Source organism: Camarhynchus parvulus, chromosome 2 (genome assembly GCF_901933205.1).
Source record: "Camarhynchus parvulus chromosome 2, STF_HiC, whole genome shotgun sequence".
Lineage (NCBI taxonomy): Eukaryota > Metazoa > Chordata > Aves > Passeriformes > Thraupidae > Camarhynchus > Camarhynchus parvulus.
The window spans coordinates 26,122,247-26,410,604 of record NC_044572.1 but is presented as its reverse complement, the minus strand read 5'-3'; the positions used below and the strand labels follow the sequence as shown (position 1 = coordinate 26,410,604).

At 38.0% G+C, this 288,358-nt stretch overlaps 1 protein-coding gene across 3 annotated transcripts; it reads right to left on the bottom strand.

Moving 5' to 3' along the window:
• Positions 1 to 111,349: 111,349 nt before the first annotated feature.
• NXPH1 (neurexophilin 1) lies at positions 111,350 to 247,964 on the bottom strand. Of its 3 annotated transcripts, none has more exons than XM_030944173.1 (3): positions 247,481 to 247,964; positions 246,615 to 246,776; positions 111,350 to 113,301 (listed from the first exon to the last, which is right to left on the bottom strand). In XM_030944173.1, the coding sequence occupies exons 2-3, from the start codon at positions 246,666 to 246,668 to the stop codon at positions 112,540 to 112,542; spliced, it is 816 nt and encodes a 271-aa protein (XP_030800033.1). In that variant the 5' UTR covers positions 246,669 to 246,776; positions 247,481 to 247,964; the 3' UTR covers positions 111,350 to 112,539. The 3 variants fall into 3 exon arrangements, with proteins under 3 accessions (XP_030800033.1, XP_030800035.1, XP_030800036.1); XM_030944175.1 differs by having other exon boundaries at positions 247,734 to 247,964; XM_030944176.1 differs by lacking the exon at positions 247,481 to 247,964 and adding an exon at positions 247,298 to 247,311.
• Between the last annotated feature and the right edge of the window lie 40,394 nt (positions 247,965 to 288,358).

Here is a 288,358-nt window from a genome sequence, read left to right as displayed (position 1 = left end):
ATTTATTCTACATTTGCTGAAATGACATTACAGAAACAAATGTTAACCAGATTTAAATACTTCTATTTCATAGCTTCTTTGTTTTCCAAAGGAAATATTTCAAACAGCATTCCCTCAATGCGGGCAGAAAATAAATCCTTCGGAAGGGGGTGAGCTAGGCTTAGTGTATGAAGATGAGGTAAGATAAGAAAACTATTTTCTAAAGGAATACAAATTTACTTACAATTTAGGTGATGGTGTTAGTCACTCTGATAGTCAAAATATTTGTGTTGTTCTAAGCAAGAGATGGAAAAAACTAATTCATATAAGAAAATTATGTCTGCATGGAGAAATCAAAATATGCGGGTTTGATATTGAAAGATTTTTTCAGTGTTGTTTCTGTACAATCAACCACATAAAAGAATAAACAATTTGGCAACTGTTGCAGGTGTTTAGTTGATCTTCACTAAAAAATTAAACGTTCTGACCAGGCTAGCATTTTTATCTGGGAACAGAAAAACTGAAAAGGTCTGGTATACTAATCAACTCAAGGTGCTCCAGGACAGTAGAAGGATTCTTATCAGTTAGAGGATTTATTTATTTACTTTACTGATATAAAGAAATTTTCTTAACATAAAAACATAGAATATTCTGAGTTAGAAGAGACATATAAGGATCATTGACAGAAAGTCTTAGCAGTGCACAGAGTATCCCCAAAAGTCACACCATGTGTCTCAGAGCATTCCCTAAACCCTTCTTGAGCTCTGTCAGTCTTGGTGCTGTGACCACTTCCCTGGAGAGCCTGATCCAGTGCCCAGCCACCCTCTGGGTGCAGAACTTTTTCCTGATATCCAGCCCAAACCTTACTTGACTCAGTTTCATGCTGTTTTCTTGGGTCCTGTCACTGTCACCATACAGAAGAATTCAGAGCCTGCCCCTTCTGTTCCCTTCACAGGAAGTTGTAGGTGCAGTGAGGTCTCCCCTCCATCTCCTCTTCTCCAGGCTGAAGAGGCCAAGTGACCTCAGACACTCTTCATAAGACTTCCCCTCAAGGCCCTTCTTGTTAGAAAGAATACAGAAATGAAAAAAGTAAATATAGCAAATAAGAATTTTAGAGTCTGCTATAACTTTAAATACAACCATGCAGAAATCTCAGGTTATAGAGCATGGTGCTAATGACCCAGAAGTTGTGGTTTCTATCCCCATATGGGCCATTCACTTAAGAGTCGTACTCAATGATCCTTGTGGGTCCCTTCCAACTCAGAATATTCTGTGGAAAACAAGAAATGAGAGCTATATAGGTTATTAAACACTAGAATAGGATTTTTTTTTTAAGCAGCCTAGAATGTGGAAAGTATTTCTCTCCTGAAAATGTGTGGCCAAACTGCTAGTCTGTCATTTCACTTCTGGAAGGAATGATATTGTATAATTCCTTGGCCAAATGAAGCTGCAGCTGAGCCCTGCACATGAGAAACCAATGGACCTGGGCTGGCCTGTGCCTGCAGGAACAGACATGGGATAGTGACAACTTGCACAGCTAAGAAAATCACAATAAAGACTTCAACTCAGGAGAAACACTGGGCCTCATTGTGCCACAAAACGTCTCTGTGCTATAGAATTGTTCCCTGTAAATTCCTTTTCCTCCAGGGAATTTCTTGTACTTTTCTGGTGGACAGAGTTAGCACCAAGTGGGCTGCAGCAGCGTGACAACTCAGATATGGGCGTCTTATCACCCACTCAGTGATGAGGCCGTGCAACTCTCACTGCTGAACCTAGGCCAAAGGTTCAAATAGTCTGTGCCATAGGCAAAGCCACAGGACAGAACTAAGGAACTTATTGCTTGAGACCATCACCCAAACACCATCATGTCACTCAGCGTAAGTTTCAAAAGTTTCAAGAAGCAATCCAGTTCAATCCATACCCACCAGCAGAACACCTCAAATGCCTTGGAATGGCAGTCATGGCTGATCCATGCACTTAGTAGCTTATGAAGCTGCACACACCTATGTGGCAGCACAAATCTGTGTGCTTGGTTACTGTTTGTTATTTTCTGCAGTATTTTCTTAGCTAAAATCTTCAATAGAAAAGTTAGTTTTGTATAAAAATATCATCTACAGCAAAATCTGTTTTGTCACAGGTAATGTTTAAGTGGAGCCTGACATAATCAACTGTCTGAACCAGTTTTAAGAACCACACAAATTAAATTTCAGCTATTCTAAGGGCTGTTATTCTTTATCCCGTTTATTCTTCTATCTAAACAATGCAGCTACTGTAAAAATTGATTTTGATATATTTCTAATGAAGATTAACAATACAGTTAATACTGTTGATTAAAAGAGAATGACAAAACTGATGTGGCGGTGAAGGAAGTAATACAACTTTATAAACTTCAGACATCATCAGGATGGAAGTAATTAAAAAAATGCAAACTGTCAGCTTCTGGATTTTGTCCTTCAAAACTGTCAAAGAAGTTAACAGAAGTTAACACTGGTTCAGTCTATCACCCACAGCAATATTTTTTTCATTTAGATTACTTTTAGTGATGATTCAATGTATTCATTATAAAGAACTCTACCTGTTCATTTTGAAGTGCTGTAGAGTATTGAAATACTGTACTATATTTAGGGAAAAAAAGGTGGGGGTTGGTGTATAACAAAAATAGAAGGGAAGGTTCAAATGCACAACTACTCATGTTCTGGAGATATAAATCTCGAGTTTCACGATAAAGCTGTTCCACTAACCTTATCTACTGCTTCCATGAGCCTATCCTAAATACATCTGTGCATTTTTATTTCAAAGAATTTTTAAGAAACAGGAACAGATCAGCATCTCTACAAAAGACCAAGGTATACATAATCCCTGTGGGAAAACCAGACATACACAAGTGCCTATTTCCTCCCTTGCTTTATAACAGATTGCTGTTTTCATCATCTGTTGTTTGTTGGCATTATGTTGTTTGTTTCCCAGTGTTGGAAAGCACTGTGAACATGGTGCAAAATATGACTGTATGACTGTTCTTAGACAGTATCCATCCAAGTAGAATGCTCAATTATCTTGGCTGTTCATAGAGGCATATCTTTTGTACTTTTCAATTTTGTGCCATCCTTAGGCATCAGAGCTATGTTGATTTTTTAACAGACTAAAGTTAATAATTATTCATAATATTCATTTCTGTTATCACTACTTTTAGTGCAAGAGCTTCTTTCAAGGTCCCTGTATTTGCAATTAATTTCTGAGACCATCATATATTTAAGATTAGTTTACTGCATGTACATTTATTAATTTAAAACAACATGTATTATAAGCTTTTGGAATTTTAGGAGAGACCTTCATAAAAACATCTGCAAAAAAATTAAAAGGACAGAAGCTTAATCAATTTAACTTTAATTTTTTGTTCAATTTCCTTTTTTTTAAATTCCTTTATCTCTAACTTCTCTTGCCTTGAAGTTGATCAACAATTTTTTCAGCATCTATTGCATCCTTTACTACATTACCTTCCTTTACAACATGTACTTGAGCTTTATATGAGGCCAAAAGGAGGAAAGACTGAACTCTGCCCAGATTCAAAGCCTGAGATATTACGAATCATTAGTTTTCCATATATGATGAGGTGATTTATTTGCTCTCCTTCTTTCACCATTGAATTTAATGTCTTCCTTCCCTTCTGACTCTATGCCTGTCCTGATCTGGTTAAAAAAAGCTCTGAAACAACTTTTTTTGTTGTGTCTTTGTCAAAACTCTGTCACACCAGCCCAATAGCATGGGTCTGGAGAAGAAAATGCTAACTCTCAAATCCTAAGGTAGCTGATAAAATGACATGGCCCAAAACACATCATGTTTGGCTTCAAGGAAGTCACAGGAATCGTGATACTAAAAATTAATTTGGACTGTGAAATATTTTGAGTCCACTCCTTTAACTAATCAGATAAGACAAAGCATTAAAAGAAGACACGTTAGACACATATTTCTTTATTTTCTGATAAGATCCTGTTACTATTGCATTTTGGAAAGAGACCATTCTATGTACTCTTTAAAGTTTTTAGAACAATGAAGCTTCATTTGGTTCAGACCATCACCACTGTAAACAAAATTAATGAAAATATTAAGAGACTATTGCTCAAGAAATTTAAATATAGCTTTTTTGGGGGTTCATTCTCATGGGTCCATTCTGTATGACCACTATCTGCAAGTAATTCTTCTCACAAAGGAAAGGCCTATGGTTGAAAACTATTCAGTTGCTAATTGTGAAAAATTAATTCATAGCCTATAATTATGATGATAATGACACCATCAGTAATCATAAATCATCATTACAACTGTATGATCACTGATTATTGTAGCACGGGGCTTTTGCCCCCCATAGTAGGGGTGTAATAGATAGAGCTTCATGGTAAACTGAAAACATTGGCAAAGTAAACTTCATTACAATGAGGCTGTTAATTTACAAAGCAATGTTTCTTAAAATATTATGTTTTCATGTTTATCTGTTTTCCTATTAAAGTGTATTCACACAGGCTGCTTGCAAATAATTCACTCCAAATTATTCAAATGTGATAGCATCATACATTCTAAGACGAAACTAATTATAAGGATGGACTGGAGTCTTCTATAATCTGGAATATTGTTTTTTAATCTAATTTTGTTTCTGAGATAATTACTCAGAATCAATCACTGTCAGGATTATGGCAATAATCAGATTGGAGTTAGAAGCTGTTGATAATATCTCAGAGTCCAATTTCTCCCCACGATAAGGAGATCAAATCAATCCAGCAACTGAAAATTACATTAGGATTATTCTAAATATAGTTTGTATGCATAATTTTGATTTTTTGATCCTGGGTTTATGTTTAGTTTATTTGGAATAAATATATCCATACCAAACTTTAGACAGTATTTTAAAAATAAATCAAATGAGTCACAATTTATCAGATTAGTGGCTTTCAATGCAAGAACTACAGTGCTCTTTCCGTTTCCAGAGCTGATTTATGGTTCAAAAGGAGGACAACCAAACATGCTCCAGTTGTTTGTTTCTCTTTTACTCCTGAAAGAACACTAAGAAAGAAATCTGTGTGTTAAACCAATAATTACCTAACTATGTCAATATAGTTGATAATCCACTGTTAGTAAGACTATAACTATGTAGTTATCTTCATTTTAAAAAATGGCAAAAAATATTCTATATTAAAGGGATATAAAAACATTTATTTGGCTTTGAATTTAAACAAAAGGGTTTATTTGGAGTGAATTTTCCAATGAGAATAACACATTACGTATTTGGAAGTCCAAGTTTTTCAGGAGAAAAATAATTAGACTGAGTAAACAGAATTGTATTAACAATATCACATTACTGAAATCAGTCTGCAAAATTAGTTTCATATTTTTTCTCTGCTTTATTGGTATTGACTTGCACTTATTTACTGGATTCAGAAGTTACTTCTTCAGTCTCTTTATGTACTCTTCCAATGACTTTGTATCTTCCATTGCCCTACAAGAAATTAATTAGCAATTCACTGCTGCATTATATACAGTCTTGAAAAGACAAAGAAATCTGGCCAGTTGCAAATCTTCCTGAATATTACTGGTTTATTTTTGTGACCAGGGACATTATTATTGGCAATTTTGCTGACCTTCATCTAAGTCAATAATTTACTCTATGTTGTCTCCTCAACAAATTCTTTCTTTTCATATAGAAAAGAAGACATAAAAAGAGGGTTGGGAAGGAAAAGGGAAAGCAAAAAAAAAAACACATGGATGTTCCAAGAAAATGGAAAGGGAAAGGGAAAGGGAAAGGGAAAGGGAAGAAGAGGAAGAGGAAGAGGAAGAGGAAGAGGAAGAGGAAGAGGAAGAGGAAGAGGAAGAGGAAGAGGAAGAGGAAGAGGAAGAGGAAGAGGAAGAGGAAGAGGAGAGGAGCGGAGAGGAGAGGAGAGGAGAGGAGAGGAGAGGAGAGGAGAGGAGAGGAGAGGAGAGGAGAGGAGAGGAGAGGAGAGGAGAGGAGAGGAGAGGAGAGGAGAGGAGAGGAGAGGAGAGGAGAGGAGAGGAGAGGAGAGGAGAGGAGAGGAGAGGAGAGGAGAGGAGAGGAGAGGAGAGGAGAGGAGAGAGAGAAGAGAAATATGCAGTAGCAGAAAAGAAACTGATACAAGTGAGACAAAAAGATAAGTCTAGAAAGGTGCAAAAGACATGTATTTCTGAAGCATATAAGCACAAAAAAATAGCCCATGTTATGTCAATATTCACAAACCTCTGTGCAGTTTCTAGGAGGAGCCCCATTATGCACATTAAAATGTTGTCAAGCATCTTTCTCCCTTTTATTAATGCAAAGATTTTGAAAATGCTCTCTAATAATATTCTTCTGGAATTTTTATTTTCAGGAAGTCATGGAAAATTGCAAAATTATTTAGATCATATGTCAGCCCTATGTTCTATAAAATTCTGCTGATTGATCTACATCAACTTGGTATATTTTAAATCTGAATTTTAGCATAAATAATTTTATCAACCTAATTAAAATATAAATTAAAATAACTTAATCAAAAGAAAGCATCCTGTTTTTTTCAAAATCACTTTTCAATGAAACATAAAATTTCAAAAATCATTTTTTGATGAAACATAAAATTCCCCTTTACATTTTATTGTCCAGAAAATTTGTTGCATTCTTGATAATACCTACAATTCACTTTCCGCAGACATGCCACCAAAAAAATAAAAATATATGTAATAAAGGTATATTTAAATTAGTATATAAATATTACTATTATTATTAGCTTTAATTTATAGACACAAGATTTGGGAGTGATGCCCATATGACTGTACAACATCCTTACGTTTTTAAGGAACATTAAATTGGAAATGAATTACATTACATTTACCTCATTCTGCTATGTTATATGGGCAGAGACACGTAAAGGGAGAAATAGGACTTCAATAAAAAGAGATTTGGACTTTTAATATCTATCTAGTTATAAACCCTAGACCTGTTTGAAAGTCTGAGATGATGGAAAGTGAGAAGATAGAAAAACTTAGACAAAAGTTGTTAGACTTTAAGCTCTCCAGCTTGTCTTCTGACATTCATTAATTATTAGAGCATATTACATTTATGAGAGAAATTTCATATCCCACATAAAACCATTACACATCTTTTCTCAAGGCAAGCAGACTTTTACAGACAGAAGGCTGAATGAATACACAAACAGCAGATGAATTCTTAGGCTTATTTTAACAAGTATGTTTCTAAAAACAGCAAATGTAAAATCTCCAGAATCTACTGGGAAAATATTGTGAGGCGGAAGGCCAATTTTTCCTCATGGACAATCATCAAACCACCTGAGAGAAGGGTCTTGGGCTCCCTAGCTTCTTTTGTGGCTAGCACAAGCCACAGTTCCCCACCGAGATCAATGAGAATTTTCTTGCAGGCCTTATGAGAGCAACAAGAAGCTGTGATGTTTGTCTCATCTTTTTTTCATTTTTCTCATCCACTTTCTATGTAAGCAAGGATTATTGGTAGAAGTCCCCAGGTACAATTTACATAAAATTTACTCCTCGTGCATCCTCTAACTGGGACTTTTTCTCTGGACCCCCATGTCAGATCATTCTGGCATAAGTTGCACTTGGCAAGGGCACAAGCAGAACCACAGGACCCAGGGACTCATCCTGCTGCATCATGGCAGCAGGGATTCTACCTGCCACAACTGCCATTATTTCAAGACTTGTGGGGTTTTCTTTTGATAAAAAATCTTTTTGTGACCTTATGGACCCAGAAATCAGACTTCAGAAAAATTACTTTTATGTAGATTCAGACAGGTATTTAAAGTCTAGAAGACTGAGCAGAATGAACAAAAATCAGCAACATACAATGCCCATAAGTGGTGAGAAATACTGAGGTAGCGTGTAAAAGAGCAATATATTCCTTTCACACTGTTGTGCTACTGAACCCACTGAAGGTGTAGGCCATTGGAATTCACTGGGACATAGGACTGACTTTTTGATGCCACCATAACTATGAATTATGATACCCAGTTTCACATAGTTTTTCCAAGCATAAACTAAGGCCTCAACTCGTCACCAGATCATCTTGATCTGTCTACCTTCCCGCAGTAACAGCACCAGAGAGTTTTCAGCAGGACATGTGCAGCTTAGTTGTGCATCTGCACATGTCGTGGCTGTAGACCGAAGTCTGAGCCCTGACCCAGTCAGCATTTTTCACCTTCAATAGAACCACATTCCCTGAAACTCCCTAGGTAGCTGGAAATCACCTCTAGCTGGCTGCAGTCTTCCTGAGGCTGCTGTAAAGCAGCACATTATCAGGAGGCTCTAGGTGCCTCCTTATACTGCCTCCTCTTGCAAAGCAGAAAACTGAAGGACTAGAAAGAACCATCAGAGCCTGGTTTAACCCCATTTCCTGCCCCAGGAGATTTACTGAAGCACACCTGGGGAGGCTGAGAGGCAAGAGTACTGCTTGGCCCAGTGGGTCTAATTGTCTGCTCCAGGGAGTTAGGCTAAAACACTTAAGAAGAAAGCTATTCAATTCCCACATGCAAACTCTAAATGTCATTATCTTGCGCCTTAATTCTCAGAAAATCAGCATAGCTACTAAGCAAAACCAGAAATTTATCACATATTTAAAGCAACAGCATCTCAAAACGCCAGTTCATAAGTCAAATAATGTTTCTGTAGTTTTTGTTTTCTTTAAACATGGCACTCCAGCCATTTCTTATATTTCTTTCTCACAGATGGAGAGGAAAGGACACTGGAAAGGTTTTGTATCAGTTCAAGTGAAATAAACATCTTTCTGATTACACTATAGGTTTGACATATAACTTTACCCTATTATGTCACAGTGAAGGTGGAGCTATCTTAAAACTAGAAGCATTTTGAAGATAACAGGATGAGACATATCAAAAATGTATATGAATACAGAATTTGGATGGATACAGATTTTGTGTATGGATCTCAGAATTTGCCAAGTAGATACTAATGAGGCTTATAGTGCTTCTCTCCTTGCCTTTAAAAATGTTACATACAACCTCCAAGTTACAGTAAACACAGTTGTTATCTCACTATGATGAGTATTACCCCACAAATCATAGCCCAGGGCCCACTTTCTGCAGTGGGTAGCACTTAATCAGGCAGCTGCTTCTGCTGACATCACATGTTGCCCATAATGTGCAGGTTACACATGGCTAAGTACAAATTACAAAGACAGGAGGGAAAGAACTGGCTCCACAGTCACTGTTCCCTTAGAGCATTCATTTATTCCTTGAGTAGCAGAGCAGGTCAAGCAGAATTTCTTATAAACAGTTTGATCTAGTTGGCTCCCCAAACTGGGATAAAATTTTAAAAAATGGCAAATTCATTCTCCTACAAATATATTCACTTCAAACAAATGCTGCTTCAGTAAAGCTCCAGCATTCTCTTCAAGTTCACCTTATCACCTTCTATTATATTGTGGCCCACTTTAGAAAAGAATTAACTTCTGAAGTGACATACACCAGTATGATTGCTCTAATCACATAAAAAAGATTTTGATTATTTTCTGGGAAAAAAAGGCCAGTGGAGTTGATGTAGATGTGTCAATTTTATTGAACACATGACTGTTTTCCCACTGTCAAATTGTTCCATTAGAGGACTTTCTAAAAACTGTTAAAAAATTGTTCTCTGGAAACACCGTACTGTAGCGAGTACTAATTCAGGGCAAGGCACATACTTCAAAACCTTGTGATATGGTCTTGCCTTTTGCAGTTTAAAATGGGAATAATCTTTAAAACTGACAATTTTAAAATATGCAACCCAGTATCTCATATTTTCATTGGCTTTTCTGTATTGATTACTATAAACACAGATAATTTTCTGAACACTGGGAGAACTGCATGGCTGGAGAGCGTAAGAGAACTTTGCAACAGGCAACACTACATAGGCAGCACATGCACAAAGTGCTGAACTCATAAAACAGTATTCAGAAGAGCCAATAAGTTTGTACAGACAAGCTGTGTTTCCACACTGTCACATCTCAGTGAAAAAGACCCTCTGAGACAATTATTAGTTTCAATCACTGCTTGTGGACCCAGGCTGGCTGACATGTCTGCTCCAGCACAAGAGTGTCTCTGCTCTTCACTCAACGGGATTTTTTTTTCTGGGATCTGCATGGTCATGGTGTAGATACATTCTCTGCTAATTAGTTTTTCTTTGATTTTTGATACCTGAGTGGCTGCTTCTCAGGAACTCAAAAGCCATTCAGACTTGGCAATCTGCACATCTGTGATTGACACTTTCTTGCTTTAATCTTCTGCATGTAGGAATGAAACCAACTTTTAAAAGACACAGTGGGCTCTCTAATGCAGTAGACCATCTGTGTAAGCCATGAGAGCTGCCAACAACAGAGTACCCCTCCTGTGCTCTGCTTTTTAAATAGGCTCCTTGGGGAATAGCAGATGAGATTTACATTGTCTCAAAGCAGTCTAAGAATGAAAGAAATGGGATGCCCAATTCTGTCATGGCAAATCCCTCAGGCTTTGTTGTTAGGTAGGATGGAGATGATGATGATGATGGTGACAGTACACTAATGAGGACAATGATGCTGTAGGCTGGGTAAGTTACCCAGGATTCCTTAATTAGAGGTGTCTAAAGCATATAAATATCTTGTCTTCTCTAATTTGCTTTCTGATAGTTCATATGCAGCTATTTACTTGATCCTTCTAAGACTTTTTTGTCCCTAACCTTACCTAGACTCTTGAAAATGCATGCTAATTCTAATCATAGCTCGAAATAATTTCATGTCCATGTTTTCTACAGCCTTGGCCCTTCCTTATCACAACAAAAATCTACATAATATTTGCAAGTTAAACTAGAATGTCTTTCAACTTCTAGTCAACATCTGAAGTGTAAAATTCTTTTTTTTAAAAAACATTCTTCAGAGATCATGAATCTCAAGTCTGGAAAAACCATGTGATGCTTTTGTAATATATCGAATTTTTAGGTTTTCTTGGACATCATATGAAACTGAGGGAGTTTCAGACAGCAGCTCTAAAAGAATTTTGCTAAGACAACAGAAAAATATTTAAATCAGCAGATGTTATTCTAAGTGTACCAAAACCAAATCAATGTTTATATGGACCCCTACAAAGCAAAACTGTCAAACTGAACATTATTTCAAGGCAATAGAGTTTGCTGTAATGAAAAACACAGTTAATACTTTCATATTTCCAAGACCCATATCACCATATGTTCAAAGATATACTCTCGTCTCCTAATAGTTTTACAATTTCAAAGGACATGGAAACATTTTTTTTTCCAAATAATGGCAAAATTATACTGTTTCTTTCAGATGAAGGAAAGTGCATTCAGAAGCATAAAAGACAAAAGCCCAACAAAGAAGCCTAAGTGAGCTTGTTTGTGTTTCCATATATTTTCTATCATTGATACTCTAGATCTCAGCGTCACTGTGGTACCATTAACAAAATCCCATTTGTATACGAAAAATAGGAAAATAAGACAAAACTCCTTTTGTTAGAAAATATTGAACTTATTCTCAGTGCAAATGTGACGGGCAGTATTGTGAGTATTTACCACTTAGCACTCAGAGGCTGTTTTCTTTATTGACAGGATATAGCCTGGCATAGTATTGCAAATGGTTTTGCCATTATTAAGATTTGTTTAAAAGCTTTTTATTTAGCACTTTCAGCTCTAATAGGGGACAGATTTGATCAGCATATCTGGCAGAAGTCTCCCCTTCAAAATTGCATTGCACCAAAGTGTCAGGTTCAAACATTGTGACAATCCTTTCACTTATGCATTGAATTATAAATACTCACCCAATTATGAAATTGTAGTCAAACTTGTATTTTTAAAAATAAATATTCAGCTTATGTTGTTTACACATTCCAAGTGCATGCATAGCAGGACACCATGATATAAATTAAAGTCCCCAGCCCGGAAGGAGTGCAGAAAAGTTTAACCAATCTGATTTCAATTTTGTCCTCATGAATCCCCTGACCAAAATTCAATGCTTATTGAGTACTTTAACAGACCACAATTATTGCTTCCTCTTTATGTTGGGGACAATTCTATTCTTAGGTGAATTACCACATTCGCTCCCTTCTCCCTTTGTTTTTTCTTCAGAGAACAGTCATAATAGGTCAAAATCTAAAAAAATTGACTTGGTATTTATGCCCTATTTTGTTTGTATATTATTTTACCTATCATATTAAAATAATATTATTTAAACGAATATCATGTTAAAAAATGAAGTCTTTACCAAACAAGATACAAATCATCCAATGTCTGATTTTCAGTAGTGGAACTTAGATGACCTTTGATGCTTATATCCAAAATTTGAATAAAATGTTCATTTACTTCTGAATGATATTGCCATATTACTTATGTTCCTTCTGATGGTTATATGTCTGAATGCTTTGGAGCATTCATGTGTAGGACATGTGTAGGACTCAAAAGGGTTCCTCAATGGTACCCACAACCTGGGCATTCCTAACCTATCTCCTCTGAAATATATCTATACCTAAGTATGTTCATTGCACAATTGTCTCAGCTTTGTCTTATTTAGCTTATTCACAATGTTATCTTACTGTCCCTTTACAGTTTGTGGATCTAAAAATAAAAGTTTGGATCACTACACCTATAAACAGCCATTACTTTGGGAGTTGTAAATACAAGTCAGGACTGGAATGGACACTTTTTCATAGTCACCCCTCATGGTATTCCTTAGGGTTGTTTGACTTTCTCTGTCTTCCCCTATCAAATGAAGTTGTGCAAAAGGTATCACTGGTATCGCTGAAACAGTTTCCCAAATCCTTCAATTCCCTCTTCCAAGTAAGTACCAGACCACACAACTCCTTTTTTTTCTTTTTTGTAACTCTAAACAATACCCTCTATTTTGAAGCTTTATTAACCTGTATATCTGATAACCAGTGAAGAATATTTTATATTATGCCTGTAGCACATGAGGACTGAGAGTAAGCAGAAATACTGAAAAGTAAATAAGGAAATAAAGGCATTAAAAAAAAAAAAACCACAAAAACACAATGCATGCTGACATTTAGAGACATCTGCATATTAATGGAATAGTTAATTATGGTTGTATTCTTTCTTATGTCTACTATTCAGAGATGACAACAAGAAACAACTTTTTAGGACAGCTTTGAAAGAGGAAGAAGAAATGACTTTACATGACTTTACCCAAGTTTTGTTTGGTCTATTTCATTAAAACTACTACTATGGAATGCATGGAATAAAAGCATTTTCAGTGAAGTAAGACTAATGAAAAAAACTAAGCAAAAAAAAAAGTCTTTGCATTTTACATCAGGATCATTCCTGTCATATTGTAAATACCTTCCATGAACTCATCAGCTTCATCAAGTTTAGAATCAATTTAGATTCCTCCATTGCTAAGCCTTTCCAAATCTTTCTTTGTTGATTGGGAAACTATTTCTAATTTCTAGTTTAAATTTATATATCGGTATCCATTTATTTTCTGTAAGTCCTCTCCTTCAGTATTTATGCCTTTGCATTTATTTCCTGAATATATTTATGAAAAATAATCATACCCTTCTCAACTTTTATTTTGCTAGGCTGAGCAAACCAATTCCCTTTAATCTCTTTATATATGATAAGTCTTCCATTTCCCCTAGTTATACAAGGAGTCCTCCTTTGCTCCTGTTCCAGTCTCAGAGGATTTTGTTAGTTTGTTTTATACACAGATTGCTTAACGGAGTATTACTGTATTTTAAAGGTGCTCCTACTAATAGTTTTGTAAAGCAACTATGCAGTGCCTGGAATATATCTCCTGAAAATATTCCACACAATATATCATAAAACTACCACCTTTTTCCATGGATGAAATTTAACCACCAATTTTTTCATTTAGGTTTGTTCGTCCATCACATTAAATTGATTAACTCCTTTTGTTTATAACAAGTATTAGGATGTCCATTCCAAAATAAATGATCTTGTGCTTCTCTGTCTCATTGTTATCCATCCCTTGAAGATAGACCACATGATAACCATGTGGTTCCTCACACTGGTAGTAAATTCTGGATTGGTATAAACTCTACTTTTCTAAAACATAAAGCCCATTAACGAAAATATTGAACAGAAGTTTTAAAACAAGCAGCACCCAAAGAAAACAAGAACTGATTGATCCACTTTCTTCATAATTAGTATCAAGGAATTATCATCTTTGCGTTATCCAGTTTTTTATTCACCCTACAACAAAATCCATGCGCTCCATTGTCTTCCATTCAATAACTACTTGTGAGCAGTAAATCAAGAGCACTTCCTTAAACACAGCTAAAGAAAGTTAACAAATATACAGTTTAAAAGAAAAATCAGTTATCTTAGCAGTAATTAAGTTAATTTATTAGAAATTACCCTTCACATAAGCATTGTAGCTTTTAGTTTACTTTCTGTTTACACCTGCTTCCTATATATAACATTGAGCCTATAAACCACAGTGAGCAGGCATTTCCTGACCACCTCCCCACTACTTCCTTTTTCAAAAGAAGATACTCTGTTTAGTATTTAATTTGTAACTTTATATTGCTTAAATTCAATTCCCGAGAATAAATCTAACTGGAATAATCACTATTTGATTTGCAAATTATTTTTCCAATTGTTTTAGTATTTTTAAAAGGTGATTAGATTTTAAGCAATTAGTTGCCCAAATATTGTTTTCACAGAATCACAGAATCTTTGATTTGAAAAGACCTCCAAGATCATCAAGTCCAACTTAGATTGATCAACCACTTTGTCAGCCATGGCACTAAGTGCCACAGCCCATCCAAGATTGTTTCTTGGACGCTTCCAGGGACAGTGACCCCACAATCTCCAAGGGCAATCCCTTCCAGTACTGAACAAGCTATTCCATGTAGAAATTCCTCCTAATATCAAACTTCAACCTCTCCTGGCGCAGCTTGAGGCTTTGTTCTCTTGTCCTGTTGGTGGTTGGCTGGGATTAGAGACTGACCCTCACCAGGCTACAGCTTCCTCTCAGTCAGTTGTAGAGAATGATGAGGCCCCCACTGAGTCTCCTTTTCTCTAGGCTAAACATCCCCAGCTCCCTCAGCCACTTCTCATGGGACTAACTCTTCAGACTCTCTAGATGTGTGTTTTCATCCCAAATTTGGCAGTTTTCATTATTCAATGTGTTGTTTCATGAGTACATACATACACTACATGTTACATTATACATTATATGTAAGTGTTACTATCTGCATTAAAACTGTAATTAAACTATTAGTTTCCACTCTGAGTCACAGACTAGTTTTAGCCTTATACACATCCCTGATATTTGTAACGTATTGCATAGGCCTTCACATTTTATCTCATTATTTATGTGATTGAAAGCTGTGTTTCTATTTTTATTTACAAAGTGAAAAACTGCTCATCTTTTAGCTATTTTCACGGTATTCTTTATTTCTCTTAGTTTCAAGAATTAACCCTTTTATTCATCATTCTTTTTCCCTTTACTTGGCTATACCTTTCTTCTGAATGCCCGTGTGAGTTTATTCTTTACTCATTATTTATCCTTTGTCACTTTATTATTTTCCATCTGAAATATAAACTCTGTAAAATACTTGCATTTACTCAGTGTAAAGTAAATAAATTCTAGACATCCTCCATGTTTCAATTCTTTGTGTCTTTCCAGTAACTCACATGCTATTCTTTATGCTTTGATCTTCCCCCCAGAACTACTTTCCTATGAGTAACATCTTCAGAAGTACTGAAAGAGCTCTAGAATTGTTCACTTCCAGATTTTTTCCATTATCTGTTCCCAGTAAGAGCTGTGTCCCCATTCATTCTAAAAAACTAATTAACAAATTAATTAAAATTTTGATCCTCAGTAATTTTGCTGCCTTTCTCCATGAAAGACATGAGCCTGTGACAGGGAGAATGAACTGGAAAAGACAAGAGGACAAGATGGTAGGAAAAAAAAAGTGTACAAGATTTAGAAATGTGGTCATGACACAAAGGGGAAAAAAAAAAGAAAAAAAATTCAGGCTAATACAATTAGATGGGGACAAAATAACATAAACCATAAATTTTCCAGGCAGAAAGAAACCTAGACAGTCTAGACAGGAGAGATAGTAGAAAGCAATTTAGACAGCACTATGAAATACAGCAGCAAAAGCAAGCCAATGCAATTTCAGTCTCTCTGTGCATTGATAACACAACACAGTGCAGCACTCCATCATCTGGGAAAAGGAAAAGTAACTCAAGAACTTAAGGATGTTTCTATTGCATTCCTTATACAAGGAGAAGTGATTGTATCTAATACTACAACCACCATAGACTCTCCTTCCAAACAACATCAGGGCTCAAACTACATTCAGTTGTCCAAATGCTAACTTTTTTGCAATATTATTTTTAGATGAACAATGTGAATTGCATACTGGCTGCAATATTGCTGGCTGCAGTACTCAGAAACAGGGAAGCTGAGGAGAAGTGTAGTGCCTAGGTTCAGTCCTTCATAAACATTATGTGTGCATTATTAAAAAACTAAAAGATGTCGTGAGCACTTCTCACCCTGGGCTCTTAATTCAGCCCAGGAAGGCATCAACTGCCTCTACAGACAGTGTTAATACTTCATTATTAGATCATTGCATTCCTGTCATACAAAAGTCAGCCTAATTTCAGTATGTTAGGGTCAGTCCTCCTTCTTATTTTCTAGGATTTCAATGTTACCACCTGTACTGATGTTTGAAAAACAGGATTTGTCCAGTATCTCACCACTGTTCATCCCTCGTCATCTCAAGTTGTTGCCTTGACCAATCATGTTTTAAAACATAAGCACAGTTTCTGTAGAGTGTAAAGCATTTTTTGTTATCATGGAGCAGAAAGCCAGTCTTCATGGTATGCACAAAGCAATGAGGTTTACCAGTCAGCTGATTACTAAAGGACATGACAGCACTGAACGCACAATTAGTATTCCCTAAGTAAAAAATGTAATGTTTTGTAACCTCAAAATCCTCCTCTCAGCCTCTCATCTTTTTCTCCAGGTTCTTCTGAATGACTATCCATCTTTTGTTTACTGCAGAATCTCTCAGTAGTTTGTTTGCTGAGCCACCTAAGACATCAAACACAGCAAACACAGAGTGACTTTGTACCAGAGCACTAATACCATTTATCAGGTATTTGTAAATCACTCTGTAAATACCTGCTACTGGTTTCCTCTCTTCATTTTTTCTTTCAAGGAGACCTGTGCTCACAAGTCCATTTCAGCAGGGAAATTCCTAGAGCTCTGATCCAAGTTACATCTGCAGTTTAAACATTCCCCAGAGTGGCAAACTGAGATACCAAGTAGCCCCAACCACTGCAGTGCTGAAATCCCCTCAGTAAGATTTCACTTTGTACAGTGCTAGACATGAAATCCTTTATGAAACAGACATGAAAATTGCAATTTGGCTGGAAACTCTTACGACAGGGATAATATATGCTAGTACTTCCTAAAATCTAGGAAAAAATATATCTAGTATCAACCTACAGTTAGGAGAAATGGTTTGCATTTCATCCTTTAATGGAGTCAACTGGCCTTTATCAAGATATGAAAGTACTTTGAATTTTATTTCATTTGAGTCCTAGGTGAAAATGTGAATGGAGCATTTATCTTAGATAACAGGGACCACAGGACATATCTATTTGTTATTCCTAGTTTCAAATCCTAAAATTATATTTTTATTACAATAATATTTTTACTGTTAGAACAGAGGACATTCCTATCACTCAGCTGCTTACAAAATAGGCAGCACATTTCTCTTCTACATCCCTCCCCTATCATTTGTGTCATCAGCACATATTAGTTACTTTGAAAATGTATTTTATTTCAATAACTGACTTCCTCCAACTATGCCCTACATGCTCAATTTCCAGATTAATCTTCAGTGGGATGTCCTGTGAATTCTAATCACTGAAATTATATTCATGTCTATGCACAACCTCTGCTTCTACATTTACATCAAAGTCAATCTTAGGCTCACCTGTTTTAAGGATTAATTTTGAACTGTTGTACTAGAATCTATAGATGTTTGAGTTCATATATTACTGAAGGATTTGATAGAAAAAGAGCTAAAAAGGTTTAGTAGCTTAAATCATCATCTGACCTATACTTGGCGTTTCATTCCCACATCAACTATGTCTATAATCTCTAAAGCAAACATGGATTACAGCAGACTTGAATGAAAATTGATATTATAGTGTATGTTGTCAGAGGAACTATTTCAGCAGCTCATTGGATTTTCAAGAAGTCTGGCAACAGTAAAGACATCCCTTGTTTATCTTGAGGCAACGTAAACAAAATTTTACCTTAGAAATTAATATTTATAGCCATTTGCCTAAGCAATATCATAAACTTACATCTTTTTACTGTCTTGTGCTTTGAATCAACTTCATTTATTATGCAAAAATTAGTTTTCATTAAGGTGGTTGTTTTACATTAATCTTTAGAAAATGTAGTGTTTATCTTGCTAAGAAAACAAAGAATAACCAGACAACAGATCCCTTGTATTCTTACAAAGGGCCATACAAATTTGGATAGAGGTTGTATTTAACCTTCTGCATCTGTAAGAGAGAAGCCACAAACATTTTCCTGAGATTTGGCAAAAGTGAATTAAATAAGACTTCGGCCTTGGTTGCCTGAGATCTTAATATAATGCATAGTTTTGATGGGTAATTGAACATGCAGGTATTCCTATAGTGAGTGTAGTGAAAGGGTAATTATACTTTCCTCTTGATGATACAGAAGCACAGTCAGAGCCTTGTTCTATTTTTACTGCCAAATCTGAATGTTAGATGAATACCTGTTCTTTTAGAGTGGCCTGCAAGTATTAGACTTGCCCCTCTCCTTTCCACTGCTGTGGAACTTGGTGTGGTTTAGCATAACATCACTGAAGCTGTGCAGCTTAAAATGTATTGCTTTGGGTGATTCCTTATGTATAAAGAATACTTCTGGTAGAAATATCAGAAATAAGGTGTACAATAGAGATTTCTGATTCTGACTCTTTTGTTCCCAGACACCTGCACAAAAGAGATTATTCTTGAAGAGAACATAGCCATTTACATCAACTACATTCAAGAGTTAGCAATGTAATAGTATGAGTAAAAAGAACAGGAGTTATTGCTTTTAAAATATATTTTATAGTAACATTTGTGAAGTCATTAAACTCTCCTCTGAGATTTTTAAATTTTTATTTCTAAAGGCTTGAAAGGCTTATTTGGAGATTTTAAAAAACCCCATAATAATATAAATTTCAAATCTACTTTTCCTCTCCTGTTGCTGTGAGGTAATGATTTGCACCCACTCATAAATCAAAGAAGATATATTATATCTGCAGAAGTCGCCCATGATTAAAGCTCCATCATTTTACCATCCTTTTGAGACATATTTACTATTTGCAAGGTCCATGTATTTTTAATATTCATGTAGTGAAGCAACATATTGCCTTAATTAAAATAAGTCACATTAATTTATCAATCTCTGTTTGAAATTTGTCAAATAGTGATTAAGGTGTAATAGAAAGATGCAATCATAGCTACCAGGAATTCAGCAGTTGTCTCACAGTGAGAAACTCTTGACCTTACAACTCATTTACTCTTTGGCTTGGCCTGGTAATCTACAGAAGGAAATGATGTGGAACACATGAGGATTCAGGTCAGAACCTTGATAGAATCAGTGTGAAAGAGCAAAATATTATTAGGATTCTCAATAAATTATGACTGAAAATTATTTAAAAGTAAAATTATGCTAGGATGCAAAAGGAGCAAGCAGAAAAATGATTAAAATATAAGCTTTTATTCTTCAGAAATCACATCAAGCCTGATATATATTGACATTATACCACTACACAAGATGCCTACCTATGTACAGACTGATTTTCTCTGTTATTTTGTAAATATTTTTGTTTTCAAAAGCCTATTACTATTTTTGATAAGGAATGTCAAGAAACAGATACACAATTGTATTATGTGTATGTAGGTTTTTCCTATTTGCTGTGCTTCTTACACTGATAAAATCTTGTAGTAATTTATGCAAAAATATTTGGACAATAAACAGAATCAGTACTGCTTAATTGCAAACAACCAAGTTCTCTCTCAAAACACCATTAAACTCCCTTCCCTCCAAACTCAGATACTGTGCTCATTCACAGTTTTTCATACTCCATAAGAGTACCAGTATCTGCAAGCTTGTACACAAATTGGAAACAGAACAATGTGTCAAAAAAAGGTTTATTCAACCTAAAATCATAACTGACAATATCTGAATAAAGTATGGTCTTTGGCAGGTTGCAGTTGTGTGTTTTTTTCATTCCATATGCTTAAGACTACTCACTATCTGAGAGTGGTGAAATGTTGTGTATTAATAATAATCTTATCATTGATTTTCCACTGCTTGTCTTCTGCCTTGAATCCAGACTTTACCAAAACTCTCCCAGTTGGAGAGTGCTATGACACACAGTGCCACCAAATCTGTCTTACTGTTATTCCACCTCTCTAACCTCAATGGTTAGTCCTTTGCCTCCCCTCCCAGGTTTCCCACAAGGTCTTTACTAGATAAAGGCCCATTCTACTTATACTGACTGCAAGTCAATAATCTAGCTATGGCTTATCAGTTTTGTCCTCTAGTTATTGCCTACATATGAACAATCCTCTTCAAGATCTCAATCTTTCCTGAAGGACTTAAGGTCTAGTAAAGTATTCAGCTGGAGATTATGCTTTGGTTTTTTAATTGCATATCTAGGCCTGACAACCTGCCCATAAGAAAAGAGGATTTTCAGTGGACCTTTGGCTTCATCATGTTCTCAAAGACTAGAAATGTGGCTGTCCTATTCAATACCAAGAGAGAAGGTAATCTCCACCAAAAAAGTGCTTTCTGCCTTCAAGACACTTCCTGACTAAAGAGGACAGGCTGTAAAACTCCGTGCACTGTTATCCAAATAGTAAATATAAGGGAACTGATCTTAAGCAATCATGTCAACACTGAAAAAAACGAGAAAAATGTCTCCATAAAATGAAAGGGGGAAAAGGTAAGCAATATGTTGAAAAATGTTTCAATGTGATCTCCAAAGTTAGTCTTCTCAGAAGGCTGCTCTCTGACAGTAGTGAATATGCTGTGACTCTTCTACTGCTACCAAGTGCTTAACAGGAGAGAAATTCTCAGTTAGTGAGAACAAAATCTTTGTTATATACACATTCAGAAATGCATTTTAGGATCTGTAAGTAGATGTTATTCTTTCATGTCTGGGACGCACACATCCCATATTGGAATGTCTGTGAAATGCTCACACCAATGCTTATTGCACTCGCTGCAATCCTCAAAAACAACCTCATGACATCAGAATTGCCATTAAGAGATTCCTTTCCAAATTACTTGTTGTTGTACAGGAAACCACCAGATGGCGACTGGAAATGCAGATCATCATTTCCTGAGACTGAATAATGTTCTGTCTTCAGACATGGCTTGCTGGTGGCCTCAAAGGGCAGTCAAGTTAGAGTCGATGAAAGGAAACCATTTATCACCTTCTGCAGTTTACACCTGCCTGCCAGCCAAAATCTTAAGAGAGCTGCAAACAACTTAAACATGCATAGATCTGCTCATAATGTCATAGTCTGCTATGAAATTTATTTTACAAGCTCTCCTTTACCCCCAGCTTAGCAACATATACAGTCTCTGAATGTGGCAGAGATAAATCTACTGTCGCACTCAAGAAATTCTAGGTCACCTATCAGCTCAGTGTCTGAGAGCAAGTCATATTGCAACGGAGAATAGAACCCAATTGCTCTGAAAGATAAATCATATTAACTGCAGAAGAAAATCAAAATAAAGGGAAAAAGGCTGAGGGCAGAAGTGAGAAAATTTTTCTGCTATTATAATAATGCACATATTTATTAATCGATCTTAGTGTTCCTTTAGTCCTAAACCTCTGTGTATCTAATGAATGAGAGGCTTCTTGTTGCCAGTGTCAGCTTAACTGGGTTTATGATTTTCTTTGCTACATCTGCTTCATTAATTTGCTGTAAATGACCTGAGAAACTGCTGGGAACATATTTTACTGCTAAATAATTTATGTGGACAGTAATGATATATGGATATTAGTCTGCAGTTGCCTTCCCTTGTACATGTTACAGTCCACTCTTCCAGATAACAAAGCCAATTACAAAACATCCACAGTTCTTGAATCCTCTAGTTTGACTAGCTATGCAGCTTCAGTGGCTAGTGGCACTCAGATTTGCCCTGTTGCATTGAGTTTCCTCCATCTTGCTCAAAAGAACATGTTTACCATACTTGCATTGTATACATTGTGTATTTGAATATGCAAACTATAGGTTAGAGGATTTTAAATGAATCTTTATGCTCAGACTCTTAAGTTTATCTGAGGAAAATATAGCTCTGGATAGATCAAAGTATTTTGACATATTCAGGAGCTAATTTTTCTTCTTTCACTTTTGAAATAAAGTGTTAAGTGTTTTGGGTGTTTTAGTGGATGGTGGGGGAGAGGGGGGTTTCTTTGTTTTGATACTTCTGCATATCCTGAACATCTTTATCAAGGAACAAAGTAGGAATTCTTTCCAACTATCTCTTGATTAAAATGACAATGACTATTTAAAATTCAGTGGAAGAAGCCAATTGACTTTTGTTAATATATTTTCCCAGTTTCAATCTTATTCATTGAATATGACAAAGAAAATTATTTCTTTATCATGTTAAGAATTTTGCTTTAAATAAAGCCATCAAAATATTAAGCTAACATGTAAAAAGAGCTTGGAGAAGTTGAGGAATCACCACAAGTGAAACAAAACTTGTCATCAAGAAATGCTTAGTTTTACAAATTTTGGTTTGCAATGAATAGGAAAAAACTAGATTCAAAAGAACTTCACCAGAGAACTAGATTCAATACAGTTATGGTATCAAATACCAACTACAGTTATAGTACCAAACACAACATTTAATAGTGAGGAGTTAAACATGGTTTAACTGCGGGTATAGCTTGCAATGTATTCGTATCATCCAGAAAATTCTCTTTGCCCTTCTCTTTAATAGAGAATATTATTCAATTGATTTAAATTTGAACTTGCTTTTTAATAGTCCTAGAACCTGAAGATGTGCTTCTTGATGGTGAGTGGAATTTGAGCTGTCAGTTTCTTCAGTTTTCATTCGCCTTTCCAAAGAAGTGTTTGGAGCTGGGCCTGGAGAGCTGAAGGTACAGAAAGTGTTGTTCTGCATTGGAAAGTGGTCTAAACAGATATATCATCTGTATGATGATGTACCTGTTTAGACCGCTTTCCAATGCAGAACATCACTGGGACATCACTGGAATTAAAGGATTTCCAGAAAATATCATGTTATTGCTACTATTGCTAATATTGTCCTTGTTATTCCTTCTGGTACTACAGCATACATTGCCCACTCTCCCAGCCAGCTCCACATGAAGTGTGTAAAGATGCAAGGGAACAAAGTAATTTCCCGTTTTCTTCAAGCATGCTTGAACACCAGCTCCATCATTCTCTTCAGATCCTTACAGTGGTTGTCAAGTGCCTTATAGCTTCCACAGAAAAAGGAGAGATGACAGATAAAAATGTAGTGTTCTTACAGGACCTGTCTAACTCTTACTGTTCTGCAGGCATTTACTATTGTCTGAGTATAGTTATTCAGTTACCTGAATTTCATGTTGAACAGTCTGTATTCCATAATCTATAAAAATCATATTAGTTTATGTGGTATGTGTATACATGATATATTATCCATAATGTCAAATATATATTCTATAATATATTAATATTCTGAGATTTGTCTTATCCCAAAGTACTCCTTTACCTGCCCCTGATGACCAAAATATGTCTTGAGTGCAAATTTTTATTTCTAATTTTTATAGATCACATGCAGTGATCATGCCCATTACAGTTTAATTGGATTTGAGCTCTTTAAGACTGGTACAAAACTACCACAGTCTGTGATATAAAATATTGCTTCATAAATGCAGTGAAAATGTACTAAGATATACAAAGAAATTAAAGAAATGAAAGAAATAGAAATATTCTTTAGAGCTCTTGTTGATAAGCCTTTAATGTGTACTTGTTCTGCCAATAAGATTTCACTTACTGTAGGTTTCGTTACATAAATAAATAAAGTAGAAAACATGCATTAAAGTAATTTTTATACACCATCTATTTCCTTCAAAACCAGAGCATATTCCAACCACCCTGTTTTTTGTATATCCAGTAAATGGGAATTGTGACCAACAAAACAAGAAGCATTTTAAATAAAGTTTGGGCATGCTTTTCTAACACTGTTCATTAATAAATTAAAATAAAACGATCCAAAATTCCATGTGACCCTTTGCAGGACTATTAGTCAGTCACCCAAATTTTGGCTGAACTAACTCAGAAAAGCTTTTTTATTGATATATGAGATGTACAAACAGCTGTGAGAAAAATCATAAACTTCTGAAAACAGCCTTCTTTCCCTACGGATCATGGAAATAGCCATCATCATCTCCAGCATACAAGGGTGAGTGGACTAGGCCATCTCCTTTCTTTGTAACATTAGGTCAGACAAAGCCCTATAAATTTAAAAGAAAACACCTCTATTAATGATGGAATCAAACTACTTAACCAAATAGCAAATTATTTTAATATTAAAATTTACCCTGATGCTGACTTTTGAGATTGGAAAACCAAAATGAGGACACAGTAAGGAGGGAGTGTATTATTTCAGTGGTGTTCTTTCTGATCTGACTTTTCACCAAACAGGGCAACTCAGAAGATGGCAATTTCAAAGCCACACATTCACAATTCTTGTCCTTCACTGTATATCACAAATTTCAGGATCTAATCAATTTTAAGAGGCATCAATGCTTGGTGTGATATAAGCAAAATATTTTAATACCTATCTCAGGTGAGGTCACCACAAAACTAAAGAAGACATATTATGATATTAGTGTAACTAAATGAAAAGTTTGTTTTAAAAAATATGGAAAAGAGGATTTTGCTATAGACCCTACTTGTTCAAATAACATTTAACTGTAATGACAACTGTAAGCACAGTTTTCTACTTCAAATTGTTTGCTATTTTCTGTTGTAAACTTCCATGCTTACTTGAACAATTTATGAGAACATTTTCTATGCTAGAGAAAGTGTAGTCTGACACTACAGTGAGGCGAAGACACAGAGTTTCATTCCATAAACTTACTGTTTCCACCAGAAAGTCTTGCATCTTCATTTTCTCTGTAGTGTGGCAGGTTGTTCCTCATCAAAAATGATTGTAACATCAGACACAAGAGGATTTCACGCAATTTTCAGTGTGGCAGATTTCCTTTTACATTCAATTTATGAGCTTCATTCTACTTTGACACCAAGACAGTCAAGATGTCCAGTTGGTAAATCTGAAATCTCTGAATGTGCAATTAGAAAGTCCCGAATCCAGACTTTATGGGGCAAGTCAAGTAATGCCCACTGCTGTGCCTTTCAAAGTGTTTTGAGGTAAGGATAGGTTTTTAATAACAGCAATGATAAAGCTGTAGATTGGATGGCCAGAGAAGCTGTGAAATCTCTGTCTCTGGAGATCCTGGAAACCTGACAGTTCAAGTTGTCCTGGATTTGTTAAGTGGTCACTAAGTTACAGTTCTCTGCAGGTGGCAGAGTCTCCCTATGTGACTAGGTCACATAAGGTCTAGGTCTCCCTATGACTGAACAGCAGAAAGCCAAGAGACTGAACAGTCTCTGTTACTTCTCTGACTTGCAAAAGGGTAGCTGGGGGTTGCTCTGGACATGCATCTCTGGAGGGACTGTGGGAGGTTATGCTGCTTGTCTCAACCGCACAGACACCTCTAACCCTCAGTTCCTGGGTCATTCACTATCAGAATTTTTGATTTCTCAGATCTCAGAAAAATTCTTTCTTACCTGCTCTCACCTTCTGTCCTCCTCCTCTATTACCCTCCTTCTGTCCTAGCCTATGGATTAACCAAGAAAATGGGGCATTGTAACCCATTATGATCTTCTACGTTGACACCACCTTAGAAGAAACAACAAATCTTTGAGCCCTGCCCCCTAAGTCCTTCCATTTAAAGCATACATCATCAAGTTGGACATCCCACCACCAAAGATTCCTTTGCCTCCTCTAGACAGAAGAATCCCATTCCTCCCTGATAGGCTATAATAATCAAAGAATGTCCTGTTGTAAAAGCCAAAACCCTCAAGACAGCACCAGCCACTAAGCCAGAAGTTTGTTTGCATAATATGTCTGTCCATGGCTGCACCCTTTTCTCTAGCTGGTAAAATGCAAGAAAATGTAACTTGAGTACCAATACTTTGCTCATACATCCAGAGCTTTGTCATTTTCTTTGATTTTGTCCAGGTCCCGGCTTGCAGTGTTGTTTATTCCCACATGAAAGGGTAGCAATGGAGAGAAGTTTGTGCTCTTGACAAGCTGTGGCACTCTCTGGACAACATCTCGGATCTTAGCTCCCAGAAGGCAGCACAGCTCTCCTGACTCCCTGTCAGAGCAGCAGATGAGCTCCTGAGTTCCCCTTAACACAGAATTGCCCCCTCATTGTTTCTTTTTGCTGTGTATCCATCTGAAATATCTGTAAGGTAAGAAGCATTTTTGTCCCCGTTTCTGAGCAGAGAATTGAACCACCGGGAGATTAAGTGAATTGCCCAAAGTGATAGAGGTAGTAAGGAATAAATCCTAGGCTCTGACACCAACTCAGTGCTTTAGTAATCCTCTCAGTTACAGCTGCTGTAAGAAAATAAGCCTGATCCCTTGTATATTGCCTAGACCTCCAGATGTGTAATCCTGCTTGAATGTGTAATGTCTGTTTCATTGGCTGGAGAACAGAAAGCCAGCCAACAACATGAAGATATCATTACAACACTTTGAGAGAGCCCATGACCACACTAGATAGTGCTCACACTCTGCTGTGGCTGCCCTGTACAGCCACAGTAAAGCCAGGTCAGAAGCTGCAGAGATGTTATAGATCCTTCTTCTATCAAAATGTTAAATAATGGGTTTGAAATTTGGTGCTCATATAAAAGATTGTTTTTGTACATATACTAAACACAGTACTCAGGGGGTTTTAATATTACCTTATTAACTACTTATTACGCCTCAAAACACTGTCTTCACGAGCTAAAGGCAAAGGCCTACACATTGATCTGAAGTTCTAGCAGGCCATGGATAACAGAGAAAAGCAAAAAATAGTCAATATTACACAACTAAAATGTACCTATGGTTTCATGGGACTGGTGGTTAGTTATTGCCAAAATATGTTAATGTGAATCCCTGGTATTCAATTTTGAGGTATGTAAATGCACAGAGAATGCCCAAATTTTGCTCAGGTTATGGCAGGAGAGACTACAAAAATACTAATGAAGGCAAAATCAACAGGAGAAGAGTTTTTAAAGCACACCCAAAAAAAAAAAAAAAACAAACAAAAACAACTAGTTAAGATTCAGTTAATACTTACAGGTATATTCATGCATTTTGAGAATAGTGACAAAAAGAAAAAATATCACAAATTTGAAAAGACTTTACCATTTTTTTGAGTTTGATGTTTATAAGTGGTGTTCAATTGTAATGTTAGTTATTTTATCTCTAAGCTTTGCTAAATGGTTCACATTTAGCCAACCAGAATAAATCTCCAGTGGTTCAGAAAGGTTAACTATACAGTATACTGTGACAGGATATTTCACCACATATTAATAAAATCTCTCTGTTTGCTTTCTCTTCTACCAAGTATTTTCATTTTAATTCCCAAAAGCCTCTGTTGTTTCTTTGTTGTTCCTTTATTCTCTGATTTACTCTGAAACACTTCTCCAGTCTTCAGAGGGGTTATACAGATACTGTTTTGTTCCCTAACACAGAAGAAAAACATCATGTCAATGAATCTCTTAATGTCCTTCCTCCACAATTTATTAATTCAGATAAAATTGTGGAAATTCATACAGCATAAAAACTCTTCTTATGATAAATATGGGTTGCAAGGGTCTCAGTGTCTTGCATTCCATACTGGTTTTTCTGCTGTTAGACTCAATCTCTGCATGCATTCTGACCCACAACTCACCATCACTATTAAAAGCTCTTTATATTATCAATATTCCCTTCTCACATCTTCTCACCAAAAGCAGAGAGCTGAACATGCCTGCCCCAGCTCATTCAGGCTGTCACAACCAACCCCACCTCATTACGAGCACAAGCCAATAAACCTTAAAGACTCAGGTGTGATTTTGTCTGCTCCAGAGGGGTCCATCAGCCTGCTCAGAACTGCTCATAGAAAATGAAAACAGAATAGGCATGAAAAGGGGAAACTGGGGGTAAATAGAAGGCAAACCAAGGCAAATTTAAGGCTAAAATAAACAGTAGAAACACTGCTTTTTTAATGCCATGTACCAAAACAGACTAACTTGAAATACACAAAGATTAACTGCAATAATAGAAAATATTAAATTGATTAACAACTGAAATTTATCTGAAATTTGTCTGGAAACTATTTTATGATTCACTTCTCCACCAGTCATGCTGAGGGGTGTAATATCTACCCTTCTTTACAAAGAGTTTAAAAACCTCTTTAAGAATTTCTCATTAAACCAAACCTTTGGAATAACAGAAATCTCTACCTGGGACTATGTTACAGCAGAGGATCTAAGTGCTAGAAATATCTTGGAGGAATGGAGAGAAAAGGGAATTACACCACGCAAGGATGCTGTGATGTAACCAACAGATTAATGAAAAATAATGCAGGTTACCACCTATAGCATATTAACCATCCTCCTTGAAAACCTCACTAAAAGTATCTCTAGTCAAAAATTAAGATGTCAAATGCTGTTCTCTCCAAATCTACATAATCTGCAAAGTTAGAAAAGTCTCATTTTTGTGAGAGAGAAAATTACAAAAGATCCTAGAACTTTGTGTGATAAGGTATTAGAATGGACAGATAACTTTCCAGGTTTCAGTGCAGCAGACAGAACTCTGCATTTGGCCTAATCTGCTCAATAGCATTTCCCTGAGCAGGATGACATGAAAGGTCCTTGGCCTGGTCACAGGAGGTCAGTGCTGACTTCTGACACAACAACTCCCTTTGTCCTATCTCCTCCCAGCCAGGAATGTGACTACAAAAGCAGGTACTTTTGTGATTTTTTTTCCTTGTTGTTGGTTTTTGGTTTGTTTGTTTTTATGCTCTTCTTTTGTTTCTGCTGAATGGAAGTCAACAGTGTCCCTTCCCTCAGGGGTACCCCACTGGCAGGCAGGCTTTGGTAAGGCAACATGGGGAAAAAGTTAGCAGGGAGATAAAATGAAGCTACTCTCTTCAAAGGAGTACCCTATAAAAAAAATCTGAAAAGCTACCATAATTTATTCCCTTAAATATCCATGATATGTAATTCTATGTCACTGGGAATATTAACATTGAAGCAGATATGTATATTTTTACAAAGTAAAATATGCCATAGAAGCATTATATATATTTGCACATAATTACACGTGCTTTAGCATACTGCTGTCCCTGTAGGTTTGTGAGTTCACTGTGTGACCAAATTAGAAGTGTTCTGAGGCAAAGGGTGGCACCATATCTTTATATAGTGCCTGTACCAGCATCAGCATTTAACTGTAAGAATATTTCCAACAGGAGTTTTGAATGAAGGTTTTCCCCAAAAGGGAAAATATCAATATGCCTTGAAAAATTTGGGACAGGAAATCATTATTTGAAAATAAGTTGGCATTTTTCTTTTGATCACAAATTTCTCTTCTGATATTCACCTGAGAAGCAATTATTTTGAATTTACTTTACAGGAAAAGTAGAATTGGTTTGCAATTAGAAATAGAAAAATTTTAGAAACAAGGAATTAAGAATTTAGAGGACACAATTTATATTTCTGAGAGAAGTGGCTATAAAATAACAAACAAAACACTCTGCCTTCATCTGCTTCCTTACACCCACTGTGGGGACAAACAAAACCAAGAAAATAACAGAAGAACAGTGGGAATTTCTCTGTGTAAGGAGGGAATTGTTATCCACAGCTATAGCTCGAAAGCAACAGGTTGAAAATTTTTCAACAGCCATTCTTCTGGGTGAAAATTCTATTTCCCCTAAATTAAAATTTTCAAAATGAATGCAGCAAGAATTTTGCATAGGAAAGAATCTTTAAGTATATTGGATTTTTTATCCACAAAAGAAAAGAAACCTCAACCAGAGTAGTCATAGATCAGTAGTTCCGCAGTTCCCTGCATAAATGGGTCCTCAGTTTAAGGTCCTTTTTTGCCCTTTTTTTTGTTCTTTCAGAAAAGAACATTTTTACATCCCAACTGAGTACCCTAGCTATGGAAATAGGATCAATCATACCTTTTCTTCAGCATGGTGATATTCTATATAAAAAACCCAGTGGGCCAGCTACTTAAAGATTGATCCAGTAGTAGCTGCATTCTCTTGAGAAACAAGAAACAAAGACCCATTGTCCCTCTAGGATAAATATTTAATTATTTATCTGACATGAAACAGTTCCACAAAGACAGCTTGGAAAAGGACACTACACTCTGCCAGCTACCATGCATATCTAGTCAGCAGGAAAGACCTTGCTTATCTTGTTCCATCTATAATTATACACTAAAGAAAGAGAAGCATGGTAATGGACACTTTTTTGTTCTATCATACTGCTTTGATCACTATAAAGGCTAGAAAAGTTCATATGAGAAATAAGGGGGAAGGTTTTTAGCTAGAACTATTTATTGATGACAGTGAGATAATTTTTCACCAATTTTTAAATCAAGATGTGGTCCAAGTTCAAGCAGCTATTATTCAGGGAACTCTCAGGGCCAAGTCTGTCAGGATGGCTTATTAGGTGGTTATAGTAATTTCTTTGGGCTCTGTAAGTTTAGAATTTATGAAGATGACACAGTACAAGAAGGCAAGTCAGCAGTGAAGGACAGTGAAGTAGCTGTGAGTGACCTGCTGATCTGGTTGCATGGTTAGGCCATTTGTTCAGAAAAAGACACATACCAAACATTCAGACAGTGGCCACAGTCCCTCCAGATTTGAGGGTAAACATCTACCCTGAGCAACTATATGAGATTTTGAGCAGAAAAGGGTCTTGTGGGCTTCTCAACAAATCCAAAAGAGCAAAGAGAAATCAGTTCTTTTCTTCCAAGGCTGTTTGCTGTTTAGGCAGCCAGAGCTGCAATATAAAGTTCTACTCCTCTATGAATTTTTTTGTAACCTGAATATTATTCTTAAATTGAAATGCTGCTAAGTTGCCAGTATTTCAACCAGATTCACTGCAGAGCACAATGGCTGAGAGCATGAAATTCTCACTCTAGATATCTACCATTTAGCCTGTCCAAAGCAGACTTACTGTCTGAATTCCATTACATTCTTGGGGAGATAATCAATATAGTTAATGGAGTCTAAAGAACAATTCATCTGATCAAATTTAGGACAAGATTAACTGCTCTCTAGATGCCATTGACTGTCTTGGCTATATCTTCATTGACTCTAATGGGACTTAGACAATTAATTCAAATATGGCCAGATGCATTACATGTAACCAAGGCAAGATGAATCATAACTAAACCCTTTGCATTAAGTGGGTAGTGAAAATACTCACAGCTACGTTAGACAGTGTACATGATACGGCTGCACAAAACGTTCTTTGTTTAAATCTCTTTGTTTCATCTGAAATTGAGCTGAAGACCACCCTCAGCCTTTATCATGGCTAAGAAGTTGAGAGCAAGCAGACATATTGCTAATAGTACTGTTCCCTGTGTGACATGGTGTAGAAGAACTGCAATATGCCAAATTCACTAACACAAGGGATGACTGGACTTCAGGGCTGAAATTTTAAAACATTTGACTGTACTAACCTATACTGATTAGAAATGAGAATTTTGGATCTTCAGTATTCTACTATTACTTGCCTTAGATTATAAAATATGTTTAGTTATGTGTGACATAATGCAATTATTTTAACATAAATTTGAATCCAAATACATGAGTACAAGAATTTAAATATAGAAAAAAACCCAGAAATAAAAACATTATGGATCTTTTAGAAATATCTACATGCCAAAATATTTTAAAGAATGCTAGAAGGTGAAAAGTTTCTTGTAATAACTGTTCTCATAAAGTGTATGCAAATGTTCACTGGTATGAATAAAAGATTATTAAATTCTTTTGTACCCTGAATCCATGTTTGGCTCGACCTTATCTCATTAAGAACTTGGTGCTGAAATAATATCTGCCAGATGGCATTATAATTCTGGGTCCAAGGAGCACGGGCTAATTCCTTCAGGTGAAATGCTTTCAGCCAGGACATATCCAAAGTGGTCTCCGGCTACCTTTAAAATTTGTTTAACAGATACCAATAGTTTGTTTAAAAATACAGTCATACAGTTCAGTCTAATTCCAATACATTAACTGATAGGAACACAATTTCAAATGACCAGCTGGGACATTCCATTTTGTTTCTTGTTCTTGATTCTGGCAGGAAGAATAATCTGTAAGTTTTTCTCAGAAGTTCAGTAATATAAAATAGTTGTTTTCTACAAAATTGCAGGGAACGTGGATCTTTTAGATCGCATATCACATTCAAATTTTGGTTTCATTACTGACAATTTTCTGTAAGCTCCTTATTTTCAAAAATTCTATTCCTCTCTGGCCACACATTATTTACTGGTAAAAGTAAGCAAAAGGACATATTTTCTCCAAAAACATAGGACAACCTTCAGTTCCCGTGTGAAATGGCAGCAAGGAGATTCTTTGTGGGTTTACAATTGAATATATTAAACTTGCATGTGCAGACCATAAGATATGTCATTTTGAAAGGAATTTATGTCATTCTGAGCATGTAGTTATGAGCAAGCACAACTGCCATAGGTCAGTATGCAAACTAGAGGCAAAAGGATAAAGAAACTCTATTTGCGCTTTCAAAACCATTGGGAACTAAAAAAGGTACATGGAGCTATTAAAAATGATACAAAATTACAGACCTCATCAGTTTCATCTTTATTTGAGTCATGATACAGAATTGTCATGGTTTAGGAATGGTATTCCCCAACTTAGCACTCTCACTTCAAAGGAAATCACAAACCCTCTCCCTCGCTGGTGGGAGGCAAAAGGCAGAGATCACAAATTGAGATAAGGATGACTTACTGGAAAAAGCAATGAGATAAGAAAATGAACAGTAGCAGCAACAATGCTAATAACAGAAAGTCTACAAGAGAGAGGGTGATTTACATGAAAAATGCTCACTCAACATGACCCAAGGCAGTTTGACCCCAAGACAAAGAACAATGGCTAAAGAGTTCCCCACACTGCCACACTTTGTTCCACCCTCTTCCCAGAAGCAGACTCCCTTCCTTCTGCCCTCAGGGATGATGTATTTTCTGTGGAATAACCAATCCAGATATGCCCACAGGGCTCCAAGGCACCACCCACTTATGGCTACTGCGGAAAAATTAACCCTCTCCTGGTTAAACCCAGAACAGAAACTACAGTGGCACCAGGTAGATTACATAGACTGTCCTGAGTAGTGAAATTATGGGACAAAGTAAATTAAAAATAAAAATTAAACAAAAATAAAGGCAGAAATATAATTTTAAAAGTCCAAGTGGAAAGAAAAGTTGCCAAAAAGTCCTGTATGAGCAACAATGACAGTCCAGTTATCCTAGACAACCTCTCTTCCACTTAAGAGTCAGCCCAAGGACATGAACACTGAAAACAGTTCCATGCTAATGTTCAGGAAAGACTGAAGAGCTTTTTCTGGATGAAAACTCGGAGAGAGACCAATGAGCCAGTTGTGTAAGACTAAAACTTGAACATACCAAGCCCTAGCTTATACAAAGTAGGTGTTTTAATATGGCAATAGGGCAGTACAATATTTATTGAAGGTATGGCCCTGAGTGACTCATTCAAAACCTGAATTTTTAAACAGTATTGGGGAAGTGTCGCAGACATCTCTTTGTGAAAAATCTTTCTTTAGGATTTTTCCTTCTGGGAAGCTGAGGCCCCAGAAACAAAAGGTAAACAATAATTATCTGCTGCTGTGGAATGCAACAGGTCCATCTGGATTGGGCCATCTTGGATGTTTATAGTTAATGGCCAATCAAGAACCAAGCTCTCTCAGACAGAGTCCAGGAGAGTTGATTTGTTATCATTCTTTCGTTTCTATTCTTAGCTTAGCAGCTTCTGAAAATCTCTCCCTTCTTTTTCTTTTTAGTATAGTTATAGTATGTGTATATATCTTAAAATAATAAATCAAGCCTTCTAATTATGGAGTCAAATCTACATCTCTTCCCTAATCCTGAAAACCCTTGTGACCACCATCACAGGGAAGAGATGTTTACGAGGAAGCATCCCATTTGACTCAGCAAAATTATGTTCTTTGTCAGTCAGAAGGTTTTCAGACAGAATGATAACGCTCAGAAAGGAGCTTCACAGATTTGCTTTAAATACCAGAGAAATCCTGTAACTTGATGTGGACTGAAATCACCACAAACTGAATTTATCTGCTAGCAGAGTATACAAATGCTGCTACATTAATGATCCTGAATATCAGTGGGCCTCTACAGGATCAAAAACTAAGCACAATAAATCCATTCAGGTCTTCTAAAGAAATATAGCCCATACTATCATGGTCAGGAATTAGGGGCTGTCAGACTGCAGTCATTGACTATGAAGCCACATCAGTATCTTGTGTATTGTGGATCCACTAGGTAAAACTACGCTGCTACCCACATGTATGATCATGTAATACATTTACAACATCAACATCTCTATAATAGTAAGAGATTGCAGAAGTGCTTTATTTTCTCCTTTTTCTTTTTTGTAGTTGTCTCTGTGTGTTTAACAGCATTGTGTTGGTCTTCAGCTTCATTCTTCATGCTTTGGGAGTAACACAAAGTAACCAAAACTGATAGTCAGCAAACAGCAGGGAAATTTTTTCAAAGCAGGAGAAAAAGAAAGAATATTTCTGATCATGTTTTTGACCTGTCCCAGTGACCCAGTGGAGCACAGCACGAAACTTCATGAAAGGAAATATTTGTTTAAAAGGTCTCAGAATCCCAGGATGTTGTAGTAGAAATTGTAGGCTGGGATTATTTACAAGTCTCTTTGCAATGCTAACTGTAGTTATGATGTAGAGTCTATTCTTAGCATCAATGTTTTACACTGATCTTAAGCAGTATACTCATTTTTGTGCCTCACAGATCTCACCTACCAAAATTTAATTTTCAGCATGGTCACACAGCATTTGGTCAGCTTAGCATGTGGACGTACTCCTAATTTGATGATGTCGCTTTAATATTAACTACATTACGAAAAAATTCTGTGCATTTTCAAATGTTAAGATTCCACAGTTGTAAACACCAAAGTAATCAATTCCATGTGCAGAATTGCAGATTGAATAGTGGTATTAAATCACATTAATCCTTCTGCTTTGATGTACACCTTCTTTATCCAGCAACAACAATCACCCTAGCAGGGAAGACAGTAATAGCAGATCTTCTGACACTCAGAGGGTTCAGCCACAATCTATGAGGTTTAGCAGAGATAACCCCTTAAATCTCTGAAGCCAAATTAGAACATAAGACAAACTAGTTTAGTTTCAACTCTCAGCTTCCTGAGTTTTTCTCAGTTTTCTTTACAGCACTTATAGGCTCAGTCTTCCTGTGCCTAAGACCTTTCAATTCCATAATCCTCCTCTAGCTGTATGCTCTGTAACCTCTGAATGCAAATCAAGGGACCTCAGCTGGTGATTCTGGCTGGCTGCTAAACAGTTTTCTCATGCTCCTGGTAAAGTCCCCATGTGTTACGTAGAAAATGCTCCGTAATTCACTTACAGTTACCTTACACTTTAGAAAAGATCATGGTGCAAAGATTTTGCACCAAACCATTTCAGACTTGTATATTTCTGCAGAGGTATTTAGGTCTGAATACATAAATAGCAATTTTATACATGGAGAAGAGAAAAGAGGAATTCCACAGGACTTTGGATCTGATTCATACCAGTTCGTCTGATTAGTCAGAGGACAACTTTGTGTCTCCACCCTCACTCCTGATCTTGTATATGAGCGTAGTCCATCTGTAAATTTAAAAGTTATGTTTTATTTTATGTGAAAAAAAAATTAGATTTGTTTCATTTTCACCAATCAAGCATAAATCCTCCACAATATCAAATAATAAAGAGAACCAAATAGAAACATTAAACAGTTCAGAAGACAGCCAATGGAATTTATCCATTGTGTAAGTCAAACTTTTTCTAGAAGAAAATTCTGCATTCTGTTAACTTTGTTTCCAATTTTTGTCTCCCCTTTCTTTTATTTACTTGAGTCCCATCCCCAGGGCAACAAAAAGGCTGATAAACATCAGCAATCTGAGTCCAGGCGGGCCATTTTGGAATAACTCTCAGAAGACTAGGAACAAGCAGATCCTAAGATTGGCCATGGCCAGGGGAATTGACACAGATCCCTACTTGCCAGAGGTTATTTTTCCAGTCTGAGTTTTCTGCTGCAAATGCTAAATGCTTTGCTTAGCTGTTAATTAGAGTCAGAACATAGCAAGTTCTTTGCAGATCCTGCAAAATATTTGAGTTTATCTGGATGGTGCCATAGGATCTCTACAGAATGGATATCCAGATATTATCGATGAGTGGTCCCATGCATTGTTGGAATGAAGGTGCAAAACCTACAGCTGAATATAGATTCCATGGTTGATTTTTTGGTTTGTTGGTGGGTTTGGGGTTTTTTATTCCATATTCTATTAGACCTAAGACATTGCTTCTCTGATTGAGGAAAGGGATAGCTGAGACATTTTCACTCCAATGTTAGCAATGAAGTAGATAGATATTCCTTCCCAGAAGGAGGAAAAGTGTAATTTTCTTGAAGGTTATAGGAGGTCAAATGTATGCCTTCACCATGTATAATACAAGGGAGGTTTTATGGATGTTTGACTGCCTAAAAATTTATGACAAAAGCATCCATATTCTTTATAAACAAGTTGATTTTGGAAATGATGACACTGTCTGTTGGGAGGTCTATCTTGCAGGCTACTGACCTCCATTCCTGGGGAAGGGAGATGATGATGCTCAGGGCTCTTTTGGTCTGTTGTCTCTGAATGATGGTGCCCAGATGAAGCCCCACCATGTAGAATAGGAACATAAATCAACATAGTTCTTATAGGATGTCAAGAGCATTTGTTGTTTGGGGGTGGTTTTCTGACCTATTTCAGTGGGGGAAAGAGACAACATCCCTGTCCTGTTTGTCTCTATGAAAGTTCACCAAGTTTCTTATTCTCAGCCTATTCTGCAGTGACTGCCTCTCCAGCTATCCTGGAGGGCAAAGCAGTTACTTCCCATGAATATAAATGCTTTCAGAACCACCCCAAACTGAGTAGTCAAAAGACTCAAAAGCCGTAAAAGAGAATTGTTAGGCAAACGGATCATAGACACACATTTACACAATTCACACAAAAGACGTACAGTATGAACATCTGAATCTTATTCTCTGACAAGATCAGACTGAAATACATTAATATAAAATGTGTATGGAGACATTTGTTTAGTAACTAGCAAGCAGAATATTTTGATCTGGCTCATGCTGTCATTAGGACACACTAACTATACAGGCTGACATTCCCACAGGCAGCAAGAAAAGAGCTACTACTGTCAACAGCATACATACATATGTCTTTTTGCATAGATGCATTACTTTGTTTGTGGTTGGACTAAAAGGATGTGGAAGTAAAAGAGTACATGTATTTCACAAGATTAAATCAGTGTATCCAAGTTCAACAACTATCTGCTTCTGATTTTTAAAAAAATACTATCTTGATGTTTTTCTATGTCACCAAACAGCTCTTTATCCTTGCTTTCTTCCACTATTTACAAGACAAAACATCTCTTTTCCTACAGAGTTAAAGAAACAAGAATCCCACTGGTTTTAACCAGGGGAAAGGATGGACAAGTTATTGTATACTTGAAATTCCTAGTGAGAATTTTAGGAGAAACAAGAAGAGGGTTAATTTCTCTGTATTGTCAGCAGGCTTCCTTCATCCCACAGTGAAAATTCCAGAACAGAACAGTAAGACCCAAATAACAAGGCAAATCATAATAATGATAGCAAATAAATAACAGTGTTAAGACATATTCCAGTCATCTCTTCTGTCTTTTATTTTGCCAGAGGCGTTCTACTTTTTTTCTATTAAAATAAACAAATAAAAAGCAGCAATGTTTTTTATCAGCTTTGAAAATATTACTTTAAAAATAGATCCCTCTTAGCAATTTTATTAAAATAAAGTTGAATATTTTCTGCTTTCAAAAGTGGAAATGATTCCATGCTTTTAATTTCTTTCTGAAGTAACGAATTGCACAGCACCAGAATGCTGCTTACCATTACTGGTTCTGGCCTTAGGGAATGTTACTTTATTACCTTTCCAAACCATACTTCAGAAAATTAATTAATTGATGCTCTTAGCAGCCTCATCCTGACAAAAACATATGATACTCAAATGTTAAACATGGAAGCTAAGATGAAACTGTCAGGAGAAGGCTGAAAGTGGTTATTAATATGGGTTTTGATAAATATCTTCTCAGGCTCACACTGTGCCTCGTCTACTTTCATCTTGGAAAGTAGTTAATCTGATTGATGAAGATCCTGTTTCAGATTGTCTCCATGCTGAGTTTAATAACTGCTTCTTTTTTTTTTCTCAAAAATAAAAAGTCCCTTATTGCACGGCAAAGAAGCTGTGCACTGGCATGTTTTGCAATCATGTAAGAAGTCTAACAGTGAAACCCTTGGGTTTTTCACATTCCACGCTTGAACAGCGTTGCTTAATTACCACACCATTCCATATATGACAGTCCACTCCCTCCTCCCTGAGTGCTTTGCAAAGCAGACTCTGATAAGAAAATTGTCATATGCTGCTAATGTTAAGCCCTTAGGCTTAAAAGAGTAAGCTCATCATGGCATCCTATCAGGACTGCAGCACAAAGGGGCAACACAGCAAGCCAGTTTTGTGTCATTACTAACATTCCAGTGTTAAAAATGAGCAAGCAGGGGGCTTTGTTATTATTTAAATTATTCTGTTTTAAACATATAGTCACAGTTATGGTTGCTAAGTTGAATAGAAAAGTGTACAGATTAATATCTGCTGGTGCATTGCCATATAGAAAAAAAAACTTCAAAATACAGTATATATTTTAGAAGAGAACTTAAAATATTTTCTAATCAACTAATTCTACAGATAAACTTGGATAACACTGAGGGCTAGTGCAATACTGAGGAATAGGTGTATCCACGATCTAGCCAAGACTCCACAGCCCTTTAGGAAATTGTCTGGGAAATGTTATTTTGTGTGAAAATACTGACTCATCAGAAAATAAATTTAGAAAGTTTCAGTTTCTGCTGCTTTTTTCCCCCAAAAAATGTGTTACAGAAAGTTCTTTTTTGTGTGCGTGTTTTTGTCTGAAAGAACTCTATTTCAGATTTTAGTTGCTTTTCCTAATTAAAAGAATGAAGAGAAAATATATCTAAGTATACGTAAAAAAACCGTTCCAATTCACTGAAACTTCATTTTTATACTAGTATCATGTGTGGATTTCTGAAAGGGCAGCAGAAATGTTTTAATTCTGTAAAGAATTACAATATACTAGGGCAGAGTTCCCTGAAGTCTTCTCTTAACAATGTAGGCAAGCTCAGTTTTGATCCTACGAGAACAACGGGACTGCCAGGAGCAGAGTGCTCCTTGTTCCAGCAGCTGAGGCCTTAGCAGACTTGTGAGGAAATAGGGAATATGGGAACCTGTGTAGAGTGAAGGGAAAACACCTGAAGGGCCTCGCTGGGCTTTCCTTGCAGTAGCAGTAAGGAACAGGCAAGGTGAGAATGGAAACTGGACATCTATTTGCTACCCTTCCCCACATACCCAAACCCCTCACTGGTGGGATTGGTGGTGCTGCAGAACATGCTTTTCAAGGGCCTAAACATCATTAGAGGAAATATAACTGTTCCTGCAAACCAGGGCCCTTTCTTCCTTCCTTCCTTCCTTCCTTCCTTCCTTCCTTCCTTCCTTCCTTCCTTCCTTCCTTCCTTCCTTCCTTCCTTCCTTCCTTCCTTCCTTCCTTCCTTCCTTCCTTCCTTCCTTCCTTCCTTCCTTCCTTCCTTCCTTCCTTCCTTCCTTCCTTCCTTCCTTCCTTCCTTCCTTCCTTCCTTCCTTCCTTCCTTCCTTCCTTCCTTCCTTCCTTCCTTCCCGCCTTCCTTCCTTCCCGCCTTCCTGCCTTCTCCAACCAGGGAAGGAAGCTGTTATTTACTGTGAGGGAAGTTGCACCACTGCCTGCAAATGCCACACACACTGTGGCATACCAAAGGGAATCTGATTTTGCTGCCAGTCAAAAGACTGATGATATCTCTGTCTCTTTTGAAATGGAGGGAAAGCTTCTCACATACCCCAACTCCAGAGCACTAAAACATAGCACTAACAGAATGCTTTCTTAAAAAATGAAGTGGAGGGAAGGGGAGAGGAAAAGAAGAAGACTCATTTTCCTGAAAGTTAATCTCCTGAAAGCTATATGTCTTGATAGACATATAATACAACATGGTTAAGTGGTACTTTTATCAGTGTCATTTTATCAGATTATGCTCCTCATAACAATTTTAAACATCACACAAGTGCCTTGGGTGCTGCATCATTTTAGGTGTACTTTCCCAGAGGAACAGCACACTGAGCCAACTGCCAGCAAATCTAAAACACAAACTTTGCAGAGAGGACTGGAAATGCTCAGGCTGGCTATCTTCATAGGAGCAGCTGGTGGATTTTCACTCCAAATTGGTGTGGCTTGTATTGCTTTGTTTTGTTTTGAGATAAGTTTCAAACACTTTAAGAAAAATCAACTGATCCCAAGGGCCAAGCAGAGACTATTTCATATCAAAATGGAAATAAAATCACACTCGACTCAATTTAAAAAAAAAGAAAATTGGTTAAAAATTTGTATTTTTATAATGATGCTGACACAGATTTTCTCTTGCACTCTGACTTTTTATGGTTTCACAATGGAAGACAACAAGAAACTGTATATCTGTCATTGAGAATTATTTTTGCATAGGTGTCCCAGTAGGAGAAAAGCAGATGTGGATTTTGTCATAATGGGCATCTTCACTCATTCCCATAGCAGGACTGATACATTGTGTATCAATAGAGCAGCAGGAGGACTGAAAAAAGGTAGTCTCATTCACCCATGATTTTAAAGATGAATTGCTAAATAACAACCTTTCATCCCCAAAAGGATCCCCAAAAGCTTCCACAACTGATTACATTATCAGAACTTTTCTCCCCAAGCTCTTCATGGTCAGCCTATTTTTGTCAGTTAAAAAACAAAATTTATTTTTCAGAAAGGTACTTATAATCTGCACTTACTAAATATGTCCTGCTTGTCTGAGGCTTCCCCAGACATGCTATAGTTGAGTCTCTTATTTTTATGAATTCTTGAAAAAAATGAGCAACTTAACTCTATTTTGGCGGGAGTTTGATATAATCAAAAAGAGAGATATGATTTCCTCTGCTGAAAAGCACAACTATGAGTACCAAAGGGCATGCAAATAAGTGAGGTTTCTCAGCAAGGGAGAGACAAAAATCAGGGCCAGGTCAGAGAAGAAAGAGAAAAAAAAGGAACTTTTAAGTGAGAAAGGAATTCCTGGTGGACGGAGATAATAAATTCTTTGTTAGAGCAAACCCAGGAAAAGCTAGTAAAATTAGATATATTAGATATTTTGCATGCAAAATTTAATAGTTTTATCCTGTATATCCTGGGTATAGAAGTTTTTTGTGGTTTCATTTAAATTTTCCTTCAAGTTATGGACATTGTCCTTCGTGTATGGATGAGGAAGGAGAAGCAGAAGTGACAAAGGAGTGCTGATTCTACTCATGATAGTTCATAGTAAAGAAATTAGTACAACCATCTTCTCTTTCTCTCCATTAGTTACTAATATTTTCCTGTCTCTTCCAATCAAAGATATGTAGCAGAAAAAACTCAGTGGAGGAGCTCTTAAAATTTCTTAAACCATCCATATCACCAGTCAGCTAGGTCTTCCCGCTCCATCCTCTTATCTCCTGATTTGTTTTATGTATTTGTTCACTGGATTTCCTCCCATGACAAGGCTGGTGAGACTTATTGAACCTGGGAAAGTTTTTACAATTGACTTAACTCCTCATCTTGGAGTATAGTCTTTATCTGTCAGGCCAGTGCTCAAGGAGCAAATCTGTATCCAGTTCTGGGCCCCTCAGTTTAGGTACTCAAAGGCATCCCGAGGAGGGCAACAAGGCTGGTGTCTAGACAAACAAGAGTCTAGAACACAAACCCTATGAGGGGGCACTGAGGGAGCTGGGGGTGTTTAGCCTGGAGAAAAGGAGGCTCCTGGGAGGACCTTATCCCCCTCTACTGCTGCCTGAAAGGAGGGTGTAGCCAGGTAAGGGCTGATCTCTTCTCCCAGGCAACAAAGGCCAGGACAAAAGGACACAGTCTTAAGCTGCACAGAGGGAAGTTTAGGAAAAAAGGTAAAAACTTCCCAGAGTGATTGGGCATTGGAATGGGCTGCCCAGGAAGGCGGTAGAGTCACTGTCCCTGGAGGTGTTTAAAAAAAAGACTGGATATGGCACTTAATGCCACGTTCTAGTTGGCAAGGTGATATTAGGTCATAGGTTGGACTTGATGACCTCAAAAGTCTTTACCAACCTAATTAATTCTGTGATTCTGTGATTCTTTTGTAAACGAGCACATTCTATTAACATGGTTAAAACTTGTCTGCTAACAGGAAAAGTTAACTGGCCCATCAGCTTGTATGGGATAGGTGGGAAGGGGTTGGTACCAAACCCTGCTCTTTTTTTATTTCTTTGCTATTCCTACATTTTAATAATGTATTCTTTTCTTAATACAAAGAAAACACATAGTCTTCTGGAAAAATTATAGCTGAGGTTTCATTTATTTGACAGGAGAGAGATGAAATTTCTACACCAACACAGTAGCTTTACAAAAAATACAGTACACTGTTGGCAAATTACTATTAATGCAGTTTTAAGAATTCAAATTGGTATCAGATTGGTGGCAGTTCTGAGAAGCTGTGAGGATATACATTAGTTACTTTAGCAGCTGTGGAAGAAAATGTAGGCCTGAGTGTCTTGCTTTTGTTTGTATCAATCTGTGTGACTGTTAAAGCAATAAGTATGTCTGACGTTTCATTTCAAAGAAATCTCTTCGTGACTAACAATGAGTTGATCTCATTACCTGCTTCTTGTATCAGTCTGGTGAAAGAGTAAATCTGAAGTTCAATTTGTCAGTCTTTCTTCTTAATCAGTCTGGAAAAAAAGTCTTTAAACTAAAGTGACTTATTCTGAAAAAAAGAAATGGAAAAGTAGATGTTCTTATCTTTTGAAATCTGGGCTCTAGCTGGGAGCTATATTTTTTTATTAAAATACCTTTTATAAGCCTAAGATATTAACTAGTCTAGAAAGAACATTTATCAAAGCTGCAGTTAGTCTCTGAAAAGCAGTTAGGTTTGAGGGAAATGAAATTAAATATGAAAATTCAGTGCTGCTGTGGAATGATCCCAAAAGCAGTACATGGTAATATGAAAGTGCTGGTATATATTACAGTAGTTTAGCACATACCACACAGAACAAGTCATTACATAATTATAATTAAAGTTTTTTAATTATATTCCTACATTCTTATTACCAAAGGCCAAGAATCAAGAAACCTTCACTCACATATGTGAGTCTCCTTCACTAAAGCTTATGGCCCTTGGGAATATAGGCAGCCACAACAGAATGAATCTGAGCACCAGATACTCTCTTGGTTTGCTGCTAAGTCCTCTATATCACTCCACTTTGTAAAATATGACCATTTAAGAATGCATTGTATGTGAGCTAAACCTATTGTAAAGAATTTCAGTTTCAAATAAGAGGCTAAGAGTACTCTCAAGAGTAGGACACTACTCAAGCAGGAGAAAATGCGGGTATTATTAAAATAATATTCAAACTGAGTCATTTTGTAAGGAACAGGGCAAGATGGAGTGACTTGAATGGATAGAAGAGCAAAAGATAGTTGACAAATTGGGGAAAAAAAAAGGTAATTTATAGCATCAGTTGAAAGAAGAGAGAAGTCCAAGAATCATCAAGGTGACCTCAAAGACACTCAGTCAAAAAAGGACCTGAAATGGGAAAACTTGAAGTGTCTAAGTACAAGTCTCTCAAGGAGTATCAAAGAATTGAAGGTGAGATTAAGCAAACATGAGCTAGAAATAGAAAATGCAACATTTAATAGAGAAGTAATATTCCAAGTGTTCAAACATGCTTATTTCAGCATTTAAATTTCAAGTTTTGACTAAAAGAAACAAATATACATTTCCCTACTTTATATTATTATATATAGGATATGTTTGAGTCAATTATTTAATTTTCAGTTCACAACCACAACGCACAGGAGAAGCTTTTCAGAAATGAAAGTTGAAACACACATATTTTTGCAAGAATCCAAAGGAACATGGCAGTTTATTCAATTTTTTTAAAATTGTTTTAAAAAAAATGGCTTGGCATTCCGTAATGAGCTAAGAAATCATGGGGAAGAAATCCATGTGAAAATGAGTGATCAGTAATTCCATGCAACAAAAAGAAAGTCCAGGTTTGGTGAGAAGGTTTGCTAAACACAGCACAGAGCGGTACTTGCCTGGCCCCTGGCATGGCCACTGACCTGGGTGGGGCTGTGTAGCACAGGGTTCAGTTTGGATACTTTTGCTCTACCCCACTTCTCTCCAGCAAACCCCGCTTTCAGTTCCTGCCATCCCATCTCTTCACTTAGCAAGCAAATTTATGCCCTGCCCATGGCATATGTGAGTGGGGAACTTCTGCAGGATTTCTTCTTTCCTGCCCTATATTTTAGCACTTTCCCCCCACTTTTTTTTTTTTTTTTTGGTTACATCCTGAGACCTGGTGGCAAAAACTTACTAGGCTTTTTGATTTGAATGCCAAATTTATTTTCTTCTAAAACTTTGGCTTTTAAAAAGCCAAATTACGTCTCTCATAATAGACCAAGTTTATAGGGTTTCCAGCACATTCCTGGAAATGAGGCAAGGATGAGGCTGGAATACGTTAAGAGAAATGCAGCCCAGATAGAGAACTCAAATCATCAGAGGGAAAACAAATAGGAAGCTCCAAGATTGTAATTGGAGTGCATTTATTGTTGTTCCAAAATAAAATTTCTTCATTTCATTTAAAAATGAAGATATTCCAGTTAAGGACAGCTCTACTTGTGATGTTCCTAAATTGGTAACAAAAATGTTCAAGCAGTATCCTATCTTCACATTGACAATATATTTCCATGTAGCAACCCTCAGCCAGAAAGTATTTTGACAGAAAATTGCCAATGAAACCTTCCTTTGAGGATAGAATTAAAAAAAAAAGAACTACAACAAAACCAAAAGAAGAATAATATCAACAGAAAACAGGTTTAAATGCATAATTTCACCATTTTACTAAAAATATGTTTGCAGCAGACACATGAGGTTGAGAGACACCAGTGGAGGTCGTTTAGTTCAGTCACTCACTCAAAACAAAGCCAGTGATGTTGGTGCCAGAATTTCTTTCTCTTTGCCAGGAGGAGAATGGTGTTGATTCTTTCTTCCCCCCCATATGGGGAAGATGGAAGATTCATTCTTCCGCTGTGTCTTAACATTTTCCAACGTGCTTTCATGTTGCACTCTCTCCATTGATCTTCAGCTCGATGTCACAATATTACATGCAAACATATGATAACCAGAGTGCCAGAGATATGATGGAGATTTATTTTTTGCTTCCTTGTTTCCTTAAAGCTGTTTTTTCCCTTGCTCACAAGGTTACATTCCATTAAATGACCAGTGGTTTATAGAGTTGGTATATTTGTTTTCAGCTCCTGCCACTTCAGATAGTGTGTGCATTCTTCTCTCTTTCATCCTGTCTTTATCTTAGCTGCTTTTTGTCTTCAGATATCGGGCTCTTGCTTTTTGGTGATAGCAGATGCTTTAATTTTTTTATTATTCTTAAGACATTATTTTCCCAGGGGTCGTAAACAATACCTTTGTATTACTACCTAGGTTTCCTACACACCTTAAAAGGCTAGATGATTATATTTATTTTCTGACGGAAAAAATGAAAAATAAAAAATGCTTTTTCAGTATTAGATCAGTAACCTGATATCAGAGAAGAGGAAGGCTGAGTCGTGATTTCTGAATGCTGAACTCCTGAGATTGGCCATAATGGTGATTAGGAGAAATGTTCTCAAGGGCAATAGCAAAAAAGAAAAGAAATGATTGTATGTGGTTGATTTACAAGTATGAGAATGAAACAAAGAGGCAGATGGTGGAGAAATATAAGGGCAGGAGAAACTGGATGAACATCAGTATTTACAGGAATGGTGATGAGGGAGAAAGAAATAAGGGCAGTAATGGTAAGTGAGGAACATTGTCTGTGACAGTCAATACTCAATGCGAGCCCTGTTCAATCAATATGCAAAGAAGCAGCTAAAGTGGCTGCAGCAAAAGGCTCCGGGAAGAAGTGAAAATGGCTGCAGCACATACAGTGCTCATTTGTTAATCAACAAACAGCTGGAGTCCTGCCATCCACTGCAACATGCAAAAGAGCAAAAGAGGCAGGGAGCAGCAAACAAAGGTTAAGTGACTAAAATGTGATTGATTATTAACAAGGCCAGCAAGCAGGTGAGAAGCAAAGGCAGTTCAGACTGGAGGATGAAAAGCACAGTTCTTTTTAATGACAACAGAAAATGCCTAACACACACACATACACACATGCACACACACACACACACACACACACACACACACACACACACACACACACAAACACACACACACACACACACACACACACAACACACACACACACACACACACACACACACACACACACACACACAGAGTTTTGAAGTCCTGCTCCGCTCAAAACCTTTCCAGCCTCACGCACACCAGAGGAGCTGCAGAGTAGCTCAGGCAGGCTGGAAATTTCCCACAATACCCCATCTCTTTTGTCTCTAACTGCTAAAGAGAATTCCCTGGTGCAAATTTTGTCTTGTTCCAGGCATATCCTCAACATTCATACAACACCCTCCTTTTTAGTCCTATATTAGGGTAGTAAGTAGGAGCTATGATTACCTGCTATCACCATATACATTTTATATAGCTAGAAATAATGTGCACTCTGCTCTTTCAGTTCCTTTCAATATTCAGCGCTTTGCTGTTTCTTTGGCTTTTTACCTGTCCAGGTCTTTACCTTCCTTTGTTACTTCCAGTTATGAAGATTATTGTAACATACGATGATATAAATACAACTTGCCAATGGAACAGAGGACACATACAGACCATATATTGGCAGTAAGCCTAAAAACAAAGAGTAGAAACATTTAGTTAGATCCTTTAGAGACAGGAAGGACAGCCATTACTAGACTTCCTCCAGTGATACTGTGACATTTCTCTATTATGGTTTGTGTTTGTTCGTTTGGGTTTTTTTGCATATGGAGTAGAGTTGGGTTTTTTTCAGCTTGCAAATAAACTGAAATGATTCCCAAAGGAGATATATTATAAGTAAAGGCAAACAGGTTAAATCAATAATATCACTGTTCTTCAACAGGATCTATCAAGAAATTTGTGACCCATAAGTTGCATACCTTGTTTGTTTAACAAGACTGCCCAGGATGGCTGTTCAAAGGCAATTTCTCAGCATAATCAAGAATCTGAATATTACCCTTTTAACAGCTGAAGAGGTCATGAAATTATCCACTCTGAGAAGAAGGATATAGTCAGACTGTGATGGACATAGCCCTTTTGAGCTTACAGTACCATTGTCTGCCTGGATGCTGAAATTCTACAGCACATTGCACATTTTAGGTAAAAAATATTCAAAACCAGTAAAAGACCCTGAGTTATCAGCAAATCTGACTTAGTTTTCCCATAGTAATTTGGAATGGAAGACATTTAGCAAAGGGAAAATACCATATGCATTTCTAAGAACAACTCATGCAAAACTTGCTGTCTCTGGCCCAACACAATTTTACACCATGGTACTATAGAATTACATGTTATAGATTACATATCACTCCCTTTACACTCCTGCAATAGTTAAACAATAAAGGGTACAATATAGAATTGAGTATTTTTCACAGGTTGGCTATGTTTGGAAATATATTTTAGATAAAAACACTAGGAAAATTTTTTCCAAGATTCTTTTTTGATGAAAAAACAACTAATTACTTTTGATTAAGAAATCAATATAAAACCATATTTGTACAGATCCTCAAAATATTTTTTTCTTAAACTCCTATAACTTAAAAGAAATCATTAAATCTATATGCAATCATGTTATCTAGCACATTTTATGGAATTGGCATTTTCCTGAAGGAATCCCCATGAAAGCATATAAACTACATCTTACTCTCAAAAAGATTTTAGTATAAAGAAAGAAAAAAAATAGCTGTTTCTCTGTGCTATTTCATACAGTTACTCTCAGATATCATTACCAACTAAAACACTTATGCCACATAATAGATTTATCTATAGACAGAGGGAGTCTGCATGCAGCTCCATAACTACCATTAAAAGAATAGACATCAATATTCAGATAGATCAATATTATTATCTCCTCTTTCACCTGCAAATGAAGAAAAAAATAGTGTATAATTTAGAAGAATAAGCATTAGCAATAATGTTCAGAATACCACAAGCTTACCATTGAATTTTATATTTTCTATAGCATAAACAGTGAGAGTATAAGCGTGTTAATAAATGAAGAAGAAACAGCACTCTATAACAGTAGGTGCACATTGTGTTAGGTTAAGGGGAAAAAAAGCCTTAACAAATTGCAAGGAAATTCACACATCTTGAGGAGCCGCTTAGCAGAGTTTCATACAGGTGTGCCTACATCTACAGAGTTTTGGGAGCCCTCAGTAATGATTTTCAAATCTATTTGTTAATCTCACCCACAATGGACAGAAGGTAAGAGCCTCTAAGATATCTGACAGAAGAGAAAGACAACATCAGTGAATAGTGATGGAGGACTTAGGACTGTTTTGATGTTCAGCTATTGCTGATCACTGGGATGTAGTTCATCTGAGAGCCATTACAAGCTTCACAATTGTAGAAATTCTACAGTTGTAGAAGTTTCACCTTGGTAAACACATAATACAACAGCTAAATCCAAACCCAAAGGAAATTGAATTGGATTATTCACACTTACAGAGCAAGTTTTCAGAGGAGATCACTGCTCTTTATTTATTAACATAACTATGAATTTCTGGAGCTTGAGCACCAGTAACTTGTTGAGTAATACGATGCTAGCAGTAGAGACTTTACAATGCCTTGAGGAGGTGGAGAGATCTCGACAGGGATTTGTAGGACACTGCCACAAAGGGGAGCCTTTCCTAAAGGAAATGTTAATGGAAAAGGACTCTGAGAAGGACAGATTGCCTAGTCATTGTAACTCCCATAAGGTAAAGTTCTCAAGTGAATAGGAAATATAACATGGTCAGCCTCAGTGAGAAATCTTTATCTACAAAAGGAAAAGTGCTGGTTACTGGAGGAGGAGTTCCTTCATATAATTATACATACCTGCATAACTATAAACTTTTGCCTACCCAGCTGCTGTGATATGGATTAAGGTACTGGAGTGTAAGGATTTATTCAATACTAGTCCACTGTGTTTCCCCAGGGAGGAAGCTGTACGTTGAAAGAGAGTGGGTAGAGCTATTTTCATGCCAGCTGCTTTGATACCAAAAGGGCTGAGAGGGAGTTTCCCACCCTCATCTCCATGGGCCTGAACTCAATACAAAGTGAGAAGGTGACATTAAAAAGACATTTGTGTGAGCTGACAAGAAAGAAAATTATGAAACCAGACAGAGGTCTGGAGATATAATGCATTGATAGATAAGCAATAAGCAGCTATGGCAATCTGAGTTCATTTCAGAAGACATAAATCAAAAAACCTGATTCAGTCAGGATGTAGGGAGATGCCATGCAGTACAGGAGAAAGGCTAATCCTGTGACCTGTCATAATGTCAGAATTATTTTAAGGCAGAAAACATGGGGCTGACTTTGAAGAGTACTTCATGACATATGCAGGAAGGTTTGCCAAACTCAGGTACTGGGGTATACAAAAGGAAGTCCTGCCAAAGCACCCTAAGGATGCTGCACTCATTATTGATCCTATGCAAACGTTACCTCTGTATCAAGTTAAAAAACTTAATCTTGTCTCCCCTTCCCCACCTTTAACTTTCCTGAAGAGAAAATGCCCTGTAAGTTGTATTCCAACTACTCCAGTTGTATAGCTCCTGAATGTTTTTCCCCAGCATCAATGTCTTGCAAGCATATAGTATATACTATATAGTGTATAGTATATAGTGTATATAGTATATATGTATAGTATATAGTATATAGTATATAGTATATAGTATATAGTATATAGTGTATAGTTTATAGTATATTCCATACATGTTGAAAAATGCTATAAAGATAGGAGAATATAATTTCTTCAGACTCTTAGGGGATCTGTCAGTTATCCCCAGAGCAGTAATACTGGGAATTGGAAGGAATGTTTCCTTGCCATTCCCTTCCCCTGGGGAAGCCTTAAGCATATTTCAGGTAGGATTTTCTGTGAAGGCCACATTTATATGGGCTATGTATGCACCTAAGGAATAGTAAGAATCACAGTGAGGTTTATGAAAGCATCCAATTTAACGGTGGATTAAAATTTCAAACCTAGGCTGAAAAGCAAGGGAAAAAAGTGAAAATAAGACTCACAGTATTTAAACACTCTAAAAAGTCTCAACTAAATAAAATTTAAAAGCATGCAGCACATGAAAAAAAAAAACTATGGGCCTTCTGTTCCTACATTATCTATGAGCTTATGAAAATTCCACCTTTAACAGCTGTCACTTTTTGATTTTGACAAAAAGTGCAAATGTCTCAGTTCTAGAAATAAATGCAACATCATCTTATGTTTTCTGTATTAAACATGAAAAAAATTAGGCACATTACACTATTCTTCTGGTCACTCAGGAGCAGTGGCTGCCAATCATTTTATAAAGTCAGTGACTTGACTGGACTGTTTCAGTGATCATTGATGGCTGCTACCTATTCCACTGTCTGTAGTTGCTGCAAATATTATTAATCTAACTAAGACAAAAAATAATGTTAATATCTCAGAATTCTGTTGCAAAGTAAAATGAGTGAAGAGCCAGCTTTATGTTTGGATCTTATTTGAAACATTATTCATGACATTTTCCAACAAAAGTTGCAATTAGTGTCACGGACACTGCTGTCATTGCAATGCAAACACTTTGTTTCTTGTCTGTCAAAATCAGAGCAGCTGTCACAATTTAACTAAATTGAAAAGAATTGTAATTAGGAAGCCCTACTTTATAAAATTCCTCTTATAGTTTAGCTAAAGTCAAACTAGTAATTATACGGATTTCAGTCAAAAATGCAGTCTTCAAACTTTTAAAATAAAAAATATTGTGGTTTTTGCTTTTCTGACTGCCAAGAGCAATAAGAAAAAATGGGGGTTAACTGAGATTAAAATATTACTGTATATCCTCACTATTAGAAAGTAATACTGTAAAAAATATTAAATTACATAGATTGTATATAATCCTCTATCCCTTAAGTTTTTTCTGTATAGAAAATGGATGCATTTACCCTAGAACTAATAACATGTAATGGCTACAATAGAGAGGCATTTAGAATTAGAGACTGTGTTTGCATCATAATTTTTCAGGTACTCAGAGAGACAGATACCACAAGAAAATTCGTGTTTTTAAAACCAGTAAATGATGCTGAAAAGTATCTATAGCCCCAAAATAGTTACTAGTTTGGACAGAATAAATAGGGAGAGCTAGTTTTAAACCTTTCATCTGACTCAAATCTCTATGGGGCTGTTGTTATAGTGAAGGCAGTGTGGTATCATAAAATTTATGGAAAATTTTGCAGCTGTGACTGGCTTTATTAATTTATTAAGAGGTATTTTAATTAGTCTAAATGTCATTTAAATTGTGCAACCATTAATTCTTAAAAATAAAATAGTTTTCAGCAAATTCCTTTGCTCTTTTTTGCAATAATTTGCAAGTATTTCTGCTTCTTAAAAAAAATCTTTTTAAAACTTACCCTTTGTTGTTTAGCAGAGTCATTATTCAGACAATTTTTATTGCTATTCACTTGCCTTTAATCTCAACAAATTCACCAACATTTCTTACAGAGTAAGAAATAGACTCAGCAAAATATTAACAGTCAGGTCTCTGTCCCAAAATTTCTGCAGAAAGGCAGCTGAATAATGAGGGAGTAAAACTTCTTCATGAACAGGCATAAATGTTTGAGTTTGTTGAATAAATAACTGGCTGCTATTCATTTTTTTTTTTATTTCCAGGTATTCTTGATTTATTTCCCATTTGAATGCCCATTTCATCTTTTTAAATATATTTATGTCTCCCTTTACACAAAAGCCCATATTTTCAGAGTTAGACATATGAAATAAAAGCACATTGAGTTACTCAAGTAAGTGACCTGATTTTTGGAAATGTTGAGACTCAGCTCCCAGTGTGATCAATACATATTGATTCTACATACTGCATTCTCTTTATGCGGTTGAAAACATACCAATATTGCCATGCAGTATTTCATCAGGAAGCTATAAAAATTTCTTAGATATCTGTATTATTGACAAACTAAAAATAAGTGTTCAACTAAAATCCCAGTGGTGTATAATCTTAGTAATGCTCAACACTGATTTTAGAGTTTGAATTAGAAAACTTATTTATGTATTCTCTGAAATGCAACAAAAGTTTTCAAATAGAATGCTATAGAAAGGGCTTTGAAAGTGCCTCTTACCTCTCAGACAGTTCACTTGAAATCTTTTTTTCTTAGAGATTTGGTTATTAACAATATTCTACATTTCATGTAAGAAACATTATAATCATATTCTACATTTCATGTAAGAAGAGTTTATCTGTGAAGCCAAGCCACTGATCCTAAAAGGTTTGTTAGGTTTTGCTCATATCATTCTTACCATCCTGAAAATGCCATAACTTCCCTTACCTTATGGCTCTTACTGGATTATAAACTGGAAAAATCGACATCCTATCTCTGTTAACCTTTGGCAAAGCTTGAGGAACTATTTCTTGCTCATGAAAAAGCCATCTAATTGCTAATCTATAATCCTTTTAATATGCTCTACGTTGTGGATTGATCTATTGCCAGCTGACCCAGCAGTGCCCATGGCTATATTAATCCTATTATTCACATGTTCCAATGGAACTCTTTAATGAAGTCTGAAAGGCTTGCATACTACTGATATTAAGGATGGTTACACTTGTATTGCACCTAATTATGGAACACTCTATTGTATCACCTAATTGTGCAAATTACTTTTTTTCCCAAGGCATAATTTATTTCGACAACAAGGTTTATCATATTGTTTTCATCTGTGTTCTTTTTTTTTTGGAGGCAATGACTGATTTACAGCTTCAGTGCTATGTTTTTAATATCCTAATAAGTGTTACATTGCTTGACCAGACTGAAAATAAAATTAGCAAGGTAAAGAAAGATGTTCTGAAAAAACAGGAGTCATAAATAGTAATATCTTATATAATTAGAATTTAACTAGAGGATTTAAAACTACTCAAAAAACAATGACAAATTGCTAGACCTTAAAATACTCTTTTATGGAAGCAGGTTTAACAATATTACAGATCTGTAGAGAAAGAAATTAATGAAACATGTTAATAGCAATGACGTTCTACTATCAGCCATTGTTCTTCAATCTCGACTATTTGACTTTCTTCCTCACAGAAAATACAGTGACAGTGTGGTTTGAATTGCCTTCTCCTTTAGGAGTTTGAAGCAATTCACAGCTGTTGTGGCTAGCGTAATCACTTTCAGTGTCCCATACTAAAAAACAAATCTGTCTTTCCACTTCATGCATTGCACAGAAACTAAGCACATAATCTGTAAGTACAGCATCAGAAAAAAAGGTTCTAATCCAGCCATCTGTAATCCAGTGCAACTCTGAAAATAAAGGCCCCTATTCCCTTCACTGATGCCCTTCACCAAGTCTTATTATAGTTTGGGTCATGTATCTCCACAAAACCTGCCCTGCAGTTGCAAAAGAAATCCCTTACCCTTCATGAGATGCTATGAGAAAAACAATAGCCTGTTCACTCAAAAAATCACTCAAACCAATTGTCACATGTTTCCCTGTCAACCATCCCAACAAATAAGAACCTCAAGAATACAACCTGTGTTTTCTGAACTGTATCTCTGGTATGTTATTGTGACAGCGGTCACAGGGGTTCTTGGATGAGGGAAGAGACAAAAATGTTGACTCCATGTTCAGAAGGCTTATTATTTTATTATATATATATTACATTATAACTATACTAAAAAGAAATAGAAGGAAAAGGTTCATCTCAGAAGGCTAAGCTAAGAATAGAATAGAATGAATAACAAAGGTCTGTGGCTCGGACAGAGAGTCCAAGCTACCTGGTCTGTGGTTGGCCATTAATTGTAAACATTCAAGATGGGCCAATCACAGACACACCTGATGCGTTCCACAGCAGCAGATAACCATTGTTTACATTTTGTTGCTGTAGGTTCTCAGCAGGAAAAAATCCTAAAGAAGGATTTTAATGAAAAGATGTCTGCGACATGTTATCATCTTAATCCAACTTGGCAGTAGCCTTTATTTGCATTTTATTGGTAATTAACATTTTATTATTAACCCTTAATAATTAAAGAGTAGTAAGCATGTTGTAATGTCTCAGCTGTTGAGTGATCAGCAGAATACATGTGCTCCTCACTGGTAAAACAGAAATATCAAAGCCTCAGCTGAATAGTAACCTTCAGCTACCTGAGCCTTTTCTCTCAGGTCTATTTCAAAATATGAAGTCTATCCAATGAAGCATAACCTTAGACAAGTAATGTAACAGTGGAGTATTGATTATTTTCTTAGTCTTGATAAGGTTTATGGATTTATACTCAAACACAGACTCACAACAAAATACACTTACAATAGCCAGCTTATACTACACAATATTATGCAACTGACTTTTGCTTGTGCTTCCTAAACACCAGAGAAAATGAGGATGAATGTATGCTGTCTCTGAAGCACTTCATTAAGGTTGTCTAATTAGAATGCTACTTAATTATCCAATATAATGGCTACAAGTGCTTATAAGACATGCAAATACTCATAGACACATGTCTAATTCAGGATAATATTTTAAAATTCACTACATTGGTGTCTTTGGGTGTCATAATTGTAAATAAAACTGCAGCAGCTGCACATTACTCAACATGTGTGAGTTTTCTTGACAAAATACTGGTCTCACAAAATTCTCTTGAAAGAATAATCTCCTCTGGCAAGAAATAGTGCTCGCTTTCAGTTCAGCTTTTCTTACAAGTCACTTGCTTTCCCAGGTCACTCTGCCTAATTCCTTCATGAGTCTTTCCCTAGAGCATCCTTCTTTCCTATCTGCACATGTATCTGAAGTTCCTGACAAAGAAATAAGAGACCCTAAGGAATTCATTCTGTCTTTTCATGGCATCAGAAATTTGGGACCTTCTTCAGAGGATTTGTGTCTTACAGCCTAGACCCAGACAGCACTTCCCTCAGCTAAGGGGCCAGGAGCACCTCCAAATACCTTTCTCAAGCTATTTTACGTCACTTCCCTGTGCTGCACAACATAACGGTGCACAACCCCTCTGAAATTTTACCAACGCTACAGGAATCACTTAGAAATGAGACATACAGTGCTTAAAGAGACTTGATAAACCAGAACTGAGTATTCTCATTGTAATCCCAAGGAACTCCTGAATCAGGCGAGATTCAGCATGGACAACAATGTAACAAGCTGGGAAGGAGAGTAGGTAAGAGAGATAAGTGAAAAAATAAGTAGTTAAACTAAGGGAAATCAATACATTATTCAACCTTTGGCAAGACGTGCAATTAACATAAATGTGTTCATTAGTCTACTAATAGATTTATCAGCCAAAAGCATTCTTCCCTTTAGGAGCATGAACACCACAGAATATAAGAGTCTCTGATTCTCTTAAAAGAAGAGAACCACGCCAATATTGGCTATATTTCCTTTGACCAACACTAGCAAACACTCACCAAACTGGCAACAACAACAAAAAATAAACCACCCCAAAATCAACAAACTAACCAAACAAAAACAAAAAAGTCCAACTGGTTATGCAGGAAATCAACCTTGCTCTGGTGATGCCTTAGTTAACTAGATATCATTAAAGCAGACAGTGAGAACCAAGTTAGCACAGTTATCTGTCACATAAGGTGAGCGAAAGGATATGAAAGGCCCAGAAGACCGTGGATTGCATGCAAAAATGAAAACCATCTGGGAAAATACATGTATAAGTTTACTCTTTTTTCCTATTTCAGATTCCTGAGATCCTGCCCAAATCCTTTATGTTCTCCTTTATTACAATTTGAATTTGTTTTCAGCTCATTTTTTAAATATCTTATCTTTGAAAGAAACTAAAAAAAGGTGGCTAAGATTTTCATTTTGGAGGGAAGGAGAAGAGGGAAGAAATTATGTCTGTAATCTTAGATTGTAACTAAGTGACATTGATAGTCACTGTCAGTTTGTTGCCACAGTATTTCTAAGATATCTCTGACAGTTTATACTTAGCAGCTGTATGTATGTATCACTTATCTGGTATGTTATCTAGGATCTGTTGAAGTAAATTGGCACAGATTAATTTGGGTCTTAGGTTTAAGGTTTTTGTTTTGCTTTGGTGGTTTTTTTTTCAATCAATTTTAACCCATCTTTAATTGCCATTAAAAAATCTTCATTTACTTCCATAAGGAGTAGTAATAGTTTCTTCATTTTTTCAAGTTAAAGATTAGATGATCTTTTCTTTCTGGAAATTAATGAATTTTTAACTCTGCAAGTTGTCAATTTGTAGCTGGAATGCTGCTGAACAAGGCTTTGAACACCTTTGCAAGAAGGATTCATAAAGATTCTATTGTTGAGAATACAGTTAGAGGATCTGAAAGAGTGAAAACAGTTGAGATACTTCTACTAATTTATTGATGAGCTCTCTTAAAATTATCAGATTCACAAGTGTCTTAAATAATTTATCTGTTGTTTGCTGGATTACATCTGTTATTTGCTTTCTCCAGAAATATGTACTAGAATTCACTTATCACCAGTTCATCACAAGGATTTAATCCATCATAAGAATTTGCAAGTGCAATGTGTGATGCTTCTCTGTACAAAGTAGAGCACGAATGATAAGTTGCCCAAAAAATGAAACTAACTGGCCGCTGTATCTTTTTCTTGGTAGTATACTGTGCTCCTAATTTCTACCAAAATATCACGAACAAGTCGATATTCAAAAATAAATAACAGTAAATTTACAGATTAAGCACCCATTACAAAGAACAGCTCAACTATATTTAGAAGCCCAAAATCAAAGTTAATTGTAAGTTGTCATAACTATCTGATCTGGGAGTTGATCGATCAAACAAACTTAAGCAGCAATATATTTCATAAAATTGTGAGAACCTTGCGGCAAAGCCATCAAACAAATAGCAACATTAATCAAAAATGGCTCGCTGCAATAAGTGAAGGTTTAATAAGTATAAATGGACTGAAGCAAAACATTTAGTTAACCCTACATGCTCTGCTGAATCAGCAGGCTACACCATAGGTTGTTCTAGTAAAGCATATTTGTATCATAGAGTAATTGAAGGGATCAGTTCCTGTGGCGTCACCCCTGTCCATTTATTTGTGAAGAAAATTTTAGTGTGGAAGAATAGAAAGAAGTAGGCTGTTCATCATCAGCAGATAAAAATAATTGCTTGTGCTAAGCCAGCAGAAAAAATATTACCTGAGGATAAATTTAAATATTTTCAGGAAAATCTTACATTTTTTCTTAAAATCTGACCAAAAAACGCCTGTTCTAAGTAAAAGTTGACATAAAGGTTGAAAAACATTTGAGCTTTTCTAGGGAAGATATATTTTCGTGTCCTTATTTTATACTGATGCAGACTTATCCGAGGTTTTTATTTGGTTAGATTTTTCCCCTGGCTAATTCTAGAGAATATTTCTTAACAGTCTAGTTATTCTGAAATAGAGTTAGTGCTCTCAGTGGACTCTAATGAGTTACACTGTGCAAAATCTATCCAGGAGAAAAAGTTCTCACAGGGGAAAGAAATCAACATCTTTAAAATGAGTCAGTTTGGAACTTACTTTACTTCAAGACAGACTTCATTAATTGGGTGGGGGGTTTTCCCCTCCTTTTGGCTACATTTATGCTCCATATAAATCATCAATAAAAATGTGGTACAATGGAAAGAAAACTTTTCCCAACATGATAGTGATGCCTTTTTCTGGTCTTAGGAAACTGAACCAGACACAGTTAAGGGATAAGAGGGTTTTGCCTTGGTATTTCAATAAGGATCCTTATTGGTGAACAATTTCACGAAGGTGGAACACGCCACAGCGCACGTACATGATAAATTACATTTACGATTTAAAGACCTTACAAATTACCACATCTAATAAGGATGCCCCAGCGGGAGGCCTGGATGAATGACATGGTATTTCCCCATTCATGGAATTCCCCCCTGGATGGGCCAAATCTCTGATTTACAGGATATGTTCTAGAGAGGACCTTGGCTTCTCAAGATAGTGTAGGGTTTTCCAGCCTCCTACTATGAGGCCTTTAGGATGTTTGGTGTCCTGGCCCAACAGAATACTGGGGCTATGCTAAATTACCAGACTGAAGGAATTATAGGTATGCATGCTAAGAAAACTGAAGATACATAAAAGTTATATAAAAGCAGTTATACAGATACATAAAAGTTATATAAAATGCAAAAAATCGTCTTGGCATCAATAGAAATAGATAACATAAATTCAACCTCAAGAGCAATTCCTTCAATACTTTAAGATAAACTTGATAAAGTCTGTGTACAGTTCAGCCTGGCAGAGAACATGCAGCTAATCCAGGCCCTGAAGTCTGTGATATTTTTCTTAAAAGCACTATGGCTGAATAAATATAAGGGTTAAGATTATAAGAGTATCTGGAAGGACACAGAAATATGGATTAAGAAATAAAACAATCTACTGAGGATGGACACTGGGTCTGGAGGGCTACTATTCAGTGCGGGAAAAGTTAAGAAATTAAAGATCTGAGCAAATACTGTGTGCTGTGGAGAAAAGCTTCTGAACTACATCCAGAGGAACTTTTAAGCATGCAGTATCCCAAAACAATGTAGGGATTGTGGGAACTGCAGGAAGGTGAGATTAGGCAATCCTCAGATGAGTCTCCTCCTACTTCCAATCCATCCCACCAGTCTCAGGGTCTTCTGGAGGCTACTACTGCTATGAGTTAAAACTTCTGGCATAGGGAATTGTCACATTTCATTTTACCCTCGTGTTTTGAATGGCTCCCAGGGCCAGTAATTGTGTATGGAAAAAAACTTATTGACTCAGTCATACAGCAAAGAAATTTTTCTTTTTGTTATCTCTTCCTCTTCTACGCTAGGCTTCTATTAAACTCTTCAAAGTATTGCAAAGACAAATGATGTAAATATAGTTAGAAATTTACTTATTGGGTCAAACGTTTAAATCCTTGGAGACCTAAACTGAAACTATTTCTGAATTCAAAATAGGGACTTGGGTACCTTTTTTCATATTAAAAGAGTGCTTTGACAAATTTTCTACTGGCTAGGGTCCAACAGATGTTTCTTGCTATCTCTCTCTCAGTTTTGAATTGTTAGAGGTACAAAACAACTTCCAGTACTGTAAAAACTCTACATAATACATATATGTCAGGTAAGAATTTTAGAAGAAAGTATATCAAATTAAGTAGCTGGAAATAAAAGACTTAAAAATAAAAGTTATTTCCTGATCCTTACCAAAATAGAGGCAAATTAAAAAATCAAAAAAAACCTATGAAACAAAAAATTTAAGGAAAACAGTTCTATTTAGTCATCTGCCAGGACAAGCTAGGTAACTAGTTAAAAATAATGAATCATGAACCAGGAAAGAAAAGAGACTGTAATACCTGAAAAGCAGTATCACAATTAAGTACATCAAGCTAAGTCAGAGTTATAATTTTAATTGAAAGATTCACCTTTGCAGCATTTTTATACTTCTCTGATGAGCATCAGAACTAACAGATCAGGAAATAGCCATTTTGTTGAAAATTTTCTCCCAGTTTTAGCTGACCAAGCGGATCCACTTTGACACAAAGTGATTGCTTTGCTTCACCTGCATAGTTTCAGTGTAGCATTGGGCACAGAAGTTCCACTGGAAGGATGCCTATGAATTTTGATGTTCCCTTTGGGACAGCAGAGGAAGAGATGGGGGTGACTGTGCTGGCTCCAACGGACAGGTTTGTTGGCTATTGCTCTGATAATGTGTGGTTGTATATGATATTAGTTTGGTGGATGTTTGGTTCGTGTGGTGAGTTAGCAACCTCAGAATGTTCAAATTAACAAAATTTTCTTCATTAGAGGGGAAATGAAGGAAGATATTTTAAAATACAATGTTCCAATACCAATTGCTATTATTCAATGATTTTCATATAGATTAGTGTATGTTATACCACATGAACACCAGAACAACAGAGTTTGTGTTGTAACATGTTTAGCCTCTGCTTTCTGCTTTAAATTTGTGCATGATATTAAAGAATTGAGAAACTGGAAAATACATACATTAGAGTTGCTACGTAGTGTGATGCTTTGTGCTTTATGATAAGGTTCTTAATTGCTTGATTTCAAATTTCTGTGAAAATATGTAATAATTTGGAATCTTTTTTCACTACATGCACACAAACACTTGTATTCACCAAAGTTTATCTGGAGAGAGATATCAAACTGAAAACTTTTTAATTCTACTTATCATGAGAATTTACTGAAAGCTTTTGTTGGAAGATGCTAGATTGGTCTGTAAAGAGTCACTGTCTCAATGCCATGACATGAGCCACAGTATTAATTTATTTGTAGAAGACCTGGAATAAAGTTCCCAAATCTTATTCTTCCATTTTTCTACGCTATTTTTATTGTGGCTTAAATCTCTAACCATATTTAGATCCAAAGAATCTTTCTGCACATTTCTGAACTTATCTCCCACGTGACAGCAGTTCCACAAAGTAGTTCATTTCTAAGGGAATTTTTTCTTATCGTCTCTGGTCACCAGTGTAGTAAATAGTCATTGGGGGAAAAGTCATCTCATCCACTGTGTCTAGGGAAGTATCTTAAAATTGAGATGTTTGAGGATTCCAATGAAAAAGTATATCTTCTAATGATATTCACCTTCTTCAACAGATCCTGAGATAGGAAGATGAAAGTTCAGGGAAGAAAGAGTCTTATAAAGACTGTTGCTTGATTTTTACTGAGTAAGGTTTTACTGATCAGGACAGAAAGTTGCATGTGTTTTTAACCTCATATTAATTGATCATTAGTTGTGAACATTGCTTTAAAGACAGTCACTTGATTCACTGTAAGGCTTAGTCTTACATCGAAAATAAAACCTTATGTTTCTGCCTGTTCCTTGACTAATGTTTTAAAGAAATTAATTAAGTAACTAAATATAAATTCTTGCATTTTCCTGTTTTTAATCTGGTCCATATTCCAACAGTAGTTTAGTTTTTTTTCAAAGTCGGTACAATAAAAATTAATATGGAAAGGAAACACGCGCACACACTCACACACACACACAGAGAAAACCCCATAACTAAACCCGTGAAACCTCAGAATACTTTGAAACACAGAAACATTTCAAAATATTGCAAGTTTTTTCTCTCCTGCAATTTCTTACTTCCTTAAGGGCATCCGCTTTATGACAGCACCTGCTAAATCACAGTTATATATGTAAACTTTGAGATAGAAAAAGACTTAATGACAAAATACAAAATTTGGCTTGACATGGAAACAGAATATTGATTCTTAATAATATAGAGTACTTTGAACAACAGAAAGCAGCGTAAGACTAGTCCACTGAAGTGAGCAAAAAGATCATTGATATCCTTGTGTTTTATATATTTTAAGTAAATATATAAATACATTTTTTGTAGTTGTACCATATGAATTTAAAGAAAGCTTCTGAATTAAATATGGAACTTTTGTTTAGAAAAAGCCAATTATTCACCCTGGCATTTTCCAAGATAAACATTATTGCAAATAGTGAAAATGGGCAGAAAATATCATTTGAGCATGAAAACAATCTTAAATAGAAAAAAAAGCCCAACATTTTCTATTTCAGATTTCTCATCTTCCTATTAAACATTATCCACTTTCTCTAATGCAGAATTCAATTTCCAGCACAAAAGAGATAAAACACTGATAATGGTAATGGATATTAATCTGAAATGGAGTGAAGAAAAAAAAGAAACATGCATTAATATATGCTAATGTTAGTGTTTGCAAAATATCCATAATATCGTGTTTTTAATGTATTTAGGCAAACTGAAAGCAACTGACATTAACAGTGGATTACAAATCCCTTTATTTTCTGTGTCCTTATATAATTTACATGCTGAGATCATCATGTTTCTTGACACACATTTACAATGAAAATAACAAAGAAATAAATTGAACTGGCGTGACTGAAGTGGGCACTACTGTACTGCAGTACAGCATCTCTCAGGTTTTAGGCCTCAAATATACCCCAAACAAAACAGGACACACAGTTTCATACATCCTAGCTTACCCCACAGAGTTCTCCTAACACACAGAGAAACTGCCACTCTGCCCTTGTAAAATATACTGCATTAAACGCGTCAATAGCAAACATTATCAGCTTAATGAAACAGCTGTTCAGGATTCCAAGTGGATTGAATGACACTGATAGCTTCATTCACAAGTAATAGTCAATATAAAATATGATTTTCTTAATAGAGCAGAGCACACTATTGATAATTAAATAAACTTTTAATAATGAATCTGTCACAGAGCAAGAAGTGTCATGAATCATTCATAGTTACATGCTTGAGGCAAAAAGTGAAAAATGGCTGATTTTTTCATTTTTTTTCTGGTCAGATTTGCTTTTCAAAATTAGCTGGCCAAATCAGCTGAATGATGAGGTCAAATTTTTGACAGGGTTAAAACATCATGGGTTTACATCTTTTAAATAAGGTGGTGGTACAGGTGTAATGTTCAGTAAATTATTAAGACTAAAGCAAGAAGCTATGATAGAATGTACATGATGTTTCCATTGCAAAGCTGAAGTAAACAATAGGTGTTCTTAATAGTTCACTGTATCTCATGTCTATGAATATGTATTTTTTCTTCAGTTCAGTCCAGTCTGGAAGTATCTGACATGACTTGGGGTAAGAACTGAAACACAGCACAACTGTGTTTTACCAGGAAAGCTCTGAGGTTTCTAAAAAGTGGCCTGCTAAAGAGACCTCAGACAAGCACTTCACACAAAGCTGTGTAAAGAGACAGAATTTACTCAAAAAAAAGAATACTGGGGGAAGATGAAAAGTTCTGTCAAATTTGCAGATCACACCAAATTGAAGACAGTCAACAGGTTCAAGGGCGGAGCTGTGACCCAGTGTAGAGTCTAGAGGAATGGGCAACAGGAGCCTGATGAAATTCAGCAAGGACAAATGGTGAGGCCCAAGCGTGGAAAGCCAGATCACCTTGTAACGATACTGGCTGGGAAGAAGCTCTGCTCAAAGTCCTGGAGCAGTTTGCAGAAAGTGAGTTAGGTGAGCATGAACTCAATGGTAGTTATTGGTACTGAAAGGTTATAAGCTGGTACTGAAAAGTTATACACTGGGCCTAGTATTTTTTGTTCAGTCTGACTCTGCTGAGTGTTGTGAAGATGAAAACAGACCAGGCAGAATAAAGACTACTCAGTTAAATAGCCAATGAAGACTGGGAACAGTGCTAGAGACTTTTTTGGATAAGACACTGCCCAAAGGATCTTGAATAATTCTTTTCTGCTCTTCTTTTTTTCTGTTCTAATTACAAAATTAGATAAATTAGCTTGCATTGTACTCCATTCTGCTGAGACTAGTTTTCTTCCAGGTAACTCACTGACAACTTACTTTACCAAAGTGACACAATTGCTGCAAACTGCAAAAGAAAAACAGCTCAGGAGAGAAACTACTCCGTAGATAATTGGTGACCTCTAGTATCAGTTCATCAGTGATGTGTCAAGCATCACTGCTGTGCAGCACAACTCTTTGCATGTTCCTATAGGACTGTGCACTTTGTTTTCTGCAGGACTGCAAGGCAGGGTTAATAGTTTTGCAAAGACATTTTCTAGTCTGTCTCATATTCTTTCTCTTCTGTGCCATATTTCTTTAGTTTCTTCATTTAAAAGGATTTCCTTCCTTTACAATCAGATACATATGGTGAGTAAGGCAAGTAGCTCTGTATTATACTCACATTCTCAATTAGTTCCTCCCTATTGAAGAAGTAGATCCAGGACAGTTTCTCCTCTGGTTGCATTTTCTACTTTCTGGATCATAAAGCTGTCTTCTCAGTATTCTTGGAACTACATCTGTGTTTTACTGTCTTCATTACCTAATGGGTTTCAAAATGGTTATTGTTAAGTCCCTCATGAATATAGTAGCTTCTGCATTTTAACACTTCAAGGGTTGATGTAGGAATTTTCCTTTGCAAGTCAGGTGACCTATAACAAACACACACAATCATATCTTCATCACATTCATTTATTTTTTCCCAAATATACAGTATGTCTAGCTGATACTGGGGTTTTTTTCCCTCTTATTTTTCTTTTTAATGATTCAAATAGTTTACATTATATAGCTGTATTATCACTTTTTAAATTTATTTTGTATTTTAATTCTCCCCTAGGAATATGTTGGTTTATGTTTTCTCCTCTTTTGATGTCTTAGCCCTTTTCTTGCCCTTTCTTTCTCCTGACACATGTTGCATCTTTCTTTTCTACTCTTTAATCCAAATAGCCTAGAGCAACTAAAAAATTTCTTTTTTCTATCAACTGAAAATTAAGCATTTTACCCTATGGGCTTTGCCAGAAAAGATAAAGATCTTTGTCATCTATTTGTATACATTCCTTTAAGAAAGTATGTTCTGTATATCAACTAACAGATACAGTAATACGCAGTAGTTGCTAGGAGAATTTTTCACTACAATAACAGAACAAATAGTGATTTGTCTGAATATAATTTATAGCTTCCCTAAGGCTGCAGTAAATTATGCATCTTCTTTTACTCACAGAATGTCTTACAAATGTCTACTGAAGATACCTCTTTTTTCTACCTGTGTTTTTTTCTTGCAATGCTTCATATTTTTAATGCGGACAGAAATATGTTCATAAGAATGAATAATATTTTGGGGTTTATTTTTAAAGCTAACATACAAAATAAATGTGATTTCCTAATATGTACACTCTGTAAAGTAGCCAGCTTCTAATTACATCTAGTGATCATTAATTTCAAATCATTATGGAACATAAAATTTGTAGAATGTCCATTCCTTGTTCCTTCTCACCAAGGGTATTAGGAGATTTTGTAAGCAACTGAAGTGTTTAGGAGAATCACACAATGGGTCCCATTAAAAGGGGGTCATCTGGTCCAACCTCCCTGCTCAAGCAGGGCCATCCTAGAAAATGAGTGCTAAGTTTTCAGAAATACTTCTAACTTCTTTGGGCAATTTTAAAACGTGCCCTTTGAGATGCTGAAAATCAAAGTATTTTTTTTAAAAATGGGTTTCCTTTTACAGAGAAGAATTTCTAGTAAACTCCCTAGAAAGAGAGCTCTAATTTTATGTTGCTCATCTTGGTCATAGAGTGAAGCATCAGCGACCGTCATTTGCTTAATTATTTTTGCTTGTCAGAACTGACTTACTGACATCACATACCTCTACTAAAATTTTTGGGAAACTTCACATCTTCCAGCTTACAGACTGCAAAATTATTTACAGAATAGTCGTATAATGGACCTATAGAATAAATTTTTCCAAAGGAACTGCAAATTACCTGAATTTATAAAAAAAAAGTCTTGCATGAATCACAGTTATGGCTTCCAACAAGTTCCAGCACTCTCAAAACAAGAGAGCATTGAGAAAGTAAAGTCACAAATAAAGAAATGAAAGTTTGAACTCTTTAGGATACAATTTTTGCAGTGTCCAAAATTTAAGAATAGTCACATTCTTTAGCAGGATAAATTTCAATATTTTTAATTATAGTTTGCTTTCATGGTGTTAATTTTAAAGACACAAGTATTTGCACCCAATGAAAATGTAATTGCATTTTATACACTGAGACAATGCGGAGTCTGAAGCAGTGGTATTTCTCATGAATGTAAAACATAATGTCTAAGGTGATGAGTGCCAAAAATGACATTAAAAACCATGATAAAAACTTCTAGTAAGAAAATTTCTTATTTAAATGATCAAAGAATTTATTATTTATGGGAAAATGCACTTTTGAAGTTATACTTCTAAGCCTATATTGTCCTCAACTCATGGCAAGGCATAAAAGGCTGAACAAATCCAAGAGCTTATGTGAATTAAATGATTCATTTCAGTCATAGAGCAAGTGAAGTAAATTATACTAAATGCAGAGCAAAACAGCAGAAGATGAAGCAAATAGCTCAGGAAAGTGACTCTTATTTTAGAAGGCAAAATGGTCTTAAACTTGCACAGCAAATATTGAAGAAAATTCATAACCATATTGTGTAGGTTATCTATATTATTCCAATGTATGATTGTAGCAGCTTGCCCCTGGCTGGATATTGGGTGCCCATGAAGCTTCATGGGATGCACCTCCCTGCTCTGACATGGAGCCCTACACAGGCTGCAAGTTGATTTCTGCTCTTCTGTGGACCTTCCTGGGCTGCAGGGGGACAGCCTGCCTCCCCATTGCCTTTTCCAAGGGCTTCAGGGAAATCTCTGATCTGGCACCTGAGGCAGCTCAGCCCACCCCTTCTTCACTGATCTTGATGACTGCAGAGCTGTTTCTCTCTTGTATACTCAGCCCTCTCTTATCTGTCTGCAGCTGCTGTTGCACAGCACCTTTTTTCCCATTCTCTATTACATTATCCCAGAGGTGCTACCACCATCATTGACGGGCTCAGCCTTGGCCAGCAGTGGGTTCATCTGAGATCTGGATGGCTTTGTCTCCACTGGAGATTAGAGAAGCTTCTGGCGGCTTCTCACAGAAGCCAGCCCTGTACCTCCCCCTGCTACCAAAACCTTGCCAAACAAACCAAGTACAAGGACTTCCTCTTAAAACTTTCCATTTAAAGGGAGACGAACAGTTACATCTAAATAGTTCTTTTGTTTTTTTCTTTTCACTGATGGTTTGATTTTCTTAACTGACCTTATTTAGGCTTTTCAGCAGGATCATATAAGCATCATATGTACAAACATATTAGATGAGAACATGGCCACAGTGGGCAAACATGACAAAAATATGGACAATTGCAAGAGAATGCCTTAAACTTTCCTAGAGAAAGCCACTTTATCTGCTGTGTATGGAAAACCAAATCCTCATTTATATTTTCAGGACATGTTTATTCTCTTAGGCCTGTGACATTTAGTTTTAAATTCAACACTATTCCAAATTACTCTGGGAGTTTTAACTTGCTATGCAAGAAGTTTGCAAATATTAGCTAGCTTTTAAGGAAACATACTGTGCTGAAAGGTATGAGCACTGAAGAACTGTGTAGGAAATTATTTTCTTAGCCTCTGGTAAGTCTGCATCAAGCCAAAACTGAGACTTCTGAGGGGTTTTATGGGAAAAAATAGAGAGCATCTGTTCAGAAGAGGCAGTAGCTCCCATGAGAGATGAAAATTGCAAGTTCAAGACATTCATTTCAAATTAGTCAGGGCAAAGATGTAAAGTCTGTTTTTTTCATACCATCAGAGCATGGCTATCTGTTAGCAACTACAGGATTGTGGGTTTTTTTTAGTTTTGACAGAATAAGTGCTGACTAAGAGAAATCTTTCCTGACTTAAAGAAAAATTAAAATTCTGTATAATCATTTGGGTAGCTCCCTCCCAGTAACTCAGTATTTTCTACTGAAAATTTCTCAACTTCTAGTATCATTTTTATCAGCTCTGTTACTTAATTCCTGGCTTTTTCAGACTACTAAAATTTGTCATAGTACATTACAAAGGTCTTCCATAACAGAAGGGAAAAAAATAGCCTACAGTTAGTGATAAAAGATACTTCAACTGTAGCTGTGCAAACTAAACCATTATATGGGCTCAATATTGCCATTAACTTTTAGCTTTTACTAAGCAAATCTTCCTGGTCTCTAGTTCCTTGTGCATTTCTAAGTTATAGCCAGTCTTTAATTCCTGAATTTGCGACAGTGATATATTGTGCATGGTTTTTCCTCTATTGCATCTTGAAGATAGTTTTCTGCAGTGTTAATTTTCTCATGTGTCACACCCCAAGGAACTCAGGAGGTTCAGAGGAGTTTATAGTGACAAATGTTTTAGAATACATGGGGGTTTGGAGTTTCTGCTGATTCAAAGCCTATGACCTCATACTACAAGGTTCAAGGTGATTCAAGGGAAAAATTTCAGATATTTTCAAATTTTACAAGTTAGTGGTTGACCTGACTGAGCACATAGGAAAATTTTAAGTACAGACTGAGACACTTCACCTTGATCCCTGACTTAAGCAGAAAAAGGGGAAAGGATTTGACTGTCAACTGCCAAGGAATGTAAATGAAGATTGCTGTTTTATTATTAACTTGATTGATATATATGAGGTAAAAGCACTCTGGAGAACTCCTGTTAGGTAGTGATATTGGGTGCAATAGCTGTTTTGCATCTCCCCAGCTATCATTATGTTAATTAAGTTAATAAAGTTACAGCCTCTAGCAGTAATCATATTCTTATGTGTGAATCTTATTTGCCTGAGGTGTTTAAATCAACACACAGGTCTTACCAAGCCCAACAAAAATCCTTATTTTGTTACATGATTACCAGTTTAAAAAGAAATTTTGGGGGGTTTGGGATGTATTCAGTTACTGGTACGCTGAAATTTTTCCATTTTTAGGAAATATACCAGAGGGATATATACATAACTTTCAAAGAACAGCTGCATCCCACACATACAAACTCAGGTTGCATTAATGAGGATTTTTAATGAGCCCAGAGTAGTATATACAATCATATTTCTTTTTAAACACTATTTTATAGGTCATTATGTCAAATGGGTTAACCTCTACCTATTTATATTCTACTTATCTAATTGGATGGTATTTTTCGAAATATCCTAAAATTTCTCATTTCCACAGTTTCCAGAGCAATTTTTGACTTTATAATTAAGAGAGCTATTTTCTTCTCTTGCTCTTAATAATGATAGTGTAATTGGATTTGAAATTAAAATAATAGTGAGGGGAGAAAATTCACTTTAAACTGAGTCAAATAAACAATTATCATTCCGATCATTTAGCAGTTGTAAATTAGCCTATGGAATCCAAAAGGCATGATGGAAACCTAAGGATAAACCAGCTCTATCACATTTTGACTTGTTAGAGTTTGAAAAAACTGATATTGAAATAGAAACATCTGTATAAAAAAATCCAGAAGCTATTTTTGTTTAGACATAAAAAAAATTTGAGGACATCTGAAAGAAAAGACTTGATGAACAGGTTAAGCCTGTTCATCAAGATTATTTCTACATTAAACCACATCCACCCCTCTGAGGAATCCAAGTTCAGACGCTGACTGAGAAAAGCAGTAAATGTTCCCTTGATTCTACTGTGGAATATCATTATATCAGACCAACATGATTAAAAGAATTTTACGCATCTAAGGTTTACTTCCTTAGATGATTTGTTTCTTCACCTCACTATAGCCATTCAGTATAAATGCAAAATAAAAGGTGGCAACCAGCAGATGTCACAACCAGGAGTTGTGACAAGATGCACTCAACAGAAGATTAATCTGTAGGCTTTTCACACTGTTCTGGAAGACTCTTCAGGCTTTTTAGGGTGGAAGGCAAGTGGATTGATGGGGTTGACAACCCTGAAGGATGGGATGACATCCAAATGGACCTGGACAGGCTTGAGAAGTGGCCCATGTGAACTCAAGAGGACAAACAAAGCCAAGTGCAAGGTCAGGGGAATCCCCATTATCAATACAGGTGGGATATGATGGGTTTGAGAGCAGCCCTTCTCAGAAGAACTTTGGGGTGCTGGTGGATGAAAGGCTGAGCATGACCCAGCTATGTGCACTTGTAGCCCAGAAAGCCAAACATGTCCTGGGCTGCATCCAGAGCAGCGTGGGCAGCAGGGCAGGGGAGGTTTTGTCCCTCTGCTCTGCTCTGAGGAGAGAGACCCCACCTGGAACACAGCACCCAGCTCTGGGGTCCAGCACAGGAAGGACATGGACCTGTTGGAGCAATTCCAGAGGAAGCCAACAAGATGATCAGAGGGATGGAGTGCCTCTCCTAAGAGGAAAAACTGAGAAAAGAGGGATTTTTCAGCCAGCAGAAGAAAGGGTTTATTAAGAGGAGATTTTATTGCAGACTTTCAGTATTCAAAGGAAGCCTATAAGAAATACGGGGACAAAAAGTTTTTTGCAGGGTCTGTAGTGACAGGACAAGGGGAAATGGCTTCAAACTCAAGGACAGTCAATTTAGATTAGATGTCAGAAAGAAGTCTTTTCACTGAGGGTTGTGAAACACTGGAACAGGTTGCCCAGAGAAGTGGTAGATGCCCTCTCCCTGGAAACATTCAGATTGGACAGGGTTCTGATCAACCTGACCTACTTGAAGATGTCCTTGCTCATTGCAGTGAGGTTGGAATAGATGATCTTTAAAAGGGCTTTTCCAACTCAAACTATCCTATGATTCTATGAAGAAACAATGAAAAAATCTAAGCGAAGATCTGGGTCAGAATATGTGACTAGATGCTGCTTTAGGGCATGGTCAGATATGGTGGTTGAATTCAGACTTTCTGTGGGCCCTTTGGGTCCAGAACGAATTTGGCAGTTTGGGGAAAGAATGTAGAAAAGGAATTGTTGGTGAAAGGGACATTGTTTAAATGAGTTCTGGAAATTCAATAATGTTAGGTATTTCATACCACAACTGACAAATTAAAATTCAGAAACCAAAAGATAAACACACTCAAAATGCATTCATTAAAAAACAGTAGTCTTATTATTAACTAAAGTCAAATTCAGGAGTCTCTGATTTAAAAACTTACTCTGGCTGGGTTTTTGAGTTTTTCCATAATACCAAGAAGAATTTCTATGGTGATATTCGGTAAAGCTCTTCCATGTTCATGTGTGAAGTACAACAGAACAATCAGTTGATAGACCACCAGATGCAATGAGACTTTCAGTTGTAATGAGACGACATGTCAGCCATACTGATACCATAAACAAAAATCTTTCTTTCTATAGAAACCAGTAAAGTAAACAGAAATCTTACTGACTTTGTTTAAAATATGTTGGGTTCTAATAATAAATTTCAGACTAATTGAGATATCTCAAGGTATAAAAGATCCTAACAGTCATCAGGGCTTTTGATCAGGTTTATGGTTTTTTTCTGAAAGGGAAATCACATCATATTTTCCTGTGGAAAGAGTTCATTGAAGATACTTTTTACACTTGATTTGATGATGTATGGAGAAGTTGGACAATGTTCTTTTCCCAGATAGTGCCTTTTTCCCCCCTTCTACAACTACAGCCAGTTCTGGTTTACCTATATTCTATAATGTAATGATTTAGCTAAACTATATATTTGAAACGTTGCCCTGCAATTTCTTTCTCGAAAAAAACCAAAAACTAAAACAAAAAAAACCCAAACCAAGCAAAACAAAATGCCAATCTATCATACTTTAATGTATGATTTGCATGATCATTTGATTAAACTGTGTCTGCCTTATTTCAACCAGCAATGCTAACATGTCAGGAAATATTATCTCAGTGTAGCCCATTTTCAAAATTGTCACTGTCTCATAAATTCTTTGTTAGGTTGACACAAAACACATGAAGTCACATGGGCATTTTCTCTGGAATGGCAGCTGGGACAGACATTCCATGCATAGTGTTGGTTAGACATCCCATGCATAGTGTTGCATAGCATCAGCACTTCCATAGTGTGCAGTTTGTTCTGATTTTACTGTAAATGCTTTTTCCTGCATCTGATTCACCTAAAAGCCTCAGATATTACCAAACAACAGAAGTGTTTATGATAGCCTGTTTGTTTAGCCATAATTTTAAAAAATACTGACTAAAAATATCAATTTTACAGAGGTTGTCATCCTCCTTAGATTTAGACAACTTACTTCCATCACATTTGGGTATAGTTTTCATTTTCTTTAGGTTGGAGAATTTCGAGTGGAGTTCTTTTCCAGTTCTCTCTAGTTCAGAAAAATTAGCAATGCTAGTTCTAGTACAAATCTCAAAGTTTTGGTATTGATTTCACAGGCACCTCAAACGAGATTTTGAAAAGGAAAACCTATTAGGAAATTTAATCATTTGTAGTAAAATTATGTTAGCTACTACTTGGCAAGATTGCTTTAGAACTAAGGCTTTGAAGCCTGTCACAAGTCTTAAAATTGCTTGAGTAGTTGAGGAGAACTGTATTAAAATGCAAATTTCCAGCTGCTAATATTTCTTCAAAAACCAATAATCCCTCAAGGCCACCAATATGTCAAATACTTAATGGAAAAATATCCCTTAGGCAGAATGGCCTTTCTAAGTTGACTTTTGATTAAACTTAAAATACTATATAGCAAAAAAACTTAAAATCAAATAGAGGATATAAATATAGTACTAGACTAAAATGTCATAAAGAATGCAATTGGAGGGGCAAATTTAAAGTTGCTAATTTTTAAGTAGTTTTCTAGCCTTTCTGTGGATTAGTCAAGGAAATAATTGCTAATATAAGGTATACCTTATAGCACACACTCACAAGTGGGCCTTGGAGGAACAGAAACTAATATTTTTTCAAAGTAATACTGATGTAAACAAAAAGTTCTGACATCGTTGATGTGTATAGCACAGAAATCAAAGTCTCCACTGCCAAACACTTCTGCTTCTACTCTGTTGTACAAAACCTCAGACCTAAGGCTCAAAATTATCAAGTGAGAATGCAATGGATCTTATTTTCCCTGGCTACCAAATTCCAAGGCTCTGTGCATCTCTGTCAAACACAGGAAAGAATTTTCCTTTGAAAAGGAATGACTCAGTAAAAAGTCTAACCCCGTTCCCATGAAAAGCAGAGACAAAACATTAGTGTGAGGAGTACTGGGGTATTGTTTTGCTCAAGTTGCAGTACACTTTGAGTACATCAAAATTTTGAAGAAATGAAATTGTTGTTTAAACATTAAATCAATCATAGAACCACTAGCTGCTAACATATTGAATTCCATCATTGCTAAGTGTTGTCCAATAAAACAGATTTGTGGAAATCACAAGATGTCTGTTTACAGATTAGAAAACTCCCTGACAATCATGCAATATCACTTTTTACATGGCAGCAAGGTAAAAAAACATGAGATACATAGAGTTTGTAATGTCACTGAGTGAAGAGTATATTTAGTAACATAAAAATGCAACACCAGGTGTCTGATGAATAATCCGGGCACAGCTCATTTCTAATGTGAAGCACAATTGTTTTTGAATAGGAATTGGACAAGTGTTTTGGCCAGATAAGAAAATCTTATGTGATCATGAGGAAACAGCAGCTGAATTCTCAGCTGGGGTGAAGCAGAATAGTCTGACTGAAGTATCTTGAACATACAAAGATCTGTATCAGTTAAAGACGTGATATTGCATTTGATCTTTATGGAAGATGTGTTATGATGTTCTTAATCTGTAATATAATTCCAAAGGACATGTTTTCAGTACTAAAGGCATCTTATAGCTCTTCAAAATATAATGATCTGTATGGCTTCACCTTAACTTTTGAGGCTTCAGTCACCAATGCATTAATCTAGGGAATGTGAACCAAGTATAAGGAATGAAATTACCCTGAAGAAAAAGTATAATGGAGAAACAATATCAGGCCCCTGCTTTTAAATAGTTCTAGATTTTTAGCAGCACAGATCCATAGCTTCCCTGAAGAGTTACAGAGTCACCCTGAAATCTGTCCTCCTCCCAATCAGCTCCTTACATCCAAGAAAATAATCTGCTCTAGGTCTCACCCTCAAATGTCTTACCACCTTCCCAAATAACATATGCTTATGATACAGGATGCTAAATTTTAACCTTCAAGCTTATGGAATATAATGCATTTTCTCTCAGTAGACAATAACCTAATCTAGTAACCTTCAAAGACTCTTCAAAAAAAGGTACCCATACTTTTGAAACCCTATGCATTTAGTTTCTGTTTGAGCAGATAAAGTAGAATCAGACATGGACACTTCATTGTGATCAGCAGGTTTCCGGTTCACCAAGTACCCAGCTATCTTTGTAAAAAGAAATTGAATTCTAAAGAAACTGTAATTTCTTTGTTCCTCAATCACTAGTAGGTCACTTTCTGAGTGTTGAGGACACCATGTTAAAGGCAATGACCAGTGATCACATTCAAATCTTGGCTGTGATCAATGATCAAAATATACTTGCTGACAGTGTGTCATAGTAGCATTTCTCACAGGATCCAAATAGCTATACAAATGGTTTCATTTGCACTGGGTGGAGGATGAAGAGTAGTACTTCTACATTTTCAGTCTGACAATTATATGCTTAAGAGATCGTGGAAAATAAAAATTAAGTAAATTTGGGTCAGCTGGCCTAATTGAGTCCCCTCTCAAGACCTTGTCCTTTTCCAGCCCCTTTGATGGGGGGAGGATGTTGAAGACAGAACTGATGCCGTGCCAGCACTGCCCAGAAGTAGCCAAAACACTGGTGTGTTATCAACATCTTTCAAGCTACCAATGCAAAGCACAGGACTGTGAGGGCTGCTAAGGGAAAGCGAACTCCATCTCAGCCAAACCAAAAACAAAGACATATTTTGTCTTTTAGTTTGGTTAGGAAGTTACTTGAGCATTGTCAGACTTCTAATTAATTCCCCAAATGATAGTGTTGTTTGTAATTAATTTTAGGGGTTTTGGTTTTTTACATTAAATCGCTTTTTACTTTGTTATCCAGTTATAGCATCAGACAGCCTTGTTATATTGTAGGTAATTTTTTTTAGCATTTGCATAGCTATGGAATCAGGAAGGGATTATGCAAAGGTTTACATTTAGACATATGGTATTTTTAACTACAAATTTCAAAAGAGCTTTATCTTAAATAGCTGAGAAACAATTAAAGTTTCTGTGAGAGAAAGAACATGAATAAGTTAAAAGAAATTAGTTTCTTTAAAACGTATCCCAACAATCAGTGTTGTCTAAAAATTAAATCCTTTGGCATTCTTATAAAAATTGCTTAAACTAAGAATTATATTGTGTTGTAAAATGAGGGTTTATCATCAAAGAAAGAAAAAAGTAACAGAGACAAAGTCTGATAACTGACTTGGATTTACTGCCCAGCAATAATGCTTATTCTGAATGGCCTCTTTGAATTACGATAACTAATGGAATTTTCCCTGTTGTGCCTGTTGAGTAACTAATTTTTTTGGGTGGGCAAGATTAAATTTATCTGTAAGATTGACTGGTATCTTTAAAGGTGAATTATTTTCTTTGTCATGAACTTATGATTTGCTTATATTTTGACCAAAGCAGCAAATAGATTCATAACCTGTTATTTCCTACAATGGTGGCTTGAACTTGGCCAGGTGACAGATTCCCACCCAGCCATTCCCCCCTTTTCATTCCTCTCACAAGCATCTGCTGGGAGAGACCAAAGATGAAAAGAGCTTGCAGGTTAAAACACCACCTTCCTTCCACCTGTCCTTCTTCTCAGGCTCACCTTCACTGCTTCATTCCCAACTTCTCTACTTTCTCCCTCTTCCAAATACTGCAGGAGGATGAGGAATTATGGGGTCACAGTCAGTTTGTAGCAGTTCCTTTCTGCTGCTCCATCCTTTTTCTCTTCGCCAGTGTGGGTCTCTCTGTGGACTGCAGTCCTTCAGTGAAAATCTGCTCCAGCAATGGGTCCTCCATGAACCACAAATCATTTAGGAAATATCCACATGCTCCAGTGTAGAGTCCTCCATGCAGAGTGGATGTATTCTTCCCATGGGTTGCAGAACAATACTTGCTCAATCATCCACAGGCTCCTCTTCCATTTAGGCTGCATACGTCAATAAACTGGCAAAGAGTGCCAATCATACTACATATCATGATATTCATGTTCTTTAAACATTGTCTGTATAACCATGTCTCTTTAAGTCAGAAAGAATGCAAGCAAGAGTTTAGTAACACAAACTCCCCACCAATAAATTTGAAATATTTTATTGAAAAGCATTTTTGTGTCTCTATTAATATTTACTTCCTGTAATGGTTTTGCAAAAACATGCAAAACAAGCAGCAGTTTTTTGCTGTAAATGAAAATAGAGGCAATGATACCAGATTGATGAGGAGACAAAGGGTCAAATTAACCATAAACAGAACTGTCAGAAGAAATCTGATTACTTCTCAACTTGTTGGTAAATGAATAAGGCCCCTTCATTCAATTTTCAGCCAAGACAGTGGCTGTAAAACTGCAATACCGTAGGCAGACAAACACTCTGCATATGCTTTTTATGCATATGCATGTATGTGAGCATTGTGACACCAAAGGGGCAAAGATGTGTGTGATTCAATGTAGAAGGGATCCAGGTAAAAACAAATTGAAGAACTAAATAAGCACAAGAGGCAATTATATTATATTGCCTGCAAACAGGCAGAATATATTGCCAAATACATTAGAAGGATCCTCACATATGAAACACTTATTAAAATTTAGCTGCTATGTAGATGCAGGGATGATAAAAAATAACTTATGGAGGCTTTGATGGAAGAATTTGGTCATGTCTTTTTCTAGACATCAGAACTGTTCTATTTTGTCAGTATCTTAACCACCCCCATCATATCAGTCTCTAACTCCCTAAATTTTTCTATATCTACATATATCTGCACATGTAATAAACTTCATGGCATTTCTCCATCAGCATTTTTAAATGTGAAAATTTTAAAATTTTCACATTGAGACATTTCCAAAACATCAAAGAATTTCCCAGGCATCACAGCACAAACTCATAAAAAGTCTCAAAATTACTTCAAAAGTATCTCCTTAAACACACTTCCCAAGAGTATCTTTCAAGGTAAGCCAATCTACCAACTCAGCAAAGCCAGCAAAAGGAATTTAAAACAAAGCATGTTTCTCCCTCTCTTTACCCTAACATGGTGCTATCACCTGCACTACCAAATCTTAGCTCCCCAATGGCAGAGAAGCTTGGGATACCAAGTCTCTTCAGTGTTCTTTCTCTACTGGGAGAAGCAACGTAGCTTGGAGAGAACAAAATTCGGGCACACAGAACTGCCTGAAAAAGCATCAAATGTGTAAAGTCTAAGGCATGAGGCAGGCAATAGGAAATCTGGGAGGGAAGGTGAGGTAAAGATGTGACCATCAGCATTAGTCTGCTCAGATCTTTCTGAGGCTACTGAAAAAGTCATTTTTATAGGACTCCCTGAGGAGTCTTCAAGAGCTAATTGTGACACAAAGTTCCTCAGTCTCCTCAATTTCTTTAATCTCATTGGCATTTTCTGATGATGATGGAGATTGTCCACATCCAATATAGGAAGTTAAGGTTCAGTCTCTGGTGATCAAAAGTCTCTGCATTTGGATTCAGTCTCTGCATTTGGACTCTGCAGAAAACATTCCCTATAAAACATATGCATTGCGCTCTTAATGTCTTCTCAATACAGCCACCCTTTCTGGGGAAAACCAAAAAATCGAACAGAATGAGCATCTTACAAATGCAACAACTTTTGGTCTGTGGGCCAGACAAGAATCCTGATGCATCCTGGATCATTTATCCATAAAATGTGTATCAGCTGTACATCACTACAAAAAGCAATCACAGAAGGGGGAGGCTGTGTATCTTCTTTACTATTATCTGCAAACCTAATGCATAGGTGGCTTTGTTAGTCTGTGTGGTGAGTAGTACTTTGAAGGAAAAAAAAATGGCAGCATGAGAATATACTTCAACAGTATGCAATATGTTATGTAGAGAAACTTTCATGTAGGAAAATTCTGTCACCTTAATTTTTCTTTTGAAATACCTTACGTTTTGATTTGCTGTTCAGTCAAGTGACTGAAAGTTTCTTCTGAGAGCAGATTTAATAGAAAATAAAAAAACGGAGTGTGGTGGGGGGGGAAAAAGGAAAAGAGAGAGCTAATGAATATGATGTTTAGTATGCTGTCAGCCATTTAAGGCTTATGCTGCCTCAACTCCAGTTAGCTGAGCACAGCAGTAGTTATGAGGAGTAATGAGTTTGCCAGACATTTTGAAATTCCTCTCCTGCTGTGTCCTGTCAGTTGAAAAAGAGGGAGACAGTGATGGCTAACAATTTAAACATAACGGATTGACCATAACTGGCACCTAAAGAACAATAAAGCAAAGACCAAATGGCAGGATCTGACCATCTAGTTTCAAAGTTCCCTGAATATGACAAGGATTGTTACATTTTATGTTTTGCTTGAAAAGAAAAATGCAACTATAGATTCAGCAGCTGGAAAACATTTAATTATAAATAACCATATTCTGTTGGAAAAACAAGATAATTTATGACATAATAATGAATACTAAAAATGGCCACATAATTTTTTTTCTGCTCAATTTAAGTTAGGGAGGTATTTCTTGATAATTTTGGGTAATAGATAAGAAAAAGATGCATGTCAAATGTATTTTTCCACTTCTAGTAATGTGTCTGTGAAAGATCAGAGATTACTTTCCATCTACTTTCTCCTCAGAAAGATTGAAATCTGGATTTTTAAAAAACAAAGCAGATCTTCATAGCTGTCACCATGCTGCACAGTTAGAGTATTCATTATATTCCTGTAGAAGAGGGATGGACATCAGATTTTCCACTCCAAAAGAATATGCCTCTGCCAAGTTATTTAGATCAGAGCTATATGAACAATTTATTCAACTAGAACTTTATTTCCAAAATAATACTTTAGTATTGATAAGAAAGATGGAAAAAAAAAAAAAGGGGAAATCTCAAAATCACAACAAATGGCTTTTCAGTTCTACTATTTAGCTGGAGCAAGTCACTCTGTGAAGCTGTTCCCTCTTCTGGTATAAAATAGAAGTTTCATTAAAGGAGGGGGTTTTAATTTCTCATGCTAAGGAATCCAAACCTTAGTTTATGGGGCTGAGCTAGTCACCCCATGATTCTGCTATAGACAGCAAAGAAAAAGGAAGGCACGTCTAGACACTTATTTCTCTCCCTAACACGATAGATCAGATTAATTGTATCTATTATTGTTTATATTTGCTATGAAAGGAGTCTCAAGTATTTAATTCTGAATTAAATATCCAGTTTTAAATGCCTACTATTTGTGAAAATCTTTTTTGCCACCAATGTAGCTTATTTGGCTATTTTTCTATAAATATTCTATTTCAGTGCTTTTGAAATAAAAAAGACAAAGCTCTTTTCCCTAAAATCCTACTCTTCATGATTCCAACAGTCCCTTTTTCAAACAGCAGAACCTTCGGACTAAATATATAAAATTTGTATCATGTGATATCAATCAAGTTATGCAAAGCAAATAAATGTAATATTGATCACGTCTGATAATGCATATCTGTTGTACCTGTGACACAAGAAATAACAACAATTTTTTTTTGCAGACCACAGCAGTGACTTGTTGCAGGCCACATTTGGACAAGTGTAAGTTCACAGCATTACAAGCTGATCTGGGAGCCCCCAGCCCCAGAATCTGTAATTCAGCCACTCTGGAGCTCATCAGAATACTGCTTAGTTCACAGATCATTAGCTTGATGGAATAGCTCTCTTAAATGCCTAACTAATTTCTTTTTACTTTAAATATTAAAAAATTATGGGGTATATTTATTTCAAACTAAGAAAACAAGGACTGGGCATGCTAAGCTCAGAGCTTCTCCTGCTTTGTTTCCATCAAGCATCCTGACTGCAGAGCAGTTATGCAAAGAAGCCTCTGGACTACCTGAATAGTGTATGAAGCTCAGCCAGATTTACTTAGGGAAGGTAGTGCTGGATCACAGTGTTCAAATGCCTGTGTCCAAAAGAAGCACAGACACACAGAGCCAATGTAATGACTAAAATCTTCCCTTCCACATCCATTGGATGCAACTGTATTCCCACTTTTTGTCACACAAAGGGAAAAGGTGGTGTTGTCACATTACTTGGCAGACATGCAGCCTGGTGTCACATCTCATACCCAGGAGAGCTCGTGTTGCAGCAGTGCAGGTGCTGCTCACATGTGCAGCAAGAAAGGAGCTGCACTTGTGTATTGGCCACATGTAAGCTCCCAGTGCTACTGCACCGAAGGAAACACTGGCATCCAACTTCCCTAAATAATTCCCTTAACACACTAAGCACCACAGAAGGACTGCAGCTTTTACAACTAGATAAGGAGAGCAGCTTACAGCAAGAATGGCAATAGGCTTAGGTACCATAATCCACAGCCATGGCTGTAGCCTTGACAGAGTTTTGTGAACTGCATATAAACCTATCCTGGTCTCACAGAGTGTTCTTGCTATTCAAAACCATTTCAAAAAGTGCTTTTACATGTAGCTCTGTCATCCACTGTAACAGCTGAACTGTATCATCTTTTCTGCTACATGATTATTTTTCATCCAGGATTCCTGGTACAGTTCCTACTCCTTGAATGGACAACACAGAAGTTTAAGCAGGGAACTTACAAGCAAAAAATAGAAAAGACTAACCCTCTTCAAATAAAAAGAGGAATATTGTTGTTGAAATTTCTCCCAGCTTTTATATTTTGAAATATTTTTATGGGGAAAATAACGACTTTTAAAACAATAATACTAAAAAACACAACAGGGGAAACAGACACAACAATCATTTGCAAAGATATTTCAAACCATTTTTTCAGACAAATGCAATTCTCTATTTCACAGCTTTACTTTATCACTCAGAGAATAGTACCTTATTAAACAAGGCAATCCAGAGTATTTCCAGCAAATGGAATCCAGGGTGTTTCCAGCACCTCTAAGTCACTACTGAGTCCTTGAAGAAATAATTTTCTCTGTTTGGAGCAATAAGAATGAAACACTGAGTGTTAGAAGGAGGTGTGACCTTAATGCTCCAGTTTTTGAAAGCAAGCATTTATGAGGTTTATCAAATTTGCAATTAGTTAAGAGTGTTGCAGTTGAATGTAATGTCTATACCCAGATAGATGTCAGTGGTACAATAAACTCATATTGTTGGACTTAGCTGACAGGAGCTGGTTTATTCTAGGTTGGGGACTTGGTTCCTGTTCTGACATTGATCCTAATCATGTTTTGAAAGAAATAAAGCTTTGGGAAGCTATTGTTTTCCAGAGCTGCCAGTATAAGGCTGATGTTTTATTCTTAAAACTGAATAGGAAAGCAGTATGGTCTATGTTCGTAGGGTCTTCACAGGGTCTAGGTCTTAGGGGCCTGGCTTTTACCCTGGTCTTGCCCTTATTCTGGTGTGTAACAGGATGCCACTCACCTGTCTGTGTTGCCATACTCTGTCTAGAATCTGGCATTGTCAGGGAAATTCTTCAAACTATAAATGCACAAATTAATTCCAAATTCCTATACCTTGGGTTGGAGGCTAAATCTTAGAGTATATTGACTGCATAGTCAGTCATCTCAGTACAGACTCCTAATCTGAATCTTTATTCATTTTTATCCATGAGAATTCTTTGCTGTGGTACTGAGATGTCTCTACACAATAAAAAGTGTTTATTAAAAATCTGTCTGAAATTCAATAGCAATAATTTTGTTGTCTGAACCAGGTTATCATCTTCCACTCTAAAGCAGAGATAAAGACAGATTTCTGAAAGATGTACATCACTGTCACAAGATACAAAACAATCTCTAAGTTCAGAAAAAGGAAATGATACATGTCAAGCAGGAGACATAGGAGTCAATTTCTTCCTTTGTCACTAACTCTGTTTATGTCATAAGGCATGACAATCAGCTTTTTTTTTTCCTTTGTTGGCTTTCCTTCAAGAGTTAATAATATCTCCCTATCTCACAGTATTTGGCATATAATCCATATAAAACTCTGAAGCATTTGGATACAAGGCTACCAGTATTAGTCTACAAAAAGGTATTCAATTGAGGCTCAACCAGACTCTTATTATGGGCTCCTCTTTGATGCCTTCACTCGTGGCTTTTCATTTCCATCAACCCAATCCCCACCCTGCACAGCTGCACGAAGTGCAGCCACCCAATGATCAAGATCAAGACCGGCTTCCACACTTCAGTTCATACAACCAGCTAGATGAGTGCTGAAACATTTCTATTTTTTTTCTCAAATTTCTCCTATATTTTTTAGTTTCTTTTCTTTGTTTTTCCTCCTCCCACCTTTCTTTCCCATTTCTGATCCTGAATCACACTGAGTTACCTCTTGTAACAAAGGTTTCTCAGTCCTTTCCTAATTGGCAAAACCCTCCCGAGAGGATGACTTTTTAGCATTTCAACATCTCACATTATTGCTGTGATCTTTTGTAGAAGAGCCACCAGACAAAAATGATTAAGGTTCAGTTTTCCAAATGAGATGACTAATGGGAGGAGACAATGAATCTGCAGACGGACCTGTTTGCCTCATTCTACCCCATGAATGTGCAGATATATCACCATGTAGATGAGTGGCATTTTGGGTGGGTTGCAGGAATTATTTATAACATTTTTACACATTCAAACTAGAAAATAATCCTCCTATTTTCAAAACCATTATCTCTTAGAGATTACATAGCCTCAAAGTCATATTAAATCCTAGTGTTGGATATAAAGACTTTTTCTAATTAATTCAATTTGGTTATGCAGATTTGGTCCTGTCTACATAATTTTTTCATATAGCATTTTTCATATTACCTCTTTTACAGAGAGATTAGACTTCAGAAATTAAAATAAAAATCTATGTGAAAAATAGGATGACATTGGTCTGCCTTTAACCCTAGCATCTACTTCTTCTGTAAGATAATGGCTGCTGAGCAGACTAAAGTTCTTAAGCTGAAATGTGACTGCATAAATCATGCAAAACAATTCAAAGTTTCTAGGCATCAAGAGGCTTGCAGACTTGAGGTGTGATTGAAGAGTAATAATGTGCGTTTGTCAGTGAGTTAGCTTGAATCTGAAAAATAGACTAGCTGATTGAAGGACTTGACCTAATGATCTCATTCTTCCATCTCTACTCTGTCCTTGTTTCCAGTCCACTCTAGATTTTTGTTCCCCATTTCTTAGTAGACTAAAATTTTCCCTCCGTTCCACTTTATGTAAATGAATTTCACTGAGTCTGTTAGTTTTGGTGAGATGACTCTTTATGGCACCCTTACTATTTTCAGCTGATCTGACAGACCTAGCAAAAACAATAACTTTGGCACAGAAATCACAGACTTTTTTCCCAGAAAATTCTACATTACTTAGTTAAAAATTTATTTAACTAGAACAGTAGCATTTTAGGTAAATATAGGCAAGATTTCTTTTTAAATTGTTGCAAAAATACTAAGCATGAAAAATATACCAACTTAAATATGACTATTTAGATTTACCTTGATTACATCTGTGTTGGGTTTGCATGGCCTGGTTTTGGTAGCAGGTTGGGCCACAGAGGTGGCTTCTGCGAGAAGCTGCCAGAAGCTTCCACCACGTCCAGCAGAGCCAATCCCTGATGGCTCCAAAGGTGGACATGCTGCTGGCCAAGGCTGGGCCAATTAGAGATGTTGGTAATGCCTCTGTGATAACATTTTAAAGAAGAAATCAAAACAAGGAACCCTTTATTATATTTTCTCCCCTGTCTAGTTGCAGTGGGGAGTGAGCAAGATGCTTTCATGGGTACCTGGCATTTGGCCAGTCTCAAACTATACTAACATCATTTGATATAAAGTTTAGTCTGCTTTATATTCTTAAATCATTCACAATCTAGAAAAGTTTAGTATGGGTTTACCAGTACCTTTCCCAGACCACAAAAATAATTTCACAAATATTGTTCTTATGTAAAATCTGTGCTAAAGGACTACCTGAGATTTTTTTTATGACCTACACCAGACTGTACTCATCTTGTTACAGCACAGAAAAAAAACTCCTAGCTTGACACCTGAAATAAACTGCCTTCTCTATTTCACACAAAATTCTGTATATTTCCAATGCAGGAAAACAATATTTAACATTCTAATAAACACTGGGAAAAAAGGGTCATTTAAGGAACCAAAAATGCAATTTGCATTTCTTACACCTTTCATAAGTTACCTTATACATAGTTGTCATCTTTTTCATCAGAGAAGAAGGATATTCAAATTTTAATAAAATTAAAATATTATACTGAATAACAGTACAATAATTCACAGGTGATTTTGAATTTCAGTGTTCTTGAAGAAAAATGCAGGTTTAATTTTGAATGGTGTCGTGGTTTGAGAGGAAGAGAGTTTTTTGGAATGCTGTGGTGAAACCAATAGGTGCTCAGATTTGAATATTGGCACCTGGTGTGGCCACTGAGAACATGCATACACCTCTGAGAACATGGGGGGTTAAAAGCAGAGAACTCCCAGGGGGAAGCTCTCTCTTGGGTTCTGTCTGTGAAAGAGCTCAGCCCTTTCCCCTGCCCAGCTGCTGCGGGCTGGGGGGGGAGGGGAAGCCATGCGGCCGGGTGAGCTAGGCCTGGGCCCTGAGGATGGAAGGGTGGAGGAACATTGGCGAGGCATCAGGCAGCCACCCCCCCCACACACCCCCCAGGGGAGAGAGAGAGTGAGCGAGCTGGTGTCTGTGCCTGTGCCACCTTGAAATTTGATAGCGGCGGCTGAGAAGGAGAAGTGGGGGGTGCGGTGCGAAGGTGGCCGGCAGGACAGCTGTGGGAGTTCTGGACTGGCAGAGCCTGAGATCTTTAACCCTGTTCTTGGATGATGGAAACCTTACAAATGCTGATCCTCCTCCTGAATGAGAAGAGAGATAGGGATGAACAGCAGGAAATGGGCAAGTGTGATGCAAGTTTGTGCAAGTGAAAGATGTCCGAGAGAAGCTGAGAAGAATTCTAGGTGGCAGGAGATGATGGAGTGGCCTTTGGCTGGACTTTTCTTGTACAGCCATGGACAGAACCATTTTTCCTGTGACACAAGACTGCATCTAGGGGGAGGCAATGGCTCGGAGCCAAGAGAGTTCAGTGTTGGTACCCCTCAGACCCAGAGGCTGAAATTTGGGGGGGACAGTTGTCCCAAAAGTGAGAGACTGTGCTCTTTTTGGAACTGGACAAAGCACCCTAAAAAGGAAAACCCTAGAAACAGCTCTGGTCCATGTGCAGTGGTGAGTGCTGGACATGGAAGGAAGATGTCACGATGGCAAATGTTCTCCGGGCGGTGCCATGAGTGACATGGAAACATACAAAGTTTCAACTGTGTTTCCTGGGGAAGTCTATGGCACAAGAGGGACCCCTCTCCTCTTGATGAACTGAGAACTGATTATCTAAAGAGTGGTGATGGACTGAGAGTTGGTGATCTGAGGGATGGCAACTGAATTGAGAGTCCAAGGTTTTGTCTTATTGTGATGTATTGGGAACTTTGTTGGGGGGAGGAGGAATGTTTGGAAGGTTTTCATCCTGAGTTCTGTATGTTTCTTTTATATATATTGTAGGTTAATAAAGTTTTGGTTTTTTCCTTCTATTCCTAAGTTGGAGCCTGCTTTGCTCTATTCCTGGTCCCATCTCACAGTAGACACCAGGGAGAGGGTATTTTCATGGGGGCGCTGGCATTGTGCCAGCATCAAACCATGACAAATGGGTAACAGGGAAATTAATGTATGATTTAATTTATATATAACTGAAAATGGCTGCTATTAGATGCTTTCCAAAAGTGCATTCCTTCTAAGCTGCTCTGTCACAGAAAATAAAGAGATCACTTTAAGATATCTTTCCATTATCTTTATTATCAATCATTCACCACATGCTTTGGTTGTTTAAAAATAAGAACAAAATCATTGATCTAGTCTTGCTAAAGATAATGCTGCTTGAACTTAAAGGAATAGTTTTTCTTTATGTTATAATTTTCAGAGTGCAACGAGCAATTGATTTATTTCAGTATGTGTTCATAAAGTAGTGCTGCACGTTTGTAAATGCTATTTTTCTGTCTTATGCCAATATTATATCTGTGCTCCTTCCCACACAAGAAGACATCCATAAAGGGAAAAAAAACTTTACTTTGCTTATTTTTATAGCTGATTTATTGTTTCTAGGGATTTAATCAAAGTTTCCCCTCAGAAGCCTAATTTGAAACCAATTTACATGTATCAACCATTCTAAAATGCAACTAATCATCAGAAGACACATTTTTATGTTTAATTCTTTAGCTGAGAGGTGGATTTTTAAAGGAAAATTCATCCAGTACAAAAAGGTTTGCTGAAGTTTTGCACTTATTTATGCACTCCATTCAGGCTATATGTGAAAATTTCGGTGCTGCTTGCTCAGGAGGCTTTCACCCAATTAAAAAGCCCTTGACAAAATAGGCTACAGCATTTCAGGCTCAGTTAGCCTTAGGAGAAAACATCAGGGATAGGGACATGACAACATGGTCAATTAACATGACTTCAGATATGTAAGCCCAGCTCTGCAATGCCATTAACTAAAATCAAGTGAACTAATACAATTAAACAGAAGAGCCTCCTTATCCATTCAAATATACCCCAAAGACTAAAAAAGATGACCCAATGCCTGCCAGATCTTTTCAGGGAAGACACAGTTAAAGTTCCATCTGGAGTTCCAATTATTTAAGTCAAACTAGAAATCAGAGTCACAAATTTTGCACCTAGCCTCTGTTTCTCTTGCATAGACACCATTCAAATGCCTTTTAGGAGCAGTGAAGCATCATTCCTGCCCTTTTATTCTTCTGTGATCCATCCACACTGCACACTCAACAGGCTAGCACTGGTACAGAACCTGCACAGCTTGGTTTGTGTTTCCTCTAGCTGTTATAATGACCCCCTTCCAGGAAGGGCTTACTTGGAGCTTTTCTCCAACATTTACTTTGTCCATTGAGGTAGTTTGATGGTAGGACTATTCATCTTTTCTGATCAAATGTGGTGACATTGACATGGAACCAAAAATACTACCACTCACTTTGGAAGTTTCTTTGACCATGACTGGTCATTCTACAAAAATTTCATTGAGATATAAAAGCAAAAGTGGAATATTATTTTTAATGTATTGACAGAACAAAGATACAAGACTAAATTAATGTTTCTTGAGTGTAAAAGTCTCATATATTGTATAGACCATAAAGAATAAATCCTAGCAAATTTTAAATACAAGAATAGAGACAAACCCAAGAACAGCATTGAGCTGTGACTTGATAGTGGAATACTGATAATGTTAAAAATATAGTTGTTCAATTTAACTAAAATAATGATTAAAATAATGCAGATGGAAAGAGAGAAAAATCCAAATACTTTCACAGCACTACGTAAATTCTCTAACTTACATCGGATGTTAACGCTCAGAACCTTTATAGGGCATCGCTTAGTCAGAACCTTTATGGAATAAAAATGTAGTTGCACAGTGCGTATCAGGAAATACCTTTCTCACAGCTGCAGTCCAGAGCCTCTGGATCAACATGTATCACTTTTACCTGCACCACATTGTTTACATACTGACTTGAAATGAAGCTTCTAGTCAGGGACATAAAAAACAAGGCAAAATTTCCACATGATTTGTAACTACCAAGCTCTGTGCATGTCAGTGTGGCAAGTCATGAAACTATTACACATTTTCATCCCTATCCTTTCAATTTTTTCTTCTCCCTATCTTGTTGTTTATTGCATTCATTGTGACCTATTTTCAATTTGATCCTGACATCTCCAAGGGAGAGATTTTTTTTTCTCTGGGTATTTTGCACAGCGAATTTTGGTTTTTTTAACCAAGTAATTTATTACAAATAATATTTGAAAGAACTATACATTGGTTTAAATAATCAGTTTTAGGCTTTTTGATATTGAATCAGAGAAAATAACCATATTTGCTGAATACTAATTTCAAATTAGAATCTAAAAATATTTGGAAAGTAATTTGACCAAATTCTGAAATTTGTCTCAAAATTCTCCTGGAGGAGTCTCATATACAAACTGTGGTAAATGCTGTCTGTTGTATCTAAGATTTTTTCTGTCATGGAGACAGTAGGATTTTACAGACCTGTAATGGCTTTCAACCCTTCATGTATGGATTACACTCTTTACTTTAAAGATCTATTTATTATTTCTGGGTGGTTATCATTGCTGTGTCAGTCATGATACTCTGTAGTTTCATGGTTTTCATAGCAATGAGAAACAATTAAAAAAATAAACCAAGAAACAATAGTTCTCCATTCTCACCATTCTAAATGTCTCCCTCAAGTCTCCTTTTAATTCAAAATAAAATTAAGATAAATATTTATTTCAGCAGTATTTGACCTTCTAGCACTTTGAATTGAATGGGAATATGAACCACACAGCAATCAGACAATATAGACTCCACAAAATCAGATTTTTCAGTCAAATGATATAAAAATATATTGTCTGTGGGGATTTGTAGAAGATTGTCATACTTATTGACGTGGTTTGACTGGAAGTAGGTTTTCTGGGATATGCTGTGGTCAGGCCAGAGGCCAATAGGTATTCAGATTCTAAAATTGGCACCTGTTTTGGCCACTGAGGTATTGGATACGCCTCTGAGAACACGGGTTGAAAGCAGAGCTGTCCCTTGGGAGCTTCCTCTTTGAGTTCGGGTCAGGGAAGAGTCAAGACCTCCCCTGCCCGGCTTGAGAGAGGAAAAGCCATGTGGCCCGGGAGAGGGTAAGCTGGGCCCTCAAGATGGAAGGGTGGGGGAGGCACCAGGAAGCCTTGGGCAGCCCTCCCAGGAGAGACAGAGAGAGAGAGAGAAGCCCAGAGAGGATTTGGGCAGCACCCCCGCCCCCTCCAGGAGACGAGAGAGAGAAGCCGGCGCTCGGTGCACGGGGCTGTGGCCTTGAAGGCCTTGAAATTGATATCACGTTGGCAGCATGCTCAGCTTGTGGAGAATGGGGTGGTTTTTGGGGGGGTTTTTTTGTTTGTTTTTTGGTTTTGTTTTTTTTTTTTTTTTTGAAAAGTGGAAAAAGCTGTTTATTAAACAATAGAACCTAAACAATATTAAACAATAAAACCCCTTGCCGCTCTAAAGGAGATGACAAACTGAGAAACCCCCCCCGTCCCCGTGTTGCAGCTCAGCTCACTCAGTCTCTTATCAGTCCTTCTGGTGCTGGAATTTGTCACAGGCCGGGCCTGGCCCGGCCCGGTGGCCACAGGTGCGAGCTGCAGGTGCTCCCCTGGGTGTTCAGTCCAGAGCAGGTTCCAAGAGGTCCAAAGAAAAGGGAAAAAACCACAGTCCAGGGAACTTCTTTGCCTCAGCCAGCTAAAACTAACTAAAAGCAAAGGAGAGCTCTGTCCTGCTGTCTGTTCATCACAGAGAACACAGTCCAGGGAGAGGAATGCGGGGGAGTGAGTCCAGTGTCTGAAAACAAACTGCACACTTCTTCTCTCCCCCTTCACTCTCTGCAACAAGTCTTAAAGGTGCAAAACTTACTATTATTCAGCATAAACAAATGAGACGATTTGGGGATAAAAGCATCATATAGTCAACCCAGGACATTCCACCCCTTATCCCCATATCATCTGCTTACTACTAAAACTAATATAAATTCTAATTCTACAAACACATACATTATACATCTATTATACAGCTATACACAGACAATGGTAACAGCATTCAGCAAACAGTGATATTTACACATAGGTCTCGCCCCACAATCAGTTCTCCCTGAGGTACACATCGTGTTCTCCCATCTTTTTGCATTATCTACCATGCGCAACCTGGTCCCTGAGCAAAAACAACCCCACAAATGGGTTTGTCTGTATTCGAGGCAGAATTAATCCAAACTGTCTTCCCTAACAAACCTCTGACAAACCTCTGCTTATTTCTTGGTCACATCTCACAGCAGACACCAGGGAAGGTGTATTTTCATGGGGCACTGGCATTGTGCCAGTGTCAAACCATGACGCTATTCACAAAAATTTAGCTTACTGTCACAGAAGGAACTGAGTTTGCTGAGCCTGGAGAAGAGGTAATTTAAAAGGGAACATGAATGCCAGAACCTACAAGGAGGGCATCAAGAACGGCTCTTCACAGGGGTGTGTGGTGGGAGGACGACATGGACATAAGTTGAAATAACAGAGGTTCAGACTAAATATAAGGAAAACAAAATTTTACCATGAAAGGAGCTTGAAAGAATCAGTTTGCCCAGAGAGTTTAGGTAGTCTCTGTCCTTGGAGATTTTGAAGACTGGCTACAGCCATGAGTATCTTGCATTGAACTCATAGTTAACAATGAACAGAATTTTCCAATGATCCTTTAATCCTATTAGATAACAGAAATGTGGAATATGATAATGAGTTATTTGTGTGGTTGAGTAACACTTAGAATTGTATGGACATACACTGAACACAGCATTCTTCTTTTTCTCCATGGAGAACCATTACTGCTGGTATATAGGCAGGGGAATTCAGCTGATTTAGTGTTTTGCACAATACTTAATGCAGTAGGGGACTAGGCTAGGGGAGTTTAAGTGCTTGAGTAGCACAGATCCCAAATAATGATATTAAGCATACAGTACCAAATATTTAAGCATTATGACTTCCTTGCAATAAGGTGGGGCATTCATTCATTTTAAACATACTACTAATCAAAATTATTCCACTGTGTAATTACACATATTTCTGTATGTTCTTATATACCTACACATACAGAAACACACAGTATATTATAAAAAATAAAATAATTGAAGTAACTATATATAACCCACAATATAGTCACAGGAATTTCAACATACACATGAAACTAGAGTTGCTTATAAATATAAATTTCAACCTTGACTTCACTGGAGAGAATTAGCATAAACAGCATTCGCAGAACGTGTCAGCACTGTTGGAAGCTATTTCATAAACCTGGTTATCATTTCTTTTCAGGCTTCAGAGGAAAACCTCTTCACCACCTTCCGCATATGCATTTATTCAGATTGCCCTGTTTTAGTCAACAAAATGAATCACCCCTTCTCTCTGAGTGTGTGTGAATAATTTCTCTAGGTATCTATAGGTACAGATACAGAAATAATAACTGGAAAAGAGCAGGCTGAAGAGATTAAAAGGATATGTTGAGACATAGCATGTGACAGTCTCCAAGGAACTGGTATGCTCCAGAGAACCAGATATCCTATTGAATCTATAAGAAATCATCATCTAAGAAAGCCAAGATAGGAAAAATCTGTGCAAGGGCAGTAGTGCACATGGGGATCAACAACAGACTGTGAGTCTTGGGCTGCTTCCAGAGAGGTGATAACTGCAAGGACTAGAGGACTGTGCATTGTCCCTCAAGAAGGGACCTTGAGGGACTTTCCGAACACTTAACTACAAACCACTGGTCCAGCAGTTTGCAAACATTTAAAATAGCTGGACTCTGGGATTTTTGCCTTGCAGAAAATACAGCAGGAAGATACAATTATCCAATTTATCTCAAATAAAGGCAGCAATGAGATTTAAGTTTCTTGAATCCAATCTTGTGATTGGTAATTACCAATCATGTGATTGGTAATGCCTAAGAACATATTTTAATAATTGTTCCAGATATTATTCATAAGTTTATTAAGTCTAATGGCACTTACAAAAAAGGAAAACATTTTTCAACCTCTTGATATTTAATGCACAATTTTGTCTTGCCTGGGATGCCTTATTTTACTTATTGTTCCCATAAACAGGAGCTCACCTCTCCTGTCAGTTAGAGACAAGTTATAGCTTTTGAGTGCCAAGATAGGCACAAATTGCTATTTTGCTTTACTCCGTGATTTTATATTATTTCTGTGATTTGTAATGTGCTGCAATTTCATTTGTGGTCTACACTGTCTTTCTAGGGAGATCAATTAAAGATAACAAGACAAATTCTTGATTATATTCAGGGAGTCAATTTTAATATTACTTCCAAGAGGGGATTGTAATCTTATCAAGGATGTAATCTCTCCAGTTTTGCTTTTGCTTACTGGGAGGTTTGAGCGTAGTAATTCAAATCAATATGATATGGAATATAAGCAAAGTCCAATTTAACAGTGTTACATCACATAAATTAAATAAATAACAGTGTAATGAAGAGAAGTCAAAGCTAAAAAATCTGCCCAGAAGTGCAGTGACATTCCTGATGGCATATTCTAAGAGGCAGTGAATCTCAAAGCCAGTGCAGAATGTGAGGGAAGTATCAAATTAATACCAATTTCAGAGAAAAATACAGTCTCTTACTGTATTCAGAATTACTTTAGTTCATCTTTATATTCAAAAGAAAGCATTGTATCCTTGGAAGAGAACAATGAGATAGCTTGACTCCACGAACTGCTGCCTTCAGTGAATATGGAAATGTCGGGTACTTCCTTTTTGTACAGGATTTGATGAATTGTTGATAACAGAACACTGGTTATGAGATGGATGTGAGATCTGGTCTTATTGAAAATCAGAACTGGTATCAGAATGCATCATTTTAGATGCCTAAGTTGAGGCTTTTGTAAACAAACTGTTGTGATACATACATTATATTTCCATCAAGCTTTGATTTTGCATACATGGCACTGAAAGTCCAAAGTGTTTGCTATTGAACAGATTTAGACTTTTTTGGTCTGCTGAAATTAGTCAAATGCTTTTGCAAACTAACAAATTGGTGTGAATAGGATTCAATCAATAAAAATTTAACAACTTTCAAAATACTTTGCTAGTCATTTGCTCATAGGTCTAGGTAAAGAGGTCTGAGAGAGGATGGAGTAATTTCATGTATTCTGGAGGCTTTATCCCTACAAGGCTGATCCTACTTAAGTTAGTGGAACTATCCTGACATATAAAGGTGCACCAGAATGTAGTACTGTTTCTGATTCAATACAGCTTTTTATTTCTGCTGGATCTTCACTGTGCAAGACCTAGTTCAGCTCATTTGAAATTCAAAAATAAATTTAGGCACAACTGTATTTAATTATTTAGGCTCAGAAGATTGGGCAAGAAGTAAAAAAACATACCATTTTTTGTTGCTTTCATTGCATTTTTGTAAGAATGTGACTGACCTTAAATGAAAGAAAGCTAAGTGTCCTGAGCTTCATTAGGAGGAGTATTGCCTCATGCAGGTCAAGAAATGTGATCCTTCCCCTCTGTTCATCACTGATGAGGCCATACCTGGACTACTGGGTCCACTTCTGGTTTTCCCAGAACAAAAAGACATGCTGGAGACCACTGAAGGGCCACAGAGAGGATTTATGGGCTGGGGCATCCTTCATATGAATGGAGCTCTATTGAGCCTGACTAGGGGAGTAACCCCATCAAAGCACATGAATATCTGAGTGGAAGCTGTAGAGAACATGAAGCCAGACTACTTTCAGTGGTGATCTGTGGCAGAACAGGAGTCAGTGGACGCTGAAGGTTTCATCTCAACTGTGAGGGCAATGGACCACTGACACATTCTACATCCTTGGAGATATTTAAAAGCCATCCAGGCCTGGTCCTGGAGTAACTGCCCTAGGTGACCCTGCTCTTACAGGGTTGGATAAGATGACTTGGAGAGATCCCTTTCAACCTCAATGATTTGGTGAATCTAATTTTGTTGCTCTGGTATCTCACATTCCTTTCAGAAAGTATCAGAAATCTTGTCTTTGGTTTGATCCCACAGGAGCAGAGCCTAGAACTGTGGCTGAATTGCTGTTCTATACCACCCATTGCATCACTCAGGACATGGCTTTGAGGGAATTAAAAAACAACCTCAGGACAGAAGTTCACTGTTTTGCTCCATTTCTTCCCTGGGGAAGCCACCAGGACCAGCACTGAGGACTCTGGGGATTCTCCTGTTCCTGCCCTCCCTGTCCCCCAGAGACTGCAGCTCCAGGCAGTAAACACATCTGATCCATGGCACATGTCCAAAAAACAACAAACTCAGCCAAGGCTCAGCTCTGAAGTGGCAGTGAGATGAGCCTGAGCTGAGCCCAGCCGAGTCCAGCGGAGCCAGGCAGACAGGTCCAAAGCAGCGGCACCACAAGGAATTAAATCAGTGAAGTCAAGCAGTCTGGAGGTGGGCACTGCAGTGCTGGACAGATGATCCACCTGTTGGTGGCGGGGGGGTGGGGTGTGTGCATCATTTTTCACAGTGTTGGGCATGGAGATGGGAAGCACCAGCTGTGGAGAGCCTCTGCCAACTTGTCTTTGTCTTGGCAGCCATGCAGAATTAAGATGGAGAACATATTTTTGTGTAAAGCACCTTTGCTTTTGTATGCTTTTGTTATTGTTGCTGTTACTGTGTGTTTCTTATTTCATTGCTATTTGTTTTCAGTAAATTGTTATCTCAACCCATAGTTTCTGCCCTCTGTCTCTCTCTCTCTCTCACCAGAGGGGGACTGGGGGAAGGGGAGTGGCTTATTTGAAGTTTAATTCCCATCTGGTTTTTTGACCACCATAAGTATATAAGGGCTTTCAAGATCAGTTTTGGCAAATAGGGGTTTGTGGAAACAGGGGAGTGTGAGGAATTAAAAAACAGGAGACACAAGGAACTGAGCTCACAGTTCAGCACTGCAACCCTTCTGTGGGCCTGCAAAGCCCAAATTCAGCTAGATCCCATGCACAGGTGCAACTTGACTTCTTAGGACTTCATGCTGCTGCAAGATCTGCATTCACTGAGCACCACTTCTATAAGGTGGGCCAACCTGAAAGTCTGGTATGCACTGCAGGCTGCAGGGAGCCTCACATTTATCTGAAAAAACATCCACAGGGCCAGCTGGGGGCATGTGCGTCTGCATCAGCACAATTTTTTATAAAAGTCTTTGGGCCCCATTTTTAGAAGTATTTAGGGGTCTTTTAGCTGGTCAAACTCCCAGTGAGGCTAGCCAGATTTGAATGAGCTGCTGTGTAGGCATCCAGGATCCACCACAGTGGAGAGTGAGAGAAGAAAGTGAAAGGACTAAGGAGCTGGATTTGATTGCACCAAGACTGATAACTTGTCCCACTGAGCATCTCACATGAAATTAGGCTTCTCAGTCTCTCTTCCCATTTACAGTAGCTCTTTCAGACACAGCTGGTGTCACTTGACTGTTTATGCAGGTGTTCCAGCTGTTAAGGACTTTAATCTGGCCCTTCTGCTACAAGGTTTACAGGATAGAAAGCGTTAGGCACTTTATGTGAATTATATATCATGCACCAACTAGATGATCCCAGCTTCTGTAATAGTCCATCTTCAAGGCCTCAGTGGTGGAGCTGGTGCTCCAAGCAGCTAATCAGTAGGGAAAGTTGCAGCAGTGCTTTGGATGCTGTGAAGCTGCCAGTTGCAAGAGACTATACACGTAACTGAATTGGACACCTGGGAGGTTGGGCTGTAGTTATAGCTGTGAAAACATCAGCCGTGCCAATACCATGAATCTAAGCACCAATCTGTTGTTTTGGGAGCCTGAATTGTTTTGAAAGACCTAGGAAATGACTGTCAAGGAGACTTAGAGCTACAGCTATAACTTGTGATGGGATGTTTCACAGGTCCTTTCTTAGGTCCTGAGGTAGTCACATCTGTCCAGGTCCACTCCAATATGTGTATTTACTTTCTCAAAATGCAATGGTTGCTTAGACTAAGAACCCTGCAGAGACTGGTACAATTGGTGACTGGGAGAAACTTCAATTAGGAAAGAGCTACCTTTTCTGCTCACAGCAGTACAGGGTGGATATCCCAAAACTCCAACACCCCTCTGTGACTTATGAAAACTTCTGGACTTCAGTGACTTATGGACTTCAGGTTCCCAAGTTGTTTTATACTGTCATTTCACACCACTTTCTGAATTTCTAGAACAAAAATAATTACTATTCCACCAGTGAGGAATAGAAGGCAATGGTGAAGTTAAATATGGTGCATTCAGGGTTTATGTTCCCATGAAACATCTGTCTCATTAATATAAGTCTCTCAGTTTGCCAAGTGAAGACAGAAAAAAATCTTATTTAAAGCAGCACTGTTGAAAAACCAGTTTTCTCATAACATGAGTGTTGATCATTACCTTCTAATATTTGCTTGTCTTCCTCCTAGTTTTAGTAAAACTGATTTTATAGTTGTAGCAGTATTTAATGAAAAAACAGTACAAAAATATCTAACACACAACAAAAAGAGTTCTTCCTACCTACTCACCCATTCCATGTGATGTATTTTAAACTAGCTTTGAGACAACATTGAATTTTCTAAATACATTTAGCAATGTTAAATATAAACTACAAGTCAGCAGGGCTGGTTACAAAGCATAAGGCTTACTGATACTTTTTTCCTTCATAAAATGAGACTTGTAATTCAATTATGTAGTCATAGGGGGAGAAAATGGTGCATGTTCCAGCCAGCAGCTCCCATTGTCCACATGTGCATTCTCAGATCAAACAGATCTAATAATTCCTTGTTAAAGTCATCATTTCCCATTAGATGAGCAACTGTGGCTGGTAAAAGGTAATGGTTACAGTGTGTTACACAATTAACACAGTGTGAAATGAACTGAAATATGTTTTCCAAAGAAGATTTTCAATTAAAGTAGAGTATTTAGACTGTATATATAAAAAATACATACCCAGATGAGGATTTTACTGAATATTTTTACAAAACTGACAGTGTGCTCAGTCACAGCAGCTCTTATACTATAAATAAAATTAGTATGCTGTGAAAAGCATAGTAAACATTCTTTAGGGCTGTGAAAGAGAAAACTTGCATTAGAAGAAAATCACTTCAAGTTGTCTGGAAATACATAAATGATGGAAATATTTTCAGGCTTTGTAATGGTTTCTGCCACAAAATGTACTAAAAATTCAGATAATGAGAAGGACTGCAATAGATAATAGACAGCAAACTTAGTGTAAGTAGAATGAATTCAGGGTCTGGTGATTAAAAAAAAAAGAAAAAAGAAACTAGCAAACTCATAAGTGAGCAGTTTACTGTGTTGTCTACATGATATGTTTCAAACTACCCCAGAATAACTCATGTAGTCAGTGAACCACAATATCCAGCAGTTCTGAGGTTCAGTAGTTGCTTATCAATTCATGCTGTTTCTGCCTATCAATAAAGAGAGCAGGTTTCCTAGCAGATATCTGATCTGAATTTAAAAATATAAAAATCCATACATCCTTTCATGTTGTAGAGCATTTTTACTACCTGTAGGCTAAATGCAGTTCTGTGGAATTTAGCACAGTGAAACCATTTTATATGTCACCTGGGTAGTGACACACTGCTGGAATTTGACAAAAAGTGCTCCAGAAGATAATGATGTGAAATTTGTTCTTCAAGTGCATAAATCATTACCAAAACTAGCTGAGACTCTAGAGTCATTTAGACAGATCTGTATGTGACTGTGTCCCTGCTAAAAATTCTTGCTTCTCAAATGGGTTTATTGATATAATAAACCTGTCAGTCTGACCAGGTTAGAGCACTGGGCAAGTTAATGTACAAGTGGCAACCTCTGACCATTTAGACAATTCCTGAGGTACTGTTGTGCTTCACAGAGCAAATATCTAACTCTCAGGTGGCCCTTAGGAATCTTTGGTGTTAAGAAGCCCCATGTCAGAATTATGAAATCACTACATGGCTTGGGCTAGAATAGAATCAGAATCACAGAATCATAAATTATGCTGAGCTGGAAGAGATCTGTCAGGATCAACTCCTGGCCCTGTGCAGGATCACACCATGTGTCTGAGAGCATTGTCCAAATCCTTCTTGAACTTTGACAGACTTGGTGCTATGACCACGTCCCTGGGGAGCTTGTTCCATCACCCTCTGGGTGGAAAGCCTTTTCTTAATATTCCACCTAAACCTCCCCTGACTCAGCTTGATTACAAGAGTAGAAAATCTCAAGAACATCCAGTAGTGCTGTTGTGGTGGAAATTCCTATCATAGAGTCAGAGATTCATAGAATCATCACAGAACCATAAAATGGTTTTGGGTTGCAAGTGACCCTAGAGAACATCTAGTTTCAAGTCCCCTGAAAGGAGCAGACACACCTTTCACCAGGCCAGTTTGCTAAGAGCCCCATCCAGCCTGGCCTAGAACACTTCCAAGGATGGGGCATGCACAATTCTAGCCAACCTGTTCCAGACCCCTCACCACCTTCACAGTAAAGAATTTCTTCCTAATATCTAATTTAAACATATTCTTTTGACTTGAAGCCGTTCCTCCTTGTCCTGTCACTCCATGCTCTTGTAAATAGTCTCTTTCCATCTTTCTGGTAGGCTCCCTTCAACCTTGCAGTTGGAAGACCACAATCAGGTCACCCTGAAGCCTTCTATTTCCAGGCTGAACAATCCTAATTCTCTCAGCCTTTCCTCTTAGAAGAGGTGCTCTAATCACCATTCTAATCATCTTTGTGACCCTTTTCTGCACCCCCTCCAACAGGTCCATGCCCTTCCTGTGCAGGGACCCCAGAGCTGGATGCAGCCCTGCAGCTGTGGTCTCACCAGAGCAGAGCAGAGCAGGGCAGAACAGAGGGACAGAATCTCTCCCTTGCCCTCCTGGCCACGGCGCTTAGGATGCAGCCCAGCAGATGGTTAGCCAGGTGCAAAGATATGGGTAAGCAGAAAGAAATTCCTCAGAAAAGGAATTCAAAACACTGACACACACTACATTAGAGAAAATCTGACTGAATCTCAAACACAGACAATATTCTGCAAAAAGAATGAAGTTCTGCCTTCAGTCAGGATGATATTAGACCATTAGTAATTAACTTACTCAAAAAAAAAATTAAAAAAACCCACAAAATAGACCTATATATGTCTTCCTTTTGGGTCAGGAGTACATCTCAGGTGAAGAGATACAGAGGCTAGATGCTAGACGTGGAAAAGAAAAAGACTTAAAACCAAGGGTCTATCGATACTGTATAATGGAGCACAGTACAGTAATCCCACCTGTAACTACTGAAATCACATGGCAGTCTTTATTATCCATTTTTCCTATGTTGCTCTCATGCTAGATTCCTTTTCCACAATAATTCTATAGCTCTTCTCTTGAGTGTTGCTCTACTGTATAGCACTATGCTTGTCCTTGAGGCTTCCATTCTTCAATCCTGCCAGGTATCAGGTGTTTGACGAGACCAGTTCAGAGAATAATTAGGAAATGCCCATTGCTATCAATACTATCAATAGGATACAGTAGCACTGAGATAGTGTTGAAGCACCATGCAGTTTAGTCTTTTAGTCTTTATGCCTAACCTTCCTTTTTTTCCTCCCTAATGCACATCTTTAAACTCCCATCTCTGTTTAACTGGTTTTTGGGACAGGGACTGCCTGCTTCTGGCTGGACAGTAGGATCATATATCTCATTATGCAAATAGTAAGCAATAAATAAATAACCATATGGGAAAACACCAATAAAACCCAAATGGTTTCATTCCTCTGTTTGAATCCTTTGAAGGGAGACAACTTTTTGTAGGATAGTTCCTTTTGCAGTATCAAGATCACACTGTTCTCTGGGAATGGGATGAAGAGGTGTTTGGTTTCAAAGATGAGGAAGAAAAGCCACCACTAAAACATTCACTGACTACATCTTGTCTCAAAAATAGGGAAAGATTTATTCAGCTATCTTGTCTCATTGAGAAGATTCAGCTATGTTAGTCTATGAGATAATTACAACTTTATATATAAGCATGATGCCTTTGATTGTAGTAGTATTCATTAAAATTAATAAATTTAAAGTACTCATTAATTTTCTCTGGCAGAAAACCCAGAGACTCCAAACTGAATCTTCAAGCCCAGACTTTGTTGAGCTTGAAGTTGGATATAACATGAACACTCTGATATGCATTTGAGGCTGTTCCAAACCTGAGTGCTTCAAATAATGTCAGTGGTTTTGTATAAGCAAACACCAGAAATTACAGACCAAAACTTGACTTAATATAAATACTCAGAAGACTTGATTCCCTCATAGTGTAAATTTGACCTTGTAACAATGCCCTCTGTGAAAATGGTGTCATGTAACTTGCCTGAACAGTGAAATGCTGGAGCATGATATCTCCTTCTATAGTTGAAAATACACACAAAAGAATATATCTGCTCTTAAATCAAACACACTGTACCCACTTGCAGATGATGTCCAGATAGGTTACTTCAGATGATTGGCAGACAGAGTTTACAGCCAAATCTCTTAGAAACCAGCAATTTATTTTCAGTCCACAGACCTTCGAAACTACTTGTCATGACTCAGATTGTCTGAACATGATTTTTTCAATACACTAAGGTCATTTGATAGTTCAAACTTACAAAGAAGAAATTGTCAATAATGATGCTCTTCAATAGCTCTTTTCAGAAACTCCAAAACAATGACCTGTAGTTGTAGGTAAAAAAAATATTGTCATGTCCCAGCAGAATAGCTTTCCTTTAAGTGGAATATGTGCAATAAAAAGCCCTTACATAATTGTCTAGAGTAGTGGTGAAGGGGACAGAGGGAAGTGTGAGGTCCTTCACACAGGTCATGAAGAAACATTTTTAGGTAGGAAAAGAAGGAAGATCTATCTTCTTACTTTGAACAGCAGGAAGCAGTATTAGTGAGGAGAGACCACATGGATGCGTGACCTGATGCAGTTCCACATGGAAAAGCTGCTCTGCAGTTGTCTCCTCACAGAAACCTAGTCCTTGGAAAGCAGAGGTTCCACACTATCTCCCATTTAGGCTGATGTTATATAGGGCTAATAACATCAGAAATATAAGAATTGAAAGACCCTCTTCTGATAGAATTCCTGCAGGAAATGAGGTAATTTATGCTTATCAGCCTGTTAGGCAATTGAGAATAACTGGTATTTTAGTTCTAATAGTGAACAACACTGTAAATAAATTCTGAGTATATTGATTAATCAGTGAACAAGTAGCTAGAGAGAGAGACACTTTCCTCCACTAGAATGTAAATGGTCTTTCATTTGTTTTTTGATTAAGCTGTAGAGGTTAGATCCACAGAAGGACAAACCCACCTTGAAGCCCATCAAGTTTGTCCTCATGATACTGAACCCAAAATTTTATGCTGCTCTTTCCTGGCTAACTGACAAAACAGTCCCCTTGAATAGCTAGATCTCCTTCCCCAAAAAACACAGGCCAAAATTGCCCTTGTTAAGTTGCTGTCTATCAGGAGAGAAAGTAAAGCCTACACTTCTTACAATTTCAAATAATAAAATTCTAGGGTATTTGAAAGCTTCTATTCTTTATAAGTGCTGAACAATGAATACCTAAGCCTTACACTTTTCTCTTCTTGAAATCTTGGAGGTGTTCAGAATGATAGTTTTATTCAAGCACATACAATAGAAAAGAAGAGAAAGCATAGCCTTAGAGAATGCAAGTAGAATGGATGATTTGGCAGAGTAGGGAACACTGAATTTTGAACTAGAATTCATGTCTTCTGCTTTCTAGGCAAGTGATGTAACTAGATGGTTCTCACAGAAATTGTGAGAATGAAACCTGTACATTTTAAAAGGGAAAACTTTTTTCATTGTTTTGAAGGAAACACAGGACTGAGGATTGATTCAATTTATACTGTAGGTGTCATGAGATCTGATTCAAAGAAAAAGAAAAGTCTGAGTATTTGGAGACAACAGCACAGGAGGCAAAAAAAGCAGAACACTTCTTTTAGGAGCAAACTGCAGAAATTAGACTGGTGTTAAATAAAATCACTTCCTCAGTTGCAGTCCAGGATACATATGTTATGAACTTACCTCCCTTCAGCCTGAAAGCTGTGCATATTTATCACCTCAGAGATATTTTCACATTTAAACCCATAATGGAGGTTTGTCAGCATAGGTGAGTGTGTTAATACAGCTTCTTTCTCACACCCATTTTAATCAGAGCACAAGCAAAGTCTCTGCCTGCAAGTAATTAAAGAGACCTGGACCTTTGTTTTCACACTCTGTATATTCTGATAACCACATTAGAACCAGAGGTAAACAGAGCTCATGGCTAATAGTAAAACACTGTAAAGAGTAGTCATAGGTGAGTTTTGTTTTACAAATATTTGTAGTTAAATTTTTATAAAGAAGGATCAAATTCAGATTAAAAGTAAATGATGAAAATTTAATGATGAGAAAACAGAAATAAGATTTAGAGAGCTAAAGTCCTTGTTTTGACTAGAAGATATCATTAACATTTCTTAGACATGTGATGTCCATTGAAACGTGGCAGCTTGTCTTAGCGTTATATAAAAGTCATTTTCCCAAACTAGAACCTCTGATCTAGGCAAAGTTTTTTATTTGTAACTTATAGATACAAACAGGCCAGAGGTAACAGGTAATTCTAATATATTCAAAAATGTCAGCATAAATCCCAAAGAAGCTATGAACAGCATTCTCTAAGAAATTATTTCACTCATTAATATAAGAAGGAATTAGGTCCTTATTAATTGTCACTGGTTCCACAAGAAATACTTTTCTGCCTTGACTTTACATGCAAGAATCTACTTAAAGTTTATGACCTTTCTTCCTTCCGAAAGCAGATAAATTATAAAAGTAGCTCATTCCCTCAACACATTAAAAGTATCTTTTCTGGTGAATAATTTTTTCAGTCTCCTGTTTTGTCCCCAGTTAATCATTGCCTTAAATTTGTGTGATTGTAGTCCAAAAACTGTAAGTGTAAAAATGCTAGCTTGGTTACTCTCACAATGTTCAGACTCCACCTGTGCCATCTTGCAATGATTTACAATATCATTAAAGACTACTAAGACTATGAAGAGCTGATGTAACTGTGAAAGAAAAAAGAGGGAGAAGTGCTTTATTGAATACCAAAGTTATCTTGATAAATGGAGGGATTGGTCTGAAATCAATAACATGAAATTCAATAGAGACAAGTGGAGAGTACTACACTTGGGGCTTGTCTACACAAACAGATTAGTACAGCAAACTAAAGCATGAATTTACAGTACACTTGCTGCTGCATACTAACTTTTCATGCTGACACTTTGCTAAGCAGTAAGTATAGCTCTCTGTGATGTCTTCTACTTCACATTCTGCACAGACACAGCATTAGTGCAGGCTACAAGTATCCACAGAGGAAGGAGAAGCTAGTGTGCTGTAAATTTATACCCTATCTTACTGATATTTGGTAGTTTAAATTCAACCATAAGCAGAAAAAAAATCGAATGCGCAAACAGAAAATGTGGAATTACAGGTTAGACAACATTACTGCATAAGCAGGTTGTAGTCAGCATAACCAGCATAGTCATTGATAATTAATGATAAATAACTATGATATTGGTATTACATAGAACACTGTTACAAGTACATAAAAAGAAACAGAAGAGAATTATTCACATTCTTCTTTTCTCACAGTTGGCAAGACATAAGCCAGAATAGTCTGCTTTCTTTGGAGTTCCACTTGAAAGGGTAGGCAGGTTTTAGAGTAGTCAGAAAAATGCAGTCAAATATGCTATAAGAACCAAGATTGCTAAATCCACAAAAGCTAGGACTGATGGCTGAGTATGGTAGCAGTCTTCAAAGACATAAAAGGGCGCTTTAAGGGAACTTTTTTTTTTCCAGTCCAAGAAGACTTGGAAGGAAATAATTGTTTCATTTTCAATTGTGATATTCCACATCTGCAAGTGCTGATGTATACCATCCTGAGAGGTACTAGAGCAGGGCAACACTGGAAACAAAGGTAAATGAGTCCATTGCTCTCATTCCTAATATCATGACATGTTCTAGGAGTAGTGCAAGAACAACAGTAAGAAAGAGAAAGCTAAAGATTCAAGATTAACTTTCTTTGAAGAAAGGGTACAAGAACATAGAGTTTGAGAATTATTGAGTTTGGAGACAATTTACCCAGAAAGAACAAGTAATTAAGCACACTGGAAGGTCCTAAAATCTATTCATAGACAAACATCTTTCTATGATGGTCTAAACATTCTTGAACCTTTCTCTGGGCAGGAGCTCAGAAATAAACAGCTTTGCAACTCCCTTTCATTTCTTTTTAGACCTATAGCAACCTTACTAAAATGTAGACCTTGTAGTGATTTGTACATGGCTCAAATATATTATTTGCAATTTGCTATGGAGCAGCAGCACCCTATTGAGTGGAGCCTGACAAAAAGCCAATGGGGCTCTATTATATATCTGATCATTTACCACCCATTTTTCAGTTTCTCATCTAACTAATCTTCCTCAACTTTGCTATATGTAAGAAGAAATCTTAGTGTTATACTTCTCATAGTTGAAAAGAGAAATAAATATGTAAATTACAATATATGCAAATTATGCTTATATTTATATGTGTTCTTTTATTATTAATTTGCATTTGCTTACTTAACTGTCATTCTATGTGCCTCCTAGTTATCCATATATATTTTTCATTATTGAATGTGTTCTATGCTGAATTTACAACTTGCATGTTAAGATGGATTTAACCCATCATATATTAGGACCCAGCTAGCCTAAAAATAAGCTTTTGAGTTGGCTGCATTTCTGTTCCACAAAGACAGCACATAGAAATTATCTTAAACTGAGAAACCAAAAATCAGTACCTTCTAGAAAAATAGTGAAGAGTAAATTTAAAGTATGCCAACTGGATGAACTAAAAGTTCTGGAAATTTACAAATTCAAAAATCAAAGGGGGGAACACAGTTACAGAAAGTTAGTTGCCTTCTCTTGGCAACTAGCTATCAGATGGTCTAAGTCATATAAGAGTAGCAAGAGAAATCCATTATAAATCCTTTTTAAAATGTTAATAATATCTGGGGGAGAATAAGACAAAGTGAAAGGAATAGAATAGGCCTACAGGCTAGCAATTACAATTGTATATTAGCCTTCTACCTAGGAAGATACAAGAAATATTGGGAAACTAATTGGAAATGGTGTGTATTTCCTGGGAATGATATGAAATTTTATTACTGATTTGTTCTACCACCAAGCTAATCACTTTGCCTTTAGTGATATTTAGACACAGGCAACAACTTTTTTTACATTAGTTCCCAGTCCTATGAATAAAGTAACTACTGATTTTTTTAATGGCATACCTAAATCCTTACCCAAGGATTAGTTACCACTACCCCTTGTTACTTAGTATTTCTAAATGAATTCACCTCATTAGATCAATTTTTAATAGAAAACATAGTCATGTATTTCATCCCTTCCTAGGTCTGACCTGAGGCAGACAAATGGACTTCAAATCAGAGTAAGAAAAAATACACCAAACAGGGAAGAAGGCAGGCCAGAAGTCAATCAGAAAAGAACAATAAAATATTTCCTATCTTTATGGCATCACAGCAATTAGCTAGAAGTCTAAGTAATGTGCTAATGAAGTTCATAGACAATTCCTCCATTTGTGAGGTTAGAAATGTATTAAAAGTGGGTCTAAAGAGGTAGACTTGCATAAAGTAGTGGCAAAGGAGAGTGGCCATGAATACTGCTGAAGACTGAAGACTGCTACTTCAAAACTCAAATAAGAAGGAACACTGGAAATCAGCATAATTAAGACTTACTTCTAATAGAAATTATAGTGGAGAGCTCATTAGCAGTAAATTTTTTGCAATTTGGGACCTGAGAGAAACCACTGTAACTATGAATATGAAGGAATTTCATTAGAGAAAGGTGATTAGAACCTTTATCACTGGAATTCCATGTAAAATATTGCATTCATTTTGTAGTCTTTAGAGACTGATGATATGGGAGTTGCTCTGAAAGGACCAACACAGTTCTTTTGGAGTGATTAATTAAAAGCAACTTTGCAGGTAATACTTGTGCAATTAGCAAAAGTAAATTGGGCAAATTTGTGTGATTCCCATGAATAAATGAAAGGGATGCTTTTACCTCAGTAGGAGGAAAAGCCTTCTTTTGGGAGAGGAAATTCAGTAAGACCATAGTCTGCAGGGTAAAAAGTAGAAACTTGCTCAACATTTGTAGAAGAATACTACAAGAAGTTTTAGGGGAAAATACCTCGCTGAAAAATGGGAGATTATTTGCTAAAACATTTCTCAGAGTAATAGCTTTGATTAAAGAAATGGTAAGTCTCTGATATGCAGAGGAGATATCATAATTCCATGAAATGGGGTGGTACTGGAAAATATGGCTGAGATCTTGAAAAAAATACAGTTCAAAGTTTGTAAGTATTACTCCTGTTTTCTGGGCTACAGCTAACTTACTGAAGTTCATCAGCTAAAGGTTTCAGTAATTTTTTCTCAAGTCAGGGAAGATTCATTTGGGAATTCATTTGATACACAAGCTGTGATGTTAGTGTCTGTCTACCTTATTAACTGGACATGACCTACAGGTCATTGGCAAAATAAAGACTAGAGCACCTATACACCTATTTGTCCCTTTGTTTCATAGAATTTATGAGTGAGCTCCACACTTAGAATGCTAAAGTGAATAATGGCTAAATAACTGCATTTCTTATGCCTCTAGATTTACAAAAATACAAACACAAAACCAGAAACAGACAGACACAACGAAAATAGCATACAACGAACTCAAGATCACCATGGTCCCTGCCTTTCAAGTTCTATTATTGTTGGTTTGCTCACTATCAGCAATCACAGTTCTGGACTCCACATGTAGCCAGTTGAAAGGAGTTCAGAGTATTTGTCTCTGGAAGAAGTATGTTGCAGTTGTAGAAATTTCCTTGAAGAAAATTCCATCTTTATTTCCACTCTTTAACTAATCAAAATACTTTACTTTCACAAAAGAAATTTTAAAATGCTTCATAAATGTGTTATAATAAATTTAACAATAAATAAATGTCATAATAAATAGCTATAATAAATAGCTATAATAAATTTATAGCTATTGGATACTGGAAGAATTAATATGACTTTTCATTTACACTCCATAAGTGATCTCAAATTTTCCTTAGGTTACCTGGTTCTAAGTAGGCTTTTGCATCTCATTGCAGATTTTCTGTGACCAAGATGAGGAACTAAAGATTTCATGTTATTTATGCCTTTACCAAGTCTGGTTTTATTTATTTTCTGTGATGAACAGGTGTGCAAGTTCATTGGGCTTCTCCCAAAAACTCAGTAGCCCTTTCATAAAATAGTGATTTACTTTTTGGAATAGCTAATTTCCACATCTTCACTGATGTGTATGAACGGCTTCAAACTTATAAATTTTCTTCTGATGCCTGTAATTTCTTATTAACAACAGGCAGAAGTCATTTCACACACCACTTAAACCTTCCCTCGTAGCAATTTCCCTACTAGATACATGACTGAGGTGCAGTTTGAACTAGGAATAAATCCCAAACATGCTCCATCTTCTCAAATTCCATCTTTCATAATGGGAATATAACTCTTAGAATTAAAGTTCGACTCACTGGCTTACTCCTGATCTAAAGCACCTACACAAAACTACACTGCTTCTTTATCCCAAAGGCAAACTAATATAAAGGATTCAAAATTATGTATATCATACACAGGACATCCATCCAAGCACAAGCAGAGATTCACCAGTGTCCCTCAAACAGAATTAAAAAATTGTATAGGTATTTTCCAATGAGAAAATACTCTTGCACAAAACAAAGTCATTTGCTTGCGAGTTTGGGTACACTAATTAACACAGAATACAGGAAAAAATAAGAAAATGTAATTTTTAACTATTAGATGGATCAATGTTTTTGGAGAAATGCTACAAGTATTAGATCATATTGTCAGGTGTATGCTACTCAAGGAAATACAATATTCCCACAGTCCCAAAATTTATTGTAAATTTACATATAACAGTTTATTTTTAATGAGTGTTCCTCTTGCAAGCAGCAAAAGGTGTTAACCATATCCATAGATATTTATTTTGTCAAATTAATCCAGAAAATTATTTAATCTGCCAATTTTATCATAATTTTAGTAAGATACTGACCATTAAAAAAAAAGAAAAAAATGAAAGATTATTTACTATAAAATACTCTGTTCATTCAATGTCAAAATATTTTTGGAAGTAGTGTTCATATTCATAAATTATTAGGCAACTGTAACTAATCAGAGGGGCCAAAAGTGCTTGTATTTCATTGAGGTGTGCGTGTATGAGATTTTAAAAATACTTTTTTTTGAGAACTGTGTATATTTACCAAAAACAAAACATAAAAAGTATGCTTCAAATTTATAAGTACATGGTTCACAAGAACTCTGCAGTACACTGTCTTGGAAATAAGGAGTTCTTGGCATCCAAAACGTGGCATTCCCAAATAGGTATTGTATACATTGTATATTATGCAGCTCCTAGCACAACAGATCCTTGATGCAGCCGTTGGAGGTCTCTGGCAGTCCTAAGACATGCAGTTAAGTACAAATCACTACAGAAAAGCTGCTCTTCCTTTACTAGATGCAGTGAGATTCAATTTTACTACCTCTGTCATGGAAGGACAATAGAAGGACCCACAAGATGCCAATCAAGACTGAGGTTCATTGTCTTCTGTTGAAGAATAATTTTTCAGATCAGTTATCTATGCTTTAGGCTGGTTTTACTGTAAGCTTAGCAGATATTTTTAAATCCATTTTCTTCCACAATTCTCTAACACATGATTTTCAGGGTAGCTTATGATATTCTACTAGAATTGCAATTTACAACACAGAGTTCAGAACTCATGATGTCATAATTCAATCATAGTAAAACTGCTCTCTGACCAAATGACTTGAATAGTATTATTTAAATTTCTGTGCTAACATGTAACACTACGAAACTTTCATTCTGCTCTCCTATAAATGGAGCTTGAATATTTCTAAATTTTCTGTAAGTTACTACAGTAATTTTTAATGTTTTCTGACATCATTACTTTTTAAGTAAGAGCAAACTTTGAAAAACAATATCTGTGTAAAGATGAATTTATTAGTTGGCTTACTATCAGTGTTAGAGGAAGAAGGGAGAAAGGGATAAAATTTTACAAGTCATTTCATAAGGAGAGAAGATAATATATTTTCTGCCCCAGGCTGAAATAGTTTGATAAAATTAACAAGTGAAAGCCTTACAGGTCACCACCACTGTTTAGAACTTTGATCAGTGATTTTTGCAGGTTTTTTGCAAACTACACATTTCCTAGATCTTGGACTCCTTTTTTCAAAAGCACAGGAACTGACACATAAATAATATCACTGATCCATGCAGGGCAATTTTAATATACTGATACTTGCTCAAGTGCATGATCCATGTATTTTCCACCAGAAATAATTGGTTCCATTAAAATATCTCTATCTGTGATTCTCTATGAAGTGAAAATAAGAGCCAAAGCATGATATAAAAGGTAAAAAAAAAAAAGGTAAACAGAAACAGTCTCTTCACTTCTTAAAAATAAGTAGCTTAATCTTCTTTAATCCTAAAAATATACCTTTAGAGATATACATCTTTATTACTCCTAGAATTAGTGAGTTATAGTGTGGCAACATTTGCCTGGCCTAGCACTCCATTAAGGCATTTTCCTGTGCAAGACCCAGACACTCATACATACATTATTTAACTGACTTAACACATTCATGTTCATTAAAATCCTTTTCCAAATGACAAAACCAAAAACATTCTTTAACAAAGTTAGTAAACACAAAATATTTTCCAAATAGATTGAATGAAATGCAATGAACTAGCACCTAAGTAATACATTTTCTGTTCTAGTATTAGATCACTGTTTCACAACTCAATCACCAAAAGAATTCTTTCAAGTTCAAACTCAACAATGCTTATGAAGAACAGCAAATTCTTCAAAGGCTTAAGACTAATTAATAGTATGAATGACTGTGACAGAGGCAGATAAAATACCGACAACCACAATTAATAGGATCAAACATTGCATGATGAATAGTTCCTTTTTGTATGGATGCTACCTGAAAAGTGGACAAATATTTAAATATGAATAGGATGTTTATGTTTCATATATTTATGAGAAGTTTTAGAAAATATAGAAAACAATGAAACTGTACCAGCAATAGCATTTCACATCAATTTTCCAGGAATATAAACGAACCATATAATGCTCAATTTTAATATGGATTGCTAAGATTGTTAATCATATTTAACACTGGAATTCTATATACTATTAAATGGAAATTTATTTTGAAATCAATAGCAAAATTCCCATTGATTTAATAGACCCAAGATCTAACTATTGGCAAGAACACAAATTAATTTATGGTTTATACTAATAACAATTGCTTTTAATAGAGCACAAGGGGTAAACACTACCAGTTTAATCATGATCCCTGTTAGAAGAAAAAAAAATATGTGTCAGCATATTCCTGAATGAGATCAGAATATGGACTACATAGTTTGGAAAGTTTCTTTCTCCAGACCTAGACATGGTCTGGAGTCACAATTTTTTCCTGGGAAATATCATACATAATGAGGAAATTCCCGCAAGCACATCTATTCAAAGAAGCCAAAGCAATAATAATATGAAAGTCTCCTACTGGTACATCAGTGGGAAAACATTTACTTTCAATAACATTATCAATTTGCTTTGTTCCATTCTCATTTAAGTTCTGCACATTTCAGCAAAAGAGGTCCTCAACTGGTAATTGTTTTGAACCTTTCTGCTCTTGAAACACTAGTAGAGTGTTTGAGGTTTTGGAGAAGCTGTCCATAATGCTGCACATAGTTGGAAGCTGACCCATATTTGCATTTGCATCTGTGACCCAAGAGCGCAGAACATGGGGGCAAAGGTGGAAAGGGAAAGAAAACATTTCCAGGAATGATAATTCTGAAAGATATGATATGAAATACTGAGTTCTTTGGGCAGCCTTCTTTTAGGCAAGGACTTCTTGCAGTTGCTGGTTTTCTGGATGTTGGGGGTAAAGTATGCCACTATCCACAAAATATATATATATATAAAAGCTATGAGCTTTTTCTTAAAGGAAGAAAATTCCCTAGTACCATAAAAAGGGATCTCTCCATTCCATAGAGATCAGGACCTCACAGGAGGCTAGAATTAAGGCAAAGACAGGCCTTTGTACACAGAGAGTGGCTCTATGTTTTCCCACTTCTAGATTATAATGACTCATTTTAAACAAAGCCCTGCACCTGTAATTTCTTATCGGAGTGGGGGCTTCTGCTTGAACTAGCAAGACTTTCACTAATAAGACCTTCTTGCTAGGAAAAGGGCTCCAGAAAGTTTTATGTATTCAACATATATATGTATTTGCACACACTCACACACACAGGTACTTATACACACACAAATATGCACACACACAAATTCATAAATAGATGTCTATATATGTACATATGCAAAGGGACAATATTGAAAATCATATTAGACTTGGAGTATTACCCGCTTGTCAGAACTATTTAAACTATTATCTACACAGTACATATTGAAACTCAACTTTAAGATTTTTTATTTTTATGTACAGTTCATTTTTTTCCCTCTGGAAATAAAATATCTAAATACAGACAGACTGTAATGTTGTTTATGTATAGCTTTCAACAATACTTTAGCTGAATAAATGCTTTGTACATAGTTCTGTCTTTTAATGGAGTTTACAGCTACATTGATAAAATGGATTCCTCATTTCCTTGATTGTTTTAAACAATAACAAGCAGAGAGACAATTACAAGTTAATATTAATAAGCAGCTCAAATAACACTGGTTAAATTATGTACAATACAAACCATTCATACAAATGAAGACTAGGATATTGAATTTGTTACAATATTTTGTAATAAAGATAAGACAGCCACTTATAACTTACATGTTCTCCGCCAGGCATTTTCCTTCTTAGAGATAAATTCCAGTTTTTAAGTAGTTTAGCTGGCCTAAACTCAAACAAGTTTAAAGAATCAGAGCTTAAAGAGTCAGAGAAACATTAAACCAGAATGTCTGCTCACATGTAAATTCCAAATGTTTGCCCATCTTTACTAGAAACGGGCTTGCTCCATGGAAAAAGAGCCACCAACACCACCTTGAATGTGCCTACTGTGTGCTGAGAAAAGTCACGACACTTTGCTGTGTTCATATAATACGGAATACTGAACTCTAAACACACTTTTTCCCATTTTAACAAGTACTTATTCCTACAGTATTATTTACCAGTACAGCTGCTCCAAGCAGTAGAATGCATGAGTGGGGATTATTGATTGGCATGTACTCAAAGGACTTTCAAGGAGATTTCCATAACAGTCTGCCTTAGAAACCTTGTACTGTCTAGTTAATCCATTTTGCTTGATGATAGGTTATGCTGAATCCTTAGATATCAGACAATGAAAGATTTCTTAACAGGAATCTCAATAACGTGAGCTGAAAAGTGTGTGTGTGTGTGTCTCTGTGTATGTGTATGGTTTTATTTCAAATCCATAGTGATTTACACCTAGATGGATACATGGAGCTGACTGGGCAAAAATTACATTAGATTGTTTTCCACTAACATATTTGCAGCCATTTGACATCAGCAGCAGCAGGTAGACACATTCCAGGCAATAGATATGGCCTTCCTCCTTGAGGTTACAGCCCTGTTATTTGACCTCTTTTATTCCCCAGGCTTCAGTCTCAGACACAAGTTGGTCCTCATCCTGAAGGGAAGTAGGGTGTGTCACTGTGGTAGTTGTAATCAGGACACACCTTCTGTACTAGTTTATAATCTGTACTATAAAAGGAAATGTAAATACAGATTACTTTAAAGGGCTTGGAGCAGAGCCATGACACATGGCTCTGGGTCTGCTCCTGATAACAGGTTTTTGAAGGGTCATAGTTGCAGAGTGTATTCTTGGTAGCCTTGTCAACCTTTTCGTACTCGATTCGACAGTTAAAGGACTTGGAATCTTTGGCATCAATCACTGTCTGTTGTGCCAAGTCAAATTCCACTATTTTTGTAGGGGGCACTAGGCTCACAGATACATTCCCTTGACCAGTGGAGTTATGCCTGAAGTAAACACTAAACGTCCCATTGCCATGGTCAACGATTTTCCCTGTTATTAACAGATTTAGCTTCACAGTCTTGATGTTGGAATGAAAATCTCCCCAGCCAAACATTTTCTTAAATTTCCCAGTCTTGACGATAGGCCGTCTCTTTGCTCTGGGCCGAGGCTCTTGCAGATCTGTGGAGTTCCTCAGCCAGTCCCAGAGATCTTGCTCAGAATAAGTTTCTGGGGCATCGTATCGCAGGTCCAAATCTGTATCATTTTCCTTTCCACGAAAAGTCTGTGACAGCAGTCGGCTGATGGACAAGTCTTTGCTGCTTTCTGTCCATATGTGCTTTAGTGTGGATTTGGAGCTTCCTGATTTTAGAAGTTCTGTTTTTCCTCCATTTGTTAAATTTGCACAGGTAACCTGAAAGAGAAGGGAAGAAGAAAGAAACAATATATTGAGATATGTGATACAAACCCCATCATCTCCATCTGAGACTAAAATATCCAGATTTTTTAATCATAGAGAAATATTTTTTTGAGAAATTAAATTTTACCTCTCTACTCAGTAAACCAAAAGAGAAATGTCTGTTTTCCTATACTTTCCAAGAAGTTATTACTCAGTTCTCCTTTGCCAGTTTTTTTAATTGGCCTTCAGATTTAATCACAGACATTCACATTATTTGTCTGTTATGATGTCTGTAAGTGATGAGTGTGTAACAAAAACTGAGTTACACAGTCTTGTCATCCTTCAGGCCGTATGTGGCATCTCAGAGTGAAGTGTTCTTGCTTGAATGTTCACTCTGCAAGGTTGCTGTGTCTTCCACCATCAGAGACACATTCATTTACTTTTGCTGCCCCTGGAGTCCACTGTCAGGGTGCTGTCTTGGTGGTGCCAGCCTGACCATGCTTGGAGTCCATGTCATTATGAATCTAATAATAATAATACAATTTCCTTACTCCTTTTATGAATACTCATTGGTCTATGTTCTTGGCTGGGATCTTCAGTCACAACTACAATATAAATAACAGAATAATGAAAATTTTAATGAGTTTTGAGTTGACAGCTGTACATACAGTGTACTCCACATCAGTTAATGCAGGAGGAGCCACAGCATTTTCTAACAATCCCTTATAGACCAACTGCTGGTTTGCCTTGTCTGTATCTAATATGACAAGCATTTCTCCTTTCTTGCTTCACTTCTTTTTTCACCATTTCCCCCCCAAATTAGAGATCTGTGTAAGACAGAAAGCCTTTTGTATACTTACAAAAAAAAAATAAAAATAGAGGCACCAATTTAAAAGCAGTAATAAAAAAATCCTACAAAATCACATTTTAAAAGAACATAAAATCTAGTACCAAGTTCCTACAAAATCATATCTTTCAGACATAGTTTTTCACAAAATTTACTGTCAGAGCAATTTGTCTTATTTATATTTTTTTCTCTTTGCTTTAATTGAATGGAAAACAGAGAGCAGCTGCAGGCTTGCAGCTGTCTAACATGCAGCACTGGCAGAGAGCTCTGATGGAGCGTACCTGGGAGGGCTGGAATTTGTGCAGGGTAGATGGAAAGGGACTGACAACATGTGTAGTCCCATTCCCCCTAAAATTTGCCCCTCACACACTGCCCAATTTTTTAACATTTGCACTGCTGTGAAGAGGCCATCAAGTTTCTTATTTCCCTTTTCAAGGCTACGTATGAGATTCCAAATATGCCTGTTTTATTCCTCTGTGTTCTGGCACAGATTTATGTGCTTCTATCATACTTGCAGTTACGTCTCTCTCTTCACTTAAAAATGAATTGAGTGCATTTCATACCTAGGAAACCCATTGGAAACCAGAAAGTATTTAAATCATGTCCCCTCCCTACTGGAGGTATATGTCACGGAGGATATCTATCACAGCGTGGCCTTTTCATTTCTTAACAATCATGAAATTGAAACACACTTTCATTAACTTCAGTAGTTTTCCAAGGTCATTTGAAGGCACATAGATAAAATCAGTCTAAATTGTCTTAATACACTGATCACACAGCAGATATGCCCTCAGCCTTTTACAGCAACTAAATAGGTAAATAAATCTGTCGCATCCTACACTATACCTGCCCAATCCATTTCATGTGGGGCCAGTAAGGATAATACATAAAATATGGATTTAATTCAGGATCTTGCCAAAGAGACAACTTCCCCCTCTTTGGAATGGACAGAAGGATTAAAACATAGACTTGCATTTTGATAGCCAGTTCATAGCTGCATCTTAGCAATAACACAGTAGGCCAAGAGCGAAGCTGTAATTAAATGCACTGATAGTGCACTAGTTAATGAAGCAGCAATGAAGATGTCACAGGGAGAGAGAAAGAGACTCAGAATATATTTTTTTTTCTATGGCATATCGGGAAGGAGGGCAAAATAAGAAAATAAATGTGGTTAAAAGGAAAAATGTTCCTGTCTAGAATGAATCTATCAACCCACAATGAATCAAAGCAGTTAGCTAGCAGAGCTAGTAAACCAGCAATCTGTAGGTAGGATACAGACTGCTTACCACTCTCGTTTTCTTTGCTTACAGTTTGTTTTTCCTTTGTTTTCCTTTCTTCATCTAATGATTTACATTTCATAGGATTAGACTACCAGTTCCATGTAACAATATGTATGAGTTTAAAAACCTTGAAAATATGTCTCTTTTTTTTTCTAATATGTGAAACTGAAGATTCAGGAGAGGGAGGAAATTTTCTGAAATGATTGATGACTGATCCTATACGTAGTTTTTTGAAAGCCAGAGTATTTCATGGAAATGGATGATTTAGGCCATATGCATTCTATACTGCTTCATATCCAATCTAACAGATACACCTGATTGTTACTGTCATTGATTTTATAATACCTGAAAGATTTCTGGCTGTGCAGTTAGTCCTGAAACTTCTGTTTGTGATTTTCAATGTGGGTAACTGGTTGCATTCATGAGTAAAGGCTTGAACCTGTCCTTCTTAGTCAAGAGTCCATGTTAGCACTAAAAACCAGCCCACAAGTGTTAATAAAAAAAGCTCTAGAATTCATTGTGCTTGGCTAACATTTTCCATCCAACTGCTTTTTCATATACTGCTGGTATACTATATGCTATAGAGAGTATCCTCAGAGACTCACACACCCAATAACACAGAGCATCGCTGTGTAATAGAATTTCTGCAAATGCAGCAGTTCTTTCACATGAACTGATTCAGTTTTCTTCAATCTCTCTTCTTCCCAAACACAAGGCTGCAATAATACAAGAAAGACCATGCAAAAGCATGAGGTTTTGCACTTAGTATTGTGAAGCTTAAACATAGACCCATTTTAGGGGTTCATGGAAAAAAGCCAATCTAAACTGGGTAATAAAACACGGAGCAGCCTAAATTCTATGGTGGTTTTCTTGTCCTCTTCTTTGAGGATGCCTACACATAATTCAGAAACTTGCATATTCTAATTTATCAATTAGTTCACTATAACCAGTTGCCTCCTTTTGCCACTATAACCATTTTGCTTCCTTTTCCATAGCCAAGTGCCACTCTTAGGTGAAACATTTGAAACCAAATTTTAATGGCTCTGTCTAGGATGGAGTCCATTTTCTTCATAGAAGCTCACATGGTGCTGTGGTTGAGGCTTTTGACCCAAATGCTGGTAACATATTTATGTTCTAACTCTGGCTGAACAGTACAGCACCAAGGCCTTCTCTATCTCTCTCAGCCTCTCAAGTGAATAAACTGGGTAGATGCACAATGGATTGGGAATGGACACAACTGAGCAGAGAACCTGAATTCGCCAGAGATATTTCATAATATGTCGCATCATGCTTAGCAATTAAAAGAGTGGGGGGTTTAGAGGAGGTAGCCATCTTTTGTTCAGGTGCTGATTGGTCATCATTCTACCCACTGGAGTAGGTTTTGTGCTGAGTATTGCCTTTGCATCACTTGTTCTGGTTTATTTTCTTCTTTTCTTTCTTCTTCTTCTATTTATCCTTCAGTTATCAAACTTTTCTTTATCTTGACTCCCAGGTTTTCTTGATTTTATTGTTCTGTTCCTCTTCCCCAACCCACGGGGGAAAGGGGGAAAGGGGGACAGTAAACAAACAACTGTGAGGTGCTTAGCTGCTCACCAGTGTTAACCCAAAACACCACTGCACTGCAATAAATCAGTGTTGCAAAAGGGCTGAGTAGGGGGATTTCCTCTACGACTGCATAGCCAGAAGTGGTTCTGAATGATGATGATGGCAGAAATGTTTGTATAGAAAAATAGTAAGGAGCAAAAATTTTAGAAGTGCTTATCTAGTGCTACAAGTGTCATTGGAAAACCACTTACTGAGCATGGCAGACTGATATTTGGTTCTCGTTTTTTACTTTTACTGGAAAGTATGGATTTTCAGTACTTAGTAAAGTCTACTGATACCAAAAAGGCACCAGGAGCTTTTACTACTGCCTGGCAACTCTTCTCCGAAAAACACTGACAAATTGTTATTCCATTTCTTCTACTTCTTCTTTGAAAAAGGAAAGACAGTGATTTCATTGGGCATAATATCAAAAAGCATCATTAAAACACAGGAATGGATCTGTAAATAAGTTTTTTAATGTATTACCATAGAATACTCCATTCTTTTTGTATCCTGTGTTTTGAGGTGATGAATTTTTTTAATGTTTAGCTTCATGAAGCATATTGTAATTAATATAGTTCTTTAATTAAAATAGTTCTTTTAGGACTTCCCAAAGGATAGGCAGTTTATTTATCTCAGAAATTTTGGAGTTGTCTTTCAAGACACTGAGCCATGAATTCTTTGCCAAGTCAAACCTTAACATTTGGAGCAGAGAAAATGAAGTTTAAAAGAAATTTCAGGAAACCATTAAGGCCTCAATTGGTGATTTAGATCCTCTTCTCAGTAAAATCCACCATAGGTATATTAGCATTAATTAAAGACTTGTCAGTTTGAGATTTTAAAAAATATTACTTCAAAAATGTACAGAATGTATCTTGATTTCTCACTCTTTTCCTTTTATTCTAGCTCTACTACAGTTCATTACTTATAATTACAGTATTGGTTTAGAAATTATGCATTTATTTCTCAGAATATATGACTACTTCAGAGCATATGAAAATGCAAACAAACAATCTAATACTCAAGGTAGAAAATCTCTCTCTTCAGGTAAATAAGTAATCAAAAACCAAGACTGTTTTTATTGGCATAGCACTGTAAGAATTTGGCAGCACTGTGTTTGCAAATGCTCTGTATAAAAGAATTCAGAATTTTCTTTCCTCAGTAAGATATCTCAGAGACAACAAAGGCAGGAGAGTATTGATGGACACTACAATAAGCTGGACCATTATCAAGGCAGGGCAGCACACAGAAAGTTGTCACTGAGTCCAGCGTCCTTATATTCATCCTGTTTATGCAATGGGTGGAGGGAAAACTAGACCAAGTTTACTCTTCCATTTAGATTCATTTTTCTTCCTGCAGCTGTCTAGACATTGTATGAAGTTACCAGCGGCATGGAAATATTTTATTCTGTGAATAATTTCCAGAAAAGTCAAAGTCAGTATTCTACAGGTATTTGGTAATAAAGAAACTGAGAATGCAAATCAATGGAGATATTATTATAATGGGAGAGAGTGAAACACACTGAAAGATTTGTACCTTTTAAATGGATACTTTGGGAAAGAAGGATGAAAACAGAAAACCATATACATGGATATTTCACAGAAACAGGCCTCTCTGGTTTTAACTTACAAACACTAACAAACACTTTTGCTGAACAACATGAAAAGAATAGGGATGTGTGTTGGTCATTCAAAAAATCTTCAAACTCAGATGAGACTGACAAACAGGACAGTAACCCATGATCTACAGTGTCAAATGAGAACTCAAAAGTCACTATGCAGGATGAAACCTAAGACTCGTTTAGAAAAATCATCTTGTCTCCAACAGCAATTGTAAGAGATGCCTGGAGAAGAACATGCAAGTGCCTTGCAGAGAATATGGCAAGTGTATTATAGGCCCCTAATTTCCTCCCAGAAGTCCAATAATTCTACTTTCCTCTGCTAGATGTTGTTTCTGTGTACGTTTTCAGTTTCATCATTTCCCTTTCAATTTTACAATATAATACTATCACATATAGAAATCTATGAACAAATGAGATTTCTTTTTCAGTAACTCTAAACAGACTGAACTTCTGTGCATTTGATCACTTTGACACTCATAAGATGCTTCAGCATCATTTAACACTCATAAGATGCTTCAGCAATGAGTTCCACAGCTCTGTTTCCTCTTAGGGTTTGTTTTGAATCTGATTCCTGACACCTTCTTTGGAGAACCCTTCATGTGGAAAGTTCTGCCTCTATCCAAATTTCCCATGCTCCTCATTACTTCTCTTTGTTGCTATGCTTTAAGTATTTTTTCAACAAATACCACTGAGTGGAAAATTTGATGATTCCTAGCTGCATGAGGAAGCCTCCCTCTAGCTCACTAGTGCATGCCTCAACTATTCCCATTCATAATAGTAATCAATCAGATATTGATCTCTTTTCCAGCCCTAAAAGCATCATGAATCCTGCAAATAATCCCTGTACATAAGTTGTTCTATACCTGTACCTTTGAATTTCCTTTTTGTCCTTCTCCACTCCCAGTTCTGTTTTTAAAATGAGAATGGTACATGGTATTCAGGATGCGGCGCAACCATGGTCCTGTATGATGGCAAATATAGCCTCCCATTATTTGTTCAGTGTTTTTTCTCTACTTATTCAAAGTATTTTATTTGGGTTTGGTCATAAAAGAGCACTGAATTGATTATTGACCATATAAAAAGAAGTTTCTGAAGTTTTTAATAATATTTTCTAAAGTAAGCACTTTGGATCATTCATTTAAGCATAAAAAATGATAATTTGTTGTCACACAGAAAACAGAGGGAATGTAGGTTTTTGGGGTTTTTTACTATCTTTAGGTTAAGAAATTGAACTTAACATACACTGTTACTGCAATTTTTGTATAGAACATCCTAGGAATCACAAAATTCAGAATACTTCTATTAACTCTGCTCGGCTCAGCTTTAAATTCTGTATTTTTCTGGTTTTAATCTATGAGCTATCATTTTTGCTTCAAATTGCCCTTGTCAAAACAAAAATGTAGCTACCTGAGCTTTTTCATCATTCACACAACAGCAGTTATGCAAGACAAGAAGCTGATCTAAATTCAGCGAACAGCAGCTGATATAAATTCAGTGAAAATTAACATCATTGAAATTACAGTATCAGTTGATATCTCTTTGAGATCTGCCTAAGAATCGAAGACTAATTAGAAAGTTTGTACCCACAGAAAGATGAGGGTACTAATAAAACAGTAGCAACACAGCTTTGTTTAGGTGCATTATAATTCTTAACAGTTGTTATCATAAAATATTAAGATATTGGAATGGCTGTTCTGCAAAAGAAAAAAGCTAGCAAAATTTACAATTTTACAGTGCTTTCTACACAATGAAAGTTACCTTACAAATAAATCTGAAAACTAGCTACTCTCAAACAATTTTCAGGAAATGCAAAGGTGGTAAAGCACCTTAAAGTGTTTGGTCCCAATAAAAATCCTTAAGAATTAGAGTTTCATTTCCCCTCCCTTGCATTCCTGGAGTGTGGGCTAAGCTGTGACGCTGCCACAAGACTTGTGAATGGTAAAAGACTGATGAAAAAATCTGATGGCCTGCCAGTTGTTAGGTCCTGAATTATATCATATCCTTTGCCAGTCCAGACCATGATCTTCGGTGGGATTCACTGATCTATTCATTCACCTGGAATTCTCGGCCTATTCCATAATCAAGAGAGAAACAGAATGGATTGTGCCCTTTACCACCATGAATGTTGATGAACTTTCCAAATTGAATAAATGCTCTTCACCTAGTCACCAAGAACAATCTGACCTATGGTGCATAACTCATCCTGGAGACAATTTTATGGACAGAACCCAAGGGCTGCAGGCTGGCAGCAGGGCAATGAATGCTCTGTGTAAATGCCTTCTGCAATTCTCCAGTCCTGCTGAAGTGCACTTCTCCCTGTACATCTGAAAGCTATGCTGAAGCTGATGAAGTGACATGGTACTCATACAGCAAGGCATGTACACTTGCTAGTATTGCTCTTCTTTTTAGATATAGGAAATTCCCCATCTGGAGGTTTCCTGTGAGAAACAATATAGATTTGTACTATTCTGTTATCTTTTGAGTTTGATTTAATCACATGAAAGATTTCCACAAGTATTAAGAATCTGAAAAATGAGTCTTCTTGATCCTGTTTCGTTCACTAGTGACTAAGAATTGTTTAGTAAGCAGGCTTTTAAGAAGTGTTTAGTCATCTGAGACAGATAGGTACTTTAAATCAATCAGACTTAGATTGTAATTACAGAGACGCTTCTTCTAGTAGCAGTGTCCTAATGGATATTTTTCTCTTCCTCCTTTTTTTTTTTTACTTCATTCTGCCAGGGCTGCCTCTCCTGTGTGACAGTCAGATATATAGAAATATTTTCTTTATTCTTTCACAGACTTTCAGAGTGGAAATCAGACACAGAATTAAACTTCCAGGCTCCTCTATCTGCCTGGATAAGATACCAAGAACCAAAATCACAGAACCACAACAGGAAGTTATGAAAAGCCAGCCCTACAGTTTGTTCCACCCTTTTCCTGGAAAGTAGGAGTGAAGACAGGCACTGCTATCACTGTTGTTTTCAAAGAAGATACATTTCATTGTTTTCTCTCCAAACACATAGCTTTTAGAGGACAAAAAGAAAAAATGAAATTATTGCCGTTGTCGATTTAATTTAAGAGTTTGAAAGAATTAGCAAGTCAAAATGGAAGTCTATCTGGTCCTGCACCATGCATTCAGCAATGGCTAAATGTTGATTTTATCAAGAAATGCAAAATGAGGAGAAGAACATACTATTTGTACCAGAAAATATTTTTCATTTTTAAGCCTTTGCAGATCAAAGACTTCTTGAGTTGTGGGTGGGGCTATGAATTTCTTCATTTTCAATAAATATTGCTTATAAGCACTTGTCTCTTTCTGAATGAATCTTCTACCATGTGAAACACCCTACCACCTCATCTCTACCTCAGACTCTCAGAACTTTCTCATCCTGTTGTTTTGAACGAGTCCCCTGCCAGCTTTATCTGATGCCACCCAAAATCTGGTTCAGCATGACACAATAAAACCTAGGAAGGAGGCAGCATTTTTCCTGTGGGGTTCAGGCAGGAATTTGGTGCCTGCATGCTCAGGCAGGCAAAGTTGTAATCATCTTTGGTTGGCACTAGAGGAGCTTCCTGGTTAAAGAAAATAAGGTGTTGTCTGAGTTACAGCTACTTCCAGAACTAGGGAGCTCCAAAGGTATAGTCAAGGAAGAGTGTAAAACTGTAGGTTTCAAGTACATAGGAAATGCATGAACTTTTCCCAATCAATTTGTGGGCCGAATCTTCACCCACCAATAAAGTCAATCATAAAAATCCTAGAGGAGCAGAAGGATGAAGACAGTATGGTATTACATACCTTAATTTCAATTTTGTGTCCAGTTAAAACAGAATGGAAGGTGTTCAGTTTGTAAAATGTCATTTCTCTTTCAGTTTAGAAAACATTATGCTATCACATATAAAACTCTGTGAACTGAAGGACCAATGAGTTACAATACCCTGTGAAAATCTTCACATTAGAATTTTACAGCTTTCTGGTTTTTGCCTTAAAAGAACAGAAATCGAGCCCAAGTATTTCTGATGGCAGAGATGCAAGCGAATGCATAAAGATTTGGAAAAGGATTGAAATATAACTGTATGAAATATCCTATTAACTCTTGCCCTAAGTTTAACATTTTTGGAAATAATTTAAACTAAACTCTTGAAGCCTGCTGTCTATGTTGTCGTTACAGATTTTTTACTTCAGTGGATTATGACTTTTGAAAATTCACCCCATCCCCATTCAGCAGGGGATTAAACTACCATGGAATAAATTAAAGTGGGTTAAAAATGTCTAACAGGGTTTTAAAACCACTGTATTATGCCAGTATCACAGAGTGCTGCTAACTTTGAAATGAAAGTCTAGCTAGGTAAATAAATTTTGACAGGGATCTATTGTTCTTGTTCCACATTCCTGTAAGCCTTCTTTTATTAATATTAGCTTGCCATTTTCTGCATACATGTAGAAAGTAATATTAAATAAAATTAGATTTTATATGAAAGGCCACAGAGCAACATTTTAATCAAAATTTGCACTTTAGTTTTCTTTTTATGTAACACACTGAAGAAAATATCCATTATCATATGAGTAGCCATATCTTCTGAAGAATGTGAAAAATATTATAACTTGACATATCCTGGTACTATATAATGGACCACTGTGCACTGTTAACATTGCCCATTTTCTACGTGATGTTTCCAATCATCCTGTCAATGCAAAATTTAAATAAAATTAAATCCACCCAAAGAGTTTGTTGCTCCTGTGTCTGATGCTATATTTTTTCCAGAGAAAAGCATTAGAATGTTGATACAGCTGAGTCACTTTCCACATAGATATTCATGGGTGCTTCCTAGAAATTTGAATTTGAACAAAGATGCCATTTGAGGAGATTTAACTCCCACTGATGCTGGCAGGGTGCACATTGCCACACAAAGAAATAGGATTTTTATGTCTACATGAGATGCTTGGGGCTGGGGGGAAGGGATCCCACAAGTACAAGAAATTCTATAACAAAAATACAAATTCCTTTCATTTAAAATTCCCTGGTCTTCACCATGAGTTATTCATTGATTACAAACAGCTGAATACTTCAGGAAAGGCATTTTAAAAACATAGAGGAAGCTGTTCCAATGTTCAGGGGTTGACATATCCCTGCTAGCTTTTGTGCCTTCATCTTCACCATATGCCCTTGCTGCTTACATATACTAACTTCTCAGAAATCTTTGGGATCTCAAAGAAAAAGGGTTTCTTCTCTTTGAATTTTAACAAGATACAACAACATATTGCCTTTCTAACTGTGTTTGTTTAATAGGCATTGCTCATTCATTTTTTTGGTCAGTGGATATCCACAGCTATTAAAATTCATTTCTGAGGAAAGAGGTGTATTTCTTTAAAGTATTTCTGGAAAGGAAGGGAAGCATTAAGCAGATATTCTATTGCAAGTGTATTCAATTAATTTTTATTGAGATTTTCTTGATGGTTTTGTCAAGGTCTGCTAATTCTTACAGGGGTATGCTCAGCAGTAAGCAGCATGTGGGCACCAGCTCTGCTAGGCAAGCCAAGTGCTGAGCATTGTTTTCCTGGCGATGACATACACAAGCATGCTGCAATGCTCCCAAAGTGCAAAGATGTCAAAGAAATATGGATTGGCCCGTTGGAAATCAGGAGACACCACATGCTACATATTTACACGATCCAAGAAAAATTTAGTCTTGATCCAAATCTGAGCAGGACTCTATCATCAGTGTACACTTGCTCAGTCAGGACACAGGGAAACCAAGCAGCCTCAGTAAAGTCCTGGCCACACTTGCCTGCAGAGCTGGTCTTCATGTGACCCTGGACATTGCATTATAAGAGATTATTATGCCATTAAGAGGAGTAGAGCTACTGAGTACTGGAAGGGGATACCATCAACCAATTTCCCTACATCCTATAAACTATTGATATTCAATCTACACAGTGCTTCTTTGTGCTGACTATCACTGAGCTTGTGCAGACCTGTTTTGAGGTCTCTGGTACCTTTCTGAGCTGATCCAGACAGATATTGCCAGGGAACTTGCCACAGCCAAACAAACAGAATAGAATACTCAACAGAAAATCAACAGTGTCGCTGCCTGATAGTAGTCTTGTATTTTCTCCTGCAATAGTATCACACCTAATTAAAAGTGAAAATTGATAGCCAGCAGGATTAATCAAATTCCATATGCAAATAGCTGGCTCATGAGAGCCATGGTCCAATTGCTAATACTATCACTAAGGTCATTAATTTAAATTGAGATGAGTTAAGAGTCCTTTGGGCATTGACACATAAGCTGAAGGAGGTTATTCATAGCTAAGTTTTTCACACGGTAACAAAAAACTTAGGAAGAGAATACGTGAATATTGCTCCACTGTGCCAGCTTCTAGGATGAGCAGCACTGTGAACTTGTCTGTGGGGGCCATGAGTCTTCTCCTGAGTAGCTCTGGTACATCAGTTTAAATTCTTGTTAGGATGTACTGGAGCAAGTTAAATATAAGACAGTCCAAGGTCTAGTAAATTTACATCTTTGGGATTTATTTTATGCCTGCCGACCTCAAATAACAGAAAGACTTCTATTTTTTAAACAAGACTTGAGGACCAGTATCATAAATCCTTCAGAGACTTTCCCAGCCTTCAGCCTTCACAAAAGGTCCAGACATTTCCGCTTCACAAGAAGTATTAACTCAGCTCATAAAGAGAAATACTGCAGCAATTCTAACGCAAATACAGTACATTTTCAGTTTACCAGCTCACCTCAAAGCTACTTCCAGTGTCTTGATCTATCACTGCCTTTCTAGACAGGGTGACTAGAAAAAATGTTGTCTTGCAGGCAGATTATAATATAGTGCTACACACCTATGAACTTTCTCCAAATGCTGATGGCAAAAATATTTTAAGTTGCATAGTAACAAAATGACTGCAGAGTAATAAAGTAGTGATGTAATTACATAATTTATCCTACATGAAGAATAAAAACATAACATTTATTACTCTGACCTTGTATCCCAAGAATTTCTCAGGTATGTAAAAAAATTCAATTGGTCTATCAAAACAGGCTAAGACTAAAGTGAGACCTACAAATCTTGGTTGCCAGAAGGCTTTTTCTGAACTTAAAGAGACCACAGGAGTCTGGAAAGTTAAGCTGGAATCCTTAGAAGTTTGGGCTTCATTGCTTTCTCAAAATCCTGGTTTCATATTCTGTTTCTGAGTACAAAAAATTCAGGTTTCAGGGACAATCAGGCATTTTTTGTCTAAATTCTGCTCAAATTAGGAAATGAGGTGGACTCACAAAAATGGATAGACAAACATAAACTTTTCACATCAAGTTTCAGAAAGCCTTCATCTTTTTTGACTGATACATGGAGTCTGCTCTGCTTTGATCTCAGACGGTTCTAAACATCAGCACCTTGACCACACTGAAACATTTGAGCCAATTCTCTCTGCATTTCCACTCGTGCAGCCTCCTGCATGGACAAGATTTCAGTGGAGTGATTCAGACAGGAATTAAGTGCTTTGCCTTTCATAGCATAAACATTTCATCAAGGGCAGATCAAGATCACTGTTACATTCATCTGTCTGCCCAAAAACACAAATAACTTTTTTACATTGTCTCATCCTTCTATATATTTGTGGCTGAGCAGCAGTACAAAACAATTTAACATTAGCAAGAAAATTTCATTTGTTACCTGCCAAATGCTGATGCAAAAGATAAATATGAGAAAGCAATAATATCCTTATTCTAAGGCAGAAGGTAACATGTCTTCATTATAATATACTTGCTAAATAATATTCAATAAACTCATAAAAGCATTTAATTTAAATATAAATGCTTAGCAGTTCCATTTTTCAGGGAGTAAATGACAGTCCTGCTTGTGTTTCTCTTAAATATATTTTCAGAATAGACATCCTTTCATAACCTCTAGTTAGTGTAATATATTATTACTCTTGTTGCAATGCTCACAGACCTCCCTGTGGTCAGGGTTAAGGTGTACTAGAAGCTAAACATACACAGTCACTGACCTAGAAAGATTTCTCACTGAAACAGATTTGACAAAGGCAAAGCTAAAAGAAGAAATATTAGTGATGTCCTAGCTCAATTGCAGAGCTAAGAGTAGTACAGATCTCTGGACTTCTCTTTCCTATGTCATATCCAGTATGTACCAATGAAAAGGCCAATTCCAGTGATTACTTATACATAATTCCACTTTCAAAAGGATGCAAGCTCAAGGAAACAAAGTCAGCTTTGAAGGGAATTGTGTCAACAAGAAACCTGAAAACAATTTGTAGACCATTAAGTGGTCCCAGTTTTCTACAGGAGCAGGAAAAACTGCCCTTGTTAATGAGAAATGTTTGATTTGTTTCTCTGCCAAAAAATGATAGTGAAAATAATCATAGTTGTGTGTGTTGCAATATTTGTTTAAATAACAACAAAAAAATTTATGGGTGTCTTGTATTCATGTGCTTTATGTTGTTGCAATGTTGTTATAAAATAACAACAAAAAAGAAATAAAAATCTAATTATATAATTTTTATAAACTTAGAGGAAACCAGAAGAACTTTTTCAAGTTATTGGCTTTTTAGAGTGTTTTCTTTCTTATAGTTTGCTCTATAGACAACTAAGACAAGAGACCATAGAACAGCAAAAAAAGTCCAGCTGGTACTTGTTACATGATACTTTAAGCTTTTTATTCGTCCATTAAAATTTTTTGTCCATTTATCTTTTGGATTTTATTGCTAAAATGTGGAAGAATTTTTATCTAGTGTAATCCAGCAATATTCCTAGATGAATTAATAGAACAGATTTCCTGGTAATTTCAGAACAGCTTTTCCATGGAGAACAGCATGTACGCAGATTTGCTCTAAAAGATATCATATTTACAAGGAATACATTCTATCACTCATGAGTTACAGAAGTATGAGAATACAAAGCTTTGGAATTTCAAGTTTTGCTATATCAAAATAGTAAGCCCCAGCCCCAAACCCTTACTCATTCCAAGCCCCTAACAGACAACATCTCACCTCATCCTAAGCTATTTGATGGCAAGAAAAAAAAGGGCAGGCCTTGAATGTATAATACACATAATTTTGCTATACCTTCTCTAAAATTACTCATGCACCTTAAATATGATTGTGTACTTTGAGTAATCCAGAATCAGATCTTTTTTTGGGTTCACTGATTATTACTTAACTAATTTTTCAGCAGATCCGTGTCAGATTAATTCAGCTGAGTATCAACCTCATATATTTAAAAATATCAAATAAAACCTTCCAGAGTAAAAACACAGGTTATTCTGCATTCAGAGCCCTTCAAATAATTTTCAGCTTTATTTTAGGTCCAAAATATGATTTGATATTACTCAGGGTAAAAGATAACCAAACAGAATACAAAACTCTCAGACAGAGAGACTGAAACTTTCAGCTTGTCCTTGAGACCAAAAATGGCAGTAATTTTGGTTATGGGGAATGGCAGTAGAAGCTTCATGGCTGTTCTCCCTGCCTGTTCAATTACTGTCCATTCTAACCAGATGGCTAACAAGGGATCATTAGGAGTTTGGCGTCTATGATGTAAAATATCTACTAGGAATTGGATTTTGATCATCACTTCATTTTACATCTGTTTCCCACTAACCAATGGAACAAGGATTGTTAATCACTCTTGACCTTTCCTGGACTCACAGTAGTAATTTAATTGCTAATCCTTACCGAGGGACTCCAAAGTACACTACAGAGCCCCCGAGGCATGCAGCTTGACCCTCTCTGTTCAACACTGGCTTTAACCAACAACATCATCAGGAGTACACTCAGATTTGACAATGTTAATTGCAGCTTTGGCCAGAGTTTCCAGATGAAGTGGAAGAAACTAACTAGAAACATTAAAAATATCTGCTGAGCTCTAGGTGATTCTACATGAATCAAAAAAAGTCTCTCCAGCCAAGAATACTTTGCAGCCAAGACAAATCTTGCAGACTCACACTACTGCACTGTCAATTTGCTCCTAAGAAATGCCCAACTCCTGGCAATTAGAATTCTTAAGGGGATGGTGAAAATCTGTTAGTTTTGGCTTGTTTCAAAATCTTCTCCCAGATGGTAATATAATTCCAAACCAGCTGAGATTCACTTCGTGTTGAATTTCATTCTAAAAAAGGATCCGACAGAAAAAAAAGGAACAAAAGCTTTTCCCCTCCTCAAATTTCAAGTTACAACATGGAGAACATTTTCTTTGAATCATTCTTCTGAGTACAATTAGGTTATTCTAAATTCTGTATCTCCAAATCTAAACTTTCTCCTTGATTATTTTCAAATCTACATTCAATTATATTTCAGACTAACATTTGCTAACTAAGAGAGAAGAAACATAGAGGCAGCATGATCTATCATACACTCAGATCTTAAGGCAAAGCTTAAAACCAGAAGAACACAAGCTTCTACCTGCACATCCTGCACATTTTCTGCCATATTAAAATCACATTAAACTGATAATAATTTTCCTGCAAATACCAGTACCTAATACTGGTTATGGTTTGTCACACAGTTTCATACCTCTTACATGTGTTTGTCAATATATATTGTTTTATTTACAGGATTGATGGTCATATCTGTAACTAAGATTAGAACCACATTTGTGTTTTAAACCTGCGTGAAGACTACATTTCCTTTTCTGTAATACTTCGAGGGCTTTGCCATTGCAAACTGGAATGCAGTGTCTACTGCCCTGAGACTGTACTGATTAGTATCTCAGACAGAAACACTAGCAAGATCCCTCAGAGCAGACAAACTGTGTGGACATGACGTTGTGCAGCAGATAATTAAACCCACCTATTAGTAGACCTTAACTGGGGCACTGTTCAGCTCAGTGCTTACTGATTTAGGAAACAGCTTGCACAGAGGTCTGTACTGAATTTTTTTATAATGTCAGAGCCCTATTCTCTTTGTTTTTATTCATTGAAAAATGTAGATCTTCCAAAGTAAATACAAATCACTGTAGTTGTTCACTGGAGGGAGTAATTTCCCATGAAAACTGAGTTCAGGCTTCACAGAGGAACACATTAAAGGTACCTCTCATTTTGATGGGATTCCAGGCACTTGGGTTGCACCTCAAGGGACAAAAAGAGAATGCTAGTTTTCTAGTATAAAAATAGATTCATTGACTGCATTTCACTGGAGTTACTCCTGAACTATGCTATCATAAACAGAAGTTCTAATCTGTTCCACACAGTTACTGAATAGCCCGGTCAATGGCAATTTATTAAACAAGTAATTGACATTTTTCAGGATTGAGAACACTTCCCATTTTCTGCTGTCTTGGTCATACTAAGACAGGCCTACACAGGTAACAAAAATTATTTTTAAACAAGTATTTTTGGCAGTAAAAGCCAAAAATTAAAAAACTCTATCTGCCCTTAGATCTTGGCAAGAGACACATGCAAGTCTGACTGAAGAAAGTGTGTTGTGTTGAAAATATTTCTTCAACTAAGAATTTACAAACTTTCATTTAACAAATAACACACCAACTTTCTTAAGCATTTCAAAGCAAAACACAAGAGCCATGAAAAGACTCAGGACTTTTGAACCATTCCCAGCCCTGTTTCTGCTGCTGCAGCTCCTCCAGGAAGGCAGCTTGCCAGCTTCCACAAATCCCCAACACAAGGGTACTGAGGTATTGGATGGAAGCAGTCAACAGGAACTTGTGGCCAGCCTGCCAGGCCACCTGTTCTAGGGGGGATCAAGCCACAGAGAAGGGTTGAATTCAATTTCCTTAGCAATTCTCTTTACACAGCTTCCCAGCATTTATCAAATCTCTGCCACCTGGAGAAATCCTCTTTATGTCTGGCAGACAGAGGGAACAATGAAAGAGAATGTGTTTCCCCATCCCCATACCAGATTGACTGGAAACCCCTAAGTAACTACTACAAATATTACAATGGAAATACACATTTTTTCCTCTAAAGAATGAAGACATTTCTGGCAAAGACCAAAAAAAAAAAAAAAGACAAAAAAAATAGTCATTAATTTCTGTGAAAATTAATTAAAACTTCAGGGGACTGAATTAGTGAATCAGATGCAGTCCAGAGGGAAGTTTCTATCCATTGGTGTCTCATGTTATTTACCACAATAAAGCTCAAAGGTTGCAGGAACTTAAAATTATTCACCACAAACTTAATATTCTTCTTCTTCTTCTTAGTATTGTTATAGTCCAAGGTCAATGATCTCAGCAATAAATCAAGAGGAAAATATAACACAGACAAATACATAAAAAATATTTTTTTTTCCTTTACTTCATAACATAGAGAATAAATACTTTATCCATACTGAAGAAAAATATTTAAATTATTCAATGCTAGTATTGACCATTTACAAAATGTTATGTTAGTCTTACTATCTGTGGGAACACAATACAAAAATAATATTTTTTTAAATACTGAATTTTTTTCTAAAGGTGTCTAAGAACTTTACAATAGAAGTAAGTCGGTCAACTGCATCAGAATTACCAAAGTACTAAAAGTTACATAATTTTCTCACGGCAACCCAAAATTTTTCTGAATATTTTTTTGATTGCAAAACTGTAAAATTGCCAAAATGAATCCAAGAAGAATCAAGGACAGTTGTGTTGGATTTTCACTGAGAGTAGTAATTCAAATGTGGTCCTGGCAGAAAAGAGCAGGCAATAGATTTTTTTTAAGTAGAATCAATTTGAAGTTAATAAGTATTTGCTTCGATTAAAATTTCAGGAAGTAATTGCAAGATTAAAAATAGAAAGTACATTTAAGTACTAGCATACTTTGAAAGGAAATGTGTACATTTAAATACAAATTATTTTTTTGCCCCACTACACTTCTGAATTTGGCGTAATGAAAAATGAGACCAGACAGACAAGAATGCAAAGCTTCCCAGTGCTGGTATATCACTGGCAAAGTCACAGAGAGAAATGGAGGTTTATACTTGGTGTGGACCCGAGTGACACTTTCTGGAGAAGCAAGCTTTTTATTCAGAAAAGGAACAGATGTTTTGGCAGATAGCATAGAAAGAATCCTGTCAGAGACTATAAACTAGGCTTGAAGGGGAAAAAAAGAGTCTGGAAAAAATGTGAAGTATAAAACAAAAGAACCAAAATGACATGGATAAAATAGAAATGCAGAAAAAAGACAAGGGCTTTGTTAAAATTGAAAAGAGACAGTAAATGTGTTCAACTCTCTGTAACTTTGGAAGAAGTTTTAAGGCAAAAAAAAATGAAACTTATCTCTCTTCCACTGACACAGCTCATTGCAGCATGACACTGGGAGATTAATTTTATAGCTCCAGACAGAAATCAAATAAAAGGAAGAGTCAATGCCCTTTTTAAGCATCAGTAGAGAAAGATCACAAGTACACAGCCAATATTAAAATGCAGCCAAGGTTTATGGCCAACATTTAAGTAGATTTGTACTGGAAGAACAAAAAATAACCAACTGTGTAAATGGAGATGGGCATACTACCACCTCACCTGCCTTGCACCCAGAAGTTTTCCTCTCTCATTTCTTGGCAGTAAAGAAGCTCCTTCTGAACCAAACAAATATGTTTAAAACTTGAAACTCAAATTCACTAAGAAATTTCCTGTAAATACCTTCAGTCTTCATAAAAAGAGCTTTGTCAAGAAATTCTCAGCCTACTCCATCTGCAGCTGCTGGACAACATTCTAAAAAACCCTGTATAACCTCCAAGAATAGCCTTTTCTGAAAAAATACACCCTGGTATCAAGGTATCCAAGCCAGTTATGCACAGCTCCTTCCTGCCATCTGCTAAGAATGAAGAACCAGCCAAAGAGGCTGTGGCACTTCTTGGTACAGACATCTAAGTGGGAAAAAATATGGCCATACAGAAGTTGCACTGCCAGCTAGCTGTGTATCTATCTAACTGTGATGACACTGATACCTGAGCAAATAAGTACAAAATATTCAGGTACTGTATGTCAGCTGTTTCACAGTTAGAGCCAACACACCTCTCCTTACCATGATGTAAATCCAAGGCAGTTGAAGACCACTTGTGAATAAACAACAACCAAAAGTTATCATGGGAAAAAAAGCAAGAGCATGAATCTTTTTATTAAATAATACTCATATTCACATTTTAAATTCCACTGCAATAAGCTTCTTACACCCAAAAATGACACTACCTGGCCCGGAGGGATGCAGCTTAGGGTGCGGTCCCTGAAAATATCTTAAAGACTTAATTTAATGTTTAGATGTTGTCCCAAATCACTGTTTCTATGAGGAAAGACCCGTACAGTAACACTGACTAGAGTAAAAATTAGAAATTTAATATTGCAATGAAAGTTCTATATTTTTGTCTTCTGGATTGTAACCCCTATATTAAGTCTTTAAGGAGGTGCTGTTTCTCACACAGCAAGACACAGAATACCTCTGTAAAAACAAGAAACCATGAAAAAATTTACATTCAGAGAAATATACAAGGAAAAACTTCAAGGAAATGAATACAAAGTCCCAGTAAAACTGACAGGAAGAAATAAGAATGTTCATCTGGATAGAAAATTGACCGTATAAACACTTCTTTGCATTCCATATATATTTCCATCAGGGGTTTCCATTTGAAATGTTCTCAGTCTGCAGTCAAAACCAGATTTTCCTGTCTGATGGACATGAAAGCTCAAATTCACCTCTGCAAATTAATTATGTTCTTTCCGCTTCATACATCAAGTATTAGAAGCAACGTTATTTCTGGAACTGTATCTTAGCTTACAATTTGATGATTATGGTACATCAGGGAGAAGAGAATGCACCTTGCTCTGCCACAGCTACATTTTTATTGACTCCACAGTACTGAATTGGGAAATTTCTTTTTGTCAGCAAACTAAGCAGGTCTGACTTGGAAGATTTAAAGGCTGCAGATCTGGCATCCGTGATCAGTTGATGCCTGCAATGACAATGGGATGGCAGAAAGAATCTGCTTAGTCTAGGAAGCTGCTGCAACTATTTACAGCAGAAACACTAAGGGATAAAAGTGTATCAGACTTTTGCCATCATTTTCTCTAGGCAGAATGTGTTTCTTTGTTAAGGGGGAGACTTTCTGCACTCTCACCTCCAACCCACCTCAGCATTTGCAGCCTGTTATTTGGGCTGCAAGTTACTACCAACAATACAAAGCTCATTACTAACCAGCAATAAAAAGTAATCTCCCCAATGGTTCCCAGTGAGTCTGTAGATTTTGGGTTTTGTGATATATGGTCCATCCTCCTTGGTAAAGTCTCTATCCTCCCAGTTTAGACCTTCAAACTCCAGAACCATGAAACATAAGATGTCTGAGCTTGCACTCTCATGAATTCTCTGAGGCCTTTAGCAAGATCTTTCCTCATCTACTCAAAATCTTCTTTGACTCTGAAAACTGGGTTTCTCTCTCCTGAGGAACACATTCTTTAGTGGTGATGTCTGATTAAAAGTCTATCTCCCTTATTCTGTAAAGAGGAAACAACAGAAATCATTTCTTACTGAAGGAAAAGCCACGAGTCCAAAATTTCAGAGGAGAGGGGGATTGATCAAAACAATTAACTTTGATAGACTTTTGGTCTTAGGTCATCAATTAGCACTGTTAAGAACTGTGGATCTTGTAAGAGGTATTGTACTGGAAAAACAGAGAGAAAAAATATAATCTTGACATTTCTACTAGATAAGAAAAACTCAGGGGATGTAGTCACAGACAAAGCAGAGCTGCTAGATTAAAACAACCAGCTTTATATTTAAATAGAGCAGGTCAATGACAAATTAAATATGGAACTAATGGCATTTTGTTCATCACTAAGTTTTATGACTGATTGTTGCCATAACTGATGGCATGCACATTTTTATTTTCATTTTAGAAATAAGTGTTGTGGTTAAAATAAACACAGATCTTTATGCTTTCCTTTCCAGAATTATTGGCCCACATATTTTTATATGGACATCCTCTGTATATCAAGATATAACTAGAAGATTAAAAATTACACAGACAATAGAAATTTTGGTAACACAGATTTTGTGATTTTTTTTATAGCAGGCTAAAATAATTTATATTCAATGCGGTATTTATTGAATTTTAATGTCCCTTTGGGTTTTTGCTGTTATTACATAAATAATTATGTAAAAAAATAGTTATATGCTTATAATTCTTTCATTTAGATCATCCTCCTGATTAATGTTAATTTGCATGTGACTTTGGGGTATTTGCTTTTTCTTGTTCCTCCCACAATTCTCTTACATTTTTTCACCCAGTATGTAGAAATGAGTTCACTGAACTTGCTTCCCAAACTATCCCAAGTAAGTGTGAATTACTTTGCTTACTTGCATCAAAATGCCAAATCCTACACAAATTCTACTTTTTGCTGTTTTACTTACTTATGCTCTCTGTTTGTGTCGCTCTAGTAACTGAAAATTAGCAGTACACTGATCCTCACAAAATGGCTGAAGTAATTTGCTTTCATTTGTGTCTTTTATTACCTGATAACTCCAGAACTCTTTCATCTCCTGAAGATAATCACCTTCCCTTATCCAAATAAGATGAAGTTCTCAGTGGTTGCTGCAGCTGCCAGTGACCAATATTTAACCCAATCTGGCACCAATGCTACTGTGGATCTGATGCATGCAGAGCCTTCCTGGTACCACTGAACCCTCAAAACATTTCAGGGAATCACCAGCTCTGAAAAGGAAGTCCCAGGAACATATACATGCAAAGAGATGCTGACTGGCTAGAAAAGCTTTTAGAAGCCTGGCCTGTCTTTTAGACTGTGCTATAGACAAAGCTTCTTAAAATCATCAGCACTTACATGACTTTCTTCCTCTCCCTAGTTCACTTTTAATCTGAGACCACTATTTAAAACAATTAAATGTTTTCCATTTCTGAGTTCTGCCTGTAAACAAATACCGAAAATGAATGTTTAGCTGTCACTGTCCTCAAGAGCAGAAGTGGTCCCTAAATATCATTAATTTCCTGTCAGTTTCTACTCACCACTTTTAAGTCTAGCAGTATTTTCTATTATAATATGATGTTGCCTCTACTCACATAGATTCTTAGGTTTCTCATCTCTGGGACAGACTCCATCTGCCCGTGAAGTTTTGCTAATCTTTAGACATTCTCATATCCTGATCATCTGTTCAGGTATGACCTTGATTTCCCTCAGTATTTCTTCTTCCTCTCATAGGAAATGTACAGCCATTTCCAGCATCTGTCACCCACTCACTTGTGAATGTTAAGGCAAATCATTAATTTAATGTTTAAAAGTTCTGTCCAATAATTATGTTAGCGTCTTACTCCAGCTACCTTTATGGACTTCCCATGCAAAATACGTTAAAATTCCTTCACAAAACAGCTCAGCATGTCTTTTCTCATGTTGACTTTTTTATAGGATTAGGCTTCCCACAAAGAATATGTATTTGCCTTCCTCTTCTATAAAAGTTAAAATAGAAATCTTTTGTGTGCACTAGTTTTTTTTCAAATCTCCCATTAACTACCTGGTCGCAACTGTGACATGTACTAATTGCTTCGATCATCTGTATTAAACCCCTGATTTTCACAGAACCTAACCTTTTTTTCTGCAAGCATTTCAATATTATCACTTTTGAAACTGAACTTTAAATTGTGAGGGTTATTTTAAAAATCAAAGTAACCAGACCTGAAGCTTTTGAAAAAATGTAAAGGGATGGCATAAGTATGTCTTCCAGAAAACCAAGCAGAAGTTTCTATTGCTATGACTACTCATTCTGTATTTTTGTACATATTTTCTTTTTAACTTTCCTTATTGCCCTCATTCAGACAAAAAATATTTAGCTTTCCATACTAGAAAAGAGGAAAAATCTACACACTGACACAACTTTTTTTGAACAGCAGACAGTGCTTGTCTTTTAAATAAAAACTTATCACGTGGTCCTCTAGAAAGTTAAATCACATCATCTGCTTTATAAACAAGTCAATGTCCAATGCAGTATACTTCAGCCTATTTTTTTTTTGTTATGTCTGCATAGCACCTTTAATGAGTGCCCATTGATGTTCACCCACAAAACTCTTCTCCACACTGCCATAATCCACTTCAAATCTCTATCCATCATAAAATATCTGTTCCTCTGTTTACCTGTGATCCCCTCACACAGAATCTAATGGAACAAAAGTGCCACCCTTTTTGACCAATGCCTGTTTATTATTTTGAAAACAATCAGCTGTAAGCTATTTGCCTTCATCTTCAAATTCTTCCTCATTTTCATCCTACCTATCATCTCCAATGAGCTCTGTCTCCAGTTAGACCATAATGTTGGCTTCCACTATCCATTTGTCAGATATTTTTAAACAAGCTCCTCTGTGATTTTTTCCAAGCATCTGCCACACAACCTCATTATCTTCCTTCAAATCCCTCATTAAAACTCTCTTGCTGTGATGCCTACAAAAAAACATGAGAAAATGTTTAAGCTAATAATGCACTGAGACGCTTTCTCTCATACTGACCAACATTGCCTCATTGTTTCCTTGTGCTCCTTCAGCTGTCTCAATACATGTGTTGTCTCTTACATTTGAATCATAACCTCCCCATGTGGTCCTGGTTTATGACTTAGAGCTCTGGTGTTGATAATATAAATAAGAATCAGAAGAAAGGCTTTTCCCCTCATTATACTTTGCTAGCTCCTGCAAACATGTTCACACTTCTCTTTTGTGTTAGTTTCTGGCAAGTAATTATAAAAAGCCTCTAATATATACCTCTAATATAATCTCAAAGTCCTCTCTCCCTTTTCAGAGGGGAACACCCAGCTGAAGAACTAATTCATTCCCTATTCAAAAAAAAGTATTTGTAAAGGGGAACTCTGGATAAGAGGGAAAAGCTAGTGTTTCAGCACACTTTTTCCATAAAGGAGGGAGAAGTTTAACTTTGATTTCTCTCCATCTTGTTCCTGCCCCTTAGAACAGTACAAATAGGATTCACTTCAAGGGAAGGTGAGGTCTTTCCTGGGAATTAGCAATTTCCTTTCTTCCTTCCCTGACTGCCATTGCTTGCTGGATATAGCCCAAGTCCTGCTGCTTTTGAAGGCACAGACTCCTGCTCTGGCACTTCTCATGGAAAGGATTTTCCTTCAGGATGGGAAAGAATTATTTTTCCATAGATAATGGAGAACAGAATGAAAAGTGAATGTTTTTCTCATCCCATATTTCACAGTCTCTCAGTTCAGCATTATTTTCATTCTCAGATCTCAAAGTTATTTGTAATCTTCCCTAATACATGCACCCAAAGCAGCTCTGCACCTGCACTAAAAGGAATTCTTTCTAAGAACTGAACCTTCTCTGCACGTATCTCAGAATTACAGTGAGAGCTGATGTTTCCACTTTGGCTTTTAAGTCCTCTATGTATATAATATATCCTTAGCCACTGATTTTTTCCCTTTGCATCTTGTCTCTTTTTGTCTTTTTAGCAGAATTGATATAACACTCATAGAAATGACCCCTATTCACAAGAAGCTTAGGTGTTTCCTTGGTCTGACACATTATCATTGCAAATACTAAACAGAGGTGTAGAAATTGGCTTAGACAGATATAATTCAATAATGTGCTCAGCAGATATCTGTCGATGAGCTGGAGAACTTTAGCACCTATCCAACAAGAGATACACATGCAAGAAAAATATATAAATTTATACACCTACCAAATTTCCCACAGACATCAGTAAATCATACAGCAATTTCTGATTTTGAGATGTAAGCAGTCAGTTTTGACATCTGTATGTTCTATGTTCAGACAGGAACACACAAAGTCATGGGGTTTATATTGCTCAAATGATTTAGGACTTTAAGAAAGCTTGATACTAGTTTTTTCCAGTGTTTCTGTTTTGTTAACACAAAACACCAACAATGCAAACTACAAAATTATATCAGTCATGCTCATGAATTACACAACTCTGCATCAAATCCTTTTATTCAATTTGAGTTATGGGAAAATGATTTAATTATGAAAATTGAATCAGTCATAGAGTTCATTAATCCCATAGCACATCCACAGGAGGTGAGCACAGAGCTGCAGTGCAAGTACTGGGCAGAGCCAGAGGCTATTCTAGCACAGAAACAGTTTGCAGACAACATGGAGCAGGTGTAATCTTCACGTCTTCAGGAAGCATTTCAGAATTGCAGCTGTGGAGTTTCTTTGTGCTTCTAGGGGAGTGAGACAGCTCCACGCTGTTATTATAATCTCACTCTACAAAGGCATCAAATGCAAATGTACTGTCCCCCCTTGATTTCATGTTGACAACATTGTGTCATGGCTGATCAACCAATCTCCATTTAATTGTAATTTCTTATTGCAAGAGAAATTCAACTCTTTACAACTATCACATCAGAAACCTGTTAGAAAAATAATAATAAAAAATGCAGCTGAACAGGAAACTGTGCCTTACTAGCAGCTATGCAACTCTGATGGACACATTAAAAAAGAATGAACTTTCTTTCCATGCAACAAATACAAAGAGATTTGCTTATTATAAACAAGGCAGAAGCTCAGCTTTGAGAACTCACAGTGTAAGGACTTTTTCTTCCACATAAACGTGGCTAGCAGACTTCTTGTCTTAACCCATGAGAAAGATGCCCCAAGCAAACAGTTTCATCTTAAAATGCTGTATCACTTTAAGAAGAAACTGAAGTACTCTTTGGGAAATCTAAAAAAAAAAAAAAAAAAAAAAAAAAAAAAAAAAAAAAAAAAACAAAAACCAAAACAAACAAACAAACAAACAAAAAAAACAACAACAAAAAAAAAAAAAAAAAAAAAAAAAAAAAAAAAACCAAACCAAAAAAAACCTAAGTACGTAATCTTCCAGAATTTCTCTACCCATTTTACCCATTTCTGGTTTTCTTCAGTGGGATCTCATACCAATATCAACTTCAATATGTCTCCAAATTCAAAAAGACATCTTTACCTGAAGTTGTGCTCTGATTTAGCAAGAAATGACCTTGCAAGACAGCATGATGGACAATTTAAGTGAGCTGGGGAAATATTAATTAACAAGAGATTAAGACATTAGAATTTGGTTTAGATTATTTGTGTAATGTTATGAATTAAAAAAAACAATAAAAAAAGAAAAAGCAATAATGTGATCATGTAACAAATGAAATTAAGGAGGAGAATCAATTACCTGATCTACAGTCCAAGGATCCAATTTGAAGTTATGCACCATTCACAAAGATCTTCTGAATAATTCACCCAGGGTAAAAAAAGTTCAAAAAGTGCTGCCCAATAAAGCGCAGAGCTTTACAGTTCATTTAAGCTATGTTTCTTTATGCACAAGTACCCATATCTCCATTATGCATCCAAGGGTGCACTACCACAAAACAAGGTGGACTGTGACAGAAAGAGACATGACCTGTTCCAGCACACAGTCCTCATTTAGTCAAGAAAAACTAAAATGGGTATAAAATGTCAAACTGCCTGATGTACCCTAACTTAAAATAAATGCTCATTACCTTTGATGGTTTTATTCTGAGTTTTGCTGTAATAGAAATAAAGGATGAAGAGGATAAGAAAAAAATGTAACCACTTAAAGAAATTTCCCAAGGAAATATATTTATGCTGAAGCTGAGGCATGTATCTTGCAGGTTTTGTGGCCCCACATATCTTACCAACATATTTTACCGATCTGCAAGGTAACATCACCGGTAAAGGCTTTTGATCAATCAGATTTCAAAGTAAGTAATAGATAGCAAACCCACAGATAATTAGACAATATAAATCCAATAGGACAGTTTAGCAAGTTGGGTAAAAGCATCAGAAGAGATTTTTTTAAAGCCTCCCAAAAAACATAAATGTTATAAAGAAGGAACTGTCAGAATCTTACATCACCCCATGATCTACAATGCCTGAAACCAGTGGATAAAGAGGAGACTGAGTCAGCTGAAAGTTCCCATAACCTTGACATCTTTAGAAATTTTTAGTAAAAGGAAAATTTCATGGAAAAATGTAGTAATGTTATTTTGTATATTTGACAATGGCCTAAGGACTACAAGATCATACTGTCCCAATCTGCTATCTACATTTCAAGACAAATGTTGAAAACTTGTACTCTGTTGAGAGAAGAACCTTCAGCATGTGTAGCAGATCCAAGATCTTCTCATAGATCCAAGACCCAAGATCTTCTCATATTCCATAGCTCAACACTTCTACAGAAGATTAGGAATGATTTAATCTACAGCTTAAAAGAATGTATATGGGAAACAGAAATTTAATAATGGGTATTCTGATCTACAGCAAAGAACAATTTTAAAGAGTCATCCCCAAAACTTAAAAAAACCCATAAATAACAATATGAATAAAAGCCACCAGCTTTGGAAAAAATTAGGAATTAGAAATGTGGAACAACTGATCTTATATAGGCCAAAAGTTCCCCAAACTCTTATAGCCCAAGCAAAGCAGAATAGTGCACACATCACAGACTTCTCAGGGATAAGATATATGGAAATAGAGAAGGATCTACATTCACGATGAAAGAAAGACTTCTAGACATGAAATGGGAACAGTTAAAATATATTATCAACAGAAATGCCTTTGAAGCCATTAGTGGACAAACATTCAATTAAAAGGAGATAGTTCAGTGTTGACTTCAGCAATATATCTACTTTCACTGAAGAAAAATAAAGATTATTAGATGATGAATGCACTGAATATCTTCAACAGCTGTAAGTTTACAGTTTCTACTGTTTTAGTTCAGGAAATGAAGATGTTAAAAAATGGAAATAAGTGTTTAATGATATTGAAACTAGATTACTTCAAACAGATTTTATAAAGTGCCTTTACAGAGTACAGCATTTTCTGCTACAAGTACTCACCAACATTGGTGAAGAGCACAGATGGAGTTACTATTAGCTAGACTGATCATGCACTTACTAAGTAAAGACAGAAATCTTTGCCTCTTGGCATCAAAAATCTGGAGGGAGATAACAGTAACTCATATGACTGTCTTGTAAGAGATTCATAAGAAAAAAATTTACATAGTAGAGAAAACACAAAATATATGAGCACATAGAGAAGACGTCTTTAGACAATTCAAATTATGCACACAAATGGGAAGCATTGATTCAGGAAAAAATTCTGGAGTCTGATAGATTAAATTGCAGATGTGTTGGTAGCAAAAAGAAGGACATTTGGAAAACAAAGGAGGGCACAAAAGCAGAGCTCCAGAAACACATCCAAATGTAAATTAACAACTTTGACCTAATATGCAACATGCCCAGTGTGCCAGTGCAATCAATATAGTCAGAAACTACAGAACGTGAAAAGACTGAAGAAAAAACTGCAAATCTACAAAGAAAACACAAAACTTCAAGGAAAGAATGAATCAGAATAAATTTACTAAAAACATGACTATCCTTCATGACTTCAGGACACATTTAACTGCACAAAGAGTACTGTGTTTGCTCTTGGATCCTTGGTACAGGGGGGCAATCCAGCGGGGGGCAATCCCCTGGAGCACCATGAACATGCCTAAAGTGCAAAAGCAGATGATACATGTGACTAAAGAAACTGGGTTCAGTCTAGAGAAAAGTGTAAGGAAGGACATAATTTCAGATTTTTACTACCTAAAAGGGAGATATAGAGAAGATGGAGACAGACTTTCCTAGGAAATTTTGTATGAAAACAAGAAATAAAGAGAAATTCCTGTTGAACATGGTGAGAACATGAGTGTGATCAAACATGGTAACAGTTGCTTGAGAGACTGTAACAAATTTATTTACAACACTGGACTAAACACAGCCCTGATCAATCTGATTACCTTGAAACTTAGCTCTGCTACAAGGAAAACATTGAGGTAAATGACTTCCAGAAGGCAAAAACAAAATACAAAACTGTAGTTTATGTTAGCCCTCCCTCAGATCAAAATAAGTAACAAACGTCAAAGTTCAATGAGTTCAAAATTCAAAGACAGGCTGAAAACAATAGCTGTATTGAAAAAACAGTTCCAAAATCTGAGAAAGAAGAGTTAATTGATAGTGAGAAGTAGGGGAATTTTAATAGGACTTTGGTAGGCTGAGAGGCAGAGGGAATTATTGGCTGATTATTAGCAGAGATATGAGAATATATAGGAAGAACAAGGAAGTTGGTGTAAAAAGACTGACCATTACTGTTCCCTGAAGTCTGTAGCTACAAAGCCTAGCCTTTTAGTATCCAGTGGCATAAGAAATTTTGCTTTCCAAGCTTTTCTTTTAAAGCTATTTCATACCTTTACTGCATTAGGCCTGAAAGTTCAGAGAGGGAAGGAATAGCTTGTAAAAGTATTCCCCCCACCCCGGAAAATAGATTTTTATAGCCACTGTTGTTTGTCTGCAGGGGTTCATTCAAGTGCGAATTTGTTGTTTAATTATACCAGTTCCTATCCCCAGTTTCCCTAAGAGCTTTTGGTGTGTTAGGTGAAATACATTATATTCTGGGAAATTCAAATACAAAATTCAGAGCTTTCAGTGATTCTTTGGAGGAGATTCTTACTATGGTGTGATGATGAGTATTGGTAAGTTTTACATTTGTTCCTCAGGCAAGAGTGGGCCTTTTCAGAGGATAATAGTTTGTAGAGAATTTGCTTCTGATGACTGAGCTTAAGGAGCCTGAGACTGTTCCATAATTTTACAGGGGTATCAATGCATGAAGAAAAGAATATCAATAATAAGAAAGTCTGATAAAATATAAAACTGAAAATAGTCTTATTACAAGGAATGGAAATAGAGAAACATGGTAGGAATGCTTAGACAAGTCCAGTAAAGAAAATGAAAAGGCCAACAACAAATGGCCACCTTCCAGGCAGCTCAGCCAAATTTTAAAGAGATTCAAGAGGCAATCAGAATCCTTAGGAATAACAAGCACCAGGTGTCAACAGTGTTGCTGCTGAAATGTTAAAAACAAGAAGCTGTAATCTTAGAGACCTGATCTATATTTTTTTTTATATGGAGATCTGTGGAAAAGCTAAGGGAATTGAAAAAAGCAGGCATATTTCTAATTTCAAAAAGGAAGAAATATGTAAAGAGACAGTCTGCTTTCTCTATTTATTATGATTCATAGAATCCTAGCTTTAACACTTTTATATAGATTTTGCCCTTAGAGGCAACAAACAATAGGAGAATACAAGTGTTTCCAGGCATATATAACATTCCATAAATCTCATCTCTATGTATCAGATGTTTTCAATGCTTCAGTGGTAAAGAAAAATTGTAGTATGATCAGCATACATATTTAAATTAATTCTAAGGTCTGTGTGATAGCATTCTCCAACATGGTCTTTGTCTGCAATGAAAGAGATGCCTAATAAAATAATTAGGGTAGCCCAGTTGTCTTTACATGACTGAAATTTAGACTATGGAATAGGAAATTCCTATGCATTTTGTCAACAATATAGGATTATGAAAGGCAAAACTGTGTGTGCAAAAAATCTGGCATGAACCTGTAGGAAGATTACTACACAGGGTAGAAAAAAATTATGTCTCAAGAAAATTCAGTAGCAGATCATACAGTCAGAATTCTGGGAAAATATTCCAGTTAAAAAATTCAATATACTGTCCTTATACCAGTATTGGATAACCACATAAAATGCTGACCAAAGAGGAGGCAGAAAAATATGGCAAGCATTACTAAGAATCTGTAATGTCAAGGTGATGAAAAAGAAGAAATGTGAATCTGAACTCAGTTTATCAAAGTGATATAACAGTTCACCTTCTTCACTGCAGTTGATTTTTTCATGAGTAAAATTTCAATAGACACTCAGGATGGGTATAAAGTCAGTAGTGAGATTTGTTTATTCATTGAGCAAGGTGTTCCTTTCTTATAGTGGGTATTTATGGCCTGTCCTTAACCATACCTTGTTGAAGGTAAGCTTCTGAATTATTGTCAGACTTGACTTCATACTCTTACATTAAAATTTTCCTGATGCCCAATTTTAATATTCAAATGAAAGATACAACAGTATTTTGTCTCTATTTTGTTTTAATTTAACAAAAGCTACCTACCTCAATCATTTTTGCTCTCCTTTTGCTTTCAATGACCATTTCATGCCCTTCTTTATCTAGTAATTTCAATGACCATTTCATGCCCTTACTTTATCTAGTAATTATCGCTCTAGGCAATTGCTAGATCCAGTTACAGTGAGTTCATTACTAGGCTTGATTTGAAGATTGATATTGTTTTTCAAAATCATCAGCAGAAGAATCACCTTATATCTTATTGGAGATTAGCATATCTTGCTACAGAATATATATTATTCTTGTCCCTTTTAAAAATACAATTTCTAATAGGAATAAAGCTGCATATTGGCATCTCTGGGCCAAAAGAAGGATAAATAGGTCATTGACCTTGGAAAAGAAGCACATGCAGAATTCAGAGCTATCATGTAGCATTTCATCATTATGAAATTTTATTCAAGAGGCAAAGTTTGCCCCTGCTCTCTTTTCATGGATCATTAATAGCTTTTCAATCAAGAAAAATTAGCTTAAGATAGTGTCATTTAGCTACAGCTATATAATGATCTTTATAAATGTCTCCTGAATACAGGGTCACAACTGAAAGATCTCCCCAACAGTTCTTTTATTTATTTGCTATTTCTGTCTACTTTAATGTCTGGCTACTGTGTTATGAAAATTACAACTGAATATTACAGCTGAGGAAAGAATTGAAATATCTTTTGAAAGAACAGAATAAAACTCATCTTCCTCTAGTTCTCTCTTAAAAAAATATTGTATGTATTGATCAACCTATAGAATGCCATAAAATTCAACAAATAGTTTTTATGGGGCCAAAATTAAGAAATAAAATCAGAATCCAATAGTATCACAAATAGGTTTTTCTAATCCTTCAGCATTCAAATCAGAAATCATTCCATTAAATATCCTCTTTTAAAACTATATAGTTTCAGAAATTTTGTTTTAAATTCACATCTAAAAACATAAATTATACTACATAGACAAAAACAGACTGTATCTGCATATGAAGAGTGCCATTTATGTACAAATACTAAATGTATCTCTTGCAAAAATCAACCCAGTGGCAACAGGATTTTCTACTTAAATTGGCTATTTCTGAACAAAAGTGTGATCTTGGGGGTATTTATTCAAACACCCAGCATATAGTAATGATGCTAAGACAGAAGGCATTCAAAGCTTGAAACAAAATTCCTCTGTTCATCCAAACATTTGTTTTCTTTGAATTTAGAGAGTAAAATTTTCCCTCCATGCAAATCTTAAAAATTCAAAGGTGCGATCCAAATTCATAAACAAACACAATATAAATTATGCAGATGTACTGCTAGATCACCTAAATAAATAACATCATCACTGCACTATTAGTCTAATCTGAATTTTAGGAAATTTTTACCTAATTTTCACAGCATCTGGCACTGAGTACTTGAATTAAAATAAAAAAACAAACAAACATAGTGATACTATAATATATGTAGAATTTGTACATGTACTTTTATGAGAGCACCTTCTTTTGTTTGATGATGTAACTTTGTAATTTCACTATATTGACAAAGATTTGTGCTTTAGTTGTACCTCCAGTTGTACCTAGTAACAATTCTACCTGAATTGTGAAGAGTAACCACTTGTCTGTCACAGTTTGATTTTTAAGATCCTCCAATATGCTTCAGAGAAAGCTTCTGGCTGTCCCTTAGTTGCAGTCTGTATTCTTTATTTATACCTATTTTTTAATCATATCTCCAAATCTTAAGATCAGATCACCTGAAGTTATGACTTCCCCAAAGAGAGAGATCTCATTAATACACTTGCATAACAATGTGCATACACCTATGCATATGCAGACCAAATAAAATAAGTGCAATGAACAGTATAATTTGGTAAGAAATATTGCACCTAATATCAAACAAATACACCCAAGAAGAAATAATATCACTGGTTGGGTTACCACATGTAACATGCTCTACATTTTAGAGAGACAGAAATTGGGAAAGTGTTACCTGCTTTGGAAAGGCTCCAAAGGCACTCTACTAGGCAGTGGTCTACCAGGGCACAGCTCTTTTCTACTTCTGAACCTGATATGGCAGTCCTGATACATAGGTTAAATTTGTTTCATCTCACATATGCATGTTGAAGTGATTCAGAGATTTATCTAGTACTGATTGCAGCTCTACTATCCTAATGTGGGTCTCCCTCTGCACAGTGTAGAGAAACCAAAGCCTTCTGTCCATTTATAGCTGGGAATGAAGTGACAAGTTTTTGAGGCTATTGAGACATCTAAAGAGGGAGGCTCTAGCTCCCCAGAACTTTTCAAAAGTATCTGTTCACTAAGGCACAACAAAGATATGTATTCAGAAAGAAAAATAGGCACCTACTCATCGGATGATCCTGCTGTACCCAGCCATATTGCTAAGCACATGAAAGCCTGTGTGCTTTTAGTTCCAAGTCATTTGTTCAAGACCTTGTGGAAGGAAATGATCACTAAGCAAAAGATGCAGTATGGGGTATCTTCTACAACTGGTTGTTTTTCTTTTTCTGAGATAAGTTTGCCATACAAAGGCATGTTCATTCAGGAACTCTTTAACCAGGAATTCAGAACTTGCTGAACGTTGTCAAATGCATCTGAAACACTACAAAAGCATCAAATCTACATTATGTGTTTAAAAATAGCCATCTAGTGCAATTTTAGATACACTCAAGTTACCCAAGTTATCAGATAACCTAAGCCAATAAAAATAAATGTATAAAATCAAATTTTAGAAAGAGGAATCTGTCTCAGGGTGACTACCAGTACAACAATCTCCATTTACCCCCACGATCTGATTGATCTGGCCATTTTATAATCTCCTGCATTCTGCCTCAATTGTAAATCAATTCTAAATAGATTTCTATCAGTTTGTAGCACCAGACAGCAGCATATACTTCAACTTCCAGCTTGCAATTACACAGTTGACCTGGTAGAAACTACTTACAGTAAAAAAAAAATAAAATAAAAAACCACAAAACAACAGCAAAAAATGGTACACAGACCTGCCAGCAAAGGTCTGAATATATATCTACCAATGATGTATCAATGTTATGAACTCAAAAAAGGTTTGAAGTAAGCCCTGGAAGTTCATGCTAGTCCCTCTCCCCAAGAGGCCAGCTGTAGGGTTTCATCACATCCCCTAGGAATGTTTGGGTTTGCACAGAGACTGTGCACAAGTGTAATATAAACAAAAGTCTCTAATTCTGGGGTTAATGCTGTCATCACTCAGCTTTTTAGCTCACCCTGAAGAAACAGCACAGCACAGGACAGCTTGAAGATATCTTCTGCAGAAACTCAATTGGTGCATAGTTTTAAGTAACCCCTGCAGATCTATTATTAAAGGTAAGATGAAAGTAAAGAATGCTCTTTCCTGAAACAAGGAGGGGTGTTCGAATTGCTCTCTAGATTAGAGAAGATCTTGGTCAATGGCAGCTCCCGGAAAGAATTCCCCACCCGTACAACCTGCCTTGGATCTTGGATGACCTAAACAAAGGTGGTACCTGAACTGAAGGGTCTCAGGTTTTAAAACTGAGGTCTATGTGAAAGGAAATTGCAATAACTGAAGCAAAGATGGCTTGAAATTTCACATCAATGTATAAACTAAGAGGAAATGATGGAGGAAATGCAGAAGATCCATGTTATGGCAGAGCCACTCTCCCCAGAATTCTTCTCCCCTCACCATGTTTTACAGCTAAGGGACACTGGCTCAGGAAGAAGGGACTCCATGCAGAGCACTGCTGTCACCTGGCTAGGCTCACCTGAGTTCCCCATGCAGGCTTTCTGCACCCATTTGCTTTTGTCCTAAACCACTTCATTAGTTCCGATGCCTGTAGCAGTAATTTGTAAAATTCCTTTTGAGTTTGGAACATGCATAAGAAAGAGATTGCTGAGTACATTATCCAATACATGGGTGTCCACATGGATTTGTCTCCTTCTTAGGTGTATTAACTTGCTGGCTATTCCATATCCTGTTCTGATCAGAAACTAAAGATCAGCAACAACAATAAAAACAAACAAACAGAAAAATCCTAGAAAGTATAGCATATTCTTCTAATGGATTATCTACAGTGTATTTTCTGGAAAACATCAACAAATACCAAACTTACCTGACTCACTATTCCCCATGTACTTTTACAGGATCAGGAACAGCTGGGTAGATGGGCAATGATAACAGTCTTCAGAAAAACAGGGTGACAGCAAGATACAATGGCAAGTTCAGTAGAAGAGGAAAGGTAAAAAGAATGGTCAAAATAAGTGAGAAATACCAAGAAATCTAAAACAAACTCACTTTCCTATATAACAGGTGATTTCTGAGTGTGGATAGAGGGACCATCTCAAAGGAAATGAAGACTGCTGCTACAAGTGTAAGGGCTTCATGGTGGGTGTCATGGGTTGGTTGTTGTACTGAGGTGGGTTGGAAGTCAAAAGGGTCAGATAAGAAGGGAAGATACTTGCTCCAGGTAAAGCTCCAGGGTGGCTTTGAAGAGACCTACCTGATCATAGACCTAACTGCTGCTCATTTTCTGCCCTCAGGCAATTAATTATGTTTCTTTGAGATTCTGTTTTTCCTCCTGTCTTCCCTGACATCTATCTTGAACTGTATGTTGTTTAGGATAGCAGCTGTTCTTACATACTTCCTTGAACAATGGGGGTCTGATCTCACAGGAATCATCTAGATGCTCCTGGAATATAAATAATAAATAATCTTGATTTAGCAAATATTTATTGAGTTCTCTCAGGTATTAGAACTAATTAGTGCCACTTTCCCTTAAAGAAATAATCCATCACTCTGCTGATGATAAAAGAGCTTTTTGAACAATGGATTTAAAATCTATCTATTCAGATAAATAATTTGTTCTTATTTCTTTCCTATTGCTTTATGCAAATTTCTTGCTTCCCTGTGGGACAACTCTAAATTCTCTAAATAGTGTTAACTAAACCAGTATTGAGCAGGTTCAGATTCTGTGCAATGTAAAGATGCAAAGGGAGGGTTTCTATTTCCAAAGAAATAGAAATAGAAACTGTGTACATACAAAACTTACATTCCACTCACAAGTAGTTAATAGAAGAGCTGAACTATGTGGGAAATGACTGCATAACCAGCTAATTTGATAATTATATATTAAAAGTAGCATTTTTCTATTTATTAGATTTGTGATTACACTATAATAATTCTAAGCAATCCATTGTACCCAGACTATTTTATAGTAGCAGACCATATAGCTTAACTACACCTGTGGTAGGCACATTTTCAGGAATAGACATTTCCTTCAAATGGATCAGTTTAAGAGCTTAAATTCAGGTATTCAAGATTTCTTTTCATAATTAAATGGAACCTCACAGCCCACTCTCAAGAAAGAGACAGAAATTTCAAAGTTTGACATCCTGCTTGGGAGGTTTGCCTGCCTAGAGATTGTTTACTTTAGCTATTGTAGAAAGGGTTTGTTCTAGTCATTACTGGAAATATTCCCATGAATTTCAGCAGAACTCACCACAGGGAGATGGCTAAAAAGTAGTAAATCTCCTTTCTGGTAGAACAAGGGGAAATGTTTTATATTTTGTCTATGTATGTCAAATATGTAATGCATCAATACAAAACCACAGAAACCTATCTTAAATTTCAGCTCAACAATGTAATGTGATATAACTGAAAAAGAAATGCTGTAAATAAATTCTTTCATTACTAATTAATTTTGTGGAGGTTTCAAATCCCATTCGATCTACATTCAACAATTTGAGCTACATACTATTCTAACATCAAGATGCTGGTTTGTAACAGGAATGAGAATTTTGGCTCATTGCCCTAAATTTTTCCAGGATAAAAGTTTAGGGAAAAAGCCTTACTATAAAAAAGGCTAATGGCATTTCTAGTTGGCATTTTAGAATTTTATCTACCTTCAAAAGAGTGCTCTACTATGGTCCCACATGGTAAACCAGATTAACCTAGAGTGGATGCTAAAAAGAGAAAGATATTGATAAGATAAATGAAGTAGTTCTTCATTTACCCTATTCCATAGGTATCAGTCTCAGGGAGCAAAACCAGATACTAATCTAGTGACAGAGGACTAAAGAAACCCCATACATGAGAAATACTGTGGTGAGTGTGAGTCATGGGTCAGGTGATGAGAGATGTGGTTTCAGTGACTGTTTCAGTCCCTGGACTATCAAGCAACTGATGATCCCTAAAACTGTATCCATTCATTCCATTTAAGAGAATTCCTGGTGTTCAAGGCACAGTCTAGCAGTGGACTGAATTTCAAGGATTAGGAGGTTAATTCAAATTTGGCTACTCTGAGGTGTAAAACCGTCCTTATTTCATCGTGAGACTGACTTTTGCCTTTTGTCCCTGTACTGTTTAATTCAATCTTTGTGTGGTAGGCACTGTCTCATACTATTTTTGCACGCAGCTCCTAGTACAAGATGGCCTCAACCTCATTCAAAATCCCTGGGTACTTCTAAAACTAAAAACAGAATCAGAAATTCCATCAAAGCAACTCACTATACCTCTAGAGGCATATACGCAGACCCGGGAACCTCATTTGCTTCCCAGGTCCGTATGGAGGTAAACCCCCAAAAATGTGTTTAAACATCATCCAGTCTCTGGAAGAAGACTCTGGCTCAGTCACAACTTTTTCTCACCACTGATACAGACATGAAGAAGATTAAAGAAAGAAAAAAGAAACCAGAAAAAAAAAAGACAATGGACATAGAGACTGGAGAGATGAGGCAGTGGAGATCTTTCACTCTCCAGAACTATAGGCACTAGGAGGATAGTATGTGATTTTTCCTGATAAACAAGTTCAAGCAACATCACCACAAAATAGCAGGGCCACAGTACTGCTCATGTGAGACTTTCTTTGGCTTCATGAGATATCTGACAGCCCAGACTTCTGCACTGTAATCGTGCCTTAGGGAGATGATGCTCTTATGCACTGCCTCAGTGTTAGTTTGCTTTCTGCTGATAAGTTTCTGAAATAAGCTCAGAATTAAATTGCGTCAAATTAACCAGTTCCACAACGGTGCTCCAATCTCCTGGATGCCTGTTGATTGTGGAAAGCCTGCAAGCATCAAAGCAGGACTTGGACCTTTTAATCACCTCTGAGATTCTAAGCTGATTCCTCTCTATGAGTTTAGCGTGGTTCCCACACACTCATTCTGAAGATAAATTTGATTTTATCCTGTTCAAAAATACAAATTAAAAGAACAGAGGCAGATTTTCACTTTCAGCCTTTGGCTTCCGGTATCAGCACAATTACTGCTGCTTTTAATTTTGTGCCTGCTATTAGAGTAAATAAATCTGTAATCATGTCAATCTATTAAAAATTAGAACCAAAGGTCAGCAAGTTTTCCATAATAATAATAATAATATTAAAGTTTGTATAGATTTAAAATTCCTATGTATCTTTCCAAGCAGCACAAAACCATTCCATTTTACAACAACAATAGCTAATACCAATAAGCAGATTCTCAATAACCTAATGACCATTTTTAATTTATTTTGGGCCTCTATAGTATAAAACTGTGTTTCTGAAGTCATGCAAGACTAGCAGAGTCTTTCAATAAACAAACAAAATAAAACAAAAAACCCACACAAAAATAACCTCTACCATTTGAGCAAGAAGTTTGCTTAAAATGTCCTTTTCTCTCATTTGTAAAAAAGCTGTCACCAGATGGAATGTGGTCTCGACTGCAATGCTCAAAGGTACTCATTAAGTCCAGGAAAAAATATATTTGAGATGAAATTTGTACATAACCTTTGCCCACAACACTTTTGAGGTTCAGACGTATTCCAATAAGCTGGGAGTAGTGTTTGTTTGAATAGCTGGCTGGTGTTTTTGTGATTGCACTGTGTCAGGATGGTTGGCAGACTGGCTCCTTATTTAACACAGACCACAGTCCCTTTGTAGTCAAGCAGTTTGCAATCATTTGTTTGTCCTCACAATATTTTAAAATTACAGGAATGTCATTTATGCTATTGCACAGCTAGAGGACAGAGGCAGACACAACTGTGCCTTGTTTTTGTTACAGACTTAAAATTTTTTGTTGTTACTGAGTGCAGGATCACAGAGCATCATCATTAGGACCACTCAGAGTGAGTAAAGGTAGCAGAACTGCATCCAGGTCATTGAGATTAAAACTTGGAATGTAGATTTCCACAGCATTTGGAGGGAAGAAAGAACTTTCCTCATAACCTTGAGTGAACTGCTTCAAGTACACAGATAAAGACCACTCACTAAAACCCCTTCAGACCCGGTCCAGATGGGTCTTTGTACCTCTGTTCTGCAACAGGCATAAGAATTTTCCCATTAGCAAAATATTTCTCTGAAAGCAGAGAGGGTGTTGGGCAGGGACTGTGAGAAGCAAGTCTGTGCTTCCAATGCACAGCATCTCATCCTGGATTGATGCAGGCACTTAAAATTATTACCTAGAACAAAATTAATTTTCTTGGTGTACAAGGAACATCACAGAAACAAAGCCTAAACCCCTGAGTCCCAATCCTGTGCCTTTGGCTATGAGATCATCTTTCCTGATTGGCTGTAAATCAGTTGGAAAGGCTGGTGTCAGATGATGTCCAGCTTATTTCTGCAGGTGACTTAAATTAAAGAAATCTGATCTAAGATGCACTGTGAACACTGGGAGTGATTTCCTAAAGGTATCAGTGGCCTTGATATTGCAGATCAAGTATGCAAATACAGCTTGCTTGTAAAAATAAGGATATCCTTTCCAGATCAGTGTTCTCCATATGCCTTTCAAGGATGCAGAGTTTAAAAAAAAAACCAAAAAAAAAAAACCACAGGAAAAAAAAAGCCAAAACACCAATCTCTTTCATTTTATTAGGACATTTGTAAAAGCCTTGTTATAATTTCAATTTCTCAGTCAGGTTGATTTATGGATTTCCCCCCTTGTTTATGGCTTTTTCAATGCTCCATTTTATAGAAGCCATGAATACATCAGGATTTGCACCAAGGACCTCAAATAAGTAGCTCAACATCAGCTGACAAAGCAGCAGACTGATCTAATAAGATTTTTTTGCTCCAGGTTCTCTCAATCTGCTTTGCACCAATTACACAAGGTAGGGTCAGAAAGAAGGCTTAACCTAGAAATTTTTTTCAGAGATTTTAGCAATGCCATGTTCAGAACTGTTTTCCTGATCCCTATTATGTTGTTAGCCCAGCAGAGGGAAGAAACATGTCACAGTAGGAGCTGTCTTAATATTAAGTATTAGATCACTGATGGTAGGTATGAAATATTCTGGCTTTGTTGTAGTGTAGGAAAGAAACAAAACATGATTTTACTTTCTTTTTCTTTTTCTTTTTTTTAGAAAAATAAAATAAACATGAAGGAATCACTGCATGACACTGCTAACACAAATTGAATTAAGCCTGTGGATGTATCATGACTATAGATGCTGTAATAAATAGCTCATACAAAGACCTGCTTTGCTGGACATTTTTAAAACTGGGTCAGAATAGGTCACTCCTAAATCTCCCAGAAACCAAAAAGAACTATTTTTTTCCCAAATGCAAAGTAGTTCTATGAATATTCAAATATGATCTAATTAATTTTCTAAAAGCCAATGTCCTTTTCTGCTAGAACATAGATTATCATAATTTTATCCTTCAAATTTGAGAAAGAAAAATCATAAAATCCTAAATAATTTTTTAAAACTTCAAAGTATTGTATGGAAGTTCCCTATGCACAGGATAATAACAAACAGTTCACAAGTTTCTTAAGCTGGATGAAGAAAAATCCCTTTAACCTTTAAAACTTCAAGGTATAATCATCTAACGCTTTCATTCCCATAAATTGGTATGATTTTTATCAGGACTAATCAGACAAGCTTGTGGGCTTTTTTAATTCTTTAGGCTTCCACAGCAAACCTTTTCTGTTTTTTCATGCTTTGATCTTCATGTTGAAAAATTTGAAAAATAATGTATCACTATATATGTGATAATAATATACAGACATATCAGCAATATAGAATAATTTCCCTTCATTAAAAAAATGCCAATTTGTATGGTTTTTTCCTGGTTGCTGCAGAAGGGAAAATGCTAGCCTTGTATATGACAGCAAACAGTGTGGCTCCCAGTCCTCAGCAATAAATATACCTGGAATATGGACAACAGTGGCATTCAGCCTGAACATCCGTCACCATTTGAGGAGTTTGAAGTGCATCTGGTCCTTCGGAGTATAATTCCCGTGATTACCCAGTTCAAGTCTTTCCCCACTATCATATATGTCATCAAATGACAATAATGAAAATAACTGCAGCCATTATTATAGGGTGTAGGACTTTGCCATCTGTTGAGTATTAGCCTCTGGCTTCCCCCAACTGGCACGCCGTTGTGCCAAAATCGACACATCGGCAGTGTCACCGTACCACATTTGTGTACATTTGTGTGGCTCTTCTGTTTACACATATCCCACAGAATCCCGCAAAGCTCTGCTAATAGAGCCAGTAATCACCAATAATAGAGGTCAGATGGAACAAAGGTTGTTCAAGCACTGACATCCAAATACCACAGTGTGGAGAGGCAGGGGCTGCAGCTGAGATTCCCCATTGCAAGATATGCATGCTTCAAAACCTAATACAACTGTGTTAAGCATATGTTAATATCTGGTAGTGTCAAACCCTGATTCCAACAGATTTTTTGCTTTGTAATAAGCACCTGTAAAGAGTCTTAGGTGGAAGGGAATATAAGGCACTAACATAATACCCTAGAGAGCAATTAATATATTCGTAGAGCTCTCTTCATAAAATATCACAATTTGTTGTCATGTACAACAAAGCACTGGAACTGTCCTAGCAGCTGAATGCCAGAAATCACTGCCCAGGCTTTAGACCATAAAAATTTCTCTTGTTTTCCAAAGACTCAAGTCCTTTAAAGATAAAAAATGGATATAAGCAGTCTGATATCAGAAATTCCCTGAGTTTAGAGAGCTCATCAGTCATAAGACTGCATCATCATTAACAATATACACATTCACATCACACCTTCAAGACATCATTCTAACCAAAATCCTCACAGTTGCATTTTCACTTGCTATATCACAGATGACTAAGGTGACTCGTAAAATTCACATGCTACTTGCTGGCAAATGCTAAATTTTAAATGTGACTTCATCAAAGACAGTATGTCACCATTAGCTGGAAAAAAGGTCAAGATAAAGCAATGCACTAAAAAATCTCAACTGGAAATACAGTCAGTGCAAAAGAACTATAGTAGATATAGCAACACCAAAAATCCTGTGAGGATTCATTGTGTTGACTAGGAATGTAAATTAAGAAATAAAGATTGTTATATGAAGATGAAAAGTTCTTAGGGAACATTCATACTAATCATATCCTTCATGTTGTTATGCCTGGAATCTACCATCTCCATTACATTTTTGTTTAGAGGTTATTATTTTGGAAAAATTGTGACTAAGGTTTCATTCTCCAACCCATGGAAACAAGCTGAATAAAGGAAAATATCCCCATCTGTTGTCTTCAGCTAAGGAAGACAAGGAAGTAAGGGTGTCTCAAAAGTGAATTTGACTGACGAATAAACACAATCATGTGTGAAGGATGTTCTTGCCAATCTTTTAATAGCCCAAGCTCTCCTCACTTCTGAAAATTCATACGAGTCATGTACATGTATACAAAAAAAGTACTACCTACAGCAACAAAAAATACTAAGAAAAACAAACAGAATTGTTTACTCTCTGGACAGACTGCAGGACAGAAAATGCAGTTGGTGTTTCCTGACAAACTACCTCTGGTTCCATACTCAACTAATCAGAGTTGTTGGTGTTAAAATAAAACTGTAGTAGCTTAGAATTCACAGCTTTAATCCAGAACCTAGTAGCATGGTACTTTGGCAACCAGTGTAACCATTAAACACTTTGTATTGCTCCTTCAGACACAAACCAAGGCTTCCTATCAGTGCTACAGTGAACTGGTGTCCCTCTTTCTGGAGATTGCTGATTTAGCAGCATGAGAGCAAAGAGATTTAGAGCAAGAATCAGCTTCAGTAATCCTAATTAAGTTTACTTAATTGAAGGCACTAGATGACTCTCATGTCATCTTTATAACCTTAAAATCTTAAATTACATAAACTGAGCAACAGAGGAAAGATGCATTAAAACATGTGGAACCATGGCCAGAATTTTCTTTTTATTTTCCTCCTAGTTCCCTCTCAGCTTGCCAACATGTCTGTACATTTCACTAGTATTTTCCCTATTATCATTACCTTTTTCATTTTTGAAATAGATTAAAAGTGAAGAAGATTGGAGAGAGTATCTTGCTTATTTCAGCCCCACCATTTTTGGAACACATGATTTTCCAAAATAAGGGACGTGACTCCTCTTACGGAGAAGTTAAAAATGAAAATGAATGAGCACAGAACATCCAGAAGAGTTGATATATTGAGGAGTAAAGTGATCAGCCACCAGTATGGTGAACACTCATTTTAAGTTCCTTTTCATACTCTCCCTACATTAACGCACTAAGAGATAGCAGCTCTCTTGGGTTTCAGCTCTCTCTCCACCTATCTCACTGTTTCTAATCAGAAGTTCAACCCTTAGAGGATAGAAATCTTTTCAATTAGGCTTGCTGAAATGCTTCCATTACTGTGAAAAATTTTGGCTTCCATAAATTGGTATATTTTTAAAACATACCATGTCATCAAAATATGCCTGAACAGTGTAAGGCTACAGAATCAACTGGATCAGAAAAAAATGCAGGATAAACTCAGACCCTGTAATAGAAACAGAGCTACATGCAAGTCACACTTCACCATAGCTCTGTGGGAGCTGTAATCAGGCTAAGTGCTGTAAGATGTAGCTGCAATTACTTGCAGATTAAAAATTCCAGCCACAGTTACTTCTTGATTCAAAACTGAGGATGAAGAATTAGAGGTCACTCTGTTAAAATAAGAACATTTTAGTGTAATATTTGTCAAGGTTGTCTTGGTTAGGTTTTTGTAGTTGCTTTTGTACCATAGTGTAAAAATAAATTCTACAAATCTGTACACAAATTCTAAATATTCAAATGCAAAACCATGGACTATTCAAAATGCTGCCAAGCAAAATAATGGTACAGGCCATCTTCAGTGATAGAAGCACAGCTGTATTGGGAACCTTCACTGAGATCTCCACTAGAGCATGGGAGTAGAAAGATTGGAGAAATGGCCCTGTAAATGTGCAATGGGCAATCTGCTGTGATTTTTAAGGACACAAAATTGGACCAAATTACAGAAAATTATAAATCCAGACTATTTAGCCATCTTTGGAGTCAAAATGCAAAGTATTGGAGTAGACAAAAAGTCCAATAGTTTCATTAGACTATGAAGCTGATTTACAGTTTTGTGTATCCCCAGCCGTCTGGGAATAACCTGGAGACTTTGTATCATGTGGAAGAACACTAAGCTCTATCATCCACAACCCTAAGTAGAGAGAGCATATTAGGTGAAGGGAAAATGTGATAGAAGCTACAAAGAAGATAACAGAAACCAACTAGAGGGAAGTCTGCCTGGGGAATACATGGGGGGAAAAGCCTATTTATACTGCTGCGCTGAAGAGACACATATTTCATGCTTTCAGGAGTACTGCATAAACATATATACAAAATTCAGCTTAGTGTTACTTTCAACTCTCTGCTGGCTACTAGCTGTAAGACTAATCTCTTCTTACATATACAGACTTTCTGAAGAACACAAATAGCTCCTGTTAGCTGAGCCTGATTGACATCTAGGCCCTCATTCTGATGTGATACTGGAATATAAGTTTCTTATTTCATACCAAAACTAATTTTTAAAACAGAAAAAAGATTAAATTATGACTTAACTATTACTTCTGGAAACTGAAACTAAGCTTCTATCAAAAAGAATTACTGTGATCCCCATGCGTTAAAGGTTAGGCAAAAGCCTGTAAAAGAAGTTGCATCCAACAAATATGCTATACAATAGGACTATGTGGTACAAAAACACCCTGAAAAATATATAAGCATAAATCCAGTGAAATTCATTAAAAACCAGGCATGCCTGCAGCAACAGTTGCATAAATCATCCAGAATTTTTTAGTAAATGCTAAAAAATGCTTTCAATATCTTTGAACAGAGAAGCATGTTGCTTTCTTAACTCTGTGATAGATCCAGAGTCCCTAACAGACACACAGGAATTCAATCAATATATCTATATAGTCAGGAAATATGGTAGTTATTAATCATTCATTTTGTAGCATTCTCTGAAGCCACATTAAAAGGAGTGAGATATTAAGGAACGGCTGGCTAGTAGATTGACACATGCCATTGTGCTGTATTTGATCAATTAAACCATCCAGATAGTCCTTTGAGGATAAATGAGTAGATGCTCAAAGAACATATCTGTGCAATCTGATGAAGACATTGAAACAGCAATTCATCATTGCTTCAACATGAATGGTAATAAAGACTAACCAAATGACAGATGTTCTATACAAAGTCAGACATTGCAGACAAATGCAAGAGATAAGAACTTTAACTCTTTCCAGTAATGACTGAAAAAACATCAAGCCAAAATCCCAATGTTTATAGGAATATTCCACTAGAAAAAAAATCTCCTGCTGTTGGAATAGTCCATTTTGCTCTGCCAAACTGCTGTAAGCATGCACTCTTGACACAAATAGAGTGAAAATCAGGTTTCTTTGTACCAGCAACAAATCCCATAGTAATTCCTTAATACAAATCATCATTTGGTTGAAGAGGAATGTATTCAAGCACGAGAGATATGGCACCACTGGAAAGTGGCTGCCAAGAGCGAGGAACACACGTAGCTGATCCGCCAGCTTAGTTTAAAAGCTTGCTGGGAGCTGTTTTGCAGAAGTGAAAGTAGTCTCAGGTTCACACTAAGTCTACAGGTGACTCTTAAAGAGACATTAATCCACTCATGAATGTTGAACTACACTTGCATTGTTTGTTCCTTTCTCTTCCCCAACTGTGCTCTAGAACTCATAGTCTTTTGCCCCTTGAGAGCTTAGAAATTATTTAGAGGTGATCAAAATGTCTGAAGGGCTCATTGGCTCATTTTATGATGGTTTAAGCCAATCCAAGGTTCCCCTGCTGTCAAAAAGAAGGATCCTCTTTCCCATGGCCTCAGATTGCAATTTCCTCCTTTTCATCAGCTCTAACACTGAATGGACACATGAAATTAGTCACATCAGTTTAGTGATATCTGATTTCTGGGGGGTTAGTTTTGGTGTAAGCCATCACACAATAAAAAAGTGCCAGTGCAACAAGTAGGCAAGGCCAGGGGAAAGGGAAGGACCAACCTTTTCTTCATGCTGGCCATGGGCTAGCATCATCTGAACACAGCACAACTGCCTTAGGAGGACTGATACTTAGCAGCAGCTCCATTCTCCACAGAGCAGGGAAGCAAAAAGCTGCTGCTAATTAGTAGCTGCAAGTGTCTGCACTAGCCAGGGGACTACTAAACACTCTTAATTTCTGGCATAAGCTCAGATCCTCCAGGACCAAGTGCATATTTACAGCATCAGCCAATAATTAGAATTGATTGCCATTCCCCAACCTCCAGGAACTGAGCTGCTGCCAAATGCCCAGATCAAACAGGTGCTGGGGAGCCCAAAAGTGTCTTACAACTTCAGAAAGAGGTTGAAATATGGGTTCTTTCATCAGAAGAACAGCTCCTCTTCTCAGGAATAAGGGCCCAGAAAAATGCAGAAATTGAGTTCTCCTGCAGGCTCTTGAATATTAACAATTTTCTACTTGCAGATGGCTGACAAAAGATGTTAATGGATTCCATGTAAAGATTTGATGATGTTTCAGCAGTCAGTTTCAGAGAAAACTTAGCCTGCAGTAACAGCACTCAGAGCAACCAAAAACATTCTGTAAGATAGAGACTATTGCATTTTCTGGTGGAGGAAGATGTGTCAGTTCTGGAATGGGAAGATATATACCTTGGCTCACCATAAGTCTTTCAACCTTTTCACACAGTTACGGACTCATTTTCCACATAATATTGCAGGGCTTCCAGGAAAATAAGTATCACAGGTGTGGCAAGCATTAGATCTTTGCATGTTTTACTGAAGATGTTAAATTCCCAAGTATTGACTGTGGAAAAGATTGTTGGTACTAAGTCAGGGAAGAAATTAAACACAATATATAAAATCAGTGCATGTCTGTACACACTTGAACACCACCAAGCCAGTGTCAAGAAAGCTTTCAGTGTATCAGTGCTGGGATTTTCTCATTTATGCAAAAAATTAGCATCTTCCAAACCAACCTTGCCTTCTACTTACAAAAGAACATGAAAATGTTTCTCTCCCTTAATTATCCCAGTAATTAAAAGGTAGAATAATGAAATAAACTAGACACTATTTTGTGCTTTCTCTTTTTCCAAATATTTACTTGTTTCTCATTTCTCATTTGTTTAGCTCTTTTTTCATAGACACATAGGCTAATTCTTGAAAGGTACTCATCAGCAAAGACCCTTTCAAGTGCCAAGGTGTCAGAAGTTTTATTTCCCAGAAACTTGATAGGTTTGCAGTATAACACTTGCCAGTATAATCTCAGATGGGAATTTTTATAAAAATAGACCTTAATTAATATTTAAATGGAGTATTACACAGTGAAGGTGTTGATTTTAGTCTATAAAGCATTCTACAACAGTTGGGTTTTACCAGAGAGTAGTTACTTTTAATAGCCAAGCCAGCAGCTGACATTTCCATGTTCCAGATTTCTCCTAACTGTGCACTGTGTTGGCAGGAGGACAGCGTTACTGTAGTACTATCATCAACATAGAATACAAAAAAACAGTCAGCTTGATATGCTAGAGAGACAACCAATGAAAAGAAATAAAAGCAATTTATTTTGGACTGTTCTGTTAGTTAAATACAAAATTATTGTGCTTTTATTCTTTTCAAAAACTGATTCCTTAAGGAAGATCTCTGTAATTGTTGTTAGTTTATTTCTCTTTAGCATACATAACGGTAATGACAATATGACTTTCAGAATTTACATTATATTAAATCTCGTTGCATAGGAAGTGAACAGCTTTGAAGTCATATTTTTGGTCATCATTCCTATTATCCATCGGGAAGATTAAGCCTCCTGGCTTGCCCTACCTCTGTCCATGTATCATACCAGTATCATTCTGCATCCTCAGCCACAGGAGGTCCTTGAGCTGTAAATTGTTGGAGAGTGAAGATGCATGATGGAGCCCTGCTTTCCTGGACACAGCTGAAAATCTGCCTCTCCAGAAAGTGATGAAATGGTGAATTAATTCCTTGTATTGCTGTGCTTGTGTGTGCAGCTTTTGCCTTATCTATTAAACTGTCTTTATCTCAACCCAGGAGTTGTCTCAGTTTACCATTCCGATTCTCTGCCCATCCCACTGGGGGAAGGGGGGTAAGCAAGTGCTTGTGTGGGGCTTGGTTAAACCACGACAAAGAGGAAGGCTGTCCTGTGCCCTCAGTCTGAAGTGCTACATAGAATTTCTCCATAAAGCTTGCTTTCTTGTATTTTACATTGGGATAACTGACACTTATTTTTGTTTCTCTTTGCCATTAGTTGACTTCAAAGGTATTTTATAAATGAGAAGATTCTGACAGTCAAAACATCTGTTCCTTCTATGATCTGTTTTTATTTGCTGGAAGATTTTCTTATGAAAACACTATTTCAAGATTTTCTTACTTTCCCAGTTTTGTAAATGTGAACTGAAAGGTACACACAGAATATTAATCAAGTCCTAATTCTGTCTTTAAGGTCAAACAGAATTTTTGAAGTTGATGTATCTGACAAAGGATTATGACTACAAGAGTCATATCTGCATCTTAAAAGGAGATTTGAGAAACGCCAAATGATTCCAGTTCTAACTGCAAAGCCAAGAGACAACACCTTTCCACAGAGCATTTCAGCTGTTTTCACTAATTTACTCAAGTATTAGCTTTCCATTTAGATAGCAAGTATACAATCAACATAACAGTTTCAACAATGTTGTCACTAGTGTTGTGCTACCATAAATCAGATCGCCTACTACTCAGCAACATCTGAGACAGTACAGAAGATTCCCAGCAAAGACTAACAATGATTTTCTATCCTCCCTCTACAGAACATATGGAAACAACAACCTCTCTCACCTGTGTGTGCCCTTCAGCAGCTCAGGAGTTATATCACAGTGCATTAGTACTTCATTATCTCCTTTTGGATTCATACAGGGTGATAGGGGCTAGGGGTGCAAGGTAGAGGGGCAAAAACACACATGGGTTTACCCTGTATTTTATTGCTACAGATGTACTTTGCATGATTGCACAGCATCAGGTTGTCCTCCTTCAGGGTAGGAGAGCCACCTCATTCAAGCAGAATCTCACTGAAGCCTATTCATCTTGCATGTTGAAGTCCCCTCAGAAACAAGAGTGTCCAACAACAACTGATACTTGGAACTATGAGTAAGGAACACTATGTCTTCTCTAATGATCCCTAGAGAAACAGTTCAAAAAATGTGATGGCCAGTCCTCACTTGAGAAACTAAGCAATTATGCCTTACAGTGTATTTGTGTAGGTTCTGTAGTAAACTTCTGTGTTCTTCATTGAGACTATTGTCTTGGAGAGCAAAGAATAGACTTGCTTTTTTCTGAGTCCAGGTGATGGCATGGTACCATACTGTCTAGTCAAGAAAGAAATCATATTTGGTCCTGCTGTTGGCTTCTTTTAGGAGAGGATGCATTAGTATTAATGCACTGATCTCCTCTGGAAAGGAAACTCAAGATAAGAACCTCCTCCCAAGGAGAAAATATTGAAAAGGTCATATTTTTATAGCAAACTGAAGAGCAAATATAAGCACAGAGGCAATTTTGTGCCAAATCCTATTTTGAGAGCTTCTTTTTTGTTTTTCAGAAGCAAAAATATCGTCTGAACTGATATTTTTCATTTTTGTGCTCAGTCTGCAGTTTACCACCTTTCATGATGAATAAAGTAAAATGTGGCTATTTTTCATTAAAAGCTGCCTTTTGTACTTTAAGGAAAATGTCCTTGTCATTTTCTGCATACTGCTTAGTCCAGAAAAGAGTTATTTGGCAAGTTTCAAATGCTCTATGTATATAGTCAAACGGGAAGATTTCATACTTGACTGAGTTTGGAAGTAGCAGATAAGAAACAAATGCATTAACACATAAAAAACAACACATTGTAGAACGTCTATTGGCCTTTGTAGAGCAGGATATTTATAACAATCCTGACTCAATGCTCCAATGCAAATGGATTACAAGTATGCTTAAGGTACTATAAGGTCAAGGCTTCAGGTATGATCCAGTTCTGTAAAGTCAAAAAGGAGTCTCTGGGTATTGCATTGAATATTAAACACATAGAAATGCATCCTGGCATCCTGGGAAGTGTTGAAATGCACATAACATAATCAAAACAATTTCCTTGTCTGTTCAGCACCTCTGATCATATGTTACCATTATGCAAACATGGATATTGTTAAGCTGCTGATTGCATGGTCAACTAGTTGTCAAAAACTTCAACACCATACAATTTTCTTTACAATACTACACATCACAAGTTACTATTTTTTCCTTTTACATGTCTACATTTTTAAAGGATGGAAAGCATTCACTCTTAAAAAGGAAAAAAAAATCCTTCAAAATAATATTTTTGTGGCATTAGGTTCAGAAATTCACACACATCAAAATGTCAAACAAATCAAAGTTATGATTTCCAGGATAAACAAAACATCCACACTGCAAGTAGACCTAGAAATAGCTGCCAAAGAAAGCACTAGAAAATTCTCTGCAAGGTAGAAGAGGACTAAGTCAAAATTCCTGTGAGAATCATCACTTCAAATTTCTTGACTCCTCTGTGCATGTACATTCTTATCATGACATTGCACAGACATACTTTTTTGCGTTTCATACTTCCACTACATTTGTAACACCAGAATGTTCACTGTGAATGTTAAGCACTAGGATTCTAATACCTAGTTCTTATGGAAAAAGCTTACCAGAGCAGAAGCTGAGCTGTATTAATTTATTGTCATGATGAAAGGGATAGTGAGAATCAGAACTGACACTAACTCTTTCTATTTTCTCTGCTACTTTTTGATTGCAATCATTGTGGTCTCCACGGATGTCATATCCACAACATGCACACCAGCATTTGAAGCAGTTTACTGAGGCTGGAAAACAATTCTGATAAAAATGTGCTGCTGCCAGAACTTGGCATATTAGAGTGTCTGAAAAGATTGCCAAGTCTGGCATTTTGCCTCTGTTGCCCAGGGCCATAGAAGATTGACACAAACTAAAAATAGTTGTAAAGATCAACTGTGTGTGTTTTATGAGGTGCTTTTCTTTCCTTTTAAAACACAACTTGCCTGACAGACCACAACAGACCTAATGCAACAAGGTGCTGATGGTTTCAGGAATGGTGCTGGGGATCATATGAGCTTTGTTTAGCTTGAGAGCACTGTACAGAACCGGATCTACAGCACATGTTAATGTGCAAAATATTATGTGCAAGCTGGAAATTTAAAAAAGCCAAAGGAGTCAGAAAAGCAAATGTCAGTAAAAATCATGCAAATCATGTAGAAGTTGAGGGACAAAACTAAAAACAAATACGGGATTAGTATTTGATCAAGTTTTTGATCAAGCATTAAATTCTGTGACCTTTCTATGCCCACAGAAAATTCAAACCTCAAGGCACACACAATCTGAGTAATAGTGCATGGTACACGATTCTCTCTGTTTAGATTTTTGAAAACTTGAAATTTTGCCCCATTTCTTACATCCACTTGGATGGATGCAGACACACATACACAAAATTATTAGTTTCCTTTTTTTTACATAATTTAGTGTCTTTATTTTTTGTGCTTTTCTTCTGTAAGTCATCAGGAAGAGAAGTTGTACAGGCATAAATGTGTGCAGCATGCCAATTTCCAGGTCAATTGTAATTGACTAATAGGTCAGATGTAACAGTCTCATAGCCAATATCCAGCCTCTGCAGAGGATTTTCCAGAATGTAAAGATTACATTTTTAATTGATTATTCTATGACATGAAGGAAAGATAAGCATGGGACAGTATTATATTGAACATTTTATAAATAGAAAAATATGTTCACTAAGTTCAAGTAATTACTGATTGCAAACTATTTACAAACTTTAGAACTTCTTGCAGTCTTGAAGAAAAAAGAGCCTAAGACCAGATTGGACATGGCTCTGGGCAACCTGATCTGGTAGGTGGCACCCCAGCCCATGTTAGTGGGGCTGTAACAAGATGACCTTTAAGGTTCTTTCCAGTTCAAACCATTCTATGATTCTATCATAGGCTGTATACAGAAAGCAATAGGCTGGAAAATTTTCCAACACTTACTGCCCCTGCTTGACCAGACCTTCACTAAAATTCCTTTGAAACAGGAGAACTTTGTAATATATAAATTTGTATTGCATAACTGCAAAAACTCAGGGGAATTTTACATTTCTTCTACGGGATTTTCATAAAGCTACTAAGAAGCTCCTTTTGGGTTTTGTGCATACAAATGGTATAAATAATTCACACTAAAATCTCTGGCGACTGAAGGAGCTCAAAGGACACCTTTCCATGGTTTCAGAGAGGTAGAACCAAGACTAAATTTCTAATCAATTCAATTAATTTTACATTAATACAAAATGAGGTCTGTTTACTACACAATCTGTCTTTGTGGAATGATATTGTGTTTTTCTCACTAGAAAGCTGTTTCTAAAGACTAGTTACAAGCAGTACTGTATCTGAGGCACATTATGACTTTCAAAACGATTGTCATTCAGCTATCTTATAAAAAATACTTAATTTCTCAAGAAAAGTAAATTAAAAAAATATTGTGTCATGATGAATTTCTCTGAACAGCTAATAAAACTTCATTTCATAAATTTCTCTCAAATGCTGATCCATACATTTCTAGTTACTGGTTGTTGAGTGGCTGCCGAGTCATCAGAGTGACTGACATACTTTTGACTTTAAAAAATGCTTATTTGGCGCATCAGTAGCAGTTTTCAATACACTGGTTGCTGTGCCCTGCAGACCTCTGAGTGGAATTAGACTGTCCTTGCCCACAGAGGCAGATTCTCCAATTATAATTTCTACAATACTGTCTCTGCCTTCAAGAACAGGAATGGTGGTGAATGCTAGAAAGTACAGACTCCATTGGACTTTCACAATTTCAGCTCACTTCCATGCTACTTACAGTTGTTGTGGCATAGATTAATAATAAATACAGCCTCTTAATCTGTAGCACAAATACTTCACCAAACTCCTCATTTGTTTAACCTTCTTTGTTTTTCCTTTTCTCATAGGAAGAAATTTGTGTTTTTCTGAGGAACACATTTGTTATGTTCATCAAGTTTGCTTCTTCATTATGCTGCTCATAGTGGAGCTTGTCTCTGCTGGTGGCTGTGATTGCTTCTGCATGTTATTGGCCTATTACCTATAGAGACTGAGGGCATGCGTGGATGACTTTCACTACTAGATGTTTCATACTGAAAGTTGGCCATATGGGAAATATCTCCACGATTACTGGGAAAGAGGTTAAAAGTATCAATGCAATTTTTTTGTTTCCATTGAGGGATTCATGGATTGTAAATTTCCTCTTTTGTGTCCCAGCATCTACACAGATAGAAATACATGTTAATGGAGCAGCTGTCGCCAGTCTCAAGCATCCAGAGACATCCTGATTCAATTAGATTGTCACTGATGAATTCATATTTGTAATATATTTTGGTCCTTAATTTGTACCCTGGGCAAAAAAAAAATAATTCCTACTTTCTCTAGTGCTACTTTCTTTAGTCCTGCTCCTCATTTCACCAAATCTTCATAAATAAAAGCATGAAAGGACAATAAACGAATACCATTACTGAAACAAAGGATACAGTAGTGCTTTTAACTTCTTCCAAATTATTGTGCAGATACCACTAAAATAAGAGGCCATTTCAAGGGACCTTCATTTTCATTTTTCCTATGCTAAAAAAAAGGTATTAAAATGTTCTCTGTCATGAAAATTTGTCGTATATGTGATTTTATACCATTTCTTAAAAGTATTGAAGAGTTTTCATATTAAACCAGGGGTTTTGATCAGAAGATAACTTGAAAAAATATTTGTGTCATGTCATGATCATGAACAGCACTTAGCAGAGAGAAAGACCTTGACTAATTATAGAACAGCACAATCACCAATCATTATGGAGTTCACCAATCATTATGGAGTTCAACAGTGGCAGATTCTGCACCTGGGATGGGGCAACCCTGGATGTACAGACAGACTGGGGAATGAGATGCTGGAAAGCACCGTTATGGAAAGGGACCTGGGGGTCCTGGTTGACAGAAAGTTAAATATGAGTCAGCAGTGCCCTGGCATCCAGGAGGGCCACCCTTGTCCTGTGGGCATCAGGCACAGCATGGCCAGCCAGGCAAGGGAGGGGATTGTCCCACTCTGCTCTGCGCTGGGGCAGCCTCACCTTGAATAATATGTGCAGCTTTGGGTGCCACAATATAAAAAAGACATTAAGCTATTAGAGAGTGCCCAAAGGAAGGCAACAAGGATGGTGAAGGGCCTTGAGGGGAACCCATATCAGGAGTGGCTGAGGTCACTTGGTCTGTTCAGTCTGGAGAAGATTGAGGGGAGACTTCATTGCAATCTTCAACTTCGTCATGAGGGGAAGAGGAAGGGGAGAGAAGGATCTCCTCTCCGTGGTGAACAGTGACAGGATCCAAGGGAATGGCCTGAAGTTGTGCCAGGAGAGGTTTAGATCTGATATTAGAAAAAGGGTTTTCACCCAGAGGGTGGTTGTGCACTGGAACAGGCTCCCCAGGGAAAAGCTCACTGCACCAAGGCTGCCAGAGTACAAGAAGCATTTGGACAATGCTCTCAGGTACATGAGACCATCTTGGGGATGGTCCTGTGCAGGGCCAGGAGATGGATTCAATGATCCTTGTGAGTCTCTTCCAACTCAGCATATTTTTTTATTCTGTTTCCAGACCTGAGGTCTCTGCTTTCTGACAAAATACAAATAATATTGCACAGCAAATCTTCTAAGTAGTGGCACATTTTCAAAAGCAGCATGTTTACTGATCTACCTACTCTTACATGGGACTCTAGACAAGAATGATATTTACCTTTGAGTCAATTACAAAAACTTACTGAAGCAGAGTTCTGATACGAGATCCACAAAAGCTTTATTAAGTTAACAACTACCACCCAAATTATCATAACACTCAATGCGCACACCCTAAGAATACCTCAAATCCAATATACTGACACTTTGCTTAGGCTTTCCTTTTTTTAATGCAATTAGTTTTAATGCAAATCCAGTTATCTTGCAACTGGACTAGATTAAATACATATACACTTGCTGTGCCTGTTGATCAGATGATTTTATGACTTTTGATCAGTAAAGCCTATAGGATCAGGACCAGGTCCCCAGGATCCAGTACATTGTCTGAATTTAACTATTGAAGCTTTGCTATTAAATTACGAAGGAGTTAACTGAACAAGCATAATTAAGCTCAAAATTAACATGAGCTAGTTATAAAATGAAAATATTTTTTATGGTTTGTTCTTTTGTTATATTGAAAGCAATAGGAGCTGAATTTATTTAAAGAAATTGTAGTATGTAGTATGTAGTGGTTATTGTCTCTGAACCTTTCAGCCACTCAAATTCAACCCAAGACCCAAAAGAGCTATAGCATGCTTATAACTCACAAATTACATCAGAATCAGGTCTTACATGCTGAGATTTCTGCATCCTCTTGTGTCTGTCAGTCTGTCTTTAACACTTACACAGCACAGGCCCAGGTACTCTTTCTTATCCATTATACCATGCCTTCAAGTATGTTCTCTGAGCTATCACACTCACCCGCTGGAAAAGGGATTTTTGAACTTTTTGAGAAGGTTTGAGACCTTCATAGAAAATTGTTTGGTGTTGTTGGAAAACCAAATGTGTATTCCCACAGCTGCTGGCACTGAAGATAAAACTTGATCTAACCATGAAAGCAGTCAGGTATGTCTACTAGAACATATTTTTTGCTGAATCCAGCATAAATAAAGTAGTTACTTGATCTCCTGAGACCAGTTGCTTGGTCTCTTGAGAAAGGGCCAGTTTATAGAGATGCTTTTCAAAGTGTTAAGCAATGCAACTCTTCTCCCTATTTGTTTTTCCTGTTGCAGCAAGTTCTTGGCTCTTTGCTCTTGTAAACAATTAGTACAGTCACTCATTAATTCTCTACTTAACTGGGTTCTTTGTAAATCTCTGTTCTCTAATAGAAAAAGAAGAAAATATGAGAGCACTTTCTTGTGGTTTATTATGGCCCTTTAACAGCATTGGAAATATTCCATCAGAAATTTTAGTCACATTATTTGCTGTAGGATGGATTAATCAAAAAAAGAAAATTCCTTTAAAGCCATTAACCTTTGCTAAAAATTGCAGATGGCTGTAATGACAATTTTTATGCCTTAGGTATTAGATGATGTACAAAGTGCCTGATCCAGCAAAAAATATTCATATCCTTATGGACCACTCAAGCCCTGGATGCTGGTTCCACAGCAGGTGAGTTGACATATTCAGACGAAAGGTCAAACTGCAACAGAAAGCAAATACCTCAAGCACAAGCAGTGAATGAGACTCCCTGTTTCCATCTGTCACAAACCTGTTTCTAGACAGTCTTCCCACCAAGAGTCATGTGAATTACAAGCCTCTCATTTCCCTGCTCCACTTCTTTCCTCTCTCATTCCTTTCTTCTGTTCCTCAGTAGTGAGAACAGCACACTGCTCCTTCACTACTTATCTTCACAAGTACCTTCTGCTTCCTTGCTTCTTAGAAATGTACAGCCAATTATTAACAAATCCACTGGAACAGTAACAACATGGATTTCAAAGCCAGACCACTAACTCAGAATAGTTCATGCCTATTCCAGTTTGTCCCAGCTGACAATAACTGCAAATTTCTCCACACCAAATAAGTTTTAAATGTCTGGACTTCCTTTTATCATTATTCAGATAATCAGAAGAGAACATTTTTTTTTAACTGCTCACTTAAACTAACACCTCTGTGGGACAACTGACAAAACTTTTATCCTCATAGCACATAGTGTACCAATACCAGCAGCTTGTTCTTATCCAGAAGTAAAAAGCAGGAAAACTTTGAAAAGGTTTGAGAGCAGTTCCTGTTGCCTAACAGAAATGTTCATTATACCCACATTCATCTGTGTGTGAATAAATAATCCAAACCTACTGTACATATAAAAGTGGGCTGAACAATAATGTTCAGGGCACATCTTCAAGATGAATTAGACTTATTCTAAAAATTGTGTATTGTGATATTCCTGTTCTGTCCTGGGTGAAAGGAAAAAAAAAGGGAAAAAGAAGGTAGTAAAAAGTGAAGAAATACAAAGCACAGGTCTTGAGAAATATTAAATATTTGCCTTAGGTTCAAATGCAGTTTTTGTTGGAGGTTCATATCTAATTCTGTTTGTCAAAGCTTGATTCTTACAGGAAGGATTTCTAAAAATAGATGCAAATATATATTACTTTTCATCTCTCTAAATGCCCACAAACATTTAAATTATGTCTTCTAACTACACACTGTTCATATACTTGCCTCATTATTGCAATCTATCATATCTGTACAGGTAATATTAAAAATCTGGTCATGTACATGGGACGCTTTAAATCAAACAATTAATTACTTTTAGAAGTAGGGCTCTTTTTCAAAGATGAAGGAAAATATTCTAGTTAGTCAAGATATCTTATTACTTCTCCATAATATACAGAGCTTTAGGGAAAGATTAGGTTTATTAAGTCAGATTCACAATGCAGGCTTTCAACACTGCCATTTCCAATAAGTACACATTTGTTTAATATTAAAGTTCCCTTTCAAAACAAAGTAGTTAAGCCTACCCTCACATTTATACATCTGCAGTTTGTTTGATAACTTACAACATAATTACAGGCTGTCCTCCCACTAAATGCTGTATTCAGACTTATGAAACAAGGTGGTAAAATATGCGCTGGAGTCTGAGTACTAAGCCCGTAATTTACCACAAGCACTAGGAAGAAAAGAAACAGAGGGGAACCCTGCTATTTAAACTGCTCAGTTATCACGTTTTCCTCCCCCACACATGCAGTAGCATATAACCCATTCATATTTCAATTTTACATTTCCCAAACTGTCATCTTGTGTTTCAAGTTCATTTGAGATCCAATCTGCTTATCAGAGCAGCAGTGAATGCTATTGCAGATCGAGAGAGAGCTGTCACTCCCCACTAACAGATAGGTCTGTGGCACATGGGTTGGTGAAATAAAGCAGGCCTTGTGGGGTTATGAAAAGTGCCCAGAGTGTTATGGAGGGAAGAGGCATCCAGCCCCTTTCTAACCTCCCATGTCCAAGCAATGAGAGGGTACCCTCCCTCTCTGTTGGAGTTGCAGCTAAAATAACCAAGTGAATTCCCAGGTAGAACCAGGGAATGTGGAAAAATGAGAGACTGACCTCATTTCAGCCTTTTCAGCCAAGTTTCTCACAGAGGGCGGGCTACCCCAGGGGAGGCACTAAAGAGGCCAGCTGCTCACTGTCCTGCAGTGCTCACTGCAGGATACCTCATCACCCCTATCCTGTCCCCAGAGCTTCTTGCTCACTTAGAAAACAAAGCTCACGTGCTTCCTGGCTTCTGTCCAGCCTTTCTTTCCAGCCTGGCTTCTCTTGGAGTAGGAAGCTCCTGTGTGCCCCTCTCCTCAGAGACTGCAAGCCATTAGCCAGAAACAATGCTTTCAGGTAGTCACATTCTCTTTCTTTTTTATTTTTGTTGTTGCTGTTCATTTTACTCTCTCATCATAGTTAAACAGCAATCACAGGTTCTGAATCATGATTTGCTGTGATAAGTATGTAAAGCTCTCCTTGCAGCATGTTCTCAGAACAGCTCCACTCTGTAAATTTGCCAGTTCACTTGGTGTGCTCCAGATAGAATTTGTCTTAGACACTACATACAGCTGTAGCAAATTACCCAAGTTTTAGATTTTAAAGACTGAAAGCTTCATCTTCACATATACTATCCATTAAACACATCCTGTGCCAGAAAAAATAATAACTATTAAAGGCATATTTATTTGCTACTGTGTTTTTTCTACCTTTTTGCTGCCTCTCAAATGTGCACCATAAGTATCAATGAAAACACAGTCACTCTTAACTACATTTTAAAACCTCAAAAATACATTTGGCACATTGCAAGATGAAAGTAGAGTTCATTTACTGTGAGAAAACAAGTAACACTGGAATAACATCTTAAATGTAGGTATGTGACTTTCATAACAGTGGAAGATTTACTAGGGGAAGAAAGGAGATAACATACTGAAAGCTGAGTGTTTTGGAGTCTTTTGTTTGCTAAAGCATCTCCATAATGTGGTGCTGAGAAACCTAGGCCCATCCCCATTCATTCTGAAGTATATTGAAATGCCAAGAAAATTAGAAAATCATATTCCACACCATTTGCTCACTAAGCTTCCTCTTAGTTCTCATACCTCTTTTATTCAAGGACACCCATCTCAGATTTTGTCTCAGCTTTCAAAAAACATAAAGGATGTTTTCCTCAAGCCAAACTCCCTACTGGTTTTTTTCAGTGTTCTCGACAAGCAGATAAAACAGGTAAAGCACAAACTACCAAGAAGCTATTGAAATCTGTTGGAATTTTGTCTCCTCCAATTACATCCAAAGTTGCAACCTTACTGGGATTCTACCTTCTGCGTGAGTTCAACCAAAGTGGTGTCTGACTGTGTCTGAAATAGTACAGGAATCTTTAAAGGACAATTTGAAAAGGTAAAAGCTTTTCTGACCTGTATGGATCAACATATAAAACATGGCTGGGACACGAGACTTCCAATAGGGGTCCCTACTTCCCTACAGTCCTTTAAGTTGACCCAGGGATGGTTACAACATTCAAGTCCCATCACCTGCTCCAGAATAATTTAAAAGATGTTAGTGTAAGAGACAGACAGAGAGGGAAATCAGATGGGTATCTTTCAGTATTTTTGCAAGCTCTTTTTCAAACTGTGTTGAAGAGCTAAGAAATTCAGTGCAACTGCTGCAATATCAGCAGAAAAAATATGGCACTACTATAAAAGAAAGGATGTGAGGCAGCGTGTCAAGGTGTTTGATTCTGAAATAATAAATCGGACTAATGTTTGAAATTAAGGTCCTATATTAAACTAATTACAATTTCTGTTCTTATCTGTCAAAGCTGACTACTTGCATGTCTAAGGACCTACATAATCTGAATCATAACAGGCATAATTTATGCTTTTTTCCCTAAACCTTTGTCCAGAAAAACATTTCCTTGGACATATTTTCCAAAACTCCAGTTTGCCCTTCTCTTCTTTCCCCATCTATCAGTTAGCCAGAAAATATTCTTCAATACACTGGTGAAACATGAGTGTGGTGTGATAAGTCCACCTAGAAAAGACACATCCTCTACAATACAGGTTGGTATTTGGGCATGTAATTCCTTTGGGTTATGAATCATTGCCTAATTAACATCCATCTATAGTTCAAATAGTATCAATTAAAACATGAATGTGATGATGTCCACAAAAAGAAAGAAAACAGATTATAAGTGGCTTCTGAAAAGACATTTCACATCTGTGAACTGACCCACCTGGCATGAAAACAAGAACAGGAAGGCACACACAAGGCTTTATGTTATGGTATGCCTAATTATCCAATTATACCTTTTGTCCCACATAATTAAGCCAGCACTGAGGGAAGGAATGGTGCTTCTGGCTAGATTCACAAAAAGGTCTATTGAACAGTGTATTTTGGTGATGGGCAGTGGTTTTATTTTTTCTTGATTCTTGCCAGTGATAGGAATCAACTCCTGACAGCTGGTACTACAATTCAGAGCTCAACTGCTAGGTGGCTGGGCTCTGGGTTGCCTGTTGCTTCTTTAAAGTTCAACAGCAATGATCTTTGGCAGTAAAGCTCTCTTGTTACTAGTGTTTCTAATGCACTGATTTGGGGTTTACTCACACTACTCTTTCATGACAGCATCTTAAGTGCTGTGTCATGGTGAGCTCCATGAAAAATTGTGATAAAACAACAAAAGTGCAGCTAGATTCCTTTTGCAGCTCTTTGATCTGGAAGCCTGAAGTGAAAGGTCTGCTCTTGCTCTAACAGTCCTTATCACCCCCAGGCTAAAGCACAGGTTGTAGCACCCATCTGAGGCCTGGGCTTTGGTTACACCCCTTCTCTTTGCCAGAGAAGGTAACAGAGCAGTGACATAATTACCACTGTGCACCCTGCATCCACCTCTTGAGCCAGAATAGGCTGGGAAGCCAAGGTCCCATGTGGTCTCTGATGTAAGTAAAGATTGCTGCAGTGCTGGAGAGAGAAAGGGATCAAAGCTATAGGCAGCCAAAGTTCAACTTAGTAATTTGATGACACTTTGGCAAACCTGATTCAAGCCTGGGGAAACCCCAGTGCCAGGGAAATATTTATCACTTGTCCTATTTCAAGCTTCATCTTTGGCCTTTAGGAAATATCTCCTTTTAATGTCATTATTATAAATAAATCTATAGGTCCTGCAGAGTGGGAACAAATTTATAAAAGAAGTATTTTTGCATTGTCACTTCTCAGGACATAATCACACTAGACTAGAGACCCCATGGTTATGTATTCACACTAACAAAAAGCAAAATTTTCCATCCCACCTGCTGATTTGTCTGCTCCTGGAGTGCAGCTCAATAAGAATTGGCTTGGGTTAAGAAACATAAAATAGAAGAGTCAGTTTTCAATAATTTCAGGCTCTATCAGTTCCAGTAGAAGTCCAAACATGCTGTTAGACCTACAAAAATATATTCACAGGCTACATCCAGTAGTACTGATGTTTTCCATTCATCATTATATAAGTTATGCTTCAGGACAAAGTATTCTGAAGAGCTGTTAGGGAAGGTGACACTACCACAAAGTATTCATATTCAAAGCAGACTTTAAACTGGATTGCAACAAGTATGAGATATAGTAGAACATAGCAGTCAACAAACCAAGGATAAAGACAGTAATCTACGCCCCAAATGGTCCTTTGAAACAAGGCTAATCATTGCCAATACCTAACAGCTGAACTATTTCAGACAGTGTCAGCTTCCCAGACAGTCACTAATGCTGACTGACATGCAAAGTGAATGTGGAAATATCAAACTATAGTCCAATTCCTGAGGTTCTTACTCATACATTTAACACAGTTGTTAGTAGGGGAATTTTTTTTATTGAAGTCAATCCATTCTGACACCCTGCTCTGAAAGCTTGTTGGACTTGGCAATAATAATTCCTTCTTCTTCTTTTAATGTGTTATCCTTTCAGCCTTGATCCTTTCATCTGTGTCCCCTGTAGGAATGATGTGCAATCCCTACTCTCTTTCAAATTATTGAGACATCTGGAGATGGGAGTAAGGAGGCATGACAACCAAAATATAACAAAGAACCCTAAATTTAAAAAGCAAATTGACCTTATAGTTGCAGAGAGAAAAGATTGCTATGATTATAAACACCTGATAATCTGCTCACTATCTGAAGTATGTTTAATTCAACTGAATGCAGTATCTTTTCTCTTGCAGATATTTTGGATTTGAGTAAAAATAATTAAATTGTGATGAAAGATGAAAAATATGAAAAATAGGAAAAATAGGAAAAATAGGAAAACCTTGACTTTTTTTGTTGAAAACAACTCTACCAGTTGAGAAACAACTGAAATTAACAAAGAAAATCCCAAGTCTCTACCAAACTTCTTCTGCAAAAATGTGACATCAGTTTGAAATTTCAGCTAAGTAAAAATGGTGTACACAAGTGCAAATTGTAGAATCTTTTTTTTTTCTGCAAAGAAAGACTATCTGATTATTTTCAATCTCTTATATAAACAGTCAAAGCCACATAATTGAAAGAAAAAAAGCTGGGAGGTATTAGATGATGTTTAAATTCAGGATGACAAAGATATGCTGGCAACAAATATGTTGATACTTTGCATCATGGGTCATGGTGAAGACCTGTTCAGCAACTCAGCAGAACATCAATGTTATGTCTGCCAAACAGGCAGAATTGAGAACATTTTGTCATGCCTCCAAGGCAAACTCTCTCTAAATTAGTCTACAAGCCAGGTCGACTCTACCAGCAGAATAGAATATCCTGAGTATTTATGTGTTTTAGGCAGCCCCTTGTAACCTCCAGCCCACCAGGTCTCACTCTACCACATGTGCCATAACATTAGTGCTCTGCTTTGCCCCTTGTCAGCCACAAGCTCACAGGCATGCCAGGCACCCTGCCTAAATTCTCAGCAATCATCTCCTTTCAGGGTGACTGATTTGAAGGTTCCTGTATGGACAGAGGAAAGCCTGTTTTAAAAGCCTGCATCATGCTGTGAGACCAGCTCCCAGCTTTGTGTCATGCAAACCTTAATCTCTTCACAAGCTGTCTAGTTGCATCTCAGTCTGGTGTGAATATCATTTCTCTGCTGAGGGATCTGGATTGCTCATGATCTAATCATACCTCCTGTCATCTTGATACAGGTTATTTCTCCTACATGTTTATCACAGATGCATACTTCCAAATGTCAGCTAAAAACAATGTGACAATACCGGCAAAATGTTTTGCTTTATCAAGTGCAAAACAGCTTGTTGGGTATTTGAGCAAAAAGGCACCATCTTCTTTTCTATATTTAAATCCTAATGCTTGCCTTTTCAAAGTGCTGTTTGCTTCCTCCTTGCTTACCCTCTGAATCAGTGACAGTATGCTTTCACACTGTACTGCATTTTTGTAACTCATGTAACCTGAAAAGTTGCTTCTGTGTCAATTTTTTTTTCTATCATTGACTACTTTAAATGTAAGTCTTCATCCACTGATATTCACAAAACATTTCTGTGAATATCCCTGAATATACCTTCAAAAGCAATCATTCCCTCTTGCACAGAAATGTAAGGGCCTTTTAAGTACATAACCAAAAGAGTGCATATCGTGGGCTCTGTGTGTGAGTCCTCCCTTACTTTTACTGTGTCTTTATTTGAATGTTTATTGAACTTTTTTACCTTCAGATCCAAACCCATAAAAACAGAGGGAAAAACATCCTGTTGCAAGTGACAGAAAAGGAAAAGGGCAGCAAAAGCCCATGCCAAAATCTGAAAGTTGAAGGAAGGATCCCAGTGAGGTGATACAACTTTGTGTGTGCAGGACAATAAATAGGAGAGAGATCTTTCCATGTATTTAACCCTAGCTGCAGGAGAAGGACAAAGGGCAGCAAACTCAGGTCTTCCCAGCAAATGAAGAACCAGAGAGAAGGAGGAACAGACAAAATCAGGCACATTACTGGGAGCAAACTCTCCCCTGAGAAATAATTATAATAAAAAATCCTTCTTTCCCCCAAAAGGGAGAGAAGCAGGTGAGACACTGCCCTGAGGTCTGTTTGAGGAGGGGTGCAGCCATAGAGTGTTTACCCAGACCTTTCAAACTACGTAGTGTTGTCTTCAGTAAGACATTACTGTGAACATATTATAGCACAGCTATCAACCTAACACAACCATTCACACCCAGGCAGGTTGAGCACTTCATACATCACTCTATCTAGGGCTTTGCCTTTAAATCCTCTTATTTCGCTCCCTCAAAGGCACCTCAGTGTGTCCTAGCCAAAGAGGCTGCACAATTTATCAATAACAGCAGCAGCTGCTGACACATCTTGCAGTTACTTGGAACAGTAGCAACCCACCTGTAAGGAAACAGGGAAAAAAATCAGCATCTGAGACGTGCACGGGTAATAAAGGCAGGGCAGTGGTTTCATGAGGCCTACAGCAGGCTCCAATATGGGAAATTTAAATGAATGTGGCATTGATTTCTCCTGTAGCTCGATTCAGTGATTAAAGCTGTAACCAAAGGCTCTTTTCATTTTTTACTCAGGCAAATTCTCACTGCAGTCAAAAAATCTATCCAATGAAACTCTAGGAAAACCTCAGTAGTAGTCTGTCCAAAGGTTTAACACTACTTGCTTTATTTCTAATCACTCTCTTTTAGAAGGGTAATTAAAGCCACTTGACATGTGAGATGCTGTATACGTGCTCTGACCTAGTATGAGAAAGCAACAAGATAGGCTCCTTTGTTGGAAAATAAAAAGCATGAACCAGAAGCAATAATCTCCTCTGGGTTTTCTGCAGCATGCCCTGATTAAAAAGGAAATCTTTCTCCTGTCTACAAATCGAGACAGAAGAAGTCTACAATGCAGCATTCAGACTCCAAAAGTTACAGAGGTGCAGTGTGAGCAGCTGAAGGCAACCCCTGAGCCAAGACTTTCCCATCCCCTCCCTTGTATCCCACCCTCGCTTTTGTTACCTGTCCTGCCCACCCACACACCTGCAGTGCCCATCGGTGCTGCCTCACCTGCCCCCCTCCCCTGCCCCCCTACACACAGGCAGATGTTCCCTCCACTGCTGAGAACTGGATTGTTGCCCTTATTTATTTAGTTCCCTTTTTCCTAATCACTGGAGATGACCACATGGGGTTGTCTTTGTCACATCATGACTGCTGCCTTTTATAATTACAAGACACTGGCTTTTCTGTGCCTTTTCAGACACAGTTTAAGGATTAATGCTGTTACATATCCTTTTCTTCTGACAGAGCTAGACTGTTTTCTCCCTACTGTTTGTTACACATTTACAATAACCTCTTAAATTTCACCAGTGGAAGGTACAGCACCATCAGAAGTGATCATCAATTAACAGCATTAATATACTGTGATATCAAAGTCTCTTGGAAATAATCCTTATGTTTAAATTTCAGGGTTTTTTAACATTCAGAGGCTACTTAATGCAGTTTAAAAATAGTAGAATAGGTCACTTGGAGGCAAAACAGTTTGAGAACAGTTATATATCTGCCTCTACAGCAAAATGCTAATGACCTTTGAAATACAAAGGTGAGGGAGTTGTTCTATTTATTGTTTAGTGTTTTGTACATTTACAGACCAGGTCCAGAAGCATTTATTTTTCATCTCAAAATCTGATTGCTGTGCTAATGCCATTTAAAACTAAATGAAAGAAAATTATATTCTCTACAAGAATTCGATTATTTCCTTTCTTTGGATAGCAAAGAAAATAATAGTAATTTTTATCCACACAAATGCCTGTGTAGAAACTTCTGTGCATAAATCATATTGGGCCTCCATAATTTGTTATTAGCTATTGGTTATAACTGGGATAAATGCATGGGAACACTGTTTATGTAATTGTAAGCAATGTCACTTTTGAATTTGGGTCTCAGACTTCCTGTAGCTTTAAACAAACCTTTCTCTAGTTTTCTCTTTTCCTGCAAATCTTTGTGTTTAAGCCAAACAGGAATACTGTTCCCAGTCACAGGAAGAGTCAAACTGGTTCTCAGAGAGAGCAAAAAACCCAAGGGAACCCACTACACAGTTGTATCAACCATGTACATAATGTTTAAAGTGGTATTTTAGGAATTAAATGGGCTGAAATACTCAAGGATTATTCAAGTTTTTAGTGACCCACGTGATGCTTGGGTCAACATCTTTACAGATTCTTTACGGGGAGGTCCAGTGTGTTTCCTGACTCCTGGCATGGTGTAGTCCAAAGGAAATGGCTTAATACCACACACCATGGTAATTCTCCTTATCTTTTCCCTTCATTTCCATCTTTTCATCTTTCCTATCATACTGATAGTATGAGACATAGCACAGGACAACAGAACCAACTTACTGATCCACAGGTGTGGAAGCCTTCAGTTGAAAATGCTAGCAGTTGAGTGGGATGCTTGGATACCACATTCCCAGATGAGGAAGGAAAGAGTTCAGCACAAAGACCTCATCCTCTTGTGCCCTTTCAATGATGATCATTAGCGCCTCCAGAAACACAAAAAAGCAATCTACATTGTGTCTTTTCAGAATATCACTCAAAGAAATAATTTAAGAATATTTTAAATGTTAGCAATTTACAGAAATAAAAACCTGTACTTGCTTTGCGTGAAATAAGGGTTTACAACAATAAGCTTTATATGCAGGTAATAAAAGTATATGTTCAGATAGCTTACATATAGACAGCAAGCTGAACACCCATTTATGAGTTAAGCTTGCATGCCCCACTTACAGATATTCTGTGTTTAAATTAGCTTAATTGCATACTCAAAGCCTTGATTCCTGTTTGTAAATCTGATTTTTATTGGATTTCCCTTCTATAAAATATTCCCAAAGCACCTCCACCACTCTGTTGCAAGTATTTTCTTTTTTTTCCTAATCTTTAGCTTTTATCACAGATTCCTTGGGGCAAATACACTGTTTACTATATAAAAGCATGTTGCAGCTCACCTGATATTTCTATTTGCAAAAATACAAGAATCATTCTGTAGATCTCCCAGCTGACAGTGCAAAAACTTCTTTTCCTCACGGGAAAGAAAGAAGTTAGAGCCTGCCCTCATGCCCACAGTCTGTAAAGCAGGGCATGTATTTGGAGAAGGGTTCCTTGCTCCCTCACCTCCTGGATATATGTGCAAACATCAGGCATAACACAAGCTGCTGCAAATTTCTTTCAAAGCTGCAGATGTCCAGTCTCAATCCAGACCACAACACAAAGTTCCCATTCTCCTCACTCAAAAGAGACAATGCCTCTCTAGACTCATTACTCTACATACTCATTCAGATTAGGGCCCTCAGAACTAGGAATACCAAACTGTCTTACACATTTTCCCAGCTTATGATGTATGCTACAGTCCACTAGGAACAGATCTGAAATAATTATATTTCATTTCATCTCACGTCAGACAACAAATTAGCTTAGCACATTTTAATGGAGTGGTGCACAGTGCCTCTTTCACTTAATGAGACCACATTTTGATGAGGGACTCTAGCGGGTTAAGGAATCATAACCATAATGAAATACAAGGTTTGGGGTTTGGTTCATTAGGCAACAAGGAGAGCTCTTCAGAATACTTGCTTCCAAAAAGAAATACTTATGCCAGGATGTTATATCCCTCTGGAGAGTTTTTCTGTGAACTGTCATTACTGGAGAAATGTATTTGGAGGGAGAGTAATGGAAAGAGGGATTAAAGAATTCAACTGAGCCACAACATATTTATCCATCCAAAAAGGATAAAAAGTTGATTCCTCAGTCAAGAAAAGGAAAAAAACAGTTCATTAATCTAGTCTGATAATCAATCTTACACTGGAAAAAGAGACATTTCTAATTCCAGAACACCAGTTATCTTGCATATATTGAAAGTATGCATGCATACTGGCAGTTATATATATCTCTTTGCACCATGTATACAAAAAAATACCAGCAGAAGATATGGGCAAAATACGTGTCTCCAAACTCTGGCAGATATTTTCCTAGAAGAAATTAGTATGGCAACTTCACTAGCAGCAGACACCAATTAAAAGGGGACAAATGAGCAATTCTACACTATTTAAACCTACAGAAAGTCCTCTTGTTCTAAACAGAACATTTCCTCTTCACAATGAATATATGATCAAGCAAAAGTTGAAGATTACTATTGGGAAATGTGATGTGTTTTCACACCAATTCTCCTTATGATTATAATTTTCATAAACTAGCAAACATATTGGTAATAGAGAAGGAGGGAAAAGTTATGGATTACCTTGCCCAGAGGTAGTCCCTCTAGAAACGTAAGCCAAAATGTTGTGCAGTTTTGAGGGAGGTTGAAGAAAACCAGATAAAGGAGGGAGGAGTTTATCTTTTGGTTCACTTATACCCATACTTGTCCCAGAAGCTAAGCCATGCACCTGTAGCACCAAGCAATTGTGACCATGTTAAAATTTGAACAGAAGAAGATGAGAGAGGATTGTAAGTACTGGAAAATAATCAAAATGCCTTTCATTAGTAGTAAGGGAATGCTTTGAAATCTGAGCAGAGACCTGGAAACCCTGAACATTTATTTTCTATAAAAAATGTTAAAAGTCTGAGTCTGGAGACTGAAAGAGGCTTTCTGGGGCCTCTGTTCATCTTTACATGTGGATGTTCCTATTGACACGTGCGTGCCACAGACCACACAAAATCTCACAGAAAACTGGATGATAATACCTTCCATCTCTGAATTACTGAAAACAAAGTACAGTGGATAGAGTAGAAGCATTTCTTTCAAAGGTTAACAATCTGACTAGTCCTCCCAGGCATAATCATCCAGTAAAAATCATAATTAAAAGTCATAATACATACTTTTTTCCCAAATCCCACACTTGACTTTGATCATAATATCAGATTACATGGGACACATGATCAACAATTTTGTAATTAAATCGCATCAAAGCTTGCTGACCTTTTGGTGCAATCTTTTGGGTAAAATTCACAGTACACAAACATGTTTTAATCTATGTGAAACATTTAACATGCATAAAGAAAGGTAACTTTTGACATCAACATAATTAGCCCTGGCATATTGACTCTAGATGTCAGCCCTTGGTTGTGAGCTAACTTGTGTGAGATCTTGACATAATCATGTTAAGTGCTGCCAGTTTGCGTAGCTGCCATAGATTAAACAAGAAAAATGGTATCAACAATGTAGGCATATGCTCTCTGCTGCATGCTAATGAAGCCATTTGCACTAAAATTGTTGATATTTAGAATTTCCTTTGTTTTCATTATGAAAACGATCAATAGTATAGAATCTTTGTACTTTTTGAAATAGGCTATTAATTAACCCATTGATTCTTTTGGAGAGTGAGATTAATAATCTTCATGAAAATATATTCCCTTTTTCAAGGTCTTCTCTGAGCCTTCTAGGATGCTGAGATCTACTGACAGAATAATGTTGCCTTTTCATTGTATGAATAAATAGCCATAATAGCTACAGCATAATTTGCAGATTATTTCAGTTCTCCTTGAACCAAGGTCTGAAAGCTGCTAAAACCACTCAATAAGGGAAACTTGCCATCAGATGAAATTTGGATTTATATCCACAGAAAAGCACTGGATTTAATTTCTCTTAACTTTATCTGGAAGTTGCATACTGAGAGCAGAGACCTCTGAAGACTTTTCAACTTGGCCTGTCTTTGCATGCTTGATATCCTGCAATCACCTTCTGAGATCTTAGAGCTGTGTCATTTCTCCTAGCAATGAGAGATAAGAGGATGTATTTTCACATTCCTTAAGCTTGATAACATTAAAATATTGTATCTTGGCATCAGTAGAAACTTCATTGCAAATGTAACACTGTAGGGTTCAATACATGCAAGGTTAAAACTATCCAATTTTAATATTTTTCTAGTATTTTAGGTAACACAATACTAATGCTTATTTCAGCATATGCCTTGGTGCTTTGATGATTTGGGGAAAGGTAGCAAATTTTACCACATGTACAAAATAATCATGAGACCACAATTTAGGGCAGTAACAAAAACACAGTTTCAAACTTGTCTATTTATGCCACACAGAAAACAAAGTTTGACTTTTGAATATAATGATTTCATAATCACAGGCTACAAGCTCAGTATTAGCAACATCCATTAGAAAAATACAGCATTATGTTTTATTGTTAAAAATATACTTAACAAGTACTGGCTATAAAATGACATTAGGTGTTGGCCAGCTCCAGAATTTTTACTTTTCCACATTCCAGTGCATTGCACTGGAACTAGTTTTGAATGTCTAAATCTGAACCCACTCTAGGGTTCTAAGGCAGTCCTTCTGTTTAGGACCTCTTTGAAGTGAAATCATGCTTTTCCCACAATTTAAGGGGAATAGAAAATCACATAAAAACAACTGGCTTCTCAGTAATTCCACCATTTTAAAAACTCTGATTCTAAATCCCTTGCAGTGGGTGGATGCTGCTGATCCAAATCCAGCTATAACCCTGATAGTGACTGAGCCTGTGCCATTCTGGTTACAGATCTCATGAGCCAGGAGCTAAATCCTGTTAGAGTGATTGTCTTCAGAATCCTTTTTTGTACGAATTTTAAAACCGCATCTTTATAAAGTATTCCTATTAGTACATTAATTTTCTTCCTCTAAAAATACACCTGAAAATTAGTTAAATCTTTCAACAAAACTGATTCTTTTGAAAAGGAAAATTGGAGCATTCTAATAACCTGGGTCCATTCTGGAACTTTTTTAAGGTTCTTGCTAACCTTTTGTTCCAGTCTTCTCAGATAATATTTATTTGCCTAGAAACAACTACTTACTGCCATTGGGACAGCCTAGAATTGCCTGCCTTGCATCCAGCTACTACTCCAGAAGGGCACAGGCACACTGTAGGCCCTGTGCCATCTGTGCCAAGGCCACATTGTTGTCACGGATGCTCAGAGTGGCTCCAGTTGCAGGGGGCATCTTGGTGGGGGCAATTGAACTGAGTCCCTAAGCACTGCTCCAGCAACATAGGGTAGAATTCAGCATGGAAATAAAAGACATGTTTTAGGTATCTACATACAAAGTAGATGTCCAAGCTCCTACTATAGGCAATGGAGAGTTAGTAAAAACAAGTAGTGGAGACCAGAGACTTCTTACCAATCTGCTCAATGTATCTTAGGGTCCAGCAACTGTACTTACTGCAGATTCAATTCAGTTGCCTAAAATTGGTCCTTTCAGCTATTGTGATACACAAATGTTGTAAACGTGACATAAGATATGGGAAACATGAGCCTTTCTGGAACAGCTTGAAGCAGGAAAGTCTAAGTTTCAAATGGCACCAGAAAACTATGTTTAAGCCACTGAATCAAGCTCTGCTGTTATACTATGAATTTAGATGCCCAGATGACATGCAGACCCTTATTTTTATGTATCTGATCTGGAACTAAATCCAAAAATGGTGTTGAATGACAAATTCTCTTCTAGAGCCCAGTTTTGCCATAACCCTCACAAGTTTGAATCAGAAACATCACAAAATGTAAATTGAATTAGCTTGCTGTACAACTGAGAGCAGATCCACCTGTTCGGTTTCTTTTTCTGTTACAGTCCAGTAAGAATATAGATTTTACAATTCTGCAAATCATAGGCTTAGTCTTGCCACTCCAAGCATCAAATCAAAACCAATTCCGGATTAAGACATGAACATCAAAGAGGTACTTCTACTGCTCCTCCTCCTTCCCTCACAGCATCTTGCTCAGCCATTTAGGGAATTAACTCCACAGTCCATGTACACCAAAACAAGTATCTGCAAAGGAATTTTTCTATTCTGCTTATTTTTTAATAAGAATGAACCTTTCTGAAAGAGTTGTTGATGTGCCCTCCTATTCTGCATGATGTTTATAAAAAGCACTTTGCAAGCAATCTTGACAGTACCAATATTTAGTAAAATGGATTTCTTTTACTTTTTGCATTGCCACACAGGTTATTGATTCTGGAAATTTAATTAAATTTATTTCCTAGTATCTCAGCCTTTCACGTGTCATTTTAGTATCCCTTTGTCTCATCATGAACCCATTAATACCTCCAGGGCTCTTGATGCATCCTGGACATAAAGAACAAGTATTCTTTCTGCTGCACAGAGAGAATATAATGCTCAAAAATATTCCATTGTGAAAATTTTTATTCATCTCCTCTGCACAGATGTTAGTTTTACATACATACACTCAGGTATAAATAAATGTTAATTGTCAGTTTTCTCTGGGGAACTGTGTTTATTTCTGAGTGCTTAATACATCAACTGCTTTATATTCTCTGATGGGATGTGTATATAATTCTTTGCTGCTCCTTCTCCAGAACTTCAAGGAGTCGTGGATAACACAAATAACTGGTACCAACAACAGGTGGAAACATCAAAAACAAGTCTAGGAAATCCACTATTTTTTTTCTGGCAGTGGCAACATATTTTTCTTCCTGGCACTACATTCTGCAGTGTTACTACAGAGCAGAAGCTTAAAATTTCTCTTAATTTGTCAATTCCAAAAAGAATAATTTGAGTGCCAAAAGGTATGTTACAGTATTCCTACACCTTTCAAAATTTCTTAAGCTGCAACACTTGAATAACATGAGAAAGATTTCCAAATGGTGTCTTACTCAATCCTCTTTTTTCTCCCAGTTTCTTTGCTTAACTGAAAAATGCTGAAACTTCAAGAAATCTTTAAGTCTCCTCTGTATTAAGCCCATTTTCACTTAATTTTTTTATATGCACTGAAAAACGGTATCAACATTGGGAACAACGTTCCAGAGCAGTACATGGTTCGTATCTGGTATTCTACATTAGTTTTTATTCCCTACCAGATTATTTTCATATGTAACTTCAAAATTGCTGACTCCTTTCTCCCTACCATTACTTAAGCTCCTTGTTGTCTTCTTTTTACAAAGGTAATGTCATGTCCAAATTATTTTTGACCTGTGTTTTGTTACCCTTCAATCACCTATAACTTCTGCTACTTTTGTTCAAATACAGAGAAATCGACAACATAAATTTTCACTTCCTAGAAATCTCATCTGCACTCTGGACACCAGTGTGATCCAGGAGTTTTGCCCATGGGGGTAGTTCTTTAGATACTTGAAAAAGTTAAAACATTCTTTCCAAGTCAGTCTGCCCATACAGGCAGACGGTCTTGTGTTTGAGGCTAAACCTTGGAGCCATTGATATCAATAAGATCACTTTTTTTTTTCCTATAACACATTATTTTATGCTTAATCAAATACATTGATTAAATTGGGATATATGTGCCCAAATATATGCACTTCACATTTTTTATGTATTACAAATATATGTATATATAAATAGATATATATTTATACACAATCCAATAATAACTGGCACCTTGCACATACTTACTTTGTCAAAATTATTATTCAGATATTTAAACCTTTTTTAAAATTGGATTTTTCTCAGCTTGTTTATATAGGCAGACTTTAAGATGTTCATTACAATGAAGATTCTACCATAACCTGGATCAGATTTGCTGAAATGTCTTGCCTCTTACACTTTCCCATCCTGCCTTTGCCATGAAAGGTGTTTCATTTTGACTCAAGTATGCAAGCAATGTGTTGTGATATTACAGATTATCTTACTTACAAAAGCTTATCAGGAGTGCAGTAAACAGCATGTATGGTCACATCATTATCCATAGATTCAGTACCTTATGGAAGACAGACACTTCAGGTGTTTTCCTTTTCATAATAATTTCTAAACACATTTTTTAGACTGTGAATCCTTCCAAACATTTCAGCCTGTTTTCATGATGCCTTCTATACCCTTTTAGAAGCTTATGATTAAGCCCTGCACAACAACCGCTCCCTATATACTCCCTCACTGTCAAGAGGTTAACTGGCAGATCTTTATTTGCCACATTTTCCCCCAGGCCCCAAAGCCCTCGTTCCCTCTGCCACAATAAACAGAGACCCTACAAGCACAGCTCCAAGTACACACGACCCTCACTTCCATCTCTGCAGGAGATTTCTGTTGACTATTCCCTAACCACTACATACAGCAAAGCCACTAACGCTTTGCTATTATCCAGGCACTGTATGCCTCCTGAGGGGATGGAAATGCCTGGGTCTTCTTTATAATAGTTATTGTCAGAGCAAAGCCCACTGGAAAAAGCACAATAATTTCACCTTATAAAGAATAAACACTACTATTCGTGTAACGTAAGGAAATGCAGCTGAAGCCCTGAATGCCTTTGGCATTCAAAATTCATTACAATCCGTGTACCCAAAAATTGTATCAAGTCTGAGATTTCTTATAACTAACCCTGATTTTATGAGGACTTCACTCCTCCTTCACAACCTCCAGAAAATTAGAGTTTACCTATGCTTATTTTTAGACATGAAGGGAAAGAGGATTTCATTTTAACAGGCTTTAAAGAATAACTTGTGAAGCCAAAAATAGTTTCTGGTGATAATATGCTGAAACTTCAAAATGCTTAATGCTAAATCCTAAAAGTACTAGACAGCAATTTTTACTATTTTAGTTACATGAAGGGTTTCTATTTGCATGAAGGTACTTTGGTCTTCATGAGCACATCATTTGCAAAAGCCAGTTTCCAGCTTACCATGACACTTCGCAACAGGACATCACCTTGTAGTATATATGAAATTTGTTTACTACTTCTATAAATCACTATTTCTAGAGAGCATATTATAAGATCTCCAGCACCTGAAGTTCATTTGCTTCATTATTCTACTGGGCAGTAAAGCTTCTCATGTGCAGAAGGAATTCTGGCCTCCATTTTTTTTAGTTATTTATGCATCTGAAATTATTTTCTCTTTAATAATTTTTGTTTCAAAAATCTTTTCTTTTATTCAAATCAAATTTGACTCATCAGTTACTGAAAGTGATATTGCTAAGTTTCAATATGTCATGAGAAGTAAAAATACACCTGTAAAGATAGTCAATTTGCCGAGAGTTCTAGTATAATAGTTTTTGATTAGAGTGTTAGCAAACTTAGTTCCCCAACAGCAGTCTTCAAAACTGGCTTGTTCCTTCCAGTAGATTTCCAGTGGAGCTAAGAAAGCAAGTTTTATCTTTCTACACCAAACAGTTCATTTTTTCCTTACTGAAGAATAAAGGAAAAGTGTAAAAAAACTGGTTAGCAATGAAACTTTTAAAATTGAGTATCATTAATTTTGACATGGTCTCCAAACCCACAGACAGCTTTTGTAACCACTGAAATGACTCTGAAGGTCAAGCCAGGATATTTTTATATGTGGTGAGTATTAAAATTTGAATTATCACTTTTCTTTGATCGTGTCTCATTTTATCATCTCAATAAAGAAATTCCAAACTGAAGATCATGTACAATGTATCAGCATATCCTACCACAATTTATTGAAACATATTATAAGGATTGAAGGTCATTAGAAGCAAACACACAATCTGTTATTTCCTACCAGTCTGAAGGGTTGATTTTTCAACTTTAATAATCCTTGATAAACGTTATTCCTCTAGAATGCATGAAAAGAGATCCTAATATCTTACATATAGAGATTTATCCTAATACCTAATATCTTACATATAGAGATTTATATGCATTCTTCTAAAGCAATATCTTGTTTCACACTCATAAACTAATGTTTCGCTTCCAAATAATATATGATTAGCAGATATTATGCCAAGAATAAATCTACTGCACAGTAATATAATGCATCTGTAAGCTTCAATACTTGCACAGTACTCTAGCAGAATACCTTGTAGCAACCAATAATACATTTCACACTATCAATGAATAGCATAACACAGTGAAAGATTCATGGAAGTCTTTGCTATACCAAATAAATTTTGCTTCTTAGCCAGATTTTGTTTTAGAATAGGCTGCATTACAAACAACTCCTGGGAACTATAAGTTCAGGATCGTTTCTATAATATCTGCAGATATATTGATGTCAAATCTTGAGCATGAGGTTCCAAACTGATTTGATACCTAAGCAAATTGGAACAAATGCTATATCAAGGGCATTTTTTTCATCACTAATAAACCTAACATATAGCACAGCACTGAGCTACTCTAATATATATTTTCAAGGATGAGCCTAACTGCAGGTAATAGAACATATCTTGAATGTAGATGTTTATATGCAGCAGCAACAACAAACTTAAAGCCCGCTCTATGACATTTATACTCTGTAGCCAAGGTAGATATAACTTTTGGCAAACTTTCTCTGACTACAAGTGACAAGGTTTCTTTATAGCCCAAGTTAACAAAACACTTGTAGCTGTGCAGGTACTTCAGATGAGAAACACTACTTCTCTAAGCTATTCATACCACATCTAAGTCACCATGCCTCCCTCTCTTAAAGAGTTGTAAAACACTTCGTCTTATAAGATCCTGTTAAATTTTTCAGCTGTTTCCCTCTGCTTCCAGAAGGCAATTGTATTTACAACAGGCTAGTGACAACAATTTAAAAAAAAGGAAAAGAAAGGAAAACAAAAGCTGTTTCATGGAGGAAATATTTCAACAGCTAATATTTCATGTCTACAAGGGGAAATAACCACCATGAGTCTGAACATCTGCCTACTTTTAGGCTCCTCTTCCACAGACCAAAGGAACTTTATGAAGAGGTGAAGGATGCATGCTTGAGAAAAAATAGTAAGCAAAGTTTTGAACCCCAGATTCCCATGGTCTTGGTAGGTTCCATAGATGGTGAATGAATCGATAAAGAGCTTGTGTTGAAGGATCTGACAGTGTCTTTCAGGTAAAATAGATAAATTAATGCCTGTTGTAGATATGAGTTTTCTACTTAGTGTTCATTTAGGGCTCAAACATTTAGATCTGAAAGCAGTTTTAATTGCCTTAGAGACTGAGGTGTCATCTCTCATATTTAGTGAAAATTTGAGAGAAGGGAAAGAAAGAGAAATGATGATTTAAGAGGCACAAGACAAGTGACGTTGTGAACTCTATCGCTCAATACATAACTATACCAATTTCCAAAATTACTGTAGTAATTCAAATAAATACCAAAAAAAAACCAAAAAACAAACAAACAAAAAAAAACCTGTGATGAAATTGACTGGAATTTCCATTAGAAATGGACAATCCCTATGACATAAAACTGGTCATTACCTATCTATTTACTTTTTTGACAGCAACATCCTGGAAACACAAGCTGCTGCTGAAGGATAAGTGGGAATGCATCAGGCAATACTCTTGGTCGGTGGAAGAGGCCCCACCAGCTCAGTAATTGTGATGTCAAGACTGATAAACTAAGCTCTCCGTAACTCTAAAATCTCTGTGTAGTGCAACCTCCCTCATGCTCTGGCCCTTCTCCCCAATTCACCGTTCCCCTCATTCTTGCACCAGGATTGATGCAAAAAAATTCTCAGTTCTCCCTAGGTCTCTCATAGCTCTATATTCACACTCCCTTATCAGGCGTGTTTCCTATAAGACACTATGTGATAGCTGGAACATGGAGCATGGAAAGATCTTCTTCAAACTCAAAATACAACACAGTTAAAATTTGAGTAACTCAAATCAGGAAAGCAATTAGGGAAAACCCTATCTAACCCACATAGGTGTCAGGGATTTTTCTCCCTGATAATTATATATGTATTAGTGAGGAAACTCTCTGGCACCTTTCTCTTTACCGAGCTGGCTGCCTAGATAAATCACCTCTCATTAACAATTCAGAAAGATATGCTGATGTCTGAGACCTCAGAGGAACCTAATTTTCTAGCCATTCTCTGACCAACTTAACTCAGACTGCTTTGTATAAAAAGCTCTGGCAGGTATGAATGGTACCCACTTCTTACATTGAAGCTGAGTGTTTGAAGGACTTGCCTCAAAAGCAGGAGTCCAGCTTCAACAGAAGGGGGATATCCAAAAAGGATAATCCATCCCTTTGATCCAAAAAGGTGGTGTTGAAGGCACTGCCTAGAATGCAAAACCCATTAGAATAATGCAAGTGAAAGCTCTCATGACTCCATAACAGCATAGGAACACTGTACAATTTACAAGGTACCATCCTGCAAATGAGAGGTCAACATCTTGTCTCACGAAGACACACAGAAATTCCAAGCTCTGATTCCTGGCTTGATACAGGAGCATGGCTTATAGCTCCCCCCTTTTTTGGTGCTAACCTACTGAGAATTTTAACACATGAGCCTTTGAGACTCCCGGACCAAACCTGCCTTACCCTTGTGTGGGGGGAACTTTGGCATTATGAATTCAACTCATTCAACAAAGGTCAAGTACCAAGGGAATTTAGAAGCTACGACTCGGATAGCAAACTTTTTTACATGGATAGAAAACTTCCATAGTCTAAGAATTGCTCGGAGCATGTAACCTATATATTGGTCTCTTGCTAGACTGTTGAATGGAGAAAGCATTCCCTGACAAAAGAGAATAGCTGATAAAAGTGTTACACTGCATGTTTGCTTCTCAACTGAAAAGTAGTATTTGTCTGAGCATATTTATTTTACAACTAATTCCATCTTTGTTTGCACTTTGTAGATACTGCCTAACAGCACAGATGTCCTATGTTGAAAAATATGACAATTTTGAAATTAGATTACTCGGCATATATAATGTCAACAGATGTTTTGGAAATATGGAAATATGTCCTATTTCCACAGAGCAGACTTCTGCTGCTTTTTCCCACAAAACATCCAAGGTAACAGAAATGTGATGAGGCTAATGGTTTTGGAGCAGCCATCAGCCATCCTGGAGGATCACTGGCTGGGAATTGTTGTGGTAGGCTCAAACAGGTTCAGGGGAATCCCTTTGGTAACCAGGCTTCCCATGCCAATATCAAACCAGGCAGTCAATGCCAATATAATTTCATATTCCAGCCACTGTTTAAAACCACTCTACCATGATTGCTACAAGAATGTGTGTCCACTAAAATCCATTCAATCACTTACCCAGGGAGGTTTGACTCATTCACATGAGGCCTCTTTATGTTAGCTTAGCAACGTGGAGCAGTCATAAAATGGATGCAAATGCAAAATAAGCCTTTCTCCATGCTGTGCCCATATCATCTCTGCATAATCTCCCAAGCCTTAGTGCCCTGATGCTCCCCATCCCACTCTTTTGTTGTCCCTCTTAGAGTACCCTGTTTGAAAGTAAATCATTAGCTGCTTAGAGCAGGGACATGTAATTATAGGTATTGAAAGCATGCAGAGAATGCACTAAAAAATGTTTCCATAAGGAAAATACTCTCTTTGGTAATAAATAACTTTAGAATTTCCTCTCATTGTCAGTGGATGGGAAAATTTTGGCTACTTTATTTCCACTACAGTGTTGCCTAAGAATCACAGCTCCCTTCCTAAGCCCTTTTCCATCTCAGGGATGTCAGTTTTCAGCATATGCAGGTTACTTTCTTCCCTCTCCTCCCTCCCCACACATATCTCCTGTCAGTTACAGTTTGTAAACTGGTTCTATGTGAGGAACAGCTAAGGCTTCCCCACCTCCAGATATTTCATACCCCAGTGCTTGCCCCTCCAAAATACCTGGTGGGTGGGCACGAGCTCCTCTACTTTCCTCACCCTCTGAGTACCCTCACAGAGCCAAATGATGACTGACATTTTTGATTTGATTTTAGAGTGCATTATGTGTGATCTCTGAAACAAGTTTTCAGAATGTGAACCAAATCTGAAAGAGCTGGTGTATATATATATATATATCCATGAAAAAGGCAATCTGTTTATGGATGTGGAAAATTAACATGGTCTTACATGGTCTTCTAAAAAAAAACTTATTAAAAATGCAGTCTTAACCCTAAATGTCCTTAAGAGATATGCAAATAAGCCATTGCCAGCAGGTAACCTGAACAGAGATTACCAGGGAATTCATCATGGGGCACAAAAGCAGAGTAGTTTGAGTGTCCTGGTGTTGCACTTGAAATGAGTCCCATTCCTAATGGACTTCTGCTGTAATCACACACTTTCCCAGCCAGTCTAGATGAATGCAGACAAGGTCACAAGCATGGGGGATTCAAGGACAGAGAGATAAGATACTAATCACATCACCTTCCTGCCTCCTATTGGTATGCTTCAACCACACCAGCCCAGCAAGCCATCCTAATCAGGAGCCACAACCTCAAAACCTCACACAATCCTCAGATTCAGGGAAGAGGCTTCAGGACCATCACTTCCTTTCTATGTCATTTTGGCTGATTTCCCAAATAAATAACAAAATACATGTGGGATTTTCTGTTTTTATTCCATCCCTCACCCACATATACAAATGATGAAAACATATACAAGCATTCTACTACCTATTGTTACAGTCCCTTAGTTTGGGACAGAAAAGTATTTCCTTTTTCTAAATAAAGAAAATTATGCAAAAAATATATGTTAATTCTCCCATAATATTTTAGAAGTGTTTTAAAAATATTCCATCTACAAGATTTGAAAACTGAGATTTCAGAGAGCATCTGGGAAGTCAAAGTACTTACTGGCACTTTTGAAAGAGATATTTTTGCATCTATCTTTTCATCTCTTTTCTAAAACAAATGACACAGATGCTCTGGTAAGATAGACTGTATCCACTGCATGAGAGAAAGTGAAAAACCAAATTAATAAGTGGTATTTTTTAAAATAACCTGCTCACAGACACATTTTTTTCCAGGCTGGTAAACATGCTGAGATCTGAGGGCTTAAGTTACTGATTATTTTTTTGTTTGTTGTTTCCTGTTTAATGTCCTGAGGATATTTGCATTGTCTACATAAACGCCACAGGTTAATTAAGTATTATCTTTAAATATATTTCCTTTTATCAGTTTTAATTGCACAGGCTTTCCATTTCAAAGCAAAGTCCCTTTTGATGAAATCTTCAGAAAGTAAATAGAAGCTTCAGATTTAGCTTCTTATTAATATTCACTATCTTGTATACCTTCATTGTGTCTTTTTTTGTTTTCTAAAATTCATTACTTCATCTCTTTCTTCAGATCAAAATTACTTCATGCTTCTATGTTTTTACCATGTACCTGTTGGCCTCTTCTCATTTATATGTATTGGAGTATAGAGTTAATAAAGTGATGGCACTATATCTTTCCATTTTTTCCGTGTTACACTCTTGCTCTTTGCAGATTACTGTGGAGATTTATAGTGAGCTGTCCAAAGTAGGCTCCAATACTGTACTTCCAACTCCGTGGTCACTTAATAGAGAGGGCTTAATTATATCAATGTCACATCTGGCATTTCAGCTGTTTCCAATTGGACTGTCTCATATGTTACAAAAAGAGTATTATTTATTCGTTGTAGCTTAGAGCCAGCTACTCAAAGTCACCTCTTTTGGAGTCTTTAACCAGTTGTTATCTTACATCTTATTGATCTCCTTTGGTTTTTTTCATGGAAAATAGTTTGGTCAGGACACTGGTAATGAAATAAATGTCATAATCTGTGAAATACATACAGGCAGTTTATATCTGTAGGCATTTCCATGTATTAAGAAAGTGTACGTCTTTGAAGAATATAAAATAATTTAGGTGTAGCACTGTTCAACCATTCAATTACTTTAATCTACTCATTATGAGTAGTCAAATCCAGTTTTTTAAACATTTTATTTCTATCTTTCATTCCTCCAGGTTATAGAAGGCTTCTTGCCACCTTACCAAGTAATCAACATCACCTTCCTAGCCTTTTTAGCCTTTCATTAAGATATTTACGTTTTATTTAATATTTGGCTTTTTTATTTAGCTTTGTGTTCTGATATGCCATTATGTTTTCAGGATGCTTCTTTGTGAGCAGCATCTGTTCCTCCCACAGTTCAGTTGTGATTTTCCTTATCTTGTATGACTGATGTCTTTGGCAGATGTCTTTGTCTGACCTGAATACTCTTTAGCACCTGTCAGCCTTCTCCTGCTCTTGCTTTGTATCATTTCCCTAAATATTGTCAGTTCTCTGGGGTAGCAGTTTTGCCCTGTTAGAAAAAGGAAGAATCACTTTCTGTAGAGGACTTTTTTCTGCAAAACTTCCTACATTTCTAAGCATATTTAAATTCCTTGTGTTAACTTGTGTTTTCCTACTACAATTCTGAGATTCTGAGTACTCATCCTGTGCGACGCGTGTAGGTAAGTTGGTGTACATTTCATGAAACTGTTGCTTAGAGGGGCATCTTTTTCTTTTTAATTTAATTTTGATTTGTAAAAGACTCATTTTCCTTCCCACTGTCAAATTCATAGGTAAAAAGTTCAGAATCTGGCCAGAAGGGTCTCTCAGGTCTTACCAGAACTTTATTGATATCCCAGGAAACAACCCATCTTCACACTTGTGGCACATACCTTTCCAACCATCACCCACCCAGTAAAAGATTTATTCAGACTAATAACTGAATTTCCCACTGACACCTCCACCTCCTGGTGTTAGAGCAGCAATGATATCACCACCAGTTCTACTCTAAACTGCTGACATCATTGAATATTTCCACAGAAAAAAAATTACAATGAATGAGCAAACAAAATGTGTAAATTATTTTTCCAAAGTCTTTCTTTTAGGAAGTTGCAATATATTATCACTGGTATGGTTTGCATTTTTTTTCTTTTTCTTTGTTTTTCCATATAGAAATGATATTTTATTCTCTGAAAACATCACAGACAAGGATCTGAATTTTAAGTGGTAGTGGCACAGTTCTCCATTTACATCCATTTTTCATATTATTTTCCCTTGTGGCAGTTTCCCTCAGGCTAGAGCACAGGCAGCTAATCGTTCCAGGAACAAAACTTTGGATTAAAAGACTTCCAAGTCCATTACAGAAGTCCTAATGAAAGTGTTTACTTTCAAAGTCATATCTAACAATCAAACAGAGTTCCCACTCAGGCCATAGTCAGTCTTAGAAGTAAGCCAAGGGCTGACTTCAGAATATAAAACAAATATTCTGCAAAAGTGTCCTGCACATTGAAACTTCATAGTAGTTTCTCCAGTTGCAAGCCCTAGCTAAAGGCTTGCCAGGTAGCATCTTGCCTCCTCTCACATGTATTTACAGTGACTGTTTGGGAATATCTTTAAACAAGCAGTAAAAATGGGTAAGGAAAGTACTTCTGGACTCAAGAGCACCATTAAAGATAGAATTAACTGGCTTACTATTGCCATAGGTTAGGCTGACATTTTAAATTGTAATTTGGAAAAATGAGGGAAGGGATATTATTGACAGGAAAAAGGATGAAGGGAAATGAAAAAGAAAGAAAAGGGTAAAGTGACACTGAGACAAAAAGACTGTGAAAGGCAAAATGAAGAGATTTCTCACATACCAGTAATCTTCTAAAGTATAAATCATTGGACTGCTTCTCTCCTGTAGAGATAATCCTGAATTTTTCTTTCCTTTGTAAAGGCCATGTAAAGATTCAATAAAAACATCTCTTATATAAACTGAAATTTGTTTTCTTTACAGGACATCTTTTTAAATTTTCAGATTTTGAATCTTTTCAATTTCTCTCAGTTGTAAATAGAAAAAGACCAGACCTTAGCTGTTATAAATATCATAAGCTAAAGAGACATCATCAGTTAAATATAGTTAAAAGAAACTACCCTTGGCTATCCCATAGATGTCATTCATCTGTTCTTGCACTGGTTTTTTGATACTGCAGCAGAGATAAACTTGCCCTATGCATGTTCTGAAAAGCTTAATCCATCACTTCAGAATTAGGTCGTGAGGTTGCAAAGAGCTGAGGACCCTCAGCAGTCCACAAGAACTGAGGGTTTTCGGCATCATGAGGGACTGGCATTTTTAATTATCAAAGCTAGAGTCCTTGGACAACATCATTCCCTAACTCAGAGCATTATTTCCAGCAGTTCTGCTGATGAGGTATAAGCAAACAGCTCTGGAGTCTTCTACACAGTAGGAAATTCAGAAGTAGTTTCACTGCAAATGATTTCATACAAATAAAAGACACCAATAAACACAAAACTGTGATTTTCGATTTTCAGAAATGACCTAATGAACTGAGACAGTGAAGCTAATGTGCTCCAATTATGTCAGAGAAGAGAGAGGGAAGAAAGAAGAAATGAAAAAAGCAAAGAAAGAACATGCATTATAAATGGTTCTGATTTCACCCTTCTGAACACCCCATTTTAATTCACAGTGAACCAGTCAGCAACTGAAAATAGACTGCAATTTTCTGAAGTAGAGTTTTCAAGGTGTGCAGAAGGAGTATGCTTTGAACTCAGCATGGAAGAGCACCACAGCCAGTGCTCCTGGAGGCAGTGTCCTTGGAGCAGGTAAAAAATATAGTTGTGTCATCATCTTCTTCCAGTCTACAGGACACATTTCTTTTGTGAAGGGCCTGCTCTACAATGGCAGACATGTCACTCAATGTAGAACGTAGCTTCAAAGGGGCCACCTCTTCTCTTAGCACTTCCCTGAACTGTGCTCGAGACACACACCCTCAAGAATCTTGACAAAACGCTCCTTTCCATTCCCCTCATGCTCCTTTCCTGCTCTATGGCTTTAAAGACAAATTCTAGTGTTTGTTCAGCTAGAGACATCTTACTTGACAGAGACAAAATGGGGACCTCGTGGCAGACAGACTATGTTATACAGTTTAGTTTGGAATTTCTTGGCTTGTCTTTGACTCTTTTCTACAATCTCCTCCCAGAATCTTCTCCTTTTTTTTTTTTTTCAAATTTTATTTATCTTCTCCCTCATTCCTACTACATTGCCCTTAGCATGCTCAGTCCCCTTCATTTAGCCTCACTTCAGTGTACGCTTCCCCTACATTTTTGTGTTCCATTTCTCTCATCAACACAACCAAAACCTTTCCTAGAAACTGCCAAAAATGAGCATACAGTTTGCCACCTTTCCATTCTCTGCTAAAGCCCTTGCCTCTGTTTCTAGTTTCTTGTGTTTAGGTCACAAATTTAGTGGAGGGGGAACCATTCACATGAAGACAGTACCTAAGACAAAAGTCCTCCTGCTGAGGAATAAAAGTATATTTTTCTCCCTCTTCTTTTTAATACATGTGATGGAATAAGCATTGGAAAACACTTGCTAACAGTAGGATTAACTTTTCTTACCTTTAGGCTCTACTGTAACAAAGGATGTTTACTTCTTATCCCAAAGCATAGACCCATGTCAGAAGAGTTGTGGCCATTGTGCCTTGCCACTCCATAAGAATACAAGCAGAGGAAAATCTGTGATCCTTTCCTGTGTTACCATCCTGAACACAGAGAGGCTCTGAGGCAGCAGACCTCATTTTTCACTATTAAAAATGAGGTTGGTGATTTGAAGAAGTGGTTTGAAATCAATAGGATGCAATTCTGTAAGGACAAGGGAAAGTGCTACACTTAGGCAGAGTAATCAACTGTACAAATAGAAGGTGGAAAATGAGTCTGTAGGAAACAGTTTGTGGTCTGTGGGGGATCACAAGCTGAACAGAAACAAACAGTCTCCCCTCCCTGCAAAAACTATTGCAGAGGTTATCTAGGCAGTATCATGTGTGAGGTTTGTAGTTACTCCAGACTCAGTAAGCAGCTAATGTTCTGTATGCACCTCTAGGGACCCTGCTTGAAAAGAGATGTGAACTCCTTGCAGAAGTCTGGGGAAAGAAACAAGGTGGATTAGAGGACTAGGAAAAAATGATCTGCAGGTAAAGATTGAACAAAACCAGAGCTGCTCAGTTTGGAGAGTGAAACACTTCAGAGGAAATGTCATAACAGACTTGAACAGTACCCTGCTGAGGAATCGGAATCAATTGTTCTCCATGTCCACAGGGATTAGAACAAGAAATAATGGAATGTGGAAACTTTAGACTAGGCATTAGAAAAACTTTCTAACTTGATGAGAGCAAAGCATCGGAACAGATTGCTTGGAAAGACTGCAAAATCCATATCATTGGATTTTTTAAGAATAGGTTCCGGACATGTTTTATCAGATTTTGTGATAACATTTGTAATAATAACACCTTATGCCTTTCTTCTGTGTTTTGTAACAAAGAACCCCAGGGTGCCTCTACCCTCTAAGTAAAACAGACAGGAAAAATTTGCACTCCACTTTTTCAGACAATGAGAAAAATGTCTTGAAGTAGTTAAGTCGCCTGCTTACTGAGCTGTAGGCATGCCCTAAAAAAGGATTGTGCTGGTAATTTGGGGTCTCAGCTCCAAGGTCCCATCAAGCTATAATGACTTCATTGAATCTGAGTCACTTGATCATCCTACAGATGTCTATAAAGTAAACAACTAAAACAACTCATCATAGTGCTCTCCCTTTGTAGTCAATGAAAGGAAGCAAGTGAATCACCTGGCCTCCTAAGGTATACAATATAAGATATATTTCGTTGTTTCCTAGGCTGGGAGTGGATGCACCCGTTAGTAATCTGAGCTTTCTAACTCCTCCCTTTGTAACCCAGGATTTGAAATAAAGTACTTTGAAGATACATATTTGCATATAGAATAGTATGGCTTTAACATGGCCATTCTCAGTACATGGTTGAGGTTACTATGGAGTAAATTCTGTATTTAGGAGCAGAAACAGGAAACATTCCCCTTCTACATTTTAGCATGTTAAGATGATGGCTCAATTGTAAGATGAACGGCCTTACAAATCTTGTATGATAGATAAAGAAGGCCATAGGAATATGACCCCTTCAGCTCTCATGTGATTCTATAATTTACCACATGGTCCATCCTGCATCTATAAAGTGAAAAGGATCTCTCCAGATGTACTAGAAGAAAAGTCAATTCTAGTAACAGCTTTCATATTGCCTTTCCCCCAGAAATCAATCTCCTTTCACACTAGATTTGTTTCGCAAATATGAAAACTTTCTCCTGGTCTGCTTCCCAGTGGTTTTCTTCCTTACTTCAAAAACATCATCTCTTTAGCTTCAAATGTCTCTCTCTTTCCATCTGTTTTTGCCCTCAATCCTAGCATGAGGTCTCACCCTTAATTGTGTCATGAGCTTTTAGAGAGACCTGACAAATCCTGAGAAAGGATGGCTTGTTTAGGTGGCAGAATCAATATTCTCCTTGGGACCACAACACAATTCAGGAGTGTTATTAGCTAGGCACTGTAGCAGGGGTGATCAAAGTGAGGACCTCTGCCCTTGACCTCCTGTGCTACAGGCGAGGGACTTGTTCTGCAGCCATACATTGGAAGGCTGCCAGGTCAGCTGTGGGCACCAGGCAGAGCCGCAGACCAAAGGGAGCTTAGCAAGAATTTGCAGTGCTTGATATGAACTCCAGGCAGGAGCTGAGCCACCACCATTTGCTTCTGAACAACTCCTGCCTTAGGCTGTGCAACACCAAGTGGGCCCCCTGTTAAAGGGGGAGACCCATCCAGCCAGTGCCCCACTGACTTACACACAAGGCTGAGTTACTAATTTGGAAAGCATTTTACTTCCATGGATCATGACATCTGGAGAAGGGGCTGCAGTGTCTATTTTTAATTTTGCCATTGCCCCAGGCTGGGATGGAGTCAGAAAAGTGGGGAAGATTCCCTTTTTTTCATACATTTGATCTATTTAATTGCAGATCCTCCAGGATGTGGATGCTACAAAAGAAAAGGTCTGAACTGGGATCCTGCTGACAGTGCCTCTTATTCTGAAAACACCAGTACAATCACAGTACTCATCTGGCTTTGTTTTACTTCTGTAGTTGGAGAATTGCCACTACAGGTCCCGCTGGCCACTTTCTGCCATCTCTTCCAAAAAAAGCCAAGTAGCTTGGCTGCTCTGAGGGCTAACTTGGCAGCTGTTATCTTCCAGATTACATTTCTTGAGCACTGGCATCTGCAGCAGTGACCGGCCCTTCCTCTGGCCTCTGCCCTGGCTTTGTTCCCAGCAGCACAACAGCCTCAAGTTGGTGCAGGATCAGTCTGCTGCTGGAATCCCTTCACATCCTGGTGGCTGCTCTCCTTTGAGCCCACCTTGAAAACTGAAAATATGCTTCACAGTAGCTGCCACACTTGCAAACAAACCCAATGGGCTGCATCCTCTATTCAAGACAACCACAGGCCTGATATCATTCGAAACACACCTGGACATTTGTTGTTGCCACAACATGGCTGTAAGAGGTGCAAATCACTTGTGTTTGAGCCTTTTCTTCATAAACAAGGCAGAGATTTTATACCTGCCTTATTTTCTGATCCAGTTTTCACAGTTTCTTGTATACAGTCGCACAATTGAATGCAATAAAATTTAATTATCACCCATCGGCAGACGCATAACAACTAACAGACTATGTCAGACTATCCTAAACCTGGATGAATCAATGTAACATAAGAAGGAAGCCCACATTTTTATAAAGCACTAGAAAACTCTCTAAGTCCAGAGTCTGCACTTGAAATAGGAAATGGAAATGAATAGGACACAAATTAATATGAATAAGGATTTGGTAGATAAAGATCATGAAAGCCCAAGAAATCTTGCAAAAGACTGAATTCTACATCAAATGTGCAGCCTATGGAACTTTAAAAATAAATGTTCAAAGCAGGTTCCAGGTCCTTCTTAGATCACTAAGCTAAGTCCTGTCTGAGACCAAAATTTCAAATTAATTAGCCTTAGTATGTTTTTCTAGCAGAAATCTAACTCAAAAAAAACATACATGAGGAAACATGGTAGGAATTGCAACCAGTGAAGCAGGCAGAGTGTATTCTATGTCTATTTCATCTTGATGTAACATTTCATAAACACAAATATAGGGTCAATTTTCTTTGAGGTAAGTTCAAGATGCAAAGTTCATTCAAAGCCTCCCAAGAACTCCCCACTGCCTACAGAGTTACTCTGCACAGGAAGGAATCATGTCAGACACCCAACTTGCAGAGGCTGCAACCCTGCCTCCTGGGACAGTTCCCAGCATTCAAATCCTTTGCCAGAATGCAACATAATAGTCAAGAAGCAGGCAAAGAAGAGGGACAATGACAGACCAAAACAACTGTGTGTCTATCCCCCGCTTTTGTGAAGATTTGATATGCTGTAGGTAAAGTATTACTTCCCATGAGATTTAATTTCCCAGTCAGGAATTGTATTTTTCTGTTCAAGACCCCTCATTGACCATGCAGTGGTCAGATGTGAAGGTTCATTCTCCAGTGTCATGGCCCTGTAGATCACATTGAATTCCTGTAGCAACTCATTGAATCTCACTTGTAGACAAGACAGTGAGCCAGTGAGTGAGTCTGATAAGCTCTTGATCAAATTGGGGATACACAACAGCTGTATTGTCTGATCCATTCTGGGACATTCAAGCTAGACCAAACTTTGCTTCGGAATCACAGCAACCTTGGCCACAGCGGATATCTACTGAACGCAGGTACAAATGAATGAAAATTTACAGAGAAAATTTCTCAGGTGTATAAAGTGTGTTCAGCATTTATTATTAATAATAGTGTCTTTTGCTTAGCAAACTAGAAATTACATGGGCAAGTACAGGATGTTTGGTTTCATTACAGAAGCTGAAAGGATGGCAGAGGCAACTAGGCACCTGATAACTCTTCCATTAAATAGGAAATTTCTAAATAAGATATCACTACATAGCCTCCATTCTGCCCTCTCTTACAGTCCTTGGGGAGTGTGTGTAGCAAGGGAAAAGTTGCAAAAAAATGGCTGCATTTTCTCATGCTGTGGTTCATCTAATGTTCTCAAGAGATTTCAGCTTCAAGCTATTCTAGCTGAATTTCTGGCTTCAGAAAAATCACAGACCCCTGACCCCTCATTTAGGTCTTCACCCATGAGAGTGAGTTCATATGAATCTACTAGCCCTGGCTGTAATAAGGATTTTTTTTTAATCTCCTATACTCTCTACAAAGCATCATATGCATTTTAAATGTAAAGTACTGCTACACTTAATACAGCTCTGCAATCAAACTGTAGTCAGCAGCATCACATCCTTTTCAATTGGTGGATTTATTTCACATGAGGTAAAAGGTGTAGTCACAAAAAAAGGATCCTGATAAGCTACTACAGGCACCACATGCATCATGTCTTTCAGAACTGATCAAAATCCCTATTAATACTAATTAAGGTCTTCATTTAGCTCTCCCAACTGGTCAGATGCTCCAGAATCTACTTCTCAGATTGCTAGAAGAATTCTAGCCTGAATTTGTGTATGGATAATCACAACACATTGATTCTTACAGCAACGTTGTTGTTCAGCTGAAGGAAGTGCTTCTTCTTCCTTTGTACTTACCCCAGGATGTATTAAACAGAGCAGACATAACCCCTTTCTCCTAGGCCTAACAAGCCATGTTTTAGTCTCCCCTCAAAAAAAAAAATAGCCTGGCATTTCCCAGAGTCATTTATTTCTTCCTTGAATATGAGTTACTAGAATTGCACCAAATTTTCCAGATAAAATACCAATAATATAATTTTCCATCTCACTAGAAGTACCTTACCTGACTTGCCTTAGGAACATTTGATCTTTTTCTTTACTAAATCATATTGGGATATGTTGGTCAATATGTGATCATCTGATTCAACCAAGCTTCCTTAGTTCCTTAGTAAATTCCAAAACTTGATTTATCCAGCTTATCAAATAAGTTCTTTTTACAAATTCCTAGATGCAGTGGTTGAGTTCTAAAAATGTTCACTATTCTTCCCCTCTGTTTTTCAAATGAAAAGTTAAGCTCACTCATGGTGTAAGAACTTTCCATAAAGTATGGATAATATGGATTAGACTTCTATTCCATATCTGGGCTGGACTCCCACTCTCTGTCAGGTACTTTACTCATTATTCACATCATCTCAATATCAAGAGGACTCTTTTCTTACCAGAGTGGATAAAACTGCACAAAATACAGTGCAAGAAAAAAAAAGGCAAGTCAGCAAAGAAATTAGAAGAGTTGAATTGCTTCCCACTGTAGTGATGGCTCTTTTATCTCTTATTAAATACACAGTCAAGCTTCATAGTCTCAACAGATACTTTTCAAAGCAATTATGTCTTTTATCTTTAAACAAAGATACAAAGAATCTCATAGATGGGGAAGCCAATGCAGAAAGCCATGAGGAGACTTTGCCCAAGCAGGTAACACTGCTGTCTGCACAACTCACAGCTGTAATCCTCGCTTGGAGGAATGCACAAAGAGACCAGCATTTGCTTCACTGAGACTAAGTTTTCATAATAATAAGATTGGTAAAATAAAAAGCATCATAAAATTAAATTCAGTTTCTGGTTTTGATTTCTGAATCTGAGTTTTGGGGGTTTTGGTGGGTTTGGGTTTTTTTCTGTATGTGTAATGAAGCTATTTGTTCTTTAGTTTATTTTTCATTCAGTTGCTACTCGAACTGCTTCACATTTTCCAGAACTGATGATATGAGCTTATGCTTTGTTGAAAACCCCACCAATACAGAGATGAAGAGAAAAATTCTCCTTTTCATGTGTATTTCTACTTTGATTTAGTTAGGTCAATCTGGGCCAGAGATATATTTTTAGCATTCCTTAACAGGCAATTTCTCTCATTTCCAATAAATATTCTTTTGTCATGCCCCTCTGTAATAACAGCTACAATGCAATCACAATAGACAATTAACTTCTGTCGAATCCCAGACCAGGACATTTATGTCAGAACAAGGTTGAACTATTTACTGTAATCACATAATAGACAAGCTTACCTCCTACCCAGGTCTCTGCCCAAAGTGAATTAAACTCTCCTGAGCTCTCATTCTATGAATACACATAGTTTTTACATATCATACAGCAAATTGCTAATATTCTTGTAGCACCTCAAGGAAAATGAACTTTGAAATAGAAACTTTCATGTCAGAGACACCACTCCACAACTCTTTATTTGAGGAATTTACCTCAGACAAGGGGTTGAGACACTGAGTAACAGAGGTTTATTCTTGAAGTGTTTTTTTTCTCATTATTTTGAAATGCAAATATTACCCACACCAGAACACTGAAAAGTTTACATAAACCCCCCCCACTTTCTTTTTTTTATATCATTCTTGAAGGGTTTTCCTGGTGTTTCATTACTTGGATGGGCGCACTGTTCACTATGTAATAAGGAGACTCAGCCCAAAGAGTGGTGGTGAACGGAGTTAAATCCAGACGGCAGCCAGTCACCAGTGGTGTTACCCAGGGCTCAGTATTGGGACCAGTCTTGTTTAATATCTTTATCAAAGATTTGGGCAAGGGGATTGAGTTTTCCTCCAGACAGTTCGCAGGTGACATCAAGCTGGGCAGGAATATTGATCTGCTGGAAGGCAGGAAGGCTCTGCAAAGTGGTCTGGACAGGCTGGATTGATGTGTCAAGGACTAATGGTCTGACATTCAACAAGGAAACGTTCCAGGTCCTGCTCTTGGGTCACAGCAACCCCATGGAGCACTACAGGCTGGGGGCAGAGTTGCTTAAAAGGCAACTGAGGACCAGTCTATAGCCAGTTGAACATGAGCCAGCAGATGGCCAAAAGGCCAATGTCATCCTGGCTTGTAGCAGAATTAGTGTGGTCAGCAGCACCAAGGCAGTGATCATCCCCCCAGTGATGGCTTGGCCCCAGTGAGGCTGCATCCCATAACCCATGTCGGGTTTTGGGCCCTGCACGACAAGAAAGACACTGAGGTGCTGGAGTGTGTCCAGAGAAGGGCAACAGAGCTGGTGAAGGGTCTGGAACATAAGTATGATGAGGAGCAGCTGAGGGAGCTAGGAGTGTTTCGTCCGGAGAGAAGAAGGCCCAGGGGAAACCTTATCACCGTCTACAACTACCTGAAAGGAGGGTGTAGCCAGGTGGGGGTTGGTCTTCCCAAGTAATGAGGGACAGAACAAGAGGAAATGGCCTTAAATTGGGTCCAGGGAGGTTTATGAAGGATTTTAGTAAAAACTTTTCCACTGAAAGAGTCATCAAGCATTGGAACAGGCTGCCCAAGGAAGTGGCTAAGTCACCATCCCTGGGGGTATATAAAAGATGTAGATTTGACATTTAAAATATGTTTTAGTGGTGGACTTGGCAGTGTCAAGGTAATGGTTGGATGCAATGACCTTAAAGGTCTTTTCTAACCTAAATGATTCTAGAATTCTATAATTTATATATTAGATTGCAGGTCTCAAAACCATGAGTTACATTAAATGATTGAACTTTTACTATCTCAGAGAATTCCTGCTGTGCTATTTTTTCAGAGTTGTTTTTCCTTCCTATACACAGCAGGAAACTAAGAACTGGATCCCCTCACAGAATGGGTGGTGAAGGTTGTGCTGGACAATCACCACTTTCAAGGTTAGAAAAGATTGCAATCCATGTGAAAATGAAAACCAAATCTGCAAGTCCCTTCAGTTTTCTCCCATGGCTCCTTTGGTGTGGATCACAGAGACCACAATGCTTCCAAGGGGCAGCAAGGAAGGGTGGGCCTCTAGAGGGGATCAGCAGGGGTAATATTCAAGAATAAAAGGTTCAGTCACAGAAAACAGTGCAGTAAGGAACAGAGTTCAAGAATTAGGTCATTATTAATCAAATTACAGATCAGTCCCAATAACCACATATTTCCTTAAGCCTGCATTCAACAGCCCTTTTGTAAGATATTCACAGAATAGGATCAATACCTCTCTGGAGGTAAGTGGCATAAATTATGCCTCAACATATACACCACAGGAGCTTTACTGTGTGTTGTATACAGTAATTGCATTTTATAGATGACTGTGGAAGGTTTCAGCTTTCATTGATTTTTATCATAAACTAAAAGGTGGCAAGAAGAAAAGAACAGCAGTTTATATGAAAAAGCCAGTCAGCTGAAGCTGCAAAAGAAAATGAAAATTTGGCAACGTACGTGCGATCAATCTATGTTTCATGCAGAAATGAATGCAGATATTTAAGCCTTTCCACTCAAAGTAGCAAAAATCTTGAGAGTGGCACAGAAATCCCAGTTCATCTAACAGCAGTCAATTGTGCTATCCATCAGCAGGGTTTAAGACTATAAGTCTTTCTAATTACAGCACTTTTAACATTTCTTATATCATGAATGCCATCTGAATCATTTATGAAACAAGGCAACAGGTTGTGTTTTCATTATCACACATAATGTGACTACATTCACATTGTAATTGAGGTGAGGGACATAAATTAAGATCATCATCCTATGCAACATTTGCAACTTTCAAAAGTGTATTTTTAAAACACTTCTTTTTCTGATTTCCTGTTTTTTCATGTCCTTCACAGCAAGCAATTCAGAAGAGATGTTAATGCAGCATAACAACTCTTTACCCTTTTTCAAGGCCAATTTTGCAATATGGGCAAAGTGATTGGAAATGTAGTCCTGAAAAAGCTTAAACCATCTGTCAGGGACTCAGTTAAGAAGATCCACACTGTTTCACAGCCAAAGATGTGGATAAATTGTGCCTGGCTGGAAATGTCCAAGGCATGTGGGTTACCATTCAACCTTATTAGGATGAATTGCAATTTTTTTAATTGTTCATTACCCTGGTAACATAATTTTTTCAAATTATAATATGCAATAAACCATGCAGACTGGAAAGCAAGCAAGTGGTAAACATGGGTACTAATGATTATAAAAGCTCTGTGTCCTATTATGTCAAAAAGCCATGTATGTGTATGCACCCGAAAGCCTATTTGTTTGTCTCTGTTGACATAGCTTTGTCTATGTTTTTGAGCTCCATATATATTTATTTATGTCACTAATCATGTTTAATCACATGCCATAAGCCACTTGTCTATTTTATTTCTGAAATGTATTTCACATTAAAAAAAAAAAACTAATGTGGAGAATGAGAGGTTGGGATTGCTTTTGTGACTGAGGCTAGATAAAAACAATATTAATGTTATGCTGTTATTTTAATATTATTATTGGTTTAATGGACAACTGTTATCCCAACATTTCTAAACAAGGATTTTTCCAAAGTATTTCATAAACACTCTACATCTAAAACCCTTTGAAGACCATAAATACTGTATGAAGCTTTTATCAGAAATATGAAATTGATTATTACTTGAGGGAAGGCCTCTGGACAATATACAAAATAAAAATAAATCAAATTTTCCCATCCAAATTACTGTGCTATGACTTTTAAAACCCCCACAGACACTGTAAATGCCAAAAGGTGTGTGAAGATCTATGCTTATTTTATATGTGAGAGTTATGAGAATTATTTGATAAGCAATAGTCATTTTGTGCATAAAGGCCATAGCTTAGCTATCTGAGATTTTCTTCTCCACAGCTATTAAAAAATTCTTCTCAGTGCTAAAATTCATCCCTTACCTGCTTCAGAAATTATCACTAATTTCACTGGGGAAAGAATAAGACCTGTAAACCAAGCCTGTTCAACTAAATTTAACAAAACCTTTAATATCTTGGCTTTCACATTTATGGGTGCTTTTTCTGATTAGTCTCTTAAGGGTCAAAATAGTCTAATATTTGATTTTCTCACACTACTTTCACTGCCCAGGAATGAAAGATGTTAATATATCTGAGAAAGCCCACTGAGAAGGTGAAAGTAAACAAAAAAAAATTATTTGAAATGCTGATGCAAATAAAAATGTCATACTTTTTCTTTCATCTTACCACAAAAAAAAAAATTGCATATTTGATACCAATCTTTCTTGGGGAAAGGAAGATAAGATTAAGAGAGGCATAGAACGATTGTTCAAGGTGATGGCAGCAATTCAGCTGAGCACCTGCTGTAAAGTGATGCAGTGTACAGGTACCCTTACAAAACCCAGAGTGGATCCCTCATCACCACTCAGAGCATTTAACAGGCCTCATATTTTGTACAGGTGTAATCAACTGAAAATATACAATGATTACCAATTCCAAAAATGGATGCTGTGCAGCCGAATTTCTCCACAAAACCACCTTGGCATCCACACAACCTGAATGGTTTTTTCATATTTTCACTGGATAATAAAAGCGATGTCAAATCCATTAATACAGCAAGAAACAAACAAACAAACAAAACAAAACAAAGCAGCAGCTGGCACATTAGGTGCTCTTCAGGTGCCAACACAGCAGTCTGCAACTAACAAGATTATTTTGTGTTTGTTTTGCTGATTATATTCAGTGGAAAATAGATTGCAAGCAGGAATAGCAGCTTTATCAGTGAGGCTGACTGGAGGCTCCAGGAGGCTTTCTGCAAAAAGTCACCTGAACTGCTTTTTACTCACATCACTTTGGTTTTTGCCTCTGTCTCCATTTTTATACTGGCAAAGCTTGTGTTTCCTCTTACAGTAGCTGAGTATATGACAGTACTGCTAGTCAAGCACATCTAATTTACAGAAGATTGGGCCAAATGACATCTTGGACCAAATATGAACAGATAACCTAGATAATGGAAAATCAAATGACTTTGCAGTACCATGGTAGCTAGGCATGGGTTCGTTTCAGACAGTAGAAAAAAACTAAGGAAAAATATGGTGCCCTTTCCTGATGTCATTTATTTGAGCAAACTTGTGCATTCCTGAAAGGTTATCCTCTTATGTCTTTAAGCTCTCTCCCCCACTATAACAATGAGCCAGTTGAGCTATCATTTATCACAGCAGGCTAAAGTTGTCACAGCCTTTTCCAACTGTTCAGGGAAAGAGAGGAAAGGAAACTCCTGATGAAACCGTAGGTTCTTGCCTGGTTCTGCTCAGAATATAAATTTCTCTGCTGTGAGAAGAGCAAGAAGACTTTTCCCAAGTTATTGGAAAGGGGGAATTAAGAGATGTACAACCCATGTCCAGACTTACCAAGGATGTGAGAAGGAATCTGATCAGTGAAACATGGAGAAGCAACTTATCCTCTACAAAGAAATTGAACGGGGGAGGAATAGAAAGATAAAGATGGAAACCTTACTGGCAACACCCTAACATACATACCAACGTGCACTCCACCATCTTAACCTCAAACTTAGATTGTCCTTTGGCTTATTCCTGCAACAGAGCAAGTACAGCTGTCTTGTTTATTCTCCACCACCCTGTGGCAGATTGCAAAGCCTCAATGTAGAAAAGAAACCCTTTTCTTTTCCTTCTTCACTCGCAGAAGTCTGAATAGTGTATCTGTCAAATTACCAGATATAAGCACTACTGTGAAAGGCCTATAAAATATCTTCTAAAGCATGAGAAAACTGTGTTTGAGGTCCATTAGCTTAGCTCTGTTTATCTGTTATGTAGACAAATTTCATTTGCCCAAAGCTCTGAACTGTACCAGCTGCAAAGCATTTTTTAAAGGAGAGCTTCTTTGAAAAACCCAACACCTGCACTTCTAATATACCTTCTATTCTTCTACTCTCCACTAAATGCTATTTACAGTAGACTTCAGAATTTATTTATGGCATTTAGATTGTTTGTTTTTTAAAAGAGAAATAAAGGATAGATGACAGAACTTCACATTCAGAGATCACCAAATGAAAGACAGAAAACATCCAGTGAGAGAATAATTGTTAGAGGATAAAAAACACAAAGCCCATTTTTGATTTAGCCTTTCATATAGCTGGCAGTATTTAAATGTTGACTCGTTTATGAACTCATGTTTTGAAGTTCAAAACAAATCCTCAATGCTATGCAAATGAGCTCATTATCTCACCTCTCATCTTTATGTATCTAATTTCTTGATGACCTGTTTTACTTTTCCTCTGCCTCAAAAGCAAGAAATAATTCAGAGTAATTCAGAGACAGAGGAATATTTTTACTATTTTTTTATGTCTCTGACCCAGATCTGATTACTAATCACAATGAATAAATCATTCTCAAATGAATACTGGGTAGACACAAATTACTGACTAGTCAGTGTTCTCAAAACAACAAGGTATTTTTATGTAGAATAGAAAAATAAAGTAAACCTGTGGTAAGTTTTGAGATGTTAATAAAGATAAACATCTGTAGAATTAAAATTATGTTTTCTCAGTTCACCTGACAAAATGACAAATGACAAATGTTAATCAAAATAACCTTTTCGTTTAATCTATATAGCAAGTTAGTTAGCAAAATGCTAGTTTTAGGCACTGAATGATGAACTTCAGAAGTCTGTGCCAATGTGGATGGATCAGTCTGCTGCTTTTCATTAAACTCTGTTCACAGTACCCATGTTCATCTCCTCCTTGTGTGGGGATTTACAAATGAAATGCTTCTACTCAAAGCACTTATGTGCTGGCTTTGTCACTAATTGAAGTATGCTAAAGATGAAAGGAGCTGACCATGAAACATCAAAATTGTTGAAGTAGCAACCATGTTGCCGACATCTAAATGTGAGGATCTTGAATTATACACACTTGCAAGCTGTCAGAGGGGAAAAAAAGCTTGAATTCCAAAACAGATTTGGAAAAGCTTGTGAATGTACGTCTACAGTCACTGGCAAATCTTTTCTGCTCCTTTTTCTCTCCCCGTACAATGCACAGGTTGAAGTGAATGCTCAAGTTCACACACTGAGTGGGTAGATTAAATAAAGATCTGCAATAGGTTCTGGGATCTGAAGTTTACATCAGATATTAGTGGCTTTTCACAGAACTATAACGAATTTATATGCCACAAAGGGCTGTGACTTAGCCCACTCAGATTCACTGCTGACCTGCCTGACATTCAACTGTTGTGGATCTTTTCAAAGACAAATACACAGGCATGTCTACATCTTGTTCAAAGCTTTAGGGAAAAGGAAATGTGTGTATACATATATGAAAAAAAAATGCAGAATATACATATTCACAGACATTGTTTGTGGCCAGTTGGAGCAAGAAGGGCTCCTACACAAAACTGAATTCACTGGTATACAGAAGTTCAGCTGCTGTATGTTAGAAACAAGCACCCAGGGAGAAAAGCCCTTTCCTGATGACAAAGAACTCACCTGCAGGTCAGTGAGGTCAAACGCTGCCCTTGAATTATGCAGAAACAGACTTGTAGAATCCTAAATTTTCCCAACCTACACCAGCTAGCAGACTTCACTCACTATGGAAGTATGCTGTACCTCTTCTGCTTGTTCTTACTGGAGGTGTGGGGGACTGTCAGATTCATAAAATATTTCAACAAGGAGAAATGATGATTACATTTCAAAGAGTCCCTTCTCCTGCCCACTCCCTTGTTCCAGCACTCAAATTTGCTTCATATAAGTCAAGGGCTGTTTATGGAGGTAAACCATTAGAAGCATTTCTCTTTAGTTTGTTTTCTTGAAGAATGGGGGAGAGGGTAGATAGGAAACCAGACACAACTTCCTAATTCTTTGCTTTGGCCCTGATGTAGTTCAGAGTAAACCTATATTTGTGGAAGCTTTGCATTACTGCAGTAGAGCTGTATAATCTTATCTAGTTTGAAGTACTAACAAATACAATCTATAATCTCTATGCATAATGAATAACAAAATATATGTAGAGACTTAGACCGTGATTTTCATGGATAAATTAACATTCTGGATTTTAAACAATAGACTAAAGCAGGAAACTAATGTTAGTAAAGAACACTGCTAAAAAGTAGTCTAATACTGAAGATAAATTGAATGCCTTTGGAAATGTATCAGCTGACCTTTTGATATTCAATGTTACAGTTGACATTGTATTCATTGTATACAATGATACAGTTTGGCTCTCTGCACCTTAATTTACCTATAAGTCTCATCTCTGAAAAGCCAGTTAAAGTGATGTTTTATGACATAAGGGATATATTTCAGGGGTCTCTCTGTGGTTTTTCATATCCTAGAAACAACCACACCATCTGGCACAACAACCTCTGCACATGCAGTCAAAGCACACAACTTTGCAGCAGCTGAGCAGAACAGTATGGGAAAGGTTGCCCGACAATTTCTCCAAGCAGAGCTCAAAATAAGAACATTTGTTTCTCACATGCTGGAGCACATCATTAACATGAGTAATTGGAAATGAAATAAAAGGAAAAAACCAAGCTACATGACAACACCACTGCTACAATGTATGAAAATACATTTACTTTTTAATTGGACTTTTACCGTCAATTTGAATTGTGGATATGTGATCCAAAATAGTCACAGCATGCCTTCGTGAATTGCCTAATGAGATGTCCGCTGACTGCTGAGCCCTTCAATTAATCAAATAGCTGAATACATTGAAGGTAGCTAAATATTCTTCTCTCTGCTACTCTATTAAAACTCGGCATTATATCAGACATTTTCACAAGAGACTAAAATCTGAGTTCATGTTGGGATAGCCTTCAAACAAAAAATGACACTCATTTAGTGATTCGAACATCTGCTTAATTATCTTTATTACCCTGCTACTTCTTAGGAGTAATATACCAAGAATTTGACTTACAAAATAAATTACCTTTAAGACAAAGAATGGAAGATTAGTTCTGTGTTAAGACACCTGGGAGAGAAGTGGGTTTAAATCCCAATTCTACCATTCTTTTCTGTTTGACCTTGGCCATGACATTTAGTTTTCTAGCCTCATAGTCTATATGTATTGATGCTACAAGTGATGGTTAGCTCTTCCTTCCCTACAGCAAGTTAGAAGCCATAGAATCCCTGTTAAAAAGGTGCTATACAATGATGAACTAAAAGATATCCAACACTTCAGAAATGCTTAATGAGAAGCTACTGTAAAGAAGCAACTTCTCAATATTCTTACATAAAACTTTCATTTGCATGCAGAGGAACAGTTCAGGGAACTTCCCAGACACTCTGTCTTAAGGACACAGAGTAATATTGAGTATATTGACCTTTTTATATCTCATCGTGTGTTCTTCAGAGACTTATATTCATTTGCCTGTTGAATCCAAGCCTAGTACCACTCTGTGAGTTGTGAGAAAAAGAGACTATGTCCTCACATACCTTCTCTTTTCAGTTCTACTGAGATACCAAACCAGCTTCCAGAAACAACTGCAAATTAGTGGCTACTAACATTACCTTTATAACAGTGATCTCTGCAAATTCTAGTGATCAAAACAGTAAAGGGAAAGTCAGAAGTATGAAGTTTTTCATAAAAGATCCCATTAGCTACACTCATATTCACTCACAGTTTGCTGAATACAACTTCAGCATTTTTCCACCACACAGCTAGGCTTATGCTGTGGTCCATATCCTGGACCATTCTACAATGGGGTCCTTCTGGACACCTCACTTAGGCAAATGAAAATCTTATAGCTGAGAATCTTCTTTTTCCAGCACTAGAGGTTCCTAGTCCCTCTCTTCAGCATTACACACAGTTCAGGAAATGATCTGTTGCAGAATACCCAAACTGGAAAGCTGAACTTAAATATAAGAATATTCAAATAATAGTGCCCAAGTCTCATTCATTATTTATTAACAATTAGAAATTGTGATGGGATGGCCCCATGCAGTAGGCAAGTTTCCACCCAGTCAGTCACTCAGTCTCTCCCCAGAAGGACAAAGGATATAATCAGAAGAGCTAAAGCAAGAAAAACCTTCTGGGTCGCAATAAAGACTTTGTTAATAGAGTAAACCAGGAAAAAAAAAATCAAGTAATGCAAAGGCAATTGCTCACCACCTCCCACAAACAGACCAATCTCCAGCTAGTCTGAACAATGTCTACTTTGGAAAAACTGTCCAGATTCATTGCTGAACATGAACTTTATATGACACTGTACAAGCACTGTTCAGCAATAGCTAAAACTTTAGTGTGTTATCAGCAATGTTTTTATCACAAATCCAAAACGCAGCACCATACAGACTGTTTTAAAGAAAATTAACTCCATCCCAACCATATCAGCAGAGAAATGAAACATTCCCATGGTTTTGGGGAGCCCCACAACAGACACCTCCTATTTTCAGCCATACATGACAACCTCTCCATTATATTCTTCAGCATAATTTCCAAGTGTGGAACATGACTGTTTGCTGAATATTTGAGTAATACCAGAAACTCTTAAAAGTAACAGCTTCTCCTTAGGCACAGTCACAAAAAAACTGTCTTGGTCTCAATGGCAAAACAAATAAACAAGTCTCTGCTACTCCAACACACTTCCAGCAAGAAAACTCAGGATTCCAAAGAGAAAATTTATTCCAGCCTAAAGGCTGAACATATTCCAGGTTCCAATTCTTAAAAATCCTGGAACCACAATAACAATTAGAATTTCTGAAAATCTTACTTTTCTTTTTTGTCGGTTCCTCAGTAAACCTAATTAAGTCATACTGCATAAAGTATACTTCAGCTGGAAAACTGAACTTATCTGATTTTGCCTGCTTCAGCAGCAAGGTGGACATGAAATATCGCTTTTTCTGTTGTGACATCACACCCAAGACAAAGCACCCCAGTTGTTCACCTTGCCTTACAGTCTAGAGAAAATCACCAGAAGACAACAAAACAAGAAACGCATTCCTCTATACAAGCAATGATCAAATTAAGTGGCATAACAAATGCTCACAAAAATCTTTCCTAATGAGGAAATATTGAGCTAAATTTAAGTGTCTACACATAGGTCTGTGCACATGAAACGGGCGTCTAAGACTTTGTTGTGGCTGACAGAGATTTAGTCTACAGGATCATTGGACCCTCAAGAAATTTTTCCCAAACTGAAACAGAATTATTTGGTTAAGCCTAGTTGCTTTAGCCAAACCTCTAGGAGACAGATCCATATTTCTAACTCCATGCAGAAATGTTCTGTTGTAAGAATATTCTAGGCTGCCAAAATGAGAGAAGAGTGTAGGATTTTCCTACTGCTTCCAACCCCTGCCTCCACATGCCAGACATGAGGTAGAACCTCTGTATTTCATGGACCCCTCTGCAACAGTGTAGGAAAGACAAGGGCAATTAACTTTGAAGAATGTTTGGGCAATTGGCTAGTGAAAAGACAGAAATATAAGTTTAGGAATACAACCTGTGGTTCAGCTTAGGTTTATGAGGCAGGCTGCTCTCCTAGTTGGTCTAGTTAATCTATTTTCTATCAGTCCATTTCCTTTGATCTGTTAGTAATATTAAAGTCTTATTCTGCAGTGCTGCTTTTGAACTTGTCCATTTTTCCTTTTAATTCCACTCTGGCAGGAAGGGTTATTGTCTTGATCTTCTTTGAAGATAGATTTGCTTGTTGTCACAGCTGATTTAGAGATTCCCATGACATTCAGTTCCCCTCTTGTTTCCCATATTGCAGATGAGCAAAGCTTTCCCTTTGGAGGCACTGACAGGTAGACCTAATTTGCAGTTCCCAGTAATTGACCATTTCTTAAAGACTAATGATGCAGTTCACACCTAACCAACCTTACAAAAATGCAAGAGAGAAAAGCATTTCAGAAGAATGTATATTTCAAACCTCATTAAAGAGCTTTCATTGGCAATTCTTCCTCAGTCTTGACAAATTTTCAGTCTCTTTTATGTTGATGCTATTTGTAAACCTAAACAATTGGCTCAAGCTAATCCTATTTATTAGATGTTTTAACACAAAATTACTACACTTTCTACGGATTAACTGATGTATATTAACAAAAAAAATTTACTTTGTTAAACAGAATAAAAATTCCAGACCATATCGTGTTCCTTTTCTTATCACTGTAATGTAAGAAATCTATTACTTGTACTCTTGACATATATGGACTCTCATAAAAAATGTATTTAATTGTGTGTTGATTGATTACTATACGTTACTTTTCTGCAATTTCCCGCATTTCTTAAATGAAACCTGGGACAAAAGCTATAGAGAATACAATGGCAGAAGTGAGAAAGCGTGAGTAAAATAAATAGATGGGAAAGGGTTAAGCAGTCACAGAAACCAAGAAAAATACATAGATGTGTAACAAGAACCCTACAAAAAAAAAAGAGAGAGACAATAAACCTTGAACAGAGAAATAGTACCAAAAAAAATTAAATCAGGAGAAAAAGTCTTAGAAAAGAATTCTAGAGGAATAAAAAGAGATTGGAGAAGAAATTAGATAAATTAGCCTAACGGAATATAAAACACTGGTAAAATTCCCTGGAAAAAAAAAAAGTAGTCACATTCCAAATGAAAATGGGTAAAACAAAGAAAGAAAAGAATACTAATAACAGTAAAATGGTTTTTTACTAATTTCTAATCTGTAAAAACTCATGCTATTCATCATGTTTAATCTCACATAAATTCATGAGCATATACATTCTATAGACTATGTCTTTAATTTTGAAATATTGGTCCTACAAGTATCTATAACTACATGCACATCCTTCTGAATGTGCATGTAGTTATAGATATTTGTAGGACCAATATTTCAATCTCCCCCCATATTTAATGGGCCATATTCATGTGGAAGAATCATTTCTGTTGATGCAGATTGTTCGAATAGTTTCTTGTTGAACAGAAAAAAATCAACACCTGTGATCAATCTTACATTGCTGTGATACACACATTCCACCCTAGAATCTCATCAACTCTTGGAAGCCTTCTTGGTGACACACACATCTAAATTACATGGAAAATATTTCATCCAGCTGTATTTATCCAATGTTAGGTAGACAGTCACAACACACAACTTCATCTGCATATAGATTTTGAACTCATTTCAACTAACTTGCAGGCAGCCATTTCAAAATACAGGCACCAAGAGTTTATTTTGCTTAGCAGCTGCACAAGAATATTATTTACTCATTACTACCTTCAGACTGTATATTTCTCTTTTCTTCAAGAAGGAGACAAAAGAAAATTGTTAGTAGAGTTTTCCAATAATTCCAGATCTGGCATGAAGAAAGCATGCTGACTGGGTACATATTATTCATAAAATTATAATTTTAATCAAAATTGTTAATGATGTTGACTTTGGGGATATCAGAGGACGTGGGTTAATATTGAATATGACACCATGGTTTCCCTGATAAAAGAATTTACCTTCTCTATCTGTCAGAAGAGAAACTTCTGAAGTGGAAACTTCTCAGTCATGGGGATCTTACAGAATTAGACACCACCTATCTTTGTGTCAACAGCACTTCAGGTAGCTAAAGTACAAGTTCTCCCCCTCTGATCTACTGATGATTTACACCATGGCCTAAAAGAAGGTATTCACGAGTTAGCAATCTTCTTTACAGAAATTAATATTCCAAGAAAGTTGTTTCAGGCATCTCCTCTCCAGAGGCAAGCAACCAGCAAAAATGCCACAGCAGTTGGACACTGAACACTTGATATTATACCAGCACAGAGTCATCTAAAATAAGTTTTAAAGCATTCTTAAATTAAAAGGCAAATACTTTTGAAAGCAAGCGCACACTGGGTCGTTTAACGCTCCATGATTTATTTATGAGGATTTTCACCATAGTAAGGAAAAAACATCGTTGAGAAATAAATGAAAACCAGCATGACATTAATATGACCAGAGAGAACCTCTTGCTCTTGCCTTTGGGATATGATCAAAGGACTCACTTCTGTGAGTATAGTTCTGAAAAATAATCATGTCTGACAGTCAGCATATGGCCCCAATCCTTAGTTGTACTGGAACAGCATTTGCCATACCATCAGCACAAAGAAAGCCTAAAGACAACACAGCCTTCTCCTGCAGACACTACACAGAATGGGGAACTTCCAGAAACACAAAGGAAAGCACCTTGCTTATCCTCATTGTCTAGATAAAGGAAATGCATGGGAAAAAGACCAGGATAGAAGGTCATCCCTTAACTAAACAACGAAACAATGGCTTTTGTCCATGGTCAGAGACGTCAAAGGAACGTGCAATCTCCAAAACTACAGGAGATTAGTTCTTTGAAACCACTCCCTTTTCTCTCAAAGTTGTGCTGCTCATCCCAGTGACACAGCTGAAAAGCAAGGGCTTCTACCCACAGACTATACACAGGCTGCAATGAATGCTCTCTGTGAAGCAGCCTACACTCCCTGTTCACAACTGCTCCCTTGGGGATCTACCCAAAGCTGATTGAAGTTTCCCCAAAGCTCATGTGACCTTTTTTTCTAGGAAAGTGAAAGCATAGAAATAGAGAGGAAGAGGAAGAATAAAGCTGGTGGGAAAAAAAATAAAAAGTCAGGAAATGCGCAGGTCACGCACACAAATACAGAAGCTGGGGAGTAATTCTTAGATTTTGCAGATTTGATACAGAGTGTACGAGTAGGAAATCATGATATACATTTCATGAATGCTTCAGACCATTCGCCCTTGTTCACTGAATAGTTTTGTCCTTTGCTGCTCCTCCTTGGCAGATCCTCGTATCAATTCTCCCAGCAATCAGGTCAGCATGAAGATATGTGAAAGGAAGGCCTCTGATTCAATGCCCACCATGATACACTCCTCAAAACAGTTGATCACATTCATTGTAGGTGTCTAGAAGGTGCAATTGAAGCCACACATTCAAGCAAAAATCTCTTGCTCTTCTCTTCCAGAGCTCTTCCTCACTATAAACAAGCTCATTCAAAAACCACTTGATCTGAAATAACACCTCACCCTGCCTGTCCCTTTCCATTGCTGCAACAAGAATTGGTCTCCTTCTCACCATGAACAACAAGAAATTGCTGGATTTGGCCCTGAAATTCACATCTCTTTTCAGCACCCTGTGAAAATGCCAGAACTGTGATTTTTTGTCACAGAGGATAAAGACGTACTTATATTATTGAACAATCTAGGTAATTCTGCATTTTACTACTCAAGATCTGTGATTCTTTAACAGAGTTAAATCAATGGAGCATTAATAAGTTTGTCACATCTTCAATAATTTTCATGAAGTGTTTTTACTTTAATTTGTGAAAATATAATTTGGACATGTTATTAAAAAATCAATATTTCACTTCCTAGATCTTTTCACTTGCATACAGAAAGACAGAGGGGGAGAGAGAGAGAAGTTTTTCCACTTCAGCTTCTTCACCTGGGACAATGAAAGGGGAGCAACATTTATTGAGGGAACCAACACAAAAAATTTATAAATTCTTCTACCTGAAGTGAATTTAGTGCATCCATTTCCCACACACATTAGCATAGTTCTGTTTTCACCTCTGTACTCCCACACACATGAATATTGTGATCGCTCAACATGCCCTGATATCAACACATCCTGGTTTCAAGTATAAAGCATTTTTACACATACACTCTTCATGTTTTAAAGTTCTCTTTAATAGCTAGAAGCGAAGGAAGCAAAAATGGATCAAATAACTGCAACTGATACTTATGTTCACAAATGGTGCATGCTGCAAAAATCATCACATCCAATGTTATTCTGTCCACTTTTAGAGTGGCTATAATAATTTTCTGTATTATTTTCAACATAATTTCCAGTACACATCAATAAATGAAAAGAAATGCAAATAAATCCATTTAGAATTTAGAATCTGCATTTAGCATTCCATACTGAAAAGCAAGCTTTTTTTTTCTTATTAAAATAAAAAATTAAAACATAGGGCCATTTTTTATTTACAAGGAGTACTAAAATACCAAAATAGACTATGAAGTTAGGCATCCCTAGAGAGCCTAGATATTAAAAGATACTTAGATAAATTATTTTCATTTCAAAAGCACTAAACGCTTATAAGTATCTGTTGTACAGGAAATTCTGTATTTTCACTGCCTCTTACAACTTGAACTGTTTAAACACAGACTGAAGAATCTCATTTTAGGTTCAATCATGGTGACCAGCTGCTCCTTAGTCTTCTGTTTGGAAGATAAGCACTGACCTTGATTTGTCATTCTGGCCTTCAGATAGTCATTTATGCTCACAGAAAGTGTAATGCTCTAGCGTTTTTGTAATCATTGTTCTGGTCAACAAATGGATGTGTCAGCATTGGTGGAAGTGTAGAAAATTAGGTCCATCTCTTTTAGTGTAATTAAAACTGCATTTCAAATAAACCTATAACATAATGTATGGAAAAAGAAAATTTGAATTCTTTCATTTCATAGGTATATTTTCTATTTTGTACCATTTCCTCTAAGACACGTCATCCTCTGAACATGAAAATATAAAGAGTCACACATACAGTTACACACTGAAACTTCTACATTGACAAAACTGGCTGAAATCTCAATTAGAGCTTTGAAATACAGATACTGTTTTATTTTTAAAAACATTTAAAAATTGAAATGAACTTCATACCTTTAAGAATACACATGGTGGTTTTAGAAATCCCCAGAGACTGTAAATATCATACAGATCTGGTAGATGAACAACATATATCAGAACTAGAAACGGTATGAAAACAGAGTACATAACTTTCTGTCAGGGAATATTCAGCAATACATATTTTATAACTATTTTTAATGAAAAGAAGCTGCCTGAACAGCAAAAGAACAAAGTAAATTAAAATTAAGCCCCAATGAGCTTCTCATTTTTCAGGTGGCCAATCTCAAGTTCAAGTTTGTCATAGAAAATGCTAATTTTTTTAGAGTTTGCCAATTTTATTTTTTCTGAGCTGAACCAGAATATTTCATCTCAGGAGTAGAGGCAGATGTTTTTTAGATAACACACCTGTTCCTTTTAAGTTGGAAAGTATAGCCAAATTGCATTAGATTATCCACCTGCGTGAGAGTATTTCAGCTGCAGAATTGTCTGCAAAGAGTTGATTATAGTTAGCTTGCAGCAGTTCAGATACTTGTTTCTGCTTCAAGGGCTGAATTCAGACATCAGAAGACTCAGTCTCAGTTGCTGCACTCCATCTCAGGGCTGTGGCACAGGAAACCATCTTCCTTCTTCCACCAGTCAGAAGAAATTATTACCATGTGAGGCAAGTTCCCCACTACCCACAGAAGCACACAAGAACAAGGACACAGGTGGGACCAGAGGTCTGTTTTCAACACCAGTGAACAAAAGCTGCTTAGTGCAGAGTACAAGAACACGGTAAGTCTGTAATTCTGTTTCCCCATAATACCCTTCCAGCATCTAACCATTTGTGTCTCAGAGAGTTCCCCGAGCCACAACATATTTTTTCTGGAAATCATCACCCATTACCTCACCTCAAGCAATTTAAGGTCCAGAAAACAAAAAGCTATGTCTATTTCACCAAAAAAAAAAAAAAAAAAAAAAGACGGAAAAAAGGGGAAAAAATTAAAATAATGGGATTCATTTTAGTCCTAAAAACTTCCTTTCCTTTCCACTGGTATAAGCCATCAGTTACTCTACACATGTTGTACCCCTCTAAAATGAGGGCAAATCAGTAAAGGCAAATCAGGCCTAGCTACAAACCTGTCTCAGAGATCATTACAGGGCAAATTGATCCCACCTTCTCTTTTTTCCATTATAGAATTGCCAAAGTTTATGACCAGGTAAGCAGAGGGTTCCTACAAATCTCTCCTTTGCAAACCTTGTACTCCAATCTCTGATTCTCCTTCACAGGACCAGGGACAGCTGAGCAATCCCTCTATGTGAAGAAAACCAATAATGACAGTTATTTTTGTTCCTCACTCCACATAATGGTAGTATTAAAAAATATAATGGACATTGTGTTCCCTGAGTGCACAGAGAATGTGCACTCTTTGTGCTGTAACACAACATATGCACTCTAGAAATCTACAAAAGAAATAACTTGACATTTTAATAATAAAGATACCCAACTATTCCCCTCCAAGCCTCTATGTAGACAGAGGAAATAGTGACTATTGATAAGAGGTAGGTAATTTCCTCTGAATTCCTATTCATAAACTCCTTATGAATGTTGACAATGTAGGTCTTGCATATGATTGAAATTAAGATTTCTGCCTGGCAATACCTGCATTCCTGTAATGCTTGGCCTACAAAGGCTTTCCAATTTTTAAAATTGTTTGCATAGAAGGAGAAGATTCATTTTATTGTGAGCCATGGCAGCTTGGTAGGCAGATAAAGCTTTACCCAAGACTGGTGTGTTAACTCCTTTAGAGTTCTGATCTCCCTGTTCATTTACTTTTTAAATAGCAGACAGAATAGTGGATCAGATAGAAAATGGATGTAACTGCAAATTATGCATCTATCATGCTTACTGCCTAGTGGTAATCTCCCTTTGACTTTCAAAAGAGTGAGATGGGGCTCTTTCAACATTACAAAATGTAGAAAAGTAAAATACAAGTTCTGCTTAGTGATGGCATTGAGAAATTATGATTATTGAAAAACAGTAAATAACAACAACCAAAAGATCCCTACCTAATGAATTGGACTTCCATGAGCCAAAGGTCGAATCCTGGGCAAAACCCACAGAAATATTTCATAGATAAGGGTTAGTGTATTTGTGTGGGTTTTGTCAAAAGAATTATTATAAGATGCACTTTTCAACAGGTATTAAACTTCTCCAGTCAATGGGACCACATGAAAATGAATTATTTTTATGTAATTACTTTCATGTTCTGCAGTGACACCCTGACTGTACAACAATTAAGCCTCAGAATATCACGATGCTATTTTCATCACTCACTTAGGTTTCTCCCCCCAAGGGATACCCATACTATAGTTGGTATGGATAATTGCCCTGTGGCAACTATCCACATTCCTGACCACACTGTACGAGCTCAAACTCCACATCTGACGTGCCCTCAGGCCTTCAGCTGTCCCTCCAGGATTTTCCACATCTTTGACAATTGCATCCTGAGAGCAACCACAACTTAACTGGCCCTGCTGGAGTCCCAGTCTTTGATTATTTTCTAGCCAAAGGAAAAGGACACCAAAGACTGGGCTTGTCTATCAGCCCTTCCCTGGCTATATGTGCACATGGTATCTGGCAGTCCAAAAGGGCCATGTATTAAACAAGTACCTGTTTTGCCAAGGAGCCAGGCCAGAGCACTCCAGAGCTATTATGTCCTGCTTACATCATTTTTCTGGATATAACTCATGCTGCGATGTACTGGAGAATTCTTCCCCCACTGAGAAGATTCCAAGTCATCGGAGGTCACCAAGATTTAGAGATACAGCACACAGGACAGAACACACAACATTGGATGCAATATTCTTGGGTTCACGAGAGGAGGTAGGGAGGTAGTGGGAGAACAGAACCAAGGCCAAGGTTCTCTTCCCAAGTCATACAGACAGCAGATTAGTTACGTGTCAACAAGTCACGCCATTTTTAATCCTCCCAAAATCTTGTTGCTGCTAAAGACTGAAGATTTTCATTCACCTCACTCCACACTTTACTCACTTTACAAAGAATGAATTCTGACAGCCCTGCTTCAAGGAACATCACCCTGAGTGCTTTTCTGTGTTCTTGGTTCATCTGGAAGGCAAGTACATCCCTTTTCACAAAGGACCCTGTCTTTAGCACACCCTGTAATGCTTTGAAGCATTTGAGTTGGATAAGGAGCGACACCTCAGCTGTCAAAGCCCTAAACTGAAAGCTCCATCAAAGACAAGCAATGCTAAGAATCCTCTGCTATATGGACTTCCACGGAAGCAGGCCAAGTCAATAGTCACATACACATACATATATTTATATCTACCAATATGTGTTCATGTATGTCCTCTTTATACTTAACTTTGATCCAGAGAAATATTGATCTTTACTCACAGGAGCCTATGCTCTGTCCCCCCTGGCTTATCTCTGAATCAAAACTTGTTACTACCTGTCCAAGCAATCCTGCATAGTAACCTGGATTAAAAAAAATACAAGGCAGTCCACTTTCTAAGAAGAAAATCCTTGATAAAAGACAGCACAGGAAAACATATTTTTTAAGATATACAGGCTTCCTTACCAGCCTTTGCACTCACCCACCACGTTCTTCGAACACTCAGCACCTGAGACTCACCCTGTGCTTGAGACACCTTAACAGACAGTCCTTTTTCTCACATGCCTGTGCCCAGGAGAGCAACCACCTGATTTGGTAGGATTCTCTTGGATGTCTTGAATTGTGGACGAGGTCTCTCCTCCCTCATACATGAGTGAAAAAGATAAATCTAAGGTGTCACAAAGCACCTACATATGGCTGCATAGAATAGTAACAGATGGTTCTCCAGGAAGAGCAAGCAGGAGAAAGGGTGAGAGAGCAGAACCTCAAACAAGACAGAAGCAAGGCCAAACCAAATATGTGCATACCCAGTAATCTTTCACAGATTATGATCTTGATTTTTTTAATCCCTTCAAATGGCAGATGAATGGCCATAACCCAAGATACTGATTCAAAGAATGTGAAGCAGTAACTGAGACTGGGATAATCACAGAAGCTGAGATGTAACAGCCATCATCACAATGAACTTTCTTAATAACACAGGAAAACTTAATGGCTGGATCAAGTATGCCATGTATTTTTCCAGATGTCACTCTCATTTTGTCTTCTGCATGAGTATTTATGCTAAAGCAAACAGAATAACATGGGACTTTGTACAAATATGCACACATGGAATGTATTCAATCCCTACACAACTGATGCTATGCATCAGGCACAGGATCACCAGCCAGGCAAGGGAGGGGATTTTCCTACTCTGCTCTGCACTGGGGCAGCCTCATCTCAAATGCTCAAGGCAGTTTTGGGCACCACAATATAAGAAAAAGAGATTAAACTGTTGGACAGTGTCCAAAAGAGTGAGACAAGAATGGTAAAAGGCCTTGAGGAAAAACCACTCCTTGAGGAGTGGCTGAGGTCATTTGGTCTGTTCAGCCTGGAGAAGAAGAGACTGAGGGGAGAGCTCATTGCAGTTACAACTTCCTCATGAGGGGAAGAGGAGGGGCAGGCACTGAATTCTCTGCGACAACCAGTGACATGACCAGTGAGGGAATGGCCTGAAGTTGTACCAGGAGAGGTTTAGGTTGGATATAAGAAAAGGGATTTTCATCCAGAGGATGGTTGGGCACTGGAACCCCCAAGGACGTGGTCACAGCATGAAGCCTGACAGAGTTCAAGAAGCATCCAGACCATGCTCTTGGGCACTTGGTGTGACTCTTGGGAATGGTCCTGTGCAGGACAGGAGTTGGACTTGATGATCCTTGTGGATCCCTTCCAACTCAGCATATTCTGTGATTCTGTGATAGGCCTCTATTCAGCAGAGGATGGAAGCAAATATTTATCTATATGAAGAGTCTCACTGCAACCTGTGTTACATATTCAGAGCTTAGAATATGTTTTGTTGTTTCACTTGACTGGCACTAACAGAGTTTCCATATCAGAAAAAAAGTGACATCAAGTAATTCCCCTTTCATTTCCCTTTTCAGTAGTGAAAAATTTACTAACCCGAAAACACTGTCTGGATTTATTTGCAACAATAAAATGGACAAGTGCAAATATCCTTTGGTTTATCTGCTATTATCTTCAAAATAATACAGAAAGCACATAAGTAATGTGTAAAAACTTGCAAGGAGCTCAGTCCAGCTATTCACCTTAGGTGAATACACAGCAAAACATTTTGGCTTCTAAAGATTGTTGCACAGCTCTGCTAATACCAAGAAAAGAGATTGTTTACCATTCTTCTGCAAGGCCTCTCTCATTGACAATGTGCAATGAATAGATTTCTGAGGTATTGGATTTGTTTGGTGCTTTTAAATCCTTTTCTGAATCATATTTCTCTCCTCACGTCCTTTTATTACAGATGAGTTAGTTGCAAAAGCACATAATATCCCAAAACATCAATCTGAGATGGCATAATGAGAGCAGGATTCATGGGGTGTTTTTTGATTTTTTTTTAAATCAATTACTGACAAATCGATATATTTTATACTATTTCTGCCTCCCAGTTTTATTATTTCATAAGGTATGCAACTTCAATTAAAGATTAAATGTGTTGAGTTATCATACCATTAATTGTTCTGAACTGGTGAATTGTTCCTGGTTATATATGAGTGTCCTTGTTTATGACAAATAGGACAATTGCCTCCCGCAGAGGCACTGTAGCCGAAGTGTGATGTCCCACTGAGCATCCAGCATTACTGCTGCCAGGAATGTGTGTGCTCACTGTGACTTGCAGGGAACTGCTTTGCACCTCCAACTTCCCCACCAGTGTCCTCATGGTTAGTCAGACAAGTGATGGAGCTGTTTGGAGATGAGCATCTAAAACTAGCCCGAGATAGGTAGCATTCCACTCCTCTGCACTTCTGATTTACCTTTGTTGTGAAGTTCTTGGTTTGTTTTTTGGATTTTTTGGGGGGTTGGGGGTGGGGGATGGAAGGATTTGAAGTCTTTGTTTGTAGGGGATTTTGGACAATTTAAAAAGCTCTGAAATCTTTTTTGTGGAAAACTTTGTTAAACCTGCCTAGAGGTAGTGCAGAAAAATGTCCAGTTATTTCATTGATGGGCTTTAGATCAGACTACACCCAGCAAATACTATAGGCAAATATTATACTTTTCTTCAAACATTTGCTGCTTTTTATAATATATTGAGAGTACATTTTATAACCCCTAGGGCTCTCTCCTGCTAGTACATTTCCTCAAAAAAGATGGCATAAAAAGGTAAAAGGAAAAATAAATCAACATAAAACCCTGAAGTTTTACTTCTCCAAAACACGTAGTAATCTTGGTTATAGTCAGCACATATTCTTAGATCTCATTGAGCTTAACAGGAGACTTCTTTTAAACACATCCATTCTGAAAAATATTCCCTCTTGGTTAATAAACTAAGGAACCATTTCCTTTAGACTCCCAGGCTTGCTTTCACTTCAAGCTGAGTTTTGCTGTGAATATTACACACTCTGACCTCATATCGCTTTAGCCTAGAAATTTAGCCTAGAAATACCTTTGTAAGCAAAGGTTAAGTAAAGTAGGCAACAGGAGGAAGAACAAGGCAATTTCTGGAGGATAAATCTTTACTCCTGTGCTTCAGTCATAATATTCATCTTGTTCATTTATGCTGAGGCTCAGGATAGAATTCAAAAACGTATCTGTATGGTCAAACACAGAAATTTTCTTTGCCAGCTACCCACCCATGCTAACAATTCACCTAAGAGGAGGGTGTTCTTTCTTTGCTCAAACACTCTGATTTCCTAACTGAGCTGCATATGTTCAGGACTAGGGATACTTCCTGCTCCTGTAGCTCAAAGACAGCCTAGCCAAGCACCTAAGCTGTCTGCACCTGGCTATGCAGTTATAAGTGCCCCAAGTATGTTCTCTACAGTAACTCTTTACAGACATCTACTTCATGAAAGGTACTTAGTTCCCCAGTGCCAGCCATTGGGACAACTCCTTCTGTTCCTAACAAAAGAACCTATATGAAATCCCAACACAGAAACCTAAGAATATATTTGTAAAAATGTAATCCACAGTATCTTCACTTAATACTGCAAGTCATATCTTTTTAGAGATCCATGGATATCTAGGGGGAGTCTGGGAAGTGTGTTCCATCAAATTCTGTTGGTGTAAAGTGTTTGTAGAGTCTAATAGTGGTTAGTTTTTACCGGTTCCTCTCAAATCAATTGAGATAATCTATGGTAGTGTATTCAGTGTGTTCCACAGGATACAGAAACAAAGTTATGGCCAAATCAGTTCACTTAATCTAGTGTCCTGATCCTACCTATGGCCGATACCAGGTATTTCTATGAAGCTCTAAATAACGCAGCACATAAATATTTAAGAAAAATATATTGTTCAGGAAAAAAAACTACTGTTTCTCCTGAGCAAATGCAGAATTAGCTGCATGTAGAAAAGTCTCATGCCAGCTTTAAGCATTTAAGGATTTGTTTCTCTTTCAAAGCCTAACAGTTTACACAGTTTCAGAACAACTGTCAGCTAGCCAAGAGAGGAAGCAACAACAGAAGGTGTGCATAGTCACATATGGCAGATCAGGGGAACCATCCGGACTTAATACCAGCTGAAGCTCTGGCCAAGAAATGTTCCAGATATCCAGAGAGAAGTCTATGGGCACTTGGGCAGTCTGCACTGTGGCAAAAAAACTTCACACTTATCCTAGACCTTCCAGCGTCAAAATTAGAAAAATTCTATTTAATTAAAACTGGTTTTATCCATCCCCACCTCTAAACAGCATGCACAGTAGCTTTTACTTGTTTTCAATTTTAGAAGAATGCAGTTTATGCCAAGCCTGCCACAAAGATGATCTGCGAGAATTGTGTGAGATAAGCACATAAAAGTTTAAATTAAATATATCAGAGAGCCCTTGAACTCCTTTGCTAGTCATTCCTACTATGTTTTATAATATTCAGTCTTGTTACAAGACTGCAATACAAGATGTCCTGGCACTCTAAAATCTTCTCATTTGATACACAGACATTCTGTAAATATATCTGCAATGAAGTCCTTAAGGGTTTATTTCTTACTTTTTAGCAGCTAGGCATAAAATCTTGGGCTACAAAGTGCTTACAAATTAGATCACTGGAAGGGAATGGAATACATTGTTATCTACTGAACCTATGTTGGGTCAAATGACACTTTGAGTTCTTGTGGTGAATATGACTGCGACCTTCACATAGACCATTGAAAGAAAGCAATTTTATTTACATTTTTAAATCCACATAAAGGTGAAAGATGTACCACTACAAAATGAAACATTAAATTTTTTGTCACAAGGCATAACTGAGATCCCCCAAGGGCACATATAGTCTGAAATGAAGCAAGACTTTCTTAATCCTGCTACCAGTATGTTTCACCCAGACCTTGTAGTACTGGTGATCTATTTTTCTTTGCCAGTCAAAAAATCTCCTAATTTTAAGATGGAGAAATAAGAAATAATGAGAGACTGTTTCTTTGTCCCTTAACTGTTCTGCACAAACAGATCATTAATTATGTTTGAGGTATTATAACAAGCTAGTTTCAACTGTACAGATAAAAAGATCTACCCATAAAGAGATGGCAGCTCGAAAAAGCCTTATTCAAAATGAAATATATCACATCCTCTGGGGCCAACAGCACTATAATGTCTATACTTTTAGAACAGAGTCTTTAGGAAATAATTAAAACTGTGTATAATTGGATACAATCTGCATGTTAAAACACTTATAAAACAGCATATTTTTTGTATGTATACCAAATATGCCTGTCACTTTCTTTTTTTTTTAATGTATATTTAAAAGTCTATCCATTACACCACAGTATTCCCTGTGCATTTTCTAAGAACCACATGATGAAAAAGTTACTACTAAAATTCTTGTTTGTAAGCACCATAGAGTGATAGTGTAATAAAGAAATTATAAATATCAACAATAACTGCATTTTTCTAACCATTGTGTTTAACTATGGAGCTACTCCAAAGAACAACATTTAAAAAAGGGCAACAGTTATTCACAGAATAACACCATATTGCAAAGTACTGTCACACAGAGCACCTAGGAGGATACATATGTTTATAAACTATAGATGGTTCTGGTAGTAATGGCTGTGATTAAGGCTGCCTGAAACTTCATGGAACAAGACACTTTTTTCAGTTGCTTGTAAGTTTGCTGAACTTCAACTACTTGGAGCAAAATTTTTCCCTGCAAGGTATCTACCTGAGTATTTATATAGTCTTTGTGGAAAGATTAACACAAAATGGTTTGGAAAACAAGACTACAGGAAAATATCCCTGGCTTTGTAAAATAAACCAAAACCAGTTTTCTTTGAGAAGTCCTAATGCTGCATTTCTGGAGAAGGAAAAAACTTTAAAATGTGTCAGGCATATAATTTTTATGATTCCTTACTGGACTTGTATGTAGCTATGAAGATAATGGAGATTCAGCAAGCAGATAAATTCAGGACTGCCTATGCTTACTGTTAGCAACCTTGGAAGACCCTCCAGGCTTGATCCAGAAGGTGCCTATAATTACTACAGTGAAAAGCTTACTCTCTTTGTCCAAGGGATCTGTTAAAGTTCATAACCTGGAATTAGCTGCCCACATATTTCTGGGAATATGTTGGGAAATATTTCCTGAAAGCAGCATTCATAAAAGCTACTAAACTGTCCAAACTAAGCAATCAGAGAAAGAAAAGGAATTAACTTAAACACCTTCTGACATTTCTGAAGCACAAATGCTCCTAGAATTGGGTACTTTATTTTGCTGTTGCTAGTATGCCCAATGAATAGAATTGGCAAGGCAGCATATCTTCAACTTTCTGGTTCAAAAATTTCTTACACATGATAATAAACTTTTTTTTCTGATATAGGACTCTCAAAATCTGAATTGCTTCCATTATGAGTGAACTCAAATACATAAGGCCAAAGAGCAAGAGAGAGAGACTTAATTACACAAATGTCTCAGAATCTACCTACAATGAGATCCTGTTTCAGATTAAAGCAGCCCCTGACTGTATTAAACCAAGCAGAATAAAATGAACAAGCAAAATCAAGAAAATTCCACCAAAACTATTCCACCAGGCAGTGGTTAAAGTAACTACCTCAATTTGTAAGGTTTGGATTCACATTTTCTGAAGATGTAAAGAAACTGAATCTCTTAAATCCCTAACAGAAGCTTCAGTCACTGGGCTGATGAGAAAAATATGAACAAGAGACAGAGAAAATGAGAGTGGAAAAGTCCTGTGACCCTATCAAATCTTTTGTAAGTTTAGGGTGTTACACACCCAGCTAGAACTGCTTCCTGATGGTCAGCATTCCCTTTTTTGGTTTTGGAGTTTTTGGGAATTTTCTAGGTTTGTGGTTTTTGGGTTTTTTTGGTTGGTTGGGTGGTTATTGTTTGTTTTGGTGGGTTTTTTTTTGTTTTCATGTGCTTATGTGAGTCAACAGAATTAATACTAAAGGAGTTATGGTATTTTAGGCTGAAGTGGTGGCATTTAAGTTAAATAACTCAGAAGTCTATCTCAGCTGATACTAACTCTGTTGTAAGTGATAGCTGAATGTGGAGTGCAGTCATTTATTTGGGAACAAAGCTTTGCAATAGGCTATTAGTTTCTTACAACTGACTAATAGAATGCTTGAAAGTGTGAATGCAGCTGATAGCTGAGCCTGGGATGGTCAGGTCTGACTTATACCAACCATGGAAAAGGTACTGTTCAATGAGGACATGCATACTGAAAAACATCCAAAGAATATATTCAGACTGTCACGAGATAGAGCTTAAGTGCATGGTTGGTGTGAATTAATTATGGAGTAATATAAAGTAGTTAAACAATTAAAGCTAGAAGTTGTGATACAAGAGATGAAAAATAAAAATTATTGCATAGAAGAGTAACTTTCTGCAGTCATTTTGTTGGACATTTGAGAGAGCTTTTTTTTGGTGTACAATGGCAGTAAAATTGCATGAGAAAACAAAAAACCTAGGTGAGAAGTTCAGCCTTGAACCAAGCCTGTGACTGAACTCAGAGTTTCAGGTTTGTGGGTAACATTGACTCAGACACCAACAACAGAATATGTAAACAATTCTTAAGTAGTCAAGAATGAAATAGAGGTCCAGGCTCAGAGATGGAGACAGACACTTGTAAAAACAGACATCAAAGCTAAGCAATTAGGGGAGGATGAATCTTTATTCAGATTCTGGGGGTTTTGAGATTTTTTATTTTGATTTCTAAGAAGGAATTTGTGCTGGGATTGCCTTTTGCTTACTTTACCTATTTCTGTGCAACTACAGTGACTCATTCATATTTTAGAACCAACAATATTCTATTAAAGACCAACCTCCTGTTTCTTCAGGCATGAGAGGTAATAATATGCATTTCCTACCATTCCCAATGAGTCTTCTAGCAAAAGTAGAGGTCACTTTTATGCTGATATTTCTGCTAAGAATTCTCTGCCTAAGCAATGATACATTTAGCATCCTTAAGTAACTTGAAATTACTTTCACTGTCAAAGGGAAGTATCTCAATTAAAAAAAAATAGTTGAGACCATTTTTTGTCAGGCTATCTTTATGACAGCTTTTGTTTCCTAAATACATACTCAGAAGGCATTGGAAACTAGGATAAATTCATCAATGTAATTTCAGTTGTGTAGATTTTCCATCCCCACTGGGCATATTTTTTGGAATCTTACTGTAGATGGTCACATTATTAATAGCAAACAATTTATTTGATTCATTTACCCTATACTTCTGTTCATTAAAAAGCTTCTCCCATTTTGATTTCTGCTTATTTTATTCACAAGCATTTAGTGAATGTTTCCAGCATATTTTAGTCTGGAAAGCTAAAATATTTGTTTGGAAGTTCTTTGCTTCATCTAATCACAATGATTATTTCTTTGCTGGAGATGCTGTGACTTGAAATCTTCAGTTAGTATTGTCTTTGTTCCCCTAACTGACTTTGCCACTGTAAGTGCAGTATCAGGAACACTTCTGACATGAATGGTGAACATCTAGTATATTTGAAGCACTGACTCACCAAGGGATGCACAAATCCACAGGAAAACAACCTTTCCTAAACATCCATCAGACAAAACAAGTTTAAACAGGAGTATGTTGAAAAATGAATAAAAAAACATGAGAATACAGAAAATTGAAATCTTTGGAGAAGCAAGTACCTTTATAGATGGATCCTCACACTATTATCCCAATTTATTTCAAGCCACTCCCTTGTTGTCCTGTGATAAATTTTCCCAGCACAGAATGATGCTTCATTCATTCCAATCACTGATTGATCAGCTCCAGCTAAATCAAGGCCAAAAAGGGCCCATAGGAGTGGTAAGCATTCTATGAAATGAGAATTTTACCACGTAAGAGCAATGAGTTTGCTGTTTTTATAAATGTTATTAGCATAACTCCACTGGAACTAGTTTCCTCTAAACACGCTGAAGACAGAATTGTTCCAAACATCTCTACAGTCTTTGAGAACCTAACAAAAAGGTCACAAAAAATCAATCATGCAAGATAGACCTTGCTCAAAGAGGACTAAATGAGATATCATCTTAGACTGCATCTAATTTCTCCATTATTACACAAAGCTGAGGTGAAAAAAATCTCCCATAGAATCGCCCTAGAACCACCACATTCCCACAGACTAACAACTGTCCGTGATGAATACGTAAGCATATATGCCTCTCATTACCTGAAATGTTTTATAGGTCAAGAGGTTAAAAACTTTTCATCGGCAATGGAAACGTAGGTACAAATTTAAAGAGTGTAAAACACCTGAGCAAAATTGAGTGAGGGACCTGCCCAGGGAGATGAATTTTAGCCTGAATCAAGAGGCTAACGAAGTCACAGCTCCACCTGTTGAGCTAAAGCAAATCATCCACCTGTAGCAGCTGGCAGCACAGGTTTTTTCTTGTGCCAGACATAGATGACTAACACTGTGCTGCTTGTATAAAGTAAAACATCAGAGTTTAGGGACAAACCATGCAGTCATCACTCTAGGTGAAGGAGTACTGCAGTCATGGAGCCATTCTGCCAGAGAACAAAAGGACTGGGATCTAAGGGAAGGGTCTCATGGCAGGCCAAAGACAGAATGACATTCTTCTGGGTAAATTCACTAAAGAATAAAACAATGACAGAAACAATGCTAGAAGCAAAAGTGTATAGAGCCTGCTCAGCTCTTTTTGACTTCACAGAAGACTAAGTTGCTCAGAGCAGAGGCTATGAATGCCACATACTCATACATACATATTCTTTCACAGTCATCAGAAATGCTCATTACTTCTTTTCTGTGTGAGCTATCAATAGCCAGTTCTCACAAAGAAAATCAAGCTAAAATGTAATGAAATATCCCAGCCACCTTATAAAAATGGAAATATTTATCAAGCTAAAGACCCCATTTTACAGCCAAAGAAATCAATGTCAACGTTCTTCTGAGCTGAGTAGTTCTGAATCAACATGCAAGTTTCTTGCAGAAGAATAAATAAAGCTACTTTTTTTTGCTTTACATGGTCATTGTTCCAGTACATTTTTCTTCTGAAAGAAAAAAAAAAAAAAGAATCTGCAATGGTCTGCAAAACATGTACATCAATAGTGCAGTTAGACTTCAACTTTAGACCCCAAATATAGTTCTGCAAAATGGCCATGCGTGGCTTTCTGAGATATGTCACCATTTGCATCTCTTTGTAGCTCTAGACAGTAGTAAGGGTGCTGTCTGAATGCCTCAAATACATATTTACAGGAAGAAAAAAAAGACACATTAATTATCTATTTGAAAATCCTAACTTTAGTTTAATTTCATAGATAAAGATATTTTTGTAGATTATTTGTTCGGAAGCTGGAGCAGTAGTCAGAATGAGTCACAAATCATGACTCAAAAAATTTAAATTAATCCAAAAATAATTATTATCTTGTAATTATAGGAATTTTTGTCATTAATTATTATCCAATAATAATAAAGACAATATTTTTAGGATAAGGGATATTATCAGGTGTACTACTTGGTTATAGAAAAATATTGTAATAGATTCTAAGTAGTCTAGAGGTAAATTCAGCAGATTCTTGGCAAAAACATTATTCTGTAATATTTTTGAAGACATGGATGTGTTATCTTTTCCTCCATGGAAGAAGTTTTATATCCCAAAAAAAGAAATGCAAAAACCATACTGCATTCACTTTCTCCTAGCTCAGTAAAGCACTGAAGCATATGTGACAAGTGTTCTGACTTCAGCTGAGATTGTGTTTTGCTTCTAAAAAGTAGCTGCAAGCTATTGGCCTTCACTCTGAAGTGTCTGCTACAACACTGCAATTTCAGAATATCCTATAAATTGTGGAGAACAAAAGCAGCACCTCCTCTAATGTACTTAGTCATATATTTCCATATTCATTTGAGTTGTGTTACACTGGAAGACTGAACCATATAATTACAATCTGCTAATCCATAGAATAACTTTTCCAATACTCACAGTCTGCTCTAGCTAGCAAATATTCAGCCCATTTAAGAGACAAATACAATCTATATTCCAATACATTTGTAATCCTGTGGGATGGTACCTTACAGCAATGACTTGTGCTAGCACAGAGAGCAGGGCTGCTCACAGAGGAAGGAGACACACACCAAGAGGTCCCACTGAGTCAGCACAGACAGAGACTAAAGAGATAGATGATGATTTACAGATCCCACAGTCTTGTCAAGGACAAGATAACATCCTTTTTTTACCCGTTCTGAGTGACCACTCCCAGATGTGATTCCACTGAAGGTATCCATGCACTTCCCTCTGCTTGCAACACGTACTACACTGCCACCTGCTACAAGAAAGTCAGCTAAGCAAATGTGATGGTTTGTGGAAAAAGGGACAAGAGAAAAGCAGGAATATAAAATGTGGACATTGTCAAGTAATATCCATTGCAGATGAAGGCAGTAGGATGGAGCCCATCTTTTTAAATGGTGAAGGTTTTCATGTGGTATTTATTATGCATATCTTTTATGTCACATTTCTGTAGTCTTTCTTATCTTCCTGATCCTTAAAGATCTGTTCACTCAGCAATTGTCCTCCACAGAGCTACAGTATTATTGCTATGCTTTACCTATCAATATTTTTACAAAATCTTCTCAAGGTGCAAAGCATTCCCCACATAAACATTAAGAAAAATCTCTGTATGTAATACAGAGTAGTTGCAGTAAGTGACAGCAGGAATGAGTCTAAATTAGAGTCAAATTACAAAGTTTCATTCTGATTTTACACACACCAATATTTTACAATACTGTTATTGACAGTGCAATAAGCATGAGGACAGTTTTAACATTATTCCTATTTTAAGTCTATCTCTTCTTTTGCAAGACCTCAAATGCTATGCATGAGAATGTAAATATAAAAAGCAGTCCATTAATTTTATATAAGCAGTTTCATGTACCTGAAGGCCTATGACAACATTTCTTGACAAAATAGCCTAGCAGAAGGACTATTTTTCTAAAGTTCAATCAAGAATAGCCTATAAAAATGACTGTGCAGATAAATATTATGGTACAGGTGGTCTGAACTATCCATAACAGAAATTCCATTAGCTAAAATCTTTTAAGAGCTGCCAATTACACTTTCAATTTGAAGTGGTATCTGAATAGTGACAAGCAATTCCCAGAAACAGAAATGGTCTCCTTCAACATAAACAGAATCCATCCTCCTCACACAAGTAAACAAACCATTGATTTACATGGAATTCTCTCTTGTATTACACTGCAGGATCAGGGCATAGGATTTGCTGCAGGGGAGTCTTTGTTTGTCCACAGTGTTCTCAATACATGGCCAGAATGTTTCTCCTTTTCTATTTTTACTTTTACCCGGCAGCTCACATGCACCTCTAAAACAAGTGCAGGAAATATTGTGCCAGCTGAAAGTTAACTCACACATAATGCAAGGCTGACATAGGGCAGGGGAAGGGGAAAGAGGATCATAAAACACTGGTCACTAATCATTAGTAATCCTACTCCTGTTATTTCAAAACATGTTCCAACTAGGAAGGTAAGAAGCACCTTTTAATTTTCAGCTGAGGATACTGTACTGAATCAATTTAAGTAACTCTCTACTTTTCTTTCTAAATAAATAAATATAATTCTAATGTCTCATATATTACTGTAAAGTTTAATTATTAATTTATATATATATAGTATCTATTATAATTTAATTGCATGCCTTTCCAAGAACTAAGGTTATTAGATCACTTCTTTCCTACTAGTATTTTGGCTCTGCTTCCAAAACAAGTCTGCTGCACAGCAATCACTAAATTTTAGGTAAATATGCAAAGAAATAACATAGACATATTTGACTTATCAGTTTTCAAAAGCCCAGCAAAATAAGAGCATTCACAAGTGCTCCTGTGCACACAATAACCGAGTTACCCACACAAAGAAACAAAGAGGCTCTTTGTTCTTTTGGTTTTTGTGTCAAGTCTGGGTTAGAATATGAAATTTGAGGAAAAGAGGGCGCTAATATCATGGTAAGCCTAATTTCTCTCCCTTCAACAGCCTGCAGATCTGAAAAGAGCAGATCATCTTTGCATGCACTGGTCAATCTGTCATCAAAGTGATCAAACAGATTAACAGGAGAGGTGATAACCCACAGGACACTGGCAAAACTAACTTGTGAACAGACAGGACAGAGACCAACTAGTGGACAAAACATTTTTGAGCAGATACAGGGGGTAAAGAAGAAAATATTACTAAATCTCTCCTCAGAGAGGAAAAGACAAGGCAGCAGGAGAGATGATGCAGTGTTCAAGGCAGATGAACGTCCCTGAGACATTTGTCACCGGCTGGACGGTGAGACATTGACATTAATGAGGGTGGCATTTGGAAGATAAAAGCAGTATCTCTGCAGCAGACAATGCAGTTGTGAGACGCCACGCACAGGGGTATGGTGTAATCAAAAGGGACTGGAGAATGTTCACATCCAGCAAAAGCATCACAATCACTACTGGTATTCATGGGAGAATATGGATCAGGAATAAATGGCTTATGGTTTTGTCTGGAAGGCTGGTGGAGATTGTGGGTTATTTTACCTCTCAGCCCAGTCAATTCCCATCACATTCCTTTATTGAAGGACTCTTCATCAGTCATTCACTTACACCTGCCTTGCCAAAAGTCACTGTTTCATTGACAAGTGCTTTTCAGGCAGTAGAGCTCTAGAGGATAGCTCTGTTGATAGTAAGTGGGATTTACAGGGGTGGAGGCAGTTGCCTGTGATTATCTCCTCGTGAAAGCAAGTGGAGGGCTGGGAGATACCCTGAGCACTGTCTGCCAGGACACAGGCACTCAATTGAAGGGAGCAAGATCTGGCTGCCCCTCACAGGTGCCTCAGAGTGCCACTACCCCCAAAAATGTCATCAACTGTGTCTGAGAGACACTCCTGCCCCGACCCATAGGATTAAAAAAGTCATTGTTAATTAATAAATCCCTGATATCATGTCTCGGTGTCAGCCATGTCTCAGACCTCATTTTTTACTCCAATGCTTTTGGAAATCTCTGGTCTCTCTGCAAGAGGAGAGGATGCCATGGTCCTGGAATAGAATGAAACAAACCTGAGCATCTCAGAACAGCTTTCCTATCCCCAGATTCATTCTACCACCCCTGCTCCACCGCATACTTATGTATTGTCCTTCTGCCCAGCTTTTCCTCAGAAAACAAAGCTACCATTTCACCGCAAAAGACAGTCAGCAGCAACAGTAAACAGATACATCGATCTGCTGGTCCACCCTCTCCTTCTTCCTTCAGGAAAACTGGCACAGAGCGCCAAGCCCCAAGTCCAGAGCCTGTTGAGGATGAGGTCTAAGCAGCAGCAGCCCAGAACCTTGAGCGGCTCGGGATGGGGCGCCTGTGAGCGAGTGGCTGGCCGCGCGGGCCGGGGCCGGGCAGGGCGCTGTCCGTGGTGCTGCCCGGCCCCGGGCGCTCTCCAGGGTGCTGATCCGACCCGGGCTCTCTCCAGGGTTCTGCCCCATCCGGGGGTCTCTCTCTCTCCAGGGTTCTGCCCTATTCCGGGCTCTCTCCAGGGCGCTGCCACACGGTGCTGTCGGCCCTGCCGAGGGGGCAGCGCCAGCCCCGGCCCGGCGCCGAGCGGGATGCTCAGGGCCAGCCCCCTCTCGGCCCCATTGCCAGAGCCTGCCCGCTCTCCCCGCAGCGCCTGCACTCGCCGTCCGCAGCTGGAAACACCCAGCATCTCCGACGGGGGGGGGGAACACACTTTTAAAAAATAAACAAACAAATAAATAAGTAAATAAATAACAGGTAGACTAATCATACTCTGAATAAAGTTTCAGACACGGATCCAGCAACGAAACGGAAATAGGAAGCCAGACTAAACCGATATGTGCTAAGGACAAGCTCTTTCTGCTTCCTCGTTAATGCTTCATGCAAGGACTGCAGTCCACATGTGAAAGCAACCATGTCCCCGTCCTACTGCAGACTTTTAAGAGCCTCCCTATTGTCCTTCAATACCGTCTCTCTGCTTTGATACAAAAAAATTTGAAAGAGTATGGCAAAGCGATAGAAGAAATCTGATTGAATCAATCACAATCAAGCCCAGCAAGACGGATTATGGGAAAAGAAGCTGTACTCTTGAGTAACGACCAGCGTCACAGTAGTTAAAATAGAACAGAAAAGCCTCTCGAAAAGTCAATTCTTATGTAGATGAGGTGACAAGAGAGATTTTCTCTCCCTTCGAGGGCTCACTGAATTCCTAATTTGCCCCTAGAAACCCTAGAGGAATGAGGAAGAAAGGATGGGAATACTGGGATTGCTAGTCCCAACAAATATTACCGTGATGTGGATTGTTGCCTAGAAATGCACTGAAAATTAGGGGATCCAACGCCATTGTTTCAGCCGAGCTATTTGTCTTGACCTTCGGCTTTGTCCATCCAGGCTGAACAAACTTCCTGCAATGAGCGTTGCCCCCGCTGTCTGCCAGCCACACAACTTTGATCTCTCTGGGTCACAGAAAGGGAAAGAGGATGAGAAGCAGTTTCCTTCCTGAAAAAGGGCACTCGCAGAAGTTTATACAACAGCCAGAAAAATGTAGTGTTAAACAATAAACTGGGAAATGTGCTGTCCTGTTAAACAGAGAGTAGTTTGCACAGCATTGAGAACCCGCCAATATATATCATATCAATAAAAAGGAGCTCTTCGAAAGCTTGCATAGTAATTGAGATTGGAGATCTTTTTTGATATGGGTTGGCATTTCCTCATATCAATCTGACAGAGCCAACTCAGGAAATTGCTGGTAATATTCATCTGGGGAGCACTTTCATTAAACGTAATTCATTCGACTTTCACAATAAATTGAGTGACATCCTTACAGCAGAACCTTTTTATCCTTGATGAAGTGCTTGCCAGCCTTTGGTTTTCCACTTTATTGTCACATTCCTTAAAGCAGAATCGTCAACATGTCAATCTGCTGCATGAAAAAAATGCTAAAGCTGTATTTACAAAGCACCCAGGAGGTGGTTTAATGCTGACTTACAAGAAGAGCGAGCTGGGTGTTAAACTATCTGCTAAATCACATTAAAACTTCACCCAAATCCAGTCGGGAGAACAGAAGCCAATCCTAGGGAGACTAGTATGGCTCACACATTCATTTTCTCCAAGTGCTGGCTATTCCGAGCAATTGGTTTCTTAACCTGCTTCACCGCACTTTCCAAGACGATTAGGAAATGGGTTTTTGTTAATTAAAATGGCGGTTTAGAGATGTAGGGAAATATTAAAGAAGTTAAAATGGATACCTCTAGGTACCGTACCGACTTGGAAGATTTGGCTAGTCGAAGAGAGGCAGGAATTTGGATTACATTCAGGTACCTCCTCAGAAGGTGAAATCTATTCCAGATTGCTTTCTCCAACTATATACTAAATTAAAATAGTGTGTACTAAGCACCAGGAAAAAGAAAGTTCAATGCAGGGAAGCCCCTTCTAAAACTAGCACAGGTCTCTGGTGGTTAGAAAGCAGGGAAGCCTGGAAAAGAACACATTATCCTCAGCTTGAAAAAAAAAAAATAAAGAGTGCAGATAAGTTTGTTTCACCTACACGAAGTCGGGGTCCCATTGTTATTCCCGTGTCTTACATTCCGAAAGGGTATTTTTTTCCCCTTACACCACCGCTATAGCATCTCTCAAACTCGTTTAGAAAGAGAGAGCAGGAGCTTCTCAAGGCTACGTAAACTCCCCCGCACAAAAAGCCACTACTGTCCCTGCTCACCAAGCGCTCTCCCCCGCCCTCCCTGCCTCCGACGTCAATTTGTAAATCGAAAGAAAACGCTTATTTGGGGGAAAAAAAGCAATACCCGAATGCATTCACCACCAAATGCCTCTGAGAAAATACTGTGGGTGGTGATTACGATAGGACAATGCCTCCTGTCTCTTTTGTTTTCTGCCTCTAGAGGTGTGGGTTTGTTTGTTGGGCTTTTTTTTTCCTTCCTTGACAAAGTAGGACACAATCAGCAACAATCTTTAAAAAGAAGGAAGAAAAGAAATCAACTTATCTTCGCCGGCACGTGATATTTCCTCACGTTCACCACAGCTTTCATTAACCGGGGTGAAATGACCGCAAACAGTGCGACACGCAGAGAAATTAAATGTACACAAACTCCGGAGCCGCTAACCCCCTGTTTACCCCCTCAGCAAATACCGTACCAAGTGTGCCATCGCTGAGGACAATTTTAAACCTCTGTTATTCACAACAATTTTGCGGGGAAGCTCCTCTTAGCTGTCAGAAGGCCTCCAAGCTACAGTGACGGTGTGAAACAGACCTTAAAATCCCAGCCCAGCGCGGTGGGGAGGTTAGCAGGCTGTTTCCAAAGCCCCTCTGCCAAAACCATCGCCGTGTTTAACAAGGTGCCCCGTGAGCCCCGCAGTTCTACTCCTCTGGCAAAGCGCCGCGCAGAAAAGCTCCCCCCGCGGATCAGCCTTCATCGCGGGGGGCAAAACCACCCCTCCTCTTGCTCTGGCGCTGCTTAAGTTCTGCACAGAGTTCAGCACTCTGCTACCCGGCTCCGGTGCGTATCCTAATTAAACCCACCGGTGAATAAACACTTTGCTGGGAGAAGATGACAAGCCGGGCGGGGGATGAAAGGGGGGGAGGGATCCTTATTTTACCAGCAAGCCACGCAAAATCCCGACTGATTTTAGTTCCATACTCTCTGCTCCGATGTAGGAGCATCTAATTATGAGCCGAAGTCTCTTCGAGCCGGGGTGATCCCGACAGAAGAGGCGCATGTACCCACTCCGTGCTTGTGCGGTGCGGCACGGTCTCCCCAGAGCGGGCGGGAGTCGAGCCCGTGACCGTGGCGGGGGTGAAATCCCGCCGTGAGCCAGCCCTTCGCCGCCCGGGGCTGCGCGGGGCCCGGGAGCGCCGGGACCGGGCGGGACGGGACGGGACGGGGCGGGACGGGACGGGACGGGGCGAGCGCCCGTCGCCGCCGGGAGCTGCCGGGCACAGCCCGCCGGGCCCCGCCGCACGGAGCGGCTCCGCAGCGGCCGGCACGAACACGATCTGCCTCCTCCTTCGAGGGCCTGCTTGACCTGTCCCTCTCAGAAATAGCACTCGGGATCTTTGCCGTCCTTCCTAACAGCCCGCGCGGTCTGTAGCCACTTCTACAGCTTGCTGCTTCCACACAGGGGGGAGAAAAAATAAGGAAGAAATGAAAAGAAACAGCCTGGCCTTTTATTGTCCTGTGGTGTCGGACTGGAAGTTCACCGGCAACTAGGCAGGAGGTACAACGAGAAGGTTTCCCTTAAAGGAATGGTGTAAAATCCCAGCGTCCTTATAAACAGAACTCAATTCTATGAGTCTGCAACTCCGGATGTTATTTTGGGTTTTTTCTTTATTCTTTGCGTTCTTCCTCACTGACGATTTTGAGCTCAGCACAGCGCTGTTAGTTAAGGAAACATCATCCATTAGAATCAGACTAAGATGCTTTTGAAAGAACAGCAATGATGTGGAGTGTCGTGGTAAATGAGACCTAGGGTAGGTGTTGGAACTCTTTCTGCAGCTTTCTAAAAGTAGAGAAAGAAAACAAGTGCAAGACTTTAAAGGTTAACTCTTAATTCTGCCAAATAAGTACTAAGTTACCTATTTAGGCCAAAGGAAATGCACTACCATTGCAAATCAAATATAATATTGTCAATAAACTGCACAGCTCAAAACAAGGAGAAAATGCACCTGGCAATGCACAATAATGTTCTTTTCAATAAACATAATATGGTGAGCCATCTCTACCCCAGCAAAATTCCTACTCATTCAGATCAGCTACGATCTCTATAAATTTCAGGCAATAAGGCTGAATAGCATATGGCTCTATTAAAAGGAGAAGAAAATCAGAAGCACTATTTTTTCTTCCTTAACATTTCTTACAAGGAGGTTCAACAGAGGAGGGGGAAAAAAAGAATAAAAATAAAAAAGAAAGAAAAAGAACAGCAGTTTGCTGAGTGAAGAGAAATTACAAGGCAGACAGTGTCTGTAAATGAGTGACTTCAAGGCAGTCCAGCCTCACTGCAGCTGTTCACTCTCCATGAACACCTCCTAATTCAGGCAAAGGGGAAACAGGCTATTTTCCCTCTCACCTATATTATTAACCCCTCTCAAAAAGGTTTTTTTTTAACAAACTCGATAGGAAGCTGTTTGTGCTGCCATTTCATTTACCCTTCCTAACAGTTTGAGCATTGCAAATTTAATTCCTAATTGAAACTGCTTTTGTCCACGCGGAGCGACGTGCACGTATGGATAGGCACAACAAAGTGCTGCACCTTGCTGCTTTGTGGCGCCGCATTAAAGCTTTAATCAAAACTTCATGCTTCGGTGCTAATAAACAGTTTGTTACCATGTGATGGCCTAATGCAAACTTTCAGAGTCGCTCCTGAAATACAGAGAATAGGGGGAGATTGGCATGAACGTGGAAGTATCGAGTTAGAAAGAAGAATCGTGCTGGGGAAATCCTTTGGATCCTCCCCGAGTGTTTTGGCAGAAGACACAGACCAGCTGAAGGGCGCATTCCCTCCCCCTAGCTCGCCTTTTATTCCCGATTTTTTTTTCTGTATCATATTTCGCGTTGTTTCGAGGGAAACTTGAAAATCATCTACTTCACTCTGCAATGCCAAGTCCTCGGGAAAAAAAAAAAAAAGTATTCAGGTAATGAAGTCTGTAACTAAACGGTAATTGAATCAGCATAATTTGCACACTGAATGGTTTTCAAATGCTCCCAGTTTACAATTAAAGGAGAATTAATGCGCTTGTTGTTCAGACTGCAGCGCATTAGAATAAATCCAGCACTGTTGTTGTAATGAGTCGAGAGCAGTTTAACTGCCAGCAAACACATTTAAAATTTAACACGACGTATCGATCTCGCTCCGGCTTTTTGATGGATTATTTGCCACGCGTTTTTCTTCCCATTTCCCCCCACCCATCCACCCGCAACCCCAGCTATAAAATTCGCAGGGAGGAGAGGCGCCCGCGGCAGACGTGGCACCGCCCGGCGAGGGCAGGACCCCCGATGAGGGAGTCACGTCGGGCGGGCAAGGGAAGGCCCGGGAGGTGCCGGACCGGGCCGGCATTGGGCCCGGATTGGGCCGGCATTGGGCCGGCATTGGGCCGGCATTGGGCCGGCATTGGGCCGGCATTGGGCCGGCATTGGGCCGGATTGGGCCGGGATTGGGCCGGCATTGGGCCGGGATTGGGCCGGCATTGGGCCGGCATTGGGCCGGGATTGGGCCGGGATTGGGCCGGCATTGGGCCGGCATTGGGCCGGCATTGGGCCGGCATTGGGCCGGCATTGGGCCGGGCCGGGCCGGGGCGGGCGCGGGGCGCTGCGCGGGCGCGGTTGGAGCGCGCGCGGCCCCGCCCCCCCCCTCCTCGCCCCCCCGCGCCCCATTGGCTGCCCCGCGCGGGCCGCGCGCGCTGGCCCGCAGCGCCCCCGGGCGGCGCGGCCGCCACAGCGCAGGGAGCGGAGGCGCGGGCAGCGCCCGCAGCCCGGGAGCCGGAGCCGGAGCCCGAGAGCCGGAACCCGAGAGCCAGAACCCGAGCCCGAGCTCGAGAGCCGGAGCCCGAGCCCGGAAGCCGGAGCCCGAGAGCCGGAGCCGGAGCCCGAGAGCCGGAGCCGGGCCGTCGCCGTCACCACCCCCAGCACGGGCTCCGGGGTGCTTCTCTCGGCAGCGCTCCTGGAAAAAGGTCTTTTCCCTCCCCCGTAGCCACGGGGATGAGCTGCCGCCAAGCGTCTGCCTGCTTAACGCATCACAAGAGAGAGAGAATGCGGGCTGCAAAAGGGCAGTCTGCCTGGGTTTTGTTCCTTGCAATCGTAGCGGGAATAAAGTGAGTGTGTGTGTGAAAGGAGATAACGCCGATGTTTACTCGTGTTCCCGCGGTAATCGTAAAGGAGATTTGCTACGAAAGTCAATGACACTTCTCGCGGAACATACTAGCCGTGCTCGCCGCCGCCTGTGCCGCCCCGCCCGTAGTGGCACACCGCGAGGTTCCCTTCCGGAGGGGTTCCCACCCTCAGGAGGGAGCAGAGGGCACGAAGTTGCCTCCATGCCACAGCCTGGCCGGGTGGCCCCGCGGCGGTGCTCTGGTGCCCAGGCAGACACCCAGGGACCGGTCCGGGAGGCAGCACCGGGGGACGCGGCAGGAGACCCCGACCCTGCTCTGGCCCGGCGGAGCACCCCTTCCCTGCGGAGGAGTTACAGGTCTGCGCCCCCACTCCTCGCACCCCGCCGAGATTTCTCGGCCGGGACCCGCACTGCCCCGGCCCCGGGAGGACGGGGCAGGGCTGGCTGCGGCGTGCAAGTAGTTGCCGTGAGTTTGCTCGTTCTCCGCCAGGCTGGCGCCCTCCTCCCCGACGAGCTTCCCCATGCCCGGCCCGTGAGAGGGGCCGGGGACACTCACCAGGTAGAGAGTGGGCTGCAGCAGAAGGACCGCGTACCAGTACACAGCCTGCATCCTCGCCGCTCAAACTTCCCCCGCGCTGCTTTCGCTGCCTCTTTGTTCCTTCCAGAACATAGATCCACCTGACATCCACTTTACAGAACAAGCAGAGCTCTCACCAGCCTAGACAAAAACGAAATTATAGATCCCATGACCACAAGACAAGGTTAGGCTCAGCACAAGGGGGGAAGAGAGGTGTATAGGGAAAGGGGGGGCGCGCGGGGGCCGGCGGCGGGAGAGAAGGAGGAGATGGAGTGTGTGAATGGGGGTGGGCGAAACAAAAAACGATTAAAATCGAATTAATCCATCGTCAAAGCAAAGTGATCGCACGGTCCGAGGTGGCGGCAGACCGCCTACAGGCAGCGCTCCCCGGCGCTCAGTCCTTTCACTGGGCGGGAGAGCCCCGTGGTGTAGACTGGGACGGCCCGGGGGTGCCACTGCCAGCCCTGCCGGTCTGTGTGCCCTCGGCGGGCACCGGGCGGCAGCACCCCGCCGGTTGGCTGCGGAGCCCCGGCAGCGAGCTAGGGAGCGGAGCGGGGAGCAGGCGACAGCGGATGCTGGGGTCGTGGCTCCGGATGCTTGTGGGCGCTTAAAGCCGAGGCAGAGAGCTTCGCCTTCGGGACGCCCGAGCAGGATGTGCTTACCCCGGCAAGCTCCCACCTCCCTCTGCCGCTCCTAAAGGCGCGCCGTGCCCTGCCCCGGGCCGGGACCGCGCCCCGGGGCGCCCCGACGGGCGAGGACCCCCATCCCCGGCCCCAGCCCTTCTCCGCCCCCGCGGCCCGCGGACAGCCCCGCCGCCGCGGGGGGGCCGCGCTGGGGATACGTACGGCGTGGGGGATCCGACGGCGGACGGGGCTCCGCGGGACGCTCCATGGGCGAGCCTAGAGGGGCCGAGTGCCGCGGCGCAGCCCACCACCCCTGCGCATCTCCTGGCCGCGCTCGGCGCCGAGGTGTCCCGCGGCCGCTGTGCATCCAGCGCAGGCACTGTCAGGGCGGCGGGGCGGCTGGCAGGCTCTCCCCCCCTTGCCTCCCCTTCTCCGCACACGGCCGCGCTCTGGATCCGCCGAGCAGGACACTTACGGGAGGAGGGAGCTGCCCGGGCTGCCCGCTCGCCTTCGGCGGGGGGCGCGGGCAGGAGCGGCGGCACCGGCGCTCCGGGGCGTCCAGAGCGATTTGTCTCTATTAAAAATGACTTATTGGCGAGCGAGCGGCGAGCGCCTGCTATTTAACTTCAGATAAAATCTATCTGCAAAGACCTTGGCCGATCATCTTAAAATAAAGCGCTGGAGCCGAGCACTGTCCGAGGCTCACTGCTTGGGGAAAGAGAAAGAGCAGCGCAGGGGGGAGGAGGGGGGGCTTGCTTGGCGAGGGGGGAAGGGAGGAGGGAGGAAGGGGAGTTTAGCGGCGTCCCATCCTCTCCGCTGAACGGGGTGATGAATTAGAGCCCTCCCCGGGCGGCGCGATCTGCCTTGCGCTGCCCGCCCTGCCCACCCTGCCCGCGCTGCTGCCTGCCGTGTGTCCTGCCCTGTCCCTGCTGCCCTGTCCCTGCTGCCTGCCGTGTGTCCTGCCCAGTCCCTGCTGCCTGCCCTACCCGCCCTGCTGCCTAGCTCTGCCCGGGAGCGGCGCTGCCCTCCCTGCCCTCCCTGCTGCCCGCACTGCTGCCTGGGCACAGCCCTTTCCCTCTCTGCCCTCCCGCGGGAGCCGGCTGTCCGCCTTAAAGGAGCATGGCAGAGCACCTTCTTCCTCTTTGTTCCCTTTCATTTTAGTTTTTCCGCCTCCCTCTGCGGTGTCCCGTGCACCGACAGCGCTGCTCCGCCTGGGAAGTCAGCGAGCGCCAGCCAGGCACGGAGGTGGCAGGATCGCGGAGCCCAGATGGGTGACGGCTGCGGGAGCCAGGCTCCAGGATGGAAGGGTTGCTTCTCCCACGCTAGCAGGAACCTGTAGCTGGACAGCCCCTCGGAGTGAAGCTGGAAAACTCACCCCTGTCGGGTGCTGTGGCTTATCCTGCCAGCTGTCATACAAATGGAAAGGTCTCACCGACCTGTTTTTGCTTCTACTTTGAAAAGAATCCTATGGATGTTTTTCATACACTCTTCCATCCCCCTAAACGGTATCGTTACTAGTGTGACATTGGGACAGGGTGAAGGGGAGGATACCAGCAGCACAGAGCAGCCTTACCAGCTGCCCAAGCTCAATAGCAAACCTCAGATTTATCACTTCCCAAAGCCAAAGCAAGAAGCACGCCAGTAAGCTGTACAGAGAGGAAAAGGAGAAAGAAAAGGAAGACTTCAGTTGTCTTGTCAAATCCTTCTCTCAGAGCACAAAGGGGTAACTAATTTCTGTGATCCGGGGCTTCAGGATCAAGCTGTAGAATACTGTTTTCATTTTGGGGTCTGAGTTTGGAACACTATAACAAAAGGGGAGCAGGGGAAGAATGGGGAAGGTACTCTTTGAAAGAGCAGCACCAGAGCCCTCCCCCATAGCCATTTCTGCTCCAAACACCTGGAAGATGGACACCTCCATATGCTTCCAGCACCATCACTCTGCTAGACGTGCAGAATGCTCATGTCACAGCTTTGAACAGAAGTGTGCAGCCTGCGAGGAATCATACTGTCATCCTGCCCCTCCAGACAGCCTCTGCGTTGCAGTGCAGGCTAAAGCTGCCTAGGGACTTCTTGTTTCAAAAGGAGAACAAAAAATTGCAGCCGACTTTTCCCTTGCAACTCCATCCTTCCTATCTCTCCCACTCTCACTTCTCCCTAAGTCCTGGGCTAGAACTACACCTAATAAACAATCTAGAGATGAGAGAGACAGAGAGGGGAGATGGTTAGATAGATATTGCTCTCTTTGCATAGAACAAACTTGCCATAGACTGTGTGGACCACACTGCTGATCATTGCAGTAACTTGCTGTTTAACCCAGCACAGTTACCCTTATTCTACATATGAAATTGCCAGGTTAGTATGGAGCAGAAAAAGCAAAGTCTGCCAGGTTTCAGTAGGTCATGTTCCTGGAGAAGACATAATTTCTTCAGGAAGGAGCAATTCCACTCTATGTATAACTTGATTCAGTTTACCCAAGTTCTGATCACTGCCTTCCTATTAGAGTGACAAGGCAGTAGTCCCAGGAGAATAATCATTCCTTCAACTGCTCAAATAGAAGAAGGTCCTCCTAGTCTTTCTCATCCTGATCCTTATACCTTGTCTAGAGGAACATTGTGGAGGAGTTCCTGGCTCCACTGGAACCACAAGCATGCCTCATCTTTACTTCATCCCATTGAAATGTCCTCACGCTGTGAATTCAGCAAGGTCTCCTATAAACAGCCTGATCTGTGTGGCATCTATTTGAATAGTTGGGAAGACTTTTGAGGCAAATTTCTGAAGGATGGATGAATCTGTTTACTGAAGGTTCAGACTGTCCCAAGGTCTCATTGGCTTAACTGAGGGCTTCTTTCTTTGGCCTTCAGCTGACCTCTTAGCCAGAGGCCACTGGGACAAACTTTCTAACTACAATGGAACTGAGATTTCCTTCAGAAATGCTGCTTGGATTGCTCCTTCTCTCCACTGCCATTCCAGAAGAAAGGAGTAAGGAGTATATAGGAGTCTGGATTAAGCGTTTTTATTATTAAAGAAACAAAATGCAAACTCCAAAGTATTCCACCTGTGAACATGTGATACTTTTTGAAAGGGAATAAAATGATAAAATGCATATGAAAATCTGACATTTAAGATTTTTGGATACAGTCATTTGACTTTCATCTGATCCTGTAATATTGGTGCAGCAGTTTAAGTGGAATATTAGATTTTTACAGTGAATAAGTGAATTTTAATTTCAACCATTTGGATGCAGTTTGCAGTTTTAACAATAAGGTCCTCATCAAAGCAGTATCAGCTAGTGAGGTTTTAAGGAATCACAAGTTCTGGGCTTAGTAATGGACTTTGCAAAAGACCAATTAGAGTTTAGAATATAATTGGACTATTTTTAAAGCTTGGAAATGCATTCTAGCCTTTAGATATCTTCCCTGTTTCTGCAAAGATAGTGTCCTGGCTTGAAGAACTGAAAGGGTCGCAAGCAGAAAATCCAAAGACAATGGCAAGTGATTAATAACTGCTACAGGTTCCAATGGAAGATGGGCACATGGTTTAATTGCTTGAGGCACTGGAAGAAAATACAATGCAGTAATGATAAATATCAAATGATTGTGCTAAACTTACCGCACAATGTAGCTAACCTGTCTAAACCTGGACAGTTATTTATGAAATAGTAAATAGAACTGAATCCCATGGAATCCTATTCATAGAGACCACATCTCTTATTTTGAAATAAACTGCTTGGGGGAAAAAAAGCAAAGCAAAGAAGGCAAAGGTGGGCCAGAGAACAATGAAATCCATTTAAAATATGAAGAAGCAAAGGAATAAGAAGAGAAACTCTGATGAATCAGTGTCTGGCAATATGAAGAATATTTCAGTAAGATTATTTACATGAGTGATAAGGAGTGTCCAGCCTGTAAACTGTATAGTACATATGTAGGGCATGTGCAACTCCACTATCTTATCTATATGCAAGCTGAATTCAGCTGGAGTTGCATATGCACCACAATGACAGATTATGGCCTCCACAGCTTTTCTATATTTGTACCATACAGTGTGTGGGCCAGATGCCTCATATCACTCATGTAAATAATCTTATTGAAATGTTCTTCATATTGCCAACCATTAACTCATCAGACCTTCTCTTCTTATCCCTTCCCCTCTTCACATTTTAAATAGATTTCTTTTGTTTCAAGGAAATCTTCATGTTTGAAGAGAGCATTTTTGTGGTTGGTATAAATACTACAAACAGAGTCCCTTGTCACATTTTATTTCCATTTTCAAGGTCAGAATATGACTGTATGTACTATTGCTATTTCTAAATATAAAAGTATCTCTGTGAGACTTTTATTTTTATTACATTGATTTCTGCCTACTTACAGTCAAAGGCACACCACAAAGTGATGTTTCTCTGTGTCCCATATGGAAAAATACAGGAATACTCCAACCGCTTCAAAAGAAGTGCCTTGTATTCATGGTGTTCTTAACTATTTCTCCTGACACTATACCATGAGGATTCACACCATGCTGGAGTGAGATGTGATGTTCCAGCATCAAAGAAGACTAAAAGGTAATGTAGAAACAGTTGTGTCTGGACCACTCAGTGCTTCTGTGATATAAACATGAGTAAGCCTACAAGCTCCATAAGACTTATTGTAGGTGACACCCAGTGTGCACAAAAAATGCTTGAGATGAGGTAAGACATAAATTAAAATCTATAGGAATAAAATTTACAGCCAAGTTTATCTATGGGATTTTCTCATTAATAATGTCTTTAAATTCAAGGAGGAGGGGAAATCATGAATTTAATAAGTAAAAATCTTTCAAACTTCCATTGCATAGGGAGCTTCTTTTGTAACAATATTTATAAATATATATATATATGTATAGATATAATTATATCAAGAGATTTTTATTTGCATTCCACTTTTATTTTATCCATTACATCTAGATAATTTTCTACAATGGGAATGCAGGAAATAATAGCTATAAGAAGTGGAGAAAAAGAACTTAAAGTAAGAAAAAAAGTCTGTACTAAGTCTGTATATTAGGTCCAGAAAATACCACAACTTGGGTGAGTTTCCAGAAGACATAATTAGATTTCAAAAATAATGTAGGACTAAGTGAATTGCTTAATTAAAATCCAATTATTAGAATATTTCATGATGTCCACTCTAGGGATTATTAGCTGACAGCAACACTTGTTGGAATAATAAAACTTGATAACAAAAGTTTTATTAAAATTTCTATGTCTATGACTATGGGTTTTAATTGCAAAATAACATGATGTATACCATGTCAGCTGGAAAGGCTTTATACAAGAGAGCTAAAATATGAGAGTTAAAATGTCTCGAAGAAGAAACTGATGTAAGGGAGAGTCTGCAAAGCCAGTTTTCTTCCTTTCAGTGATGGTGAGGAAGAGAGCAGGGAAGTCTCTGAAGGCTTCTTGGGCTGCTGGCTGAGCTGAAGGAAGGAGGAATGCGTGGTCAAAGCAGCTGCCCTTGGCTCCTGGGAGCAGTTTGCTTTTCAAGGCTTGAGTCAGAGAGCTGCATAAACCTTGAGCATTCAGAGCAGAAGGACACTCGACAGAGAATGAGAAAGAATGGCAAAATTTTACCCCAAAAGCCTGCCAGGGCAGGACATCCTGGCTCTACATTGTATGTGCCGAAACAACACTCTGAAGCCACACCTTGTGAAGCAGCAATCAACTATTTTCTATTCACTGTATTATAAGCAGGAAGAAAATCTCTGATGCAGTGCTAAGTTCACTGAGGGCAGATCTCTTTAGTATCTTTCCCTCTGCCTCGTTTTTTCTCCTTCATCCTGTATTGACTGCGTACACCCAACAGCAGTGCTGTCCTGAAGCCAGAATTCACTTGTCACTCTATGGAGTGGCTGCAGCTGCAGCCAGGCAGGGCAGGACATCAGGCTGCATGCCCAGTCGGGCTCTTCTTGCTGCTGGAGCCATCACACTGAAGGCTCTGGGGGTAGCTCTTTCCACCCCCTTCTCTACCTCTTGGGGTTTTGGCAGGCACACTGGTGCCAGGCTGACAGGCAGGGGTGCTGGGTGTGCTGCCCTACACTCACCCGCTCACGGGGCCAGGCTGGGGCTACAGCTTTTACACACTGCAGTAAAAGGCTCTGTTGACCTCAGGAAGGGAAGTACAGGTGGTAAATTACTGGAATGGCTATGTCCAAAAGGAACCTTATTCTCTTTTAAGAAAGCATCTGATAAAAGGATAAATGATCTCAGATAGAAGAGACTGAGCTCAGACACGGGACCCTTCATGTCAAATACAGCTACCACTGGCTGTAGCTTGGAAGAAATCAGTTTCTGAGTGAGTGTTTAGTGTGTTTTGTGGAGCTCTGAACCCTTTCACATTGCTTTTGCTTCATGGTGGGTTTGTAAATTACCAACCACACTGATTTTGCCTCTAGCTCAGTGAGTAGCAGAATCTGAGGGGATTTTTTTACCTTTCATAATGAATAATTTAATATTGTTTTACCTATAAGACAAAATGAACTATCAGGAAACTATTCATAAAAACTTTGTCTTTCATGTTTTAGACCTGTAAATTTGGGTGACCACTGTTCATCATCAGATAAATCAAAGTATTGAGACTTCCTTTGAACAAGGTGGAGTTGAGCTTTTGTGAGAAGTCTCCTTTGGATATGTCTTGCAGCAACAAGAACCTGTAAAGACAAATTTTTTCCAAGTCCCGGATCAAGTAAATTATTTCATGTGGTCAGGTCTTAAAACCAACAAGGAATACTCTTTCAACTATTGAAGGCTGTTTACATTTCACTGTCAAGATTGTACATTTTAGCTATAGTACTTAGGACTAAAAAGGCACCAACATGTTTTATTTTCTTCGTTAGCTTGAGGGCATTCTCTCAGTCATAGGTGTAAAAGACAGTCTTCAGTTAGACAATGGCCCACCCAAGTGAACAACATCTTGTTACTTCACTAAAGTACAAAACAGCTTTGATATTTTCACTGTTTAGAGGATCAGAAAGAAATGTGGCAATATGGAAAGGAGCTATATACTTTGCAAAGCCATGCAAAAATATGTCATTTTTCACCTGTAATAGCAATACAGTAAATTAACTGGTTTTGTTTACCCAAGCCTACATCTGGTATTAAAACAAAGTGAGATATTTTGGATGAGACTATTGTGAAATCTACTAGAAGCAGACAAACGTTGGGAGAATTTTCACCTTTAAGGAAAACCTGAAATAGATTTTCAACTTTATAAGGGAAAAGAAAGCTTCAGACAGCATATCAAAGAAATTACAGAGGAAATTAAAATCCCACTTTTGCATTACAGTTGCTGCTGAGGTATGAACAATTCACTACAAAAACAGAGACAGCTGTTCGGAACGCCAGTATTAACGAATACATGTTGGAAAACAAAGGGATGTCAATTTGTCTAGTTGTGCTTTTGCAATAGCTACACTGCACACAGACACATTTCCCTTGCACTCTTGAGAAAACTTCACTAAAAAATTTTTAGTGAATCCAAAATCAGAAGAAAGGAAAAATATCCAGTTCCCTTGGTTTACATCATTTAATACAAAAATTCGTGCTTTCTCTGTCAGAGACGGCGGGGTGATGGTGTTAATTACGCTGGATTATAGCAATCTTCCAGTGCCACCTTGTGGCACAGTGTAATACCGCAAAAGGGCTCTAACATCACCCTCGCCAAGCAAAAGCAGCCAGTTATCCATGCAGCAGTCCATAAACACGACAGAGAGGTGGAGGAGAGTTTTCATCTTGGATATTAAACTTCTGCCCCTGCCACAAGAAAATGTCAGCTTTTGCTGGTAGAGGGTAGCACTCATCAAATATAATGCTGATATTTGGGTGTTGCTCTAAGGATGCACACAAAGCAGAAAGATCCCCAGGGAGGCTTTGCACAGGCCATGTTGTAGTACATAAGCATTGCTCTAGGTTCAGCATGCAATTCAGCACCAAGGATATATCTATATATATAGATATATTTGTTTAAATCACCATTCTTATTTTACAATGTAATGGAATGCACCAACATAAGTAAGCATCACCATGTGTGGATATCTGTTCTAGTCTTGACTACTCTCCCTGTGAAGATTGTTTCTCTCAGGCCACCAGGATTTGTCTTGCTGCAGTCTGAGGCTGTGTTATCACATCACACTCACAGCAATAGAATGACAGCTCCTGAGCAGAGCCCTTCCACGTTGCTACGAGAGCTCCTTGCACACACACACACACGCACACACACACACACACACACACACACAGAGTACCTTGGTGCCATCAACTGATAAGTGGACTTCTTAAAGCTGGAATTTAAGAGACATAAATCAACCAAAATAAAACTGGTTGATTTCATTGACACATAACCCAGAGGACATAATAGTTTTAAACAGGGAGGGATGTGTACAAGGCACAAGGATGTCAGCAGCAGTGGCGGTACACTAGCAAGAGCTGCAGAACAGCTGATACTCAGGCTGGTCCTGTGAGCTGTGATTTGGAGGCAGACAGTCCAGTTCCCTAGGCTGGTGATCCTACTGTGAAACTGTCCTTCTCAGCTGTACAAGTCTTGCAGTAACTACAAGGACATTTGGAGGATATAAAAAAATTAAACCAAGGGGAACCAAGTGGGTCTATTTCCTTGAGTGTGAAAATCCATGAAACCCACAAATGACACATGAATTAAAAAAATCTGCAGGATATTAAGTCAGAGTTTACTAGTAAGACCAATATCAGTCCTGGATAGTTATGCCTCAGATGATCGTGCAGTGCCAGGCAAATATCACCCAGCAGGCTTTAAAATGGGATTCGTGTTTTGGAGAGTCAGCCAATTACCCTACTGACAGATCCCTCTTTTACTTTTCATCCTATACTTCTTACAGATCTATGCTGACAAATCTTTTGCTTCTTGTCATCTGTCTATAGTATATATTATGTTATTTTCAAAGGTGCTGAGCTTATGTAGTGTACTACTCATAAGGTAATAGGATCGTAAAACATAATTGTAAGAAGCACATTTCCAGAAGATTCATCTTCCTCTTGAAGGCATAAGATGTGTCCATGATTTTATTTCTACACATAGATTTAAGGAGACTATCAGATGCTGACAGAAGCCTGATTTAAACAGCAATGGTGTTAAAGTCTAGCAAGGTGGCCATGATCATCCCAGCTCCCCAGGTAAATTGAAGCTTGCAGATCTCATTTTTGTCTTTACAGAGGAGGACAGTTTTAGGAGGAAGAACAATACTCTTCTAAGGCAAGTACATGCTAGCTACATAGGCATCTATGTACACATCAGAACATGGATGTACTATTTTTTAAAAGTTCAGATTGCTTGCAGATTTAGATATATAATATGAAATATATATTCTGCAGAAAGAACAGACTGTTTAGGATATAATCTGCTTTTCTTACCTGACGAGTTTCAAACACTGCAGTAAAATAAGTTCAGTAAATTTGGATTCTAGAGGTCAGCTAGTCTGATGGGGGAATTACATTTAAATTTGAGACAGGTTGGGAATTGTGTAATTCAATTAGATTTTAAGTTCAGCTAATTTAAAACTTTGCCAGCATGGTACAGTGTACTTAGACAAAACAGACATACAGTTTTAGAATTTGTTCAATTTGAGCACCACTCATTAAAATTAAGCGAATCCTTGGGCATGGTAGTTCAAATTCCTAGTTTGAATTAAATCCACAGCTTTAACAATATTAACTGGATTCAGTATAAATCTGGTCTGAAGGAGTGATAAATAGGTTGCTGTTTGGTTTCTATTTGAGTGCTGGGCACTGCAACGGTAGATTAATTACCCTTAATTAACTATCTCCTTTGTAGGAGCTTGGAGCAAACTATCTAATGAGAGCAGAAGGAGAGTGGAAGCCCCTTGATTCAGATAATGCACAGGTATCATCTGTACCATGATCTGCCCCTGAGCAGATGGGCTGTGCTCACAGCAACCCAGCTCCCTGCCCTGGCAAACGGGACAAATGGGAAGAGCTTGGGGAGACAGCAGAGCCCCAGCAATCCACGTGGAGACAGCACAGTCCCAGCTGTGGGCTACAGCACCTGTGCTAATAAACAGTCCTACAGCAGGGCACCACTCATCTGAAAAGGAGCACATTTTTTCCAGTACATGGCTCCCCTTAACCCTAGCATGCCCATATATTCTTTTTCACCAAGGATACTGCTCAGTGGACAAGGAATCTAGCTTTCATTGTAAAAGACATACACTACAGAAAAATTCAATTGTCAAGTACATGGATAATCCAGTTTCCAAAGGCATGGAAACCTGGCCAGTGTTTTGTAGGCCACGTGTAATAGCATTGGACCTCTGAAGGCTTCTAGATAGTTTCTTGTACAACATCAAAGAGGATGTGATAGCTCTGGACCATGACAGTATCAACATCAAAGGGAGAAAATGAAATCTTTTGGGCTAGGCAGTGTACTCTGAAACTGCCACAGAGACAGAGAAAAGATACATTTGAAAAGCAAGGTTATGAAAGCAGTAAAGGCAGACAGGTTAATTTTTGGAACTCTTTGGAATAGCTGAAATTTAGGTAAGGAAGGAAAAACCTAACTAGAACCAACTCATTGATTAATTGAAACAGAGAGAACTTTTAATGTATTTTTTAAAATAAATGAAAGTCAAGGAAAGCCAATACCTATAAAAAAGGTACATACTCTTTCCAACTCAGTAATGTTATACCTCTGTCTCTTTCTATCCAAACAAATAGCATACCTCTTCACCAAGTCCACAGCCCTGCCAAGGCCCCCCGTGTCTGGTATCTGACTTCCATGCTGTTTGAAGGGAAGCTCTCTCCCCTCTGTCCCTCAGAGCACTCATAAATTCTCATTAAGAAAGGCTTATATGCATGACAGCCCCTGGAAATAGAGCTGCCTCACCTCCATGATGAAAATCCAAGGTGATTCAAACACCCAGAGCACCTGTAATTTCCCAGCCCTTTTACAGGCAGCAGATACCCCTGTTCATGACATGAGACCCAGCTCCAGAGCTGACAGCCGAGAACAAACACTGTCTGGTTTCCTGAGAAAGTACCCTGAGATGGGCTGGACAGTGGAGAATTCAAAGCTTTGGGACACTCCTGACAAACACAGCCTGAAAGCACCGTGCTCTTGAGGACTAAGAGAGAGTCTGTTCTTTGTTCACAGCCACAGCTAGGGAAATGAAAAACAAGGATTCCTTCTTAGCAAGGAGTCCCAGGGAATAAATGTTTGGCATTAGATAACAACTTCCTCCTTCTTGGACTAAATACCCCAGGGAAAGACTTCTGCTTCTGAACCTTTGTTTAGTTCAGACATTCCCTCCTTCTGCTGCAAGATACTGGTGGATAAATCAAGCAGGACCCTTTAATCACACAGCATGTGTGACAGAGCAGGTCAGTGAGCTATTAACAGTCTGAAGAAACCTTCCTAGAGGTCCAAGAGTCCCAGGAGCTGCTGTTGGGCAGAAGGTGCCAGAGGCGCCTCCTGTGTCCTCTTGTCAGGGCTGAGGACTGGAGACATTGCCCACTTGTGATTGCATGGTGGAGAGGCCAGCTGTCCATAACAGCTTGGAGGTTCCCCACCAGAGAAAGCTGTTATTGACTCAGGCCCAAGCAGTGGCCTGCTTCAAACTGGCTGCAAAGGAGACATAATATAACCTTATGTTACAGGCACAGTGACTATGCCAATAGGAGCAAAGGAGTTGGAAGCATTCATGTGAAAGGTATTTGACTTCAAAAATATAGAATTCCCCAAAAAAGAGGAAACTAGGAAAGAGGCAAAAGGGCAAAATTTTTTGCATGGTGTGGAAATTGTTTTAAGATGCCCTGTTAGAGGCTGGTTCTAAGCAAGCCAGGAATTACTATCACAAAACTTTTAAAGGAAGAAAATCACAAGTCAGTTAGGGTTAACAGGGTGATGAAAGATTTCAAAAGTAAGAAAGAAAAAACAAAAGTAGTTTCATCCAAGTGAGGAAAAGAGATCATAAAAACTGGAAGGTTTACAGAAAACCACAAAGAAGTCCAAAATATTTTTAGGAGCAATTTACAATTTTATGAAGGCATAAAAATGTTTCATTAAAAAAACTCCTCCTTTTAAACACATCAGAAGTAGGACAGCTGCCAGCTAGTTAGTCAGGCAGATATATGATCAAGATGTAAAAGGAATGCTTATGGAAGATAAGGTTGAAAATGTTTAATGAATTTTTCCACTACTGTTCATGGTGGAGGATCTGAGGGAGGCTCAGGCAGCAGAGAACTTTAAATGGGATAAGAATATGATGATCTGTCTCAAATTGAAATGTAGAAGAAAACAGTACAGAAAAAGCTACAAAATAAGCTGTAACAAATCAGGTTCCAGAACTAAAAAATGTTCACTCAGGACACCTAAAGGAATTCATGTATGAAATTGCTGAAGAGCCAACTCCATTTCATATCTTAAGATACACACCACTATTGGTACCAGGGATGTTAAGTTTGGTGCAATTTTTTTAAATAGTTGTTGACATGAACCTAGTAAATCTGTTTTCCATCTTGGGTAAATTTGTAGAAATGATATTAAAGAACAGAATACATAGACCCAGAAATAAACATGATACATGGGAGAAGGGTTCAGTATGACTTCCATGGTGAAAAGTCATGCTTCATAAATCTACTACATTCCTTTGAAGTGTCAATTAACATATAAACAAGGATACTGCAGTGCAGTAGGAATATGAGAATTTTGTTAAAAGTTTGCTTATATTCTCTCCACAAGGGCTTTAAAAACACTCTGCTTGCCTGGAGGAAGATGGAGGTCTTGTTATGAACTAAAATTTTTCACAACAGAGAGACTGAGCCAGGGGGCTCACAAGGATCCATGTAGGCATTTCTGGTGCTCAACAGCTTGAAAGTCTGAAAGGAGCATTATACTGATGTGCCAAGATTGGCACATCATGATGATTGAAAATTATTCAGGACTGGAAAAAAATTAGGATGGTAGTGAAAAGTTGCAAAGGGACCTCATTTACTAGTGGCTTCCATGTAGAATGGCAACAAACTGTAAAGTGAAGTTCAATATCAGTAAATTAAAACTTTAAACACATGCTCTAAATAAATGTTTTCCTCTTAGGAAAGAGATGTGCGGAAAGTGGAAAGTTTAGCTTAACAGTCTGTGGAAATCATGAAGAAAAAGAGATCTTAATTCTTTAATAAAAAAAAAAAAAAGAGCAAAGAAGTCAGAAAATAGGAGTACAAAAAGCATATTGCTCACAAATGGTTACTACCTCCCCATTGCTGACTGTGCACAGGTCTACTCCTCTATCAGCTAATGGCTTTAACAGAGGTAGAAAAGCTGAAGAGAAAGATAAGATCACCATTGTGTTACAGCTTCCACATGAGGAAAGCCTCTACAAACCACTTTTCTGCTAGTAAAACCAATGGCAAAGGAATAAAATTATGTGAAGAAGGAAAAAAATCCCCTTCAAATGCATCAACTTGTTTGTCCTTGCATTCCAAAAAATGCAGATGCCTGAGAGCCACTGTTAAAAATTCTGATGCTACTTTTGCCTTTCTTTGTTGGAATTTTTGTTTAGGTGCATCTGAGTGACTAGGGCAAGAGAGATGCCAATTTTTGTAAAAGGAAATGGAAGTGCTGTTATTCAACTCTGCTATAAGATCACTAAATCTTAAAACTTGTCTCATAGTGCAGGAGCAGTGAAGCAGGAAATTGCTAACGTAAAGTGTATAAGAGAAGATCCACTACAGCAGGATTCAAGCTTCACCCCAAAAGCCACTCTTGCAAAGAGAAAAAGAATATGTGAGCAGAGGAGAGCACCATGAAAATTAAAGAGCTTTCCAAAACAGAAAAAAAAGAGCCCAAACTAATCCTTTTATTACTACATTCAAAGTTTAAGTGTGTTATTAATTTGTATGTAGTATTTAGTCTTCAGTAATGCAGACTGAAAAAATCTCAGCTCCACAGAACTTAAACTGTATCAGTCCATTTAATGGAGAGCTGGAAAAGTTACATGATTTATTTTAAATTTAATCATAATTTATCTAGGAGATAGTTTGGTAGTAGCACTTTGGTTTTAATGATTTCTAGCTAAAAGTAGCTCCCTGTCCCTATGGTGTTTTTTGTGACCCTGCATGAATTGCTGGTGGGCACTTCTGGGGTGTCTTTGCAGATTCACTCAGGACATGCAATTCTCCAGTGCAACTCTGTGTCAAGAGGTACTTTTTGAGATCCTGTGTAATCTATGGCCTTTAAGCACCTTCTTTAATTCTGCCCACTTAAGCAGTAACCTGCATCAATGGCACTATTAGCACTATTTACACATTTACATGTTTGCAGAGTTATAGCTTGTATATCTGCAGATATGTGTACCAGCTGTGCCTGGCAGGTAGAGTCATGTACAAGTATGTAATGATGCCATGTGGGTTTTGCCTTTTCTCTTTTATGTTTTCTATATTCTTCACACATATATTTGTAACTCTGTCACCCATTGTATTAGGAGCTAGTTTTCCCAGTACTTTTCCATGGCCTTTCCCGAAGCAGAAAGACAAAAGAAATTCCAGAGCTCCAAGTCTCAGGGGGTACAAGGCCCCTGTCCTATCTTGGCTCTTCCTGTATTAGTGCTGAAGGGGAGGCTCCAGAGAAGGGGTTTGCATCACCAATTGATCCTCCTAATTGATGCTTTTTATCAAGTATGCTGATTTCCTAAAACCTCTAAAAATATACTCCCCCCTGGAGCAGGTGGGAATTTGTGCACGTCTTTCCATAACTGCTCCTGAAGGTCTTCAAATAAAGATCTTCTTTTATATTACCTCCTTACTAAAATTATCTCGAGTTTCCAGGCTGGGAAAAAGGCAAGTGTTAGTTGACTGGCAAGTGAAATTATGTGTTTGCAGAAGTCTTCAGTACAAAAAGTCCATGTGCAGATAAATTACATCTTCTCTTCCTGTGGTGATGTAAAACATAAGATTCAAAATCAAAATTGATTTCCCACTGTTTTCTCTACCCAGCTGATGTAGTGTCTGCAGTGAATGTCTTCATCTCTTCATGACATTACACAGACCATTCTGTAAGCCCAAGTGGGAATCTTCCACATCTCAGACTGTTTCTGGTGTCTTCTCACCAAAGGAGGCTGGGCATCCTAGAACCCCACAGACTGGAGAAATGTGCTATGAACAAAAGCCTAACTACATTTTTGATTAAATACAACATAATCTGGGTGGTTTTTATGTTTTTTAAAATTTATTTACCTATTTATGGAAAACATTAAATCCTACACAGAAATGTATTTTTAAAAAACATAACCACCAGACACAACAGACAGTTTTCAGTGTATTTGTATCTGTTATAAGACAGTACCTTAAAAACCTGAAATAGACACCCATATAATGCACAGTGCTTCATTCTGACTGTGTGATGTGTTCATATGTTTCAATACTTACCATGCAAAGAGGTTAAAAAATATAAAACAATTCATTCTCACAACAATAACTGAAGTAGAGAAGTTTGGCTATGCAAGCAAATTGCAAGTTGGAAGATTGATGGGCTTAAACATATTCTAATCACAATAGAAAAGCAAACTGTAGTTTATTCAACCTAAAGCTATACTTGGCTCCAGTCTTAAGGTTAAGCTGTGGTTTGTACTTGTAAACAACTAACCTGATGCACCATTATGCCAAGAGATGCTGCTATGGGTGAAATTTCCCATTTGTTGAGCTTGTGATACAAAGCAAAATGCTTCATATTCTTCACACCCTTCTAACCAGAAACCAGGAGCATTTATTCCCGGGACTGTTCAGCTGGTGCCTCATTCTTAAACAGTATTAGCAGTACAGAGGGCCAAACACAGCAAACAGATGTAGTTTGGGCAGTATTTTCATGTTTATCATTTCTGATAGGGATTCAACAGCTTAAGTGCAACCATCAGCACACTTAGATAGCTGCTTCACTGTCAAAAGAGCAAGGCAGGAAACTCGACAGGGCAATTCATCTTGCATAACTCAGACATGAAGCTTTAGAGCACTTAGAGATTGGATTCGTCATTTTGAAACCAATTAGACACCTGCTTTAGTTAGAGTATATTTTTTTCCAAGAGGCCATATTTCTTCATTGGCTGAGGAAGGGGGCACAAAACAGACCAGACCCTGGCTTTCAGACAGCTAAAGCTGGAGAGAATGAAGCACACCTCCTGTGTCTTTTAACTTGCTGGAATCATTAATTGTGGATTTTAAACTATGGTATGTAGGCAACCCCTTGTCTGACTGCTTCCAGACACATCATCCAGACACTAAAATCCCAACCCTAAAGTGCAAATTACTTAATGATCAAAATCAGAAGCTGTCATGTAAAAAAAAAAAAACTCCTGATAACAATTTGAAATTACTTCAAAGATCACACTACAAAGCCTTTTATTTTTCTCCAATATGAATGTTGAGCAGTGAGCAATTAAGGAATAATGTAAAGCTCTTGCTCAGACACAGGCATCAATGTCATATCACCACATATAGATACAAACTAGCCAGGAGCATTGACTGTCAGGGACAAGCAGCTATTTTCAAACACAGCCAAGGTGCTTTCAGCAGGGAAATTACTCACATGCTGCTTTATGCAAACAAAGAGCTTTTTTATAAACTCCCTGGTTATCTAGTCTGCTGAGAAGTGGACCCCCACCCCCAGTCAAAAATAAATGAATAATATAATGCACAAAGGTTTCTGGGGTACCTTTGACATCCTAATTACAGGCAAAACAATTTCCTATTCAGTGTTTAACACAATAGATTTAAGTGGATGAATAGTCTAGTTTTATGTCTACTCTAGGTGCCACCTTGGACTGTGCCACAAACCAGCACCTGGAAGTGCCCAGCTGTGGGATTTCTGTCTTGGGTCCTTCATCTCTCTCTTAGACTGAGATGTTCTAATAGACATGAAAATAAATAGATGTCATGACAAGGAGTCTGAATATGGCAAAAATCAGGGTGGTGGAGCAGCGACTCAAATTTATGTACCATTTGGCCTCTTCTGGAAGACGAATAGATCAAAAGATTCATAGAATAATATTCCCTATGTAGCTCTCCTGGCAATCTTTTTCACAAGTCAATATCCTTACCTGAGGAAGAGAAGGGACAGGTACCAATTTCTTCACTCTAATAAATCATGACAGGACTTGAGGAAGCAGCATGAGGCTGAGTCAGGGGAGTTTAGGTTGGATATCAGAAAAAGGTTTTTCATCCAGTGAGAGGCTGGGCACTGGGACAGGCTCTCCAGGGAGGGAGTACTGACAAAGCTCAAGAAGTGCTTGGAAAATGCTCTCAGGCACATGGTGTGACTCATGGGGATGGTCCTGTGCAGGCTAAGAATTGGGCTAGTGATCCTTTTGGGTCCTTTCTAACTCAGGATATTCTGTGATTTCATTATTTTACTGCTGCCAGTGAGCAATCTGTGTGACCTGTGACCTGTGTACCATTTGGCTGAGTTATATGCTGCCTGCTTCACTCATCCATTGTACTCATTAGCAAAGGCCTGAAGAAAAATTACTTCATTTGTATCTATTTCTTATTCAGAATTCCCACTGGATGCTCAGCTGTCAGAACATCTCTGTGTTTGAAGGTATTCGAGCATTTCTGAACTAAGATTTGAGTTTTCTCCTGTATTAATTACAGGAACATGCTGAGCTGCTCTTCAATCAGAAATCTCATTTTTGCCACACAAGAATGTGCGACATACAGCTTACAACAAAGGAAAAGAAGTCACAGCTGTATTTAACACTTAAATGAAATTGAACTTGATGTTTCAGAGACCATTGCAAAATAATTTGAAAGAATCTCGCAGGATCAAATAACATAATTATAATCTGTAGCAGTAGCATGATGTTGGCTGAGGTTCACTTGTCCTAACTTTATGCTTTCTTCCACAGGGAGAAATGTCAAAATTCTGAATTTCCCAGTTAGCAAATCTGCCAACAACACAAAGCATTTTGCTTTGTATCACAAGCTCAACAAATTGGTTGATGTGCTGGAGGGAAGGGATGAGAGGCTTGGGAGGTGGGTCTGTGAAAACCTCATGAAGTTCAAGAAAGTCAAGTGCAAGGTCCTGCAACTGGGTTGGGGTGATTCCAAGCATGAATACAAACTGAGCAGAGAATGGAGTGAGAGCAGCACTGCTGAGAAGGACGTGGGGGTGCTGGTGGGCGACCCAGCAACGTGCGCTTATAGCCCAGAAAGCCAAATGTGTCCTGGGCTGCATCTACAGCAGTGTGGCCAGCAGGGCCAGGGAGGGGATTCTGCCCCTCTCCTCTCCTCTGCTCTGCTGTGCTCTGTTCAAACCCCATCCACAGTGCTGCATCCAGCTCTGGGGTGCCTAACACGACACAGATGTGGATTTGTTGTAGTCCAGAGAAGGGCTACAAAGATGATCACAGGACTGGAGTACCTCTCTAGGGTGAGAAAGCTGATGTAGTTCAGCCTGGAGACAAGAAAGATCTGGGAAGACACTAGAGCACCTTCCAGAACATAGAGGGGGCTACAAGAGAGACAGAGAGGGACTTGTAACAAGGACACGTAGTGACAGGACAAGGGGTCATGGCTGCAAACTGAAAGAGGACAGGTTTAGATTAGATATAAGGAAGAAATTCTTTACTGTGAGGATGGTGAGGCACTGGAACAGGATGCCCAGAGAAGCTGTGAATGCCCCATCCATGGAATTGCTCAAGGCCAGGCTGGATCAAGCTCTGAGCAACCTGGTGTAGAGGAGAGCACCCTGGCTCATGCCAGGGGAGTTGGAACTAGATGAACTTTAAGGTTCCTTGTAACCCAAACCATTCTATGATTTTGTATTTTTATGATCACACCCTCTGTGAAGGGGTGAAAGGAAAAGAAAAAAGAGACATAAGCCCAGGTCTAAATAAAGAGATAACAACACAGAAGTGAGATGTGATGTGACACTGTCCTTGCAAGGGAAGAGAACAGAGATGGACAAGGCAAGTGAGATGAAAGCAAGAAGTGGTTTATGTTTGTAAACAGGCTCATTGTAAAGGGAAGTGAAAGGGTCACTGGACTGGAATCAGTGACTGACAAAGATGAAAGAGAATATTGTGTGATGAAAGGATTCCTATTATTTATAGAAACAGGTTTTTGAAAATGGAAATAGTGTGTAACTGTGTATCTGCTGATGCTAGATGAGCGGCTAGTGACTGCATTAAAGTGACACTACCCAAGGAGAAAAAAGGAAAAAAGAGTGAATGAAAAGATTAGAAAACTTATGGAATTTCTGCTAAATTGCTTAATGAACTAGTGAGTGGTAGGAAAGTGTTTGTGACTGTATGTCCTTATAAAAGTGTTACATCTGTTCATCAGAGCCCACTGCAAAAGCAGCCATCAAGAAAGAGCTGCAGGAAATCAAGAACTGCCAGAAAACAAATGGCAAATGTTTGTACAATGTTCCCACCACTACTAATAGGCCAGCCTGTGAGGAGGTGTTTATGACTCAACAAAAGATGTGGCTGAGTGTGTAGTATGTCCCCAGAGATGGAGGTAGTGAGAAGAGAGGTCAGTTTGGGGTCAGTCATCCTGCAAAACCACAGAAAAAAGGTAATCCAGGCTACTGAAGAAAGACTCATGGAATTTATAGGTAATTTCATGGGTGTAGATGTAATCAAAAACATTTTTACAGGGTTTTCTACTCAACTGTCTACTCGAATTTCACTTCAATTCTAAACAAAGAGAAGCGAAAGAGTAGTGAGCAGTAGGAGAGTAAGAGTAAGAAAGTAAGAAATAATATAAAAAAGCAGTGCCTAGTAAGAGAAAACATCTTAAAATATCTGTAAATATCTTCAGAATAAGCAGTGCAGTGCAAATGGCACAGTACTATGTATTGCCTCCTAAACAGCTCTGTGGTAAAAACGTGAAGCACTGGCAGGTAAGCTCAATCAAGCAGCAGTGTGAGTAGTTGAGTGAGGAAGGAGCACAGGAGAGAACTGCGGGAGAGAACACCCAGACTGCCTAGGGAAGTCTGCAGATTGCCCTCCTGCCTGCCCCTACTCATACAACAGACCTGCAAAGTGTGAATGGAACAGCCCCCTCTCCTTTTTCATTCCACAGGAGGGGCTGCTAGAACAGCAAGTGTTTCAACGTGCACAGGTCCTGTTGGCCCTCTCACTTAGTCTTGTAGTTCTTCCTGAGTCTAAGTTTGCCTGCCCACATAAAACAGGGGAGTCAGACTTCAGTGACAGTCTTCTGTCTCAGCTAAGCTACAGGAACAAGAGATGTGTGCTGAAACAATGCCTGAAGGTACAGTGAGATTAGTTCATAATGCTGAGCCTCAGCTGGACTCTCTGGAAGCTGCAGCTGCTGGGTAGTGGGGCTCTGAATAATAATAGGAAGAAAATGCAGAAGTGTCACTAGTATTTTCACCTTATAAAAAATGTATTAATTGTGTCATCCAGCTACTTCTGTGCTGTACTGAAAGGGTGGTGAGATGGTCTCTTAGCTTACCATGGTGTTTCTGATCGAGAAATTATCTGAAATACTCTTGGTGATCTTTGCACAGAGGTAAGATGTTCTGTCCTGAAAACACTGACTGTGCCTCTGCTGACTATTTTCCCTTTGGGCCCAGGCTACCACATCACAGCATCTCTCCATGTTACATCTTCTGAAAATTGTATCTGTTTGGCTTCCTTGAGCAGGTGTGTGATTGCCTAGAACAACTAAGTTGTGACCTATAAAACTCTTAAATAAGCTAATATTTGATCAATACGCTTCCAAAGACCTGTTTTAGAAGAAATTCTTAGTTATCTCAAGTAGATGACACCCATTTGAAATGACATCTCAGGTCATCTATAGTCCTATTTTAACTTTATTAATTTTTTATTGATCTTAAACAAAAATTTCTTTTGCCTTTGCAGTACTCCTTTCTTCATTCTTCATTCTTCATTGAGCATATAGCAAAATACACATGGCTATAAACTCTTCATTTGTTAAGTACCATAATGATTTCAGGATGATTGATTGTGATAAATTCAAGATTCTCTTTGCTATTGGCAGTCCTGAGAAAACTGTATGTCTCGAACTGTCCACCATTTTAAACATGGTAATATCTCTGCTTCAAGGACACATCTCTGTTCCTTCCCTTCAGAGAATTATAGAAGATGCTGAGTAGGAAGGGGACCCATCAGAGTCATCAAGTCCAACTCCTGGCCCTGCACAGGACATCCCCAAGAGTCACACCATGTGCTTGAGAGTGTTGTCTAAATGCTTCTTGAACTGTCAGGCTTGGTGCTGTGACCACTCCCCTGGAGAGCTGTTCCAGTGCCCATCCACCCTCTGCATGAAGAACCTTTTCTTGATATTTTACCCTAAACGCACACCCCCTCCACACCCCCATCACCACCCTAGTTCAGCCTCATGCCATTTCCTGGAGTCCTGTCACTGCCCACCACAGAGAAGAGATCATTGTCTGCCCCTCCTCTTCCTCTCATGAGGAAATTGTAACTGCAATGAGGCCTCCCCTCAGTCTCCTCTTCTCCAGGCTGAACAGACCAAGTGACCTCAGCCACCCCTGATATGGCTTCCCCTCAAAGCCCTTCATCATCTTTGTTGCCCTCCTCTGGACACTCTCTAACAGCTTAATGTTTTGGTTTTTTATATTTTGGGCCCTTCAACTGCCCCCACAACTCAGGGTGAGGCCACCCCAGTGCAGAGCAGAGGGGACAATCCCCTCCCTTGCCCAGCTGGTGATGCTGTGCCTGGTGCCCCCAGGACACGGGTGGCCCTCCTGGCTGCCAGGGCGCTGCTGGCTCATGTCCAACCTGACATCAACCAGGACCCCCAGGTGCCTTTCTGCAGCTGCAGCCTCTCATTCCCTAGTTTATATTCACAAACAGGGCTGCCCTCCCCCTGGTGCAGAATCTTTGCAGAAATTACCAGAACCATTCTTTTTCTTCCCCTTCTGGCACATCTCCTTCTGCTACTCCCTTTGTAGGTAGGGAGAAGGCCTTCAATGCTGACCACTGAAAGGCAAGCTGGCCATTGCTTCTCCCAGTTCTGCTGCTTTGCTGGGATGAGGCTGGTTCCAGCCCTCCCCAGCTTCTGTTGCTGCAGGACTGACCGTGGGTTAGGGCAGTGGACAGCTCAGCTGGGGCGCTGCTGCTGTAGCTTCCAGCTGAATGAATGTTTCTCCACAGCACAGAGACTGACTTGGTCAACACCTTTGTGGTGTTGGATCCCAATGGTTTTCACCAGTTAATGGATATCTCAGTTCCCATTCTTTTTAACCAGGAAATTAATAATACTGGCTCTTCTCTACATAACTGAGAAACCAGTACCTTTTGAAATCCCTGCAGTTGTCAGTGTTGTTGTCCTCTTTAAACTGAAGAACATTTGACAGCTTTGTGCCCTAGCAACACAAAGCAAGGCAGACTATGCTGTTCAAAATAATTTCCTCTTGCTGGGAATGTGTAGAAACCACTTGTGATATAACACATGCTTTCTCATCATAGTTCTCCACAGCCCCACAGACTTCCTAACCTATGACAAACATCCTAGGGAGGTTTGGAAATAGCTTGGGAGCTATAACCTGGCATGGGAGGCATGAAAATCACCTGTAAAAAGCACAGCTTGGGTTTACCAGGGAAGTCAGAAATAAATGCATGATCTATGGAAGAAGTGTGCAGAAGAGGTTGTTCAAGCTCTAAACATGGCTATTGTGGTTCCTGATGAATTGTTTACAGAAAAAGACACTTGGTTTCCTTTCAAATGTAAAGAAAAGGTAGAAAAGAGAGTTTCCACAAGTGGTTTTCATCCTTCTTTTTATGCGTTGCTTTAACCACTTACTGAAGGACTACACTACCCAAAGCTAAAGAAGTCACTCACAAATCCAGTGGAAGAAAAGGATACAGCAATACAAATCAGAATAAAACATACTAGCATACAAAAATACATCTAGAGTGCAAACCTGATTTTCTTGCAAACGCATATGACAGTTAGAGGGGCAGAGTTTCTTTGGGTCACATCCCATTGCCACCAGTCTGACCCTCCTCATCAAACCCCTCCTCTGCTTATGGCTGCAGCCATTTCTCCCTTTAACCACACCAAGTATTTGCTCAGTGGCCACAGCCTCACAGGGGCTCTCAAAAAGACAAACACAGCATGAACACAGCAAATGTTTCCTTCCTTCTTTCCTTCCTTCCTTCCTTCCTTCCTTCCTTCCTTCCTTCCTTCCTTCCTTCCTTCCTTCCTTCCTTCCTTCCTTCCTTCCTTCCTTCCTTCCTTCCTTCCTTCCTTCCTTCCTTCCTTCCTTCCTTCCACATCAGTCACAACTATGCATTTTTGTCCCCATTGCTGGTGCTTTTCCTTTTCCTCACACCCTCAAGCCACTTCAGAGCTGTAAAGTGCAATCCTCATTTCTTCATTCTCAGCTGGGACCTCAAGTACAAAAGCTCATTCCCAGAGAGACAAAATTATCCAAATGATGCTAAGACATCTAAACATTTCCAGTCATACAGAACTATGGATAAGCAAGCAGATACAGGTTGAGATACTCTAGGGAACAGGAATAAACATTTTTGGAAGATAACCTTTCCTCTGGTGTTTTCTGCACTGGCACTTTCAAACATCTGCTGCATCCTTCCACCTTTTACTGCAATACTGTCATAACTTATCAGTGATGGCCAGGTGGTATTTGCATTGCAAAAATCTAGGGAATATCTGGATTCCTCAGGAAGGTAAAATCTTATTTTACCCTCTAACATGAATTCTCAGATTGTTATTGCAGGACGATGTAAAGAGCACCGACCTGCAGAGAGGATTTTGTCTTCCAGATAAGACATAAAGTGAGAGTCTGCTACTGCAGTCACTAAAGATACTGTGACACTTTTGTTTAAGGTGTATTATTTCCTCTACTCTGGTGAAATCCCAGCTGTGAACTTTACATTTCTCCTATCTCCTTTCTCCTTAAAATTAAATTGGATAGGATGGTTTTCATTTCCTGTCCCCTCACATCTTGTGTGTGTGGCTACAGGCAGTTAAAAAACCACGGTGTTTCACCCTGGAGGTGCCTGTATCTCAGTAAAAGGTGAAATAATCTTTTATGAAAAGATTTACCTGTCTCACAGGAATTTTTTGAAGTTTAAGCCTTTTCTTTTCTTTTTTTTTTAAGAGGATTGAGATAAAAAACACCAGGACTATACAGATGACCTGCATATTTACAAGGAATTGACAGATTTTGAATTCAATTAGGATCATCATTTTCTGAGATTTCAGTATCCTTCATCATTTTTTGAGAGGAAAAATCAAAATAAAAGTAGTTGAAAGGTAATCCAGACAGGAAAGGAAAAGCAACCACAGTGCTTTTCTTTAAAGGAAGTAGCTCTCTCTGCCAGGCATGATCTCTACAGGATGTATAAAAGCTATTGTGAAGGATGGCTGTCATATTAATGCATTTTCGGGTCTTTTCCTGCAGCCCCTTTGAAGACATGTGACTCAGCTCTATTTCTTTCTATTCAGCAAAGCTAGTGCTTGCTTTGAATACCAAAGGGTTAGGGAAAAAGGAACACAGAGAAATCTCTGTCAGCAGTCACACAGTCAGTGCAATTTCTGATGAAAATGATGGCAGATGCCTAGGTTACCTTGGTACCTTGCACTTTCATCTCTATTTCACTGAGTTTTGCAGATCTGGAGGCTTGACATCCAAGAAACATTAACCCCTTGAAGTGAAACAAGAACATGTGATTAAAATCAGTGTTAAAATTGTTTTCAACAAATTTGGCAAAGGTGGGGCATGGTTAGATGTTATTCCATGCAGTCCTGGCAGAGGGAGACATCAGAAACATCTCTAGTTATTACACTGGAGGTTCATCTGCCTTGGAAGGATAACAGCTACTATTAATCCTGGTTTCACCAGCATCCAGCATGACTGAGAGACTTTCAAGTACCAACAAAGATCAGTCCTTAACCTTATAGTCTGGAACTAAATTCAGTGTCAGAGGTAAAGGGGAAGTAGTAAAATGTACAGAGTGCTCCTTTGAATGGTCTGAACTAGACACTGTAAATCAACCAGGCAGTCTTATAAGTAGGGATGACCTTGAGAATCCTCCAGTCTATTTTAGTCATACAGTGCTTGTAGAAACTGACTGCTTCATTCTTGATGAGTTTTGTCAAGTACCTTCTGTGAAAGTAGGCATACACACTGTAGGAAGAAAATTAAGAGCAGTCTATTCTCATTTATTTTCAGGAGAATTTTCCAACTTGCAGTTTAGTGAGACTTCACAGAATAACTCCAAATTCTTCCTGTTTAAACCTCATTTTAAAGTCTTAACTTCTTTTCTTTTTTAATAATTTTTCCAACAGCAAATACACTAACTACATGTTGGCTTCAAACTCTACAAATGTTTTATCTTAACCAGGTGTTTGTTTTGTTTGCATTATCTCACCCACTTCTTCCATGGATATTTGACGATTAGCATATGTTGTGGACAAGATCAAAGCAATCAACTTACAGTTTGTGAGCTTTATAAGGGAATTATTTGATTTTTGCAAACACAACACAGCTGTTGTGCATGAAAAAATCTACTTAATGTTATGTAAAGAAAAGATTTCTATAAACGCTTTTGTTTGACGAATTCACTTCTCCATCTCATACAAAAATCAATTAAGATGAAAATGCAACTGGACTGTGTATGTGTAATTTTTTTTTTTTTAATCAGGAGAGCTCCATGTCTCCAGATTCTATTGAAGTAGGTTTTCAAAGCCCTTTTGTTCTCACCTGCCTATGAAAAATCATTTGCAGCATCCTGGATCTGAGCTCACAGTGACTGCCTGGATCCAAAAGGTAAAGCAGCCCATCCCCATGGAGGAGGCCAGCTGTCTCATTGAGTCTGCAAGGCTCTTGGCTGGCGCTGAAGCAGCACTGGCATCATTTCCAGAGAGAGGTGTATAATGAGGTAGCACCATGTTAACTATTAGCAGGGAGAAGTCAAACATCTGGTCTGGAGGAAAAGAGGAGTCCAGAGCTGAACTATCAGCATCAAAGCATGCATTTGTCAGGGACTGTATGCCAGAATTCGATACCTAGAAGCAAAAGCTTTGGGGATGAAAAGGAATGCAAAAACAATAGTAAAAATAATAGGAAGAAAGCTCCTTGTTCAATATATTTATTTTCTAGGAACTATATTCTTGATTATGTAAAACCAGCACTATTACAATTCTTCTACTGTGGTGAAAGAGAGGATACTCAGAATAATCTTCATTTTGTACAAATGCACAGTTATTTTCTCAACATGACTTTTTAAATCTGTCTGTCTCTTTGTCTTTCACAGAACAAGCTGCCAGCTTGATGCAATTCCACTAAAGCCCCAGCCCAGTGCAGCATTTTCTATCCTTTCTGGGTTGCAATTCTACAGCAGCAGTTTATGAATGCCATGAAGCCCCGTCTGTGAGTTGGGAGCAATTGTCTCATGGACTTGTCCAACACTTTGGAGGGATGAGAATATAAAGAGTGAAAATTATTTAGCAGCACTTGGTGGAGATGAAGGGGAGTGTTTTAAAAACAGAGGCAGAGGGTGAGAAAAGGACAGAAGTCATCCTAGGCAGCCCTTGCTGGCAGGTACATTCACACCGGGTACTGGCTCTGTTCTCCACTGATTGTAGCAGCAGGACACTGGCAGTTTCTGCAGTGCTGTAGAAATTTCTGGGTGTATTTCACCTTTATTTTTGTTGGGTTGACACTTTTTAAAAAATTTTGGGTTCTACCAACAAAAAAAAAAAAAGGAGAGAAGTGTCTTCCTGTAATGTATAAGGGATAAAGCAATTGCTGCATCAGAGTGCAGCTTTCTCTTTGGCTGAAGTGTCACATACCCAAGTGAGTGTATGGCACATTCACAGTCCTCTCATCATCATTCTGGACATGCTTCTTGCTGAACAAAGTTGCCTCCTAGAGAACTGATCCTAAGGACACTGGTCAAGTACTTGTGATGCCAAGTCCTGGTGGCAGGACATTTCATTTCACAATGAAATTCACTGTTCTTTTCTACAGTCATGGGGGAAGGTGACTCTGACCTACAATCTGCTGTTTGTTTTGACAGGGTCAGGATTCCCAGTATTGCCCAGTCTCGTGACTGATTTAGAATTAAGTGTCTGACTAACGCATCTTGTTAGTTGTGTACCAAGACTTTGATCTTTTTGTCTGTTCATGCCTGAGCTGTGATCTTTGCAAAGTGTTATGAAATTGATTGCTATTTTCTTACAGTGCTAAATATGGAATAGTTAAATCTGCCAGGGACTTTTTAAACAGTATCTCTACCAACTTTCCTGCATTCCCATCTGGATGTTCATAGTATGGATTTGCTATGACATGCTATTTGCTATGCTTTAGTTGATACAGCAAAGAAAAGCATTTTTGGAACATAAGACTCCCACAACCTCTCTCAGTCCTAATTAGGACTCCCCTAAAGTCCCTTATTTCACATTGCAAGGAGTCAGATGCACAACAGTAAGTTATCAGCTCCTAAACCAGAATATTAATCTGTCATCCTCACCCATTTCCTCCTCTTCTACTCACAAACTGCTCCAGGTAGTTTTCTACCCTGAACTGTCCATTGCTTTTTCTCTACTCCCCCATATGCCTACTCAGAGCAATACATCATCTCCTTTCCTAATCATCTTTCCTTATCCTAGTTTTTAATGTCAAAATATTCTGTGCCTTTGGGGATTTACTAGTCCATCTTTTTTTTTTTCCTGCTCACTGACTCTTTCTGGTCCTCCCTTCTTTGAAAATACCAGAAACACTGAGGGCTGTAACATATATGCTATATATGTATTCCCCAATATAGTGCTACAAGTCTATATTTGCATTTCTGGGGATGTGAAGCCTGTGAAACATCTCACTCCCTGGCTGTTCAAACTTCTGGACCTCTTGGTGTAAACTGTGTCCCCCCTTTCAGTCAGCACAAATGAATATATTTTTTGGCATAAATGAAGGGAGGTGATGCTCCTCAGTTTTACCTCTGGAAGAAGGTGGAACATTGCTGGCGTGTGCCTCCATAGCCAGAAGCTGCAAAATCCCAAATCCCAAGGTACAGATGAAGCCAGGGAAAAAAAAAAAAAAAAAAAAGCCCCATTGCATTTAGAACAGGCCATATAAAAAGGTTCTTTACAGATCCATCTATATAAATGTAAGTGGTTGATGCATTTATCTAAAACAATTCTGGTGTCAGTCACGTGACAAGTTACTGGGGGGTCAGAAATAACATGCCATCAAAATAAGCTCCTTGAGTATTTCCATTTTGGTGCACAGAACATCTGATAAAAAGAGGCACTTGTCATCACTTCCTTAAACATAGTCTTCTGCCTCTTTTGTTCAAACCACTAAAAGCTAGATAGCATATGCACAGGGACTAAATTCTTCACAGGCGGGCATCTGGATCAGTATATTGAAATTGAGTCTATTTTTAGGCCACTGATGCTAGCTTCCCCATGAAACTGCATATTTGTAGTTTTCAGGCTTTCTGAAGTGGATTCCTGCCATAAATTGATTGTAAATCATTTTGAGTGCATGGGAGGAAGGGCCTGCTCCAAAGTCTATTGAAAATACATTAGAGTCTTTCTATTGATTTGAAAAGCTGAAGATCCAGCCAGCAAGAATTCATTCTGTCCATGTAAAATATGTGCAATTTGCATTAGAAATGCAACATAAATGTATTTCTTATGCAAAACTCAGCTGAACAACACACTTCACTGCATATCTAGCAAATTCCACAGCTGGAAATATTGTTCTCTCTTTTATACCCTTATTCTTCTTATCCAAGTAGCTAAGGAGATATTTGGGGTTTTCTCAATTGTTTCGTTAGGGGGATAAATTAATGAGAGAGCTTTTGATTGCTCTGGTACAACCATTTTCTTTACAAGGAGCAAGAATAAATCTCAGATACAGCAGGAAGAGCAATAGAATGTCTTTTTTTTTTTTCTTTTCTTTAAGCATTTTAAATCTGTCTTTTTAACAATCATTCTGCCCCAAAAGCTGTTTTTATCCCCTTTGGCTTTCCTTCCATCATGCCACACATATTTCTCTGTTACCTATTTTTCTGGTCCTTTCTGTGTTTTTTTTCATGACTGCTGATTCTCTGCTCTATGTATGATATCCTTAGGCTCTGAGACTGCTTTGCAGAAATTTGCAGCTACTGGGATCTTCTGATAGTGCTCATAGTAGCAATTCCACTGTGTCAGCTGCTGCTTAACACCTACTATCACTTAACTGTCCTCATTTATCTTAAAAGAGAGTGATTGTCATGCCCAAGAACTTCAGTGAGATCTCTGATTGTTTCCAAATCAAAAAGCTCAGACCTACAACCAAGTTACAACCTATAAGCAGTTACCTAACTCTAGATGATCCACAATAAGGGCTCAAATATCCATCCTTTCAGGCCACATCAAATACATAGGAAATCCATTTAGCTAAGTCCCCAAAGAGCATCATCCAAATCAAAATACGTTTTGTATTAGCTCCCTTGATGTTCTCAAACCACTGAGGCTCAGAGAAGGCTTTATATAAATCAATAGGTTCATATGGGGTCAAACAAGAGGAGCAGGTGGTTTTCAATCTCTTCAGGAAAAATTTGAGGTACCAATCAAGCTATTCCTCATTCTGTGAACTTGTATTACCTTGACTGATCACCAACTGTGAAGCAGTAGATATTTATTAAGTTATTACCTTTTGGGGACAATGTAGCTTGCCTAAGCCACACACTGCTAGAATAAGAGAAATTCAGTATTAAATGCAATTCTGTTACATTATTTTTTCTATCAAGCTCAAATATTTTTATTTAAAGTTTAATTTTAAAATTTTGAAAAATAAAATTTTAAAGTTTTGAAACACATGCAAAGTCAAGATGAATTCATATAACATATGTTCTATGAATACAAGTGTTTGTGGTGTTTGGCCAGGAAGGGAATACCATTTCCTGGTGTTTATTCTAGAGTCAATCTCCAAATTATGTAGAGTTTTGAAACATCTTCATATTTTAATTTTAGATCTTGTGTGATGGCCTGGAGAATATTTTTAAGTAGACTTATGAATTCTCATTAATTTATGTACTCTGTTTTTGACTTATTTTCAACATGGAATAAATATACAGAAAAAGAGACCCTGTCTGTGAGACAGAAATGTCTCAGCGCCATGTATGGCTTCTCCCCAGGAAAAAAGTGGAAGTCACCGCCTGAGACATCTACTCTTAACTATTTTTAGCCTCAAATTAAAGAAAGGATGGAGAACAGAAACAACACAGAGAAAAGGTAGAAGGACAAGATATTTAAAAATGGATTTTACAAGCAACATTCTAATAGAAATGGCAAAAACCTCCCCAAATCATAGAACAGGAAAGAAGGTATGGCAGAAAAAATCCAAAAGTCCAAGAAACCTTAACCACGATATTAATGATCCTTTAGAAAATCCTAAAGGGTGTTTTTTATTGTTTTTACATCTACAATTCTTTGGTTTCCATTTCTTCCATTATTGGTATGCTTAAAGTCTTTTACAAAGGCTGAATGTGTTTAGCTTCAGCTGTCACAGAGCTCTGCAGAGTTAAATAGCCTGTCAGAGCTACCTCAGGAGGGCCTTGATGAAACCAAAACTATTTCAGCTGAGTGTACGTGAGCACAGTAACATTCTAATGTTTCTGGAGTTATATTAGTACAAAAAGTATTGCTTTTGTGTCTCTTACTGCTGAATAAAAAAGCCTATTTACACCAAAAGTAATAAATTGTGACATTGCATTCATTGAAAAACTACTGAAATTAATGACAAAAAAACTACAGCATGTTCAGTCTTCTATATGAATATTACTTTCTGACTTATTTTGTGTCTTTGCTCTTCTTTATCAAGACAAAAATGTATAAACACCTCTATAATCTGTTTACCCAGTTCTTCTGCTTTCTGATGGAACACTTTCATCTCCCAGCCACTATGTAAGAGACGGGTGCTTATTGTTCTCCCTAGCCTTTCTCTGTACCTTCAAAGAAGAAAAGCATGTAATTATCTGTTCTAATGAGTTGACATGGAGGCATAAAGAAAAAGGAATCCCTTTCTCAGGGTCTTAAAATTCCCCATACATTAGGCATCTAAGTCAGATTTGTCAACTCCATTCCCAGAGCCAATCCAGCTTCACAACTGAACCCAACCATATGTGCAAAGCTGGGTATATTTCACCAAGGTCACGCTGAAATTTGGGAAGGAGTGAGGGATTGAAATTCTTTCCTTCAAATGGCTTGTTCCCTTCTAGTGCATCTGGAACAGCACTGAAGATTAAAGCACTAGCTATTCATATAATGAATAGCCCTTCCATTAAAAACTGCTCCAGGCAGTTGGCAGCCCCAACAAGGATAAGTGGGAGGACCAAGGTAGATGATAACACTTGGTAAACTATTAACCAGCCCACACATGGGCTTGAAAGGTTTGTACGTGTATATCTTAATCTTTTGTGTAAACACACAGAGGACAATTATGGACACAGTGGCTTAAACTGCAAGTGTTAAAGAGATTGCTGACCCAGCACAATTACTGCTGCACAACTCCCTCAGACACCTGTCCTTTATGCTGAGAAGGACATCCTAGTTGGGAGTGCTTCTGTATGTACATATGTATAAAATGGCACTTGGTTCACACTGGGAGATAGAAAAGATACCACAGAAAAGCTCTTTGTGACACCTAATAGAGATCATCTTGATGAGTTTGTGACTTGTCCTTACTTGAATCCAGTAACTCCGCAAGGAGAATGCAGAGAGGCTGCAATTTTTGGCAATGGCTGCAACAGGAGCTTTACAGCCCTGCTCAGTGGCCCTGACGTTAAAAAGTAGGTTTGTCCTCCACAGACCATTCATATTCCATCCTCCTAAAGCCCAAACACTGAAATCATAAAAGCAGAGCAGCTCTCAGTGAGGGTGTGTAAGTATGAAAACCCCCTGAACACAGACAGGTATTGATGTCTCTATTTGAGTACATGTCCTGTCTGTTCTGGAAGCCCCAAGATCCCAGGAAAACTACTACACCCTGCTCCAGTTTCTCTGGCCATTCTGTTTTAATGGCTGTGTGATATTGCTGGTTGCTTTGACAAAGGTCTCTGTTTCGCCCCACGAGTACACACATACAAACTCTGAAAAAAATAATTCCTCTTTACATCATAACATCTGGCTTCCTTTTGCAATAAAAGGTGCCATATAAAGCAAGATATGACAATCTGAGCAATAAAATTAGAAATTCTAATCTCTCCATGCTGGGCACAGAAAGAAGTTCATTGAGGCATTGGTTTACTGTAGTATGTTATCGAATTGTGATAATGCAGATAAAAAGGGAATGGAAATGGCAAAGTTATTAAACTAACGGTATCTGCAAGGATATTAATTTGATTTATCTCACTTATTATTATTGCCATCAAGCTCAAATGCAAATCCTAAAGTTTGAGTTAAATCGATGACTGAATTTAGTTAGGAGGAAGGAAAATGAAGGATTAACAGTTATAAATGCTACTCCCTTACATGAATTTGGAAAAGAAAATCTTTCTTGTCAGTTATTTTTTATCTCCTTCTTGTTTTCTAATCTTCTTGTTAGTAATTTTTAATGCTCCAATTTTAAAGGAACTAATAAAGACATCTAGTGTGTACAATTTTGCTTTTGTGGACATTAATATGTTTGCCTGATACTAAACTAATTGTCTGGTGTTTCAGTGGATGCTCAGAGGCTGCTCAGAAGCATATGGAAATCAGAAGACCTAGTGCCCTCAGAAACATGAACTGTTATTCTCTGCCTACAAGTAAACAATGTGCTCTAATAAGTTTTAAAGTCTGTATTATGTTATTGCAGTGCTAGCAGATCCAAAAATAATTTAAATGTGAAATATATGATTTCTAGTTTATGCTTCCACTTCAGTGTATGGTATTCCTTATTTACATATCACCTTTCTATAAGGAAGCAGTTAGGGTTCTGTTAGGTTTCTTATATTGTATATATTTGAAAGCTCACATCCAGGGCCTAGCACAATAAACCAATGTATTCTGATACACTAAAAGTGAAATTTGGTCTTATTTTGAAGAAATAGCAAAAGTCCAGAATGACACCTAAGGTGTATATTAAGGTATATACCTAAGGTATAAATACTGGAGTCACACAGATAATCCTCATCCTGATTTAGAATATATCTATAATATTTACAGCAGCTTCAACTCAATTGCTGAAGGTAATTTAACATTAGAAAGACCATTTTATTAGGATGATTGTGATGCTTTTGGTTCCCAAGTAGGCCTCCTCAGAGCAGTGTTCTCCAAAGACATCGGGGTTTTATAACAATACACAATGCTTTGGTATAGGATGTATACCCAATCACTGCATCAGGATTAAATCATTCATTCTTAAGGTAATGTATTTGAGATGGAATACATGCTTAAAAGACTCGTTAAATTGCAGTCATACTCTGTGATGAAAGTTAGGATTCAGATCTTATGAATTTAAAATAAAAGTTAAGCCAAGGATAGCCAAGGTTCATTATTATACCTGTGTGCAGCATGGTAATCAAACCTGTGGAAGTGTCTGCAGCGTCTGTACCCACAACATCCCTTCTGAAATGGTTCTGTCACTAAGCTGAGATCTTGAACTAAGTAGATTGTTGCCTACCATTCAATGTACACAGAAAAAAAAAAAGACAAAAAAAAACAACCAAAGGATAGACAGCAAAATATAATTTTGGCCGCCATCTCCCTAAGTTAATAATCTTTGTAGAAGCACATGTTCAGTTTTGGTATTAAAACAAAGGGTTTCATATTATAGATTATGGGGAGACTCATGTGAACAAAGTGACAGATACAGACAATCAAAGTGTCTATTGAGGCATGGAGTTGCAATGCAAAAGCAATCAGTGCAGAAAGCAAGGCAGAGACAATACAATTTTAAATCCATTTGATAGACAAACTGTATCAGTTGAAGCTTCTTAGGCTGAATGAATATAAAACTCATTATCAGTATTGCAGCATGCCCCATGACACCACTTTATTTATTTGGATGAAGATTGGAGAGTGTGAGTAAATAAAGCAACCCTGCTCTCTACAATTTCTTTGCAGGTAAATCCTTTGCCTATATTGTTCTTTGTTTTTTTGTACTTCCCACGAGTCTGTCATGCGAGCTCCCTGCCCACCAAAGGAAAACAACCCTAATAGAAAGTACAGGGCATGAGAAGGAAGTGTATTTACCTTTTAGAATGGTCAGTGCACACACACAAGTCATAGCGATACTGAAAGTACTGAGTCCTTAATCTTGACTTTTATCATATAATGATCATGGTTGACTATCTCAGATGTCTGTGAAGCATTACAGACTATTCAGTCATGTCTTTAAATGGTGAGAGTTGTTTGGCTGACAGAGCCCATTCAGTCAAACTGTGTGGTAACTTTTGGACACAAATATTTGGGGTTTTATAAGTACTTTCCACATTCCAATTTTCCCACATGCACTATGGATCCCAAGTAGTGTGCAGCCCATTTCACTCATATCAACAGCCAGCACCTTGAGTCCTAGTGTGGGAGATCTATTCTTCTCCTCTCATTTGAATACAAAGAAGTCTTATTAAAAAAAATTCCCAAAATATTTCAAAAGCACATGATCAACCACATTTGTACATCTTTCAAGATGAGAAAACTTTTAAAGATCCCATTGTCAGTGTTTACCAATGGTTTAGACAGTTATTTTTTACCCCAAATCCAGAACTAACCCTGATTTGATAGTGTCTGAAGCCTGAATAATCTCATATGTAGGGATCCATGCTTTTCAGTGAATTTTGAATCACTCACATACAATAATTATTATTTTCCCTGCTTTGTGGTGGAAAACTAGTTCAGTTTCACACTTCCTTTTCTTTTTTTTTCCCTCATCCTTTTTGTAATATCTGTAATTGTGACAATAACTGTGAGTAATTTGATTTGAAAGCAACTCCTAGTCTCAGTTTCAGCAATCTTAGCGAAGAGGTGAAAGAGAGGTCGTTCAAAACATAGAGATTATCAAAAAGGTTTAAATAACAGAATCATTAAGATTCCATAACTGCCTTTGCATGAAAAAGATGGTAATGAAAAGAGGAAATAGCACACCATGCAATGGATTCATTGGGAAAATAACTGTAATGAAACTTAAGCCCAGGAAATAATACAAATGTAGCCTATTCTCATTATATTCTAAAGATAGACAACAGTGTATTCCTTTCTTCCTATCATTGTTACTCTTTTAAAAATCAAACCATACTTTCATCTTAAAAGTCACATTTTTCTCAACATTCAATACAAATGTGTTACAGAAAATTGTAAAACCAGTCAAATGGTCAGGGTATTTCTTTGCAGTTCATACAAATTGGGAAACAAATCTTATACTTGAATCTATAGGCAATATTTTTCAATCAATTACAAATATATTGAGATTTATGGGATATAGAAGAGCTCTTGGAAATATGAGGAAAGGAAGTCAATCATGAACCAGTCATCACCTGGTGAGACACAAAGTGAAATCACAAGTTTTCCTTAAGAGACTAATGTGCAGATGATTACTCCATGAATCCTCAATATTCATGGACTTACTTGACAGCTGCAATGCAAAATTAGTAAGATGTTGTCAGTACTTCCACTCTCCTTGGTGGCCTTGATCTCAACCCTTTCAATCTCCTACGGCCACAGATACAGAAGGGAGACTGGTGTAATGGGGCCCAGTACTCCTTACCTCATAAAATCTGCTATTAACTCAGTACAGTGAGGCACACTGTATGCAAATTTTCCATAATCTTCATTTAAAAATCTATTAAATGAAAAACAGGCATGCGTTACCAAAGGATTTCTTGTGCAGATGCACTAGTATACTGGAAGAAGATGCTACTTTTATTCTTTAGACTCACCTGCGATGATGTGACACTTGACAGGTGTGGATTTTTTTTTTCTCTTCCCATCTGTCTTGCTTCCTTTAAGCAGAATTCCAGCACTCAGTGCCTGGTGTCCCCTGCATCAATAAACACCCCTAGGTTTCTAGTGTTACATTTTCACCTGACATAAAAACAAATGAAAAGTGTTCTTCTGTATATCCAGCTCTGTTTCACATAGCTTTGGCAACTGCCAGCTGGAATAGGAAGAGACACTCTGATTTCGATAGTTGACAGAAATGATACGCAGAGAAAGCCAGCCAGTGACAACTGAAAAGGAACAGGACATTACAGAAAACCTGCATGTTAATACCAGAGTCCAAGGTCCAAGAGAGCAGATTCAAAACTCACCCTTTCCTTGCCCCAGCTGTCACCAGGCATCAGACCTCAACAATTCTCAAGCTCATGGTTTTGATAGTGACTCATACTAAGTGCCCCCATACATAGGTAGTGCAGCTGCTGTCAAGCACAGATCACATTGAATACATTGTAGAAAGAGAGGAGCAAAATGACTACAACTCAGCCCCCATGTCTTTCTGGAGACCAAACTATATGCAAACTTGGGAACAACTCCACAGGCAATCTGGGGTACCTCCTGTACCACACACTGGGGACTTGGAATCCTGCATAGAGCCAAAGATCCCAGCCAACCTATACACACCAGCTTTGTCAAGCACTGCCCTCCCTCAACAAGGACCTGTTAGAAGAAGACAGGAGTCTGAATCCAGGAGTGTGAATCAAGTGAAAAGACCCAGATATTCTTCATGGCTTCAGCTGTTCGTCCTTTCTTCTATCCCAGTGATGACATCTGCTGCCAGTGAAGAAGGGGAAGAAACGAGAAAGGCATAAAACAAAAGTTTGGGAGCTGCTAATAGAGCATATAGTGGGCACACTGTATAATATTTTTCTAATGTAAAGCCTCTTTTTATATTCGAATAGTGCTTTTTTCTCATGACCACAACTGCATGTGTGCATCTCTCTTTAAAATCTGCAGACGTCCCCTTGTGGGTACATCTAAAGATTTGGAGAGCCAAGGAAAGAGCAGAGAATTTGTCATGAACATTTTTTCTACCAAAGCCAAACATTTTGATCTGAGTTACAAAAAAAGGCTCTGTGACTATGGTAAAAATAGAGGTTTTGCTTAGATTTCACTTCCATTAATTCCTCATTCCCTAAAATTTTAATATAGCAAACTCCAATGCAAGCTTTCTAGAGACTTCTAATATGTTCAGAAACTTCTTTCCAACACTTCATATGATATTTCCAGGCACGTGACAAACTCTGGATGGAGCATTTATGACACCTGACATCTACAGCATTCATGTGCCTTTTCAATGACAGCTGCTGAGAAGAAATAGCATCCTCCAGCTGCACAACTTTTTTTCCTTCCCTTACTTGTGAATTGAGATGTTTGGCTTTAAAGTGGCTCTCTGTACTGTACTCTTAAAACTGCAATTGTCACTTGATGAAAGGAAGCCAAATGCACCATCAACAACATCTCACAGCAAATAAAAATCTCTTTCCTAAGGGCATAATGGGCAGGATGCAGCCATATCACTCTTTCATCTTATTAAATCACACCACCCTTGGGATTAGCTATCAGGCACTAGACACATGGGCTCCACAAAAATATACAAAGCAGAAGCAGGGTACAAAAGGCAAGAACATGCTCCTCCTCAAAACTGAGCACTATGATATTCCATGAAAAAATAATGTGATTATTCCTCCAAAGAAATACCAAGGAAAACATCTGGCACAAATGCAAGGCCAGGTACTCCATCACCTTAAGCCTGGCCTTCACTGTGGGATAAAACCATGGGGGAAGAAAGAAACATCAGTTTCTCACTATCTGTAGTTTCTTACTTGCAGGATAAATTTTAAAGAACACAAGCATATGCACAATAATTGCCAGATAGTTAAACAAGGGTGAAAAACAGGATCAGATGAAACAAAACTCTGAGTATGCTCATTCTTTCTTCTCACAGCTGCTGTCCAGCCGCAGTCTCCTTCTCAAGTCTAATTAGCAGCCCAAATTAAGCCTTCATGTTACTCTGTTCAATGGAGTTTGCAAGTGGCATACATTTGCACTGATGTGCTGGGGTAGAGATTTTCTTAAGCAACTCTCTGCTAATATTTAGATGTTGAGGAATCTGATTTCAGAAAGGGCTGTGTCTTGACACACAGATTCTCCGTATGAGGACTAAAATGCCAAAGACAATCCAGAGTGAATCAACTAGCTGTATTTCTGGAGGCACCAGATCCACCCTAGTTCCCATATCAGACCCAGCAACCACACACACCCTACAGCATCTTCAGTGATGCAAGACATCAGTAGTTAAGAACTTGAAATGTGCCCCACAAGCCAAACAAGGAGATTTTTGGCTTTTATGTGTGCTGTATCCAGACACAATGACCCTAAATTATTTATCACACTTCTTCAGCGTAATATACAGAAAATAACACTGCTAATAAAATCAGGTTAAATATTGGTAATCGTTTTTTGGGGTTTTTTTACTTTTTTTTCCTTTATTTAGTCCTATGATTTTGTTTGGAAGTCACAGTTCAGTTCCAAAAGGCCCACATAGGACTAGCAAAAAGATGCCCTCTTGACCACAAACAACTGCAAGGCCAAGGACAGACCTCCCTTCTACTACCACAGGGTAGAAGAGGAGGAAGATCTCCACTGTACACAGAATCTTAATCACATACTCTCCACGTCCCTGTTACATCCTCCCCAGAGAAAAGCTTACCATATCTCCTCTTCACCACAAGCAAGAAAACACAAGGGTCAGCAGAATCCTTTTGCTTTTATCTATTCTCATTTAGAAGCATAGGAGGAAGGGGTTCTCACTGTGAAACCTCCCTCCTTTTATTTCATGATATGGCTTGATTCCCTAAGACACAACACTTCTGCTTCTCTCTTGCACAAAGGAAGGCCAAAATCTGTCTTGCATGGGATACATAAAGAATTGGTTTGGGCTCTCCCAAGCAGATATCTGGTGCAGACCTCAGCTGAGAAGTGTCTTGCATAAGAAGGACTTAGATGCAGAAAGGAGAGGGTGCACATCAGTGCACTTATCTCTGACTGCACAGCGAGCCCAGACCCTGGTGCTCCAGTCAAAAGCTCCATACAAATTACCTTAACTGACCCCAGTTTATTCACAGAGCATTTTATTCTAGAACATGCATCCTGTGAATCCCCTTAGCAACTAGCTAACAGCCAGCAAAATATTCCCTGCCAAATGCCCATTAAACTTCACATAACGTTCCTACACCAAAGAGGCTTTATCTCTAGTTTGTAGTCTCATTTTTTTAAACATCCTGCAGTACCAGATAAGCTTTTAAAAAAGGTATTCATTATTTGATGTTTCTTTTGTTCAGATAAAAATGACAACAAATAAATTCAGAAAAAAAACTCAAAACTAGACACCACTTTCATATTTTCAGTGATGCTATTCACATGACAAAGATACATTTTTAACACTTCTGCCCAGAATATTAAAGTCCTGCATTTTTCCTGAGAGATAATTTGGGTATAGAGAGCTTCATTATCAAAGGTCTCAGCACTTCTTCTTGTCTGTATCTTCCCCAACAGCATCTTGGATGTCACAATCATTTTCTGGGAAGCAATTTGGATCTTCCACAGAAAGCTATTAAAAGTGACCTGGATCTTATAGATACAGCACTTTAACTTGAGAATTTTAAATAAGCAATAGCCCTTCTAAATTATTTAATAGAGATTTAGCATCAGGTATTAGCTCCTGGACAGAGCTGTATGTCAAGTATATGTCGTATAATTTGTTACTGAAGGATAACATTAATGTCTGTTGCCACCTTAGAAGACAGGCTCGACCTGGGCAATACTTTACTAATAGTTTGCAGGGTGGGAGGACTTTGAATTTCCATCATTTTTAATGGTTCATTTGTGTTTTAGTGGGGAGCCAGGTTCACTTCACATCCTTGGGCCATTAAAGACATTTTAGCCCCCTTAGTTAATTCTGTGTTCATTCCCCAAAATGAATATTCATACCATTCAAATGCAATTTTTAATTAACAGCACCAGCAGCATTATCATTATTACACCTGAAAGATTCAAAGCCAGATCAGAGAAACGTTGCCACAATAGAATTCACTAAATTCTGCTCACATTCCCTTCTAAGGCTGATCACCTTAAAAGTAACAAGAATAAACTGTGGGATAATGTAAGACAGATCTAATTAAGATAATGAACTGGGGATTATGAACATTGCTACTCCATGTCTGAAGAATTTTAATATATTAGTCTAACAGAAGGTTAAGGATTTACAAAAGGAATGATAGTGAAATATACAATGTGGGCTTTTTGGACAAAGCTTGAGATTCAGCACCTAAAATGTAAAAATAAGTGGGATAAAAAGAAATCGAGGAGGATATTTCAGGAAACACACATCATAATTTCTTCTAATTAATTTACCTAATACTTCCATAGAACATACAATGAAAGAATTCTCCCTACAAAGCAAAAGCAGGCAGGAAAACACTATGGGAAGCTGAGAGGCACTTATAAGGCTATACTCTGGAGAGTTTTATCCTAGCTTCCATCTGATATGCTACTATGGCCTTGGATGAATTTTTCTTGAGGGAGCAGCCTAATTAGCTTGCCAACAGCAGCATGGAAAGGAGAGGGAGGGAGGCAGGCAGAGAGGAAAGAGGTAAATGAGCTGTTAGGTAAAATACAGTTGATATCAATAAGACCCACTGTTCAGTTTCTGAGAACCTTCATCTTCCAAAACAAGGTAACAGAGAGACGAATGTTTGAGGATGAAACTAGAACTAAACAATTTTCTGTAATCAATAGCAGATTGTCAGAAATCATCCTTCTCACATTTGCAGAGGTACATTCTTCAAAGCAAGGGCCTGGGAACTGCTGCCTTGGAATCGTACCCCCAGATAATTCACTGTAATTATTCTGCTACAGGTAAAGTTTCACTCCAGAAAGAATCATTATTATCCTTCTAGAACGGAAACATCAGGTTACTAGAATATTTGTTGAGGAGTGAGTACAATTAGGTCAGGCTGTGCTGGTTCAGTGCGGCACTGCAGGCCTCCTCTGGAAAGAGGGGACACTGGAAAAACAGAAGTCTTGGGGGGTAAGTCAACACAGAGGCACGACTGCAGCTCAGGTAAGCTTAACCTGCCCATCAC

What these genes read in the sequence shown, in the direction of transcription:
- NXPH1 (XM_030944173.1), bottom strand. Translation starts at nt 246,668, where the DNA reads ATGCAGGCTGTGTACTGGTACGCGGTCCTTCTGCTGCAGCCCACTCTC. An exon ending in TGCAGCCCACTCTCTACCTG is followed by an intron (nt 113,302 to 246,614) that starts GTGAGTGTCCCC and finishes CTTCTCTTTCAG; the next exon opens with GTTACCTGTGCAAATTTAAC.